This window comes from Paramormyrops kingsleyae, chromosome 19 (assembly GCF_048594095.1).
Source record: "Paramormyrops kingsleyae isolate MSU_618 chromosome 19, PKINGS_0.4, whole genome shotgun sequence".
NCBI classification, from domain to species: Eukaryota; Metazoa; Chordata; class Actinopteri; order Osteoglossiformes; family Mormyridae; genus Paramormyrops; species Paramormyrops kingsleyae.
Window position 1 is genome coordinate 28,330,268 of NC_132815.1, and position 288,358 is coordinate 28,618,625.

Genomic DNA, 288,358 nt, shown 5'->3' on the forward strand with positions numbered 1-288,358 from the left:
GGTTATTGGATTCTCAGACACCCGGTAAAGCACGCCTAACTTGATTGTGAATTTACCCCATTGCCTGAGCGTTCGTACAGTTTCCTTCGACTCATGACCCTTTTCTCGTCTAGAAGGCCGTCTACCTCGTTCCACAAAAAACCTCACCCTACTTATGACTGGATCCTTACACTGCTTGTCGAGCAACTCAGCATGAGTAAGCTTATTGAAAGGATACTGCGTGTCATCCTCCAAACCTCCCAAATGCTGGACATATGCGACTGCTCTAGCTGCAGCAGCTTCCTCCCAGTGACGATGAGAACGGAGCACAGCTGACATCTCCTCACAAGACACTTTTCCACCAGCAAAACTCTGGACCAAATTAGTCACTTCATGACACTCCTGCGACCCAGACATTATCTCAACATCCTCCCCTTTTGTACGGTCACAGGATAAATGAAACATACCTTGCACCTGCCCAATCTCGAGTGTCTCCGCTTCATGCCTCAAGATGTCATATGGTGTTCTGGTAAGTCTGTGCAAAATCCTGGAGGCTGCAAAAGGCTCCCGGCTTAAGGCATCAGCTACCACGTTTTTCTGTCCAGGTATGTATTGTATGTCAACATAAGAACATAAGAAATTTACAAACGAGAGGAGGCCATTCGGCCCATAAATCTCGTTTGGGGAGAACTTAACTAATAGCTCAGAGTTGTTAAAATCTTATCTAGCTCTGATTTAAAGGAACCCATGGTTTTAGCTTCCACTACACTAGCAGGAAGACTATTCCATACTCTAACTACACGCTGTGTAAAAAAGTGCTTCCTCAAATTTGTTTTAAAATGTTCTCCCGCTAATTTCCACTTATGGCCACGAGTTCTAGTATTTAGACTAATATTGAAATAGTCATTTGGCTGAACAGCATCCAGACCCGTTAGAATCTTATAGACTTGAATCATATCCCCTCTTAGTCTCCTTTGCTGAAGGCTAAACAGATTCAGTTCCGCTAACCTCTCCTCATAAGACATTCCTCTAAGACCAGGAATCATTCTCGTAGCTCTTCGTTGCACCTTTTCTAAGGCAGCAATGTCCTTCTTGAGGTATGGTGACCAAACCTGCACACAGTATTCTAGGTGGGGTCTTACCAAGGAATTATATAAGTGTAACATCACCTCCCTTGACTTAAACTCCACACTTCTAGAGATATAACCCAACATTCTGTTCGCCTTTTTTATTGCTTCCCCACACTGGCGAGAGTGGGACATGGAAGCATCAACATACATACCGAGATCTTTCTCGTAATCAGCTACCTTTATTTCAGTGGAACCCATAAAATATCTGTACTTTATATTTCTGCTCCCTGCATGGATTACCTTGCATTTATCTGTGTTAAATTTCATCTGCCAAGTATCAGCCCATTCGCTAATTAAATCCAGATCCCGTTGAAGCCTCTCTGCTGCTAGATTAGTATCTGCTACCCCGCCCACCTTGGTGTCATCTGCAAATTTAACCAGTTTACTGTATGTATTTGTGTCAATATCATTAATGTAAATTAGGAACAATAGTGGTCCTAAAATTGAACCCTGCGGTACCCCACTATGAACGGAGGCCCACTGTGACATTGTGCCTCTAATAACTACTCGCTGCTTCCTGTCAGTTAGTCAGTTTTTGATCCAAGCTGCCACAGTTCCTAAAATCCCTGCAGCTTTAAGCTTTAGTAAGAGCCGTTTGTGGGGGACAACATCAAAGGCCTTCTGGAAATCTAAGTAAATCACATCATAGGCCTTTTTGTGATCAATTTCACTTGTAGCTTCCTCAAAGAACTCAAGTAGATTCGTTAAGCAGGATCTACCTCTCCTAAATCCATGTTGGCTATCCTTTATGATGTTATTTGCATCTAGGTAATCTACCATTTTCACTTGAATTATAGCTTCCATTATTTTTCCAGTAATGCTAGTTAAACTGATTGGCCTATAGTTTGCTGGATTACTTCTATCCCCTTTTTTGAATATGGGTGTTATATTAGCATGCTTCCTATCTGATGGTACCACACCCGCAGATAACGATTTCTGGAATATTAAAGTTAAAGGTTGGCTAATAATATCCCTCATCTCTTTTAAAACTATAGGTAAGATGCCATCAGGCCCCTGTGATTTATTTATTTTGAGTTTAGCTAGGCTTAGTATCACATCAACCTCAGTTATACATATATTGGTCATAGACGATGCTGTATTCGTATTAATTGGTGGTAAGTTACTTGTGTTCTCTATTGTGAACACCCTTGAAAAATAATCATTAAACTCATTTACCATATCAATTTCATTATCAATTATAAGTCCCTTACTATCCTGCAAATTAGTGATTTCAGCTTTTAGTGCTCTCTTGGAGTTAAAATATTGGAAGAAACCTTTACTGTCATGTTTAGCCTCCAATGCAATTTTTCTTTCTACATCCCTCTTGGATAGCCTAATGTCATTTTTTAACTCTGCCTGTAGACTTAGACACTCCTGCTTAATTTTGAAATCATTAGTTATTTTCCAATTGTGGAACAGAGCCCTTTTCCTCCTGACTTTATTCTTAATTTCCTTAGTAAACCACCTTGGTTGTCGTTTCCTAGATTTAGTTTTGCTGGAAACAGGTATGAAGTCCTCTTGCACTTGCAACAATGTGCTTTTGAAAAATTCCCATGCCTCTTCTACTGTTTTGCTATTTAACTCTGTCCAGTTTACAGTTTCTAATTTCCGTCTCATACCATTAAAGTTAGCCTTCCTAACATTGTATACTTTTAATTTCGACTTTGCTCTTCGGACACTAAAATTAACCTCGAATTTAACCATGTTATGATCACTACCGTACAATGGGTCTAAACCTCTAATTTTCCAATCCTATCCTGGTTATTACAGAAAACGAGATCAAGAAGGGCTTCTCCCCTGGTAGGAGTATTAACAAACTGAGTAAAAAAACAATCCTGTACTAATTCCACCATCTCAAGTTCATTTACAGAAGAGCCAGAGACTGTGTCCCACTGTATCCCAGGTAAATTAAAATCACCCATAACCACCACATCATTTTTATTACTCATAATCCTGATATCATCATATAATATTCTGCTTTCCTCTACAGCTACATTAGGTGCTCTATAACAAACCCCGACAATTAGGCCATTTGAATCTTTAGCATCAAGTTCTATCCATACAGCTTCTGAATTTTAATTTTTATCAGTGAGATCCCTTGCCTGCAAGTTTTCTTTTACGTATACTGCAACACCACCTCCCTTCTTGCCTATCCGGTCTCTACGGAACAACGTATAACCATCCATATTATATTCATCACCATCATTGTCACTCATCCATGTTTCAGTTATTCCTATAATGTCGTAATTGTCTGAAGAAATCAAAGCCTCTAAGTCATTAATTTAATTTTGTTTCTAATACTCCTAGCATTCAAATACAGACCACTAATGGTAGGCCTTTTACAGTGTCTACTTTTAATATTTATTTGGGCTTTCCGTCTCTCCCCACATAAATTCTTAACTGACCTCCCTGCCCCCCCAGTCCCTAGTTTAAACATTCCTCAACTATTCTGCACATACGCCTCCCCAATACACTGGTTCCCCTATGGTTCAGGTGCAACCCGTCCAGCTTGAACAGGTCCCACCTGTTCCAGAAGGTCTTCCAGTGCCCCATAAACCTGAACCCCTCTTTCCTACACCACCATTTTAGCCACGCATTTAATTCCCTTATCTCAGCTAACTTTGCCTGACTTGCACGTGGCATGGGAAGTATTCCAGAGAATACCACTGTGGATTGTTCTGCTTCTAAGCTTATCTGTGACTTCTATAAATTTATCTTGCAGAACAGCCCTTCTGCCCTTTCCTATATCATTGGTGCCAACATGCACCACGACCACTGGATCCACCCCGACTGGGGCCAAAAGCCTGTCCACTCGATCTGGAAGGTCCCCTACCTGGGCACCAGGCAGGCAAGACACCATACGGGACCCTCTATCACGGGTGCACACATAACTATCTACACCTCTTATAATTGAATCCCCTACTACCACAACCTCCCTCCTACTGGGGTTAGGTGGCTCCTTGGTGCCCAAGGGCTCACCTGCCTCCCCAGTCTCTTCCGGCTCTAAAGCTGGAAGCACCTGAAAGCGGTTAGACACCGTTACTTCAGGTGATGCCGCCTCTGTGAATTGTGTACGCCCTTTTCTATGTCTACGACCTACGTTCACCCAGCTCTCTCGACCTACCTGTTCATCATTCTCCCCCCTCCCCGCTTGTGACATACACACAGTCTCCCTAGAAGGCGTATTAACTCTCTCGTTTAACTCATTGTTATGTTGGATGAGAGCCAGTCACTCCTCTAGGTCACGAACCTGGACCATGAGTGAGTCAACTAACCTACATCGCTCGCAGACGAAGTCCGACTGGACGCAAGCATCCAGAAGGGCAAACATCTTGCAAACACAACACTGAGCTGGCCCCATAATTACCTAACTCACTATGTCCCCGTCCTTTACTCCCAGCCCAGTATATTAATAGAGAATATTTAAACTCTTAGTTGATCTAATTAACGTATAGTTAAAACAAAGTGCCGAGTACACTAAAACACTAAATTAACACTTGCGTAAAATCGGTACTTTATTTTAAATTATCCGGCAGCGTCAGCGATAACAACCTTTAAATTAAACTTTTAAAATAACCAAATTTACAATTACTTACCCGAGATGAACTTCCTGCTGAACCACGTTTAGCTAAACTAAAGCGAAGTTGCTCTAGGGAGGCCAAAAAACCACAAAAAACCCTCTCAAAGCAGGCTACTGCCGGAGCGGGAAAAAAAGTGGAAAATGTCCTCCCGGCCCCGACCGGCGACCGAGCAAAGCCCCGGAGCAACTGTCCTTTTAAGGTTAATGTTACCGATGTTCGATAATATTACCCGCGGGTGTTTGATGCGAAGGACGCAGTCAGAAACGCCGCTCGCGTCCGCAGCTGTCGGTAACACTCACGCTGTCAATTAGCAAGGACAGACAATTACACACGTAAAAATAAAAGTTAAAAATGAAACAACAACCACCCACGTAACTGTGCTGGCACACAAACACTCAAATATACTTTACAGATAATTCAAATCAACCGCTTCAACAGGCGCACAACACAACACAAGTGCACACAGCGACTACACCACTCTCGAACAGTACAGCAATCCCAGCAGCCCAGCACGTAGCAATGTTATGCGACATACAACATGCCACAAAGAATGCCGCAATCGGATTTAGGGCTGCATTGCAAACTCAAAAGGGGCTAACTTCGCAACCCATCTCTGTTCACAGGCATCAAGCTTCGGTTTGGCTAAAATATACTTGAGCGGGTTGTTATCCGTCCAAACCGTAAACCTGTGCCCGCGAAGCCAATGACTGAATTTATCGCAAATGGCCCATTTCATTGGCAGAAATTCAAGCCTATGAGCGGGATACTTGGACTGAGCATGGTTAAGGGATTTTGAAGCAAAAACGATTGGTCTCGCGACAGCATGCCCCTCCTGAACTTGGGAGAGCACTGCGCCAAGACCCTTCATCGAAGCATCAACAGACAGAATAAACGGTCTCGAGAAGTCAGGATGAGCAAGTAAAACTTGCTTTACCAGCGCCGCCTTCAAATCCTCAAATGCCCCCCTACATTCATCTGTCCAGTCATCAGAGGTGATTTTCCGGACAGCTCCGGTCCTTTTTCTCATACCCTTTGCCTTCCTAGGTTTCTTTTGGCCAGTCGTCAACTGAAAAAGAGGCCTAGCAATCATCGAGCAATTCTCAATGAAGTGCTGATAGTATATAACCATCCCCAAAAAGGACCTTATTTTGCCCACCGAAGGGGTGACACCATCAGCCTCCATTAAGTCCTCTTCTAATACATTCGTAATAGCCTCTACTTTCATTGGATCACTAGCCACCCCCTGCTGCGAAACGATGTGACCTAAAAATTTTACTGATTTCTGTAAAAATCTACACTTGGAGGGCGACAGCTTCAAATTATGATCCTTGAGACGCCGAAACACCATTTCAAGTCTCTGCAAACTTTCTTCCTCATCCTTACCAAAGACCAACAGGTCATCCAGGTAGCAGAGTAAGCTCATGAAATTTTGATCACCGAAAATAGTCAGCATCATTCTCATGAACGTCCGCGGGACTGTTGCAAAGCCCCTGTGGTAAGCGGTTGTACTCATGCAGACCAAGGGGAGAGCTGAAGGCGGTAAATTTTTTATCCTCCTCATGTAAAGGGATGTTATAGTACCCAGACGTTAAATCCATGGTACTAAACAAAGCATTCCCCTCCAGTGCTGCCAGTACATCTGCCTGTTGAGGGAGGGGGTGCGCGTCCCTCACTGTCCAGGCATCCAACCAGCCGCAAGTCCCCATTCTTTTTCCAAACTAATACCAACGGTGATGCGAACTTGCTGGATGATTTTCTGATGATCTCTTTCTGCTCCATTTCATCTAAAGTCAGCTTCAGCTTTAGATAATGTGCCGGTGAGAGTCTGCGGTAAGGTAAATGAAAGGGCTTGTCATCCGTCAAACGAATGCGATGACAGAACCCCTTAGCCTCACCACAATCCAATGAGTGCCGAGAGAAAATACACTCGTATTTCTTTATCAGGTCAATGAGCCTGCTCCTCCAAAAAGGCGACACCTCAGTCATTCACATTTAAGTCTGTGAGACCAAGCTTATCCAATCGAAAATCACTAGAGTGCCCAACATCAGACACTGAGCTCTTCGCTGATAAACTACCACAAGAACTTGTACTAGTCCTGGCCACATTCTGGAAAAATTCCTGCTCTGGCACCTGATCAAAATCTTCCAAAGCGACGCATGGATAGACATCAGCCAGCTTCGCGTTCCTGCGCAGCACAATTTCAGAGTTTGTGGGGTTTATCATTTTCACCGGGAGCCAGCCATTGCCCCATAAAGGCGAAATCACTCTTCCAACAAGGACATTACGATGGACACAGCAAGAAGTACTAGGCTAAATCACAACCGTGCTGCCAACTGAGAGTTTCAGTCCTGGTGGCAGCCAACCCCAGACAAGGTGCTCACTCATCGGCTGCAAAACGACAGCAGATCTTGACTTTAAAGTACCAACCTTGTCAGGGATAGCACTACCCCTCCACCTTTCAACGCTGGCAAGCATACGTAGAAACTGACAATCTTCACTCTGATTTGATTGGTCTGGTTTATCTAGAACTCTCCAGAATCCCTCATTCGATTTCATCTCTCTGATTAGGGGTTTCAGCACATTGGTACCAACGATAAGCTGGTCCACCTGTCCACTAACAATAAGAACCAGGACACTAAAACAGGACCCATACACCTCAAGTTTCAGATCACACATACCTACAGGACTAGTCTGCTTCCCACCACACCCAACCAGGACAATGTCTGACGGAGGAATTAACTCCTGATCCAGGACTCCAACTTCTCTCAGTTGAGGTACAACGTCGGCACTCAAAGTAGTTGCCATGGAGCCACTGTCCAGCATTCCCCTCAGACAGACCTTGTCCTGTACCAAAACACTTGTATAAAACAGACTGTCATTCGGCATTAACTGAATAGTATTTTGAAAAATCACAGTTTTGTCTTTGCTTACACTTCCACAATAAAATGAATAAACAGACTCAACATCAGTATCCAAGGAGGACCTTTCATTTTGCGCCACATTGCTCTCCCCCCAATGGAGGCTCTCTAGTTTCCCTGAGGTGCGTCATCTCCTCGTCTGCCAGTGCTCTCCCTGGGCACAGTTTTCTCACAATTGAAGCTCATATGCCCAGAAGAAAAACACTTAAAGCAGAGATTGTACATCCTGCAATGGGCTGTAGTACTGTGATCTTTGCTGGTACAAACTCTACATTCACGGCTCCGCCAGTTAGCATTCTTGAGCCAGCCACCACGCACTGACTGTGTATTGCAAACAAGAGCCTTTTCCAACATGGTCAAGACTTTGTCTAGAGCACCATTATCTGCTGCTGGTGTGGCTGTCTCAGACCTATGAGAAGACAGGGATGTTGAATCATCAATAGGCTCAAGAACCTTGGCCATTTGTTGACACACAATTCGCTTGGCCACTTTCTGTTCCCTTAGCATCTCGTTCAATCTCTCTTGGACCTCAGAAGCTGTCCATGACTGTGCAGGTTTACTTTTGAACTTATCAGGGCAATGCCGAATAAACATTACAGCCAGTTCTCTACTTCGATTTTCTAAGGTTCTGCCCTCCACCCTAAGGCCCTGCTCCGCCACCTCAGCTGCTTTGTTCAACCTTATCCAATAATCTAAGGGACTTTCATTGGAGTAAGGTTTCACAGAGTAGAAATCGGCCAAAGGCATTCCTGAGCTACTGGAATCACTGAAATGGTGCCTCAATACCGTGAAAACAGCATCAACAGTCGGAGTAACCATTCTGTTGCTCAACCAGACCTTGATGATGTCCCTAGCCCTCCCCATTAGTCTGTTCAACACTTCTTCAACCCTTTCAGAGTCTACCACTTCTTTTCTGTTAAGGTACACTCGCATCAGCTCTTCCCACTCCATCATGGAGCATTTGTCTGCACCGTCCCCACGATAATAAGGCGGTGCAGCTATCTCAGACTTCAGCACCAAATTTAACTTGGAAGCATCAATAACGGTCGCATTCGACATCTTAATGTCAGAAATATTGGGGCTTCCTCCAAAACAACCACCAGGTGACAGACCTGAATTTCTAGTCTGTAACAGACTGTCCCTGATAGCTTCGCCAATTTCAGATCCAATTTGTCTCACAAGGTCACTCATGTCACTTGGAAGACCTGAGTCATGTTTGGCATACCCTGGGTTTGTTATTGGACTACAGCACATGTCAGGTCTAGTACCAACTGATGATCTGAGCATACCACCCCTCCCAGTGCTTGCATACTCAGGACCCACAAACTGAAAACCTCTGTCAGGTGTGGTTAGCAGTGCACCCCGTCCTCTACCAGCCAACATTCGGCTGTGTTCGAAAGCCAACCTTCCCTCCTTGTCATCTGTCATAACAAATCCCCAAAATTTGCTTAATACCCACACAAAAAAATTGTGTCTTCAAAATTAAGTGGTCAACCTTACTGCCAAATGTCTATAATGCTGAAGGAATTGACCCTTCGAGAGATAAAGAAGTCCAAACCAGTCACTGACGAACCGCCCCCATAACGTAGGTCAACGATGACATCAGCACAGCCCCAGCAAAGACGGTCACTCTTGCAGCATCCCCAGCGGTCAGCAACCAGCAAACCAAACGAAGGGTCACGGCACCATTTTGTAGTGGATCTTCTTGTGCGTTGTGTGCGTTGATAATAAAAGAGACTTCACACAAGGATGTAGTTGTCATGTGCTTTAGTTTTTGGTTTCTTCGAGTCTGTATTGAAACATAACAGCAACCATGAGACAGTGAAAGGAGGAATCTCTGCTCTAGTTGTGCCTCCTATCGCTATGACATCCCGCGTAAGAGAGCTAACAAGCATTGACAATTCTTGTAAGTGTAACAACATTACACTTGCCACACATGTACATTCTCAGTTATTAACGCACATAAATAAATTTCAAGCACATGTTAATATATTGCTGCCATATTGGTTTTCGGTTATCTCGATCATCGGTTATCTCAACGCTTTTTGGCAACCCCCTAGGCCGGCGACATAACCGGGTTTGACTGTATATGAATAATCAGCCTGTTCTAGTTTAAATGGAAATATATTATTGTTAATAAGCTGAGTTTGAGAGTTGCCTACTCTCACCACCTGGGGTCTTCCTGTAAGAAAATCCAGAATCCATCTGTTCAGCTGGTCACTCAGTCCCAGATCCCTCAGCTTGGTTATATATATATATATATATTATATATTATATATCTCAGCTCTCAGCGGAGGCGGACGCACTTCTCTCCCTCTCCCTCCCCTTATCTTCCCTGCTTTGCTTCTCTCGTCTCGTCTAGTCGTCTAGTCTACTGTCTTACTGTCTATACTCGAGAGACCCTCTCGGCCCTGCTCTTCAAAACTAAGGAAATTATGGATTTGATCAACTGGTCTCTCAATGCAATTGACACCATCTTCTCGCAGAGGAGCGCAGGTTCGGGGGAACCTGACTGTCATAAGAACATAAGAACATAAGAACATAAGAACTATACAAACGAGAGGAGGCCATTCGGCCCATCGAGCTCGCTTGGGGAGAACTTAACTAATAGCTCAGAGTTGTTAAAATCTTATCTAGCTCTGATTTAAAGGAACCCAAGGATTCAGCTTGCACTACGTTATCAGGAAGACTATTCCATACTCTGACTACACGCTGTGTAAAGAAGTGCTTCCTTAAATCCAGTTTGAAATGTTCTCCCGCTAATTTCCACCTATGGCCACGAGTTCTTGTATTTGAACTAATGCTGAAGTAACTATTCGGTTGAACAGCATCCAAACCTGTTAGAATCTTATAGACCTGGATCATGTCCCCCCTCAGTCTCCTTTGCTTGAGGCTGAACAGATTTAGCTCAAATAACCTTTCCTCGTATGACATTCCTCTAAGACCAGGAATCATTCTTGTGGCCCTACGCTGCACCTTTTCTAAGGCCGCTATGTCCTTTTTAAGATATGGTGACCAAACCTGTACACAATATTCTAGGTGAGGTCTCACCAAGGAATTGTATAATCTTAGCATTACCTCCCTTGACTTAAACTCCACACACCTGGAGATGTACCCCAACATCCTATTGGCCTTTTTTATTGCTTCCCCACACTGGCGAGAATGAGACATGGAAGCATCAACATACACACCAAGGTCTTTCTCATAATCAGCTACCTTTATTTCAGTAGGTCCCATAAAATACCTGTACTTTATATTTCTGCTCCCTACATGGAGTACCTTACATTTGTCTATGTTAAATTTCATCTGCCAGGTGTCAGCCCAGTCACTAATTAAATTAAGATCCCGCTGTAGCTGCTGAGCCGCTAGTTCAGTATCTGCTACACCACCCACCTTGGTGTCATCTGCAAATTTCACCAGTTTACTGTATATATTGGTGTCTATATCATTTATGTAAATTAGGAACAAAAGTGGTCCTAAAATTGAACCCTGCGGTACCCCACTATGAACGCAGGCCCACTGTGACATCGAGCCTCTTATAACTACTCGCTGCTTCCTATCCGTTAACCAGTTATCAATCCAAGTCGCTACAGTTCCTAAAATACCTGTCGCTTTGAGTTTAAGTGAGAGCCTCTTGTGGGGAACAACATCAAAAGCCTTTTGGAAATCTAAATAGATGACATCATAGGCCTTCTTATCATCAACTTCCTGAGTAGCTTCCTCAAAAAACTCCAACAGATTTGTTAAACAGGATCTACCTCTCCTAAATCCATGCTGGCTATCCCTCAAAATGTTATTTGAGTCCAGGTAATCTACCATTTTCTCTTTGATTATAGCCTCCATAACTTTACCAGTTATACAAGTTAGACTGATTGGCCTATAGTTTGACAAATTACTTCTATCCCCTTTTTTGAAAATGGGCGTTATGTTGGCATGCTTCCAATCAGAAGGTACCACACCTTCAGATAAGGATTTTTGAAACAGTAATGTTAAGGGTCGGCAAATAATATCCCTCATCTCTTTTAACACTATAGGTAAGATGCCATCAGGGCCCTGTGATTTATTTATTTTGAGCTTAGCTAGGCTTTGCAAAACATCAGCTTCAGTTATATATATATTAGTTATAGACGATGTTGAATTAGTAATAAGAACTGGTAAGTTACTAGTGTCCTCGACAGTGAATACCCGTGCAAAACTATCATTGAACTCATTTACTATGTCAATGTCGTTTTCAATTATAAGACCCTTACTATCCTGCAGATTAGTAATTTCAGCTTTTAGAGCTCTTTTAGAGTTAAAATACTGGAAGAAACTTTTAACGTCATCCTTAGCCTCCAATGCGATCTTCCTTTCGACATTCCTTTTAGCTCGTCTAATGTCATTTTTTAATTCAGCCTGTAGATTTAGATACTCTTGCTTTATTATGTCATCATCAGTTATTTTCCATCTCTGGAACAAAGCCCTTTTCCTCCTTACTTTATACTTTATGTCCCTATTAAACCACCTAGGTTGCAATTTCCTAGATTTATTCTTGCTAGAAACAGGTATGAAGTCCTCTTGTACTTGCAATAATGTGCTTTTAAAAAATTCCCATGCCTCTTCAACAGTTTTGTTATTTAACTCCATCCAGTTCACGGTTTCTAGTTTTAATCTCATACAATTGAAGTTAGCCTTCCTAACATTATATATTTTTGATTTGGACTTTGCTCTTCGGGCACTAAACTTAACCTCAAATTTAACCATGTTATGATCGCTACTTAATAATCCTGCAGGAACGTACTGTACGCAGCTGGCTACACGATGGACGGATGGGAGAAGTGGAGGGCAGCTCTTTCCGTGGAGGACATCGAAGATATCTACCTATTCGGAACCTTGATAACGGGTCTTATGCTGATTGGATTAGGCATCGCCCTGGTTTATCGGAAATTGAAGAAAACGGTGACAGCCGCTCAAAGCCCCACTAGGCTGGCCAAATTGATTGATGGTCTTGGCAGAGCTGTTGGCGCTCAGACTATGGCTATAGATCGCAAACTGGATAACATCACAGTGTCAAATGACCGTAGATTTGATTACATCACCGTGACTATGGACCGCAGAATGGATAACATCACGGAGGAGCTCAAGGCTTTGCACAGGATTTTAGACGGCGGGGACCAGCGTGGACATTAGAGGAGCTGTGAAATTACAGCTTCTCGCACAAAAACCCAAACAACCCTATTCTATCTTCTTTTGGCTCCCCCCTAATCAGCACGGGCCTTGGCCAAGGCCTCTGCTGAGCTCAACAACTCCCCCCTGAAGAACAAGGCAGCGAGACTCTCTTGCATTCCTCTCCCCCAACCACAAGGACACCCTACCCCCATCCCACGCCTTCGCCGCTTCATACCCCCAGCGTGAACGAGCGGGTCCTTGTACAGCGCCGTTGGCTGCAGGAACGGATGGCTGTTTGTCTATGCTGGACTACCTCCACCTCCCCATTCCCCACCCCTGTTGCAAGTCTCGACTTTGGTGTTGTGAGATGTGGTGACTATGTGCTTATTGCTGAGGTGTTTTTTTTTTTTCCTACTGTATATTGTACTCCCTACTGGAGTACAGGCTGGGGGCTGTCTTTTTTTTTTATTCACCTCCACTATCCTCGCGTAATCTTGTTTCTCTGAGTTTTCCTATAGTCCCCTGTCTTCCTGACCTGTCTACCCCCTATTTGTGTATGTGATGGTTGTATGTATGGTCAGGTTGATGGCCAGTATTTCGCTGGTACTTGTGACTAGTGACATGGTGTATTGCAACAGCAATAAAGGGTTTATCAATCAATTGGTGAACAGTCTGAGAGGGACTATGGTGTTGAATGCTGAGCTGTGGTCTATAAACAGCATTCTCACATAATTCCCCCTCTTTCCATCCACATGAGTGAGGGTAGTGTGTAGGACATGAGAGATGGCGTCCTCAGTGGATCTGTTGGTACAGTAGGCGAACTGGTGTAACTGTCTATAGGAAATTACCTGTTTGTGTGTTGTACTGTTTTTACACACTCTTACACTGTTCTATAAAGAAGCACTGCATTATTTACATAATTAATATTTTATTGCTGCCCTGTATTATTTGTAGAAGTAGATATACAGTATGTAAAAAGTATAACTTTTATCTGAAATAGCTGAAACAGCTGTTTTGGTTAGCTGAAAACAAAGTGTGTGAGATCACCCAAGGTCAGCTTGTTCCTAAAGCCCTTCTCAATCAAAGCAGAAGGAAATTCATGTTGATTAGCAGGCTGCAAAACCTCGGAAAAGGAGGCAGAAACAGTAAAAATGGTGTCAAATAACATTTATAGTTTGACACTCATGGATTATTGCGTGCATCTAAGCTCCATGGAGGTAACTATGGTGACAGCAGCAATAGTCTAAAATGAAAAGAGGGTTAGTCTTGACAGAGAGGTGATGTCTCTGATGGAAACTGGATGTCTGGATTTTAGTCAGGTTGCCTGATCCTCTAGGCTCTTGGACTTGCTACTGGTGTTACATGTTGACTACATGAAACAGAAACTGAAAAGATTATGCCAAGAATGGTAATCGTCATTACCATGTTAAAACCTTTTTAGCAATACTTCATACACAATACTGTGTTCTCTGGTTGTTGAATATCAAGCAGATTCCTTTTAAATGTTAACTTACATGGCCAATTAACCACAAACTTCGAAATCTAAATGAATTTGGTCCCATCTGGTACGCAGTATGCACTCTACAGAGAATGCATGTACCAGTATATTCATCTGCAAAGTCTGATTTATGGAATTTGTGAGTATGACTTGTCATTCTAATTAAAAGTTTTTATTGCTGTAATAAGTGGAATAATGACAAGGAATGCATCAAAGAATAATAAGAGGAAGTGGTACAGTATATAAAACAGGTTATATAAAGCAGCTGTGCAGTTTCTGGCAAATGATCACAGCAAAGATCAAGATGCTCAGTTGTTCATATCGTGATATAAGTGAGTTAGTTGTACGAAGACTTGTACATTTTGGTTTTCTTACCTTCAGCACGGGTAGAGATTAAAGGCCCTGGCTGTTTCCCTGTGTGCAGGTTTGATCCTCAGAAGGATGAGGAAAAAAGCACAAAAGTGGTACCTGAGGTTGGTAATGGGGTGTCATGCAGCTTTACAGTGTTAATCCTTCATTCTCAATGACTCTTTATGTACTCTTCTCCTGTTTGATACTAATAGACACAAAACCGGCAACAACCCCCTCATTAAGACGCACAACATTTAAAGCATTTTGTTTTGTGTCATTAACTGCAGAATTGCAAGTTTTGCTTGATTAAATGATTTCAGGATTTTTTAAATCCACTGCATGGTGCAATTTTATTATTTGAAGTACCCAAAACACACAGAATTTGTCTAAAAATGTCCCTAGGCTAAAAAGACTTACGATTTGTAAGACTCAGCTCCAGAGTTATAAAACGTGTTACACTCTGTAGCATGTATATATACTTTGCATTGCTCTGAATGTTTAGAATCATGGTTCATTCCTCTAAGATTGGATGATCCATCCCACTTCTGATCATGATAGGAAGCTGCAGGAGGGATGAATTCATATTTTCATTAAGCATCACATGGAATGCTGTGATATTTCAGTTACTGTTCATGTTCAATTCACTAACTCTCTGAAGTCCATCCTTTAAGGCTTTATTAGCATAAGCATAACGTTGGACCACACACACAGATTTGTAATTATATGTTTATTGGGATTCTTCATTCATTTCTATGTGGAAAACTCTAATCCCGACATGACGACATTAACACCTACCCAGCCCTATGACTGACCATAAGAAACCAAACAGAATATGAGACTTTTCATAGTTTTAGTTTTTGGATTCACATATCTTTTTGGGGACCTGAAAAACTCGACCAACTTGGACATTGAATGGGTCTGTTGCTTTTTTTCCAGCTTGTACCTTTTCCAATATCTTGGAACTTGACCGTTCCTGCTAAAACTTGTATGGGTCGAGATGCGTTCACCTCTACCAATTCAGACCTTGAATGGGTTGGTCGAGAAAAATCTAGCCTCAACTCTACTGAAAAGTTGGAACACAACCAAAAAACAGACCTGCTGAAACTTGTACGGATTTCTGTTTTTTTGTGCTTTTTCATGCGTGTATTAGTTTTATATTTATCGTCAATGCTTTTTACCATTAGTTAGGTAGGCATATAGGTTTAAACAGGCAATTATTTGGGGGTTTGGAAAGTATTAAACTCATTTGCATAATTGCCTATACCATTATTTACTAATTTCTGGGTCTTTATCGGAATTTTCAATCATTGTCACTTTTTCCCAGGTCCTTTGCTTCCTGTTGGTAATTCAATACACATAAATTGTCAGTAAGTGGTCTGTTATGCATGAGGAACCATAAAGTAACAAGAAAACACATTTTCCCAATATCATGAATTCATTTATTTACCCCATTAAGTAACAGCAAAAAAAAAATATTTTTATCAGGCAATCAATGACGTAAACATCAAAAATGACAGCACTTCATTTATTTTAAAGAAACCTATTACTATTACTATTGTAAATATTTTCTATATTGAAACTTAATGATTTACAAAAGATTAGTAAAATATGTAAACATATTTTGTATATATATTCTTGTAAATACACACAATCTAACATTTTAAGAACATTTTGTACATCGGGAGAAAGCAGAATACTACTGAGAGAAAAAACATGCACAATGAAAGCAGATTTAATACAAATACAGTAGATGCAAATCATACACGAAAATGATATTAAATTAATATTTCAATGGGATGTTTATAATAATATGGAACAAAGCGCAAAGAAACAAAAGAGGTAAACATTCACATGTAGGGCTCCAATTTTAAGTAGTGGTCATATGTTGGGGGGGGGGCAACTATTTAAGCTGACTGTAAACAACAGACAGAGAAAAACAAAACACAAATAGATAAAGGTACGCAGGCAATCACCCAACCTGAAATTTACTGACGCATTCAATTATTTTCAATGTTTTCCATAGCCACTACAACTGAATTAGGGAACACTCACTTCTCAGTGAGAACACCATTGAGAAAAAGAGATAATCACAGACTGCAGATTGCTTTTAGCCCATTGCACTACACAGGCTTGTCATCACCAAAGAAGCTGTCAATACAACTGAGCATGAATAATGGCTTATAGATTCTGACAAATATGGTCAAAATACAATCTATCAAATGTGATAATAGATCACAAATTTGCCTATAATGCTTGCAGTTGCAGAGGTCACATGTTGTACTGTACAGTAGCAACACAATATAAGGCTAGCAGTCCATTTCACAGCATCACAAACATTACAGAAATAAACAGCATCTTGTAATCATTTAAATATATGTAATAGAACTTTAAGTCAAAATGGGAGCTCCTAACTATTCAATTAACTAATATTTGACACCAATTTTACTGTACACACAATTATTTGTAAAAGAAATGTGTTCAACTTATTGACCATTTTATCATTATTTAACATAAATAGTCCTTGAGATGGTTTGGTAAAGCAAGACGATTGTCGTCACAGTATGTCTTTACACACACTAAAGACATTAAGTTATAAGCTATGTAAACCACTGGGATGAAAAACCTTTCTGCTAAGCCAACACTTTTATAAAGTGTGTGTAAATGTGACATTCCCAGGCTTTTTGGGCATAAGTCTATTCTGCAATTATAGATCACTGATAACAAAGGAAAAACTTCTTATCTTCCGTTTTAATAAAAACTGTACAGTATAATGTACAACAATTAGTTGATTAAAAATGTCTGTCCGTGACATAAAAACGAATTCAAAGGCAGATTTTTTTTTGCAGACCATTTCATGTTGCAACAAGGTTTAGTTGCAAATGTAATATATATTTTTTAGTCTCACACAAGCATCACCCATGCCACTAAAATAGTTTCAGAATATGATAATGTACATGGTGCCATTGGTAAAGCTGTGCTTGTAAAATGATTCCCTTGATTTGTACGGCTTCTTGATAAATCACACATGCACTCACAGGCTCTTCACAGGTCAGGGAAGCAGCTTTATACATGGACCTGAGCAGATAACCCTGAGTCCACAACTTGTCTATGGCAGCTTATATCCATTGAAGTCAATAATCAGGACTTGTCAATGGTTCTCTTATGTTCACATATAATAATCTTATTAAAATTTTAATCTGTGAATGATTTATGCTTTATGTTTACAAAATTTATTGATAAAACAGACATAATCACTTAAAAATCATCAAAAGAGGGTTAGTCTTGACAGAGAGGTGATGTCTCTGATGGAAACTGGATGTCTGGATTTTAGTCAGGTTGCCTGATCCTCTAGGCTCTTGGACTTGCTACTGGTGTTACATGTTGACTACATGAAACAGAAACTGAAAAGATTATGCCAAGAATGGTAATCGTCATTACCATGTTAAAACCTTTTTAGCAATACTTCATACACAATACTGTGTTCTCTGGTTGTTGAATATCAAGCAGATTCCTTTTAAATGTTAACTTACATGGCCAATTAACCACAAACTTCGAAATCTAAATGAATTTGGTCCCATCTGGTACGCAGTATGCACTCTACAGAGAATGCATGTACCAGTATATTCATCTGCAAAGTCTGATTTATGGAATTTGTGAGTATGACTTGTCATTCTAATTAAAAGTTTTTATTGCTGTAATAAGTGGAATAATGACAAGGAATGCATCAAAGAATAATAAGAGGAAGTGGTACAGTATATAAAACAGGTTATATAAAGCAGCTGTGCAGTTTCTGGCAAATGATCACAGCAAAGATCAAGATGCTCAGTTGTTCATATCGTGATATAAGTGAGTTAGTTGTACGAAGACTTGTACATTTTGGTTTTCTTACCTTCAGCACGGGTAGAGATTAAAGGCCCTGGCTGTTTCCCTGTGTGCAGGTTTGATCCTCAGAAGGATGAGGAAAAAAGCACAAAAGTGGTACCTGAGGTTGGTAATGGGGTGTCATGCAGCTTTACAGTGTTAATCCTTCATTCTCAATGACTCTTTATGTACTCTTCTCCTGTTTGATACTAATAGACACAAAACCGGCAACAACCCCCTCATTAAGACGCACAACATTTAAAGCATTTTGTTTTGTGTCATTAACTGCAGAATTGCAAGTTTTGCTTGATTAAATGATTTCAGGATTTTTTAAATCCACTGCATGGTGCAATTTTATTATTTGAAGTACCCAAAACACACAGAATTTGTCTAAAAATGTCCCTAGGCTAAAAAGACTTACGATTTGTAAGACTCAGCTCCAGAGTTATAAAACGTGTTACACTCTGTAGCATGTATATATACTTTGCATTGCTCTGAATGTTTAGAATCATGGTTCATTCCTCTAAGATTGGATGATCCATCCCACTTCTGATCATGATAGGAAGCTGCAGGAGGGATGAATTCATATTTTCATTAAGCATCACATGGAATGCTGTGATATTTCAGTTACTGTTCATGTTCAATTCACTAACTCTCTGAAGTCCATCCTTTAAGGCTTTATTAGCATAAGCATAACGTTGGACCACACACACAGATTTGTAATTATATGTTTATTGGGATTCTTCATTCATTTCTATGTGGAAAACTCTAATCCCGACATGACGACATTAACACCTACCCAGCCCTATGACTGACCATAAGAAACCAAACAGAATATGAGACTTTGGGCATAAGTCTATTCTGCAATTATAGATCACTGATAACAAAGGAAAAACTTCTTATCTTCCGTTTTAATAAAAACTGTACAGTATAATGTACAACAATTAGTTGATTAAAAATGTCTGTCCGTGACATAAAAACGAATTCAAAGGCAGATTTTTTTTTGCAGACCATTTCATGTTGCAACAAGGTTTAGTTGCAAATGTAATATATATTTTTTAGTCTCACACAAGCATCACCCATGCCACTAAAATAGTTTCAGAATATGATAATGTACATGGTGCCATTGGTAAAGCTGTGCTTGTAAAATGATTCCCTTGATTTGTACGGCTTCTTGATAAATCACACATGCACTCACAGGCTCTTCACAGGTCAGGGAAGCAGCTTTATACATGGACCTGAGCAGATAACCCTGAGTCCACAACTTGTCTATGGCAGCTTATATCCATTGAAGTCAATAATCAGGACTTGTCAATGGTTCTCTTATGTTCACATATAATAATCTTATTAAAATTTTAATCTGTGAATGATTTATGCTTTATGTTTACAAAATTTATTGATAAAACAGACATAATCACTTAAAAATCATCAAATTCAGAGAATGCCTCATTATTTTGTATTCAAATAATGTCTTATTATTGCATCAGTGTTGCTTTAAGAAACTAAACATATACCAATAGCTACCTCCCATGCACAGAGCCAATGAGGCAAATCCGCTACTGCAGTGTAATGGCCAGGTGTGTGGTTATCTAGACAGCAGCTATTCCACTAAAATGCCACCACAAAATGACATGCAAACCTATTTGCTGATGCCAAAAAATTCTGGTAACTAAGAAGCATGTTCATTGCACAGTGCCACTAAACTATGTGTAAATCAAAACTAAAGAATAACAAGCTTTTTTAGGCAATGTAGTGGAGAAATATTTCATGTATAAAACAAATTAACTGCACAGTATGACACTGCAACTAAAATATACTCAAACATTATTTGTAGCTATTATTGACATAATTAATTTGTGCAAAATGTCAATATATTAGCATAATTTCTACAGTTTTCGCTAATGATACCCATCACTGACAGGTTTCCCAACCTAACCATCCATAGAATATTGACATCCGTTACTTGTTCTATTTTATAATTTTTTTGAAGAAATGATCATACTGATTTCATTATGCAAGGCTGCATGCCCAACATAACTCAAATAACTTTATTTTACAGCAGGATGAAGAGTCTGTAAACAAAAGTACTTAAATCTGTGGTTGTTCTTTTGTTGCATTTGACAGAATGGTGCTATTTTTTTTTATTTGTATACCAGTTTTCACGAACTAAACATGTAAAAGCAACAGGTTAACTGGTCATGTTTTGATGTCAGATAAGATATGAGCTACCAGAAATAGATCATTAAATATTAAATGTATATATTTACATCTTCTTGTAATAAATATGAATGGTCATCCGTTCCCCTGCGATCCTCATGAATTTCACACAGTGGTGGAAAAGTACCTAGAAAAACCAGAGAGCTCTGCCGGGACAGGCTTATGGGACTCACAGCTAGAGGAGGGGTACTGCTCACCAGCAAGTGCCTGGGACCAGGCCACCAAGGAACCCAGTTGGGCTCAGCCTGAACTCACTATGTGCAGCCATACTAAGGTCTCACCATCCACATAATGAAAGATAGGAGTCACTGTGGTGCTTTTTGGTTGGTAAGAACGAGTGAGGAGGATGCAGACCAGGCCTTGGCAATAGACACTGGCTTTGGGAAAGTGGAATATTACCTCTGGAGGGTGAAGGGTATCAGCTAGTCCACCTTCCATTTGGTCTCCTCAACCTAAACTCAAGTGACTTCTCACTAAGCAATGTTTTGTCTATAACAAACATCAAGTTCAAAGAATAGGATGCTCATAAGTATGCTTGGTAACAAAGCATGTGAGGCCAAGATCAACTGAGGTTGGCTGTCTTGCACATTTTGCTGAGAAGAGGGGCAGATCTGTCCAATGTTCGCAGTTAGTTTGCTGGGAATATCTGGTTGAGGCTTCCATTAATTTTACACTGCTGGAAATGCTACCCATATAAGTATGGCCAGAGATGTCCTAATCTGAATGGATCATAGTCAAGGTCTCAGCTGCTGCATTGACTATAAAGAGTTGTAGCTAGAATGCAGACAGTGCCTATCGTGGTAGATTCTGGTGCTGAGCTAAACTGTTAACCTGAAGAAGTTCAGGGCAATAAAGGATGTAGCGAGGACAGCTGTGGAGGCAAAAGCTTGGACATTGGAGGAGTATGGAGTGGCCATTGAGACAGACCATTGGGTGGCCTCAAAGATTCTCTAGGAAGTTGATGGTTCAGGAAGAAGAGGAGGTATCTGGATCAGGATATATTCATCAGGACTGGGGAAGTTCTGACCAACACTGGGGATACTCAGTAGACACTAGGCACTGTACAGACTAGTCTACAAGTAGATTTTACTCTTCTGCGATGACGCTTCTTTCTTGGCGTCAACTAGTCACTGATCATGTAATTATGACACAATGACAAGAGTGAGAGGATAAAGCGACAGCGGGCGAGAAACTCGGTCCAACTGTAGTTCCCCCAAGGTACTGGGTACTTTTTGTTTGAGCACAACTGTCTGGGGTGGGGCTTACAGAAGTTAAAGGGCAGGGTAAAACGATATATGCAGCAGAACAAATATTGAGCAGATGGAATTATTTCTGTGCCTCAAATACATTTAATGCATGAATGAATACCTTTTTGCTTGCATTTCTGCCTCAGAAAATTCAGTGGATCACTGTAATTTTGTCTAATATTGTCAGTGCCAGCAGTGAAACTTGCCAGTGCTTTTTAATGCAATAACATTACATCATTTTTTTATTCTGTGGAAAATGAAAGATTGATTTGCTGATGAGATTTTCTAATGAATTGTAAACGTTGCAGGTTGTAAATAAAATATAAATAAAGGTTATGTCCCATTCTGATTGTGTTTGATCCCAATAAATAACAAAATGACATTGTTTTGTGGTGGAGTTTAGTACGAAGTTACTGGTGAAGTCTAACTTACAAGCTTTTTGTGTCTCATGTTAATTTAGCATAAAAGTTATAGTTTCTGTTGCATGATGGGTAAGTGATACAAAATGGCCAAGACTTTAAAAGGTTCCAGTTGAAATGGCCTAGGATTTGATTTGATTTTTATTCGAAGATGTGAGCAGTCGAACCACATACCTATACTTAACTATTCTGTCCAAAAGAAGAAAAATTTTGTGAACACAAGTGGTTGAAATGATGTATCTGTAAGGGGTTGCTGGGCTCACTCTCTTGGAATAGATGAGGAGTTCGGAGATCAGCAGGGACCTCAGAACAGACCCAGTGTGCCTTTGGACTGGTTCAGCATTGGGAGTGTCTAGTGAAGGGGTCCCCTACACAAAGCTAAAGCCCACTGTGTCCCAACGGGGGGAGCACAAACAAATTTGCCAACCCAATCGATTGTGTGGTCCAGATTCAATTAATGATATAGATGATGATAATGATGATGATGGTAATTTTTTAAGTGATGTATGACATCTGCTAACTATTAAGCAAATCTTTCTGCAATCCTCAGGAAAATGGTGGAAAGGCGAGATGAGGTTAAGCAAACCTTATGAAATGCATTATACCACTTGTTTTCAAACATATTCATCAGGGACTGTATTTGCTGACATTATTTTCATAGAACATATCTACTGAATGATGTCTGGAGTCCTTTTTTTCTCAGAGTATTGAAGATTATGCAGGTCAGGTTAAGATGGCATTTATAACTAAACAGGATAAAATACAGCTTTGCTGCATTACCTGCCAACAACATTAACAAAAGCATTATGCTTTTCAGCACCGTAAACAGTAAATTTAGGGTATCACAATAATTTACTATCATCATTGATATATGGTCTATAAATATGTATTTAAAGCATCACACTCAATAAGCCATTTCAAAAAGGAACAAAAATATATTCTGATGAATCCTTTGTTTCTAATATGCTGGCAGCGGAGTTTAGTTTGAAGAAATGAAGAGTGGTAAAAGTGAATGTTTGTGTTTCCTCCCCATTTGTGCAATACTGCCTGCGGCTTAAGTCTTTGCTAAATACAGATATTCACCATCATCTGTAATCATCTCATCCTTCTCTGTCGAGCCACTTAATGAGGCTGTGACTCCAGTCTTTGCCTTCCCCTCCGTGTTAGGTGGTTGTCGCTGCACTATTTCTGTCCCTATTTCTACCCACTTGTTAGATTTACTTTTCTTAGATTTACAAATATTGGTTATCTGTCTTCACATTACTGTATTTAAATTGTATTTATTTTTGAAAATGAAATTCAAACTCCATATGGATACGGAATTTCTGTTACATAATTACAGAATGCTAACTTTCAGCTTTTTAGCCCACTAAATAAATATCCAATAATTACTGAAGTAACCCAACTATAATACTCAAGGCAAAACATCTAAAAGTTTCTGTCACTAAAATGATTTCTTCATCTGTATTATACTTAGAAATTTGTTAAAATGTCAAACTGCATACCCCAATAGATATTGACCATATTGTGACTCAAAGTATATGACACTCTCCCAGAAAAGGTTATGCTGGTCCTGCCCCCTTCTCCTGTCCCCCTGATTTCCCTGACAGAGAACGGAGAAGGCTGCTGATATCCTTTATCTTCCATACACCATAAATTCTCTTTATAAAATGTGTCCAGAAGAGACAATATACTGTACGTATTTTCAGTTGGCACTGAACACAAGTTAAAATCTAAAACTGAAGGCAGAATTTCTCTGAATCCATGAGTGTCTGGATTACTTATAAATAAAACACTAAACCAATAAATATACAAGAAGATCTAACAAAAAAAACATTAAAAGTGGCTCGATTCTCAAAAATGACACTGTACATTTAACCCTGTGATGAAGTTTGAAATAAGCTCTACAATGCCCATATTCAACTGGAATACTGGAACGAGTCTACCTTGGTTCTATTACAGTGGTGCCAAAAGACTTTTCCTTCTTCCCACTCTGGATTAGCTCATATCAATAGTGTTGAAGACCCACTCTGTGAACTTTTTGAGCTTAGCTGAGGCCGTCTGGGATTCCTGCAGCAGACGCTGGTTTTCTTGACGTAGACTTTGGATCTGGGTCTGCAACATCATCTTTTCTTCCCTCTCCTGAAGACATTAAGAGATGAGTAAGTGACACAAATATGATCCACTTCTGGACAGGGTTGGATATTGAGATTCCAAATTAAAACTGATTCAAAAATTTTCAAGAACTGGGAAATCAATAAGACATTTGAATCACAGTTCTACTTATAAGGTTAATGCATGACAACTCTATTTACATGTTTGCATTTGAAGACATTATTTTCATGTTTGTGAACCTGAAAACACATTTATTGGCAGAACGACTAGTTAGGCTTTGTGGTATAATGACAGCACAGCATACCGCAGTATTTCCTTTCATCAAAACTGTATCTTGGGGGATGTAATAATGTTGCTTTTTAAATACAATCAAAATACCATGTACCATACCGTAATGTCCCGATGGTAGGAATTAGATATTGTCAGAGCCATCTACTATTAATTATGTTGTCTATGTACAACCCAAGTGACCATCTTTTATTTGAAAATAGTCAGTTTCTAAAACCATAAGCCAGTCCTTAGTTTGAAATTGCCTGCTGTTAAACCCAAAGGTTAGTCTATACTATTCAGGCCACATGAATAGTAACTGTGGTACAAGCAGGTAAATACATTCCAAGCTGCGCATTATATGCATTCGGCTGCGGAGGCAAAATATATATTCATTCAGCCATTGTTTTATTTAGCTTCATGTATGTTCTGGTATACAACTGTGTTATGGTTAATACCTGAATTTATTAACCATTGACAAATATTACAACCTAACATATGTACCATTTTGTTTAGGGAGGTTAAACAGGACTGATCACTATGATTGGACTACAAGTGCATTACCTCACTAAATCATTTTGGTGTTTATTACCTGAACACAGGCCCTGGTCTGTCTAAGTGAGCAGTAGCAATTTATTAGCTTTTATAGTTTGTAGGTAAGTTACCTTAGTTAGAATTAAGGATTTACACACAAACATAACCAGTGGAGGCTGGAGAAATTTGTGACATGTTGCAGGAATTTTGCATCTGCAAAAAATAAGTAAATGCTGTCACTGCATTTAATGCTGCTATTACAGATGTGGCAATAAAAAGGCTACAGTTCATAAAACTAAACTGCTTTGCAGTGACATCAGTAGTGAAGTGACACCCAAGATTCAGTGATTACCACCATTACAGTAAATCCCTATGGTATGAGCCAGTTCTGCTCTGAGAGCAGGTTCACAAGTCCAAAAGTTCACAAGTCCAACCTAGGCATCCAGCTGATGACACTCCCACCCCCAGCCCTCAACTGCTATTGAAAATATGCACAACATGCACATGTACAGCTATTTGTATTTTTTTTTTTGTTGTTGTTGTTGTTATAGGTTTGTGGTGTTTTTTTAACAAGAAACAACTGAGAATATTTTTCTTATTTCCATTGTTTTCCATCAACTGTTTATCATTATCAAGTTAGCCTACACTACACTGTACACCTAGCCTCTCTCTCCTCAACTCCTATCAAAAATATTTACATAAGAGTTAATATGTGCATTTTTGTTATTGATTTCAGGTGCATTTTAACAAGCAATAACTGAGCGTTCTTTTCTTCCATTGTTTTCAGTCAGTCAATCTTGCTTACCGCTAGCAAGCGAGCCTACATTACTGAATGAACAATACGTATTCTGTGGGGTGGAAGTTCCCTCCCTTGTGCTCAAAAAGAAGCTGTAGGCACACACTACAATCCTGTGCTGTGTAAAGGCTGATTTATACTTCTGCACAGAATCTATGCCGTAGCCTGACACCTCCGCAGAAATGTAGTTACAGCTGTTCACGATATTGGAAAAGTGTAAAGAAGCGCTTCCTCAAATTCATTTCAAAATGTTCTCTCGCTAATTTCTACTGAGTTCTAGTATTTAAACTAATACTGAAATAGCCATTTAGCTGAACAGCATCCAGACCTGTTAGAATCTTATATACCTGGATCATGTCCCCCCTTAATCTCCTTTGCTCGAAGGCTAAACAGATTCAGCTCAGCTAACTTCTCCTCATAAGACATTCCTCTAAGACCAGGAATCATTCTTTTAGCCCTCCATTGAACCCTTTCCAAGGCAGCAATGTCCTTCTTAAGGTATGGTGACCAAACCTGCACACAATATTCTAGGTGGGGATTACCAAGGAATTATATACAGTAATTGTAGCATCACATCCATTGACTTAAACTCCACACACCTAGAGATGTAAAATCCTATTGGCCTTTTTATTGCTTCCCCACACTGGCGAGAGTGTGACATGGAAGCATCAACATACACACCGAGGTCTTTCTCATAATCAGCTACCTTTATTTCAGTGGAACTCTTAAAATGTCTGTACTTTATATTTATGCTACCTACATGGATTACCTTACATTTATCTATGTTAAATTTCATCTGCCAGGTACCAGCCCAGTTGCTAATTGAATCAAGATCCTCTTGTAGCCTCAGTGCTGCTAGATCAGTATCTGCTACACCACCCACCTTGGTGTCGTCTGCAAATTTAACCAGTTTACTATATGTATTGGTGTCAATATCATTAATGTAAATTAGGAACAATAGCAGTCCTAAAATTGAACCCTGCGGTACCCCACTATGAACGCAGGCCCACTGTGACATTGTGCCTCTAATAACTACTCGCTGCTTCCTGTCTCTTAACCAGTTTTCAATCCAATATGCTATAGTTCCTAAAATTCCTGCAGCTTTGAGCTTAAGCAAGAGCCATTTCTGGGGGACATCCTTTTGGAAATCTAAGTAGATCACATCATAGGCCATTTTGTGACCAATTTCTCTTGTAGCTTCCTAAAAGAACTCAAGTAAATTAGTTAAACAGGATCTACCTCTCCTAAATCCAGTGACAGTAAACTTTTTTGCTGTTTATTTTAATGTTTACTAGACAATCTTCAAAAGGAACAATCAATAAAATTGCAAAGCTTGCTAAGTTTTGTTTTCTACGACAGAGGAAAAATGTTTTAGTGAAACTAAACTGAACTTAGTCAGCTAGTGTTTTGGCAGTGCATTTGCAGAGCAATTGCACACCAGCGCACACAGTGCTCAGACAGAGCTCACAGTGGTGTAGGCCAAGGCGTGTCCTCTATGTGGGCTCGGTCTATAAGTATAAATCAACCTTAAGCCATTGTGGAAGATGTGTTTTTTGTGTAGCCAGGGAGTAGCTAACAGTTAGTCTGATCCATTCACTTCAGCCACTATCAGTCACAGAACCAAAGTTTTCAATGTCACAGTCTGGCCAAGAAGTCCAGACCAACAACATCCTTCAATAAAAGAGTAAGTAAGTAAGTAAAATTTACTTATAGAGATATAAATGTGTTAAAATGTACAAAGACCAAACAAAACCAACATCAGAAGATTAAAATAAGAGAAAAACTCTACTAGTCACATGCAAAACATGAACGCATAGCATCCATGTCTCAACACATACTAAAAACAGGGAGCACCAGGATTCTAAAGACACTTCTTGCTCTGTCTCTCAAGAGCCAGACAAAGTCTCAGGATATCCCAGAGTGCAGTTTGAACAATCAAGTCTGACGCTTTATGAAAATCAACAAAGGCTGCAAAGAAACCCTGCCAATATTCGCATTTGCGCCCAATGAGAACCTTCAGTGCCAGGATGTAGTCAATAGGGGACTTCTTGGTATTAAAACCAGACTGCTCTGGTCACTAATATGTGGGCAAGTGATCACGGATCCTGTTCAGGATAACGCTGCTCTCAGTGCTTGCTAGGGTCAACTCCTTGTAGTTGCCACAACCCAGGCGATCACTATTCCCTATCCAGACAGGGGCAACAAGTCCTGTTTTCCAGTCAGTAAGGATGACGACTGTCATCACCAGTTGAAATGAGAGGATCAGCCTCGAGAACCATGAACCCAGAGATGTCCAGCTAAGATATTGTGTATTTAAATGATCTTTTTTTTGACACACAGGCATTAGGTAATAGTAGTCAGTGCTTCTGTTACGGCATCACAGTAAAGTTGAATATGGCGGTATATTGGGAAAGACTACAGGTAATAGTGGAACACAATAAAATATAGTGAATTAGCAAGATGCTAATAGACTTAATAAAAATGCCTTTTACCTTTTTTAGATGTTCCTGTAGCCGTTTTACCAAAGACTCCAGCTGAGTTACTTTACCAGCCAGGCCAGCAGTGGTGTCACAGCTAAAAGCAAACAAAACAAGACCCTGGTAAATATATGGCCCTTGCTGTCTTCTACCCTACATGACTGTGTAAAAAAAATTAATAATTTTTTTTGCCACATCATACCTAACAAAATTTTAAATATAAAAAGTCTAAAAATTACTATAATTTTGTGACTTTATAAGGTACACCTGTTTATGATGATGAATAGTCTCCTAACAGCAAATAATGCGGTGAGCAGACAAGGTCCAGAGAATGGTGTGATAGATGGAAAATATGCAGCCAATGGCAGTTTTGTGGGCAAAAATTGCCTTGTTAGTGAGAGGTCAGAGGAGAACAGGCAGAGTCATTAAAGCTAACAGGAAGACCATGACTGCAAAAATAGGAGTAAGGCTTCCCAGAATGCCGAACTCATCTACTCTTAAGGTGGATCTGGAGACAAAAGGGTACCTAGTAATATGTAGGCAGAGGTGGATAGTTCGGGTCCAGAAAGTAAAAATGGAGACTAAGATTTTGTTTCAATCAAGCAGTTGAGTACTCTGTCTGGATTTTTACTTTCTGGACCTGAACTATCCACCTCGGTATGGAGGTGAAGCCAAAAAACAGTGGCCAATGAGTATATTTCATATACACATTACAGTAACCCCTTCACATTCACGCATTTGACATTCGTGGTTTGGTTATTCATGAACTGGCTCTGAACAATTAAATGGCAATATTTTTGGACCTTGCTGAAAGATCTCAGAAACTTGCAGATGATGTGTAAGCCAAAAATAATGATTTGGATCACATAAAATCACGTAATATGTAAGTATTAGTAATACATAATATTTTTAGTGTAAGTGCATACTATATTGTTAATATTAAAAGCCTTGGTTTGGAGATGCCACGTATCTTTATCTCGGCAACGAGCTTCACTCATGTGTTAGCTGTCTTTTTGAACGTGGAATATTGGGTTTCTTGCAGTAATTTTTAAAGTAAACTTTTAATAATGGGTCCAAAATGTTGTGCTTGCAGTGCATACAGTAGTAACTTTATATATACAGTGGCATAATTTAGATGGTCTGTATATTATATAAAAAGGTCTTAGTAGGAAATGACAAAGTAATTTGACATGCAAAGTGCACAGTACACTACTGTTTGTTTTGTAAATTGGTAATAAATGGATTATATTTAACCAGGCTTGTAGATTGTTATGGGTTGAGGTTAGGGGTATTATTCACGAATTTGCAGGGATCTTCCATCACTAACCTCACAAAGTAAAGGGGTTATTGTATAAGGTATATGTCATGACCTGAAACAGTCACAAATATGTAGAGAAACCTTTGGAATGAGAGAAAAGCAGCACATTTTCTACTCCTTGGTAAAGCAAACCTGGCAGAGGAGCTTGACTGCAGGTCCAGGTGCCGTTCACCGTGCTTGGGGCTGGAGGATGGTGTCTCTACTCTGATGTTTGACTCTTGACTCGGAAAGAATGCAGAACTCCGGACTGAAAGTGAAGAGGCAGAGAACATCACTTGAATCAGGATTATCAAAGACGGGTGATTGTTAGATGTTTAATGTTCTTTTCTCCTCACTGTCAAAGACATCTGCACAGTCCACCAGGCTGGTCCACCCTAGCCCACCGCTGGAATGGGTAGTTGGGAGCGGCAACAAAGTCGACCCCAGGTGCTGTGGGCTCCGACGATCGTGCAGGTCTGCCAGGGAGGTGTCAGAGGCTGAGAAATCACCTGCAAATAAGCAGCATCAGAAGAACAACGGGGAATACATGAGAGAAAGTCACAAAGGTTTGCAAACAGCATCAGTGTCTTGACAAGCTTGTTTTTGATGAGATCAAATAGCTACAGTATCTAAACCAGCAGCTCATCATCCAGGTAGGAGTAACTATATAACAATAATGTTAAAATCTTCTAAAGGACTTGCAGGGCGCACCGTGCAGTTTCACGCCCATCTTGTATGAGGGCCGGCGGAGGGGTGGCCCGCGGGTCGTCGGGGAGCGCGGCATAGTGGAGCAGCTGAAGAGGACGTCGCTAGGCGATTCGGGCTCCAGCAGGGGGCTGCCGAGTGCCGACCTGCACGTGCCTCGGTAGATGCTCTCATCTGACAGTGTGCGGTGCAGGGAGTGCCGAGCTGGCGAGACATGCGGGCTGGATGAAGTCTACAGAGATGTGAGCAGAAAGCAGATGCTATCAGGGCAGAAGTGCAGTTTAATTGCATTGTCCCAATGATTATTGATTAATGATGAATGATAGCCATGATTAATTCTTATTCTTCCAGGCTCATTCCTCTAGGTTCACAGCTAGGACACTATGTATACATTACTTTTATTGCTTTCTTTATCATAAAAAATAGATACAAATCCATACATCCATTTTCTGTACCCACTTGTCTTATTCAGGGTTGTGGGACTCCAGAGCCTATCCCAGAAGCTATGGGAGCAAGGCAAGGGACAACCCAGGATGGGGCGCCAACCCATCACAGGGCACACTCACACACTATTCACAACCACGGGTAATTTGGAAATGTTTTTGGACTTCAGGGGGGAAGCCAGAGTGCCTGGAGGAAACTCCATGACGACACAGGGAGATCTTGTAAACCCCACACACATGGAGCCATGGCAGAAACTCAAACCCTGGTCCCAGATGTGTGAGGCAACAGTATTAATCACTGCACCATCATGCCACCCCTAGATACAAATCACAGCTAACAATTATGTTTTTAATTAATAATTGTGACTATGACAGGCAAAAGTATAACCGGTTCAGTGTTTCAGCTTATTGGAGTACTTTGGAGTGCTTGTGTCTAGGAGGTGAGGTGTCCAATGGGATGGCTTTCTCTTCTGTGGTGGCTATGACCATTTCCCTAGGGGAGCATCTCGACTGAGGCAGCCCACCATCCTGCCCATCGCTCTGGGGTCGCCTACACAAAAAAATAAATAAAACAACAGCCAAAAATAAGAAACGTCAGGAAAAAGGCAAAAACAAATAGATCTAATGCAAGGTACTTAAAGGGCAATGGTTTGCATCCATCCATCCATCCAGCCATCCATCTTCTATAACCACTTATCCTATTTCAGGTTTCCGGGGGTCCATATTGAGGCTAGGGGCGTAAGGCAGGGAACTACCCAAGATGGGGCTCCAACCCATCGCATGGTACATGATACATGGTACATGGTACATGATAGACTCAGACACCATTCACTCATACAGGCACACCTACGGGCAACTTGGTAATGATTTCCAAATATTCTGATAAAAAATAAAATAAATACACAGTGCAACCTCCATTCAGTTTATCATGCTAAGAAATTCAGTATAAAAGAGCATTTCCTCGGCCCTAATGTACGTTTCCAGTTCAGAAACATGCAGTGCAGTTTTCTTGGCAAAAAGGCCTCTGTTGACCTTGAGCCCGTCTGCCCTTACTTGCGTGTGTCCCCAAAATCCACAGAGTTTATGGTGCCACCTGGTTTCTTCCAGCCAATCAAGTACTTGCTGGTAGCACCCTGTCTTGGATAAAAGGATTTTGGCCCCTGCATGGCAGAGTTTTGTGAAGAGGAGGCAGCCAGAGATGAATCTTCACGAGTACTGCGGCTAGATTTCAGGACCAGGGGACTACCACAGCGTCTGGAACTGTGCAGAGAGGCAAGATGGTATGAGTCACCAACATGTATAGCTCACACAATCGAATCAAATACAAGATGCAGAAACGAAATTCAGGCAAGAACATTAGTGGCATAGTTCAATTGGGGATCACTATGATTATATAATATATAGAGTATATGTAACGGTGTGGAAATGCATTTTGGTTAACACTAACATGTATTAATATCAAGTGGATTTAATATTTCTAATTTCATTTTTACTCAATGTACATAAAGGTGCTTGTTCCAGTCATAAATTTATTTTTGTGTTGTTGTGTCAGTGATGTAGGATGTTATTGACTTTGAATATTTAGTACTAGTTATTGAACTTTTTTACCGCTAGAGGAAGATTTCCATGTCATAGGAACACATTTTCAGCTGTTACAGTCCCAAATATTTTCAGCTTTTGTTTGACATTAGGAAAAGGAATACAGGAGTTTATAAATTGCGGCAGATAGCAATGCAGCCGTCTAAATAACAGGAAAAAAATAACTAGAAATAATCAGAAAAAACAATTTTAAATCTGTGCATTTTAGCAACTGTAATATCATGTATTTTATCACTGTGAAGTCAGCTTATGGAAGATGATTTTGACATCATCTTTGCTCATGTCGAATAGTTAACTGAAGACTAGGAATGCGGTAAATATGATGACCATACCTTGACTGGGAGGCCATGCTGATGAGGCTGGATGGGGCTCGGGATGCAGGCTCGATTGCCCCTGGAGGAATCGAGGACTCTGCAACCTGCAGGGACCGCTCCAGCTGGCGACGGCTTCCCTCTGAGGAGCTGGGCTGCCAGGCTGAGGAAGGTCTCTCCTTTGGGGGTACAGACCCAGTGACCAGGATGGAACTAGAAGCGCCATGGATGGCCCCACAAGATGTACCATCAGTGCTACCGTCCTGCAGGCCATCGCCCCCATAGCCGCTATGGTCGGGGTCAGACTGCTCCCCCATGCTGCCTGTTTCATACCATTTGTCCTCACTGTGTGTGCTACTGGATGTGTTGCTGGACATTGTAGTGCTGCTGGAGTGCCCGGAGTATGACGCGTCACTCTGAAAATGGGAAAGGGGGCAGCACAATGAGACCAAAAGTGTCGACTAAAATACTTCCATAATCAAAGTGCATTCTACAACCAGAGTCCTTTTATTCTTTAAAGAGAACAGGCAAACAAAAATATTTTGGCTCCAACCAATATTTAAATTTTATTTTTAACTCTGGTAAATGATAAAAGGAAACATTAATAAAACATTAATGAAGTGCAGTAAAATGAATGAATGCTTGGGAACGGGCCTGTCACTTGGTCCGCCCAACTAATCCATTCCCCTCCCACACTCACCAACCTGTACAATTTCTAGAGGTACTGGATGGATCACCTGGAAATGTAAAAGTTAATAAATGTTTTTATTTGAATGCTCTTGTTCCTTCTTGGGATGTTCACCTGAGACTACACCTATTCCTTTATTGCACATTCCACATACATGCCAATTTGCAGAATCTTTCCCAACCAATTAGGTGGCTGCTTGTATTCCTTAGTGTATGTTTTAATGTCCATGTCTGAAAATGTCATTTATATTTTTTATATGTTTATATATTATATTTATTTCTCTTTTGCACTGTGACCAACATTTTCCATGACAAAACAATACGAACTGTAACAGATACATTAATGGTATATACAGATCTCTGGAGGGGCCATGGACAGGTTTTGTATTTTTTGTCTGGGTGCATGATGTACATCTAACTCACTTAGACATGGATGCAGAACTTGCCTCAGGCAAATGCCATGACAGAAATGATTATGAAACTAGCTGAAGTAGATATAGGCAAGTCACTGATAAAGGAAGAGGTGACTCAAAAGATCATTCAAAAATAACATCACATTAGTGGCTGAAGAGGTTAATGATCACTAAGGGTACAGTATGACTAAATAACCATTAGGGTTGATATACAGCTGTAAATCGACTGCCAGGATTGATCAAAGATGTCATTCTAAAAATGTATCTTGTGCAACAGTGAAGAACATTGTGGTGGAGGCAAATGAAAGTACTAAAAATTTTCAAAGCAGAAAGAGGAACAGGACAATAGCTTCTAAAGGATTCACAGGAAAAAACTGAAAATATAATTAAATCAGCATCAAGGCCTCAGAGAAAGCTGCCTGAATGTTAAAGTCAAACAATTGCTATGTAAGCAGCAGGAAGATTCCAAAGGCACGCAAAGACAAGGCTGACTGGCTAGTGGTACCATCAGATGGTATAACACAGCAGGAATAGTAAAAATCCACATACATACAGACAGGCAGCACTGCTGGTCAGCATAATACAATAAAAGTAACAAAAAGGTGAAAATAGTTTTATATGTCAAGTAGTGATTTTGGGAGACTATAGGAAGATCTACTTACCTATGAGGCAGAAAGAGCAAGTTATCAAAAAAGCTGCAGTCACTGTACTAGTATCAGTATTGTCAGATTCATGGAAGCTTGAAAAGACAAACTAAACATTGCCAAAGAAGATAAAATGTCTGGCAGATTCGGACATGGCAGCTTCATTGAAAGCACGGGTGACATCGATTTCACTTTAGCAGCTGACAAGGAAGCATATGAGGCCCAGGTCAGTCACACAAGGCAAAGCGTTCCATGAAAAGAGCGCCAGCTGTCTTAGCCATCCTACACAGTACTGTAGCTATTTCTGCTTGGATGCAAATGAGAATTGTTCCTGAAGCAGATGATTAGCCATGCTGGTATAAGCTTGTATCTAAAACAGTGGCAGCATCACACTACTGAGAGATTCCTTAGGAGCCTTAATTACCTTACCTTCATTACCTTCTTGGTGAGGGATACATGACAAAGAACATGTAAAGAGTGGCTGAATGGAAAGGACTGAACTCGTCTAGTCGAGGAAATAAAGCCAGCAATCAATACCTGCATTAATGATTCCCAGCCCATGTAGGACATAGTCCTCTTGTTCACAATGCTGATGGTGATGTGGGAAAAATATTCTGCAAGGACTAGCCGCATAATAGCAAAGTATAAAAATTAATATACCAAAATCAATATAATGATTTGGCGAAAGAGAACTGCCATCTGGGAGAATTAAATTGTGTCCCATGGGCGTATTTACCATGGCATTTTAACAGTGTTCAGCAATTCACATCTAAAACAATTCTAAAGAAAAAACAGACATTGACTTGCAGAAAACTGATTTTCTTTTTATTTTTTTATCACACACACTGTATTGGCCGAACAGTGTTTGACAGAACTACCACTTAGCTCCAGATGAATATTAAACCTTAAGTACTACTCATATCTCTAAAAGTAACACTAAGTAAGTCATGTTACCACGAATAAGGTTAGTTACCTGCAAGCCTCACAATTACTGAGCAACACTTCATAATCAGGTAAAATTAGATTCATGTCAGAAAGAGCACTGGGACATCTAATGTTAAAGTAAAATGCTAATCTGCACATTGGATAAGTGATTACTGTCTGTTTATGGGTCTGAAATTTGATGGTAAAGTTTTTTTCTATTTCATCTATGTATAAATTTGAGTAACCAAAATGTATTATTTTTGGTGTCAGTGCTGTTAAGACATACTTCATGCGAGTGTGGTAAGCACATCTCTGGAAATGACTGTAGACAAATTTGATTGTATCTGTTGATATGTTACACACACAGCAGGGATTTGGGTGCTGTAACAAAAGCAATTGTTTTCCAAAGGGAGAGACTGTAGTCAGGAACTAACTGATCATGGGTTTTAAGTATAACCTTGATTGTATCAGTGGACATCCTGAATAAAAGAGCTGTTTTACTTTGTCAGACATCAATGTAGTCGTTTTTTGTGTGTTTTTTTGCAATGTAAACCAACATCCCAACCTGTGAATCTTCACTTTTTCCACTTGTCCCAAAAAACTGAAACTGTTGGTGATTTTCTAGTGTCATATGGTGTTTCCCTGAAAGATGCGGGAAGTTTTCACAAGTCGTGCTAAAGTCCTGGAGCAGCAATGTACTGCCAGACATCAGGACCAATTTTGAGCCAGATCCAGGAATGACATCAACTGAGAGGGACAAAAAGACTCATTCATCATTTGGCAAGAGCAGCAACGGGAAACAATGTGCTTTCCCACAAATCGTGCCGCTTTGCAGGAGCTGCTGGCCAGCCCTGACAGTTCCCTACGCCCCTGCCTGCATAAAATACAGCTTTGTGCATAGGTGTAAATCACGGGGGGGGGGGGGGGGGGTGCCCTCCACACATATAGGATTGTAAATGTAACAATTTCATTTTAAATAATTAAATAATATGCACTGAAAGCACTTGTGCAAATCCATCCATCCATCCATCCATTTTCTGTACCTGCTTGTCCTATTCACAGTTATGGTGGTCTGGAGCCTATGGGTGCAAGACAGCAAATAACCCAGGATGGGGTGCCAACCCATCACGGGGACACCTATGCGGTTTGGTAACTACAATTCATCTTAGTTTTTGGGCTACGGGGGGAAACCAGAGAACTTGGAGGAAACCCACAACGACATGAGGAGAACAAGCAAACTCCACATACAGAGCTGGGGCTCAAATCCATATCCCAGAGGGGTGAAGAAACAGTGCTAACCACTGCACCACCATATTGCCCCCCTTGTTCAAATTATAAATGCAAAACAATGCATTTTTAAGTTTCGAAAGACCCCCCTTCTCCCTCACAGTGGTTTGGTCCACTGCCTACTATCCTCGATCCCATTACCACACACATTAACCCGGTATGAGTGTCCATGGCTTTAGTGGTGGCTCACCACCAACAAGCAGTTACTGTGTCAGCGTTCACTTAACACACCGAATGTGTCCAACCATGTCTCTTTACTTCTATCACTCAGTAGAATAAAAGACTTAGAATAGTAGATCAGTTAATGGGTGTTGCTTCTTTCCTACTGTAAATAACCTGCATGCTGTGTGTGTTTTGTCAGCCAGTCAGAATTGCAAAAAAAGAAAACGGATACACAATTGTTTTCCAGTGCAGCAAAACATCAGGTAAGTAAAAACAAAAGTCCCCAGTAATGTCAAAGGCAATTTGATAAGATCTTGAATGTAATGACTTCATAGTGTCTTTAAAACATTAGAAAATGCTAACCTTAAGGTATTTACAAATCACATACAATAGTAGTAAGGGTTTCCTTTGTATATATTTAATACCAGTACAACAGTATTTTTGCCAGCATCTTTTGTGTCCCCCTTGTGTCCGCTGTGCACCAGTGGAGCTGTCAGGCTATGGCATTCTACCCAGAGAAATCCAAGTGGTGGGCAGCAGTGTGCCGTCTCTGACCCAGACCAGACATCAATGAGCCCCACCCACCCCCCGAGAACAGCAAACAAAATTCAAGCAGGATTTCACAGACTGACCTGGCTAATTTTCTTGGGGGAGATATGTATGACCTGCTCCTGTCTCTGAATCCGGGGGGCACCGGAGTAGGGCTGGCCAGACTTACTGACTGGCAGGTCTGAAACACACAGCACAGCATTCGGCACATATTTCTGTAACACACATCTTCAAATATTGCTCCAAGTTGTACCATAAGTGGTCACTGATAGACATCATGAGAGAATTAAACAGCATCATTTTGCTTCTGATAAAAAAATATGCAAAAACATTAAAAAGTAAAACAGGACCATAAATAAAAAGAATATTTGAAATATGATTTCAAACAGACACACAAGCAACCCTTTACAAATTTCAGTCTACGTGTCCATGACCAATGAAAAGAGATATAATTCAGTCATATTCTGATCACATTAGGGTTACTTAAGTCAAATTTAATGTAATATACTAATGGAGTCTTCCAATCTAGTACAGGTTCAAGAAATATCTATACATATTTATATGTTTAATATTTTCACATCTAAAATACACACATGCAAAATTTTCTAATATATAGATAGCTACCAATAAAAAATAAAGTTATAATTCCTAGGTTAATTTAGCAAACACCCATTCAAGCAAATGGTAATGTTCGAAAATGCTGCACAGGTACAGCTGTCCTCCATTTTAGCCACCATATCTATGTATGAAAGGTGACCTCAGAGACGTTGAAAGCACGGTTATTGCTCAGGAGTGAAGATGGCAAATTTTACGGTGGCCGAGAGAGCTCAACGCGCTGCAACTTCAAGAAAACACATGCAAACATAAAAAAAACACAACAAATTAAGAAAACGTCTCCATCAGTTTCACAACACAGGCGCTGCAAACACACGAACGCGCAGCAAACACAAAAAACGCGCTGCAAACACAAAAAACGTGCTGCAAACACAAAAAACGCGGTGCAAATACAAAAAACGTGCTGCAAACACAAAAAACGCGGTGCAAATACAAAAAACGTGTTGCAAACACAAAAAACGCGGTGCAAATACAAAAAACGTGCTGCAAACACAAAAAACGCGGTGCAAATACAAAAAACGTGCTGCAAACACAAAAAAAGCGCTGCAAATAGCAGGCACCACAACGGAAATGTTTCAGGGGGACCTCAAAAAGTGACGAACCCATCTGGGAGCTGATTATTTGTTCAGTGGCTTTTGGTCAGAGTAGAGGTGTTGTGCGTGAACTAAAAGGTGTTTTTTTTTTAACAACCTGATCATACGATTCATTGGTCTTTTGGATATTATTAGACTAATCTGACGAATCACACACTTAACTGTGGAACGTTATTAATTTAATTGCCAATAAATATCTAAATAAATATATATGCAAATAAATGACAAAATTCTGCAGTGCTTCATTAATGGTTAAAATCAGGTCAAAATTCATTATAGATTGATGGAAAAAAATATATTTTACAATTTATTCAGACCCCTTAATAATAATGAACAACGGAATACAAATAAAGCATGCTAAAATCGGTAACATTGTTATTTTTATTTATTTATTTATTTTGTTTTTTCAGATCAAAATGTATTGTCCGTTCTGTGGCTTTCAGCGGCCAACTTTGCACAAATTTTGTAGCTCGTGGGCGAAATGTTAGTTTTGTCGTGGAGAATGCCCCTAAACCTGCAGGTGAGGACCGGTGGCCTGTACTACGAAGTGGGGTTACTGGCTTATCGGGGTAACTTGTCGGATTTAAGGTACCACAGTTTAAATGGACTTCATATTCGTTCACTTACATTTTGCCCAGACTACCTTAAATCCGACAAGTTACCCCGATAAGCCAGTAACCTCGCTTCGTAGTACAGGCCACTGGTGTCATGCCAGACTGTGCCCAGAGGTAATATGAACAAATAATCAGCTCCCAGATGGGTTCGTCACTTTTTGAGGTCCCCCCGAAACATTTCCGTTGTGGTGCCTGCAATTTGCAGCGCTTTTTTTGTGTTTGCAGCACGTTTTTTGTATTTGCACCGCGTTTTTTGTGTTTGCAGCACGTTTTTTGTATTTGCACCGCGTTTTTTGTGTTTGCAGCACGTTTTTTGTATTTGCACCGCGTTTTTTGTGTTTGCAGCACGTTTTTTGTGTTTGCAGCGCGTTTTTTGTGTTTGCTGCGCGTTCGTGTGTTTGCAGCGCCTGTGTTGTGAAACTGATGGAGACGTTTTCTTAATTTGTTGTGTTTTTTTTATGTTTGCATGTGTTTTCTTGAAGTTGCAGCGTGTTGAGCTCTCTCGGCCACCGTAAAATTTGGATGGATGCATGTTTTCCTTAACTGTGATGTCCATAAGATGTAAAGACATTAAAACAAAGAAGACCAGTAGTTCTGAATGAGGCAACTGAAATTATATGTCCTAGGCTTGAAAAGGTTGTTTCCACTTGGATTTTTGCTGAAATCTGAGATATATCAAAAAATTATTGAAATAAACATTAAGCCATTTCTCTGATAGCTAAACCTCTACCCTGTTTGTTAACAAACTTCCTCTCGAAATTGCCAGAGGACTCCAGATTAATTAGAACAATCTTACACACAGAATAAAAAAAAACCTTTAGAAAATTTGATAAATCAAGCAGTGTGATTTTTGTGGTATTACAAGCAGCTCTGGACTAGTGACACTCATTCCTATAAACAGTTAAGCTTGTATATGTATTGCACAGTTATATCTTTTACTATAGTTTACTATTAGCATTACTGGTTATACACCTTATACTGAGAGACTAACAATTGAAGTGGCAGAAATGAAGAGGATAGTGTCAGCCATTGTATTTGATCCCAATGAACACAATTTTTTTTCATTTCCTATATAATCGTCTCTTCTCGAGAAGGCTAGGTAACGTCAATAGTTCCCTATTTATGATGTCCAGATGGGTGGGACAATGACCTGCTTCAGCAGAATCACTAAATCTTTCTTGAGGACTCCAAGCTAATCAAAACTGAGCACCATCCTGTTTACTTATTACTACTTTGTTTGAATTTTCTAACTGGATAAATGCAGCAAGTCATAATAATAATTTATGCCTCCCTCAACTTGCTCTTTGTAGAGCAAGCTGTCCATGAGTCAAGGAGTTAAGGGTCTTGCTCAAGGACTTGAACCGGTGACCTTGTGACTACAGGCACATGGCTTAGCCCACTGAGCCACACACTGCCCCCCATCATGTGTACTTGCTTACTACAGTTGTTGAAAATAATGTGAAAAAAAATCATAAAGGCTTATATCATGTCACATGGTGTTTATAAAACTTAAGAAAATCATATTTTAAAATATTTCTAAAATGAGAAACTCATATTACACTTATTAAACCATTTCTGTTAACTTTAGAGAAAGCAAAGTTGTAGAATATTTTTGAAAATTAAGTCAAACTGAACTGTGCTAATCTGTTGTGAAGTGTGTTAATCTGTTGAGGTTTTTTTTATAGTTCATCTGTGTCAATTATTAAGAGTGAAAATGAGCATAACAGGGCTCATTTAACATATGTGCTTAGTGGTAAACTCAACTGGGTCCATCAAATTGCATCGTCTGTGTATTGTTGCGTAGAGCTAATCTTTAAGCTTCAAACTTGATGATTCAATGGAGAAGATAGGTGAGATAACAGTAGAGGTGATTTAATTTTAGATTACATTTAAAATCACAAATATCACTATGTCTTGTATATCTACCAGATACCCAATCAGTGAGTCTTACCTCCTGAACCTCTCTCTGCTACAGGCGCCGGCCCGCCCTCCTCCACTCGCAGCCGATTGCCTGTGGTCCGTCCACCACCGCCTGTCTCTCCAGTGCTTTGTGGGTCCAGACAGAGTGAAGATGGTCGGTTGTTCACAAATCTAGGAGATACAGAGGCAAAAAGCAGTTAAGCACTAGAAAGGATTGTTAAAATTAGCAAATAATCAGACATGATGACATAAATAATTAAAATAATTTCCCACTCTTTTGTAATACTGTAATTAAATTACTACAACAGGATCACACAATGTGTTGTCTTTTGTACCTTAAGAACTTAATTGTACTACTATGCAGATGGCAGTGAGACCACTACATAGTTTTCTGAGTTACGTTTATTTGAAATATCAAAAAATGGTGGACTATGTCACCTTCAAGGCATTTTTGAAAAGAACTGTTTTCCCTTGAATGTGAACATTGGAATATGAATCTATGTCATGTTCAGGTAATGTTTTTGAAGGTAAACATGCTATTAAACTTCTCATTCTGACCTACCTACCTACCTGCCTTGTACTTGGAGAAATATTTTGAAGTATATAAAAAAAATGCTACTTTTGATTGTTCCAATCACATTTTCTTTGTTTCAAAGCCAAAAAAGGCATCCAGGAATATATGTGAGATACATGACCTTTTTTAGCTTTAACCCCAATAACAGAAAGAAAGGTATTCCATATTGGTATTTTCTATTTTTGTAAACACTATTATAAATTATTTCCAAATATTTGTGGCAGTTGATAAAGATGCTGGGTCTCACTGTGTTTCAGAACAGCCCTTTTTGGCAGAATTCAAGCATAAAAGAGAATTTTATTTACTCTCTATGAAGGATTTTGGTTTCTCCTGGAATCTTCAAGCATTAAATACTTAAGTATCCCTTCCAATCATATAAGATTCAACATTTTTATTTGCCATGCGTAACAGATGCTTTGGAATGCTTAGTCGTTCAGCCTCACTTGGTTACAAAAGACAAAAGACAGTGCAAAACAATATAGTGCAGATGTCTCACCCTTCAGGCATAGACTTTTGCCGCCAGTGGGCGGAGCTTCCAGAACTGGCATCACTGGAGAAGGAGAGGCTACTGGGAGACAGGCGATTATGAGAGGAGCGGCCCGCAATCATGGCTGGGGAAAGGGCGTAGGAATCCGAGCTTGGAGAAATCCTGAGTATGAGGAAAAAAAGAGTACAATAAAATGGTAAATCTAATGTGCAAGGATGGAGTGGGCAGTGTTAGGTGGATTGAGGATTGAGCACCTTTTTGGGTCAAGAGGTCGTCCATCGCTGGAAACACTGCGGGGAATGGCGGGTACCCTCTCTGGGCGCTCCGCAGACAGAGCCTTCCCCATGCTACCCCCGAGGCTAACGGTACGGCTAGGCGTGCCCCCGTGGCTCTGCGGGGAAGCCGTGAGGGACTGCTGGGGGCTGTTGGATGTTCGCTGCCACTTGTTGTTGTTGCTGCGGAAGGGGAACTTGCATTCATATGGAACGCCCTCCGTGGCCTTGTGCTCACCAGCCGTATGGGCCATCTCCGTGCAGCCTCTGCAGGTGGTATGGGACATCCAGAATTTCTTTCAACTTTGAAGAGCTTGTTGCAAAAATGAGCAAAAACTGAAAATCCTGCTTGTAGCATAATAATAGGGCCGGCTCGGGTTATAGGCAGAATAGGTAGCCATCTAGTCGCTGTGTTGTGGAGGAAGTGAAATGATCATTAATAAGGTGGGTAGTGGGACCTCCAAAGTAAAGATTTGCCTAGGATCCCTGAAAAGGTAGAGCCGGCCCTGCATAACAGAATTACATATTTCTACATATTAGACTTTAGGTACAAAGAAGGATAACGTAAAGCACTGAGCATCTCCGTACCTGCGTGGTGTAGTGTCCTCGTGTGGAGGGATGACCACGACCTTCACTGTGACTGAGGTGCGTAACAAGTCGATCATCTGCTCGTGGGACAGAGAGGCCACTCCCACCTTGCAGATCTCCACCAAGCGGCTGCCCTGCCTCAGGCCTGCCTGCCAAGCGTAGCCGTAGGGCTCCACCTCAGCCACGATGCCCTCGTAGTTGACATGGAACCCCAGCTGGCCCAGACCGTTCCGCCGCAGGGTCAGCTCCATAGTCATACAGCCTTTGGTCAGTAACTAGAAAGCAGGGGAATATAGAGGGAGAACCCAAATTGTACTGGGGCAAGGCTCAATTCACAGATAAAAGAGGGGCTCTAAACATACAACCAGCAAGGCTGAACCAGGCTGCAGTTTGCAGAAATATGTATATTATTCACACACGCACACCCATAAAGTGAAACAAATAATTGTGCTGCGGTCTCTTCATTTTTTGCATGGCTGTATATAATTATTGCTTATTTCAATAATTTTTTGATATAACTCAGGTTGTTGAAATCCCATGGTTGGCAGAGTGAACCCAATATTGGACCGTTGAACAAGGCCCTTAACCCCAATTGCTCTAGGGCAGGGGTCTCCAACTCCGGTCCTTGAGAGCTACTATCCAGTATGTTTTCTATCCTACTTGGCTTCTGATGAGCCGCACCTGGCCCTGGTATTTACCTGAGAACAGGTGCGGCTCATCAGAAGCCAGGCAGGATAGAAAACCTACTGGATAGTAGCTCTCCAGGACCGGAGTTGGAGACCCCTGCTCTAGGGACTGGCTGATCCTACCATCTCCTCTATGCCACTTTCATGAGGTGGCCTCCTGGGATGCTTTTCCAGCTGTCCTGAAAGAGGTCACACATACACTATATTGCCAAAAGTATTGGGACACCCGTCTTCACACACACACATTAATTAGTGACATCCTATTCTTAATACATAGGTTTTAATATGGAGTTGGCCCATCTCTTCTGGGAAGGCTGTCCACAAGGTTTAGGAGTGTGTTTATGGGAATTTTTGACCATTCTTTCAGGAGAGCATTTGTGAGGTCAGGCAAGAATCCCAAAGGTGTCTATCGGGTTGAGGTCAGGGCTCTGTGCAGGTCAATCAAGTTCCTCCACACCAAACTCGCTCACCCATGACCTTATGGACCTTGCTTTGTGCACTGGTGTGCGGTCATGTTGGAACAGGAAGGGACCATCCCTAAAGTGTTCCCACAATGTTGGGAGCATGAAATTGTCCAAAATGGACACTGGAACTAAGGGGCCAAGCCCAGACCCTGCAAAACAGCCCCACATCATAATCCCCCCTCCACCAAACTTTACACTTGGCACAATGCAGTCAGGTAAGTACCGTTCTCCTGGCAACCGCCAAACTCAGACTCGTCCATCGTATTGCCAGACAGAGAAGCAAGATTTGTCACTCCAGAGAACACATCTCCACTGCTCTAGAGTAAAGTGGCAGCATGCTTTACACCATTGCATCCAACGCTTTGCATTGCACTCGGTGATGTAAGATTTAGATGCAGCTGCTTGGCCATGGAGACCCATTCCATAAAATTCTTTTTGCACTATTCTTGAGCTAATCTGAAGGCCACTTGAAGTTTGGAGGTCTGTAGCTATTGACTCTGCAGACAGTTGGTGACTAATGCACACTGTGCACCTCAGCATGTGTTGTCCCCGCTTTGTGATTTTACGTGGCCTATCACTTTGCGGCTGAGTTGCTGTTGTTCCCAATTTCTTCCACTTTGTTAGAAGCAGTCTGCATGCCTAGGTGCTTGATTTTATACGTTCGTAACTTGAAATGTTCATAAGTCGTTATTCAGCATCATTTTGATTTTATACACCTGTGGCTATGGAAGTGATTGGAACACCTAAATTCAACGATTTACCAATACAGACGCTCCTCTACTTACGAATGAGATACATTCCGAACAGCCGTTCGTAACTTGAAATGTTCATAAGTCGTTATTCAGCATCATTTTAAGGGTATATGCAAGTACAAAGATTTAGGATGCCGGGAGTTTGCACGCTACACTGCTACACGACGGGAGTAGCAGCCAGAAGTGGTACTAGCCGGAATTGGTGCACAGAAAAAAAAATGTTGCGGACAGGAAACGGAAGCCCAACAAACACAATTTGGACTTACAGTCCTCTTCGTTCGTATGTCTGATAGTTCATAAGTTCAAAGTTCGTAAGTAGAGGAGCGTCTGTACTTTTGGCAATTGAATGTATTTGCTGAGCACTCATTGGCTGCTTTTCCTTCACTCTCTGGTCAGACTCCTCCAAAACCATTTCTACTGTGTTTAAGATAGGTGACCAGGTCATATGATGTGACACCCTATCACTCTTCTTTGTAGGTGACTTGGCATGTTCAAACTTTTGACTGGTACTGTATGTCGGAGTGAAAAACACGCTGCCGCCACCCGAATAAACTTCAGAGGTTTGCTGCATTTTTAATTTGTAATTGTACATTATAGAAATATTGTGAGCCATTAAGACATCATATAGTTATTAAGAACATAAGAACATAAGAACTATACAAACGAGAGGAGGCCATTCGGCCCATCGAGCTCGCTCGGGGAGAACTTAACTAATAGCTCAGAGTTGTTAAAATCTTATCTAGCTCTGATTTAAAGGAACCCAAGGATTCAGCTTGCACTACGTTATCAGGAAGACTATTCCATACTCTGACTACACGCTGTGTAAAGAAGTGCTTCCTTAAATCCAGTTTGAAATGTTCTCCCGCTAATTTCCACCTATGGCCACGAGTTCTTGTATTTGAACTAATGCTGAAGTAACTATTCGGTTGAACAGCATCCAAACCTGTTAGAATCTTATAGACCTGGATCATGTCCCCCCTCAGTCTCCTTTGCTTGAGGCTGAACAGATTTAGCTCAACTAACCTTTCCTCATAAGACATTCCTCTAAGACCAGGAATCATTCTTGTGGCCCTACGCTGCACCTTTTCTAAGGCCGCTATGTCCTTTTTAAGATATGGTGACCAAACCTGTACACAATATTCTAGGTGAGGTCTCACCAAGGAATTGTATAATCTTAGCATTACCTCCCTTGACTTAAACTCCACACACCTGGAGATATACCCCAACATCCTATTGGCCTTTTTTATTGCTTCCCCGCACTGGCGAGAATGAGACATGGAAGCATCAACATACACACCAAGGTCTTTCTCATAATCAGCTACCTTTATTTCAGTAGGTCCCATAAAATACCTGTACTTTATATTTCTGCTCCCTACATGGAGTACCTTACATTTGTCTATGTTAAATTTCATCTGCCAGGTGTCAGCCCAGTCACTAATTAAATTAAGATCCCGCTTTAGCTGCTGAGCCGCTAGTTCAGTATCTGCTACACCACCCACCTTGGTGTCATCTGCAAATTTCACCAGTTTACTGTATATATTGGTGTCTATATCATTTATGTAAATTAGGAACAAAAGTGGTCCTAAAATTGAACCCTGCGGTACCCCACTATGAACGCAGGCCCACTGTGACATTGAGCCTCTTATAACTACTCGCTGCTTCCTATCCGTTAACCAGTTATCAATCCAGGTCGCTAAAGTTCCTAAAATACCTGACGCTTTGAGTTTAAGTGAAAGCCTCTTGTGGGGAACAACATCAAAAGCCTTTTGGAAATCTAAGTAGATGACATCATAGGCCGTCTTATCATCAGCTTCCTGAGTAGCTTCCTCAAAAAACTCCAACAGATTTGTTAAACAGGATCTACCTCTCCTAAATCCATGCTGGCTATCCCTCAAAATGTTATTTGAGTCCAGGTAATCTACCATTTTCTCTTTGATTATAGCCTCCATAACTTTACCAGTTATACAAGTTAGACTGATTGACCTTCAGATAAGGATTTTTGAAACAGTAATGTTAAGGGTCGGCAAATAATATCCCTCATCTCTTTTAACACTATAGGTAAGATGCCATCAGGGCCCTGTGATTTATTTATTTTGAGCTTAGCTAGGCTTTGCAAAACATCAGCTTCAGTTATATATATATTAGTTATAGACGATGTTGGATTAGTAATAAGAACTGGTAAGTTACTAGTGTCCTCAACAGTGAATACCCGTGCAAAACTATCATTGAACTCATTTACTATGTCAATGTCGTTTTCAATTATAAGACCCTTACTATCCTGCAGATTAGTAATTTCAGCTTTTAGAGCTCTTTTAGAGTTAAAATACTGGAAGAAACTTTTAACGTCATCCTTAGCCTCCAATGCGATCTTCCTTTCGACATTCCTTTTAGCTCGTCTAATGTCATTTTTTAATTCAGCCTGTAGATTTAGATACTCTTGCTTTATTATGTCATCATCAGTTATTTTCCATCTCTGGAACAAAGCCCTTTTCCTCCTTACTTTATACTTTATTTCCCTATTAAACCACCTAGGCTGCAATTTCCTAGATTTATTCTTGCTGGAAACAGGTATGAAGTCCTCTTGCACTTGCAATAATGTGCTTTTAAAAAATTCCCATGCCTCTTCAACAGTTTTGTTATTTAACTCCATCCAGTTCACAGTTTCTAGTTTTAATCTCATACAATTGAAGTTAGCCTTCCTAACATTATATATTTTTGATTTGGACTTTGCTCTTCGGGCACTAAACTTAACCTCAAATTTAACCATGTTATGATCGCTACTGTCAAGTGGTTCTAAAACGTCTAATTTACCAATCCTGTCCTGGTTATTAGAGAAAACAAGATCAAGAATGGCATCTCCCCTAGTAGGGGTGTTAACAAACTGAGTAAAAAAACAATCCTGTACTAATTCTACCATCTCAAGTTCATTTTCAGAAGAGTCAGCAACAATGTCCCACTGCATCCCCGGTAGATTAAAATCACCCATAACTACCACATCATTTTTATTGCTCATAATCGTAATATCACTGAATAACAATCTGCTTTCCTCAGCAGCTACATTAGGTGCTCTGTAACAAACACCGACAATTAGGCTATTTGAGTTTGTAGCATCTAATTTTACCCATATAGCTTCCGTACTTTTACTTATATCAGTAAGCTCCCTTGCCTGCAAGTTTTCCTTTACATATACTGCAACACCACCTCCTTTCTATATCTATCTATACGGTCTATATCTATATCTATACGGTCTTTACGGAACAATGTGTAACCATCCATATTATATTCTTGTCCATCCTTATCACTCAACCACGTTTCAGTTATTGCTATAATATCATAAGAGTCTGATGAGATAAGAGCCTCTAAATCTTGAATTTTATTCCTAATACTCCTGGGGTTTAAATACAGACAACAAAGGGTAGGCCTATTACAGTGCCTACTTATAATATGATTTTTTGGGGCTTTCCGTTTCCCCCCAGTTACATACTTAACTAACCTCCCTGCCCCCCCAGCCCCTAGTTTAAACATTCCTCAAAAAAATTCAGAGTTGTGGAAGGGCACAGACAGATTACTCGTTTGTTCTTTTATTATTTAATTTGCATAATTTCATATTTTACTAGAATTAAACTTTAGAGCTTTTTCCACTACAATATCTGTACTTCTGTTTTCAAAAAAAGAAAAGTATCAAAATATATTGTATAGCTTAGTGTTGCATTTTTATGTTCCAAACAGAAAAAATATATTTCATTACAATTGCAAGCCTTTCTTACATAAATAGCGCAGTTTCATTTCAAAATCTCCAGGTGTCAGTAAAAGACCACATCAATTATTTTCTGCTATCCTACAACTTACTTTCATTCTTTGTGGGAATCATGCATATAATATCTGCACATTAATTTGTTACACAGTTTATTTAATTTATTTTAATGCAGGACTGTTTTTTCTTTGGGATGCATGGGATACCCCATGCAGCCCTATTCAAACTGTATTTGAAGTACAGATTGTATGGGTAACCTGGAGTCTATCCCAGGAAGCACATGTCACACGACACTGGAACACATTGGAGAGGATGCCAGTCCACTGTAGGCACACACCCACCCACATTATAGGTCTAGCTGCATGTTTTTGAACTCTGCACAGACCCCGGAGCGCAGAAAGGAAACACACTCTAACTCGTAACTGACAGAGGTTGGATTTGGGCACGTACAACTAAGAAAATTTTTAAATGATGCTTGAGGCTTTGCGATTACACTTGCTGCAAATAAAGAAGTTGGTGGTGTTGCTGCCAGTCACTTGCTTTAGCTCAATATCTTCTCTATGAAAACCATACAAAATATTTCCATACAAAGGAAGATTAATGTCTTTTGGTAACGAGTTCTTGTTCGCTTTTCTGCTCCTCACTCCATCCATCCATCCATCCATCATCTACCGCTTGTCTGGGGTTCGGGTCGCGGGGGTAGCAGCTTCAGTAGAGGCACCCAGACCTCCCTCTCCCCAGCTAACCCCACCAGCTCCTCGGGGGGGACACCGAGGCGTTCCCAGGCCAGCCGAGAGATATAATCCCTCCAGCGAGTCCTGGGCCTGCCCCGGGGCCTCCTCCCTGTAGGACAGGCACGGAAAACCTCTCCGGGTAGCCGCCCAGGAGGCATCCGCACCAGATGTCCAAACCACCTCAACTGGCTCCTTTCGACGTGAAGAAGCAGCGGTTCTACTCCGAGGCCCTCCCGGATATCCGAACTTCTCACCCTATCCCTAAGGGAGAGCCCAGACACCCTGCGGAGAAACCTCATTTCGGCCGCTTGTATTCACGATCTCGTTCTTTTGGTCATTACCCATAGCTCATGACCATAGGTGAGGGTAGGGACAAAGATGGACCAATAGATCGAGAGCTTGGCTTTTTGGCTCAGTTCTTTCTTAGCCACGACGGACCGGTTAAGCGCCTGCAGAACTGCAGACGCCGCTCCGATCCGTCTATCCAGCTCCCGATCTCGCCTACCCTCACTCGTGAACAAGACCCCGAGATACTTAAACTCCTCCACTTGAGGCAGTACGTCTTCCCCAACCCGAAGAGGGCAAACCACCCGTTTCCGGCTGAGAACCATGCTCTTGGACTTGGAGGTGCTAATCCTCATCCCTGCCGCTTCGCACTCGGCTGCGAACCGCCCCAGTGCCTGCTGGAGATCCCCAGCAGATGAAGCCAACAGGACGACATCGTCTGCAAAAAGCAGCGAGGCAATCCTGAGGTCACCAAACTGGACACCCTCGACGCCTTGGCTGCGCCTAGAAATCCTGTCCATAAATATGATAAACAGGACCGATGACAAAGGGCAGCCCTGGCGGAGCCCAACACGCACCTGGAACACGTACGACTTATTGCCGGCAATGCGGACCAAGCTTCTGCTCCGTTCGTACAGGGACCGGATCGGCCACAACAGTGGACCCCGGACCCCATACTCTCGAAGCACCCCCCACAGAGCACCTCGGGGAACCCGGTCGTAAGCCTTTTCCAAATCCACAAAACACATGTAGACTGGATAGGCAAACTCCCAGGCCCCCTCCAGTACCCCTGCAAGGGTATAAAGCTGGTCCAGTGTTCCACGACCAGGACGAAAACCGCATTGTTCCTCCTGAATCCGAGATTCGACTATCGATCTCACCCTCCTCTCCAGTACCCTGGAATAGACCTTCCCAGGGAGGCTGAGAAGTGTGATCCCCCTGTAGTTGGAACACACCCTCCGGCCCCCTTTCTTAAATAAGGGGACCACCACCCCAGTCTGCCAATCCAGCGGCACTGTCCCTGACCTCCACGCACTGTTGAGAAGGCGCGTCAGCCACGACAGCCCCACAACATCTAGAGCCCTCAGGTACTCCGGGCGGATCTCGTCCACCCCCGGGGCCCGGCCACCACGGAGTTGTTTAACCGCCGCGGCCACCTCAGCCTCAGTGATGGGCGAGCCCCCCCCAGCACCCTCGGGCGTCTCAAAGGCAGTATGCGTAGATGTATCTGAGGCAGGGTTGAGGAGGTCCTCAAAGTATTCCTTCCACCTCCGGATGATGTCCCCAGGTGAGGTCAACAGCCCCCCCCCCCCCACTATAAATAGTAGGAACCAGGAGCTGCTTCCCCCTCCTGATACTCCGTATGGTTTGCCAGAACCTTTTTGAGACCGACCGAAAGTCACTTTCCATGGCCTCACCGAACTCCTCCCACGCCCGGGTTTTTGCTTCTGCGACCGCCCGAGCCGCGTTCCGCCTGGCCCGCCGGTACCCGTCAGCTGCCTCCGGAGACCCCCGGGCTAATAATTCCCGGTAAGCCTCCTTCTTCAGCTTCACGGCCCCCCTCACCTCTGGTATCCACCATCGGGTACGGGGGTTACCGCCACGACAGGCACCGACCACCCTGCAGCCACAGCTCCGTACGGCCGCTTCCACAATGGAGGTCCGGAACAGTGTCCATTCGGACTCAATGTCCCCTACCTCCCCCACTTTTGTTAAATTTCTCACACACAAATTGAGCCCGACAGCAAGGATGGAAACGATTGGCTCTGACAGAGCATTCAGAGCTTATGCCAAAGCAGTGGCAGTAAACTTTAAACTGATATTTTTGTTAACATATACTAGATAATCTTAAAAAATGAACTATTCTTAAAATTGCAGAGCTTGCTCAGTTTTGTCTTCTGTCAAAGATTGTCTTAACCCAGCTGACTATCTCGGTTTTTACAATTTGATGATTGCATGTGCATCATATGTCTTGTCCATATTAGTCTTATGCATTGTGCAGAAATCAGGGTGGCACTGTGGCCACACACCACTGCTTTTTGTGGGTGGGATTTGCATGTAGGCCCTGTGTGTGTGTAGGTTAATGCCGGGTCCACGGGTTTCCTCCCATAGTCCAAAAGCATGCAGCTTTAGTGAATTGGAGTGCCAAAATTCACCCTATTTGTGATGTGCGAGTGTGCCCCCAGTGCCCAATCCAGGGTAGGTACCTGCCTTGCATGAATTGCTATATACATCATATAAACAATTACTCGATTAATCATCAAATTAATCAATAGATTACTTGAATTAATATAACCAGTAGTAGCAGTAACTAAAACTGGCGATACATGCAGCCTTCTCTTCTTTGTCAAAGGTACTCAAGCCTCCGCACAAGTGGTTCTCAAACTATGGTAAACATACCACTGCTGGCAAATGAGCTCCCTCTAGTGGTAAACTGATTTATTTGCTTGTGTAACATCTGTCACAGTGGTGGTATGTGAATAGTTTAATATTCTCTGAGGTGGTACACAGTGTAAAAAGTTTGAGAGCCACTGCCCTACCCTCTAACTAGTTATTCCCCCATCAGTAGCTATGTTACCAATTGTAGTTCATAATCAGCATCTCACTGTACAATGTCTTACTCAACCACAAACAATTGCTTTGGCTCAGTGACATTTGTGATTTATATGCATGAACTGTTCAATATTAATCACATTTAGGCAGAGTTGTAGGACTAAACCTGAGTCCATCAAAGCCCGCAGCCTATGCCCGCAGCCTATGCCCGCAGCCTATGCCCGCAGCCTATGCCCGCAGCCTATGCCCGCAGCCTATGCCCGCAGCTTATGCCCGCAGCTTATGCCCGCAGCCTGTATGTAGCTCTAGCCCCTTCCCCACTTATATTAGCTTTAGTTTGTCTTTTTAATATTGTGCTTGCACCCACTCATGGCCTCATCATGTCTGCCAAGTCAGCAATTATCCGCCTAGTGTGTATAAACCGTAAGGAGTTTCTGTGCAAGACGTCCAGTAAAAAGAAGCACACTGTGGAATGCATGTATTGCAAAGCATTGACGTGAAGTGGCTGGCACAACAATTTCTATCAACATTTGAAAAGAAAATAAATTGGTACGTAGGCTAATTTCTGGAGATAGCTATCCAGCTAGCAATGGTTTATTATTATTATTATTATTATTCTGGTTTTTTTAAATCTTGGTGATAAAATATGAGCAAAATAAATATTGCAGATACGTTTCCAGAAATAAATATGGCCAAAATGTCACATCTTTGATATTACATTTTTTAAGCATGAACCACGTTAACAATTGTCCTTAGTCTCCCCCTCAATCATCAATCAATAAATTTTATTTTGTACAGTGCGTTTTCACAATATTACATTGTCTCAAAACACTTTACATTATCCCTGCCCAAAGCCCCCAGTGAGCAAGCCAGAGGCGACAGTGGCAAGGAAAAACTCCCTAGAAGGAAGAAACCTTGGGAGAAACCAGACTTATAGGGGGAGCCCAAAAATAAAATGAAATGACATTCTTCTAGTTCTATTCAATGACATAAGCTCCTATTTCTGTATTTTCCTAAAATTGCATATATTGGAATAATTTCAATCTAAAACAAAAGGAATTCCCCCACCCCATACAAAGACAATATCATATCACCTTTATGGAAAACAATACCAGAGCATTTTATATATTTGCAGGTAAAATTTCTCCCCTTATCAGGACAATACTGAATTATTCCTTTAGACCTTTATAATCCCCATTGTTATTGATTTAGTGCTACCAGGAAAACGGCAAAGAAACATCCAGAATGGTTTGTGTATGTCATTAAAATCATGGTAATTATTCAGATCAGAAATAGAACTATCCATTAGTGAAAGCAATGTAACTATGGCAACCAACCTAACAAAAGCCAGCACAGGTGTTACCTGCACCAGTATTTGGCCACACATCAAAATGATTCATTGTTTAGTCAGGCTGGCAACACAAATGAAAAGAGTGTAAAATTTACTATAAGCATCAGAGATTTTCTCACAAGACCTTCAGCTTCCCTAAACAATATGAAGTCCCCACTGGCTTTTTCATCAGTGAACTATAACATTTTGAAAAGAAGTAGAAAAAACACATAAATGAGACAAAATTAATGAAAATGCCGTCAATGAATGTGCTACAGCTGGGCTTCGATGAGATGTATCACTGTATTTTCAGTAGAGCTGAAGCTCAATTCCATCAAAACAGGAAGGCCTAAATTGTGCATCTGAGGTGCATGCCCTTATTGCACTATTGTATTTGCCTTGTGCAATTTGAGGAAACATTATTTCTTATTCCTGTGGTTCAGTTAGAAGGAGCTGCAAACAGTGCAGGAGTCTTTTTTGTGACAGACATACCAACCCTCAGGCTTGCAGCTGAGATAAGGAACATTTTCTGCAAAACTGTTCTGCCTTCCTGCAGCCCAGAGAAGGCATTTCTGCGGAGGGCAGCTGTTCCTAGCCAATGCATGCCACTGTTTCACCCAGTAGCCGACAGACAAGTCAGGAAATGTCCAAATCAAATTTTGACTCACATGAGATATTGCATGGAAATACATCTTAGACAGATGTCCATACATGGGTGAACCATTTGGTGACAGAGATTATTTGAGAAATGTGACTCTTTATATAGCAAAGAAAGAGAACTGATCACTTCTGAACATGGTCAAGGAACTAAAGAAACAGCAGCACCGAATCCTTAAAAACAAGACTAAGCTGCCATGCTGTGTTACCAGCATGACTAGGGTATCAGCTATATATTTCACAAATGTAGGAACAAGAATAATGTGCCAGCGCTCAATACTGTCCAGTACTTAACTGTGGCTATTGTTGATGGAAAGCGAAAAGCATGCAGTTCCATAACTGTACAGAATTTGGAGCAAGTATCATGGTCCAGATGGCATGCAAGGATTCTGTGATGGTAACTGCGCCTGGGTGGCCAGTGCATGAATTTATATCCTGGTTCTTCCTGCACTGAAAAAAATACTTTGAATTAACTCAATTGAAGCATTCTTTTCAAGTTAATGCATTCATTCTTATTCTGAGAACAGAATATAGTTGAGCTAATCTCACTAAATTTTCTCATGTCTAATTAAACCAAGTGAATTGGTTGCTAGACTGCATAACATTAAGTATTTATCAGAGCTGAGCGAAGGTGAGAGCTCCCCTAGTGGTTATACAGGTGCATTTTCCCTGGAGTAGATATACTGGGTGGAGGCCTCATTGCTTTTACACCATGACTTGGGAAAGAAGAACAAATTAAATCATTTTGCTCATTTAATATTCAGATATTTACTAGGCTTAATTTTAGAAACACAGGTTTAATATTTAGAAGGCCACCATGATCAAGGATGGTATGTCATGGATTGTCTCTACCACACTTCATTATTAGTTTCTTTTTAGGGTTTTTTAGTTGCCAGACTTGTTTGGGTATATGCTAAGGTAGCCCTTGCCTTTTGTACTGTACTGGTTCTTATAGATAAAAAAAAATCCAGGATGATTTGTTTCATGTGTATTATGGTTCTGTTCCCTCTTGCAGCCCCACAAATTTAATTTCGAACACTTTAAAGCCCTTGCTTCAGAGGCTTATGCAACAGGTGGCACCTGGCCATGATGTAACAGGTGAGAGGAGCTCCTACCTCCATTTACATCTCTATATATATATATTGATTGGGCAGCAGGTGAAATGGCATATGAGATGGCACTCAATATGGCAAGCTTCTGCATTTTATGATTGTATGGTATGAAAATGGTTCATTTCGTAAGTGCAACGAATTACTTTTGTGTATTAAGTACAATGGAAAGGCAAACCATTTTAGGGCATTGCTCAGCATGCCTGGTTGTTTGGAGTAAAATGCTGTGAGAGGAGACAGAGAAGACGTTTATTATCCCGGAGGAAAATGTTTATGAAACAGAAACACTCGTAACACATTGTAGCTAGCCTTCATGAGCATGGAGCAAACGTAACACATTGCAGCTAGCCTTGGAAATCATCGCAAGGTTATCTTTGCGATACAAGAGTAGGTTGCATCCTTAATACTAAATGTATTGTAAGGGAAAGTACTTTATCCCTTCGAGAGCACGTTAACGCTGTCCTTTTAAGAACCGCGCAATAAAACAGTCTGCCAGTAACTGAACTTTACTGTCCACCTGATGATCTCTTCGCCACTCGAGAGCTAAAATATTTTATTTGTTGGACCTGCAGCATTGTTTTCATTTACAATACAAAGTTATTCGCGATTCATCCTGCTCTGAGTGCAGCTGGGTGGGGCTGCTGCGCGAGGACTGTCCGCCTGTGGCTTTGGGACAGGAGAGGAGCCCACGGCAGCACCCGCTGCTAGGTGAGAAGAGTAAGAACGATATGTGTTTTCACGTCAGTCTCCAATATCACCATTTGTCGCTAGTCGCTTTTTTGAAAACGAGTCGCTAGAGGGGTCTAAAAAACTCAGTTGGCATCATTGTCTGCAAGGCACGCACTGGCCAATCATGTAGCACTTCTCTCATAAATATTAATAGACATCATCTACCACCCTGCAAAAAGGAAATGTGCCGTCCGTCCCGCCCCGCTCTCCCCCGCGCAGGAGGGAACATGGCTGCGTCTACCAGCAGAACTCCGGAGCCTCTGGAGAAACATGCGGCAAAAAAGGCTCGCGCGCGGTCTTCCAAAGTTTGAGAATACTTAAGTCATGACACCTTTTCTGCACCTCTACTGTAGCTGACGTTAATGACGCTGTTTCAGCCGTTTTATATTTTCTGTTTACTTATTCTGTCATGTAAGAGTGAGACAAGTTATCGTTTACGACTACTCTTACACACTGTATCCTAAATCGTTCCTTGCTGACTGTAGTAAGCTTAACTATAAGCTACCTTTGCTAGTGTTTGTTAAAAACATGTTTCTCTAGTTGTGAAATCATTCCATGTTTTAGCATATATTTCAACATTAAAGTCAAATTGGTGTACTGAAAAAAGTAAAAATTATTGCAGTGATTATTAACTTCAGTCTAACATAGAAATCCTGTTGAATCTCTTAAGATTTTGTTAATAATGCTCTAATGTATAAGAAATGTTTTAATAAATTGAAATGTTAATGAGAATTTCAGATTTGTGTGTGGGGGGAGGGGTGAATTGTTTTAAATGAAACTTGAAAATAATTGCTTATCAATAAATTTATCATCAGATCAATCAAAATTAGTTGTTAGATTAGTCGAATATTCAAAAAAATCGCTAGATTAATTGTTTAAAGAATAATCGTTTGGGATAGCACTACTTACAGTAATACAGTATTATGATGTGATTCTTCTTGGTGCATATGCATGTGGCTTAATTTGGATTTTATTGTGTAGGCAAACAACTTATTACTACCTTGGAAAATAGTATGTTGATGCATCTTTGGATTGTTACACATAATTAGAAGCATTCAATTTGTATATTTTTTCTTTTATGAACTATTATAGGCTACATTTTGCAGTCGCAGGCCCTAATACTTTATTCAAGTTGGTTGTATTATGTTGAACAGCAACATTTAGTAGTACTTGTGTCCCAGTATGGATGCAGACTAACTGGTTAAGAAACATTTTAAAATTTCTTTATTACCTCCCATTTTTTTATTTGGATATTAATCACCAGTATTAGGGTCAGTAATATCTTTTGAGGCAAGGTGGGAATGTAAGTTTCAATCTTTATATGCTTTTCCATGTATAACAGCTGATGTGTGGACACTGGTACACTCTGTAAACTTGCAAGATGTGATACTGTATGTGGGTGCTGTGGATGAAAGTCACAAGTGTATTTGATGTGAGTCCATTGTTCCCATTGTAATACTGTAATAATTTAATAACTGTCATAATCTGTAATAATTGTATAAATCAAAACTGCTGCACCCAGTAGTAATTTTATTTGAATATGATTATTTTATGTGCAACTGTTCGTGTTCGACCACCATCTGTGCACCAATAAAGATATTGCTGATATCTTTCACCTTGGTTGTTAATTATTTCTGAAATGTTTAGTATAGTATGGTGTGCCCCCCACCCCGCTTTTAGTGGGGGGTGTTAACTGCACTGTTAATGTGGCAGTTTGATTATCTGTGGATTTTCTACTTAAATGATTATCACTGCATTTAATAGCCTTAAACTGTGACTTGTCAGATATGGATTTCCAGCGGGTTCAGTGTCTGGATTGTTTCCCTGTATATTACTGTTTGACAAGATGCAATGGTAACTTTAAAAAATCTCAATGCAAGATACTGCAAAATGATACATGTCCTTATCTTTTGTACGCAAGTGCCCACACATATCGCACACTACCACAAATTCAAAATAGACAGACTTCTATTTTTTATCCATTTATAAAATGTTGAATGAACAGGGACCTTTATCTAAAAGCTTATTAAACTTATAATCTCTCAGACTGTAGAATATATGCCTCCATGTAATGAAATATAATTAAAAATGTTTTACAGTAAAACCATCTGCCAGTAGACTACTATAACACTGCAAACAATGAAGATCGAAGCAAGTATATATTTTTTTATTTAGACAAAATTCTAATTTCATTAATAAACTGACTAAAAATCTTATGGATATTTGCCTTACTTTAGGAAATCTTACAATTTTCTTACTGCACTGGCAGATAATTTTGCCGGTTTTAGGCCATCTTGCCTCAAAACAGAAGCAATTTATCTTAAATATCACAGGCCATTTTTTGCAGTGGCTGGCTCATCTTAATTTTAAATAATGCAGTTGTGTTGCTATTGGAGTCAGTAATTAAACTAGGGGAGTTTCTAGCTATTAAAACGATCAGGGGTAAGATTATCCGGGGCTTGACTTTTTTATTTTTCGAAGGAAGATTGGCATTAAGGCTGGGGCTACGGTACAATTAAACCCGATATCTTTCTCTGATTCATGATTAGGTACTGTCTTTGCCTGGTGCAAAAGGTGAGAGAAAGTGTGCTGCAACGGCTGTAAAGTCCTATGGGCACAAGTCAGGGAACAACCCAGGATGGGGCACCAACCCATCATAGCGCACATTCACACACTATTCACACCTATTTGCAATTGGGCAACTCCAATTAACCTCCACAACGACACAGGGAGAACATACAAACTCCTCACTCAGAACCCTGGTGGAGACTCTAACTCTAATTCCAGAAGTGTGAAGCAACAGTCCTAACCACTGACTAACTGAAGCCAATCGGATACCACAGCAGTGGACTCTTGTAGGAAAAGACTGAATTTTCAGGAAGAAGGATTCTAGATTTTTATAACTGTCTTAAAAATGCATTATTCTCCTGTTTTACTTTACTGGAGCCCTATGTTTACGGTTCTTAGTCTAACTCCATAAAAAGCATTGACACCTAAAATTAAATGTTTTTCAAAAAAGAGAGAATATTTACTCACCTCCAGACGCAAAATGACCTCACGAAAGTCTTCTGTGTTATTGTTGACGGAGCGCAGAGAGATACATTCACCACGTTCATAGAAGATCTTCATGGAGGTGGCATTGACTTGTGTCCAGCCAATCACATCCTGCACTAGACAGTTGAACACAAGTAGTTTAGCGTCAGTGTCCAGGAGGACAAGAAATTCATTGGATATAGCCAACAGGCAGTCCAGCTGGCCACCCGTGCTATGGTCTTCTGCAAGCACAGACCATGTGACGGCACCCAGACTTCGAAGTTCTGCCCCATTGTAGGGCCGACTCTTCTCTTTGCGCTTGTGAGCCAGTGAGATGAAGGGGAATTTGCCAGAGGAGTCGATAGGCGTGCTTGTCACATGGTGTTCTGCGAGGTCCCGCAGATACTCCTGACGTGTTCGTGTAGCCATGGCCCGGAACTTCTCCGATTTGTGGGCAGCGTTTTCGGCATTGATCACCTTAGAGAGCAAAAAGTCCCGGAACACAGATGATTTGGGAAAAGTCACACCCTTGGGTATAAGGGGCCCAAAAGAGGGTACATCCTTCGATCGTGTGACAGCCACACTGCAAACAGAGAGCAGAAAGAACACATTTTTTAAGATTCCAAACTGCAATATTCACTCAGTCCCTAATGTAGCAGGACCAACAGAGATAATACAAAAAGTTGCAATTTCTGTTTCAGTTTTCACTTATATCTTCAGATCTTTTTCTTTGTACTTTGGACAGTGGATCACCCAAATTCTATATAACTTTTACACATGACACACGCCACTGACTGAATGCCTTAAGTAATTAAAAAAAGAAAAACAAATAAGAACATGCATAACTCAAATTCATATTGAATTAAATTACCATCAGAAATATTCTTATTTCTTAGCACATTTTATTTTAGCAGGTTGTATTCCTGAATAACAGCCTCTAGTCACACTATTTTATTAAGAATAATAATTACTTTTACAAAACATACATCATCTATGGGCTGATATTTGTGCCACTAGAAACTGAATATGAATAGTGCATATTTGAATCTGCAGTTGTTGTATTAAAAAACTGAATCTGAATTTATTAGTTTGAATCTGAATTCCAATTAACTTGAAACTGCATTTATTCTACCTGGAAAATATATTGACCGTGAGAACTGCGGTGGGGGTGTTGGGAACAACAGAAGCACCTCAACAACACTGTCGGTACTGCGCGCGCTGCCCCGCCACTCTCGCGTGGCACTCGTCTCTGAGTAGCAGAGTACTGGCAACTTGTGAGAAGTGGTGGTACGATAAAGATTAAAATATAGCAGAACAGGTGTTCCACTTTTCCCCGACCGGCAGAACTGTTGTAAACGTGGAAATGAGTTGCGTTGTGAACCTGCGGTCGATTACTTTTCCTCAAGGACCCGAATTGTGCGTCTCAATAAATTGAAATTGAATTTGCGAACTGAAATTGAATTGGGAGAAGTGAATTTGTAAGTACAGTATAGAGAAGGGTTCTTCAAATCTGGACCTCGATTCCAAATCCAGGCCTTGTTTTCAGTTCTCCCAGGTAGTTAGTTTAATAATTACTGATTCTGATTGGTCAGAGGCTTCACACCTGGCTCACAGGTAAAGGACGGCTGGAAAACCAGCAGTGCTCAGACCTCGAGGACCGTGATTTGAACAATAGGGGTGTAGAGCGTCACATGGCTGTGGGCTAAGCCTGTGTGCCTGTAATCACAAGGTCGCCAGTTCAAACCCAGCCTCAGCATGTCTGCGGTTCCTTGAGCAAGGCCCTTAACCCCCAGCTCCCTGGGCACCCCAACAGGTGGCTGCCCTTCGCAGGCAATTTACACTTTAAAAAAAAAAAAAAGAGCAAGTTGAGCGAAGCATAAAAACAATTTCCCCACGAGTATCAATTATTATTATTATTTTCCAGGTAAGATAAATGCAGTTTATATACTGTATATATATATATACATGTATATATATATATATATATATATATATATATATATATATATAAATTCTTTTCACACCTCCCTCAGATTGCTCTCTGTAGGTGAGAGCAATCTGGCTGCAATCTGGCTGCCACCTATAGCAGTACCCAAGGAGCTGGGGGTTAAGAGTCTTACTAAAGGACCTACAAATATGCTGATGCTGGACTCAAACTCAAAGGCTTAGTTCACACCCTACTGCAAATTCAAAATAAACATTTTATTCTTTTTTTCATTTAAAAAATGTTAAAAGGGGTCTGCTTATCTAAAAGATCTTATTAATCTTATAATCTTTCAGATAGTAGAATATATGCCTTGATGTCATGTAATATAATTAAAAATGTTTTACAGTAAAGCCATTTGCCAGAGGACTACTGGCTAGCTCATCTGAAATTATGTAGTTGTGGTGCTATTGGAGTCAGTAACTAAACCTTGTATCTTTCTCTCATCTATTATCAGGTGCTATCTATACCAGGGTAAACAGTGACAGAAAGTCATTGGTACAGAAAATGTAGTACATTATTGGCCAGATATTACATTATTGACTTTTACTTATTAGGTGAGCCGCCAGAATAAGTGCAGTTTATATTGACCCCTATGACAAAGAAAATCAAGGAGTATGTTGCCCCACCCGGATTGAGGAGACCAGGGCCTCGCCCAGGAGCCAGGCCTGTGGCGGGAGCTCGTATGCAAGCACCTGGTGGCTGGGTCTCCACCCACGGGGTTCGACCAGGCATAGCCCAAAGGGGTAACATGAGTTTGTCATCCTGTGGGCCCCACCACCTGCAGGGGGAACCGTGGGGATCAGGTGCAGTATAGATCAGGTGGCAGTCGAAGGTTGGAGCCTCGACGAACCAATTGTCAGTTACCAAAACTGGGTCTCGGCACATGGAATGTAACCTTTCTGGTGGGAAGGGAGACTGAGCTAGTGCGGGAGGTAGAGAGATACCAACAAGATATAGTCAGGCTCACCTCAATGCACAGCTCAGGCTCTGGAACCAAACTCCTGGAGAGTGGCTGGACTCTATTTCACTCTGGATTTGCCCATAGTGAGAGGTGCTAGGCAGGTGTAGGGGGTGTTCTTAAGGGTGTTCATAAGTGTACTTGGCACCAGAGCACCCTAGGCCACAGTTTGATGATCGATTTTGTAATTGCGTCATCAGATCTGCATTCATATATTTTGGAAAATTGAGTGAAGAGAGGAGCTGAGCTGTCAACTGATCACCACCTGATGGTGAGTTGGATTTGATTTGATTGGGAGATGCCAAACGTATAATGTGGGTATGCTGGGAGCATCTGACAGAATCCCTTGTCTAGGAGATCTTTAACTGGTACATCCAACAGAACTTCAGAGCTGTGGCCGTAAGGTTGTTGATGCCTGTCATGGTGGCAATCCTCGAACCCGGTGGTAAAGGGAGCTGTCAGGCTGAAGAAGGAGTCCTTCTGAGCTTGGTTAGCTTGTGGAACTCCTGAAGCAGCTGACATGTATCAGTAGGTCAAGAGAAAAGCGGCTTTGGCGGTTGCTCATTCAAAAAATCAGGTGTGGGTGGAGTTTGGTGAGACTATGGAGTAGAACTTTCGGACGGGATCAAAAAGTTTCTGGCAAACCACCAAGCGACTTAACAGATTTACCCATGGGGAAGGAGAACTGTTGACATCAACTGGGGATAATGTCAGGTAGTGGAAGGATTATTTGGAGGATCTCCTGAATCTGGATGCCACACTGATGCGCCTTCCTTGGAGGAAGCAGAGCTGAAAGACTCAGAGGGGGACTTGCTCATCTCTAGGGCAGAGGTCATTGAAGTAGTCAAAAAACTCTTCGGTGGTAAGGCTCCAGGGGTGGATGAGATCTTGAAGGCTCTTATTGTTGTTGGGCTGTCTTGACTGAAATGCCTCTTCAACATTTCATGGACGATTGGGTAGTATCTTCTCGACTGGAAAAGGGTGGATTGCCCGCTCCTGGTGGGGGATGAGTTGCCCCAAGTGGAGGAGTATCTCAGGGTCTTGTTTACAGGTGAGGGAAGAAGGGAGCCAGAGATCAACAGGTGGATCAGTGCAGTGTTGTGGATGCTATACTGTTCAGTCATAGTGAAGAGAGAGCTGAGAGAAAGGTGAAGCTTTCGATTTATAAGATGAATGAGATGACAGATACAAGCGGGAGAAACGAGTTTCCTCCATAGGGTGTCTGGACACAGGCTTAGAGATAGGGTGAGGAGCTCAGACATTGGAGAGGGGCTCAAAGTAGAGCCTGTGAACTCCCATACTGCTGTGTATAACGCAGGACTCACCACCAGCGATATCAGTGTTTATAAAGCGGGTTCATACGGAGTATGGCGCGCTGTCAAGCTAGCAAAGGATGTTCAGTGTTACTTTCACCAGAGTGACGCGCAACGACTGTGGCACGGACTTTGAAAGCAAATCCACTGTGGCTTCAAGTGCCAACTCTGCTTTAGCTGACACTCGACGCGTTCTACGCCCACTTTGAGGCTAATCATGCTACCGTTGGCTACTCAGCTAACACTAGCCACAGCCTGCTGGCGGAGCACAATGTCGTCATCAGCTTCGCAGAGCGCGACATGAGGAGGGCGCTGCAGCGACTCAACACCAGGAAAGTGCTGGGGCCAGACGGCACCTCTGGGTGCCTGCTACGCTGCTTCACCAACCAGCTGACCAGAGTCTTAACCTCCATCTTCAACAAATCTCTGGCTCAGTCAGTGGTTCCCACCTGCTTTAAAAGATCCACAGTTGTACTGGTACCTAAGAACAGTAAGCCCTCGTGCCTGAATGACTACCGGCCAGCTGCACTAATGTCAGTGGTCATGAATGTTTTCGAGAGACTCATTAAAGACTTCATGATATCCTTCATTCCAAGCTCTACAGACCCACTCCAGTTCGCCTACCGCCCCAATAGATCTACAGATCACAGGCAGACTGCAGATGATGAGAGTAGGTGCCTGTGTCTCCAACACCATCACACTCAACACAGGGGCTCCTCAAGGTCTCATCTCCAACAACGATGAGGAGGCGGATAATCTGACATTGTGGTGCCAGGAGAACTGCCTCCAACTTAACGTCAGCAAGACTTAGGAGCTTGTGGCGATCCTATTCCCCCCTCTACATCAACAATACTGCAGTGGAAAGAGTGAGCAGCTGCAAATATCTAGGTGTATGCATCACTGAGGACCTGACATGGACAGAACACATCCAAGCCCAGTCCAGCAAGGCTAGGCAGCGTCTTTACCACCTAAGACAGCTGAAAAAGTTTCTGGTTTCTTCAGTGATTCTTAGGACTTTTTACTCTGGCGCTGTGGAAAATGTCCTGAGCCAGAACATCTGTTGGAATACAGTTTGTATTTAGTGCAACAACTACATATGTATGTACATAATATTGAGTACTGAGTTGTCTGTAGATGGCAATGTTAATTGTAGTGAAGGTTGTTTAAGTTAAGTGTGATGAAAATATCCTCTTGGTTTAATAAAAAAAAACTGCTGTAAAAAGGCTGCAGCCATGTTAAGTAAAGAGAAGCTTTGAATAAGAAGCAAAAACTGCGTGCACTTTATTCCTGTACAGTTTTATGAAGCTTTTTCCAATAACATCACATCCTGGTACGGAAACAGCTGTATACAGGACATTAAGAGACTACAGAGAGTGACTTTAGCAGCAGAGTGCTGCACCAGATCTTCTCTACCGTCTCTGTGGGACATTTATACCAGGAGATGCCAGAGCAGAGCAACCAGGATCATCAGAGACTCGTCTCATCCCAGCAACTGTCTGTTTGAGCTGCTGAAATCAAGCAGGTGCTTTAGGAGTATTATGGCAAAAACAGAGAGACTCAGGAGGTGCTTCTATCCTCACGCCATAAGACTTCTTAATCAGGACATGCCACCACTACATCCTTAATATACACAACTCATGTAAACTCTTCCTAACTGTCACCAACTTGCTGTTTTTAAAAATCTGTAACTACATTTCCATCCACCCTTGCTGCTTATATTTAAATTTATACTGCGACAAGGCACACTGCACTTTAAATACAGTTAAATAAGTTCTAGCATCACATGCACATGTAGAGTTTTTAACCTTGATTATTTTCTATATTAGAACAATTTATGTACTTCTCCATATTATGTATATACAGTTGTACCTCAGAACTCGAACTTAATCCGTTCAGAACTCCTGATCGAATCCTAAAAATTTTGAGTTCTGATCAAATTTTCCCCATAAGAAATAATGGAAAACCAAATAATTACACCTAAATATGTTTTTTTTAGCATTTAAACACAAAATGAACTGTATAAAACAAGAACAGCATATACTGTACTAAACACATTTAAGCACATTTATCAAAACAGCAATTTGTAAAGTAAATAAATGTATCCAAACAATGTGTAAAGTTAAAAAAAACAATGTGTCCTGCCCCGATCGTCTGCTCCTTCCGGGTGCCACGCCCCCTCGTTAACCCCGTGTGGAATCTCCGTGTGATCAGCTGTTTCTGCTTGTTGTCATTAGTCCTCTTTCAGTTTGTTTCCCCAGTCCAGTCATTGTATTGTCCGTCTGCGGTTTGCCTACTGTACCTTACCTGTAAGTAAACTCTGTTACCCTGACATCCAAGCCTTTGTCTCCGTTCTGTCCCCATTCAGCACGACAATATTATTATAATTAAATGTATTAATGGTTTATTGTTATTAATATTAAAATCATTCATAAGAAATCTTTATTTTTAAATGTATTATTATTATTATTATTATTATTACTGTTACTGTCTATCATTGTCTAAATGTATTTTTACTGTCTAAATATATGTATTCAGCTAGTGTAAACATGCACGATGCGATCACAGCCAATGAGAGGCTGAAACAGAAGCTTTACCCTTTGTTTCCGCTGAGAGACGTGCTGCGTGACTCATTTCCCCGCGCGTACGTGTCAGTTATCTTAGGTCGGCGTTCACGGTTTGAATTCTGAGATTCAGATCGAGCTCTAGGTAATTTTTTTTTTCTAACTGGTTGGTTCGACTTTTAAGAAATTCTTGTTCTAATGAGTTTGAGAACTGAGGTACCACTGTATTTTAGTTTTTTTTACTTTAGTTATCGTAACTGATGCCTCACTCTAAATTCTATTTTTGATTTGCACAGTCTAAGGGTCATTCAAGGTACATTTCACTACATGTTGTACTTGTACAACCATGTATGTGATGAATAAAGTATCTTGTATCGTGTATCTTCTACATAGTTTACAATGAAAAGGGGAGAACTGATTTAGTAACTCCATATCTAAACAAAAAACGTTTGAAATATTTATTTTGGCCCCTTCTCCACTGACATAACAATGGTACGGACAATGGGAATAGACCAAGCATGGGACTAAGTCATATATACACAAGTCCTAAGCATCAAGTTTTGAGTCATGTCTCAAGACATGCTTCTTAGAATTCAGCAAGTCAGGTCAAGTCTTGGTCAATCCTTAAGTAATTTCACCATCAGTAACTATGATAAATGTAATAGTGATTCATTTAATAATAATTTAATATATTAAATTAATAGTGATTAATTTAAGCAATGGTGAATGTATAGCCATGGCCAAAAGTTGCAAGTGAGAATGACACAAATATTAATTTTAACGAAGTCTGCTGCCTCATTTTTTATCATTGCAATTTTGCATATACTCCAGAATGTTATGAAGAGGGATGAGATGAATTGCAATTAATTGCAAAGCCCCTCTTTGCCATGAAAATGATCTTTCAGCCCTGCCACAAAAGACCAGCTGACATAATTTCAGTGATTCTCTCGTTACCACAGGTGAGAGTGTTGATGAGCACAAGGCTGGAGATCACTCTGTCATGCTGATTGGGTTAGAATAGCAGACTGGATGCTTTAAAAGGAGGGTGGTGCTTGAAATCATTGTTCTTCCTCTGTTAACCATGGTTACATGTGCAGTCATCATTGCTTTGCACACAAAGGCCTTCACAGGCAGGATATTGCTGCTAGTAAGATTACACCTAAATCAACCATTTATCGGATCATCAAGAACTTCAAGGAGAGACGTTCAATTATTGTGAAGAAGGCTTCAGGGCGACCAAGAAAGTCCAGCAAGCACCAAAGGATGTCTCCTAAAGTTGATTCAGCTGTGGGATTGGGGTACCACCAGTGCAGAGCTTGCTTAGGAATGGCAGTAGGCAGGTGTGAATGCATCTGCACGCACAATGAGGTGAAGACTTTTGGAGGACTGGTGTCAAGAAGGGCAGCAAAGAATCCACTTCTTTTAAAGAAAAACATCAGGGACAGACTGATATTCTGCAAAAGGTACAGGGACTGCTGAGGACTGTGGAAAAGTCATTTTCTCTGACGATTGTTTGTGGCATCCGGAAAAAAGATTGTCCGGAGAAGAAAAGGTGAGCACTAGCATCAGTCCTGTGTCATGCCAACAGTAAAACATCCTGAGACCATTCATGTGTGGGGTTGCTTCTCAGCCAACGGAGTGGGCTCACTCATAATTTTGCCTAAGAACACAGCCATGAATAAAGAATGGTACCAAAACATCCAAGAGCAACTTCTCCCAAACATCGAAGAACAGTTTGGTGATGAACAATACCTTTTCCAGCATGACGGAACTCCGTGCAATAAGGCAAAGTGATAACTAAGTGGCTCAGGGAACAAAACATCAACATTTTGGGTCTGTGGCCAGGAAACTCCACAGACCTTAATCCTACAGAGAACTTGTGGTCAATCTTCAAGAGGTGGGTAGACAAACAAAAACCCACAAATTTTGACAAACACAAAGCATTGATTTATGCAAGAATGGGCTGCCATTTGTCAGTATTTGGCCCAGAAGTTGACTGACAGCATTTCAGAGGTCTTGAAAAAGAAGGGTCAACACTGCAAATATTGACTCTTTGCCTAAACTTAATGTAATTCTCAATAAAAGCCTTTGGCACTTATGAAATGCTTGCACTTATACTTCAGTATACCATAGAAACATCTGACAAAAAGATCTACAAACACTGAAGCAACCGATATTTGTGTCATTCTGAAAACTTTTGGCCATGACTGTATTGTTAATTATTTTCATGTGTATTAATATTAGCCTGTCCCTAAGTAAAGAGTTCCTGTGGTAAACAATTCAGATAGGTGTGTGTGTGTGTGTATATATATATATGTAATTTTAATTTAGAAATAGGCATATTTGCCATTGCATTTCACAGTGTTCAGCAATTGACATCTAAAACAATTCTAATGAAAATATACACTTTAACTTGCAGTCTACTGAAAACATGTTTTAAAGTCACATACTCTATTGGCCAAAAATGTCTCTTCCCTGTAGCTAAATACTAAGCCTTAAGTATATTTCATATATGTAAAGGTAACATTAAGTAAGTCATCTCCTGTTGCTATGGATAAGCCAAGTACTTGCAGGCATCACAATTAGTATGCAACACAGCCCAGTAAAAATTACATACACGATCGTAATGCTCATAAGCGACTCCAGGCTTTCCTCCCAGTGGGTGCAAGGTGAGAGAGCCCAGTCAGTCTTTCATTACAGGCTATGCCAAACTGAGCTACACATGTGTATACAAGGTGCATGACATTTGCAATTCATTATTATTACTCATTGATATGACTAACACATACCACATTTGCAAATATAACTTTATCATATAATTAAATTTTATTGAACCTAATATGTTCAATAGTATAATTTTCATCTGAGTAGTAGTGAGTACCATTGCAGTAAAATCACCCCATATATGTAATAGTAATTGAGCAGTAATTTTGTAACGGCACAAGGTTTTAAACCAGCCCTACAGAGTTTAGCTTCCTGATTGTAACTCAAACTAATAATACCCCCCCCCCCCAAACCCCTGTTTGGCAAATTTTACTAAGCCAAAAAAATGTTTGAAAGGGAACCCCCAAGGTTAAACTCCTCATCTGTGTATAAATTTGAGTAATCAAAGTTTATCATTTCTGGTATCGATGCCACCATGGTTACTTCATGCTAGAGCACTGAACTACGTTTACTAACAAATTACTCACATTGCCCATCTTGTGGGCGTGTTGTAGCATCTGTTGTTTATGGGTACACACGGCACATACATGTTGCTTTTTTCAGGTTTTGATAAGAGCAGTCAGGAACACAATTGTAAAGCCAGTGACAATGAAGGGAAAAACCAAGGTGGAAAGTAATATTAATTCTATTGATAGAATGTGACAAGTCATTTATAATACATCTAAGTCAAGTCTCAAGTCAGCAACATCCAAGTCTATATCAAGTAGAGTCTTTGTCATAAATTGGAAAGCAAGTCATAAAAACTGAAACTCAAGTCAAGTCACATGACTCACGTGACTCCCTCTTTTATAGCCTACCCTAGCACACTAACTGTAGCATATTTCACAGGTATACATTGCTAAATAAGCTCCACAAACAAGAAAATAATTTCAAGGCTTAACTTTGCCCCGCTCATGCATATTAAACCTCTATTACTGCAGTAAACTCAGTCATTACCCACCATTATATGTGTTACCAACTGCACCTGGCTTGCTGTTGGAAAAGAATGACAACTCAGATAAAATCCTAATTCCACTTAATAGCTTACAGAAACATAGTTTTCCGTAATTAAGGATCCAAACTAAAATAATTTACATGGTTAAGCAAGTTAATTTTGATACTGAAATAAATATAGAAGATATAAGTTAAAAGTCTAATATCAACATCACATTGCACATGGTAATATTAAGAATAACATTGTAAGAAAAATACATGAGATACAAGGAATACAAAACATCGACAAAACAACACAGGCAGGGTAAACTTAGGAACCAAGGTACAAACAAGGACCAAAACTGAAATACATGAACAGGAACACAATTATCCCAGGGGAAACAAAACAGAATCTAAGGACACCAGAAAACCAAAATGGCTAACACAGCTAAGGCTAGCCAGCCTCAAACAAATGACTGTAGGGGTGCTTGCGTGAGATTTTCAATTCGAGGCAAGTCATCACACACATGCACACACATTTATATGTATGTAACAGTTTATTACCTTGTAAATAGTCTGTAGGGTTTGTAAACTACCCCAACGCTTTTGATGTAAATAATTTTAGGTTAATAATGGAATAATATAGATTTGCCGTAAGATTTCTTGTTTGAGCATGAGAGTCAGAAAGTGTGTGTATCACGCCAGATGCGTGAGAGTTGGCAACCCTGGCTTAGCTCGCAGCCACATGCTCAGCCCATTCAGCCATGCAGTAGACTGGGGAGCAAAAAAAAAAAACAATAGAAACAGAATGGGTGCAAAACTAGGGGACTGGATGGCCAGTAAAATGACAGAGATGGCCAGGACTGATCTTAACACCTGCAGTTTATGTGGATAAAATTGCTTATAAGCAACAAGTGACAAGGGAATTAATTATTGTACAAAATGATGAACACAAATTTGCAATTACTTTAGGTCAAACATTTTGTCAGAAATATATTTCCCTTCACTAGGAATACATTTCAGGGATACCAGCTAATCTCTTAAAAGAATCCTGATTGAGAATATTATCACTAATTGATTTTAACTGTTAAAATATACTTCCATCAGCATATATCAGGATATGGCAAATGATAAAGAAGGTGCTTTTCAGGCTTGAGACAAAAAAAACATACGATTTGAGCAAAATTGTAAAACTGCTAAAGTTGTATGTATCTGGGATGGTCCACCACACAAAAACAAACTGTCAACAGCAGAACACTGATCAAAATGGATATTTGATGAAAGAGGTTGAAGGAGTGTTGCATAAATTATACACATTGATAGACAATTTACAGCTAGCCAGCACACAGTTCATCAATGAAAACAGTTTTAAAGAACTGACAACCATCAATCCACATATTTCTCAAAAAAAAGAAAAAGAAAACTACATTGCTGTTGTTTGAATAGGCCAAGGACCAAGAACATTGGACACTGGAGATTTGTAAACAATGCCTGGTTCGATAAGGTACAAACATTTGTCATTCTGTGTAATAAATGAGACATTACTTTCACCTTAATGACAGCAATATATCCATCTATGGCTTGCTGTGGTTCCAAGAGCATGTTTATAAACTCACATCAATGTGACTGTCGCCCCACACACCAGGTCTCAATTCAGATTAACATCTGTAGAACAAGTCGAAGTCAATGACCAACCAGCTAAACACAGGGAACCTTTGGAGTCAGCATGGACTAGCAACTTGCCTGAAACAAAGGAGGTTGTCCTGAGAGCAAAAGGCAGTGCAATGTAATATTAAGAGGGCAGCTATGGTGTTTTCTACACTTCACCAATAAAGGTAAATGCAAAGCACCCAGTTTAATAACTGCAAAATTAAAGCCAAACAAATCCTAACACACTTAGCCTAATGTGATTTTAATTGTGCAATTCATTTCAACAGCAACTCAATCAAAACAAAATAATTATAATAAAACCAAGGTAGCGGCGATTAGTCATGGACCATAGAACAGCGGATGTGCAATAATACAATATATTAGCTTCCTCGCACTAAGAAAACCACAAAATTCACTTTGAAATGCTTTGCTCGACCAGTGGGCGATTTTAACCGCCTGAGTCCTGGGCTTTTGTTTGGTGTGCATGTTTTATTTCCTTTAGCTATTTGAGATTAGTAGGACCTCATAATCATAAAATCCAAACATTATTTTTTTGAACAATTAATAGTTTTAAACTAAATGGAGGATAATGTAACACAGAGGTTGATCATGGTATATGCCAGTTAACATGAAATATTAAATGAAGTTAAACCGTGAGCTTTGTAGGAAAAATTAGCTCAAATAATTTCTGTCTCCACCAATATGTAGGGAAATTAATTATTATTTTCTTAAATGAATGATTGATTAATTCATTCATTCATTGGTTATGAATTAATTATTATGCTCGAATGGTTTGTATCTCCAACAAACAATATTATAGAAGTCCCAATTAGTCAGTTACTGGAGATTTAGTTCCAGGATATGAATGGAATTCATTAATTACAGTATCACGACTTAACCTGGGTTAGAACATTCATTCTCACCAAGTAATGTAGCAACTCTGTAGCAAAAGCCTGCTCAAGGCTGTAAAGTGAGTCTCCCGGAACTTAAGACAAATTTGGCACTTAAAACTCAGTAGCAATTTCACACCAGAGAAGAGACTTATTATAGACAATCACTGAGATGGAGATATAAGATAAATAAAAGGCATGCATTTATTTCTAACACTACAACTAACACACAACAGACATTACACTTAAAACACAAACACAAAATAAGAGAAAGAAAATCAAAGAGCAAGATGGAAAATATGGAAGCCTTTTTCTGCCAATGTGATGAGAAAAAGAGATCCTGTAAGTCATTATAATGAGAAACTTTCTCGAAATAAGGACTAAGGATCTCAAAATAATTTCCACTTAATATCTCGAAATTACGACTTACTATCTCAAAATATCTCGAAATAACAAGACTAATATACTGAACTTGATTGGAATGTTTGCTGTTTAATACACCTATTATAATTCAGTTGCCTGTGGATGCTTTTTAACATCAATATGGTTAACGTATATGTTCTTGTAAAATAAAAGTATTTTTTTTCTTTATAAAATTTGGTTTTTGAAGAACAGATGATGAAAGAGGACCAATATGGTACTTGGTGATTATTTCAAGACTTTATCGTTATTTTGACATACAAAGTCATTATTTCGAAATACTAAGTGATTATTTTGAGAAAGTTTCTCATTATTTCGAGATAGTAAGTTTTTATTTCAAGATACTAAGTCATTATTTCAAGAAAGCCTGGACCAGGCTGGATCTTTAAATCAAGCCTCAGATGGTTGTTATTCTTGGGTTTCCAAATTCAAGCCATAAAACTTGGAAAGCTGGTCTTCCTTTTACCTTGTTATGTGAATGTCTTGAGTGAGTGAATGTGTGTGTGTGTGTGGTTCAGATATACCTTACCTTGTGGGGACCAAATGTCCCCACAACATGATTAATACCCATTTTTTGACCTTATGGGGACTTGTTTTTCTAAAAATTCATGACTGCAATCAAAAAACTAAAAATGCAAAAACACATGTATTTTGTTTGGTTATTTATGGTTATTGTTAGGGTTGAGTTGGGCTTAAGGATGTCATAGTTTGCATTAGCATTTTTGCCATAGAAATGAATGAGCAGTCCCCACGAAGATATGATTACAGGTCTGAGAGTGAGTGTGTGTGTGTGTGTGTGTGTGAGAAACAGTGAGATCCTACCTAGACATCTGCAAAAGTTCATGATGATATTGTAAACACAGTTTAATTATATAAAATATTATATAAAATATATTTAATTATATAAAATAATTATGCTGTAATGGAATATGCACTTATCTGAAGCAATCTTAAGCAATCACCTGGGTGTGACAAGATTAGCTGAATGTATGGGCCAAGTCTGAATACTACAACAAATCCTAAGGGAAAGTTTGGGTAGAGCTGGTACATTTGTGCTTCACCATCCTTGGAGGGGTCTTCATAAGTGGAACCTCAAATAGAAGAGAGGGAGGGACAGGGCTTTGAGCAATGTTTTTGAGTTGCTATAGCAAGAAAGGGATGTGGCAAGGGGATTTGGAGCAGGGATTTGTTGAAGGACAAGACAGTCTGAAAGGAAGAAGTTGTGTGCTAATCATAGTTAAGGATGTCCTACCCTCGGGAAAGCAGTGGGCATCTCGTCCAACATACTGTATCCGAGATCTATTCTACACAGGAATGTCACTGTCACCATGACATGCCCTGGTTGTCCGATCCTCCCGTGTGCCACGCCCCTTCATCTACCTCGTGTGGAACCCTCATGTTATCAGCTGTTCCTAGTTGTATCTAATGAGTCTTGTATAATTAAGTCCGTGTTAGAGTATGTTTCCCCAGTCCAGTCATTAGCATCTTTATGTTGTTTTCTTGTTCCTGAGTGTGTTTCCCGAAATAAACCCCATGTTCACCTGATTTCATCGAGTCCCCGCCACAGTCACGACACACCAGTCATATCAGTTTCCCCATTTTCATTAAATTTGAATTAAGTTAGGTAAGGTTCTACAACAAAATATTGTTCATATCTTCTGGTAAGTATTCAGACTCAAATATGGTAATAAGAGGAGTACACTATGGTAAAGTATCTTATTCAAAGCACAGTAAAAATTTTAGAAATATAGCTAGATATAATTATTTAGGCATTTAATAATGGAGGAATTACTTTTATTATAGTTGTGAATTCAATAGCTAAACTTCACATTTTATGGAGGAATTCTAACCTCTCATACTTGTGGCCTCCCAGATTTTTTTGCAGATTCTAGCTGAAAGGATAGATCATGTTTGGACTAATAGGACAGATGGTCCATGGCGGAGGCAACATTCTGAAATACAATTCATGTTTCATTTTTCACAAACTTTGCACAATGTGTTACAGGCATGAAATTATGATGGCCCTGTCTAATTTATGCCCAGTTTAAACAAGCAGCACATTTGATTAAATCCATTTGGTCAGATTTTCATACTCACAGCAAAAATTTAGTTCCTTACTCAGACAGAGGGATGTGTGTATGTCTGCGTTCTTAACATTGGATTATTGCTAAGTGTAGCCATTGTAAGGTGTGTGTTTTACAAAATCCTGGTCTTGAGTTTTTCACCATCATTGAGTATAATATTTTGGAGTGATATGCAGTTCTGTACTGGTTTGTTGATGGTAGGTTGGTTGAGCCTAACAGGCAAAAAATTCTAGTCCAAATTAGTTTTAAAAAGGAACCACCACTGTTCTCTGGTAACACTGCTGCTAATATGGTACGCACATCATTTCAAGCTATGAGGGCAACAGAAACATCCAATGGCTTTCAAGGTATAAAAGGGTTTTGAAATATTGCTGGAATGAGTCATCCATTAGTTGTCGGACACAGTTTAATCAGGGCAGCTTTGCACATCTAATGCAAATAGAGATCTTCACTTAAAAGTGCCACACTAAATATTCTGCTTCATGTATGATACAAAGCCAACTTGAGGGTTTTGTTCACACTTTATACTCACTAGATCATACTCAATGTTATAGACACTGTATACTCACTAGATCATACTCAGTGTTACAGACACTGCATACGCACTAGATCATGCTCAATGTTGCAGACAGTGCATACTCACTAGATCATACTCTATGTTATACACAATGTATACTCACTAGGTCATGCTCAGGGTTATGGAAACTGCATACTCACTTGATCATACTCAGTGTTATAGACTCTGTATACTCAGTAGATCATACTCAATGTTATAGACACTACATACTGACTAGATCATACTCAGTGTTATAGACACTGTATATTAACTAGATCATACTCAGTGTTATAGACACTGCATAACCACTAGATCATACTCGATGTTGCAGACACTAGACACTTATTAGACCATACTCAATTTTATAGACAATGCATAGTCACTAGATCATGCTCAATGTTACAGATACTGTATACTTACTAGATCATGCTCGATGTTATAAACACTGCATATTCACTAGATCATACTCGATGTTTTAGACACTGAACGCTCACTAAATCATGCTCGATGTTATAGACATTGTATACTCACCAGATCATGCTCAATGTTGAAAACCTTGCACACTCACTCGATCATACTTGATGTTATAGACAATGTATATTCACTAATCATACACATTGTTATACACACTGTACACTCACCTGACATTAGTATTATTCATATTTTAATGCTTGAGACCAGGGGCATGAGAATGGTGGGGGACAGATGCCCACCCCCCCATCCCCCAATACTTAATATGGTTTCATTTGTCCCCCAATAAACAATCTTTGCATTTAAATTATTAATCCTCCCCAATATCAAACTCTCTCCTACGCCACTGCTTGTGATGCATAATACTTCGTAACTGGGATGTAGTTAATTTACAATTTGGTTGGCCAAAACCTCAGACTGCGAGGGGAGTGCACCCCCCTAATCTCACTCTCCTGTTCCCTTGAGCACTAACCTGTAGCAGGTACTTTCTGAGCAGGGGTTGTGCACACGGACAATGACAAATACGTGCTGAAAATGGGAGCGGATGTTTTTAGGGGTGAAGGGTTGGGCGCCGGGCTCCTGGAACACGATGGTGACAATGTCATTCCCAATATGTCGCTTCCTCAGGAGCTGCCAGACAGGAAAACAGAAAACAGCATGTCAGACTTCAATAGCGACGTCAGATCAAACTATGTGCTCTCCCAGGGCTCTGTAATTATCAAACATTGCTGTTAGCGAGCAATGCAAATTACTGTTAAATATTAAAGTAAGTGGCCTGGGAATTGTTTACAGCTTTTATGTTAGCCTCAAACAGAAAACCAATAGAACATAATGCCTTACTTGCTGTTTGTTGTTGGGCGTGTAGGGCAGCATGGTGGACACATGGAACATGATCTCATAGTCCTTGTAGGTGGTGAAGAGTGAATGTGTGCCTGTGGAGTCCGCTGTAAGGAAACATCGACAGCAGGGCTTGTCAGACTCTCACTCACCTCCCAGATAAAAATACCGCCTGGCTACTTCTACAGAGCTGGAATCCAACATTCTCACCATTCGTCTGCAACAAAAGGCTTTAACCAAGACAAACAAAGGCACCACTGAGCAGTTCTGACTTTGATCTTCAATTACAAATTACCTTTTGCTTTGTGACCAACCATCTTCTGTTCTGGGTTCTGTAATAATTTCTTGTTGACACTTATAAACAAATTTTGAAATAAGTTCAACAGGCCTCCTATCCAAAGATGATTTTTTTAAAAAAAAAAAAGCAAAGCAGTGCAAATATAACTAAAACCCATTGATATGTTCTTGCAGTTCAAGAAGTAGGGCATTGTGCTAACTGCACAAAGGTTGTGGGTTTAAATCCCAAGGTTTACACACACATTGTAACCCTTCCCTTTACTGTAAGTTGCTCTGGATAAAAAACATCAGATAAATGAGTCAAATGTTAAAATCTATTATTGCAAGCTTTTGTTCAATAATACCTTAATAAAGGGGCTAAAACATCATTTCAGAAGTAAATTCCATGAAACATGTTTTCAATCCATTAATGTTACTGATGGTGTAACAAAAACCTTGAGGGAGAAGGCCTATCAGTCAGGTGTGCTTATTACTGTAAAATGTAATTGTGTTTTATACAGATGGATTAACTCCTGTTACAAGCATTCTGGTTGTCCAACAATTTAGCTTGCTTGCCCAAATTGATACACATAGTACAGAATTAATCAGTACCTGATTATTAGACTCTGGGGCCCAGAAGTAAATTAAATAAAAGGCTACATATAGTAACTGAGTTAAAAAAAATCAATCTGAAACTTTAAATGCAGTAAGTTACTATGTTAATTATTCACTTCATGGGGTGTATCAATGGAGTATTATGTCTTATTCTGCTTCTAACTGTATGTCTTAGGACAGTGGGAGGAAACCAGAGAACCCAGATGAAGTCGCATGTGACACGGGAAGAACATGCAAACTCCACATGACAAGGGGATGACATGCAAACTCCACATGACAAAGGAAGAACAAGCAAACGCCACAAGACATAGGAAGAACATGCAAACTTCACATGACAAGGGGATGACATGCAAACTCCACATGACAAAGGAAGAACAAGCAAACGCCACAAGACATAGGAAGAACATGCAAACTTCACATGACAAGGGGATGACATGCAAACTCCACATGACAAAGGAAGAACATGCAAACGCCACATGACATAGGAAGAACGTGCAAATTTCACATGACAAGGGGATGACATGCAAACTCCACATGACAAGTGGATGACATGCAAACTCCACATGACATAGGAAGAACATGCAAACTCCACATGACAAGGAGATAACATGCAAACTCTACATGACATAGGAAGAACATGCAAACTCCACAAGACAAGGGGATGACATGCAAACTCCATGACATAGGAAGAACATGCAAACTCCACACGACATAGGAAGAACATGTAAACTCCACGTGACAAGGGGATAACATGCAAATTCCACATGACAATGGAATGACATGCAAACTCCACATAACATAGGAAGAATATGCAAACTCCACACACAGAGCAGGGGTGGGATTTGGAACCCCAACCCTGGAATTGGAAGGCAACAGCGCCACCCACTGATCCATCATGCTAAAGTCCTACATTTGTCAATGAAGCCTAAAAAATTATATACATTAAATAAGTCACAGAAATTTGTTGGCAGCTGGATGATACAGACCTATAAGCTAAGTATAAACATTGTTCTAACTTCAGCTTCTCGGTAGAGCTATGCTCATATCCACAGGTGTAGACATATCAGTAGGCTGCCACAGGGTGGGAGAGTGTCCAGGATGGAGGACAATACCAGAGGGAGCTGGGATCTCTTTTCAGGGCTCCACCCATTTATCCACATCAAAATACCAGCAAATATATTGGTATGTTTTAACCTGAATTCCCTCATCCATTTAGTTTTAAAAATAGCTTTGAGAAGCAAACTAGATCATACTCTAACTTTAAAAGTTAAAACCATGTTTCAGAAATATATGCTTAATTCACTGAGGAAAATTGTAAAGTCAAAAAGATCCACCCCTTCTTCTCCCAGAATCACTGGTTTCAGCAATTGCAATTATGAAAAAAGCTGGGAGCCTAGAGCAACATTGCCAGGAAGAATACAATGGCCATTACTTCATATCCACACTCACACCCAACAAAACATAAAAAAAACTTTCCTTTCCTTTCAGTCCTCTGTTTCTCAGAAGTTATGCTCCTTATAACTTATAAAATTATAGAATTATCATTTTTTATTTTTAACAATAAAAAAATGGAACTAAATCAGCCAAATCAATGAACACTCATATGTGGCTCACTTTGATGTTTCTCTACAGGTACGGGACACACACATTTCCCAACGCACCTATCGCTGGCAATTTCTGTGCAACTTTCGGTTTCTTTCCAAAAAGAAACTAGGCCCATAAATAACTTTGCAAGTTTTTTTAAGCTTTGTAAACATCAGGTACTGAAATATTCCCATGCTTTTAGGGAAACTGTACTCTATTATCTTTTACTGAAGACAATTCTGTTCCGTTAAAGGCACAGGCACCAAATCATTCACCAGATTACACTACTCCAAAACGAGTCCATCTGAATTAACTATCTGTGCTACCTGCACAAGTGCAAAGGGTTATTTTTTGCATATTTACAAATTTCTGCTGTACAACTTGGTAATTTTCAAATGAAAACTGAATATCCTTCTGAGATCCAGGAGGAAAATAAGTTTTGAAATACTGACTAAAATTTTGATTTGACAGGAAGAGGAAGTTGGCAGGGTCACACCTCTACACATGAGATTTTGTCTTAAAGCCCTAACTGTCCTCTTGAAAGAACAGGACTTTAATACGGTACCATGTAAAGTACTGTAGTCAGCGTCAGAAATTAATGGGGCAAAGGGCAAAAATGCCCCAAGAAATCTCAGAATGCCCCAAAAAACGATGATTAAAAAAGTGCCCCCAGTATTAAAAAAATAAATATTCTTATTCATTTCATTTAATTAGCATTTTTAACTCTAGCACACACTCATACATACAGTGCCATACACAGCCACACTACATACATAACTTTATGTAAATAAGTATCTAGTAATGGCCAATTTAATTTTTTAACAAAAGTGATCATCCAAAAATAAACAAGCCAATCTCTGCTAGGGAACTGGCTACGGATCATCTGCTTATCCATGGCTTCGCCACCCACTCATCAAGAACTTATACTCTTGCCTAGAGCTGGTATATCGATATACAGTGGAAACCGCCTATAGTGATCACGTCTGTCTGGGTGAAATTGATCACTATAAGCGGATGATCATTATAACCAATGTTTTTCTTCTTTATGTCTCAGGCAGATAACATCTAATTGTTTGTATTTTGTATATTTATTACATGAATATATGGTAATAAAATGGACAGAATTGAAGTTAGAGAATTTTTTTGACAATTTCTAAATACAGTACAGCTGTTTTTTAAACTACAGTACTGCACAAATTAAATTATTGAAGTGTGCATAATTCAAATATGATATAATACCGTATAGTACTGTACATAAATATCCAGTTCAATTCAAATTTATTTACACAGCACATTTTCACAATGTTATATTGTCTCAAAGCGATTATTGTAGTTTCTTGTTGACTCGTTTTTGGCAGTTTATCGTAAACTTTGATGAGTCTATACTTGTTATTGAGAGAAAATGAGTTTCTTTTTCCTGTCATGTTTTCTGTGTCTGCAGCATTAGCCTCGGGTAGCTATCCAGAAGCAGATGGGTTACCACAAGGCATAGTAGGGCGATCAAAGTAAAGAAGAAATAAAATAAATAAAGCAGTTTTATTTTTTCATGTTGTCATGTTTAAAAAGACCCTAAATGAACAGTATAAGCAGACTACTTGATAAGTATAAGCAAATTATTTAAGCAGTATTTGTACCGGAATGATTCTGTCCCAAGTTGTTCGATCCATAAAAGTGGTTGATCACTATAACAGTGATCACTATAAACAGTTTCCACTGTATTTTCAAAAAGAGGTATAGGATGACACCATGCCATTTATGTCGATATATCTTTTATTGTGTGTTACAATCAGTAGTATTCTTTCCAGGTTGCAAACAATGCGAGAGCTTCAGTCAAGACATTACACAGATTCACAGAATTCATAGCTAAAATCAAACCATTCAGTGACCATCTCACGGGGTAATTGATGGAAGTGAAGAATAATTGGTACTCGTTCCATTCTGTTTTAAAACATGTTGGCACGAGGTGGTGATTACTGTATGCATTGTAATCTGGGGGTATTTCACATTAAAAACAGAAACTTTATGCATTAATCACAATCCTTAAAAAGTATGCCCAAAATTGTGTAAACACCCCCATTTTTTAGACAGTGGGGGCAGAAATTGTCCCACAGATATTTTTTTAAATTTCCTACACTGACAGTAAAAAAGATGAGCAAATGTGTATTGCTGGGGGATACAGGTGGATTTTGCTGAGGATGAATGTACTGTAGTAAATGTGTGTCAATAGATAACAGGATCACATATTCTGGGCCACTGGATTGATTATTCAGGACTTGACACAACAAGTCCTCATACTTGTCAGACATATCGCTCCAAGTGGCTCGGGGTGAATGGATACTGAAATCATATCAGATAACAACCACTATTCCCCAAGGCTCTGTTCTTGGTCCTTTCCTCTTTCAGTCAGTAATGTGGCTTCTCCTACCTCCAGGGGCCTTGCTAGAGATATTGCCCCCCCTCCAGTTCAGACCAATCCAGTTATTTTCCAGTTTTTTTAGGCCACCTGTGACTGAGGGGCCTTTGGAATCATCCTAATTCCCCCCCCCTTACGGCGCCCCTGCCTACCACTACTATGCTGAAGACATCCAGATCTACTTGACCTTCTCTCCTGACGGCATCATGGTCTCCACTCTGCTCTCTGCGTTCCTGGCTGACATTGCAGCCTGGATGAGGGACCATCACCTCCAGCTTAACCTCTCCAAGACTGAGCTTCTTGTCTTCCCTGCCAGCCCTATCATCCATCATGGCATCACTGTTCAGCTTGTATCATCCACACTGTCTCCATCAAGGTCTGCCAGGAACCTAGGGGTAATGATAGATGACCAGCTGTTCTTTGCCGAGCACATTACAGCAGTCTCCCAATCTTGCAGATTTATTCTGTATAACATCAGGAAGATCAGGCCTTTTCTGTCTTAGTTTGCAGCTCAGCTTCTAGTCCAGGCACTTGTTGCCTCATGACTAGGCTGTAGCACCTCTCTTCTACTACCAGCTTCTGCAATCAAACTCACAATGTGTCACAATTATTCAAAATGCGGCAACACATTTGAATTTCTTTCAGCCCAAAAGTTCTTATGTCACACCTCTGCTTGTTTCTCTTCACTGGCTCCCTATTGGACTCACATCAAGTTCAAGTCCTCCTTGTTGGCTTACAGGTTCATCAATGAACAGACACATCTCAATCAAAAGGCTCCTCAAGACCTATATCTCATCTTGCTTCCTTTGGTCATCAAACCACTGTGCTTGGAGCTCCCTCCACCACACAAAAAGTGTCACTCCAGATGGTTCTTCTGTGCGGTTCCCCGATGGTGGACTGAACTGTTGAACCACATCTGGTTATTAGACTCCCTCTCCACCTTCAAGAACCACAAGACCCATCTGTTCCAGGAATTCCTCTACCAGCCTGATGCCTCATTATGTTCTCTGAATGTTTTAACCTTAGTCCTATGTTAGCTTTCTGTTCCTATTTCTTATGTTAAATGGGTCGGTGCCGACCCGTGTCGTAAATCAGCCATAAAATACCCTCAAAACAATTATTTATCATCCAATTTGTTTCTTACCTCTTGGTTACCTTGTTAGGCTTCCGTCTTCACGAAATGATTGGTTTTAATATTTTTGGTATGGCTTTCTGGACCTTTCTTTTGACAGCATACCTCTCGTTTTCAATAAAACAATTATGGTAAAATAAACCTCAAGAGAATTATATATATATATATATATAAACTGAATTGGTCTTATCTTGCCTTACATGGATGGGCATGCCTTGCCTAGTGGAAAAAAATTGTTTCAATTTATTTTGTTTAAATAGAGATTCCTGACAAAGTCAAAAAGCCTTGATGCAGTACACAAATCAATGTGGTGCTTTTAGGCATTTTAAACTTACAAACGGATCACGATAGCAAGGTTAAGCTGCACTTCTGGTCCTTGAATAGTTTTATTAGGCTGTTACTTTGTTAAAAGATGTGCAGTTGTTATACCTAATTGACCCCTGTACAGTATGTTTGCTTACAATGTGCTATTTGCCTTACTTGCTCATCGCTTTGGACAAATGCATCTGCTGGACGTAAATACAAAGTGAATTGTGAACAAAGAGCACGATTTTTCATCAGCTAAAAATCACAACAGAATTTAATGTTGTTGGTTAAACTATCAAAGTATAAAACAACCAAGGTAGAAAATAGGGCGGCATGATATTACATGACAATATAATTGCGCTATGTGCGTGTGTGCAATAATCACCAGGGCTTTAGATGATTGATGTAAAATTTTCGGGACTATATGGACGTTTACTTACTCACAATTTGATAAGCAGATTAGTAATGCGCATAAAATATTAATGAGAGGCATACTGTCACGCCCAAAAGTTAGTAATCTGTATAAATTCAGTGTATCCTTATGCTTATTAAATTCTCTTATTGGAACACGCCACATACTACTGTTTGGTAAATCATGCAAGCAATCAGCACTGATGTGGTGGTGAACAAAGGGACGGCTCAGCAGACACAACTGTCATGGCACGGCATGGCACAGGTGGGAAAAAGGTGACGATCCACTTGCAGGTCCGAGACATTGAATTAAACAGAACACATTAGGGAAAGGCACACATTAAAGGGACCACGAGGGGCCAAAAACTAATGGGGAAGAATAAGTACTAAAGAAACCATTAAAAAAAATAACATCAGGGAACAAAACAACACAGGGAGAAGAACTAAGAAACAAACAGACCTTCTAACGCACAGTAACATGGGCATGAACATGAACAATGACAGACTAGAGAACAGCACGGATGCAGGCACCTAAATAAGAGGCAAAAAAGAGGCAAGCAAGGCAAACAAGGGACAGGTGTAACTCATAATCAATTAACCCATCAAGGGAGTTGCAGGAACAACGGGAAAGAGGTAGAAGCAGTAACATTAAAGGAACACAGAACTAAGGGACAAAGCAAACACTAGGGTAACAACACCAAAGAGATGAGGACCATGATACACAGAAATAATAAAACATTGCAGAAGTGGGGAAAACCTAAAAATAGGAAAATACACTAAGTAATAACCAACAAAATAAAAAACCTAATAACCATTCAGCAGGTGAGACTGGCCTCAAGCCAGCCTTGAATCCACAACTGAAGGGTACAGCCTATCAGCTTGCAGCAGCCTATCAGCTTGCAGGAGCCTTTCAGCTATCAGCAACCTATCAGCTATGCAGCAGCCCAGAAACCAAGATGGCACACAAAGGTTGAGGTCTACAAGAGGGACGTTCCGGCATGTTCATTAAACATAAGGATGCGCCGCATTTATACAGATTACTAACTCTGGGGTATCACAATATGCCTCTCATTAATATATACTACTAATCTGCTTCTCAAATTGTGCGTGTAAGTAAACTCCTTATAGTACTGAAATGCCAGCATCCAGACAAATTTTTATGCCCACCATTAGGCCTGTAATCACGTCATATTTGTGGACACTGATTTGCGTCTGTTGACACAACTTGGGGCAATACCACCAACTTATTTGACACTGCATTGGTAAATAATAAGTTCTGTTTGGCTATAGTTTATTTCAGGTAAATCTCCTCTCCTTTTTTGTTTTATCGAAAGTCCATATATCTCAAATAATCATTATGTGAGATTGTGCAACCCTAGAAGAAGAAGCAGCAAGGAACAAAGATTTTAACTCTATAACCTGTCTGGCAAATGTCCTGATGGTAGTATGTGATTTCATTTTAACTCGTAACACCAGATATGGTTTCTATGAGTTGCTGTATGACAGTATAAAATGAGTTAAAGCTGGTGCCTCATGCATCCCAGGACATACTTTTTGTATCGAGCTGAGCGCGGTACTTGGTGAAGCCCTTGAGTCTTACACGCTCCCCCAGCAGCTGCAAGAACTCTTCTAAGGCTGGTCCTGCTGCTTCATTGTTGTACATCTCCTCCTCGCTGCCCTGCCCTGCCAGGCAGTACATCACCCCAACCTTTAGCTGGAAGTTAAGCTGCAGGCAAACAGAAAGAGCATCAGTAGAGGGTGCAGCAATGTCATTGTGATGCGTACAAAATGTGTCTTAACAAAGTGTGATGCAAATGTCGAACATTCTGGTAGAATTCACTGAAGTGTGTGAGATCCACTCGGAAGTAAACATACCCCCTGCTCATCCAGCTTCATAAGCTGCTCGGTGACCTTAGGTGTGTTAAGGGCCAATCGCAGGCAGTGCGTGTTCATCTCCGGTACTAGGTACTCCAGAACCTCCTTCAAAGGTAAGCCTCGTGGCATACCATGCTTGGAGGACGAGGGCACAGCATCTTCAAGGATGGACCCCCGTAGTGTTGTCAGCTGCAAAGCAATAGAGAGAAAGCCAAGCATTTGAGTAATATGGGGACTAAGATATGTGCTTAACCTGATCAGGACCGTGCAGGTTCAAAAGAAAAACATGTTTTTCTGCACTTGAAAACAGCAGCCTTTATATCTAACAACCATATAAGCTTTAGGCAGATATATATGTATACAGGTTTCCTTCAACTTGCATCTGGGTTTCATCCCCAAAGTGAGGACATAAGTCAATCTGAACGTATTTCAATCATTATAGAGGAGAGGTCAAAAACATTGTATAACAAAAGATGCAATATCACACGCATTTAACTGACCCTTATAGCTGCAGCTTGATTGGTTTGTTTTGGTTCTTGCCACATGCCTCACAAGTGGTAAAATATGTCCGCTAATGTCCACTACGTCTGCTTCGGACATCTCTCGATTGTATTAAGGCTTATATTGGATGTACGTACAATCAGACGATGGACGACTGTATTAAATCTATTGCTAATATATCACATAAGGGTGGCATTGTGGCTCAGTGGTAATCCTGCCCCCGGTTGTGTGTGTGTCAGCTTGCATGTTCTTAGGCATATTGCAAGGGTTTACCCCAGATCTTGAGTTGCCTCCTGCAGTCTAAAAGCATGTTAAGTGATTTTGTGTCTCTAAATTGCCTTATGCCCTGCTATAAGCACACAGAAATCCAGTGCTGGATAAACAGATGCAAAATGGATTATAACCCATAAATGAAAATAAATAGCTGTTAACTAATAAAACTTACAATTTATGATTTGACAAAGTGATTCAACAGAACACCAACAGTTTTCAGTTCTGCAACAAGCAGGGTTAACGAAGCCAAATATATCCAGAGAAAGCCTTCCGCTGTGAGAGCGATAAGCTGATCCACACAGCATGTTTCATAAGTGGGCCGCAGGCACTGAAACTGACTTTCAGTTCAAGTCAGAAACACCCACACTGTGAATGGCAGCGGGCGAGCTGGCTGACAGGAGACAGGAGCAGGTGCTCGAGTAGCTCAGCAGTGGCATACCTCACTGGTACGGAAGATGATGCGGTAGTTATACTGCGGACCGTGGTCTTTGTGGTCCTCCAGCTTCTCCCTGCGAAGGCTCATGGCCACTGGTCCTAGTGTCTCATCTATCCCGAAGTAGTTCCAGTGCTCTAAAATTATTATAGATGAACTTTCTTTCAAATATCATTTTTTTTTCTGTTTCAAAAATACATGCGTGATATGCGTGACTGACTCTCACATGTTTGGGAAGAGAACTCACCTCTTAAGTAGAAGTACTTCCTATAGTAACAAGAGCCCAGGTCCACGTGTTCCAAAAAGTAGCGTTTCCCCCACTCATTAAACATGCCCTGACTGTCCTTGGGGGCCTCCAGGATGGCTAACGCAGCATTGGGGCAGCGGGAACTGAGCGAGGACTCAAAGGGGCTGTCCTCTCCACTTGCGGATCCCCCACTGCCGATGCTGCCTGCCTTGGAGGGACTGATATCTCGCTCAAGCTCGCCCCCAATCTCATTGCGAAAGCAGGGACAGCTGAGCAAAAGCTCATTACTCTTGTCGTCACCGGGGTCGAGGGTGGGGCTGTCCTTTAAGCTGAGCTCCTCCTGGCTGCCACAGGGGGAGCTGGATGCCCCACTTTGGACAGAGGAGGTCGATGAGGTAGTAGAGGCGGAGGCAGCTGCGGCAGCCGAGGCGCCAGTGGTCATATTCTTGCGCTTGATGGCCGCTTGTCCACTTTGAGTGGCTGTGTTCAGGTCAAAGAAGAGGCTCTGAATGTCAAAATGTGCAAAGCCCTTCTGGCAGACCCACGGCTTGGCAGGCGGGCCGCCATCCTCAGACCGGCCATCCTCTGCATCCGATCCGGCTCGGGAATCACAGCCATCCCCTTTAGCGCTGCGTAATTTCCGGAAAATGGACTCGCCTCCTGTTTCTGACTTTGATCGCTTTTTGAGGGGCTTCTCCCTCTCCTTTAAGCGACTCGAGGGGCTACCTCTCTGGACACCTATTGGTCCTTCGGGGAGGTCTAACCCCGCCAGTTTGGGGGCTATGCTAAACAACTCCCCCAGTTTTTCAGATACTGAACTACGCTGGTCTGGTAGGTCACTATGGTAACCCTTGAGCATGTCAAAAAAGCTTTCCCCGGAGCCATGCTTGTCGATAGAGGATGTGCTGCCATACTCCCTATGCATGGGGGTCCACCCCGAAAAGGACCATCCTTCAGCCCCATCTCCATCCAGCTCACTGATGGTGATGTCGCTGTTGCTTCGTTGTCGGATGCGCCGCATGCCTTTGCGAGGGGACCCGAGATAGCCATCGGGGGACAGGAAGCGGTTGTCCTTCCCACGGCTGGCACTTTGCATCTTGCTCTTGAGCGTATTCTGGATGTTGCGCAGCATGGACGAGTCCTGAGGGCTGACTAAGTGGCCAAGTTTAGATGAAAGATTACTCGGTGTCCCTCCGACGGTGCTGGGGGAGTCAGTTTCCACGGTAATGTGCCACACACCTCCTCCATCCTTACGTGGAGGCCAGTCAGCCACTCGAGCCCGTACACCCATTTTCGGCACCCCAGGTGTGCACCCAGACAAGTGGGCACTTTCGCTGCGAGGGGGCGGCGCCCCTCCATTGGGCAGGCGCAGGCGGCGAGTATAAAACTCATCCGTGGCGGGAACAGAACCTCCGACAGATCGTTCTGTCTGCGATCGCTTTAAGCTGGTCATGGCTCTGCTTTGCTAGGACGATTAGTATTCGAACATGGCGGCCACCGAGGCTGCCTGCCGCTCGGCCTGGATGCTGCTCCACAGAACCATGGACTGGGCTTTCAAACAGGTCAGTCACGAGGCCGGGGCACCACTGAGGCTATTCAGTACTCCACTGGACCTCATGCTGGCAGACAGAAGAAATCCTTAGGAATTAACAAAAGAGAAATGTGAAAGCTTACTTCTGCAGAAAGAGTCATGATTCTGCACAGCACACTGACCAAAAATGATTAGATTTTGCTTTTTGTAGAAATGCCAGGTTTAGAACCTTGAAGATTCTTCCTCGTCTTGATTGCTACCAACACTCCACGGACAGAATATGGTAAGTTCATGCAAAACGTTCTTCAGTTACACAGTTAGGTTTACTGTTTCAAGTTATTTAACATGATAACTAATACATTTTCAGTGGCTATATATTGAAACATTGATATTCAGTTTGTTGCCGCTTGAGAAATAATCAATTGAAATGCCATGTTCAGGTGTATATTCTGCAAGATTGTATAAGGGCTTTGGCCAGAAGCAACTTCACCACCCTAAACTGTTCAAGAGAGCACCTAATCCTGTGATAGTACAGGCCACAAGTTGGCAACCAGCTACTGAAAATGATATATCTAAATGGGAAGCGAGTGATCACTGTGCTGTCTAAACAATTTAGTTTTTTTCCCCCTCCAAAACAACAAACAACTGAGAATGCTGGGTCAGCCAGTTCCTGGTGCAATTATAGCTAATGGCCTTGCTCATGGGCCCAATTGTAACATCGTTCTGCCACCCATAAGATTTGAACTGCCGACCTTCCCATCACAGGCCCAGAGCCCTAAGCCACTGAGTCACACACAGAAGAGTGGAAGACTGTCAAAACTCTAACAATAATCAGAATGTTCTAATTACTTTCATACAAGAATTTATGAGAAACAGTATAAATCAATGCATGCCTAACTGTTAATTGTCTATTGTCATGGTGTCACCAACTATAGCTGTGTCAAAACAAATTTACACCAGCCTTGGTCTTGTGGCAATAAACATTCTGATTCTGATTGTTTATAGATTAACTACGAGAATGACAATGCAACACAATTAAGTTAATCCAGCTGTTATCTCCATTATAGCTACTAAGGAACTTTTATGTTATATAATTTATATTAATTTTCATACTATATTATTTTCTATAAATTTCACACTATATGTCATTCCATATCTGAAATGAGAAATGCTCCCTCCCCAACACAAAATCCCCTTTCTCTATTAGTACAACTATTTACTGGTATCCGGGGGCATGTCCTGACTGCAAACTACACAGGCTTTTTAAAGAACAAACATTCTTTTCCTTGATAGATACTACATATGCCTGCATATACATACAGCTTTTTCCTTAAATGTTTATGCAGTATGGTGGCCATAGACAACTTGGGGCCTATCCTGGGAAGTACAGGGCACAAGGCAGTGGGACACTCTGGACTCAATACCAGTCCATCGTAGGCCCCACAGGGCAAATCAGACAGCAGTTCGCCTAATCACATGGATACCCATGTGCCACAGGGCAAATGCAAATTCCACAGAAGAAGCAGGGACAGCATTAGAATTCCAAACCCAGAGATGCAAGGGCATAGTGTTACCCACTGAGCCTCAGGGATTCACATTATACTGTACATCATTTGTGTGTATATATATACATAGCACTACCCATGTACTATTTACAAATGTGAATGATAAAACTACAAATGACAATAACTTTTTTTAACATTTTTAGTTTGAATGTAAATGTATTTGTTATTTGTGATTGTTTGGTTAAGAAATTAGGTTTGCATTTTTAATTTACACGAGAAAGTATACTGAAATAACAAACTTGATTTAAGGTCTCTGCATTCACTAATATTTCTTTCAGCTGGAATGGAACTCCATTCTATGACAAAAACAACATACAAACTGAGCCTGATACATTTTTTTCCCCTAAATTAGATGCATTGTATGTTGTGAACTTTATATCAATATTTGTTTTGCCACTAGAGTATCAGAATAAATTAGTATACCCTGGCAATGCACTTTCACTTGGCAGTAATTTCTTTGCTCAGGTTATTTTCAGACTTAACTGCTGTTCTCAAGAGCACCTTCCAACAAATTTATGAACAACCATTAACAGCTAAATGTGGATACAGAGAGCACATCATAGCCACAATACATCTATCGACACATTGCCGGCTTTGCAGTAACATTCACCCATGCTATCAACAGATTTTGCTTTGATTCTTGTTATATTTATATTGCATCATTAATGTTTTAATTTTATTTTATTCAAGCAAAGACACACACTCTTGCTCACACCCCTCTGTACTCACAAACACAGGCACATAAAAGGGGATGCATTCTTGATTGGTGCAGATATATCCTTATGATTATGCTGCAGGCAGTTTAAGCTCTTCAGAATGAGAAACTGAAGACCTTGTATCAGGGTAGCCTCACAGCAGAAGGTAGCAGCCTCAAGCTCCAGCTATACCGTGCAAATTTATGCTCTAAAAAAAACATCTTTTGACGTTCCCTACATGTATCTATATCTGCCCTGGCTAGGAAATATATGTCATAATTTCAATTTTTGATGTTCTGATGTTTTAAAAATGAGCACAGCAACCCAGATTTATGAAAAATATCTTGAAAGACACTGGGTTACTAATTTGCCAACAGGGATTTTCACAAGCACAGGCTACATTCATGCAGTGCTTGAAAGAGGAAGCTCACACACACATACTGTATGGGCTGAGCGGAGGCTCTATGATTCACCCTGCGTATAAACCATGTGCCTGCTGTAGGAGGTGCTGTCAGAGGATTCATCACAGAAGTAGAGAATCACGCTGGGCATCCAGAACTCCAATGTAATATTTTTGCAGGTAGATTTGAGTCACTACCATGGACTGGGGAACTGCATATTATGCTATTAGATGGCCAAAAATAGCCCAAATCAAGTATGCTTCCCCAGAATTATATTGTAAAATACTGGTAAGATTGTTACGGTGTGGCATGGTGTATGTGGGAAAAAGAAGGTGACGATCCACTTAGTGGCTCATGAGACAAGGAATTTATTAATTAGTAGAAACATCGAAGGGAAAACTCCACAAGGGGTCAGAACTAAATGGGCAAAATAACATCAGGGAACCATAAATCAACATGCTAGGGAAACCAGGCAACAAAGGGAGCAGGAACTAGAAAAACCAAGCAGAGAGAGACAACACACAGTAACAGAGGTAATAACCAACTAGGGAAATGAACAAAGGCAGGCACTTTAATATATTGATAACAAGTACTATCAAAAATAACCAATCGACAAGGGCACAGAACAACAAGACACAGGTGAAGCAACTAACACAAATGAACACAGAACTAAGGAACTAAAGACCTGAAACTAGGGAAACAGGGAAATTCTGCACTAGGGAAATAAACAGGAAAACAAAATATGACATAAAACCAGAACAGAACACAAGGAGGGCAAACCTAGAACAGGAAACTCAAAAGGAAACATAAAACACTGGGGAACAGAAACTCTAATACAAAGAAAGAAATAAGACCGATCATTAACCAGTTTCAAACCCATGACTTGCAGTCCTTAAGCCACTCACTCAACCCGGAGAGCCATGCAATAGGGAGAGCACACTGAGGCTGAAGGACAGGAGTCAGGGTGGAGAACAGGATGGCCAGCAACACCTGCTGCCCAAATGTGCAGAAGACACAGAGGGCAGGGTTCGACAGGCTCGGACCCTGACAGTAGATATTAAATACTACCAAAGTAACAACCAGAAGAATCTGAGAGTAAGGCTATCTGCTCTGTGTGCTTAAAGTCTCACACACACTGTTTGGCTAATTTTTTTTATTTTATTTTTTAAATATAGAGATCTGTTTTTGATCTAGTAATGATATTTCTTTTCCTGTAAAAGTTTATGTCTTTGATTTTAGATGCAGCCTGGTAGGACCACCTGGGATTGCAACTAGAAAATATGATTCATGTTCTCTTATAGTGTTAATACAAGAAATGATTGTTTTCCAAGTCTTGTACATAATACAGATGCTGAAATCTGCAGCAATAACCCTGAATCTCTTAACTTAAAACTTAAAAAAAATTCAAATTCAACTCATGGTGTTCAGCCCCACACAGATCACAGGTGAATAGCAATTGTAGCATGTTCAACTGCATGTCAGGCCTGCATTCAATAAACAAAACCCCATGGAACTACTTCTGTATGCAGACACTGGCACTACAAAGACAATTCCATGTTCAGCACACTGGTTCTAAGCTTAAAAAATCCAGCTAGCAGGAGATCACAGGCTAAGGCTTTTTCAAGAGTCACGCAACAGACACACCAAGCACACCTGCCCCCTTACAGATGAGTTGATGCCTGCCAACCACTCAGAATACCAGCAGCGAACCCTGACTAGTGCAGCATTCTCATGTGCTCCAGGTGGGTCCTCAGCTGGTCCTGAGGTGGATTTCATCCGTACTGCTGCCATTTTGAACCATGATCTGCACTAAATGTTTGTTAAGCTGAGGAGGCAGACGAGAGAGGGAGATATGCTGGGGCATGGAGATTTTATAAGCATTCTCTGCCTTCTCTAGGAGGACCTTAAAGAAAGTTTAGAACGTATTACATGTGAGATTAGCATGACAGAGGGTTTTTCACGCTTTAACAATATACATATACAGTAGTCCAGAACAGGGGTATGCAACCCTGATCCTATTGTGCCGGTATCCAGTAGGTTTTCTATCCTACCGGGTCTCTGATGAACCTTATCTGATCTCAGGCAGATAGTTATTCAGAGACCAGCACTCCAGTTCAGGGTTGCCTACCCCATTTCCAGAACATGAGATCCTGGTAGGACCTCCCTTGATATATAGTAAAGACTCTGAACTGTAAAGACTCCCAAAGAAAGGTGGCAAGAGAAGTACTCAGTCCAACAAAGCATTACTAGAACCAACCCCTTGAGCCAGGCCTGGGGGTGGTGTTCACTGGAGGCCAGTCCATCCACAGTCCAACCTGGCCAGACTCACTGTTTAGCATGAGCCAGGAGGTTGTTCTCCCCTCCCGTTCATAGCACTCCACACATCACCTTTGTTTCCAAAGTGTGCATCAAAGGCTTCAGTAGAACAACAGGTCCATAGGAGGTCCCACCATTTCACTCATTTTCTCTAAGCAGGCTGGTTACAACACTCAAGCTGAACTATACCCAACCAACCATCTTTGAGGAAATAAGCCCGTAATATATAACATTTATTCGTCCCTAGATAAACCTCTCCAAATTCTGCATGTTTGAATATAAATTATCCATCCATCCATCCATTTTCTGTAACCACTTATCCTATTCAGAGTTATGGGGGTCCAGAGCCAATCCCAGAGGCTATGGGGACAAGGCAGGAATGAACCCATAATTAATTCATAGTTGTATTGATATGAAATTAATTCATAGAAGTAACTGATCAGGAAAATTGTAACTATAGCCAATAAAAGCATTCTGTAGCTGAATTTATATATACTGATATAAGAACATAAGAAATTTACAAACAAAAGGGCCATCTAGTTCGTTTGGGGAGAACTCAACTAATAGCTCAGAGTTGTTAAAATCTTATCTAGGTCTAATTTAAAGGACCCCAGGGTTTTAGCTTCCACTACACTAACAGGGAGACTATTCCATACTCTAACTACACGCTATGTAAAGAAGTGCTTTCTCAAATCCAGTTTAAAATGTTCTCCCGCTAATTTCCACCTATGATCATGAGTTCTTGTATTTGAAATAATATTGAAGTAACTATTTGGTAGAACAGCATCCAGACCTGTTAGAATCTTATATACCTGGATCATGTCCTCCCTTATTCTTCTTTGCTCAAGGCTGAACAGATTCAGCTCAGCAAACCTCTCCTCATAAGACATTCCTCTAAGACCAGGAATCATTCTTGTAGCTCTACATTGAACCCTCTCTAAGGCAGCAATGACTCTTTTAAGGTAAGGTGACCAAACCTTTACACAATATTCTGGGTGGGGTCTTACCAAGGAATTGTATAATCTTAGCATCACCTCCCTTGACTTAAACTTCACACACCTAGAGATGTAACCCAACATCATACAGGCCTTTTTAATTTCTTCCCCACACTGGCGAGACTGGGAAATGGAACCATCGACATACATACCAAGGTCTCATAATCAGCTACCTTTATTTCAGTGGAACCCATAAAATATCTTAACTTTATATGTCTGCTCCCTGCATGGATTATCTTACATAAATTTCATCTGCCAGGTATCAGCCCAGTCACTGATTAAATTGATTGTTTTGACAGTTAATTACACTTAAGCCCTTTAGAAGAGAGTCTGTGGCCAAACAGTAATATCAAATATAAAATTTAAAATCAGAAGGCAAAAAACTAAAACATTGTCAGACGTAAAGAATAAATCACTGGACCAAATGGGGGCAAATATTTATATCTATTTTTATATGAATATATTTATATTTTAAATAATTTATATTTATATTGAGCAGAATAATAGGTATTTTTCCCACTAGTGCCCACTGTCACAAGGCATAAAATGCAGAAATCTTCTTATCTCAAATATTTTGAACATTTTTATATAAACATAGTCCCAGGAAAAAAAATGAAACACACTTACTCAGAGTAAGATTTTTTATTTTCACTATTTTATATATTAATTTTGAAGATGCTGAAACTATGAAATATTATATAAGCAATTATGTAATGGCCCAAAAAAGGTTAAATCTAAATAATCTGGATTTAGATTCTTCAAAATAGCCACGCTTTGACAGTAGCCTTGAGCAATCCTCCAGCTTCATGAGGTGTCCACCTGGCATGCTGTTCCTGTGTCTGTGATCGGACGGTTGCCGGTTTGAGCTTGACCTTGGCAGCATAACCACATGTCTGTGGGCCCTTTGATCAAGGTCCATAATATTTTTGCAGGGAAGCATGTTCTGATGCTTTGTATCTATAACATGTCCCGTAACAAAAGGCACACACGATAAAAAGGGTATTTTACAAATCTGTGCACCTTGAAACTTAGCAGGAAATGCTAGTTTTAATTAATGTGGTGCTGTTATACAATGAAGACTGTTATTGGTTAAAGTGAAATGCAAACCCCTCCCTTGTTGACTCAGGTATATGTTGAACTCAGAATGTCCCCCAACACAATGCAAACCAGACAGGTTGGAGTGTCGCTGCAGAATGCTCTTGTAGCTGTGCTGAGCGTGTGCCTTAAACTTTACATAATATCATCATCATCTTCGTGAGCAAAGCCCCGCACACTATCTCACCTCCTTCCTCATGCAACCATACATGCAGACATCAAAAATTTTACATTCTCACAAAGACAGGAAGGGTTGACCCAAAATTCTGAAATTTGGACTCATCTGCATATTTCACTGTTCTGCTTTCCACTATCTGTATTTGTTGGACCAAGCTGGTATTTTATTTGTTGCCTCCAGTATTGGTTTCTTTGCAGCAATTACATCATGGAACCATGGTCATATTTCATCATAGCACTTGTTGGTTTTGTTAACTGTACTTTCCAAAGTTCCTAATGAGGAAAGAATCCAAAAATTTACTTCTGAAATTAACACAAAGGCATCAACATAATATATGTCATAGAAAACAAATGTATATATGCCAAACATTCAAGTATGTCCAAAATTTAGACAAGTCTAAAACGTTGATCAGGTTTGTTTGTCAAACTTCCTGTAATTTTGAAGAATATATAGCCTATAATGGCAGTTAAATAATACATAATTGTGCACATTTGAATATTAACCAACTAAAGATTATCCATCCATCCATCCATTGTCCAACCCGCTTATCCTACTGGGTCGCGGGTGAAGATTATATAAATTAAATCAAAATCACATTTTTTTTGGAATTTTGTTGAATTAAAACAGAATCACCAAAGTCTAACTTATATTCTCACATAATCTTATTCAGAACAATTAGAAATGACTATACTGTACATATAGCAAAATAACAGCAGAGTGGGTAATGCTGCAGCTGTGTACCTCCAGGAAAGGGGGTTCATATTCTGCCGTCTCTAAAATGCCCCCCACCTCATACTCAGTGCCTGCTGGGCCTCGCTCCAGTCTCAGCACAAGCCATCCCTGAATAAGTGTTATGGTTATATGGATGGATTATGTGCCTCCAGACTGGGCTGCAGAGCCTCCTCAGACCACACACATGAATCGTAGGGTACGATACATCATATTTGCATTCGATGGACAACCACTGTATGGATGGATATGTTGAGCGAAACAAAAGAGTGAATAAATTAATTTTAAAGCTGCTTTCAGGGACTTCAGGGGAACTGATGATTCAAAATTGCCCTTATTATTGTCATTACTGTTATCCAGAAAGGACCGTTGTGTATGCAGGTTTTCACTGGAGTAATTGGCTGAAGAGTTCTCACATCTGGGTTTGAACAGATGACCTAAAGGCTAATCCTAAAACTTGCATACTTACTGGTCCTTTGCAGATAAGATTGCCCACCCCTATATAATTATTTAAAACACACTTCATTGCCAACTTCGCTTTTGGAGAGAGAGCTCTTATCAGCTGTGATGGGTTGCCGCCCCATCCTGGGATATTCCCTGCCCCCAAGACCCTGCATAGTTATGATGTATGGATGGATAATTGGATGTGTATGAATGCATGGATGGGTAATGAATGTAGGTATGGATAGATGGATGCCAGTATTAACATGTTAATTTCTTTTAAAGTGTGCTTACATTTCTGTACAAAGTTGCATTCTTGCACCATTTTGTTTGTTTTGATTTTCAAGACAGTGCTCTTATTTACATGATATTTAAATATCAAGGCCTGCAATTGCCAACAAACAAGTTCTACTAGTGTATTTTCCTGTACAGTATTAAAAATTTTACAAGTAAAAGTTTTAGAAGTTGTACAAAAACATGACAATATAAATATTCGTGTGCAGTATTAAAATTTAGAAAAATCATTGTGTCATCCAAAACTTTTATCCTGAACAGTACATACTGTACAGTTCTGTATTGCCACTGTAGTACTGTACAGTATTTGGTACAGTACGGGGGTGTGTTTCCCAAAACCATAGTTGCAAACTATGTTAGCAACTTGCATGATTCGAACTATGTAAGCATGACGCAGGTGTTTCCCAAAACAATAGTTTGATCTACGGAAGTAACAACGCTGCGAACTTACGTAGTACGATGCATCGTTAAACGACCATAGTTTGAACTAAATATGGCAAACACTGTCGTTAAGTTGTGTAGTTCGAACTACAGCTCTCGAGAATGGTGGAAAATGCAGTTTAAGAAGGGTAGTCACTGTGTAAGTAAAAATTTTTATAATCTTTAATACCTAATAAGGAATAATTTAGCTCTACGATCACATATTATGTGAAGTGGTCTGAAAATGTAGTTTGAAACGTAATCGTTGTGTGGGTCTCTGTCATAAGTACGGTAGGGAGAATTCTCAGACTGCAAAGTATTGTATTATCACAGGGGTGGCTAATTTTATCCAGAAAGGGCCTTTAGGCATGCAGCTTTTCGCTGCAACTCTGTACTTAGAGTAGTACGTAGTGGACTGTTCGACTGAAGAGTTCGTACACCTGGGTTTGAACAACTGATCGAACGGTTATCCCAAAAAACCTGCAAACAGGTTAATAAGGATGTCTACCCCTATAGTAGCATATGCAGTAAGTGTGTATTGCTTAGTAAAGAATGTTGTGCACCAAGTGGTCATTGTGCCATATGGTACACTTCGCCACATACAGTAAAAAAAAAAATAGAGAAATATATATAAAAAAAGACATTAATAAAATAAAAAGAAAAGAATAAAGCCCAATAATAATAATAATAATAATAATAATAATAATAATAATAATAATAAATCATGATAGAATGAAACATGGGGGAAGTAAGTTATACAACAGGGAACTTAATGGCAAAACAATGGGGAAACTAATGGGGAGGGAAAAAGAAAAGGGCCAGTGGGGGAGAAAGGTGGGGGGGGGGCATTAGGGGCCAAACATATTTTCTATTAACCGCTGTCATACTTGTAGGCCTACAGGATGCGGTTCATCATCCTCAACATGGCCTTCTTCAGCCTCCTCTGCCAACACCTCCTCATCGTCAGGCACCTGGATGTTTGCTGTGACAGCCATGTTGTGCAGCAGTGCAGTAGCCACCACCACAGCAAGCTCTGCGGCTGTAAATTGTGGCTTTCGTGCCTGTGCCATACTTACATTGGCGTATAGGACCTCTTCCCACTGCCATAAGGCTTTAAATAGTGTAGAGCATGTTCAAGCAGCACATAATTTCCCACCTGTGCCAAATTTCCTAATTTACTTATTCATCTGGAGGTCACTGACAACCACAAAGCATGTTGAAGGACAACTTTTATTATCCCTTGTATGTGTACATGTGTGTATTTGTAGCCCTATGCAGACCATTGGGTGTTGTGCACACATAACTTCAGAGGGACAACAGACGCCTTAGAAAAGAGTACAGCGCTTTGATGAAGTACTCCTTAATCACTGACAGGTGTCATTGCCATAATGGAAGAGTAGAATGACACAACAGCGGTCAGATACGAATCCATGCCTTTGTACTCGGGAAATTATGTCTGTGATGTTTGGATATAATACGCACCTGTCTATCCCAGTCAGCCACTAACATTCTGTAAGCAACAACGTAGGACCAGGAATTTGTAAGTGTTCGTAGTGTGACTGAAACACAATGAACTGAAATCAATGTAATTACAGATGGAGCGTCATTCACAAAATGCAGTGACATAGCTAAAAGTTCTTCTGTTTACCACTCCCAAGAAGCATCTCATTATTTTGCTGCTATTGCTATTTCTGAGTTTTTCATATTATTGGTGTTATGTGACTGACACAATAAATTGATGACATATATGTGATTATTATATATTTATATGATATTACACAGTTCGCGAGTTTTTGTATGTGACCGCTGTGAAAGTTGGACCATTGATATTATAAAGTTTGTTCGTTTTTGTGCATGATTAGTCATGAGTCAGACCAATCATCACTGGAACCATTGTAGTTCGAACTACTGCGGTACGACGGTTTTGGGAAACAGTCGTACTTCGGATGTTGGTTAGTTTGAACCACTATAGTACCATGCATTGTTACTGCTAACTTCTGTCGTTTTTGGGAAACACACCCCGGTACAGTACACTACAGTTCCCTTCACATTCTAGAATAATTCAGCTCCATTTACTTGGGTTAAATGTAATAGTTTGTAATGCTTTGTAATCAAAGTATGTTGTCGAAGCATGTATTTAACGAAAAAAGCACGTTTGTGGAATTTGCTAACTACTGCAATGCATGATACGGTACGATATTTGGTACGATATTTGGAGGCTACTTAAATTTCATCATCTGCAACTGGTCTACGCAGGCCCTGTATACAAAATCATTGCGAGTGTCGTCCGAGACTTTTATACCTGTACAGTACATACAGTTCTGTACTGCCACTGTAGTACTGTACAGTATTTGGTACTGTACGGTACAGTACACTACAGTTCCCTTCACATTCTAGATAACTTCAGCTCCATTTACTTGGGATGGTCAGATGTAATTGCACAACTTACCACAATAAAAAAACTTAAACAAAAATGTAATGTTCTTATGTTCATTTTATATATAATATTGGATTAGCAAGATTTTTGGACTAGGGCTAAGTGACACAATTAAATACCTCCATGGTAAATTTCACTGAGTTGCCCGTGATGAATTTCATTTACTGGGAAGTTTTCAAAAAGATCCAAGGAATACATTATGATGGTAGATGACTGTGTTCCCAAGATATAAATTGCAAACCTCCATTTTTGCCCTTGGCTGCCCTCTGTCGTTATTTTAATTTTGGGGGCTATTTTTATGATGTTTATGAAGTGTACAGGTATGTATTTAGGTGGAGATTTTCATCCATATACTGTTTTGTGAAGTGGTAATAAGATCCATCAAAGATAAAATAGAGTAAATGGAGTAATAATATCTGATTTTTCCTCTGCAAAAGGTCAAGTGTCTAATCCCTGTTACCCTTCTGCTGGCCGTCACTAAGTGCTGATTCTTTAATTTTGTGTGCAATTTGTGTCAAAATTTGAACAGTTCCAGATTGTAACCTATACAATGTGAATAATTATTAAGATGTCATGCTGACAAGATCAAGTTTCTGAGGTTGCCCTTCTCTTTGCCATCACTATGTGGTGCTGCTTCAATTTTGGTATGATTTGTCTCAATATTTGATGAGGCCTAGATCTTCACCCACACAACGTGTTTGCACAAGTTGAAAAAGACCTGTCAGATCCTTTTTGAGTTATTGTGTCAAATGTGTCTGAAACTGTCCTTTGTTTTGCCATCACTATGTAGCACTACTTCAGTTTTGGGATGATCTGTTTCACAATTTGATCACTTTCGGATTATCACCCATAAAATGTGTCTGCAAAGTTAGAAAAAAGATCTTCAAAATATGTTTAGAGTTACTGTATTCACAATACAATCTTCTACAGCTGCCTTTTCCCTACTTTACTGCCACGTAGCACTGCTGCTGCATTTTTTGGTCAATTTGTCTCAAAATGAAATAAGGTGTAGTAATTCACCCATAAAATCTTTTCCTAAAACAGTAAAAAGATCCATTATATGCTTTTTGACTTATGACGTTCACAAGGTCATCTGCTTTTATCCTTCCCATTGTTACCACTCATTTCAAGTATTAGTTCCAGTTGTCACCAATACAGTGTGTCTGCAAAAGATTCATCAAATGCTTTTTTGAGTTGTGTTCATGGGATCAAGTCTCTGAAACTGCAAGTTTTTTGCTATCACAATTTGGCGCTGCTTCATTTTGCAGGCAGTCTGTCTCAAGATTTGATCTGTTCCAGCCCACTACCCAGACAGTGTGCCTGCAAAGTTTGAAAAAGATCTGTCAAAGACATTTTTGAGTTATTCCATTAACAGAAAGCATCTGCTTTGGTACGTATTCCCCACACGGGGAAAACAATAAATGTCAAAGCCATTTATTATGTAGGTAATGCACACAAATACAGAGTGACTGATAACATCAAAACTATTCATATATAATATTCATTTTAGCCTTTAGAATCACAGCATATTCATCTAAATTTCATTGATGTCTTGCTGAAGCATCATTCAAAATAAGGATGTTACTGTTGAAGAGAAAGACATCAGAAGTCATCACTCAATAATATGACAGTGACTTCACAGAGCACATTTTTATGAAACTGTCTAATCATCAAAGGATTATGTGAATGAATACATGTGTTTGCATTGTTGAAGATGCATTTCCATAAAAGAACACTCACATGGTTATCCTATAAGTCAACTGTAAGAGAAACCTAGAAGTAATCAGATCAACCATAAACTAATCAGCTAAAACATTCTAAGACAACTACTAAGGTATATAATCTGGAGTCAAATGTAGTTTGTTTTTATTTAAGGAGCAGGGAAGGACCTAATTGCACACAGAGACTTGAGCTGCCCAGCTGGATTCTGTCATCGGGCCTCTGGATAATTACAGTCTCTGACCATCCTAATCCCGAATGTTACTTATGTTCTTATGTTCTTATGTTACAATCACTTATGAGAATAATCTTCTCAAAGCCAAATTTGTCACAAAGCCAGCAAGTCATTCATAACATAAATCAGAAAGCCATTTAACAGTAAAAGTCTGAAGAAAAAAAACTGGGAAAGCATAATTTCTACGCATTCATCCATATTCTGCAACCACTTGTCCGATTCAGGGTTGCAGGGGGTCTGGAGCCTATGGGTGCAAGGCAGGGAACAACCCAGGGATGTCACACTAACCCAATTAACCACAGCATGTTTTTTGGACTGTGGGAGGAAACTGAAGGACCTGGAAGAAACCCCACGATGCCTTAAATCCGCACATTAAATCACGGCAAAGACTGGACCAGGTCCCAGAGGTATGAGGCGACAGTACTAACCACTGTACCACCGTGCCGTCCCAAAGCTGCATTTATTATATACATTTTATTTTTATATATTTTATTATTATAACTTTTTCATAATTTCATCTTTCAACCACTTAACTTGGTTAAGGTCCTGTGGCTGGTTTTTTTCTAGTATTTATTTATACTATTATTATTATTATTTTCCATAGCATACTATGGGAGCATTTGGTAATTGACCCCATAAACCACCCTATAATAATAATTTTTTACTAAAAGAGTAAATACTAAATTACTAAAATAAAGACTTATAATGGGATATAGGCTTCACTGCTGAGTGATGGGACTAGAGAATTAACTTGCTTAATGTGCTTGTCACAGCTCTCCATGAATGATATGCCATAATTACATGATCTAAAACTGAAAAGCTGAAGAACCACAAATCCTTGCTGGCTTGCACTGGAAGCTACTCACCAATGAGCTGTAATTGCAAAACCACCCACGTACATGGGCTGTAGACGATAACCTGGCCAAATACATCTACTACCATTTTACAGCAAAATGCAATGACAAACACGGAACTGCACACTAAGATTTAACACTACAACACCTGAATGTCTTATAATACCTGAATGAATTAAAAACAAGCAAAGATCTAAAAGAGGTCAAGTGCAGTGTTCTTGTCAATGGTCAGTGTTTCCCCAGTCTAAAACTAGGTCATTAAAGAGCTAACAGGTTTCACTTCAATGCAGTTCAAGAGTGATGGGAACTAGTCTCTTCCATTCACTTAAAATGTGTTTGATCTTCATAAAACCTAGTCTCCCTCAGCAAATTAGTCCTCATTTCCAGGCCTTAGCAACACTGACACAGCAACAAGCACAGGGAGTACAGAAATAGTACTAAAAGCACAGCATGTAATTAAAAGGAGCTGAGAGGCTGTAATTCTACTTTGGAACTGAAGACGTGGTGCAGAGCCACAGATCAAAAATTTGCACAAGTTTCGAAATATCTACTAAAACGGAGGCAATTTAAACTGTCCAACAACAGATGGTTATTTTGACTTTAAATTGTCTACAGTGTGTGATTCTGGGCAGGAGTGTGTGCCCTATGTTGAACATATGTCCCTGGGCTTGTTCTCTGCTGCATGAGACAGGCTTGTTACAACCCTGTGCTGCAAAAAAGAAACATTTTTATTATAATTCAGTGCAAGCACAATTTATGGAATCCCGGATTATTAAAAAAACATACAAGGCTTATTCATCTAATCCAGGGTTGTTAACCATATTTCTCTAGGGCTTTGAGCCTGGCATCATTGGCACATAGCATCTGTAAACATATCCCAAACAACTGCTTTGCTCCTATCGTCATAACACTCACTGCTGGTACAATCTCTGATAGTCTCTGGGACATCTGTAACCCTCTCACACAATCCTACCAGTATGTGCTGCTTGCCCAGAAATGCCTGACTACTGTTCAACAAGACTAACAGTAAACACATTCATGCCTCCCTAGCCCCCCACCACCACCACCACCTCATTTTATGTATAATTTTTACGTATTCAAGCAAGGCTGCCACCCGGGGGCAGCTGGGGTGGCCACAGCCCCCCTTGGAAACCTCTAGTCGTCCCTGCAGGCACCCCCATAGAGATTTGATTTCAGAAATGAAACCTTCAAAAGCTGCGCTGCTCCGCCAGACCACTAACTGTGCAGGTTCTGCCCTCAGTTCGCAGGGTTACCTCGTTTCCACTGCAATGCTCCTGGGTGAACATGTCTATAAAACCTGGTCGATCAATTTGTGGTTTATCCTAATTAGTTTTGTTACATTTTAAAATTAATTATCTATAAATTACTTACCTATATTACTATTTTAACAATGTTCTACTTCATACACATTTGAATGGAACAAACAATTATAGTTAGATGATAATAATCATAATAACAATAATGTTATTATTCTGATTATTATTACTATAAGTATCATCATCAAAAATAATAATAATAATAATAATAATGTTAGTGTCACCTCATGAAAATCACTGGTAATCCCATTGATAATTTTCTGCTAGTGCCCCTGTACTCAAAGTGCTCTGTAAAGCGCCTCTAACTCTGCCAGGGTATCCGTGCCCCTGCTGCATCACTCTTATTGTCCCTGCATACTACAAGTAGTAGCTCAAGTTCAGAAAGCATGAAAAGGACACTGCCCCATCCTCCTTTGAGAGTCACTCATCATCAAGTCTGGCATTTCATCATGACCAGTATCATCTCGGCTGTTTTTATACTAGAGCAATAACATACACTGTAGAGTACTATCAAGGAAAAGTCACTTGTGCCGAGGAATCCTTAATTTACGATTGTGCCCAAAAGCCCTCTTAGAGTGGACTGAAGAAAGACTTCTGAGGGACTTTAAAAACATATTTCATCAAAGATGCACTAAGATCAAACAACAGCATGTGTAACAGTGGTTATCTACCTCCTTGTTTTGTCTAGGGGTGAGAGAGGATCAGCACCATTGGGTCCCTATGATAGCTGACACTAGGTGTGTCTTCTATAAACCAAAGAGCGTAAGAATCATGTATCCTGTTCTGCTTCCAGGGTACTTTGCTCAGCCACAAGGTGCCATAAGCAAAACCTCTTGGGGACCTCAAACTATTATACAGGTTACTATGCTGCCTATGCAGAGTCCTATGCAGCTGTGTTAAAACTTGTGTATCCCCAAATCTCTTGTGCAAGCCCAAATTTCTTTTGCATGCCCAAATCTCTTATGCATCCCCAAATCAATCAACATGGCTGTAAGCTTGTAATGGACCTGCATCACTTGTACATCACCTTAGATAAAGTGTCTGCTATAAATAAAATGTAAATGTAAATAAAAATAAGATCTGAAGTTTATATTGTAATTTCCAAATTAGATTGAACATAAATTTTCCACACTAAACATGCATGAACACCAGTGAAAACTCAATGCTTCAAGTGAGTGATAAAAAAATCAATTCAAAGTTAGACTGGTGTTGAAGCTGACAATGTAGTTTGACATTACATTACATGTCTAAATGTTTTGAAGCACCTATCTCTAAAAGGAGCCCGTTAATTACATTTATAAACAGACTAACACTATGAACTCTGACATTAAGACTTACTAAGTGAGTGAATGAGAAGCTGTGTGACCTTTTACTAAATTAAACAAATGATGCTGAATGTTACTCTGTCTAAAAATATAAAAAGGTAGAACATGTTTTTGCCTTGATGTACATCTGTGTAAACCACACCTCTATCTGATGGCTGAACTTATTTAAACTGCATGGATGTGATTATTTTTACATCTTTTTGGAGGAGTCAAGGGAAAAAAATGAACAATGTGTTAAGATGTTCCTAACACATCATGCTCACAAACTGTTCCAAAATGGTGACTCCTCCAGAACAGAATCTTTATTTGTGTTCCAAACAATAATATTGATTAAAAATATTTAAAACAGATAGAGAGAATAAAAGGGAAAAGTATAAATGACCCACATGGTGGCATTAGCAGGCTGCTGGGGTTGGTCCTGCTTTCTAATGCAGAGGTGCAGCTCCCATCTAATGCAGATGTACAGCTCCCACCTAATGCTGAGGTACAGCTCCCACCTAATGCAGAGGTGCAGCTCCCATCTAATGCAGATGGGCAGCTCCCATCTAATGCAGATGTGCAGCTCTCATCTAATGCAGATGGGCAGCTCTCATCTAATGTAGATGTGCAGCTCCCACCTAATGCAGAGGTACAGCTCCCATCTAATGCAGATGTGCAGCTCCCACCTAATGCAGAGGTACAGCTCTCATCTAATGCAGATGGGCAGCTCTCATCTAATGCAGATGGGCAGCTCCCACCTAATGCAGAGGTACAGCTCCCATCTAATGTAGATGTGCAGCTCCCACCTAATGCAGAGGTACAGCTCCCACCTAATGCAGAGGTACAGCTCCCATCTAATGCAGATGTGCAGCTCCCACCTAATGCAGAGGTACAGCTCTCATCTAATGCAGATGGGCAGCTCTCATCTAATGCAGATGGGCAGCTCTCATCTAATGCAGATGGGCAGCTCCCACCTAATGCAGAGGTACAGCTCCCATCTAATGTAGATGTGCAGCTCCCACCTAATGCAGAGGTACAGCTCCCACCTAATGCAGAGGTACAGCTCCCATCTAATGCAGATGTGCAGCTCCCACCTAATGCAGAGGTACAGCTCTCATCTAATGCAGATGGGCAGCTCTCATCTAATGCAGATGGGCAGCTCTCATCTAATGCAGATGTGCAGCTCCCATCTAATGCAGATGTGCAGCTCTCATCTAATGCAGACGGGCAGCTCTCATCTAATGTAAATGTGCAGCTCCCACCTAATGCAGAGGTACAGCTCCCATCTAATGCAGATGTGCAGCTCCCACCTAATGCAGAGGTACAGCTCTCATCTAATGCAGATGGGCAGCTCTCATCTAATGCAGATGGGCAGCTCCCACCTAATGCAGAGGTACAGCTCCCATCTAATGTAGATGTGCAGCTCCCACCTAATGCAGAGGTACAGCTCCCACCTAATGCAGAGGTACAGCTCCCACCTAATGCAGAGGTACAGCTCCCATCTAATGCAGATGTGCAGCTCCCACCTAATGCAGAGGTACAACTCTCATCTAATGCAGATGGGCAGCTCTCATCTAATGCAGATGGGCAGCTCTCATCTAATGCAGAGGTGCAGCTCTCATCTAATGCAGATGTGAAGCTCTCATCTAATGCAGATGTGCAGCTCTCATCTAATGCAGAGGTGCAGCTCTCATCTAATGCAGTGATGCAGCTCCCATCTAATGCAGAGGTACAGCTCTCATTCTATGGGTACAGATTCCATAATGAAGACATCAGCTGACAGATAAAAGGTGAAGCCAGATTCTTATTTACTTATTTTTTTTCTCATCATATTAATTATATTTAGTAAATGTGTGTCACATTTAATACTATTAATTAATCCATATATCTTCCAACTGCTCTTCCTGTAGGGGGCGGGGGTTTGGAGCCTATCCGAGGCAGCACAGAGCTCAATGCTGGAGTACACCATGGATGGGATAACGTTCTGGGAACATCAGGAAAACCGAACACTTTGAACCTTTCCATACCTTATCTGTAACTGTTACCATTTGGCAAACATTCCTAGAACAAAAAATAATTAGCGGGGTAGGCTAATCAAATTTTGCTTAGGGCATACACTCACACACTACAGGAATCTTGAAGACCCCAGTTAGGCTGACTGCATGCCTTTCAACTGCCGGATAAAACCATCGTACCCAGGGGACATGGAAAGAACATACAAACTTAACAGATAGGATTCAAATGCCTTTACAAAATGTAACCAAAAACTGATTTATCTGCTCAACAAGTTATAAGTGCAGACCACAGGGATGTAACAATGAAAACCAATTAAGACAAGGGTGAATACAGAATCCAAGTAGCCTGAAACAACACAGATGACCCTCTTATACCTCTGTGGTCACTTCTCATCATATTTTTCCAGCAAATTTACACACAAGTAATTTTAGCAGCACATCCAGATTTTGATTGTCATAGATATCATAAAGTAAGGTTTAACCTAAAATATATTGTATACGCATGTGATTCTCTCATAATTACCTCTTCTGTTCTGGGTTTAGTTTTTTTCCTTAAATGGGCAAAATATAAGTTTGATACCATTCATGGTTTAGTAGGACAAATCACCAAGAACAGGATGATCAGTGTTTCCAGGTAGAAGACTTCACACACTATGTTAAAGGAACTGACGAGTCAATTTCCAGGATGCACGTTTTAAGAAACAGACAAGTAAGTACATCAAACCATTACTACATTAGTCAGGCTGATTTTTTTTCTGATTTCTTTATATAATACATGGTTACACTTGAATCCAGCTCCCTTATGTAACCAACCATTCATTATTTGATCATTCAGTGATGGTAAGTAGTAGTTAAGAGACATGCTGCTGTCAATTCAACATGGCTGTGAAAAAGATGGGAGATTCCATAACCCTGTTAAGGTGCATCTGTAACATATGGTTAAAGTTACTATATATTTTTGTTAACTCATCAATAAAAAGGGATGATCGTAAGTATCAGTACTTTGAGTGACAGTATCTACTCAGAGTCTGTTCTTAGTTATTCATAAGTATCAGTACTCTAACAGAGTGACAGTATCTGCTCCGAATCTGCTCTTAGGCATCCATAACTATCAGTATTCTAAGTGATAGTATCTACACTGAGTCTGATCTTAGCCATTCATAAGTTTCAGTACTCTGAGTGACAGCATCTGCTCAGAGTCTGCTCTAAGGCATCCATAAGTCTTAGTACTTTAACAGACTGACAGTATCTGCTCAGAATCTGCTCTTATGTATCCATAAGTATCAGTACTCTAAGTGACAGTATCTGCTCTGAGTCTGCTTTTAGGCATCCATAAGCATCAGTACCCTGAAATGTTCCACCATGTCCAGCTACAATCAAACAGCATGCTTTTGTCCTGTATCCAAATCCAAATCTGCTAACTCTGTTAAGAACATAAGAACATAAGAACATAAGAACTATACAAACGAGAGGAGGCCATTCGGCCCATCGAGCTCGCTTGGGGAGAACTTAACTAATAGCTCAGAGTTGTTAAAATCTTATCTAGCTCTGATTTAAAGGAACCCAAGGATTCAGCTTGCACTACGTTATCAGGAAGACTATTCCATACTCTGACTACACGCTGTGTAAAGAAGTGCTTCCTTAAATCCAGTTTGAAATGTTCTCCCGCTAATTTCCACCTATGGCCACGAGTTCTTGTATTTGAACTAATGCTGAAGTAACTATTCGGTTGAACAGCATCCAAACCTGTTAGAATCTTATAGACCTGGATCATGTCCCCCCTCAGTCTCCTTTGCTTGAGGCTGAACAGATTTAGCTCAAATAACCTTTCCTCGTATGACATTCCTCTAAGACCAGGAATCATTCTTGTGGCCCTACGCTGCACCTTTTCTAAGGCCGCTATGTCCTTTTTAAGATATGGTGACCAAACCTGTACACAATATTCTAGGTGAGGTCTCACCAAGGAATTGTATAATCTTAGCATTACCTCCCTTGACTTAAACTCCACACACCTGGAGATGTACCCCAACATCCTATTGGCCTTTTTTATTGCTTCCCCACACTGGCGAGAATGAGACATGGAAGCATCAACATACACACCAAGGTCTTTCTCATAATCAGCTACCTTTATTTCAGTAGGTCCCATAAAATACCTGTACTTTATATTTCTGCTCCCTACATGGAGTACCTTACATTTGTCTATGTTAAATTTCATCTGCCAGGTGTCAGCCCAGTCACTAATTAAATTAAGATCCCGCTGTAGCTGCTGAGCCGCTAGTTCAGTATCTGCTACACCACCCACCTTGGTGTCATCTGCAAATTTCACCAGTTTACTGTATATATTGGTGTCTATATCATTTATGTAAATTAGGAACAAAAGTGGTCCTAAAATTGAACCCTGCGGTACCCCACTATGAACGCAGGCCCACTGTGACATCGAGCCTCTTATAACTACTCGCTGCTTCCTATCCGTTAACCAGTTATCAATCCAAGTCGCTACAGTTCCTAAAATACCTGTCGCTTTGAGTTTAAGTGAGAGCCTCTTGTGGGGAACAACATCAAAAGCCTTTTGGAAATCTAAATAGATGACATCATAGGCCTTCTTATCATCAACTTCCTGAGTAGCTTCCTCAAAAAACTCCAACAGATTTGTTAAACAGGATCTACCTCTCCTAAATCCATGCTGGCTATCCCTCAAAATGTTATTTGAGTCCAGGTAATCTACCATTTTCTCTTTGATTATAGCCTCCATAACTTTACCAGTTATACAAGTTAGACTGATTGGCCTATAGTTTGACAAATTACTTCTATCCCCTTTTTTGAAAATGGGCGTTATGTTGGCATGCTTCCAATCAGAAGGTACCACACCTTCAGATAAGGATTTTTGAAACAGTAATGTTAAGGGTCGGCAAATAATATCCCTCATCTCTTTTAACACTATAGGTAAGATGCCATCAGGGCCCTGTGATTTATTTATTTTGAGCTTAGCTAGGCTTTGCAAAACATCAGCTTCAGTTATATATATATTAGTTATAGACGATGTTGAATTAGTAATAAGAACTGGTAAGTTACTAGTGTCCTCGACAGTGAATACCCGTGCAAAACTATCATTGAACTCATTTACTATGTCAATGTCGTTTTCAATTATAAGACCCTTACTATCCTGCAGATTAGTAATTTCAGCTTTTAGAGCTCTTTTAGAGTTAAAATACTGGAAGAAACTTTTAACGTCATCCTTAGCCTCCAATGCGATCTTCCTTTCGACATTCCTTTTAGCTCGTCTAATGTCATTTTTTAATTCAGCCTGTAGATTTAGATACTCTTGCTTTATTATGTCATCATCAGTTATTTTCCATCTCTGGAACAAAGCCCTTTTCCTCCTTACTTTATACTTTATGTCCCTATTAAACCACCTAGGTTGCAATTTCCTAGATTTATTCTTGCTAGAAACAGGTATGAAGTCCTCTTGTACTTGCAATAATGTGCTTTTAAAAAATTCCCATGCCTCTTCAACAGTTTTGTTATTTAACTCCATCCAGTTCACGGTTTCTAGTTTTAATCTCATACAATTGAAGTTAGCCTTCCTAACATTATATATTTTTGATTTGGACTTTGCTCTTCGGGCACTAAACTTAACCTCAAATTTAACCATGTTATGATCGCTACTGTCAAGTGGTTCTAAAACATCTAATTTACCAATCCTGTCCTGGTTATTAGACAAAACAAGATCAAGAATGGCATCTCCCCTGGTAGGGGTGTTAACAAACTGAGTAAAAAAACAATCCTGTACTAATTCCACCATCTCAAGTTCATTTTCAGAAGAGCCAGCAACAATGTCCCACTGTATCCCCGGTAGATTAAAATCACCCATAACTACCACATCATTTTTATTGCTCATAATCCTAATATCCCACAGTGTTGTTAAGAGACTCAAATTTGTCAACTGACAACTTACTAGAAGAAAAATGAAATCTTTGCACAAATTTTGAATAAATGTGGACTTTCAGGATGTATAGTCCAAGGACTAAATTTTACTGAACCACATTCCACTGACATGCAAAAGCTACACAATAGCATTAATAAAGCTCAGAAATCAAACTATCATGTTCTGGTTTCACATTTATATTGCAAATGCTTTCAAATGAAATGGATAGGGTACTCCTGCTTGACTCCAAACTGTCTATATAATCACTGCTATGGCATATTACTGTACACCTGTACTCTTTACATTATATACTGTAAACAACCAGGACTTTTTTAACAATAACAAAACTGGCAGTTTATGTACCGTATTAATGCAAATGCCCAATTTCCTTTAAAAGAAAGCAAAATGTTAAGAAATGTCAATTTTCAGAAATGCTATATAGAGTGTCAGAATCCACCTGATAAAATTGTCTGCTGGTTCATGTTGAAGCCTCTCTCTTTTAATGGCCTGTAACAGGTCTTCCTGACTGTCCTGGTGCTTGAAGGACAGTTTTTTGTTCCTTCATCAGGCTGCATGCTGTATGGACTTATGGTCTAGTATGTCACTCTTATGTGTACTGTAGTACAGTCCTGACTGACTGAATTGCACCTGCCCTACCTTCTGCCAGCAGAACCTCGATTAAACCAGGATATAACAATGCATATTTAGCCAGAATCAGGCAGGTCAGTCTAGCACCCAGACTCTTCTACTAAGGAGCCATGCTATTGTAATATGTGCAGAATGCAGTTTGGCATTGTCTTGCTGAATTGTACAAGGCCTTCCCTGAGAAAGATGTTGTTGCTCCATAACCTCCATGTTGTTGCTCCATATATATATATACAGTCAAACCTCGGATTACGAGTAACTTGGTTTGTGAGTGTTTTGCAAGACGAGCAAATTTTTTAAATAAATTTTAACTTGATAAACGAGCAAGGTCTTGCAATACGAGTATTATGTATACGCTTTGTCTGCCAAGCGTCACATGATCATAACTGAGCGGATGGTTCTTCTCTCTCTCTCTCTCACTGCGGGATTGTGAGTAATCGTTTTCCATGCTCGGTCTCAGTCGGCGTGCCTCACTCGTATAGTCAAAATTTAGAAGAAAAGCACCACCTGAATAATGGCGTAGCAATGTGAGCAACGAATCTGTTTAGCAACAATGCAATGTCCACATTTCCGCAATATCGAAAAGGATGCAAAAGCAGCTGTCATTGGATAGGTTCCTTGTTGAAGTCGCACAAAAAGAAAAACATTCCAGTGAGCCAACAGATAGCAGTGAATCCATTAGTTATAGTGAAAATCGTCCTACCCTCCTCTTCTCCTCTTTCTCATCTCCCTCACACCATCCACAATTCTCTTCAAAGGTAAAGTGCAGGTTAATTTGTTTTCTGCATTTTTACTTTATATTTTGTATGAATCATTTTTATATGAATATTTTTGGGTTGAGGAACAAATCATCTGAGTTTCCAATATTTCTAATGGGGAATATTCGCTTTGATATACGAGTGCTTTGTATTACAAGCACATTTCCGGGAAAGAATTGTGCTCGCAATCCAAGGTTTCACTGTATATATATCATTCAGCATTGATGGTGCCTTCTCAGATGTACAAGCTATCCAAGACATGGGCACTAATGCTCCCCCATACCATCACGAATGTTGGCTTTTGAACTGTCCGCTGATAATGATCTGAATGGTCCTTCTCCTCTTTAGCCTAGAGAACATGGCATCCATGATTTCCAAAAAGAATTTGAAATTTTGACTTGTCAGACCACATGACAGTTTTCCATTTTGCCTCAGTCCATCTTAAATGAGTTCAGGCCCAAAGAAGTCGGTGGCATTTCTGGATCATGTTTAGATATGGCTTCTTCTTTGCATTTGTGGATGTAGCGATGGAACTGTGTTCAAAGACAAGGGTTTTTGGAAGTGTTTCTGAGTCCATGAAGTGATTTCCACTATAGAATTGTGTCTGTTTTTAATGCAGTGCCACCTGAGGACCCAAAGGTCATGGCAATCCAATATTGGTTTTAGGCCCTTATGTACAGAGATTTCTCCAGATTCTCTGAATCTTTTAATGATATTATGTACCTTAGATGATGAAATCCCCAGGTTCTTTGCAATATTATGTCAAGGAACATTATTCTTAAATCGTGGCACTATTTGCTCATACAGTCTTTCACAGAGTGGTAAATTTCTCCCCATCTTCACTCCACAGAGACTCTGCCTGCCTGAGAGGCTCTTTTTTATACCCAGTCATCTTGCTGACCTTTTGCCAATTAAACTAATTAGTTGTGAGATATTCAGCTAGGTGTTTTGTTTTAGTATCGGCCAACTTTTTCAGTCTTTTGTTGCCCCTGTACCAACTTTTTAAAATGTGTTGTTGGCATCATATTCAAACTGAGCATATACTGTTGTGGTCAAAAGTTTACATACACTCATCAGAGGCATGAATTTCATATTAATTTTGGACTTTTAATCATTTATTTGAACTGTTTTTTTTCCAGGGTGGAATGATTATACAACATACACCTTTAATATTTTTTTAATAACAAGAATTGGGTGCACAAGTTTGAATTTATTTAGGATTTTCTGTAATCCACACAGTGTCAAAATTATACGCACAGGCTCAAATATATACATACATTCACCTATGTATGTTCATCTTTTAATAAGTGGTGCTAAAGGTTCTAGAATATCTTAACTTGACAAGAGCAAGGCCTGTTGACTTCTCGCTAGTGATCATGATTTACTACAGCTGGTAGTTTCTCTTTGCCACCATAAAAAGGATTTCTTTGACAGCACTCATTGGATTCACCAATACTCAGAACGATGAGGAAGTCCAAGGAACTCAGTGAAGATCTAAGAAGGAAAATTGTTGGGAAAATCTTTTGGATCCGTTTCTAAACAACTGCAGATTCCAAGATCTGTTCAAACAATTGTATGTAAGTACAAGTTACTTGGACATGTCACCACTGTGCCAAGGTCTGAAAGAAAATTCAAACTGTTTCCCTCAGATGAAAGGAAATTGGTTAGGATGTTCAGGAACAATCTAGGAACCACCAAGGCTCAAGGCTGCCATGAACTGGAAACTGCTGGAACACCAGTGTCACTGTCCACAGTGAAGTGAGAATTAACATCGCCATAGACTGAGAGGGTACTGACCAAGAAAGAAGCCCTGCTACAAAATCGACACCTTCAAGCTCAACTGAAATCTGCAGCCGCCCACATGGACAAGCCAGATGCCTTCTGGAGAAAAATGTTATGGTCAGACAAGACAAAGATTGAGCTATCTGGCCATAATAATGAGGGGTATGTTTGGAGGAGTGAAGGTAAGGCTTTCAAACCTAAGTACATCATCCTTGAAGATGTATGTTGTATAATCATTCCATCCTGGATTCAAATAAATCATTAAAAGCCCAAAATTAATACGACATTCATGCCCCTGATGAGTGTATGTAAACCTCTGAGCACAACTGTATTTGTCATAAAACAAATTTTCTCAGTTTCAACATTTGATATATTATCTTATTTCTCATTAAATGAGTTTATGTGATTTGCAGATCATTGCAATCTGTTTTATTTACATTTTACACAGCCTTCAAATGTCTTTGGAAACAGGGTTGTATCTAGTGAAAATGTGCATGCCAAAGTCTGGGATATTAGACGGTAAGATAACATTCAGTACTAGTAGGTGATGTTGACTGCAGAATAAATAAGCAGGGATAAAGATCTGAGTGACTTTGACAAGGGCCACATTATTATGGTTGGATGAGTGGATCAGAGCATCTCCAAAACGGTAAGGCTTTTGGGGTGCTCACGGACAGTCGTGGTGAGTACCTACTGAGAGTGGTCTGAGGAGGGAAAAACCACTAACAGGGTTTTGGGTGGCCAGGACTCATTAATGTGAGATGTGAATGAAGACTATCCTTTGTGGTACAAACCAACAGAAGAGCTACTGTGGCACAAATGACGGATCATTTTAATGATGATTGCAGGAGTAATGTGTCACGACACACGGCACGGAGCCCTGCTGAGTAAGGAGCTAGGCAGCCGCAGACCACATTTGTTGTCAGAGGTGTGAATAAAGTCGATGTTTTCCCTAGTTTGAATTTTTCCCAGACATGTATGTTTAAGAGACTGCAGCACAATTTTTTTTTTTTGTTTCAGTCATATCTCAATTTATGGGGGTGTGTCTGAATTGTGAATTGTGTGTGTCTGATTTTCATTGATGAGAAACTGGGAATAACCAGATTGCAGTTTTCTTTCTTTCTTTCTATCTATCTATCATAACCTGGTTATTCCCAGTTTCTCATCAATGAAGGGTTTCTTCCTTAGTGAAATTGATCACAAAAAGGCCTATGATGTGATTTACTTAGATTTCCAGAAAGCCTTTGATGTTGTCCCCCACAAACGGCTCTTGTTAAAGCTTAAAGCTGCAGGAATTTTAGGAACTGTGGCAGCTTGGATCAAAAACTGGCTAACTGATAGGAAGCAGCGAGTAGTTATTAGAGGCACTATGTCACAGTGGGCCTTCGTTTATAGTGGGGTACCACAGGGTTCAATTTTAGGACCACTATTGTTCCTAATTTACATTAATGATATTGACACGAATACATACAGTAAACTGGTTAAATTTGCAGACAACACTAAGGTGGGCGGGGTAGCAGATACTAATCTAGCAGCAGAGAGGCTTCAACGGGATCTGGATTTAATTAGCGAATGGGCTGATACTTGGCAGATGAAATTTAACACAGATAAATGTAAGGTAATCCATGCAGGGAGCAGAAATATAAAGTACAGATATTTTATGGGTTCCACTGAAATAAAGGTAGCTGATTACGAGAAAGATCTCGGTATGTATGTTGATGCTTCCATGTCCCACTCTCGCCAATGTGGGGAAGCAATAAAAAAGGCGAACAGAATGTTGGGTTATATCTCTAGATGTGTGGAGTTTAAGTCAAGGGAGGTGATGTTACACTTATATAATTCCTTGGTAAGACCCCACCTAGAATACTGTGTGCAGGTTTGGTCACCATACCTCAAGAAGGACATTGCTGCCTTAGAAAAGGTGCAACGAAGAGCTACGAGAATGATTCCTGGTCTTAGAGGAATGTCTTACGAGGAGAGGTTAGCGGAACTGAATCTGTTCAGCCTTGAGCAAAGGAGACTAAGGGGGGATATGATTCAGGTCTATAAGATTCTAACGGGTCTGGATGCTGTTCAGCCAAATGACTATTTCAATATTAGTCTAAATACTAGAACTCGTGGCCATAAGTGGAAATTAGCGAGAGAACATTTTAAAACAAATTTGAGGAAGCACTTCTTTACACAGCGTGTAGTCAGAGTATGGAATAGTCTTCCTGCTATTGTAGTGGAAGCTAAAACCATGGGTTCCTTTAAATCAGAGCTAGATAAGATTTTAACAACTCTGAGCTATTAGCTAAGTTCTCCCCAAACGAGCTTGATGGGCCGAATGGCCTCCTCTCGTTTGTAAATTTCTTATGTTCTTATGTTCCTTGCTTTATGGGTTTTCAGTCCTGCTTATGAGCAAGAGCCTGATACAAACTATCCTAGCAGTGCACTTCACACCTGCACTTAATGCTTCCCATTCCTTTTGAAGGTCACTTGATGTCATCCTCTGCTTCATGAGAAATTGTCGGATAAGTTAATGCTCATCTCTGGCATTAGAAAATCACTTGTGCCCTCTACCTGGCTGGTTTCTGGTCATTTCCAGTGTCTTCTGCTTCACCTTATTCTTATGTACAGACGCTCCTCTACTTACGAACTTTCAGATATACAAACGAAGAGGACTGTAAGTCCAAATTGTGTTCTTTGGGCTTCCGTTTCCTGTCCGCAACATTTTTTTTTTCTGCATGCAAATTCTTGGTAGTATGACTTCTGGCTGCTACTCCCGCCGCGCAGCAGCGTAGCGTGTGTACTCCCAGCATCCTAGTTCTTTGTACTTGTGTATACCATTAAAATTATGTTGAATAACGACTTACATGTCTCATTTGTAAGTAGAGGAGTGTGTGTACTGCTATCTTAGAAATTTTGAATCTGGAAGCAACAGGCTGCTCAGTGTAGCATTCAGTCGACAGAACAAGGATTAAATCAGGATTTTAAAATGCAGATCTATATTAAAATATATAAAATGGTCTCTTAATTGTTTCTGGAGCTGTACATATATCATCCATTATCCAAGCCTCTTAATCCCCACTGGAGTTGTGGGGGGGCTGGAGCCTATCCTGGGAACAATAGGTGCAGGCAGGAACCAACCCACACTACAGGGTGCTTGCTCACACAACTACAGGGCCAATTTAGACATGCCAATCAGCTTACTCTGCATGCCTTTGGTCTGAAACTGGAGCCCACGGTGAAAACCCACATGAACACAGGGAGAGTGTGCAAACTCCACATAGAAAGGACCTGGGTAGCCATGAGGCAGCAGTGCTAACCGCTGCACCACCATGCTGTCCCCCATTTTTTGACTTATCTTCCTGAATTGCACAGTGGCCCCACAGAAATGTCATTTCATGATAACCATGTGTGGTACATAAATTATTGCACATGTGTATTCTCATATAATGAGATGACCATGATGAATCTTGAATTGAATTTTGAGTCTTGAAAATAAAGAGGAAAACTAAACATGTGCAAAACCATGTTGGAGAACCCAGGACCTCAACAGTCACTAAGCGTGGAGAGGAGGGAATGGCATGAAAAATGTGAGAGTTTCACAAGTCGAGTAAGCACAAATCTGTACCGCATTCTCTGGTGCCTTGCCCACCCCCAAATACTTGAAACACCAATTTGCATTAGTAGTTTCTTTAGAGAAAATAAACATCAATATAAAGTCCTTCTAAACGAGAGGTAATTCATAATGAAATTCATAATGTAATTTTAATTGTGATTGTGAAAATCTATATGTGCAAGCTATAGGATAATCATATTAAGAAGAGCATTTTATAGTAAACTGATTTTAATGTACCAAATCTGCAGTACCTACAGTATGCAATATATTGGTATTAGCAATGGTATTATATGAAATATTTTCCTATGTGTATTAGAAGCATATTAATATTAGGTATATATTAGTTAACGGAAGATTACAGGCAAAAATTTTGCAACAGAGACTAGATAATATTCACATTACTATAATTTTTACTTCATAATTTTAATTCCCAACCCCAATACTGCATTTAAAAAATGTTTCTCATAAGGTCTCCAATTGCATGTGCCGAAAGGAGACTTTGGACTGATCCCAGCCAGGCATTTGCCATTTAGTTGATTTTTTTGGTAAAAGCTTTTTAACACCGATTTCAACTTTAAAGTCTGAATGCATGCAGCCCACACATCCTCGCCCACGCACAGTAACACAATGGCACATGCCAGATGAGCCCATCTCCAGATTACTTTTCCTCCTAATGTGACACAAAGATTACATGTTCTCCCGAATCAGCTCATCGCAGGCCACTCAAACTATTCATCAACCCAGGGCAGCCCCACGCAATTACACATCTCAGGGTTCAGAAGCCTACAGACAAAACCAGGAGGACACAAGAATCATCCTTCAGACCAAAGGTCTTCAGCCGAGACTCTATGACCCTATTGCTGGGGGGGGGGGGGTTCAAAAAACATTGTGTTCAGCACAAAATGCAGTTTTCATACAGCAGTCCCCCAGAATCTGTGATTTCAGTAACTGCGGTTTCAGTTATTCAGTTTACCTTGGTCAGAAAACAAATAGCAAAATGTGTAGCAGTATGATTTTTCATTGTTCCTTCGTCCTTTGATGGGTATAAAAAGCATAATTTTCATTGCTTCGTCATCCTTTGATATATAATATTTTTTCATTGCTCTATCTCCTTAGATTTAAGATGTCAGCATCCTTTTAATTTGAGAGTACAGTACTGTACAGTGCTATATAATAATGTAACATGTACTTTATTATTATTGTATTTAATATTACTAATGTCTTATTGTGTCTAATTTATCAATTACCATATGTATGTACATGAAAATCATGGTATATAGGGGGTCCATGAATGGTTCGTTATTTGTGATTTCGGCTATCCGTGGTAAGTCTTGGAGCATATCACCTGCGGATACGAGGGGAATAATATAGTCTTCTGTGTTTTACAAAACGTGTTATTAGCCACCATACAATCATGATACTAACCCCATTTCTTGTATTTGTTGTTCTCTACAAAACACTATTTAAAATCCCTTAATGTAGCATAATTATCCATCGTTTCATACCTGCACCACCATGTTCATTGCAAGCTAAACAAATACTCTTTATGCACTGGTTGGTTGAAATAAAATCTTGGTCTGTACCATAATTATCCACCAAATACTGTATATACATCAGACAGTCATAACAATGAAACCACCTGCCTAATGCTGTGTAGGTCCCCCTTGTGCCACCAAAGCAGTCAAGTCAAAACCTTGAACTTTTTCATGCTACTCAAACCATTCCTGAACAATGTTTACAGTGTGGCACGGTACTTATCCCACTAAAAGAGGCCACTGCCATTGGGGAATTTTTTTTTTTTTTGCAGTAGAAGTTGGGCATTCAAATTTCGTTGTATCTACAATGGCAATAAAGATATGTCCTATTCTATTCTGTTTCCATGAAGGAGTGTACTTGATCGGCAACAATGTTTAGGTAGTGGTACGTCTCAAAGTAACATCCACATGAATAGCAGGGCCTAAGTTTTCCCAGTAGAACATTGGCCAGAGCATTATAGTGCCTCCACTAGCTTGTCGCCTTCTCACAGTACATCCAGGTGCCATCTTTTCCCCAGGTAAATGACCCACACACACCCAGCTATCCACATGATGTAACAGATAATGTGACTCCTCAGACCAGATTACCTTCTTCCATTGTTCCATGGTTCAGTTCTGACACTCACATTCCCACTGTAGGGGCTTTCAGCGGTGGACTGGGGTCAGTATGGGCACTCTGACTGGTCTGCAGCCATGCAGCAAGCTGCGGTGTATTGTGTGTTCTGAAACTTTTCTGTCATAAATAGAATGAACTTTTTCAGCTTGCCCATTTTTCCTGCTTCCAACACATCAACTTCAAGAACTCACTTGCCCAGTATATAATGGCAACCATTACATGTACCATGACACAAGAAGTGTTATTTCCTTCACCTGTCAGTTGTTGTAATGTTTCAGCTGATCGGTGTATGCTCTTAGTTATTTACAAAATCATGCCTTTGTTTTTTTCTGTTATTTTTTCCTGCAACAAGCAAGTTAATCCTCATACACAGTGGGGATAATAAAGCTAATGTTGCACCTGCACTAATCTTTTGCTAGCTAGCTAATGGAAGGGAGCCCAAAATGGACCAATTTTTTTTAAAAAGAAGGTTAAGCAAAAAACAATACTCACAGTAACAGCTGCATGAAGCAAAAATGATTTTACATGTAGCTTTAGGAGTAAAAAAAATACAAACATATTCAGAGGAGTATCTGAAATATGGGTTTATTTATAGAGAGTCAACTGGAGAAACGTGCATAACCCAGCGTGTATTATCTGTTCTATAACCCTGTCGAACAAATCAATAACGCCATTAAAATTAAGAGGACATCTTGGTACCCATCACAACCATTTAAAAGGAAAACTCCTCCACATTCAAAGGCCAGAAGACATTTTTTGGAAATATTGCATCACATTAAATAGGATTTCACATTGCCTGAAAAAGGTCATATAGATTAAGAGAGGAACTGATGTTACCAGCTGCAAAACATATCTACAACACCATGTTAGTAAATGGGCATGAAGACTTGGAATCATTCCATTGTCTGATTCTACAATACACTGAAACCCCAGTACAGAATGGAGGGATTCCAAGTGTGCCAGGATGGTTCAAGCACCAATGGGTGGACACGCATAAGAGACCAGGCTGTCAAGTGGCTCAACTTAGCCAATGGCCATGGTTCTACTAAACAATAGCTGGTGGAAATATTAGTGGACTAGCATGGTGTTCCGAACAATACCAGGGATCTCAGTCAAGCCACTCCACATCTATTTCCTGATACAATCTGTCCAAAACATCCTCCTCAGTCAAGGTGGACCTCTTTTGTCAAGATAAGTCCAAGATGGGATGTCTATTGTGCTGTTGCCTGAAGACACTGGGAAAAGAGTGCTATAACTTAATCATAACTGGGTACTGAAGGCAACAACAGATGGCATTAGGAAGGGGATCAATGAGAGCAAGCAGGGGAGAAGCTGTAGTTGCAATCAACAAATGACAGGTGGGTTTGTCATAACTGTACAGCAAAGACAGGTTTCTGCAAATTCAATTCAATTCAATTTTATTTATATAGCGCATTATCACAACATTACATTGTCTCAATGCGCTTTACATTTCTGCCTCGTAAGGACCCCCCATTGAGTAAGCCAAAGGCAACGGTGGCAAGGAAAAACTCCCTAAGAGGAAGAAACCTTGGGAGGAACCAGACCCAAAGGGGGAGCCCATCCTCCAGGGGCCGGCAGATGAGTCAAACAAACAAGATGATATGACTAAGCTAATACAGGGGTTGAAATATATGTCTCAATGCAGCGGCCGACCGGTGCAGGCACGTGGTGCTTGATGCACGATGGCAGGATTAATAACCCAGCCCAAATGAATCCAATACATAAACACTTCAGCCAGATGTGGTCCTGCTGTCAGAAATTCAAGACAGGTCATTGTGTTGGCACTAGAGTGAACACCTGGAAGACTGTTAAAAAGGTGGACACCTGTGACCAAAGAAGGACAGCAGGAGGGGGGTTACATCAGACATATACTAAGGAAGTCAAGAATTATCTTGTTATCTTGATAATGGCATACAAAAAACTGCAAGCATGACCCTTCTCAGCTGCTGTAGTCTGTTTGTGCGGGGGTTTCACATTTTTTTGCAGTGGTGGGGGAGAGTGGTGCTAGTTGCTGCTGGGGGGCGGGTATGGGGAGGGACAAAGGAAGACAAGAGGGCTAAAAGGAGGTTGCTTAACAGTAGTCTGGACAGAGGGCTGTAAAACCGGACCGTCCAAGTGAAATGCGGACGAGTGGCCATCCTCATCACGGCTGACGCTTCACTGGCAAGGTGGAATGGAGAAGGTGTGTGAAAGGAACAGGAAGAGGAAGTGGGCAGGTGAGTAGCGGGGGCAGTGACGGGTGCATTGTGTGCCTGTCAAGGTGGGCTGCATGATTTCACAGGTCTGCACAGGAAGGTGGTCATAAAGACCATCACAGAGACCGCAGAAAGGGCTTCAAGATAGCTGACGGACAAGGGTGCTCAATTACAATCGCTGATGATGGGTCCAAGTGGATCATAAGGCATATGAGTCAGCCGATGATTGAAAGTATGAAAGCTGTATATGGATTAGTAATGCAGCTGGGTGAATCAACTGACATATTTAAAAAGGCGCAGCTTCTTGTATTTGTGCATTATATTGAGGACAACAGCTATATTAAGTAGATCTTGTTTTGCAAAGTATTAAGCAGGCACACAAGAGGCTCAGAGATTTTCAGTGCACTTAAAAACATCATATTCATTGGGCAAAATATGTGGAATCCTGTGGTGATGCAGGTGCATAACCCAGGATTGGCAGTCAAAGGAGGCTCATTGCACCTCATATCCTTTGTACTCACTGCTAACTACACAGAATCTCCAAATAGCTGTCCAAATTGGAATACTGTGCTTGACACTGGTAAAAAAAAAATGCATGAAAGAGCACTGGAGACACATTTCTTTACTTCTTTGTACAAAGTCATGTGGGAGGAATCATCTCACAAGTTCTCCATTTTGAAGTCAGGTGGCTTTCACATGAGCAAACAAGTTTTCGAGTTGCAGTCAGCCGTTCATAATTTTTTGATTTCAGAAAACTCGGAAAACACTGAAGCTTGTTTTGGTGACTAAGAATTTATAACTGGAATGTCTTATGGATGTATTCAGAGAGTTAAAGAAGCCGAACAGCTCAATGCAGGGACAAAGTACAAATATCAGCTTAGATGGCATCATTAGCAACATGAGGCAGTGGGGTGACTGCATACCTTATGGAAACATTTCAGTGCTTGAATGATGAGTGATAGTGGATGAAGTCAATGAAAATGTTTAGAGTAGACCTTATCCATCAGCACCTGGACACTGCTGAATTACTGTTTGAAAAGTACTTTACTGAATCAGGATACTAGTGATGTGACAGAACATAGATTCAGGTCCAATTTGTACAGTACAGTTCTGAGGGACAAACCTGACAGCTATGAAGAAAGTCCAGTTGATAGAGCCATCTACAGACATTTGACATTGACATGGTTATAAGTCCAGCTCTCTACAGTTTTGGATTAGCTGCCACAACTGGCCTGAACAGCTGCGGGTTTGCCTTTTGCACCCACTTTCTAGTGCAAGAGTAGATTTTCTGCATTGACGTACCTCAGAAATAAACATTGCTCGCTACTTCAGCCAGAGAATGACTGGAGGCGGCCTGTCTACCATCGTGTGTGAAAGTATTGATCTGTGTGCCACAGACCAGCTGCTGTGTACTCACTGAATAACCTGCCTGAACTATTTACCTTACCATAGCTCAGAATCTGATATGTATGCAAAACAGACTTTACAAAGTACATGTTCAAATACTGAAGTGAGAGAGGCTTTGACTGATTCACATACTCAGGTACGCTTACTGTACACATGCACGTTTTACAAACACCTAATCACAAACACACCCACCTGCTTATACAATTTTTAAGTATTCGAAGATCGGTGCTGATTTGTTCCATCAGTACTAAATACAGAAAAATATACATTGAAAATTTTAATCACATTTTTTCTGTTGCTTTTGGCATAGTGTGGGGTCTTCGGCTGTATTCTGTTTATCATGGTCTATTTTCCATGGCGGTCCATGGTTCAGTAAATGTTGAAGGACCCTATCCTATATGCAACCATTGCTAAGCATAACAAAAATAATGCACACAGACATAAGAAGTGCAGCTGACCACTTCCTTTTCAAGGTAAAACACCACTTTTAATTTTAAATTCCTCAAGAGCTCCAGTGTTAGATTAGCACAAGACAGAGGGATTATCATGCATGATAGGAGACAAAATGTTTATTTGCAGTATAAAGGCTAAGGGGTAAATCATCCCAAATGGAGATGTGCAATAGGGGAAAAAGCTGCTGGAGAATGGAAGCAAAAAATATTGAAGCATTTAAGTATAAATACAGAGAAAATGGTTTTAATAATGAAATATTTTGTAATAAAACATTGTGCAACCTTACGTAAATTACTGGGAAATTACCCTATTGGGAGCTGGGAGGAAGCAAAAATGTGGACTGTTTGGTAGGGAGCTGAGAAGGAGCAAAAACACGGACTATCTGGGAGTCCCTGCAGACCTGGATGAAAAAGGCTGATGTAATTAACACAGCAAATCTGCACTGGATAAGCATGATGGATGGCTGAATGGATGGAGCCTAACACATTTCACAAAACTAGAATGTTTTATAAATTATATTGTAAATCATCTGAATTGTTCAAGGGAGGCTTGTGTTTTTAACCAAATATTTGGCAGATTGTGTTATTTACACAGATGTGTTTACAGCTTCAGCAGTTTTTCACATTCTCCATTTGTGGACATGTGGGAAAAAAATCTGTTAAATTCAACATTTATAATACAGTACATGGTAAGGTGGCAGAAATGCATGAGTATTCATTTGAGAACAGTACTATAGTGTAACTTCAGAAATTAATATTGGATATATCCAAAGTAATATAGACACTAAAACCACTAGTTTTTGTGCTTGTTTTTTAAGGATGTGTTCATATCTGGCCCAGGCTAAAATTTATATACAGCAGATCTTTGCTGTACAGTTCCCTAAAAACATCAGTTATAAAAAATTTTAAAAAAATTTGTTATAGTCCTGTACAAATTAAAAGTCATTTCATGTGATTGGGAATGATCATTGTCAATTTCATTGTCAACCTGGCAGTTTTCCTGCCTCCTTAGTAAACCTCCCAGGACCTCAGTGCCCATTCTGGCTCCTGTCCAATAATACCAAGGTTCCTCCTCTTCCCCCCTAAATCGCAAAGTGGCTTCACTATTTTGTGTGTCGCCTTCACTGTTCCAGTCTTACCACGGCCACAACCAAACCAGATCTGCAGTTATTGTACGCAATTGAATTCAATGAATGGTGTGTATGTCCTGCGATGGGTTAGCGTCCCATCCTGGGATGTTCCCTACCTTGCACCCGTAGCCTCCGGGTTAGGCTCCGGACCCCGCAACCCTGAACATGATAGATGGTTTCAGAAAATGGATGAATGGATTTAAGCTCATTTTATTTTGACAAGAACAAAATTTGTCACTGCAGCGCTTCAAATAACGGACACCGGCTTTTCGTCACTATACCTACCTCATTTACACCCACAATACGATACGCACATTAGTAGTAGGCCTATGCCTGAAATATTGAGTGTATGAGTGGCGTATCGTGATACTAAAAAGTAATCTGTATAAATTCAGTTAGCTGAGCACACCACATGGGACTGTTTCGCTAAATCACATCAAGCAATAAACACTGAAGCCAAGAAAGGAAAAGCAACCACAACACCTTTTAAAAGAGGAGATCGATATTGTGGTTAAACAAGGTAAAAATACTTTGGTGGGTGGCGGTAATTTTTGCAGTTTAAAATCAATTTTTTTGGTAAATAAAGCTTTCATTTTTATTTTGTTTCACAAATATTTTTTTTTTCAATTTAGTGTTCATTTTTGTTTCAACTTTAGTTTACGATAATACTGGTCCCACCAAGCCCAACATGCACGAACACATACACACTGGCACTGTCAATAAACACAGAATATGCCCAGATTGTAGCCTAAACATTTTCTCAAACACTTATTCAATGGAAATTCTAATGTAGCAGGCAGACAACTTTAATAACGCTAGCCGACATCAAATTTGGTGAATAATATCAAATTACATTTTTTAAACACCCTTCATAACAAACATTTTTAGTATATTTACTTTTGCTCCAGTATGTCTGGTTTTTCTGTGATTTCGACTTCTTTTCATATACAATGCATTGTGTTTCCAGAAATCAGTGATGCTAAATTAAAGGCTGGAATATTTGTTGGACCTCAGATAAGAAGGTTGCTGATGGACAGTGTATTTGCAGCCAAAATGGTGACAGTGGAGAGGCAAGCCTGGGAAGGATTCCGTAAAGTGATTGATGGATTTCTCGGAAACAAGAAGTCATCTGACTATGAGGTTCACGTCAAGGATATGATATGTCGTTTTCAAGATCTTGGATGTAGAATGAGTGTCAAGATGCATTTCCTAGACTCGCACCTGGATTACTTTCCTGAAAATTTGGGTGAGTATAGTGAGGAGCAAGGTGAGAGATTTCACCAAGATATTAGTGAAATGGAGCGAAGATACCAAGGACACTGGAATGTAAATATGATGGCTGATTATTGTTGGAGTATGTACAGACAAAATCCTGATGCTTCATACAAAAGAAAATCATACCAGAAACAGTCTCACAGTGCTAAGTGACCAGCAAAGACACGATGACATGTTTCTTTAATCATGTAACATTTGCTATAATTTATGTTGAACTTTAATTGTAAATTGTGACAAAACCAGACGTGTGGCAGCAAATTGGAAGCCATATTCTGAAACTACATGAAAAACTGTAGAACTTGCATTTGTTTTTGTTAAATCACCTAACAAATTTTTCTAAATGTCGGCTGGTGTAATGAGTGTATTTAGTAGCTACAATGACAAAAAATACTAAAAAGCTCTCCTTAATAAATCCAATAAACCTCAATAGACAACACTTTATTTGGTTTTGCTTATTCTGGCGGTCCATCATCCAGAATAGCACCTGTGCCTTTCCTCTTCAGCTGCTCCTGCATAGCTCTAATACCGCCGTGGTATGCCATCGAAACCGCGCAGTATAAAACCACCTTTTCATTTCGTGATAATTTGAAGTACTCCCATAATTATGCAGTGATATTAAAGGAAAACTTTTGTTATAATGAATTGAAGCTTTTTAGAAATCAAAAACGTAATTTTATTATAATAATTTCAAAAAACGATGCGTTGATTTAAAATATTGGTGTCGACACATTTTCAGTGTCGACGTCATTGACTATGTCGACTAATCACTGCAGTCACTAGTACATACCATATACATCAGCTAGGAATCACAAGGCAATACAATACAAACAACCATAGCCCCTGTCTGTAATACATGGATGTCTGTTTTAGACCCTCTTAAACTTTTCATATGGGGATATTACGTTAAAAGCAGGTGGTTCTCAAAAATGCTTAAATGTTTATAGTACATTCAATGCTTACCATGAAAAAAAAAATACATAACAAATAAATAGGATCAGAGGTGGGTACTTCAGGACCAGAGATTAAAAATCCAGACCAGATTTTGTTTCAATCAACCAGTTGAGAACAATGTGTGACAGTCACAGAGTACTCAACTGGTTGGTTAGCATCAAAACAGATACTTGATTTTTGAAGAATGACAATATGATCCTTTTCAAAAATCAAATAAACTAAATAGACAGCTGCAATAGAATCAGTGGCAACGAAGCAGTTTGATACTGGAATACGAGGCAATGGTCCATCTGTTCTAGTGCCACTGTCAATCCTAAATCATTTCATAGAAACTATTTCTGTATTTCTGTACTATTTCAACAATATACTGAATTTTCAAAACTGTATGTCACATTACTGACTATTTACTTACAGCATGAAAGTGTTAATCTGACAATAAACTGGCAGATACCAACTATTTTATTGTTTCAACCTAACAATGAAAATCAGTTTTATTTAGGATAATGATTTATTTGCACGGTGAGAAATTTATCTATACAGAGCAAGAAGTGGAGTGAAATTCAGTGCATATATTAATAAGCACTTCTGCATCTTCCCAAGCACTGAACAGAACTGTTTGGCTACCTTATGAATAGAGTTTGGCCATTAGGTACCTCAGCCTTTCACACTCGTGGATGATGGAAAACATTACATATCTATTCATGCGACCTACATCTGACAGAAGCACACGCTTCCTAACCTGGACACATACAGCATACGTCATGGCTCATGATCATGCTCTAAAACATCCTAAGAACATTTAGTGTGGGTTATTGTGCTTAACGATACAAAAGCAGTGTGAAGGCCACAAAGATGTAATGAAACAACCACAAATAAAGCAACTGCATTTTTTATTATCTCTTTTTATTTGAAAAAGTCAATAACACATATGCCTAGAATTCATCAGAATGTCTGTTTAGGAGTTTCCATGAAGACACATGCGGACACACACAGAACGCCTTTCACATATAAACTCACACACATCCTCACACTCCCAGAGACCTGTCCAGGTTGCTGTACACTATTGTAAGACTGGTTCTCATACTTAACTGTAGGATTTAATGTGCAAAATCAAAAATAAATCTATTTATTCCCTCCAAATCTTTACATAGATTATGGTTTCTAAGCTTTTTACCATACAAACTAAATATTACTATTAGCTTGTTGTCTTATGGGCTGTAACAAACAGATATCTTAAATACTGTAACAGTATGGCAATCAAAAATGCTGTCAACATAAATATTACAAATTACAAATTTAGATATTCTAATGACTGAATCACATCTCATCAGTTTCAAATACATGTGGCCCCAAAACGCATTCCCTTGAAAAAACTTTGAAATAATTTATTATAAAAAGCATCATAATAGGGTCTATTTTATATAAAACTTACAATACTTACATCATCTATACTCACAATGTGCTGCTATTATAGAGGTTCTCTGTGTGTGTGGGGGGGGGGTCCTGAGTTTCTGAAAGAGAATAACAAAGCATTGCTGGTACTATCGGTAGAGATAAACATGTGCATGTGCATTGAGCCTCTGAACTTAATCTAAACTAACCTGGTAAATGTGAAGATTCATACTGGAAAAGTTGCAATGTATGCACATATTACACTTTAGATATAAGAATCCTGGGAACAGGGGGCACAAATAATGTAGTAGTTTACTCTTAATTAACCAGAAACTAACTGCTAGCTACGTATTGATCCCATGTTCATTCGTCATTAATCAATCATAATGGTTCATGTATTTCATGCCGTTTCTATATTTGCTCATGATTTTAACTTGAGTAGTGACTGAGTTACTTAGCTAATTGAGCCGTTACCAAAATCTTTATCGAAACAGGACATACTGTGTTTACTAATGGAAGTAGTTCTTTTACACAGAACAGAAGTCTGATGTATACTTTTATCAGGAACAATGCAAATCCAGATTCTACATAATGAATATTATTCATATTCATATCAATGTGAAAGTGGTATACACAACTTCACAAATATACTGTGAGATAACATTTCGATACTCATTTTGACAGTGACTGATCATGACTTGCCCATATGTTTGCTTCACCTTAAGACTCTACTTTTAAAGTATAACTGCAACAAATTCAACATACCGGTCTTATCAAAAAACAATTTACGATTTATAAAACATTAACACAGCATAATCAGCTGGCAAGGTGAGTTTTAGAAGAGATGATCGCAGACACTGATGAGGCAAAGCAGTAAAGCCTTGGACATGTGCAGATGGTGTAACGAATATGCACGCCAGTTGGAATGACAAGCATTCACACCAAGATTAAGAATAACAAGCACAAACACACGACATCTTTTAACAAGATTCCAGTAGCGATTTAGTAACCAGCTAAACACATTTCGTAACACAGTTTTTATACAGTCAGAACAGTTTTCTTGGAAGCTAATATAATGGAATACAATGCGAGTCAATGTCATCTGTTTATCAGTGCAAATGTATACAAATGACATGGTAATATAAATGTGGTTATAATCCATAAGCACATTATGATAATAGAGCATGAACTGTAATCTATTCCCATAATCATGAAAAACATTCTATGTGTCTTTACTGGCAGGTGGGTCCCGTTTACAGATTTTCAGAATTTTTCAGTTTCCGTTACTATATATTGGATCTATATATCAGATTGAGAAAAAAATCTGGGTAACACTTTCTATGAACACCATAGTAACACATTATAATGCATTCATAAAGCATTATAAACATGACTATAAATATTTATATAAAGGCCAACATGCTTCCTTAATTCTTATACTGACCGTAATAATGCATTATGAAGGTATCAAAAGTGCATTATAGATGAGAGCTTAAAGTAAAGTTTTACCAAATTCTGTTTAGTCACAATCATTGTGATGGGAAAAACCACTGTGCCAGCCAGAGTGTGATCAGGGTCAGACAGTAAAGGTCAGCCGATATATCGGCCGGCCGATATATCGGGCCGATATTTGAAATTTTTTTATGTATCGGCATCGGCCGATATCCGAGTGTAGTACACCGATTTACAGACAGGCACGTCTGTGGGCAGCCCATTGTTATTGTTGCTGTGGAACATGTGACCCATGCTGCCTTGTGGACCCCAGCCAGAAGTTTTGTAAGAGACCTGGGAGAAAACGGTAAGGTTTAAATTCTGATCTTTCAAAGATCTATTTATTTAACTGGTTTGCTATGAAATGTTGCTTTAAAAGAAATGCGAGCGCTATTGAAAGAGACCGCGAATTACACTGTCAGGAACTGGCGTATGATAATGAGCCTTCAACCAACTGTAGCTTACAGGTAAGGATAAGGATCATTTTTTCTGACAGAGTTAGTTTTGTGCGCTTGTTGGTGGGCCCACAGACATTATTTTAATCGTTAACATTTTAATTATTACCGTATCAGCCCGATGCTATCAGTTCTATTTTTTTCTTGTATCGGAAAGTTTCATTCTGTGTGTGGGGGGCGGAGCAGGCAGCTTTCTCAAACACTGCAGCATGTGTGAGAGTTGCGCTATAATTATGGGAAGTTCGACTCAATTAACTGATTCGATTCTTTCGAACTGTCCGTTGTAATGAATCGATTCTAAAATCTAAACTCATTTTTTCGTCTTTTTTTTGCGCCTGACTCTTTAACTCAACGAATCATGGGATCGGATAATAAATCGAACGGTGTCTCAAGGTTACGTTATTTGACTGAAAGATGGCGCTTACTGTTGTGATAAATGATGAACAGTTGCGTTTATTTTATTCCTTTTAACAGCATAACTGCATTTCCGCAGTGAACGCCGAGAGGGCTCTTGGGATCGATTCACCAAGTCACCGAGTGTCCGAAAACTGTAAATTCGATTCGTTCATCGAACAGGTTCTCTGGTTTTTTGGAGTCACCGAGTTAGAGACCGTATCTCCCTTCACTTATACAGCAACCGTGTCTCACTATGACCAGGTACTTGGCCGTTCAGGTGTTCTCGGCACCAGAAGGAAGTCTACGAACGCAAAAGTGATGAACAAAAGAATGAATGTAAAAGTGATAAGACAAGTACAGACGGAATATGAAAAATAAATCCGAAATCGTGGGGGGATTCTTTTGGATGTTGAATAGCCAAAGATGAAGTTTTAAAAATTAAAAAAAAATCGATTTGTTCAGACTTACCAAAGGGTTCGACCCGTTCACTAAAAAAACGAGTTAAAATGAACGATTCGTTCGCGAATCGGCCATCACTATTGCGTTACTCTGCCCAGACAGTGTTGCCAACTTAGCGACTTTGTTGCTATATTTAGCAAGTTTTTAGACCTCTCTGGCGACTCGTTTTCAAAAAAGCGACTAGTGACAAATCTAGTGACTTTTTCTAGTGTTATTGGAGACTTTTGGAGACTCTGATGTGGAAGCACCGAGCAGCGGGTGCTGCCGTGGGCTCCCCTCCCGTCCCAAAGCATTCACAGGCGGACAGTCCTCGCGCAGCAGCCCCGCCCAGCTGCAGTCAGAGCAGGAGTTGTTCACCCTTTCACATCCAGACTGCAAATGAATCGCGCATGCGCAAAGCCACCACTGGCTGATCCTGCCCTGGCTTATTGCCAAAAACTCCACCAAGTAAACAATTAAATGACAGTTTTCAAGAATAAGTAACTCCGCCAGAGTGTCTCTTTGGGGTCACTTTTGCCGGTCCCAAGCCCGGATATAGGAAGGTTGGAATTGTGATATAAAAAGCTACTAAGAACAATGCATGGCAGAGAAAAATGTTTGTTCGAAAGTGTGGTTACCATTCACTTGAGCTGATGCTGACAATGGTCCTTCTGTGCAACTTGTTTGCATTTGAGAGTGGAGATTCGAACAATTTCTCAGATGTCTAGATAAAAAGTGCATGACTTTGCGTAGTTAGTTTCCTCATTAAACATGTCTATCCTTTATATGGGCTTATCCGTCGACAACGTCACAATCACTAAAGGCTTACGTTGTCCTTGCATACAAGGCTATGCAATACAACAAAGATATTTTATTTTATTTTCTGCGATCACTAGATTCTGATTGTGAATTTGGCTTGTAAGCTAACAACATAAACAGCATGTTAGTGAAAGGTTTTAGGGCCTTGTACAGTACTCATCATAACATGATGCACTTAGTGTCAGGGATCCGGGCAGCTCGGGTGCGGGAACGAGGCATGGTGCAGGAACAAAAAGGATGGACGACCCACTTGTGGCTCAAAGAACAAAAATGGGGTTTATTAAACTGAACTAAGAAAAACACAAGAAAGGACTAACAAAACAAAGGACCACAAGGGATCCAAAACTAAAAGGGGATAAATAAAGACTAAATGTACAAAGGGGAATCAGGAAAATAGGCAACAAACAAAGTATCCAAAACTAAACTACAACAAAACCTTCAAGATCTAGCAGCCGCAGCAGCAGCAATCAAACAATCAACGAACCACTAGGGAACAGAACAGATACAGGGACTTAAATACAGAAACCAAAACTGGGTAATAAGACTGACACAGGAGAGGTGAAACTAATTAACAGAGACCAGGAAAACAGGGCACAGGTGAAACTAATAAACTCAGGAGGAAAACAAGGAAACTAAGAACTTATCAAGGAAACATAAACCAACACTAGGGAATTACAAACAGGTAAAGACACAAGCAGGGGCACAAGGAACAAAACCAAATACAAAATCACCAGATACAATAACTAGAAACACTAAGGAGCAACATACAAAAACACGAGGCAGGATTCAAACACAGGACAATGTTCACAGACAACCACATGCTCAACGCATTGAGACTTGTGGCTAGACAGGTAACAGGGGAGAACAAAAAGACTAACACAAAGAACGGGACGACCAGCAACACCTGCTGGCCAAACAGGGAAGGGACACAGAGTAGGACAACAGGGGCTGACCCTGACACTTAGTTACTAGTGTTTTTTTTTCTTTCAAAATGTATTAGAGTATAATTGTTTTAAGGTGCATGGAATACTGGAATTGTAGAATGAATTGAAGATGAAGGCACTATAATAAAAATGCTAACCTTGCATTTTTTTTTCTGTTTTAGTAATTGCTGTCTGATGGCTGAACAAAAATCTAATCCTGTATGGCAGCATTTCACCAAGCCAAGTTGAAGTTATTGTTTACAAGTTGAATGGTGTTTTTGTTATTTAAATTTATATTTAAATTTACATAAGTCAGTATTCAATAAATGCTAAGTAATAAATGCTAGAAATTTTGTGTATTGTTTGTTATTATTAGTGTGATATTTTACCATGCAAATAGAGGGGAAAACAGCCAAAAAAAATCGGCAGCATATATTGGCCATCGGCTGACCCTGACTCCTAAATACAGTATTGGCATCAGCTATTGAGAAACCCATATCGGTCGACCTCAGTCAGACACATTGACATCCTCACTCACACACCAAACCAATTCAGTCTTCATGGCCATGGATACATTTAACCACACAGTTTCATTCTACTCAGATCTTTGACACCTGTTCTTCTGATTTTTTTTTTTTTTTTGCAGTGTCATAACTAAATTCAGTACTAAGGGTCTTCATGTCCATACATTCATGTCCATTGCTTGTACCCAGATGTTTCTCTCACACATTTTTCTTTTCTCAACAATTCCAACCCACCAGCAGCTAAGTATACCTTATTTCTGATACCTTATACATTTTTATTGCCTACTGTGTAAATGTAATGTATGTGACCTTGTACAATACCTTGACCTAAACCATGACTCCCAAATTTTTTTTCATGGTTTTAAATTTCTATAAATGTGCTCTCTAAGTCATCTCACGACCCCTACTTTGGGACCCCCTGGCAAAGGGATGGCATTTTGCATCTGTTGAATACTTCTATGAATGAAATGACATTCAGAATTTTTGAATGTCTGCCTGAAGACAATCATGCCACCCTACATATATTGGGTGACATGCGTACCAGGTATATGTGTGCTTGTGCTTGTATTTGTTGTATGCTTGGGGGGGGGGGGTGATTTCAGTATTATCGTTTATCTCAATATTTTTAAATTAAATTATAAGATATTTTCTTTTTAGATATTGGTCATACCTAAGTGTTATCGGAAAGCAAGCATTGGTACTCATACTCAGTCTTAAAAAAATTGTATTGATGTGACTTGCAATCTATGTGTCCTTGAAAACCATTAAGCATTCCATTCACTGAGGTGGCAAAATCTTCAACAAATATATTAAGATCCTGGTCAAAGAAAAAGAAAAATATCCATTGTTTATTCTCTGATATTCTTCTCATACAGATTTTTTTTTGCTAAATAATTCCAAACCCACAACTGAGAGACAGGAACAACCTGCAAATGCCTGCCTGTCATCTACATGTCCTTATATTGAAAAGGTTCCTTGAGAACAGGAATATTTTTAAAAAGTATTACATTCAAACCTAGAATGCAGAGAAGTAATTACAATCTAATTACAGTGGTACCTCAGTTCTCGAACTAACTAGAACTCTTGAAAGTCGAACAAACCAGTTTGACGTAGAACTCGATCTGAATATCAGAAGTCAAACCGTGAACGCTGACCTAATATAAATTGTACGTGCCAGGAAATGAGTCATACTACAATGCAATTCTTACTTGAATGCCTTCTTCACAGACTGGACGATCAACCAAATAAAGCAGCGCAACATTACAGTAACTAACAATAAATAAACCACTAACTTACGTGTACTATTTGTGCATTTACATCATTTATTTAAACTTTATTTTACCAGGTAAATTAACTGAAAACCAGTTCTCGCTGCTTTACGTGATATTCGGGAGAAATAGCAGATTACGCATCGGAACTGCCTGGGAAACAAACGTCATGCATGTAACTAAACTCTTCAGCCAATTAGGGCAAAGGTGTGTCGTCATGGAGGCGGTTCCAGTTTGTGCAGCCGGGTGAGAGGTTGCAATGCATCTAACCATAATGCATTGCGTCAGGATCAGAATGCGTTGCTTTAAGCCAGCGCTGTAAGCAAGTCGAACACACCTGATGACCGGACTGGGGAAACAAACTGAAACGCGGACTTAATACAGAGGACTAATGACAACAAGCAGAAACAGCTGATCACGTGGGGATCCTACACGAGGTTAACGAGGGGGCGTAGCACACGGAAGGAGCGGACGATCGGGGTAGGACAGGGGTAATGTTAGGATAAGATCTTTATCGTTTTGGAAGCCATTAAGAAAAAAAACGCTCTTCTTGTTTTATCCTGTTCATTTTGTGTTTAAATGCTAAAAAAAAAAAAAAAAAAAACATATTTAGGTGTAATTTTGGGGGGCCGGGAACCAATTCATTGATTTTCCATTATTTCTTATGGGAAAAATTCAATCAGAACTTTTTAGGATTCAATCCGGAGTCCGGAACGGATTAAGTTCAAGAACCGAGGTACCACTGTATATGGAAGAAAGTCACATGACAAAATGCTGTGTAGAAATGTTTATTTAAGGAAAATGATGGCTTTTTCATGGACACAAAGGACAGTTGGGATGACACAGAACAAACAGCACAGACAAAGAAAGGATTTAAAAAAAAAAAACACAGAAAACCCCACCCCCCCAACCTAACCAATGATTTTGAAATCCTTAAGGTCAGGACACACTTCTCTACCCAAGGACTGTATGTTTGCATATCCACACACAAAAAGGACACGGAACTGCATATTTCCGTGGTCAAGCCCGCATAATGCACACATCATCTATGAGAATTTACAATAGATCATAAACATTTTGGACATATAATTGAAACTAAGAAGGAAGGATTTCTAATTAATTACACTTATTTGGGGAAAATACTTTATTATTATTTATTGACATGCTTATTTATTAAAATACTGTATTTTGCATCTTTCATAAAGAACTGTGAAATCATTTTACATCTTTAAAATGTATAAAGAAACATGCTCAAAATGTTGTCCAAATGAATACTCAATGGTTTAATGGCTTAAGTTTATTTAAAGAAAAAAATAATATTAGTAACTTGCACATGCGAAGAATGCATGGGAGGAGTAAATAGACACGTGTGCAATGGGTGAGGACCAACGCAGAGAACCACATTTAAACAAGCAAAGAAGTAATAACAGGCCTGGCGAGAGTCTGTGCTGGCTGGCAGCTCCATTTAACAAGAGCTCCAAAAGGGCCCTGACCCATGGATCTGCTCTCCATTTCCCCAAGCATCCTGCTGACTCATTTCAAAAAAGCTTGTTTCTTAAGGTGACCAGATAATCCATGTCAGGGAGGACATTTTGAGCTACTTCAAGTTTTACAAACCCCTTTAAAACTCAAAGGCTCCTGTACTTGGCTAAATAGTTCAGTTCCTCTTGTACTTTGACTGGTTTGTTTCCTTGATGGAATGACTCATCCAGCTGTTTCACATTAATATTAGTGACAAAAGCATTATCCTAGAAGACTGACCTATCAGCACACAGCAAGAACTCAGTGCTTAAATGAAATCCATTTCGATTGAAATGACAGTTTTCCTAGTTCAAAATGTCCTCCCTGACATGGATTATCTGGTCACTCTAAGTCAGGGGTGGCCAATCTTATCATCAAAGGGCAGGTGTGTGTGCTGGTTTTTGGGAAAACCTTTAGGTCAGCTGTTCAATCCCAGGTGTGAGGACTCTTCAGCCAATCAGTCCTCTAATGAGCAATCTAATTAGGGAGTTGCAGCAAAAACCCACATACACAGTGGCCCTTCCTGGGTAAGATTGGCCACCCATGCTCTACGAATTCTTCATTCTTCAGGTTTCTAGTAATAAAAAAGTTCTCATTACTGATTCTGAATAATTCCAGGTTGTTACTGTATTTAGGCCCATTATAAACTTTTGTGGTAGACAAATTGATAAAATTGCTGGATTCACCACAAACCTGCCTCTTACCATAGTTAATATGTCCATCAATATGTTTTGGTCTTCTAACCACTAATCTCCTAAAATCATTCCCTGAGCAGAATTATTACGTAAAGTGCAATTCCAATCAAAATGGACCAGTAGAGGGACCTTACAGTGAGCAAAAAGGTGCATACAATCAAGTGTTTTGTAGCCAACAGCCAAAGATGACAAAAGTAGCATTGTAGAAAGGCGGCGGCACAAATTAAAGGCAGCCAAAGATATCTGTCAAGTTATAGAGGACACTTCCAGAAACGCTTTAGCATCAAGTGCCATCATTTTTCTCCAGAAGTACGAGGTGCACTGTGCCACAACATCACAAAGACTGAAACACAATCCCCACTCAACAAGGCACACAAACTGAAATGTCAATAATGGATATGGATGTGTCTAACACTGATTTTAATACACTGGACAGATGAGATGAAAGACGGCCTTGATGCTGCCTCAGCAAATATAGGATGAAATCAAATGGCTGGTTGAATGGATAAGAGGTTCATGATGGTCATCGGTTAGAAAAGTAGCAAAGTTAACTATAGAATGGCTAACAGTTTGTTATTCTTTATATAGACTGAATAGAACTTTTTTTTATTATTATTTCTGTGGATGGTGAAATAAGGAAAATGCACTTACTTTCCGGTTGCCTAATAATTCTATTGAAATTATTTAATCATCATTAAAAATCATTTTTCTTTACCGCACTCTCTGAACACCTAGATAGCGCACGCGTTCTTGGGGGCGATCTCAATTTCGCACTAAATAAAGAAATGGACAGGCTCAGTACAGCTGCTCAGCGCAATTGGGAATCCATAAATATAGTTAAGCAGTACATGAGCGACTATGGTCTTCGCGATGCATGGCGTTCTCTTCACCCCAACCGTAGGGAATATACTTTCTTCTCACACGTCCATCACTCTTACTCTCGTCTGGATTATTTCCTAATCAGTAGCTCACTGCTGAGTGACATTTCAGACACTGAGATACACCCTATAGCTGTCAGCGATCATGCTCCTGTATCTTTAACCCTAATAAATAAGAAAGCCATTCCACCAATTAGAAACTGGAGATTTAATACATCATTGCTTAAAGATGGAGATTTTATTAACTATTTCAAAAAAGAGTGGGCTTTATATTTAGACTATAATGACCTGCCTGGAACATCAGCATCTGTTCTCTGGGAAGCAGGCAAAGCTGTGATGAGAGGTAAAATAATCTCATTCTCATCACATAAAAAGAAAAGAGAAAACAAGTATATTCAGGAATTAGAAGAAAACATCAAATCCTTAGAAGAAGCTTATGTATCATCCCAGGAACAGGAAATGCTGAATAAAATACGTAAAGCAAAATTAGAATTAAATGAAATTATTCATAAAAAAACACAATTCTTAGCACAAAGACTTCGCTGGCAAAATTATGAATATGGTAATAAATCAGGTAGATTTTTAGCTAACCAGTTAAAAATAAATAAAGAAAAAACAACTATATGTGCTGTTAAAGACTCAACTGGGGATACAGTATATGACCCTGAAAGAATAAACAACACTTTTTCAGGGACTTTTACAAATCTTTATACTTACCACAGATAAACCCATCTAAAGACGAAATTGATCAGTTTCTTGATAGTATAACCCTTCCGAAATTATCAGATAATCAAACGATGGCACTGGATTCTCTGCTGACACCAGGTGAACTCCAGGAAGCTTTGAACAGTATGCCCAATAATAAGGCTCCAGGACCAGATGGATTTCCAGTAGAATTCTATAAAGAATTCTGGACAATTCTGTCACCAACATTCTACAGAATGTTGCAGGAAACCAAGGAAAATGGTAGACTACCACCAAATATGAATTCTGCCAACATTAGTCTCTTGCTAAAACCAGGCAAAGACCCTATATTGCCTACCAGCTATCGTCCAATATCACTTATTAATGTTGACCTTAAAATAATCTGCAAAGCTCTCTCAAAAAGATTAGAGAAGATAACCCCTCACATAATTCATCCTGACCAAACTGGTTTCATAAAAGGGAGGCACTCATCAACAAACACACGTAGATTACTCAATCTGATAGACTATTCGTGCAATAAAAACCTTCAAATCATAATATTGTCTCTAGATGCAGAAAAAGCATTCGATAGAGTTAGTTGGAGTTTTTTATTTGCAACATTACACAAATTTGGTTTTGGAACCTCTTTTATAAACTGGTTAAAAATATTATACAGTTCCCCAACAGCATGTGTTAGGACAAATGACCAAACATCCTCTAGCTTCTGTCTCAAGAGGGGCACCAGGCAGGGTCCCCTCACTGTTTGCAATTTTTATTGAACCACTAGCAGCAGCAATTAGACAGGCTATAGTGATTAAAGGCATCAAATGCAAGAATGTGGAACATAAGGTCAGTCTTTATGCGGATGATGTGTTACTTTTTCTCCAGCATTCACAAACCACTCTCTCTGAGGTAATTACATTAATAAACTCTTTCTCAAGAGTCTCAGATTATTCAATAAACTGGTTAAAATCTACAGTTCTTCCAATTAACTGCTTCTTTCAGAACTCTTCCTCCACTCCACTGCAATCTGGGGATATTAAATATTTAAGTATTAATGTTTCACCTAGGCTGGCAGACTTAACTAAATTAAACCACATCCCACTTTTAAAGAAGGTAGAGGATGACCTGGTTAGATGGAAGTCCCTGCCCATATCACTCATGGGAAGGGTTGCATCAATAAAAATGATGGTGTTACCAAGAATTAATTATTTATTTGCAATGATTCCAAGTAAACCATCACCTGACTGGTTTAGATCTCTGGACTCCGCCATTTCTAAATTCCTTTGGAAAGATAAACCACCGCGTATTAGCTTAAAAACGCTGCAAAGGACCAAGGACAAAGGAGGACTAGATCTGCCTAACTTTCACCACTACTTCTTAGCCAACAGGCTTCAAAACATCTCAGGATGGCTAAAACATACCCTCTTAGATGAACCTTGGCTAGACGTAGAACAGGCTCTATGCAATAACATAGACATTTCGGATCTACCATTCATTAGCTCAAACATTAAACGACATGAATGCTTCAAAAGCATCAGTATCAGCTCTTCTCTGACAGCATGGTGGGAGTTTCTTAAAATGACTGAGTCTTCATTAATCCCATGCAAACGTACTCCCATCTGGAACAACCCTGACATACTACTAAACAATAATATGATAAATTTCCCGGATTGGAGTTGTAAAGGTATTAAATACTTGGAACATATATTCGAAGAAATAGACTTTATCCCCTTTGACTTATTAGTTAAAAGACATGGGATTAACAAGAATAGATTTTTAGAATATCAACAAGTTAAATCTATAGTAAAAAGGAAATTCAAGTCTAATCAAATCAAATTACAAATACCACCAAGGGTGGCAGAATTCCTTAATCTCAAAACCCCCAAATTACTGTCTAAAATATACAGGACACTTTCCAAAATGGATGATTCAATATCCCTTCCTGTTGCAAAATGGGAGGCAGATTTATCAATCAGCTGGAACCACAATTAAGACATGCTTAAAAACCTTTGAACTGATTAGAAGTCCCAATTTACAATTAATACAATACAAAATCCTGCATAGAGTGCACTATACAGGGCATCGGATGTTCAGGATGGGTTTTACATCTTCTAACAACTGCTCACACTGTCAAGGGGATACACCTGACAATTACATCCATGCTCTTTGGTTCTGTCCACCTGTTCAGATGTTTTGGCGCAGGATTTGTGAGGACTTATCAAAGTGTCTGAAATGTACCATTCCAGCCTCTCCTTCAGTCTGCTTGTTGGGTGACTTAGATGGTGTCACTACCGAGATTAACACAACCCACATGGCTTTCACCGCTTTATGCATTGCTAAGAAGACTGTCCTCATGAACTGGAAAAATAAAAATAACCTTAATATCAACCAATATAGAGAGAGTTTGCTGGACCATATTAGTCTTGATACAGCTTCTGCCGCCACATTAGACCAATCTCTCTGGGCTCCTTTGATCAGCTCCATCACCTAGTGGCGGTGGGGGGTCGCAGGTTTGTCCCGCTTCGGTCTTTGTTGTTGGTGTGGGGGGGGCCTATGGGCTTGGGGTGTCTGGGGGTTCCCTGGGGGGGGGGGTTTCTGGGGGGGTTCGGCGCTGGGACTGCGGTCCTGGCCTGGATGGGGCTTTGGTGGCTCTTGGGTGGCGTCTTTCTGGCGGCTGCATGCAGCGCTGCTGGGGTAGCCTGTGCCGGCGGACGTAGGGTACCAGCCTGGCGGCCGTGCTGCTCCTGGGTGGGTCCGGGGCGGGCTTGGGGTTCTGGGGGCGCTCTGCCTCCGGGCTGGGGTTCCGGCTGGGCTGGGGGGGCTTGGGTCCTGGTGGGTGGGTCGCCGGGGTGTGGGCTGGCGCGTGCACTGGGGCCCGGCCCCAGCGCGGGGACCTTCGGCGCATTGGAGGGGCTGGGGGCCTCTTTAGCTGGTGGGGAGGTTGTTACCATCTGCCCGCAGGTGGTCCCTGCCTTAGGGGTATCCACTCTGCGGGGGTGGGGGGGAATCCAATAGATTAGGAGAATGGACCCAACCTGGGTGTCTGTTGTCTTATGTAGTCTGGGAGTTGACTGAATGGGAGTTTTTCCCTCTGTGGTGGGGTCTGGTTGGCTGCCCCGGGCTCTGTGGTGCCCGGTGGTGCCGCTGCTCTGGGCCCCCGGATTGGATGGGCCTCGGCTCTCCCGCCCTGGGTGGATTTCAGGGAACGGGGGTGCTTATGGGGGTCAGCGGGGGGGCTGGCTCCAGAGGGGGGGTACTTTGCCCCCCCCGATCCTTTCCTCCCCATCCCTAAATGCTTCCCTCCTCCCGCTCTGTCACCCCAACACACATATAGGGCTTTGAGGTGCAGGTGCGTCGCTGGGATGCAGGGGAGGTATTCCTCCTCTGTCCCCCCGTGACCACCTGTGTCTCAATCACACATCACAACTTAGACACTCTCATTACTTACTCTCTCATGACACATACATTTAGGGCCTTGGGGGTGGGCACAAGGAATGGCGTCCAGAGGGCGGTCTGTTTATTCAGCCTTACCTCTGGTGCCAGTGCCCACTTCTCAATTTTAAGTTGCACATAGACATTGAGGGTTCTGGGGAGGGGCTGAGCTGACACCAGCTGCTGATTGGCAGAGGGTGGTTAGCACCATGCCCTTCCCCTGTTTTAAAGCACCTTAGAACAACACGCACCAACACCACATATGAGAGGGCGGAGGGAAGCATGGGGTCTTTTCACACCCCCGTTCTCTGTTCACCATCTGGGGCCGGGGGCTGGGAGGAGCTGGCCGTCCGGTCGGGGTCTGGGCTGGTGGGCTTCTCGGCTGCTGTGGGGTCCGGGGTGGTCTTCTTGTCCCCATGCCAGAGGAAAAAAAAGGGATCCATCTCCGAGGTCTGGTGGCGGATTGCCCCTCTGGGGGCGGTGGTGCCTAGATCTCGGAGTATAGAGTATATATGGGGAGTGTGAATGTGTGTACGGCGTTCATTTCTGTGTCTTCATGTTGGGCGAATGGGTGAATATTTGTTTATGTGTGCATGAGGGTGGGAACGTATGCTTGTGTATGTGTACGCCTGTTTGTCTATACGTATGTGTCTGGTTGGGTCTTAGACTCCACCTGAAATAACATCTCAGGCTCTATTCCGCCCCGCCACACTCCCTGCTGGTGGATGAGGCCCCCGGCCACCGATGCGTTGGTGGTTCTCGATGTCCAGGGCTGGATGCTCTGGTGTGTGCTGGCTCACACTCGGCGGTTGCCTGCCGGGGCCTGGCCCTTCCGGCTCTGTCGGGGCCCTGGCTGGGGGGTGGGGGGGCCCTTGGATCTCTGGGCCCGGGGTCCGGTCTGCCCTGGTGTGGCCGGCCGCTGGCGGGGCCTGCGTGCTCGCTGCCACGGCCCCCTGGGGCTCCTGCGATGTGGCTGCCGGATGGCCCCCCTCCGGAGCGCTCCTCTGCCCTTTTCTCGGTGGGGGCTGCAATTGTCCCTGCGGTGGTTCTCCTGGGGTTCCCGTGCCCTGGGGGGCCTCTGGATATCTGGGGCCCGGGTCTCCTCTGTGTCGACTTCATGTCCTGGGTGGGCGGGGCTGTGGCTCCCCACACACACTACTAGACAATTACATGGAGAAACCTTAGGAACACCAGCGCGCTGACACACAGGTGCTCACGGACACATGCTCACGGACACACACTGTCTTGATCGGCTGTTGTTTCTGGGCATGGGTTGTAAGGCTGGTTGTGTGTGCTGTTCAACAACATTTAACGTTTGATGGTCGTTGTGATTAGTACAGATGTTGTATGTTGTCTTTCTCTTTTCAGCAGACATGGAAGCAGATTATCTGTTTTGTTTTTTTTCTTGTTTTTTGTTTTTTTTTTTTTTTTTTCTCTTTTTTTCTCTTTTGTTTTTTTTTTCTCTGTTTTCTTTCCATTCCTCTCTCTCCCTCTCTCTCTCTTCCCTCCTTCTCCTTTGTCCCCCCCCTCCCTCTCCTTCTTTTGAGGAAGTAAATAAAAATATAAAATAAAAAATAAATTAATAAATAATAATAAAAATAAAATAAATTAATAAATAAATAAATAGATACAGATAAAGTAGTCCCCCGCAGAGGGGGGGTGGAGGAGGGAATATAAAAAAAAAATAAAAAATCATTTAATTGTCTTCCTAAACGCAGCCTGGTACTTTTTCCTGAACGATTAAAATTTCTTTTGTATTCCATTAGTTTTTTCTTGTAAAGCCTCCCTACTCTCTACCTAGTCGTTTTCCAGGTAGAAAGGTCCGGTACCCACCAATTTGGCCTCAAGCAGAATATTTTGTTTTCTCAGCATCCTCAATTTTGTCTCTCACAGGACATACATTACATCAGCCTTAGGCCAGTGTCTCCCAACCCGGTCCTCAGGGTCCCAGTTCCAGAGAGAACAAACACGTGGATTGTCTGAGGTTCCCCGAGGACCAGATTGGGAAACACTGGTCCAGACAGTCAAAGAAAATGTTTAAGGCTATTTATCTCGGTAGTGAGTATATATCTGGAGAAAAAAAACATAATGTAACATTAGAATTTATGCAAATAATTAGTAACACAATAACAAAAATTTCTCCTCTTCTCCAAAGCCTAACTGATGTCTCATTGGCTAAATGAACACCGCTTCAGTTCCTAAACCTCTCCTCTTGGACACCTCAGCTATTCCATGAATTCATTACATTTCACAATAAATTCACTTAACTTAGTTAAATACTTTGATGAGATACTGATTAGCCAAACATGGAATGTTTAGTGGTCAGGTCAACAAAAACATGCATGGGTCTACGAGATGGATGCTGCAAATACTGGGGTGACTTTGGGGTGACTTTTGAAATGGCTAAGCTGACACACTTTGACAGACGTAATACCACATATTTTTACACAAACAAGAAGACCATTTAAACATCATTTTCTTTGACTAACTAAGACTTGAGCACAGGACTATATATATTGTTTGGGCATCTTCTCCAAAATTTCATCATGTATTGCTCTCCTTCAGGGAGTGCAGGCAGACCAAGCTGTCTGAGCTAACCTATGCAATACGCAGGCAGGGATGTGAACATCACTGCATACATTTTGCAACATATACAAATGATTGGGATGCATTTGAATGGCCGTAATAAAACATTAACTGGCATCCCATCTCAGGCATTTCTGAAGAAATACAACATCTCTAAAGCTTCATATTGAAATTAACCTTCTTACCTCTTCTTGATTTGATTAAACATCTATTTAAATTACATTAAATCTATATATGTTGTGTTAAATTTGCTATAATAGTAAACTAGAATAAGATTCATGCCTATTAAGTGAACAATTACAGACTACATAAATACATAAGAATTTATTCTAGTCATCTTAAGGACTAAAATTCCTATTTATACCATGAGTACAGGGAGTATGTTTACTGTAAAGGCACGGCATGGTGCAGGTGGGAAAATATGATGATCCACTTCCACCTCAAAACGAAAGGGATTTACTAACATAAAACAGAACACATTGGGAAAGGTACAAAATAAAATTATCACACAACACAAAGGCAGGCACTTAAATATACTGAACACAATGACTAACAAGCAGTGTTGTTTTCGTCAACGATGACGATGACGAAATCATTTCGTTGACGCCACTTTTTTTCATGACGATAACGAGACGGTGACGAGATATACGCTGCCCTTTGATGACTAAAACATGACGAGACTTGTGTGAGTTTTCGTTGACGAGACGAGAATGGACGAAAATGTTAGTGGGTGGTCTGTCAGACGTTTAAAATGCATGACATTTCTGCTTATTGTGCGTGTCAATTAAAACCTAAAAAGTATCTGTTGCTGCATTCTATCCTTGTTTGGTCACGCCCATCACCTGGCATGCAGCGCACAACGTGCTCAACACGTCACACTGTTGTCACTCATCACAGACAATGGACCACAATGGCGGCAGTTTCAACACAGGGGCTTGGTGGTCGCAAACGTAGAGACGACATATGGGTGAATTTTAAATATAACCCAGCAGATAATAAAACAGAGTGTATTGTGAAGGAAGACGGTGACAAATGTGGCCACAAAGTAGGCGGAAAAAATACGACCAACCTTAAGCGGCACCTGAAGGCTCACCACAAGGATATTTTTTCGAAGGTAAGTTACAAGTGCTGTTAACATATCGTATAGCCTACGTAACGTTACAATGTTACTCGACAATCGGCTCGTGATAAATTTCATAGTAAGCTTATAAATTAGTAAGTTTTCCACATACTCCTGCCGCAAATGGGCTGCTAACTTCAGCCTAAAGTTAGCTTTTGTTACGCTAACGTCAGTTCATTGTGTGTGTGTTACTTTAGCAGCATGTTTAGCCATGTTTACATTCAGTGACGGTGTGGTCATCTCTTTGTGTGTCTATGTTCTGTCAGCGTGTAACTTGATATGTTAAACAGGTCGAGTTATTGTTATACGTAGAGTCTGCTAGCTTCAGCCTAAAAGCCACAAGTGACGCTCTGCAGCCCTAACCACGACCTGTGCGCTCACAGTAAAGTTACACACACACACACACACACACACACACACACACACACACACACACACACACACACACAGACAGAGTACAGATACATTATAATGTATGTTTGTTTCATACTTTCAAGTATGTATAACTCTCTGGTTTAACTTACAACCTACTTCACTGTACCTCAGGAATCTTTAATTATTTTATTACATTGTTTGCACAAGTTAAAGGTAGAGTGGGGTTGTATGATGTCTATTTTTACAAATAATATGCATCTTAATTGCACTGGCAGACAAGGCCAAGTTGAGCATATGTGCTCCTCATCCATCACTCATATTTTGGGCATGTGTATGTTCATTGTACTTTAGCAAATTCTGAGAAATAAAGCCACAATTGCTGAAGTAGAATGTTTTTGTTTTTCGCTTTTTTGGAATAATGAACATTGATTCCACTGTTACCACTTTATCTGTGTGTAATGCACAATCATTAGATCAGAAAGTATTTGCAGTTGGGTGGAAACCTTATACTGTATGTCTAAAACCATTCCTTTATTATTGTAATTATTGGTGAAAATAGCTGATCTGCAAGCTCACAATGTGTTGAACTTATAGATCTGCTGCTATTTTCACAACTTATGTGTGACACTGCCCAGCAGCAATCTCCAATACTTATTGACCTAAATTAATTTGTTAAAAGACTATACTTCTTTTTTCTTTTTTTTGACTAAAACTAGACTAAAACCTTTTTGAGTTTTTGTCGACTAAAACTGGACTAAAACTATCACATATAGAAGTGACTAAAATTTGACTAAAACTAATAAGCATTTTAGTCCAAAAGACTAAGACTAAGACTAAATCTAAGATGGTTGTCAAAAACAACACTGCTAACAAGGGCCAGGTGTGGCTCTATAGAACTAGGGGCAACGAGGAGCAGGCAAGGACAATCCAATCAATTAATCAATTAAGGTGGTAAAAGGTGAGGTAAACCTCAGGGGAGACTTGAACCCACAAATGGAGGCATGTCAACTTCTGATTGACTCACTCAACCCATTGAGTTACAACAATCCAGGAAGTAGAGAAGCACATTAGGAACTAGGGTTACATGGCAGTGGGAACAGGATGGCCAGCAACACCTGCTGGCCAAATGGGGACCAACACAATAGACAGGGATGGACAGCACCGACCCGGACAGTTAACATGAATTTTATTTACAACATCAGAACTATTCAGTCTGACCTCCGAGTTTGGTTTAGTGATTACACAAATTGCACAATGATTACACAAATAGCAAAATATAAATTAACAGCAAAACAAAACAAAGCAGAAGGGTAACAGCTTATCTGAATCGAACAGACCAGAAATGTAAAACCTCTGGTATTGATGGTGAAGTTATCAGCTAGCTTGTTTACTGGATGTCTACAGTAGTTATTTAGCGATTTTGTGCTTAGAAATTTGCTAGCAACTGTTTTCATTAAAAGTTTATTTTATAGTTGCATATTGCATATAAACTAGTAAGTACTAATGATATGAATAACCATATGGTAATAGTCTCATTTTATCAAAACCTGTATACTTAATTAGTAAGCTTAAGTATTAAATTCCAAAAGGAATTTTGATAAGAAGGTATACGATAGCCCTGTAATCATGCTGTTGCAAAGGACCAAAGCTTCTACCCATTTCTAACAAAAAATAACATCAAAAGCAATGGAAAGGAGAGTGACACCGTGATAAAGATCAAAACTTATTCTTTCCCATCCAGAATAGCACATGTTTAGAGTGTGTTATTTTCATGACAAATGCAGTTTTAATTTCACAAAAGTAAAACATAATTAAGCCTTAAGAAAAACCTCTGAGTTCATGTTTCTATGAATGCCATATCTATATGAACCTATAAACACATTATAATGCATTCATAAAGCTTTATAAACATGGCCTTAAATTAGTGCTGGGCAGTATACCGGTTCATTCAGTATACCGATTTTAATTTCCCGTAGGGTATGCATTTTTCATATACCGCCATACCATAGCATACCCGAAACAACAGCCATAACGCTTTAACAGGCAGAAAATTATATTATATTGTTCCTGACTAGAAGTGCTATGTATTGCTGTCCAGAATGTATTGAAACGGAAACTGTGATAACTGTGCCTACCCTTACCCTAACTCTTCTAACAGTTATAATTCTATAAAACTATCCATACCTATTCAGCATTATAGTATTTATAATTACTGCTTCAGTCTGCACCTGACATTTTGGATTACGTGTAATATAATTAGTAGGGGTGTAACAATAGGCCTACATCGATTTGTATCGATGTATCGATTCAACGGCAAACGATCCGATGCATCGACGTGACCGCATAAATGTCGATACAAGCGTTTTTTTTCTCTCGTCGGTTCCAGTATGATCCACTCCGACGTATACATGGTCTACACCAGGGGTGCCCAATACATCGACCGCGATCTACTGGTCGATCGCAAAGGTAATGTGGGTAGATCGCATGGCATAAAAAAATAAAGGATGGATGGCGTGTTCAACCGCACCAGCTGCTGCAAATCTCTAGCAAGAGACCGAGTCGCCTAGTCAGCCTCCAATTTATTTCTACTAAACTTAAGAAAGGGTATAAAAATGAATAAGGGAGCTGGACCAAGTAAGAAGCCAAAAACCTACCACTTCCATACGGAATGGGAGGAGTTTTTTCTTCCACAATGTCATATTCGAAGTGCATTTGCCTCATCTGTCAGTCTACCACTGCTATTCCGAAGAAGGGAAATGTGGAGCGGCATTTTCGGACTGTTCATAAAAACTACGATATTATCTTCCCTCTGAAAAGCGAGCTGAGAAAGATAATAAAGGTGAAGGAACTAAAATCCAAGTTCAATTCATAAATATTTTATTTATCCCAAAGGGAAATTAATAATAATCAGGGGCGTCAGAAGCATTTTGAATGTGGGGGGGACACACACTGGCATAAAACTAATATTTTATGTTAAATGTGTGTGTACGTGTGTGTTATGGGGTCCAAACGAATAATTATGAAATGTGGGGGGGACCCCTCAGATTTAATGTCAGCGACGCCCATGGTAATAATATAGTAATAAAAATAAATCATAATAATAACAAAGAATACTAAATATTTTTATACATAAATATATGTTTTGCATTTTTATAATAGGTAGATCATTTTGACTGTCATTTATAAGTAGCTCAGCCTACCTCCATGGCGTGTGTTTAGTAGTGGTGGGCGGATTGATCCAAGTATCGATAATATCGATAATAATGTTGGTATTGATATTGATCAATATCAGTTTAATGAGATCGATACTTCAGTTTCAACTTCTCTCTTGGATGCACTGCGGTTGTCTGTGTAAGCGCTGCTGCTCTCAATTGTCACGTGATTCAGCGGCGCCAAGCAAGCAAACAGGCGTACTTGTGCGCGCACACACACACACACACACACACAGTATAATATTTATAATAAAGTATTATAATAGTGGGTCGCTGAGCCATGCTCGCAATAATTAAACAGCAGAGATAGTTCGGGGTTTAATCACCAGATGCCGTTTATTACACCCATAGCACTGCAATCACACACACTCGCACTGATCACCGTGCTCGTCGCCCCGTTTACTCCTCATACACACACGGTGGGCGCATGCACACATACACACATACTACGAACAAGGATAAACATTAACCACTAGGCTATACATGACATAACACACAGCACATTTATAATCATACAAGCGATTACTGAGAACTATTTAGAAGCTGTCCAACATGCCGCGCTGCCCGCCGGTACCTCCGCGCTACAGTATTTATTTACTTATAAGCTTTGCCCAAATTCTGTCCTGGGTTTTAACTAATTAATAAAAAAATCACAAAAACAGTTAAATGTAATGAAAATTAATTCAGCTTTAGCAATTTGATGATGCATCCTCCGTAATTATTAAAAAGTATCGATATCGGTATCGTATCGGCGTTACTTGCCCTGTATTTACTTGGTATCGGATCGATACCAAATCTTGTAGTATCGCACACCACTAATGCTTAGTATGGCAGGTGACATAGGACGCTACGCTCAGAGCACACAATCTCCTGAAACCATTTAATTTTTCTTAAAAAAAACCTCTCAAAGAAGATTACTGACATACTTGTTTCACTGCGGAAGTCAGTCATGTTAATCTTCCTCATTCTAAATGTCTGTCCATACAGTGCTTTTTATTTTTACCTTATTGCACTTTATTTTGCTTGTTTTATGGGACATACTTGACTACACTAGATATTGTTTACAGTTGTCAATAAATTATGATAAAATGCTAAATATATTTGTGTGATATTTCATCATTTCGACTACTAACCCCAGTATAGAACTGAATCGAATCGTATCGTATCATGGGGATTTCTGGAGATATATATATATAAAAAAATCGAACCGTTGGCATCGAATCGATATTGTATCGTATCACGAGGAAAGCTAATAATTAGGGCTAAATATACAGTTATAATCAATAAAACATGTTTCTATCTAGCAGATTATTAATCAAATAAAAAATTGTCAGTGATGCCATTATTATAGAGCTAATTAATAAAGCATGTAGCTATTGAGCTGAATATCCATTATTAACCTAATAGAACACGTTTGTTAAACTATGAAGCTAAATTAAAACAATTCTGTATAATAATTAATAAAAATCCACCTTTATAAAAACATTTCTGAACATATTTTACTGATGTACACGTACCATACGGTGAAACCGCAAGAATCTTAAAAAATACTGTGATACAAAGTTTTGGTCATAGTGCCCAGCACTACTATAACACATTATAGCTGTTTTTATTATGCATTATGAATGCTTTATGCTAGGGATGGGCCGATCCACATTTTTTCAGTTCCGATCCGATTCTGATACACAACTGCTGATACCGATACAGATTCCGATACAAGTGCTCTTTTTACTTAAATAATTTAAATACACTGCCCAGTCAAAAAAAAAGTTGCCATTTGAATTTTGCATTGGACTGCCTTTTGCTTTGATTATGGCATACATTTCTCATCGCATTGTTTAGTTTCATCCATATTTGCATCTATTTCTCACTGAGATCTTGTATTGACAGAGTTGAATTACTCCATGAAGTCTTCTTCAGCACATCTCAAAGACGTTCAATGGGGTTAAGGTCAAGACTCTGTGGTGGCCAATTCATGTGTGAAAATGATTCCTCATGCTACTGAACCACTCTTTGACAATTCGAGCCTGACGAATCTTGGCATTATCCTGGAATATGCCCATGACATCAGGAAAAATAAATCCATTCATGATGGGTAACTTGGCCAGTCAGTAGATTCAGGTACTCAGATGATTTCACTTTATTGCTGCATATCGCTGCTGAGCTGTAAAAATGATCCAGTCATTGGCTTTTTAAGTATTTGCCAATTAAAATTCAAATGTAGACTTTTTTTTTGGCCAGGCAATGTATAATAAATATATATAATACATATTTATACTTTATATAATAATATTTTTAACTAGTAAATACAGATGAAAAAAATAAGAAAATTAATTACGCTACTAGAAACATACATAACGTACTGTTGCACCTCATGTTTTAAGTATTTTAAGTTAGCCTCATGAACGATATTCAGTTTTCAGGCTTTAATAACTTTTTATGGAAGTAAGGTAGTACGTTAATGACACACTTCTGATGTCCAGTAAACAGACAATGATGCACACCGATTATTTTTGTGGTTCAAGCATTTTCATAAATCTCATTAATAGCTAAGAAAATGCCTTTTGGGTTGATGGCAACTGTTGTACACCCCTTGGTTTTCCAAATTTCTATACAGGGAGAATTTTAATTAATTTTTCAATGCTCACATGTATCCAAATAATGTGCAATGGGACAATACATAAGTGGGTTAATAACTTTAACACTAGACAAGACAAGCACATCCAGTGTGCTTGGATCAGTGGACTCTAGGGAACAATGCACACCCCTTGGATTTTCAGGTTATTTTTGTCTGTACTAGCTATTGATTATTATATTGTATCCATTTTAATACACAATGGGGCAATACACTAATGGGTTAATAGATCTAAAACTAAACAAGACAGGCAGAATTAGTAAAATGTGCATTGAACAATGGACTCCAAGGAACAATGATGGAGTTGATTATTTTCATATAACAGTAAACCTCAAAGTGTTTTATTCCGTTTATAACACAGCTAACAAACAAAAAATAATACAATGGACCAGTCATGGTTAATTTTTCAGTTTGTATTTAATGATGTTCCAACATCATCTTAAAACTTTAGTCCCTATAAGAACAGAAAGTCCGTTCAGGCTACTCAGTGGAAGCAGCAAGTTCCTTAAGTTTTCACAGAAACTGTGAACAGGCAGGCACATGCGTTTTGAAAACCAAGGACAATTATGCAGATAAGAATAACTGCTTATTTATAAGTAAAAAGTCACATACCATAAATGTATTTGAAATGCTGAAATTGTTGTACATTAGTATAAAACTGTTATTAGGTTGCCAGAACTACCTGTGCAGTTATCCAAAAATAATCAACACCCATGTGACATCTCTGGACCAATAAAAACAGTATTTACCAAAGCCATGGTATAATGCATTATAGATGACAGCTTCAAGTAAAGTGTCACCAATATTCCTTCTGAGATTTAGGTGAGTCATGGATGGATAACAACCAACAGCAAGAAAAGAAGTCCTTGAAGCCCAGAGGGAAAATACAAAACCAGAAGACAGCTTTTGTCCCTCTTTCAGTGGCTACGAAAGCACTGAAAACAGGGAATCCATCAGAGACAGGCAAAGCTAGGGGTGGGCGATATGGCCAAAATGTCATATCACAACTTTTTGGTTACAATCACAATCCTCGATATAGGAAGACTGAGCCCTGCCAGCACAGTTTCCCTGCAGGCCCTGCCATACTCAGCACTTGGACATCTTTACTGATCTATAAGTAAAAACCATTAGTCAGTGAAATAAACTATAGTTGACAATTTTCCACAACAATGGGGTGCTAATTGGGTCCACTGTGCTGCTGTTCTGGCTCCATCACACCAGCTTCAAGGAGGCCCTTCCTGACAGCCTGCAAAATCTAAAGCCCATAACATACTGACACACATCACATGGCACTATGCTAGTAAAGACAATGAGTTATGCAACCTTCTACTTACTGGGAGTTAATGGTATGACTCATCAAAAAGTAGGCTTTTCTGTTTGATAGTCGAGCCCAAATGATAGCTAACAAGCTACTTAACTATATTTTAATCACGCCCAAATAAAAGTGATCTTTACAGCACTTTTAAACAGTATTTATCTTTGAACCCAACATCCATATTTGGTTCTTAGAACAACAAAATATACATTTAAGTTAAATCTGAATTTACATTTATTTTAGAACTTAAGAAAGGCACATATAATTGCATAAAAATGACATGCGTGAGTGTAATAAAGTTAAAAAATAAGAGCACTTTTCTTAAGAGACACTGTGGGTGGGCCAACAATATTTTATTCCTAGCACAAGTGCCAATTGTTGGCAACTAAAACAGGAGCATTTTAATTGCTCTCTGTAAACACTGGACTGTCACAGCGCCACACTCCATTGAATAACCGCATAATCGAGTTGTACAGTATTTTCACCCTCTTAAATCAAACCGAAAAATAGAATGAGATTTGAGTCTGACTCCTTACAGAGCATACCTGAAGCACTACTGACTTCATAGCTTGTATGCCTGGGCCAAACGTAGGCGTCTCAACAGTAAACCTAACGCCTACCTCTAACTTCACAGATATAGGCACTGAGTCACAGACTAATGCAGGCAAGATAATTACTCTGCCAAGGAATACTCAAACACGTACTGCCTTGCAGGAGACAAAGCATGAGTGCACAGGAGTGCAGTTGCTGAACTGAGGCTTAAATGGTAGCATTTTAAAAGGATGACACCAGTTATAACATTACTAGATCCACTCAAAAATACTCAGAAAAATAATACAAGCTAGGCTGCAAACTCATTTGGACAGAAGCGATTCAGTAGAATTTCTGTCAAATTGCATTTGCCTTCAAACAAACTGAATATCCAAAGACATATGCCCCATTTGATCCATTAAATGTTGTTACTTTCCAAAAGACTATTTTAGGATCCTCAGTGTCTAGGCTATACCCCGACTCTCCTTTACACATTATTCCTAGCTAAACTTTAAAATCACAGGCTTCGTCATCGTCATTGACAAGTCAATGTCAAACATGCTGTGGGTTGAGAATTCATATGTGGATTATTTTTTAACCAAGGATCAGTTTCTTTTCTGACTACATTTCTATTCACTTTCCTTACATATGGAATTAGAATCCAAGCACTTTCCGTCATTCATGAACTTAACAGTTACTCATTTGGGTTCTGCTCTAATCAAAGAACTGAATTTTCTAACAATAGCCAGTTACTCTGTTAATGCAGACTAAGTAGTCTATTTTAGTAGATTTGAGTGCCATCTTGGAAACAGTCCAACAATTTTAATTATCCTCCTAAAAATGGGTGGGTTTTTCTAGCTCAATTTTAAACACAGCTTGAGTACGTTTAATCAGTATTTTAATTAATCCGTAATGTGTTGCCCCCCCCCCCCATCCTGGGTTATTCCTGAGTTGCATCCATTGCTTTCAGGATAGGCTCCAGATCCTCACAATCAATGAATGAATGAACGATCAAATTAATTAATTGATTGACAGATTGCATGATGGATGGATGGATGGATGGATGAGAGGTAAGGAGCATGTGCTGATACAGCGCGTTGCTGCACCCACCACCAGGATGGATGAATTTTAATTAATAGGGGTTGACCAATTATAGACTTGGGTCCAATTTGATTTTTAGAAGTTTCCTGTAAAATAAAAGGACAACGGTTTAGTGTAAGCAAGAAAGGGCCAGCGGATACATTAAAACTGAAGGAAGCATCATCAAAATGAAATCACCCTTTGCTCAGATAAATATGTATGGGTGCAAAACTGCTCCAGTATAAAATCCATAAATAATATTCACATGCAAATTCTATTACTAATACTAAAATCTGTCACATTTGATTAATAAACCTTTGACAGCCACAACTAAGAAAAAAGCTTGTTACAGTATATCCATTTCAGGAATATAGTTAAGGGTAAATCATTCTTGCCTTACAGTTACAAGTACACAGAGAAACGATCCATGCAGAAATCATTCCTCACTCATCTGAAGAACTTCATTTACAACCCTGGAGTAGTTTCTGACAATGTGTCATGTAAGGCATTCTGTCATGTCATCTGAATGAAACAGCACAACAGTAGTCTTTGATCCTCCTCATACAGCATTATGCCAGGTCTGGGCATGGGCAATTGTTTTCTGTGGGGAGCCAAAACTGACCCTCATCATGGCAACGGGGGCCATTTGTTATGATTATTTTAATGTTTCAGGAAAGCTGCTATAGCAGACCTGCTAGGTATTAATATTTAATAATAAATATATAGTAAGAAAGTTTTGCGGAGAAAAATCTGTTCTATTCATACATTTAAAAATATCTTCATACATTTAAGAATAAAAACAACCTTTTTTTAATGATTGTGCGAGCCAGTAAAACTAGCCAGATATGTTATAGTTTTTGCTCAGGTCTCAGTAAGTAGGGAGTCTCTGACGAGCAGTTTAGCCCTTTTCAAACAGGGGCTGAAGGAAACAGAAAAGCTCTCTTTTGGAATTGCGAAAATGACCCCTCCCTCACTGGACCAAACCAATTAGAAGCCGTACTTGTTATGCTCATCCAAAGAACCCAGTTCTATGACCCTGCAGATAATCTCTGTCCTGTTCTATTGTGGTCCACTGCACAGTGTGGACCGTTGCTTTCAATGGTTGTTTGGTGATTTAACAAAAGGCTTTTTGATAACCAAATAAGGCAGAATAGCCCCTGCCAGCTTGATTTGAAACAGGTACCTTGCTGTTTCCAATGAGAAGGGGGTAGATCAGCAGTTGGAAGCTTATTAATCACGTAACAAGTCTCAGATGTGGTGCGAAACTGATAGTGATAAATTTAGAACATGATCTGGATAAGAGCAGACCGCTCAGCCCACTTGTTTCCTGGGATATTTAATACCCAAGTGTTGAAATTATCCATCGATCCTTCCATCCATCCATCCAGCCACTGTTCCTGGTCATGGATACAGAGGGGCATGGAGTCCATCCCAGGCAATGCAGGGTGAAAGGCTGACTGGCTATGCCCTGGACGGGATGTGTGTCCATCACAAGGGGCGATGCCAGGAAGTGTAAGTCTATGTCTTTAGCCTGCAGGGAACCCATATGACACGGGAGAACACAACACAAGCAGATTGGCGGGAGGATTCTGACTCCCAATCCTGGAAGTGTGAGGCAATGGCACTACCAGCTGAATCACCATGCCATGTAGAAATTATGTCTGTACAAAATTACCCATCACTGATCTGAATGAAGAACTCTGCCTCTGTGACGCAAACCCCCCAGTAACCTTTAACCGTTTCCTTTGTTCAGATATAAAATGTTCCTACTTGTTTCTATTTTTAGTCACATTTTCATTCCAGTGCTCACAATAAAAGTGTTTGGAAAACAGTAAATAACGCAATAAAGGAAGTATGGCTTTTGTACCTACAGAGCTGTTTGGTTTTCAGACCAAGATCATTTGCTTACTCGATAAATAGATGCATAAACAAGACTTCTTGGAGGAGGTAGAGAGATTGCACTTTGCAAACACAGACAAAGTATTGTATTGTATTGCATACTACTGTCAAATAAACGATCCATTTAAGCATAACATACTACCAGTATATTGCAAATAGTTAATATCCTTGTAAGATTTGGGACAGTACCAAATACAAGCCAAAAAGAAAACAGGATAAAATGGACAATATCTCAAAGCTGGGGAAATATGTAGTAACGCTTTACATTACGTGTACCTTCATAATGCATTCATTATGCATTCAGTACACCTTCATCATGCATTCATAATGCATTCATAGAACATTCATAAGCAGCATGCAAGTACACCGTAACATCCTAACATCCCTTAACAGCTTTAATATACATCAATAACAAACATTATAATTATATAATCATATAACATTTGTTATTAATGTATATTAAAGCTGTTAAGGGATGTTAGGATGTTAAGGTACACATATATGATGTTTATGAATGTTTTATGAATACTTAATGAATACATTATGAAGGTACACTTAATGTTTTATGAATGCAATATAAAAGCATTATGAAGGTACAGTTAATATAAAGCGTTACCAAATATGTTTACAATGCATTTCCTAAATTTCAACTTTTAAAAATTGCTTATATATTGAAACGTTTAAAAGCAATTGTTTCTGTTTTAACATCAAAGCAATACTGCACATACAAAGTTATTTTTAAGTAATAAATCAAAAAAGGAACAAAACCAACCACCTTCCGATTTTAACCGTATTTGATATTCACAGCAGGACCCAGCAGCTTCATCCTAAAGGTCTGATGTGATCACTTATGCAGATTATAAACCAAACTTACTAAATTTCCAACAAACAGCCCACTACAGTAACATTTAACACATCTGGAAACTTTTTATTCACAAAATAAGTAGTCTATGTACTCAAAATATATACGCTAAATATCTATACAGAAAAATATCCATCTGCTTCCAAATAACAGAAATACTACAATTTTAGATCAATCACTTCAACTCATTCAAAGCTATCAGATGGAACAAATAATATCAGATTTACTTATAATTGATAATACTTACTTACAGAATTATGTAAATAAATCAAAAGTTATGGCAACCCTGCACTGGTTAAGTGTTACATTAGATGAAAGGAAAAGCTCAGAATTCACTTACCCACGCTAATGCAATCTTATCAAAACAGTTAAACATCCTTAGTTGGCATAATTATTCACTATGGTTCCACAAACTATACCTAGAATACCTAGAACAAAAAACTTTTACACTGGAAAAATGCAGGATCAATATTAACTTCTCTTAAAAATGCTGCGTTTGAAACTTAAATGATACCCTGACTTATAATGCTTAGAATGGAAAGGCATCAAAGTTTTTTAACTACTGGTTTTTAACATTTTCATGCCTTTTGCTTAAATATATCAACAAGTAGAACCATCTAAGATCTGTATCAAAATTCTTACAAAATTAAATGCAGATATCATAATGCAAATTTTTGGAATACTATAAGTACTCTTAGAAATTTATATTCAATAACCATTGATCAAGTTATTGTTCATCGTCCACCATTCTGCCCACAGTAAGTAAGCCATTGTATCACACAGAATCCTACATAGCCAGTTTTATCGGCTAAAATACTAGTGAGACTGCACAGGTGTTTTACCACAATACACACACTCATTGGTAGAAGAAAGTAATCTGTATTTCAAGTGAAATTAGATTACATTTATTCAGCTTTAGTGTCATTGTGCTGAATACAGGTACAGTACAGAGCCAATGAAATGCAGTTAGCATCTAAACAGGGGCAAATAAATACAAATACAATAAATGTAATTAATAATACACATTACATATAAATTGCTGAAACGTAAGAAAAATTAGTGATGCATGTTTCTGTAATAGTGAGGCCTATTCTGTAATATTTTTATTGGTTCAGTACCACCAATGTTCACACAAAAACATTAGCCTGCATTTTACTCCAAGTGGTACTGAAAAGCAGCAATACAAAGGCAGCTTTTCCCTGGGAATAGACAGGAAATTATCTGGTGATGAACAAACAGACATTACACTTCTGTGTGACATTTGTGTGTTAGTAGCTCAAAGATTCACGATCATGTTAACAGGAATTGTGCAGCCCATGTGTCATTCCTGCTTCATTCTGGAATACCTATAGAATACCCTCTCATTCCAATGCCAAAAAGCCCTTGTTAATCCTTCAGCTGTCAATCACCAGCTTCTGACTTTTTTTTCCCTCCATTTTCAGTTCTGCTCCTTCCTTCCATTTTTTTGTACGTGTTGCACAACATGTGCATTTCCTCCCACACTCTCACTCTCAGTGAGCTACTTAATACTGATACGGCCCTGCTGCCAAATCGCTGCAATCTTGGCACCTATGGATGGTGGGCTGGCGAGATGTTCGCTTGCAAATGACATACAGCTCTACTGAAAGACAAAACACATCCATGATGGTATCTGTCGTGTGTAGCTCAGGAGGTTAGGGGACAAGATTTGTGGATTCAAATCCTGTGGCCAGCAGAGTAGTTATGTCATCGTCGGGCCATTAAGCAAGGCCCTTAACCCCAGTCTGCTACAGGGGTTCTGAATACTGCCTGACTTCAAAACTTGCTCTTCTACTTTACATATATAGTACAGAGGTGGATGGTTTTGTTCCAGAAAACACAATTCCAGACCAAGATTTTATAAGGAATCAGAGTAACAGAGCACTGAGCTGATTGGTTGAAGCAAAATCTTGATCTGGATTTGTACTTTTTGGACCTGAACTATTCACCTCAGTGCATCGTGATTAATCAGTTATTAAGGTGCCGATCTTCCTTTAAAGACTCCTACTTCTCATTGCCCCATATCACTATAATGTGCGGCAGGTAGTCAGAAATTTACAAAACATAAGATGATAGGGGAAGTCTTATTAATATTCATAAAGGAAGCACTAACTGATTATGTTTGTGCTACAGTGATGATATTTGTATTACAATGCTTCTGGGAAACTCGTCCCTGTTTTGTAGAGCAGAACACTCTCTCTAATGGTTAAGATAATCTTTGCGCTACAATGCTTTTGGGAAACACCTCTCTTTTGTAGCACAAAAAAGTTGTTATTTTTGAAAGCTGCAGTAGCAAATGGTGAAGACTGACTCTGAAGTAGATAACTAGCTAGCTAAGTGCAAGGTAATGCTAGCCTTTGAAGTGCATGATATATTGGCCAAAAAACACTGTCTGTATCAGCCAATATTCTTTAAAAATCAAGATACTGACATTGTTCCAATGTGTTAGTCATGGAAAATACTGCCATCCAAAATTGTAACTTTATCAATATCCAAAGTTAGCAAACACAGCTACTAAAAAAAATGGAGATGACTGCATTGGCCAGTTCCCATAAGGGAGGAAGAGGGAATTTGTCAGCTTATTCACCACTTAGAAGAGGTCTAAAAGTACTGGCCCATGACTATTTATAATGAATTATTAAATCTGGCAAGCAAATCAATCTTTCACTTTTCACAGAATAAAAATGATGCAATGTCTTTCCACTAATCTGCGCTGTTTTCCAATAATCATGTGTTTGTTTTTTCCTTTACAGTAGGCAACCTTTTGATAATTTACACTTGCTTGTTTGCCCTGTTTAATAATAACAAAAAAATTATGTTAAGTTTCCATTGTAAAATGTGTAAGTTTTTTTTCAGTGAAGTTTAAAAAGGTTTGTGTTTAGTTTATCAAAATAATTGAATAATCAATTAATTGATTTGAATCATGACATTAATCAAATATTTCTGAATCATTCCCTCAATAATCATAATCGAATTGGTTTGGGGCCAACGACTTACACCCCTAACACATACAAACACATACATGCATACACACACCTGACACTGTATCTCTTATGGCTGAAGAACAAGATGGGGTAATGAAGAACTACCCAATTACCCCACAGGGATTAATAAAGTGCCTCTCTTCTCTTCCTTAATGTAGTTCCCTCTTTATGACTTCCAGATCTTACTCCATAAACTGTAAAGTAATCTCCTTTGATTCACAGTGGACGCCATAACATGAAAAAAGCACCTTACCTCTGAACAGCAATGGTACTTATATTTCATTAGTGAACAAAACATTGATCAAAGGCGAACCAGCTAGGATCTAATGGGCACTTCATATCAGTATCTTAACCACTTCATCCATTCCAGAATCTGGGGACAATCTTCTGAAATGAAATCTTCATACCAGACTAAATATCAACATCTTCCTCACTGCAGCACTTCTCAGACTAGCAGAAAGTACTGGAATGTGAATGAGTAACTGTCACTTCTCTAGTTACCATTCATTTCACGCAGCTGTGCTACAAAAAAGCCACATGTGGTCACATCATGAGTTTTAAACACTAAAGACTAAATGATGCAAGAAGACACACAATCTAAGAATAAGCAACAAATTGCTGTACAAAGCTATGAGAGCCTTCCATGAAACTTCAATATTTTTTAATGCAAAGTTAAAACACAAGGAAATTGCTTCCCCTGGGTGCATTTCCTTGATGATATGCAGCTTAGCAAATGAATTCTTCAGACCCATTCACAAGGTTAAAGCCAGGGATACCGCCACAGATTAAATCTCCATCAGACTTTACCTACTTCATTCTTTCTCTCCTTTTGCCCTAAAGACACTTAATTATTGATCATTTTAAGTAATACACTTTTCTCCCCAATGTACTCACAAGCATGCTACCTACTTACCTGTGTTATGTAAACATACCTTCTTGCATACATGCATTGCCAAGGCCAGCATGGACATGCTACCACATGCCTGTTACCACAAGCCACGTGAACATGCTACCCTAAAACCCACAATACCGCTGTCCATTTAATATGCCACCCACATGCCTGTATTACCGGGCATAATGCAAATACGCCACCCACATGCCGCCTTTGCCTCTCGCGCATCCCCTGCTCAGTGGAGGCCAATAGCAGAAGCAGACCAAACAGGCACTTAAGAAGGAACTGGCAGCAAATCATACACGCTAACCGAGGAACTGTGTTTGACAGCACTGTGTGGACAGATGACTGCATGTCAGATGACAAGAAAACGTGTAAAAAAAAAACCTTTGCAATGCGATTGTTCTCCTAAACTTATCAGTCCACAAAATGGTGCTCAAATAAAATAATATGCAATACTCATTATACTGCGATACAGCTACTTGTGAAAGAAAACAGTGGCCTGGTTACAAAAACCTTTTTGACACAGACATAAACTATAGTCAATTAAATCTGACTGTCGTATGGAATAATAATAATAATAATAATAATAATAATACCTAATACACACTGACGAACATTTCAATCTAGGCTCTTGAGAGTGTGACAGCCCACGCACGCAGTACGCGAACTCACTGACCACAAGCTTTATTTGGATTATCCAAGCTGGATAATAAAAAAGTACAAAAATCAGAGCATATCAATGCGTGTCCGTGTGTAGAATTAATAAGTACGATGCCAGATGTTTCCCCTCATCTGCATGAGAGGGATGTGAGACAGGCAGCCGTCACAGAAATCGTTAACTCGCCATCTCCCCTTGAATCACGGCATTGAGAAGCTGCGTACACATCAGCCGCTCAGTCACATTTATGTGCCTTTATCAAAGATCCGTGGTAAATACCCGCATCTTTACTCCACCTGTGCAATTCAGTGGCGCTTCTATATGAACTCCTGAATCTTATCATCTGTTAATTATTTAAAACATTAAGATAATCAATAAACATATAGCATCTATGTTGTATCTACCCCACTGCAAACAACGCATAAATGCATCGCTTTCCTGCGATATGCACCGATAACATTATCTCCTGATGCGTCTCCCATCGCAGCACCAGGATCTTTAATGATCGTTTACGAGCTTGACTAGCTTGCAACGTGAAATTGAATATAACTGTCAACCTAATCACCATATAGGTTCACAGGTATCAAAGATTTAATTATGATTTTATAATCTCACTAAGGAACTACCCGGTAAACGCAGCATCAACCATCACGCTGTCAAAAAAAGAAAGAAAAAAACAACTGTGCATCAATCACTCTACTCGCAGTTCAAACCATGTCTTCAACCCTTATTTGCACTTACCTCTTTATTCAGCCGGTTTGCATCAACATATTGGTACCTAGATTACGCGACGCGTACCAAGCCAGGCATCCAGAGCGTGGTGGGGAACATGAGCATAGTTCTGCGTGTCTGCGATTTCCTCACTCTCTCATAGAGAAATAATGGGTTTCCTCTTCTCCGGTAACGGTGCGCTTCATCCTGTACTGCATCGCCTTTGCATTTCTTGGAATTTGGAAGTTCCTACCAAAGTTGCAACTCCGCCTATCTATGCAGATGCAGGAGGCATGAAGTCACTGCGGTTCACCCCCACCCTCCACCCCCGCCAGTACGACTATCGCGAGACCGGTGGAACAAACCATATAACATTCATAAGACCGTAACTGGAAAGAAACGTCTATGGTGACCAAAATCTTGTGATACGTTTTTGTTACGATGATATTTTTGGTACGTCTTTGCGTATAGTAATTGGGAAATTATTTCATGGATGGCATGTTCTAAAAGCCTCCATTTATTTACTGTGCACAAAGAAAATGCATGTTGTGAAAGACATGAAATTTTGATAGGCTACTTGCATATTTACTTGAACCGCTACATCACTTAATGGCAGAGTGTGACGTGCATTACGTGTGCTAAACTTACCTGCAGTTCCCTGGTTCCCTGCCTCTTTTTCTGCACCTGTCTCCTTATCAACGTGCCTGAAGGAGCTGGATTCTTACCCCGCCCCCATACAGGTATCACCGCTCCCTGCTGCTCTTGACAACTGCTGTACACATAATGACTAGGGGCATTGCCTCACTACCCCAGCCTTAATTCTGTTTTGTTGCTCGTTTTCAAACAGCTACGCTCTGAAGCAACAAGTCATTCAGTGATTTGATCAGTTTCTGCCTCAGCACAGCAAGGTTTTGCCGAAGAGCGCTTCATTTTCTGTTTGTTATTAGTATCAGTATTATATTTTGATAACCAGGGTGTGCATTGACAGAAATTGATAACACTATTTTCCCAAAGTCAACCATTAGCATGATGCCTATACTCACAAAACTCTCGAAGACTTTGATCCTCTCTAAGAGTACAATGGAAATGGAGCGTCGCTGAATTACAGCAATTTCATTTTAGTTGGAAAAACAGATACGAGTCACTTCCCCCAGAGCCAGTCCAGCCTCCACCCCAGTCTATAGACATCATCCACATGACCCATCCCCCATGAATGTTGAAACCCAGTTACCGTCAGCTACAATCAAATAATGTTAATATATATTTTTTAATTATTTCTCTTACAGATGCTACTTACCACTAGCACCTATTTTTAGAAGAATATCCCCTTATGGCCATTTAGAGTATTTCTTCCCACACATGTTTAAATTCGATCAGTACAAATGATTATGCTATGCTATGATGCTATGCTATGATTTTACATGCTTGTGAAAAACTTCAATAAGTAAGTTTAATGTTACTGTTTGATTACATTGCCCTCTGTTTTGAAAACATTACCTGCCGATCTGTGCCTATACTCTCTATGAAGGTAGGAGAATGTGCGTACAGTGAGGACTGCAATACGTCGTTGTGCACGCATTCCTGGCGGCCAGCAGACTCCCGACACGCTAAGCGGGCTCACCGCGCGTCCTGCTGCATCTAACGTTGTCTGTAGCCTCAACAGGCATAACAAAAACTTCTCTCCTCAAAATTTACCCATCAACTGCCACTTCACGTAAGGCAGTCTGGGCCTCTGACAAATATGTAAAGAAAAGCCACAACATTTAAGCGGGCAGTACACAGCTGGCATAGTCTGTCCGACTTAAGTAGAGTTCCAGCCAACAGTTGCATTTGTCCACCAGTCAACACAATTTTATGTGTAGTATCCAATATTGTGTTATGTATCCATTCAAAGAACAGTAACTACTTAAATACTTTTTAAATATTGATATGAAATATTTAAACTAAAGATATTAGTTCTCCAAATTAATGATTTAGATTAGTATAAAATACCAAGAATAGAAAAATCAGGATTCTGTGTTCATATGTGCAAATCACTGGCATGACTTAGCACGCTGCATCTTCCAGTAAACCATCTTTGGGCCCCTCCCTTAAATCTGTCACAGCATGTGATATGCGACTGTATTCCACCAGCACAATGGTTACATAAAATGTATTGATTTGTGTATAAATCAAAACAATAGCACCTGAAATTCGCTGCTTAATAGTCAATTATTTAATGGATAAGTAAATGAATGAAACCAGCCACAGTATAAATTAGATGTTTAATGATGTAGAAATGTAGAAACCTGATTGAGAATTTGCAAAATGTATCAATACTTGAGACTTCTAGACCTGTTTGCTTCCCAAATGAATGAGATGACCTTAAAAGTTTTTTAAAGGTGGCTTCTAGCTAACCCCAGTCTGGAATGGGGAAGAATGGTAGTAATAGTAATGGTAAAGGTGAAATTAAGGTGAGTTATCTGTAATTTTATGTTTAATCTTTAACATGGTTGGTGTCGTGCTCAGCCCGAAGGAGACACTGTCACCTTGACACAACCAGAGAAAACGGCACATCTTACGATGAAGAAGAGGGATTTCAACCTGTAGGAAATGTGTCCAACCTGTGAGTGACTTGAAGCATATTCGAGTTGTCATTTGAGTCTTCAACAGAATGTTTGACTTTCGAATGGCAGGCTTAAAATTATTAGTCAGAGGACAGAGCAGAATTCATATCCAACACGTAAAATTACAGTGAATCCATTTTATAACACAGAAAATGATAGAAACTGCAATAAGCAAGCCGTCCTTCGTAGATTATATTTTTGAACATTGAGTTAAAATGACAAGTATAGGTGAGAATGTGACTAAAAACTGTTTTTGGTTCTATTATCAGCAGCATGTTTCCAAGAGCTCAGAAGTGCTGTGAGTCATTCCCCTGTGTGAGTGCTGCGATGACATCATCACGCTTCCTATAAAGGGCCTTGAAGCCAGACCACCCACCCGCCCACACAAACACCCCTGCTGCAGCCATCACATCCATATAGAATAACAGGGAACATCTTTTTCTGTCCAACCTTCAGGGATGTTCAGCATTTTCCTTCGAGAGGAAAACCACAATGTCTAGTGGTAGCACTGTTCTGCCTTAGAGAAGATGATTTGGGGGTGGAGGGGGAGAGAGAGAATTTGCAAATTCTTTTTTGGGATCAGTATTATTTTTCAGTTGTGCCATGACAGAAAAAGACTGTTATGAGACAACATAAAGCAATAGCAAACAAGGTAAAAGCAGCCTGATTAATTATCAGTATTATCTTTGAGTATTAATCTGAAAAGAAGAGATAAGGTGTAGCTCTTGTGTCCTCTTTCTGATTTTATGTGATTGATATTCAATGGTTTAGCTGATAGTGTCCTGGCCTGCAGGTCAGAGTGTAGTGTTTACATGCTCTCTCTAGGAACTCCACCCTCCTTTTGAGGGGCAAAGATAAATGTTGTTCAGGTGAAATGACGACTCTACAGAGCCGCCAGTGGGAGCACCATCACGTCCAAATCACTAACTGTCTTGGCACCACGCCGCGACCGCTACAATATGCACCCTCTCAAATAATAGTAATCTCTCAAATGCCCAGACTAGTTTGTAAAAAAAACATGTCAATAATTTTGTGATTAGTGAACAATTCTTCATTATTCTGTATAACACATTCTTTTTAAAAAGTTAAAATGTTTTTACCTAAAATGTTTTGCATAAGTCAGCGGTGGCCAATCTTACCCACAAAGGACCGTTGTGTATGTGGGTTTTTGCTGCATCTCCCTAATTAGATGACTGATTGGCAGAGGAGTCCTCACACCAGGGTTTGAACAGCTGACCTAAAGGTTACCCCAAAAACGTGCATAGACACCGGCCCTTTGCGGATAAGATTGGCCACTGCTGGCGTAAATAATCAGAGGCTGTTCCTGCTCTACATCCTTCAGCAATCTTTATCAGAACCCTTTTTCTGTAATCCCTAATTCACCAGCAGGTGTCACTGAAAGTTACAAATGCTTTGAAAGACACATCTATCTTTCATATCTGCAGTGTCACAGTGAGCCTATTCCAGGAAGCGCAAGGTGGGATGGGATGCCACTCCATCAAGTCCCACCCGCACCTACACGCACTCACACAATAGGGGCAATTTAAGACACGATCTGCTTAAACCTTTGGAATGTAGGAGGAAACACAGGAAGAACATCCACACACAGAGAACTGTTGCAGAAATCAGACCCACGGCCCTGGAGGTCTGAGGTTACAGTGCTAACCATTGAACATCATGCCAGAGAGATGTATACAGTATGTACTCTATATATTACTGTCATGTCTCATTCACAAATTCGTATGGCTCTGATTATATGATCTGGATTATATGGATGCCCACTTTAAAAACCGCAAAAAGCTTATTTGTAAATTTACCTATTATAAACAGATGTTTACAAATTTGTAAATTTACAGGACACAGATTCAATCAGCTATGTCTGAAACAATTGCATTGAATGTGTTACTGAAATAATCAAAACATTCAAACAAAAAACTACCATAAATGTAAGGTCTGCAAATGTTGTAAAGTTTAAAAGGAATGATAAATTTTCAAATAACAAATTTTCCCAGGCTGCTCATGAGGCAAGCCAACAAAAGTCATACGTACAGTATATAAACACTGTTTCTGTTATATCACTACTCATACACGTGGGGGCACTATAGCAACATATTCAACATATTTCCATGAACATAAAGCTTACATGAAGGCAGATTTTTTTGATAAATAAAGTTGCAAGTTCGATGTTGTATAATGGATCACTGTTGCTTATGTTTCCTAAAATAATTCAAACAAGAAAATCAAGATGAAAGGAGTGCAAGATGCAAGCCCCAGAAACAATTTTCTACTGACCATACTCCAGAATCAGAATCATTTATTAATCACGGCCAAGGCGTACAAAAGAATTTTCAGTAACACTTTCTATGAATACCACGTTTGCAAGAATCTATGATCACATTCATAACATGTTATAATGCATTCATATAGCATTGGCTATAAATATTTATAAAAGGCATAACACAATATAGCCATGATTATTATGCATTATGAATACTTTATGAAGCTCTCATCTATAATGCACTATAGGTGGCTTCCTAATGCAGTTCAATGCATCTTTAATGCTTATATTGACCATTATAATGCATTTTGAAGGTATGTATAGTACATTATAGATGAGAGCTTCACTGGAGCTTATGAAGTATTATAATCAACAGTATAATGCCTAATGACGTTATTAACTCTATATGCAATATTTTCAAAACGTACACTCGAGTAGACTGCATGCATTTGTGACATAAAATATTATAATAGCAATTATGTATTACAACTACATAAAACTACATAAAATTTAATAAATACTGACACATCTCCCAAATACTGAAACACAAACACAATCAAATATATAAACTGAAATTTTATTCAAAATACCACAATTAATGCACTTACAGGTGAAAATGAACTCTTCAAATTTCAATTAAAGCCTTAAGATATAAGCAGTGTAATGGTGATATTATTGTTACTTAGTTTTAGTGCTATTATTTAGTAGTCAACAAAATATCAAATTGTATAGAAATAGTCATAAATAACTCAAAAATCATATGCATGTAAATTAAAATAGTGCAAACAAATTAATTAATTAATTAATTAAAAACAATAAAATCCCAAAGGTGTTGATACTCTGTTCTATTTCTGAGCTGGGCCCAGTGGTTCCTAGGGGCAAACCTTAACTCTGAGGAGAGCAGCTTCACGCTGCTGCCTCTGCTGGTTGTGCTCGCAGCTGGGGTCACCCTGTGGCTCATCGTGACTGGCCAGTGGGGAGCATTCGATGACCAGTGAACAGTCGGGGTCCGCCGAGGTGCCCACCTTTCTCACTCGCTGACGTTGTCTCCGTTGAAGGTCCGGCTGGCTGGCAGGAGCGGCTTGAGGTCACGCTGCACACGTCTGGGACACTGCAGGAGGACAGGGCGGCACCTTTGTCGCTGATCCCATGGATGTATTTTGTGTATTTAAATGCTCCTGAAATTGTGTTTTTAAAATGACGTTATTAACTCTATATATAATATTTTCAAAACGTCCAAATCTTTTAAAGTCTTTCTAATGAATTGTGTTGATTTGGGGATCATTTTTATGAATCTTGATGCCACATGGATACCATGCCAGACAAAATCAACTTCATTCATGCAGGAAATCTACTGTAATGGACACATGTCTAATCATAATTTACTGCACATCTAAGCAAAACATTAGAGGCCATATTTCTCACCCTCTTCTTCATCGGTGATCAACACAGTTCTTCAGGAGGGCCGCCAGCCCCTGATTTTCTCTGCACACCACACAATGGATTGCAGCATCGTTTTAGAGTATAATGAGTCAGAGTTAAACCAACACAGATGAGCGATAAAACTGAAGAGATGTAGAACTGAAACAACAGCACTTGCATCAGCTTGATTTTCTTATTTCTTTGGATGTACATGCACTGTTGGGGCTTTTGATTACATTGGTAATGCTCTTGCCTAACTTGTTGATGGTCCTATTGGACAGTGGTACCTAGAAATCTGAAAGACTCCACTCTGCTGACTATGGTGTCATCTATTTTTAATGGAGGTGGTGGGTAGTGCTTTATTCTGAAACCGGTGACCATCTCCACATTTCTTTGTGTATTCTGTTCTAGCACAAGAAGTTTGACAAATATTTTACATTTTGAAGTACAGTCAGTGTATAATGAGCAGAGCAAGAAAGAAAGCATTTGGCATACAAGTCTATGGGAAGAAACATGAAGGGAAGAGGGCTGAAAAAGAGGGATATAACTTTTCAAAAAGGAAAATACAAGCACACCTCTTCTTAACGGGTGAAACATCTGAGAGGTGGAACAAAGTTTCTAGGTGAAGAACTGTAGGAGGAGATGAAAATCTTGAAAATCACAGGAATAATAAAAAATATGAAAAATAATAATAAAAAAAACTTAAGAAGAATAATGTATGATCACATAATTATTAATGATCCAGAGTCCCCAGATGGAGAAACAGTCATTTGAAGAGAAACACTTTTCTAATTTGTCCCTGTACCGGCAGGTGAGAGTCTTGATTGCCTTGCAGAGCGCATTCTTGCCTGCTGTAGTCCTCTTCCTTAGCTAAGCATAGTCTGCCATTGATTCATTAATTCAGCCAGGAACCAGGGTTTGTTGTTGTCTTAGCAGTAAATGATCTTTGTCAAGATGTAGATTTCATTGCAAGCGCTGATGCAAGAGATAACAGCACCAGTATTACTGTCCTCGTTTCTGGGACTAGTTTTGAATATGTTCCAGTCTGTGGAGCTTAAGTAGTCCCTAGGAGCTTCTGTGGCTTCTGTATGCCATATTATAACCAATTTTGCTTAGGCTTAGCAGCTTAGCAGATTTCCTCTGAAAATATTAATTAGCTCAAAGATTACTGAGCATGAAAACATTATCCACCCACCCACCTGTAATTACTAATTAATTTCGAGGTCAGCTATCTCTAAAAAAATCATACAGAAAGCAAAGACATTAAGAAAATTAAGATAATTTGTTTGTGATATAAAATTTTAGTAGTGTTAGACAGTAGCATTCTTTCCCACTTATTATCCAGCCTCAGAAAGTGCCCCAAGTGCATAATGCATGCCCCCATCCACACAAGTTAACCAAGCTTCTGAATCATTGTTTAACCCAAAGCTTTAATTCATTAGCAAATAAAGCACCATAATATTCAGACTACTTTACCTTTAAATTATTACACTTATTGAAAATAAACTGTTTGTTCACTTTCTTTCCTATTCAGTAATTATCCATAGTCATTGGAACAAGCTACCATTTGAAGATCCCATGCATGGAAAATACTAGTGTGATACTTTCTTTCATGTGGTGAAGGTTGGTGATGTTCCAGTTACAGTTCTGAGGGCAAGAACTCAGGAATTAAACTTGATGCACCAACGGGGAGCCATTGCTGGTGTAATATTTGCATTTTAGCTGATTGAATACCAGATGTGCCACTGCACTTTGAATGATCTACATTGTTTTCACAGTGGATACTGGTAGCCCTGCCAGTAAAGAGCTACAGTAGGGAATTACCTGGACACTGAATTGAGCTGCATATTCTGATAAATTTGATACTTCTGACATGTTATACAAAGTAAATCTACCTAATCACAAAATAGCTGTAATGTGATCAGGAAAGGAAAGAAAACTCGCCATCATTCATTATCCTTAGGTTTCTAGGAGAACTTGACAGAGATAATGTTGATGATGTATGCTGGACAGTGATGTCCTGTTGAATAGCTGGGATGGCAGGAAATTTCAAGAAGCTTTGTCTTCAAAAAGTTCAGTTGGAGGTGGAGATCCCTCATGAAGGTTGTGATGTCATTGAGGTACATGGAATTCCAAGCAGAGACTGTGGTGTCCTTAGGAGGGAAAGACAGTTAGAGTTAGATGCCATCTGCCTCGTAGTGGCTAGAGAAGCCATGCGAGTGGGTTATGGGAGATGTGGTGTACAGTGGGCCGAGAACTGAATCTAGAGGCACACCTGTTAGCTCATCTGACACCTGATGAAACCAGCACCTTTTCATTTTTAATATCTGTTCTTAAATATTTGATGATCTTTTCATTTTAATCTTTAATTTTCATATTTATTTGTATACTCTTATTTATGTCTGTTTTTATTTTATGCACATTATTTTATATCTTATTTTCTGTAAAGCACTTTGAATGACCTTTGTGTATGAGGATGTTCTATACAAATAACCTTGACTTTGCAATGTACCTTGAAGGGTATACCTCAGAAGTAAGACTCAAACCACCTCAGAGCCATGTCATGGCCCCCACGGGAAACTCATTCATCTGCCTAACAGGTGGCCCAGCACCAAGAATAGCGGACAGTCAGAAAGCCACTAAATAGAGAGGATGCTCCAGAACAGGGAGCGAAGGAACAGCATAAATACCAGCATCCTCGGAAGGACAACATGGCTCATTGGACATGTAAACATGCAAACCTCCAGATACTTTTTTGATGCCTATCTTACTCCAGATGCTGGGAAAACAATGGTCATGACACTGATGTGCCCTTGTTCCCCCTTCTAAGCACCTCTTTTCTTCCTCCATACAGATGACAGTGCAATGCATTAAGGGTCTGATCATCAGCTTCAGTTTACCTGGACTTCCCCATCAGACCAAAATCTACCCAAGGTTTTCACCATGACACAGCTACACTGGTAACTCCCCATGGACTAAAACACAGTATCACCTCCCTAGCACATGACCAGGGGGCTCCCTGCCCTCCTGTTTCATCATTAGTTGTGTCTGGGTTAATGCTCTCCAAGTCATGCATTAAATATTTTTAGACACATGACTACAGAGGGAAAGAACAACCCAAAGCGCAGCAGAGTGCTTTTTAAAACATACAAAACACGGCTTGGAGGTCATTACCTTGCTTGGTTACCATACATTTGCCTTACACATTTAGTATTCATTAGTAGAACTAATTTCTTTAAACATTTGTTCAGTTTCTGTTAGTTTTAAATGGTGTTCTATGTTGTGAAGATGTTCACGTTTACATTTTGGATCGTAACAGATACATCTTTTTTACTTTCCATTTAATCCAGTGCACAACTTAGAGTTAAATTCTATTTAGAGAATACACTGCCTTAAATACTGTGAAATACCAATTGCATATGAGGATAGTTTCAGTGAATGTCTTAAGAACAAAACAATTGATCGATGCAGACACATAAATCATTCTACTTACTACAGCTAAGACAATTACACCTCAATGAAGTAGTGATTTCATAACTTTGCGAATAAACATGTTCTGATAAGAAATGTAGGGCACAGTACTCTCTGCTCACTTGCATCAGAAATATTTATGACTGCAATAAATAATGACTGCTTAAAAAGGACTCAACTGAGAGCTGTCAACAATCTCTTCTAAAAAGGCAGAAGTCAAAAAAAGGAAATTCACTCACATGGTAAGCAGAAAAAATCTTACATTTTATTGAATGTACTGTTCTAATAATCTCAGAAAGAGAACTGGGTTTAATTGGCCAAGTTTGTTCACACACAGGGAATTTATCTTCAGTTGTTAGTGCTCACGTGTATTTCTGTAGGGAAACTGTGTACAGTATGACGAATGGCTTTCTTGGAGTGAACCATACCATACTCCAGAGAAACTGATTACAGTTCTATTTCAATAATTTAGTTTAAAAGGCACTGCTTATCAGATATCATCCTTAATAACTGAGAGTATAAATGATGCTAAAAAAAATTATACCTGGTACTGAAGAAGTGGCACATAGCATCTATGTTAACTAATACTATTTACTCATATATGCATCTAATGTTGACATAAAGTTAACAAACATGAATACAGGACTCAAGTGATATTTTTGTCATGGAAGAAAGCTTTCTTTCTGATTCGAGTCTCTGCCATGGCTCCATGTGTGTGAAGTTTTCAGCTTACCTGGATTTCTCCATCAGACCAAAACCTAGGCAAGCTTGTTCTCTCCATGCCATTGTGGGTTGTCCCCCACAGTCCGAAAGCATGCTGAGGCTAACTGGAGTTGCCAAAATGGGCATAGGTGTGCATGTGTGAGTGAATGGTGTGTGAGTGTATGGTGTGTGAGTGTATGCTGTGTGAGTGAATGGTGTCTGAGTGTATGATGTGTGAGTGTATGCTTTGTGAGTGAATGGTGTGTGAGTGTATGGTGTGTGACTGTATGGTGTGTGAGTGTATGGTGTGTGAGTGTATGCTGTGTGAGTGTATGATGTGTGACTGTATGGTGTGTGAGTGTATGATGTGTGAGTGTATGATGTGTGACTGTATGGTGTGTGAGTGTATGGTGTGTGAGTGTATGCTGTGTGAGTGTATGATGTGTGAGTGTATGCTTTGTGAGTGAATGGTGTGTGAGTGTATGCTGTGTGAGTGAATGGTGTCTGAGTGTATGCTGTGTGAGTGTATGATGTGTGACTGTATGGTGTGTGAGTGTATGGTGTGTGAGTGTATGCTTTGTGAGTGAATGGTGTGTGAGTGTATGGTGTGTGAGTGTATGCTTTGTGAGTGAATGGTGTGTGAGTGTATGGTGTCTGAGTGTATGCTGTGTGAGTGTATGATGTGTGACTGTATGGTGTGTGAGTGTATGCTGTGTGAGTGTATGATGTGTGACTGTATGGTGTGTGAGTGTGCCCTGTGATGGGTTGGCATTCCATCCTGGGATATTCCCTGCCTTGGGCCCATAGGTTCCAGACCCTCCATGACTCTGAATAGGACAATTGGTTACAGAAAACAGATGCATGGATGGAATAGGTTTCTTCCTAAAATGTTACAGGCGTCATCAATCAACACTTGTAAAACAGACAACATGTAGTGCTGAATAGCTCAGGTCCAAAAAATAAAAATCCAGACCAAGACTTTGTTTCAACCAAACAGTTGAGTCACAGTCGCAAAGTACTCAACTGGTTGGTTGAAACAAGATCTTGCTCAGGTTTTTTACTTCCTTGGACCTGAACTAACCACCTCTGATGACATGTGGCATCTCTACTTAGACATTTTATGTTTCCTTGCCTATTATTATTAAACAGTTTTGGGAGACTGGCCTGGTTATAGGAGAGCAGGCATATTAGACTTATGTTTCTGCTCATATGTAAGGTGTTTCAAGGAGAGGCATTAGAAAGTATAGTTCTGCATTGCAACTTTTGCCATCACGATTTCGATATATCACAGGGTCATCATAAGAAATTTAAATGGAAATTCTTTATAGTTTTGAGAATGCCACAGACAACATGCGAAGGCCAGCAGATGATACAAAACGTTTAGTAACTCGTAAATGCATAAAATATATGTCCAAGTGTGTTTATGGCAGCCTCTCACATGATATCTCCTAGTGATCTTTGTACCTCGAGTGCCTTGTATCGTTTTGCTTTGCTGCACTCACATGTTTGCTTCACTCGCCAAAGGTATCAAGGGGACTAAAACGTTTTGTGCAGTTTTTCCAGATTGCAGTGGACATGCACCCCTAACCCCCCTGATATAGAAGGATTGACTGTAGAAGAACTCAAAACAGTGAATGGAAAGTTTGAGAAGTTGTCATCCTAATCTTCTTTTATGTTCTTTCTTTGGAAGGACACAGACTGTTAAAACTGCAAAGTCAGACTGAAAATGAATGAAATCCTGAATGAGACCCTGGGGCTGTACAGCAGCACAGTCCCTTCAAACTTCAGTCTCCTCTCACCAGCATTTGCAAACAGCACCACTACTTTGCAGTTACCCCATTCTGTAGCACTAGACAAAGCCATAAATATTGTCACTATCATCATCCTCTTCATCACCATGGTGTCCTTGGGTTGCACCATGGAAATTCCCAAGATCAAGGCCTACATGATGAAGCCGAGGGAGGTGCTCCTTGCTGTGTTGACGCAGTATGGCATTATGCCACTCACGGCCTTCCTCATGGCCAAGGTCTTCCAGCTCAGCCCTTTGGAGGCTGTGACTGTGCTGATCTGTGGCTGCTCTCCAGGCGGAAACCTGTCCAACATCCTGGCCTGGGCTTTTCAAGGTGATATGAACCTCAGGTAAACTGGCATCCGTGTCTGTTCATTCAGGTCTCCATCACTGTAACAGGTGACAGGATCTATTATACTCTCTGTGTACCATCATCTGGGGCCTAGTGTAACAATCATAATTATAGAGAGTTTAATTATATTTTTAATTTCAACAAGTGATAAATCTTAAAATACATGGATTTAATATTTTTGAATGAAAAGAAGGTAATGCTTTACATTATCTGCACCTTCATAATGCCTTTATAATGCATTCAAAGAGACATTATATATCATATAATGTCTCTTATTGATGTGTATTAAAGCTGTTAAGGTATATTTACATGCTGTTATGAATACATTATGAATGCATTATGAAGGTGTACTGAATGGTCTATGAATGATTTATGAAGGTGCAGTGAATGCTCCATGAATGCTTTATAAAGGCATTATGAAGGTGGAGTAAAATTAAAGTGTTACCAAAAAAGTATTCATAGATTCATTATCCTTAGGTTTCTAGGAGAACTTGACAGAGATAATGTTGACGATCAAAAATAATGATCGTCACTGATAAAAAATGTCTGCCAGCACTTTAGTTATGCTGTCCAGAGGCAAAAAAAATGAACAACAAACAAGTAGGAGAGTGTACTCACAATAAAGTGAATAAAAAGTGCTGCTTTAATGCCAAGTTCACACTCCATGTGTTCCAGATGTTAGCTTGTTAAATCTTTAATCCTGTAGGTCAATGACCCTGTCAGGTCTCTATCATTATATAGCTCTGTCTAGTGTATATCTCCCAGGTCGATGACCCTCATCAAGTGTTCATTTTAGATGGTTTATGACCCATACCAATTTCCTCAATAACCTCTATTAATCCACTGGTGATTTGGCACCGTCTGCAAAAAATGTGATTGTTAACCTGTAGGAGAGTGTTGCTGTAACAGGAATTTCTATGCACTACATACAATAATCCAATCAGAGTGATTAGCTAGCAGCTTCTCTTGCATACATAGAGCCTGTGTTATGTAACAATGAAATACAAATATAATATTTACACAAATACTGTGATTACACAAAAGTATATATACACATTCCAGGTTCTAGAAGGGCAGGATTTGGGATTCTTTGCCCAGAACAACTGGCATAATGCAAACTGTGTACACAAAGTATGGGACAAAATAAGTAGTTGGAGGCAACAAAGTACTGACTGAGAATAACGTATTGAACAAAATTAAGTGCAGGACAAGGCAAGTTGAATGGCCTTGTACTCAACGAAAGGATAGTGGACAAGAAAGTACTATCAGCAAACCAGCTGTTCTACAGATACAATATTGCAAGTAACCCTTCTTAATGCAGACAGCTTGCTGTTCCAAGCAGCAAATCATGTGGCCGCAGCTGAAGCCAGTTGGCCAGTACACAGGTTCCACATCCGCAGATTCAACCAACTGCGAATCAGAAATATTTGGGGGGAAAAAATTACAGAAACTTCCAAAAAGCAAAACAGCAAAATTGGAATTTGTCACAAACTGAGAACCACACTGAATCCACACAAATGAAGTGATGTGTAGGCATATCCTTTCTATATGTACTTCATTGTTGTATTTTATTTTTCTGTTTTAATTTTCTGCATTCCTCTACTGAACACACATTTACACACATTTTTTTCTTGCCATTATTCCATAAGCAATACAGTAGAACAAATATTTACATAGCATTTATATTGTATTAGGTATTATAAGTAATCTAGAACATAAGAACATAAGAAATTTACAAACGAGAGGAGGCCATTCGGCCCATCAAGCTCGTTTGGGGAGAACTTAACTAATAGCTCAGAGTTGTTAAAATCTTATCTAGCTCTGATTTAAAGGAACCCATGGTTTTAGCTTCCGCTACACTAGCAGGAAGACTATTCCATACTCTAACTACACGCTGTGTAAAGAAGTGCTTCCTCATATTTGTTTTAAAATGTTCTCCCGCTAATTTCCACTTATGGCCACGAGTTCTAGTATTTAGAATAATATTGAAATAGTCATTTGGCTGAACAGCATCCAGACCCGTTAGAATCTTATAGACCTGAATCATATCCCCCCTTTGTCTCCTTTGCTCAAGGCTAAACAGATTCAGTTCCGCTAACCTCTCCTCATAAGACATTCCTCTAAGACCAGGAATCATTCTCGTAGCTCTTTGTTGGACCTTTTCTAAGGCAGCAATGTCCTTCTTGAGGTATGGTGACCAAACCTGCACACAGTATGATTTAAAGCAGTGATTTTCAACCACTGGCCCGTGGCACACTAGTGTGTTCATCCAAACAGGCTCAGGTTTCACACTGAGTGAGTATAAATAAATTGAGAAACTATTTCTCATTACTAGGCTACAGAGTGTCATTTTGTAACATTTTTGGTTGGTGGTGTACCGTGAGATTTTTTCAGTGTAAAAAATGTGCCGTGGCTCAGAAAAGGTTGAAATACACTGATTTAAAGGATACATGAGGATGTGCATAGGCTATACACCATTACTGCAGCATTTTATGTAAGGGACTTGAGCATCCATGGATTTTGGTATCTGCAGGGGGTCCTGGAATCAATCGCCTATGGATACAAAGAGCCAACTGTACATACAGCAGATAGACAAGTTTAAGAGGTTCAGTTACTGTATGGCTAGACATTAGAAGGGCTAAGACACATTATGTGAGTGATGCCAACCATGGTGTGACCACTGGTGCCAGACGTGGCAGTTTCAGCATACAGAAAGAGGCACCATCCTGGGATTCTCCTCTTATTATTTACACAGTTCACATTAATGACCATATTTGATATCTGAGTGAGGAAGTTCTGGCACAGCAATGGTGAACATAGCTGAAGCATTAGAGGACTATTTGAAATTACTGAGTATTAGTTCCCACTGACAAGTAGTTACAATAATGGCCCATTACATTAGGTGCATTTTGCATTTATATCTTATTTTTATTTCTTAGTTTTGTGTGACTATTACAAACAATATATGGTACTCCAAAAAAACTCAAATTCAAACTTTAAGCTCAAATTCAAACTATTACTGCATTAACTGTTTGGTATTTAGGTAACTGGAGCTAAAAGTGTTGCTGATCATGCTGAAATATTGTTAGGGATATTTAAGGGAAAATAACTGACTTTCTTTAATGGACCTGGAACAAATTATTTTTCATAACTATAATTTTCCATTTACCACAATGGAAATAGCTTCACATTATTCAACACTGATTTGAGTAGCTTCTTATAACCAGTTACATCAGGGCAAGGTAGATAGTAGCTCATGGGGTAGGATGGAAAACCTGTTGGATACCAGCACTTCAGGATCATGCTGCTAACCCTGAGTTACACTCTGATAATGGGCTATAGTGCTGGGTCTTGCCCAGAACTGCTCAAGTGACTAATCTCTATCCAAAGGAGCAGCAGCTCTATTTTGAGGTCACTCAATCTCCATATTATCTCGTGCAGAGTGAGTCAGGCAGCCCTGCACCCCTCATTTGGGCTACTTCATCTCAAGACTTTGTCCTTTCAGTCATTTCCCATAGCTCAGTGAGGATAGGGGCTGACCAGTATAGTGCAGGCTTCCTCTTTAACTCTCATTGCACCACCATGGACCTCCTTACATCTCACAAATCTGCAGTCACCGAGCCGATCTGCACCACAGTCCTTCTCACCATCTCCCACGAGTGAGACCCCAAGGTGCTAAACCTCCTTCCCAAAGGGCAGACTCTGCTTCCCGCACTAGCCCAGGCCCCTTCCCTGCCACAGGGCTCTTATTCCACACTCCAGAGCCAGTGTGCGTAACAGGTCTAATCTCACGCATGCTAACTGCCCAAATGGCCCTTTCACATTGCGGGTGGGGAGCCCACAGAATGGCAATTAGGTTACATGTAATCTATTAAAAACATTTTTCCCAATCACAATTTTTCCATTATATTTATTTTTCCATGCTAACTTGATATTTTAATGGAAAATTATGCAATATACCCCTGGCACACCAGCTTCTGTAAAACCACTTCAAATGTGTTACAGCTCAAATATCAACAAAAGTGCATGTGAATAAGTCGAGTCAAATGAGTATAACATATATTTGTTTGGACTTAAAATTTAGACAGCGTAAGGGTATTATTATATTCTCTGCCACATTGTCATTGTATTTTTCTTTTTAAAATGGGTGTCTGCCAGATTTGTTCCAGAAAATTATTTAATAAATTAGCCCTAATAATTTGTTCGTTTAATGCCATAGATCAAATCATGTTAAATCCAGGGCACAGAGAAAAATTTTAACATATGTTAAGCCATGATTTGTGTTATATTAAGTTTTTGTGGGTATGAATTGTGCTGTGAATTATTCCATTAATTCAAGCAGCCAATAAATCAAGGTTAATACATTAAGCATTCAAATGTAACAATTATGTACACATAACAGCCTAACGAATATTAATTGAAGAGCAAATTTTGAAATCTCACTCATTTCATGGGTTTTGGAAATGCAACGAAATGTATTTTGTTGGATCAAATGAGGACTGAGTGAGATTTGGTTCCCTGTACTGTACCATATGAGGAGGAAGCCTCATCTCAAAAACAGCAAAAAAAGAGTGAGTTTTGGAAATTTGCTCTTCAATTATGTCATTAACGTTGACAGTGTCCAGTGTTATTACTTTTAACAGAATTGAAAGTTAGGAAGCAGTCATCCAGTATCTCTGAGGAGTTTTTTTTCTTCGTTTGTGATTACTTGTGATGCACAAACTGAGGTTCCAGCCTTCCCAAATACTGATTCCCACTACAAACTGAGTGAGGTTCCAAAATAGAGTCCTGCAGGCTCATTGGGATAACTTGCTTCCTTTCTCTGCCAGCATTGTGATGACCACCTGCTCAACCGCACTGGCCCTGGGCATGATGCCACTACTCCTGTACCTGTACTGCAAGGGGATCCCAGATATACAGAATGCTGTGCCCTTCATGGGTATCTTCATTGCCCTGCTCATGACACTTCTGCCATGTGCCATTGGCATCGCCATCAACCACAGATTTCCTCGCTTCTCACATATCATCACAAAGGTGAGAATTTGTCCACGCAATGCATAAGCCTTACAATGAGTGTCGTTCTGATCCGATCAATGTGCCGATTTAACGTATTTACACTATTTAAATCTAACATCCGGTCACATGTAATGTGAAGGCTGAAAAACATTGACTGCCTCAGTTTTTAATAGAGAAAATATGCTTGGTAACCAAGCATTCATACTGTACAAACAATTTTGGCAGGATGTACATCATGTGCACTTTCATAAAAATAAAAGTAGTAGTAGTGACACAAAACAAAAAGCTCTATTATTGTTATTCAGGTAATCCATAGTCACAAGCTATGCTAATATCTTAATGTGAGTGAATGTTACGTAGCACTTTTCAAGACACCCACAGTGCTTTACAGAATCAATGGGGAGATACTTCAACCACCACCACTGTGTAGCACCTGGATGATACAACGACAGCCATTCTGCATCAGTACGCTCACCACACAGTAGCTAAGGTGGTGAAGGGGCAGGGGTAGGATAGATATAGGGGAAGAGTAAAAGGGTAGATTTTAGCCTGGACATCAGAGTACCACCCCTACTCTTTCAAAAGATGCCCAAGAACCATTTATGACCTCTGAGAATCAGGACCTCACTTTTACATCTCATCTAAAGGATGCATTTACAGCACATTGTCCATGTTACTGCACTGGGGCACTGGGATCCACATGATCACAGAGATGGACTTTCCCTGTTAGCCACACCAACACCTCAGGCAGCAGCGACCCAGCTTTCACAGTTGGTTTCCCATCCAAGTACTGACTAGGCCCAAAACTGCTTAGCTGCAGATGGATTAGCTAGTCGGAACTATGGGTGGTATAGCTGCTGACACAACAGGTGAGTATCGAGTCCCTGCTCTCTGGCTGATTTAGATTGATTGTAATCGGCAGATGGGAATGGGCATCCTGCTGGTCTCTGCAGTGATAATCGCCATCCTCATTGGCATGACAATCGGAAGCGAGATAATGCTAATAATGACGCCCCCACTGATAGCCACAGCGTCTTTGATGCCTCTCACTGGATATGTACTCGGCTATCTGCTGTCCACAGCCTTCAGGTTCAGTGGCCCGTAAGTACACATTCCTACCATTTCAGATATGAGTTACTATTGAGGGAAGCATTTCCTGCAATCTTCAGTATGAACTGAGATTTTAGGAAACGTGTGAAAATTCTTCCGTCAAGGTTTTGCAGGGCAGCCCAGTCCCTCATGGCTAAATTCAAATATCAGGGTGAGTGATTTGCCCTTTGGAAACAGAAATGGAAATAAGGGAGACTGCAAATGTTCTACTCCAAGAGGATTACAGGGGAATCATATTTCTGAGGGTCATGGGTCAACAATAACAAAAATTTAAGAAAATCAATAAAGAGTGAGAGTCTCTATGAGATTAATGAATGTATTAAACATCCTGACCTAATATAAATAAATGTATTAAAAATGACAGTGCCTTATTCAGAGCTTTATATATTATTTGGAAATTATTTCTGTGCATATTCCTAGTCCTGAGAGCAGATAAACCACTTATTAATATTTTAACCACATATTAATAGTTTTTGGGATTCTGAAGCTTGTATCCATCTATATTTACACATTGGTTCAGTGTGTTTTTTCTTATTTGCAAATTACCTACAAATTCTTAACTAAGAACTGGTCTATTTTTATTACTGAGCCAAAGAGATGTCATTTGCCTCTATCTTTGGCATTATTATTTTGCTAAAAGGTGAACACTCTCAGCTTTCTAGCAAACCTTAACAAGATCTTTTTTTTCTTCTTTAGCAGTCATGCTTTCTGGAAAACTCCTGGTGCACTTTAAAATCGTTCTTTTCAACTATGGAGTTCTTTCCTATCCAGAGCTTGCTGTATAGTTTAATAGTGGTCATGTATTCTGCTGAACTATGTCTTGTCTTAATTATTGCATTTATATCACTATATCTCTAACATTTTAATTGAGTTTCCTTTAGTATGTATTGACAATTTTAAGTTAATGTATTTAATAAAGCTGAACAACTTAGAACATGAAAAAGGCACAAGAACCTGAACACTTCTGCAAAGCAATGTATACAGAAGCATTATATATTTATTGTCTCCTGAGCCTCACTGCCAACCATCTGTAAAAGCCTACCCTACAAAGGCAAAACACAGTAACTAAGCTGGCACTAAAACTAAGAAATAGTGCTTCAGAAATGTTTCACTGACCACCATTTGCAATATGTGTACCCATTCCAAACCAAGCATAGCTGGACTAAGATATTTTGTCACATGACGAAACAGCCTAAGACCTGATTTCAGTAGAAACTCAGTTTTGGTACTTCATCGTGTTTTGCCTTTATACGGCACTGTAGTCTATTTGGAGAACATGGGCGAAGATATGGTTATGGACACGTGAGACACTTAACTACCAATATTGTGGGTGTACTGTGTGTGTTTAGATGGTGGGGGGACTCCAGGCTGGTTTGGTCCCTACCGATGTTGATAGCAAACCAATACCCTTATTGAAGAGCCTTTAATCCTAAATGCAGTCAGAGGCAAAACTTTCAGAAGGTTCAGTATTCTACAAAGAAACTTCTAAAGACACATCTGTAAACATATGTAGCATGTAACCAGATCCTAATCAGTGTTTTTCATTCCCTCAGATGCAGAAGAACAGTTTCTATGGAAACTGGCTGTCAGAATATCCAGCTTTGTGCCACCATCCTGAAGGTTGCTTTTCCCCCAGAGACCATTGGCCCTCTCTACCTCTTCCCGTTACTCTACAACTTCTTTCAGGCTGGAGAGCCTCTGCTGTTTGCTGTCCTCCTCAGGTGTCACCAGAAATTTTCTGTCCCAGTGGAGGCTGTGAAGCCAGAAGGTGCGACAGCATGTCCTCAGCATCATGAACAGCACATTGGCTCACATGCTTGCATCACGCTAATAGGTAGAATCTGCGTAAACCTAACATAGTCCTTCGCTTTCCCTTCATTTGTCCTACAGAGAAACACGAGTACCTGTCTGTGGACAGACAGGAGGAGACGGGACCATAGATCTAATGGGAGATGCTTGGACGTGCCAAAGTGGTTTTCAGGAAGCTCATTTAATACTGAAGTTTGCATCTGTACATTATCTTCCATAATAAGGCTGCTTGGATGGACACTGTGCTTGTAGGGCTCTACTGCCCTCTAGGAAACTCAGCAAGTCTCGACTAAGAAAACAAAACAGTTCAGCTGGCTCCAGGATGTGCGTCTTTGCTGAAACTGAAATTACTGTCATCACTTGGGGCCACTGCTCGTTGCACAAATATATATGCATTTGCATAGTAAATTCCTGAAATTTTCATACAGGGAATCTTAGGAATGTGTATGTACACACTTCTGGGCAAATAAAAACCCAAAACTGCAAAACACTGAGCTTTGAATGATTTCAACAGCAAGCAGCGAGAAAAAATTGGAAAATTTTAAACACTCAGACCCCAGACATGTGTCAGCTTGAATTTTATATCAAACATATAAAATATAAATGGTGGCCCAGGTCACAGGAGTGTGTTTTAGTTCTTGCTAATTATCTGACCAATGATTTGTTGAGACCATTAAAAGCTTAATACTGGGCAATTGCTCAGCATTAATAACAATATAATGATTTTCTTCTTCTTTATCCTGCAACAATGTAGCGACCATTCCATGTACATCATTTTCTTGCCCAAGACTTTTGCACTATACAAGTGTTAATACTGCTACATTGAGACTGTTTTAAAGGTTGTTTTGGCTCCATTTGACTCCCTGCAGCCCTTTACCCATTTTACCAAACTATTGCTTCCTATTGTGAGGCCTACATGTAGTTTCCAAACACCACAGACATCACTGTCTCCTGTGAGTTTCTGCTGCCATTATAGACAGTATTTTGGCAAAGGCAGGCTTGTTTTCCAAGGACAATCTGCAATATTTTGTTGTACTGTGTTATTAGTGCCAGTTCCATTTTAAAAGCATCTGGGACCTCAAAACAAGACAGAACAGAGTAGCTATAGTGATGAAAATACAGGCCATTCCTGATATAACTGGATCACGGTTCTAGTTGTATATATTTTGCTCAAATAAGTCCTTTTAGACACTGACCACCAGGCTAGCTGACAACAGCAGCATCAAGGGCCATGTTATAAAATAGCTTCTTCTCTCTGTGTTAGAAGTGGTAGCTCCATACATAATTTTTCTTTAATTGCATGGGTTGTGGCTTTTATGGGGGCTCAAACGTCACATGCTAGCACTATCTACCCAATTAAGCAGATTTTTAGTGGTAATATAGCATCATGCAAGTACTTCTGATGGAAATACAATGCATAATTATGAAATAGACCACGTGAGATCAAATTGAAAACCTGTGAAGAATCATGCTATACAATGGTTACTAATATGTAAGTTCAATTTAATGAAGCACAATAATTACCATTTTTAGCTAAACTCTAAAACTGAATAAAAGTAGTACTCAGCAAGGTGCCTTAAGGACTTTGACTTATAATTTGTTTTAAATTGGTCATTACATTATGTACTTGCTACAAACTAGGCTTTTTGTAAGGCTTTTTGTCATTTATAAGGCTTTACGTCACTTGTACAAATACAAAAGAAAATGAGTACAGGTCAGGTCAGGCTGGGGAGCATGTGCTGATGTTGTGCCACAGTGACACTCCTCGGGATCCTGACCAACGATCCCCCAGGCAGATCCACGGTCCAGTCCCACCCTCTGGAAGCGGCCTTCCATCTGCCGCAGCCAGGTGTTATATGGGTGTCCCCAAGCCTGATCCAGCCGCTTGGGTCCTCAGCAATGAGGATTCTCTGAGCCGGATCACCCTCAGGGAAACGCACCACATGGCTGTAGTGCTGTAACTGACAATCCCTCACAATGCAGGTAATGTGCCTCATTCAGGACTCCTCTAGCAACCGCTCATTCGACACAAAAATGAGTAGCAAAGTATTATTTTAATATATTGAAAACTGTCTATAATTAAATAGTCAGAATAGTCACCATTTGTCCTGATAAGCTGAAACAGAAGGTATTGGGTTAATGAGTTCTAGAAGCAAATCACCTGGCATGTTTCTATGGTGACCTTCCAAGCACAGGCACAGAGTCCGAACTCGCTAACACACATACCTCTGACTAGAATTGAAACTAAATGCTTTATGGAAACTGCTTTGGAGAAAAAAAAAAAAAAAAGAAAAAGAAATGAAATGCAAAATAAAGCTTGTTCAACTTTTCTTAAGAGAAAAGTAACATTCAGTTTTTTTTTTTTTTAACATTAGAACTTAACACTATTTTGGTTCCATATGTGAAAACACAACATACATGATACTGAAGTGCAAAGCAATTCTGGAACTGCAAAATCCACCATCATCCACCACAGTGAGACATGCTGTGCCATAGCACACATTTAAATATCCCAGTCTAAGGCCTTAGACTATAATTTACTACATATTTGACATTCCAGGAAGGTCCAGTACTCTCTCAGCATCATCTTAAATCCCACGTAACTGCAACCAGGGGCCTTTTCCTGAGACGTGCTGGCTGAAATTCCCCATACGACATTCTGCCTGTGACTGCGTACCATAATCTCTCTCAAGCCCCAATGCAGTTCTGACAGGAGAGCAGTCAACACATGCATATTCTACATACAAGAAATCCCTTTTGATCACGATTACTTAAGCCATATGAAGAACTACGTTATATGTCAAGCTTGAATAAATGCCAAGGATGTGAAGGGCAGGACTGCATTGGTATGTGCCCTCTTTCAGTAAGGCTCCTCCTCAGCATTCAGGAGATCATACTGTCCAGCCAGTCCTCCAGGTCCTCTTCTGTTTGATCTGGCTTCTTCACTGGCTCTGGCTCCACAAGAGTGTCCCCTACTGGAGGCCGCTCTGCGTATCACACACACACACAGTTCTAACATTAGAATGCTATGCATAGACAAAGGGTGATGATACATGGGGCAATGTTGCTCAGGCACTTTCCCATTGATACTGGGCAACAGACTTCTATTGGAAAGACTTTGATCAGCACTGGGCAACTTTTTGTGATCATCCTGATCCAGGAGAGTTGCCCTTTGTCTCACCTGGGTGGCAATTGCCTGAGAACATTGCTCAAAAAGCTGCCCTGTGTATAACCGCATAATAACTTTAGTGATTGGCTGCTTTTCACCCCTTGGCAGCAGCTCTGAGCTGTGAATGTCTTTAGGTATGATGTTGGATAGTTAATTAAGGGTGTTGACTAGAGAATACAGAGGTATATACATTCAAAAATGCTAAAATCCCTTTTGGTTGGTGTAGCAGGTAGACTGGTAAAACATCTGCCAATAACTTTTCTTCTCCAGCATTTTTTAGACTTAAGTATGCACGTGGCAAAGTTTTCACAATGATGATTGGCTCCAGTTATGTCCATTTTTAATCTTTATTGGACTTATTTCTGATTAAGATCTAATTTCATGTCCAGATTCTTTAAAAATCTATATCTAAGGTTTAGTATCGGCACATGGCATCGCTCTGTTTTTGTCAGATTTGGTGTCTCATATTTGCAATGAAGCAGTTTTGTTTTAGCTTACGCACTCAGTAGAAACCGATTACACATCTTTCCGTTTCAACATAAAAAATAAATTAATAAATAAAGCAAGAAGTGAATTTGCACAAACATTAAAATGATTTAATACCTTTTAGGTTCATTTTCATGCTTTATTCTGCATGGATTGTAAGCTAGGAGAAGGCAGCTAATGACAGTAAAAGCTCACCAGGCTTTATAGGGTTACATTTTGGCTGGGTGGAGCTTTTGCTGGGGAACCAATAGGAAGCTTCAAAGTTTGCCCCTTTCCCGCCTCCTGATTAGAATTTTGTGCAACTGGTACCACTAATGAGCATTTTGGCTTCGACTAGTACTACTAGTAAACACTTTTAGCCTCACTAGTGTAACTAGTAGGGCAAAAGACACTTACACTAGTGAAGGACAAAATGAACACTAGATAACTAGTTGAACCTCTCACTAGTGGACTATTGCCCCTTATTAGTCAAACTGGTGAGGTCAAAACACCTTTACTAGTGCAACTAGTGGACATTTTGGCCTTTAGTAGTGTCACTAGTGGAGCTTTTGGCCTATACTAGTGCTACTAGTAAGCATTTTAAGCCTTACTAGTTAACTAATGTAGCAAATTTCAGGCCCACACGTTAAGTTGATGAAAAAGCTTGACTAGTACGACCTAGTCGCGTACTAGTGCGCCAGGATGTCTTACTAGTACAGCCAAAGTCCGAACTAGTACAGCAAAACAAATAAATGCTCAAATGGCTTTCCATAAATAGCGAATTGTCTGGAAAGCAAACAGCATGTGCCTAGACTTGACATGCAGGCTAAAAATCTCAAATTTCAAACACAATTTAAAATATATCTGTTAAAAATATATATATATAAATATAATTGCCTGCAGCATATTCTATAAGTGATTCTGTTATTCAGCTACAACAGACATTAGAAGCATATGGCATAAAATAGTTAAAATCTCTCTTTAGAATAAGAAAATATTCCTCTTTTCTACAATCTGCCAGAAATGATGCTTTGTCTTAATGTCTTCACATTATGATTAAGGAGGTATCATTTAAATGGACTGTCTGGGGCTCCATGAGAACCAGACTGGGAAACATTGTTTTAGAGTATAAAAAAACTGCAAGATGCCGATTGGGTTTTTATGAAATTACTCTGGTTACGACCTCAAATGATACTGCTTCACACAAATGCTTAGAAAGTTTAACTTGTGCAAACTGTCAATCTCGTCACCTTTTCCCCACTACTGGTTTGACCTGTGTAGGGCGTTTACTACAAAAAAGTAGGTTAAGAACAATTAAATTTTTACACAAAAAGTACTACTTACTATAATAGTTGTACCATGATGAACCAATAGCAGTGATTTTAAAAATGCGTCAATTTACAATCAATGTCTAAAGTAATTTTTTTTTATGCTGTATTAAGACTCGTGCATACAGATTAATTCCATGCTACATGTGGTCTTTATGGTATAAAAACACACATCTAGATTGGCTAAATATTTCTTATGCAACTATTCACTGGTCAGTGGTGATATATTTGCAATACTACTAATAGAGAGAGCCAGTATCTGAGCACATGCACCACTGCAGGCTGTCAGGATTTGCATGACTGAGTAAGTACCTGGAACGTCCGCCGTTTGTTTGGAATCTGCTTCGCTGTTTTTCATGTTGGTGGCAGGATGCTGTAAACTCAGAAGGAAATCCAGCTCCTCATCGGCAACCTCTGGTTCTGATGCGGGTGCAGAGGTGCCGTTTGGAGGAAGCCCTTGAATTTTGTGGGAGCCTGGCACAGCCACAGTGGGAGAGGCCAGGCCCCTGGCAAAGCCTCGGTGAGCGGTGCCGGCGGCCTTAAGCTGCTCCGTCATGCATGCCTCCTGTCGGACCTTCAGCGGCATTATGGGAAGTTCTGAGGGCATTGTCACCTGAGGCCAGACAGCAGAGTGAACAGCCACGGGGTTCATTTACAATGTGACACAAGATGAAGGATGTGACTAATAGTATTGGTGCAAAAAGGCAGATGCACGAGCAGTGGGCAAATGGAGTGCACAAACACTGGACTATGATGTGTGCATCAAGCCAGTGTGAGGCTTAGATTCAAAACAAGAATAGCAGGCTTTAATGAGGACCCCGGGAATCAGACTCTTCAATAATTTCTAAGAAGAAATATTGATATTTTAAAATATGTCCTTAGTGCTAAATTCCAAACTCACTGCAAACACGTTCTTTCTCACTAGTAGAAAGTAATTTCTAAGGAAGCCATTAAGTAATCAAGGCAAAATAAATACTGAAAGTATACATGTCCTCGTGATGTGTGCAGGTCAAAACAAAGGACATTCAGAATCTGCTGATCGCAAACCTGACACCTAATAAAGCAGTTTCATCAAATATAGCTGGTGGAGAGGGATTCTGCTGTGGTGTGAAAACTTCTGTTACATATAAAACTGCACTTTCCTGGCTCCAGACCACAACCAAATGCTTGCATATACAAGCCATTTATTGATCATGTAAGAGATAAAATTTCACATGGTTGCATCTGTGCTAATGTATGATAATGATTATGATGTTTTGCTCCTGCACAGGTACTGCGTTAAATTGTGATTGAAAGTGTTTTTTTTGTCTTCAATGGTTAAGTGTGACTTTTTTTTTTTTTTTGAGTTGGTCTCTCCCTACCTGCAGGCAGGAGTATGTACATATACGCAGACTAATAATAAATGTGTGAAACAGTGCCTTTAGCTGTGGTGTTAACGTGTTCCAAAAATTAAGTGGTCTGTAGCTGATGCCTGTCTTTGTAACTGTGGAACTTTGCATTTCTTACAGTAACTTTTGAACTTTTCAGTACAGCTAATTTTGCATTTTTAATAATGATTCCATACTGTAATGCTTACAATGTGTAGAGTGATAACTTTGTACGTTCAGGGAGATCATTGAGATGGTTTATATGGAATGACAAAGTAATTTGACATGCAAAGTGCACAGTACAGTATATGTTTAGAAATTGGTAATTAATACATGTTTTATATTTCTGAAGGCTAGCAAATCTGTTATGGGTAGAGGTTAGTGGTGCCCAAGTATTATTTGCAAACTGTCGCATTCGCAGGAATCTGTGCCTCTAACCCTCACTAATGTGTTACTGTATCAAGTTTTGAGTTAATGTCAAACTTTCATCAATACAGAAACTAGAGTATGCAGACTGGGATGCAATTATTCATCAGCATATAAGGTCATTGCTAAATACCATGCTGCACCAAAACGATTGCGACCAAATCATGTGCTGGTGCGACCAACTGAGAAGGTTGGTAGCACCACTGCTACCACTGGAAATCTTAATCTGGAGTCCTGACTTTAGCGAAAAGCAGCAGCAAATGACACAGCATGGCCTAATGACCTAAAGACCTCGAATGGCGTCGGACAGCACAGCCTGTGGATAAGACCCCAGGTTAGCTGGTGCATTTTGGCAGTCAGCTACACCTTCCACATATTATATTTAGAAGAATAGTAGCTGAACACCCCTGTTTAAGCCCAGGCACAGCAAAATACACTGCACTTTATGACGTTCCATTATGAATTTTTTAAATTAAAATTTATAAAATCTTAGAGAGCAAGTTTTGCTATACAATTTGGAATTAAAGGGAAAACCATTCTGGCAATTTAACTCAAGTAATGTGACACTTCAACACCTACCTGGACAAGTTCTGGCTCCAGGTTCAGTTTGTGGCAGAGCGGGAGCAGCTGGAGGGACTGAGCCACGGCCTGGACGTCCATGAACAAGATGCTCATCTGCCAAAACATCAGCCACCATGACTGGCTGGGGTGACAGCATCGGCTGGCCATCACACTAGTACAGACTGCAGTTCTGCAGTAGAGGTAGGTCTGGCCCTACACCTCTACCTCTTACTTTATACTGCTTCTTAGGCTAGGGCAGGGTGATAAGACTGAAAGACAATATCTCTATCTCTATATTCTGTGTGTCTGTGTTCAATTCTATTCACACACACAAATATATATATACATATATACATAAATACACACACACACTCTACCCAATTTAAATTGCTTTTATTTGTTTATGAGTGTCTGTCTGGTGTTGCCCCTCTGTAACCCTCTGATCTCCTTCATCCATATACACCTTCTCGGTCTCTCAGGTCGGCTGACCAGCTCCTTCTGAGTGTGCCTAGGACTAGTCGGAAGCTCAGAGGGGATTGGGCTTTTGCGGTGGTAGCACCTAAATTGTGGAATGAGCTGCCTTTATATGTCAGACAAGCATCCTCTACATCTGTTTTTAAATCACTTCTCAAAACACATTTGTTTACTTTGGCCTTTGGTACAGCATGACATGTTGACATTTTTAATTTGTTTTTAATTTGTTTTTTATTATATTTTTTACTTTTATTCTATTTTTATTTTATTATTTTTAGTCTATTTTATTTATTTTACTTTTTATGTACTTTAGATGTGATTTTAAGTTTATTTTTGGCATTTATTCTTATTCTGATACACTTGTAGCACTTTGGTCAACTTCGTTGTGTGAAAATGCGTTATAAATAAAGTTGCCATTGCCATTCTTTAAAATAATTTGGAAAACAAAAAGTACATCTGCTGAACAATATCACATAAGACATAAAAAAACTTCTTATAAAAAAATGCAAAATATTAAATATCCAAGTGCCTGAAGTATAAACAATTATTTCAAGTATGTAAGAATTGTTCAGGTAAATGCTTATATCCATTATAGCACATTGCATAACATTATTTTTTCAGTGTTGTTTTGCTCTTCTGTTTCACATGAAAAGAAAAAAAAACCTACAAGTTGACTAAGCGCACATGGAGTCAAATTACAACCACATAGCACTGCAGGTGATGTAATCTGTAAACCAAATCAATGTATTGAGAGATTTTTTTCTCTGCCAATTTTTTTGTATATATATACACACATATATATATATTTTAATTTTTTTTATATATATACATATACAGTATACACACACATGCAAAAAAATTAAGAGACCACAGGACAATTTTTGTTTCTCAATTTCTGGGTGTGCGTCTGAATATATATTTTTTGCAAACTGCAGCCTGGTTCGTCTCTGTTTTTCATTAATGAAGGGCTTCTTCCTTGTTTCATTGGATTTCAGTCCTGCTTCTAGAAGCCTGATACGAACTGTCACCTCACACCTACACCATTCCATTTGAAGGTCACTTGATGTAATCCTACGATTCATGAGAAACTGTGAGATAAGTTAATAGTAATCTCTGGCATTAGAATGTCACTTCCGCCCTTTACCTGGCTGGCTTTTGAACTTAAAAGCAACCTGCTGCTCAGCATAGCTGTCTGCCTGCAGAACTATGATTAAACCAGGATTTAAAAATGCAGATTTGTTTAAAAATATAGAGAGGTCTCAATTTTTTTTAGCGGCTATATATATGGATAGTTCTTTTTTCAGCACGCATTTCTCTTGAAGGTACATCTGTTATGCTCTTCAATGTTTCATTTCCTTTGCTCTGCATTTCGCTTTGTGTTTCATTATCTGGCCTCTTTTGGACACAGTGTGAGTGGATGAGGCTGTGTGGAGTAGTAGGCGGGGCTTTGTGGGGGTGTCTGTCAGTACCTGATCCCTGATCCTTGATCCGTACCGCCTGCCTGATTTGTCTGCGCATGCACAGCATTTTCGAGCATGTGTACACCACATTACATTTTCTGCCACTGTCAGTGCATACATCTCATTGCATTTTCTGGCACTGCCCGATCTGTTTTTCCAGCCATTTTAATGACTAACTGTATTGTCGCCATAAACAATAAATAAATTGATATAACAATACATTATCAAACCACCTCTCCTGGAGCCGACACCTTATCGTGGTGGAGAGGTTTGCGTGTTCCAATGATCCCAGGAGCTAAGTTGCCTGGGGCTTTAAACCCCTGGTAGGGTCACCCAAGGCAAACAGGTCCTGGGTGAGGAACCAGACTAAGTGCGGCTCACAAAACCTCTTATGATGAGTAATAACAAGGGATCCACGATTTCCCTTGCCCGGACGCGGGTCACCGGGGCCCCCTCCTGGAGCCAGGCCTGGGGGTGGGGCTCGATGGCGAGCGCCTGGTGGCCAGGCCTACACCCATGGGGCCTAGTCGGGCACAGCCCGAACAAGGCACGTGGGTCCCCCCTCCAATGGGCTCACCACCTGTAGGAGGGGCCATAGGGGTCGGGTGCAGTGTGAGTTGGGCAGTGGCCGAAGGCGGGGACCTTGGCGGTCCGATCCTCGGCTGCAGAAGCTAGCTCTAGGGACATGGAATGTCACCTCTCTGGTGGGGAAGGAGCCTGAGCTGGTGCGCGAGGCTGTGAGGTTCCGACTAGATATAGTCGCCCCGCCCGGTCTGAACCCGAGTGGTGTTCTGTTGTTGGACTTCTGTGCTCGTCACGGATTGTCCATAATGAACACCATGTTCAGGCATAAGGGTGTTCATATGTGCACTTGGCACCAGGACACCCTAGGCCACAGTTCGATGATCGACTTTGTAGTCGTGTCATCAGACTTGCGGCCGCATGTCTTGGACACTCGGGTGAAGAGAGGGGCGGAGCTGTCAACTGATCACTACCTGGTGGTGGGTTGGCTCCGCTGGTGGGGGAGGAAGCCAGCCAGGCCTGGCAGGCCCAAGCGTATAGTGAGGGTCTGTTGGGAACGTCTGGCGGAATCCCCTGTCAGAGGGAGTTTCAACTCCTACCTCCGGCAGAACTTCTCCCATGTTCCGGGGGAGGCGGGGGACATAGAGTCCGAATGGGCCATGTTCCGCGCCTCCATTGAGGCGGCTGACCGGAGCTGTGGCCGTAAGGTGGTCGGTGCTTGTCGCGGTGGCAATCCCCGAACCCGCTGGTGGACACCGGTGGTGAGGGATGCCGTGAAGCTGAAGAAGGAGTCCTATCGGGCCTTTTTGGCCTGTGGGACTCCGGAAGCAGCTGATGAGTACCGGCAGGCTAAGCGGAACGTGGCTTCGGCGGTCGCTGAGGCAAAAACTCGGGTATGGGAGGAGTTTGGCGAGGCCATGGAGAACGACTTCTGAACGGCTTCCAGGAGATTCTGGTCCACCATCCGGCGTCTCAGGGCGGGAAAGCGGTGCAGCATCAACACTGTTTATGGCGGGGATGGTGCGCTGCTGACCTCAGCTCGGGACGTTGTGGGTCGGTGGAAGGAATACTTTGAAGACCTCCTCAATCCCACCGACACACCTTCCGATGAGGAAGCAGAGTCTGGGGACTTGGGGGTGGACTTCCCTATCTCTGGGGCAGAGGTTGCTGAGGTGGTTAAAAAGCTCCTTGGTGGCTGGGCCCCGGGGGTGGATGAGATCCGCCCGGAGTTCCTCAAGGCTCTGGATGTTGCGGGGCTGTCTTGGTTGACACGCATCTGCGGCATTGCGTGGACATCGGGGGCGGTGCCTCTGGATTGGCAGACCGGGGTGGTGGTTCCCATCTTTAAGAGGGGAGACCGGAGGGTGTGTTCCAACTATAGGGGGGATCACACTCCTCAGCCTCCCTGGTAAGGTCTATTCGGGGGTGCTGGAGAGGAGGGTCCGTCGGATAGTTGAACCTCGGATTCAGGAGGAGCAGTGTGGTTTTCGCCCTGGCCGTGGAACAGTGGACCAGCTCTATACTCTCGGCAGGGTCCTGGAGGGTGCGTGGGAGTTTGCCCAACCAGTCTACATGTGCTTTGTGGACTTGGAGAAGGCATTCGACCGCGTCCCTCGGGGAGTCCTGTGGGGAGTGCTCTGGGAGTACGGGGTGCCGGACTGCCTTATTAGGGCTGTTTGGTCCCTGTACGACCGGTGTCAGAGCTTGGTCCGCATTGCCGGCAGTAAGTTGGACTTGTTCCCGGTGAGGGTTTGACTCCACCAGGGCTGCCCTTTATCGCCGATTCTGTTCATAACCTTTATGGACAGAATTTCTAGGCGCAGCCAGGGCGTTGAGGGTGTCCGGTTTGGTGACCTCAGGATTAGGTCTCTGCTTTTTGCAGATGATGTGGTTCTGTTGGCCTCATCAGACCGTGACCTTTGGCTCTCACTGGAACAGTTCACAGCCCAGTGTGAAGCGGCTGGAATGAAAATCAGCACCTCCAAATCCGAGACCATGGTCCTCAGCCGGAAAAGGGTGGAGTGCTCTCTCCAGGTCGGGGAGGAGGTCCTTCCCCAAGTGGAGGAGTTTAAGTATCTCTGGGTCTTGTTCACGAGTGAGGGAAGGATGGAGCGGGAGATCGACAGGCGGATCGGTGCGGCGTCAGCAGTGATGCGGGCGCTGCATTGGTCTGTCGTGGTGAAGAAGGAGCTGAGCCAAAAGGCAAAGCTCTCTATTTACCGGTCGATCTACGTTCCTACCCTCACCTATGGTCATGAGCTGTGGGTAGTGACCGAAAGAACGAGATCGTGAGTGCAAGCGGCCGAAATGAGTTTTCTCCGCAGGGTGGCTGGGCTCTCCCTTAGAGAGAGGGTGAGGAGCTCGGTCATTCGGGAGAGATTCAGAGTAGAGCCGCTGCTCCTCCGCATTGAGAGGAGCCAGATGAGGTGGCTCGGGTATCTGCTTAGGATGCCTCCTGGACGCCTCCCTGGTGAGGTGTTCTGGGCATGTCCCACTGGGAGGAGGCCCCGGGGAATACCCAGGACACGCTGGAGGGACTATGTCTCTCGGCTGGCCTGGGAACGCCTCGGGATCCCCCCAGAGGAGCTGGAGGAAGTGGCCGGGGAGAGGGAAGTCTGGGTTTCCCTGCTGAGACTGCTGCCCCCGCGACCCGACCTCGGATAAGCGGAAGTAAATGGATGGATGGATGGATTATCAAACCATTTTGTATGTAAAAATGTATCGAATATATGACAAAATTATATATATCGCCCAGCCCTATCTTAGGCCCTATTTGCACTTGGTCTTAAAATGTATCTTGGGTTATCTAATCACAAGAAGAAAACCAAGTCACATCACCATGTCTATCATGTGTCTCCAAGGTGACCACTTGTGTTCAGATTTCGTTACTGCCCCATGCACTGCTACTGTGCCATGCTATTGTGACATCCTTGTTGGGGATGCATTCATAACACATTAGCACTTACACCACAAAAGATGCGTGGTCAAATGCATCCCAGACACCTTGGTAAGTAATTTGAGTGATCAGATCACAATACATCTGGGTGGTCGTTTGCACTTGTATGTAGTGCTGTCCACTTGTGATTTGATCTCCCGATACGCATTTTAAAATCAAGTGTAAACAGGGCTGTACAATCAGTATGCAAAAACCAGTTAAATAATATTTTCAGCAAATTCAAGAATGCAAAGCGTCTCTCAGAAATAATATTTTTATGAGAAAAAGCTATGCTAGCCAAATAAAATTAACTCGTGCCTGATTGTTAGCCAGTGAATCCAGCTCCCAGTCCTTCTCTTCAGCAAACTGGAATTGTGTGTAGGAATCACCTGGCAAATAAAAGAAACAAGAGGTTATTAACATAAACATGTAACATAAAACATCTGCAATTCCGATCATAGAAGAACGACCATTAAGCACACAATGAAAGCCTGTCCCGCTCAGAATCCTCTACTAGCAGCTTCACAGCAGAGCCGGTGCCCGTGCTGAGCCTAAATTCTGGTCCGTTTGATGCATTCGCAGCAAAAAACAACAGTGGTTGATATATCTGGGCCGGACCTTATTTTTCTGACCCCGAAAGACTACTGGGCAAGAGTTGGGAGCACGTGACGTCAGGAGGCGGGGTTAGAGTTGACAGAGTGGATAACAAAAGTTTACGAAGCAATGCAGAGTGAATTGGAGAAGGCAGGAGTTATCAGAATAATGGAGCAAGCCGTGAACAAGTTTTAAAAAGTGAAAATGAATACAAGAATTTGAAAACACAGCTAAAAACAGCGATGCTGGCTGCCTTAAAAACAAACACCATGCAAAGCAGGTGACTGGAGCATTGAACTCCATGACAGCTTTGGAGGAATTCGGTAAGTTGTTATTGTTGCGTTTAATTATAATGTGAGTACTTTAATTACATTTGGTGTATGTCGGATACCTTCCAAGGAAGTGTCAAACAAAACAGCATATCGATAAGACTTGGTTAGAACAGATGATAACCTGGGTCAAGCCTGCACGTAACAAGGCAGTATATATATAACGGTCGGTCATTTGTGAAAATATCTAGCACGATCCTGAAATGCGGTATCTGGCTGGTGGGGTGACTAAGTCTGCGTACAGCTTTGTTGCGGAGTCATCAAACGCTCCACCTTCTGTTAACATGAGAAACATGAGCCACGGCAACCATGTAAAGGCGTAAACTAAGAGATATAACTCAGAAAAAATAACAGTACAGACAATTTTTAAACGGCACAAACTATTGAGACCAGTACGGAGGCAAAAGGAGGGCTAATTTAACGGTGGAGTCACGTGACCATGTAAATGAGCAATATCTCTGCACTGAAGCAGCACAAAGGACAGTTTTAACGGCACAAACCAGCACAAACAGCATACACGATTGTGATCGGTCTGGTGTAAAACAGACACAAATGGGGAGCTAACTTCTCGCTGATGACGTCACCATGTAAACAAACATTTATAGCTCAGAAAGTAAAACAGCACAATTTTAACGGCACAAACTGCCACAAACGCGGCACATACGATTGAGACCAGTTTGGTTGAAATCTGAAACATATAAGGGGCCAACTTCACGCAGGTCACAGTGGCATCACAGCAAGTGGTCAAATCTGATCTCACTTAATATCCCTTCTCAGGAATTCCCAGGCAGTCCAAAGTCACCTGGAAGGGATGGTGTGTGGATCTATGACTGTGGTCAGAAGGTCCTCAGGTCAAATCTTATGCTCGGCATGAGAAGTCGCATCACCGTTGGACCCTTGAGAAAGTCCTTCAACCCTGAAAAATGCTTCAGGGGCACCAAAGAAATAGCTGATCCATAACTCAGACCCCAAGCTTCACATTCACTCCTACATGTCTGTGTGCAGACTGAGACGGCAAAATTGAATACTATTGTACCTCTACAATAGAGATGAAATTTAATACCACAATTATAGTGACCAAAATTATCACTGTTATCCGTATTATTGCGGTACTGTTAAAATCCAGCAGGGTGCCGGGCCCTGCGACGAGTGCCAACCAAAAAGGCACACTATTCTAGTCCCTGCAGAGTATACTCTACCCTATAGCATACCCTTTGGAACTTCCCCCCTAGGAGCCTTAATCTTACTTAATCTTGCTGCTTATAGTCATGCCCACTCCCACAGCTCATGACCACAGATTGGTCAGTAAGTCACAAGCCTCATGCAACTCCACAGTCCCCATATCTTCAGCATGGAGCTCCTCAATGCTCACAAGAAGTAGGCCAAGATTTCAGCTATTAAATCTCACCACCTCTTATTTAGGAAATCCATGAGAATCACAAGTGGCATAAGCCTTTTTCCCAAGCACGTGTCAGCATAATGCCAGGGAGAAAAGCAGGTCCATTGCTCCAGTCAGACTGGAACCTGCACTGTTTCCACTGAAACCAAGGTTTAGCAGTTGGTGGAAGTCTCATTTCCAGCCATGGAAGCCTCTGACCACTACGACGACTTCAGCTACAGTTCCAGGCTCTGCCAGAAATTCCCATCGTTACCTCTTCATGAGACAGCATATCTAGAACAGTGGCTCTCAACTTTTTTTTTTTAATCCAAGGACCCCCCAGGGTCCAGGAAAACATGTTTGGGCCCCCTGCACAGCTTATGGTATTGTTCCTCTTGCATGCATTCTGCACTGATGACAAAAATTGCCAGTATTTATTAATATCAACATATTTTAATTTGGTTACAATGTCAAACAATGCAATTTCTTTTCAAACAAGGTTCCAACAAGGTTTCACTCCACCATGTCCAATTTTTATTAAAAAATCTAGGTTAAACTTTATTTGAGGAGTTACAAATAATATAGTAATATACTCTTACTATTAATTAACCAGAAACTAAGTGTTAGTTAAGTACTGATCTCATGTTCATTAATCATAACGATAGAGATGAGGGATATTATTAGCCAACCTTTAACTTTACTATTTCAGAAATCCCTATCTGCTGATGTGGTACCTTCTGATTGGAAGCATGCTAATATAACACCCATATTCAAAAAAGGGGATAGAAGTAATCCAGCAAACTATAGGCCAATCAGTTTAACTTGCATCTGGAAAAATAATAGAAGCTATAATCAAAGTCAAAATGGTAGATTACATAGATTCAAATAACACTCTGAGGGATAGCCAACGTGGATTTAGGAGAGGTATATCCTGTTTAACTAATTTACCAATACTCCATCCATCCATCCATCCATCCATCCATCCATTTACTTCCGCTTATCCGAGGTCGGGTCGCGGGGGCAGCAGTCTCAGCAGGGAAACCCAGACTTCCCTCTCCCCGGCCACTTCCTCCAGCTCCTCTGGGGGGATCCCGAGGCGTTTCCAGGACAGCTGAGAGACATAGTCCCTCCAGCGTGTCCTGGGTCTTCCCCGGGGCCTCCTTCCAGTGGGACATGCCCGGAACACCTCACTAGGGAGGCGTCCAGGAGGCATCCTAATAAGATGCCCGAGCCACCTCATCTGGCTCCTCTCAATGCGGAGGAGCAGCGGCTCTACTCTGAGTCCCTCCTGGATGACCAAGCTCCCCGACCTGGAGAGAGCACTCCACCCTTTTCCGGCTGAGGACCATGGTCTCGGATTTGGAGGTGCTGATTTTCATTCCAGCCGCTTCACACTCGGCTGCGAACTGTTCCAGTGAGAGCCGAAGGTCACGGTCTGATGAGGCCAACAGAACCACATCATCTGCAAAAAGCAGAGACCTAATCCTGAGGTCACCAAACCGGACACCCTCAACGCCCTGGCTGCGCCTAGAAATTCTGTCCATAAAGGTTATGAACAGAATCGGCGATAAAGGGCAGCCCTGGCGGAGTCCAACCCTCACCGGGAACGAGTCCGACTTACTGCCGGCAATGCGGACCAAGCTCTGACACCGGTCGTACAGGGACCAAACAGCCCTAATAAGGCAGTCCGGCACCCCGTACTCCCGGAGCACTACCCACAGGACTCCCCGAGGGACGCGGTCGAATGCCTTCTCCAAGTCCACAAAGCACATGTAGACTGGTTGGGCAAACTCCCACGCACCCTCCAGGACCCTGCCGAGAGTATAGAGCTGGTCCACTGTTCCACGGCCAGGGCGAAAACCACACTGCTCCTCCTGAATCCGAGGTTCGACTATCCGACGGACCCTCCTCTCCAGCACCCCCGAATATACCTTACCAGGGAGGCTGAGGAGTGTGATCCCCCTATAGTTGGAACACAACCTCCGGTCTCCCCTTTTAAAGATAGGGACCACCACCCCGGTCTGCCAATCCAGAGGCACCGCCCCCGATGTCCACGCAATGCCGCAGATGCGTGTCAACCAAGACAGCCCCACAACATCCAAGCCTTGACGAACTCCGGGCGGATCTCATCCACCCCCGGGGCCCGGCCACCGAGGAGCTTTTTAACCACCTCAGCAACCTCTGCCCCAGAGATAGGTAAGTCCACCCCCAAGTCCCCAGACTCTGCTTCCACATTGGAGTATTCCTTCCACCGACCCACAACGTCCCGAGCTGAGGTCAGCAGCGCACCATCCCTACCATAAACAGTAGAGGTCGACCGATGTATCGGTTTTGCCGATTAATAGGCACCGATAGTTGATTCCCGGAACTATCGGTTATCGGCAAAAATCCACGCCGATAGTTTTTCCGGGTTGCGTCAGAGCTGAAGCGGCTGAGAACGGTCTGTTATCCTTATACAGTGCGAGAGCCAACATATATATCTATGGCAAGTGCCGCCTCTATAGGCGAAAATCGCTGTAAAGCACATGCTTTTGTTTTGACACGTGATACTGTTAGTTGCAAGGAGAGCGCGCAAGCTGCCTGGAGAGAGCGCAAGCTGCCTGGAGAGAGCGCGGTGCACGGACAACGCTGACACTTCAAATGCACGTTTAAAACACAGATAGCGAAAAGGTATGTATACAGTACACTACAGTACATGTTTTCATCTCAATATAAAGTAATTCATTTGTTGATTAGATTCTGCATTGGAGAAAGAACAGCAGTATGTTTGTCGACAAGGCTGAGAGGACGCTAACATTAGCAGTACATCAAGTGGTTAAAATAATGTGGCAAAAATACACGCAAGTCCGACCCAAATGTTTAATGTCATGATTGTTACCATCAGGAATGCATTCGATTTCAGTTCTTTTTATCTTCAGGCAGAGGGTGCGATTTGCCGGGGGGATGGGGGGATCCGACTGGAGCGCTTCGAAATAGTGAATCTTTTTGCGACGCAGTGTTTTACTGATTCGGAGTTTCAAAAAGCTCTGTTGATACTTTGCTCACCTTCTCTATATAATATATTTGTTGTTTGAAATGAAATCATTACTATTATAGGCCTAACTTACGATGTTTTTATTAAATTTGTTATCACGTAATACAGCTCCCTTCGTATTAAAACGATTTCATGACGTGAAACTCATTATCTGGTTCTTGCCTAAAAAGACGGGTATATAATGAGCGTTGTTAACAGATTACACAAACAGTTTGGTCAACCTCTGCCTATGGAGAGAGAAAAAAGTTTTCAAAATAGAAGCAAATATAGTGGGAGACTACACATATAATATACATTTATATAATTAATATTATATATAATTATAATATTATATAATTATATAATTATTATTATAATTCATTTTGTATGTAACTTTTTATTTATTTATTTGGAGTGTTACTTTTTCTTTCAGTTTGAAAGCATGTCTTTAATTTACCTCAATATTTATTAATATATTCATATTTATTTCATATAGCACATTTTCATGATTCAGTACCGTTTTTTTGTTTGGTTTTTGTAATAAAGTTTAGTACTATTTTACATGTAGTGTTGTGTTTTAATTTAGTTTTTTTTTTTTAATCCAGTATCCATTTTAAAAACTATCGGTTAATTAATCGGTTATCGGCAAGTACGGACCAGCCTAGCTATCGGTATCGGTAAAATTCAATATCGGTCGACCTCTAATAAACAGTGTTGATGCTGCACCGCTTTCCCGTCCTGAGACGCCGGATGGTGGACCAGAATCTCCTCAAAGCCGTCCGGAAGTTATTCTCCATGGCCTCGCCAAACTCCTCCCATACCCGAGTTTTTGCCTCAGCGACCGCCGAAGCCGCGTTCCGCTTAGCCTGCCGGTACTCATCAGCTGCTTCCGGAGTCCCACAGGCCAAAAAGGCGCATAAGCGCAAACAACAGTCAGGACCCGTCCCCCCACTCGATGGCGAAGGGAGGCTACCCTCTCGTCTACTGCGGTAAACCCCAATGTACAGGCGCCCAGCCAGGGAGCAATAAGTATGCCCACCCCAGCTCGGCGCCTCTCCCCGTGAGCAACTCCAGAGTGGAAGAGGGTCCAACCCCCTTCGAGGCCCAAGCCGTGTGTCGAGGTGAGCCCGACTATATCTAGTCGGAACCTCACAGCCTCGCGCACCAGCTCAGGTTCCTTCCCCACCAGAGAGGTGACATTCCATGTCCCTAGAGCTAGCTTCTGCAGCTGAGGATCGGACCGCCAAGGTCCCCGCCTTCGGCCACCGCCCAACTCACACTGCACCCGACCCCTATGGCCCCTCCTACAGGTGGTGAGCCCATTGGAGGGGGGACCCATGTGCCTTGTTTGGGTTGTGCCCGACCAGGCCCCATGGGTGTAGGCCTGGCCACCAGGCGCTCGCCATCGAGCCCCACCCCCAGGCCTGGCTCCAGGAGGGGGCCCCGGTGACCCGCGTCCAGGCAAGGGAAATCGTGGATCAATGTTTATACTCATCATTAGGGGTCTTGTGAGCCGCACTTCGTCTGGTTCCTCACCAATACATACAGTAAACTGGTTAAATTTGCAGATGACCAAGGTGGGTGGTGTAGCAGATACTGTTCTAGCAGCACAGAGGCTACAACGGGATCTTGATTTAATTAGCGACTGAGCTGATACCTGGCAGATGAAATTTAACATAGATAAATGTAAGGTAATCCATGCAGGGAGCAGAAATATAAAGTACAGATATTTTATGGGTTTCATTGAAATAAAGGTAGCCGACTGTGAGAAAGATCTCGGTGTGTATGTTGATGCTTCCATGTCCCACTCTCACCAGTGTGGGGAAGCAATAAAAATGGCTTATAGGATGTTGGGTTACATCTCTAGGTGTGTGGAGTTTAAGTCAAGGGAGGAGATGCTACAATTATATAATTCCTTGGTAAGACCCCACCTTGACTTTTGTGTGTAGGTTTAGTCACCATACCTTAAGAAGGACATTGCTGCCTTAGAAAAGGTGCAACATAGGGCTACAAGAATGATTCCTGGTCTTAGAGGAATGTCTTATGAGGAGAGGTTAGCTGAGCTGAATCTGTTCAGCCTCGAGCAAAGGAGACTAAGGGGGCACATGATCCAGGTATATAAGATTCTAACAGGTCTGGATGCTGTTCAGCCAAATGGCTACTTCAATATTAGTTTAAATACCAGAACTCATGGCCATAAGTGGAAATTAGAGGGAGAATATTTTAAAATGAATTTGAGGAAGCACTTCTTTACACGGCGAGTAGTTAGGAAATGGAATAGTCTTCCTGCTAGTGTAGCACAAGCTAAAACCCTGGGTTCCTTTAAATCACAGCGTGAATATCATTCACACTTGCCAGCACTTCCTCATACATGCTGCCTCTCTCTCCTGAGGCACCAAACTGCTTAGTAAAGTACCTGTGGGGTGACCCAATAGTCTCTCTCAATGGCCTCTCCAAACTCCTCTTTTTATCTCTCTTGCTGCAGCCATTTGGGCCTGTCAGTACCTCTTAGCAGACTCAAATAGAGCAATTGCTCTGAAGGCCTCCATCTGCAAATCTTCCAGCTTTCCTCACAACCAGTGTCCACCATGGTTACTGCTGTTGCAGAAACCAACTACCCTCTGGTCACAGCTATTTGCCAACTGGTGAAGCCTCATAAATGGTATATTCAGACGTGATGTTTATACACCCTCTGCCTTTTGCTGTATGCATACAAACAACAATTTTAAGAATCAAACAACAGAGATACTACATACACTAGTCAACACGATCTTGCACAATATCTCATTTATAAGTATGTTCTCAGGATTACTTTGTCTTGCTAATTTCAACAACACTGATAGCTAGATAAATAAGGTTAACAAGCACACTGAATCATAGATGTTAGTTTGTCACTGATGTCAGTAACGCCTTGCAGTTCTGTGTAACTTGCCTAAACCGGTAAGTCGGGTTTTGTCCATAATACTGATAAATACCAGGAGGTGCATAAAGCTAAATTAATGAAACAATGGCTGAAAGAATTATACATATATACACATACACACACATATATACACATACACACACATACACATATATATATATATATATATATACACATACATATACATACATACATATACATATACATATACATATATATATATATATATATACATATATATATATATATATATATACATACATATATATATATATATATACATATATATATATATATATATATATATACATATATACATATATACATATATACATATATATATATATATATATATATATACATATATACATATATATATACATATATACATATATATACATATATACATATATATATATACATATATACATATATATATATACATATATACATATATATATATACATATATACATATATATATATATATATATATATATATATATATATATATATATATATATGTGTGTGTGTGTACACAGCCAGTTATATGTTTTTAAAAATGTATAATTGTACATTATGACTCGCCTTCGGGTTTAGCAGCAGGCAATTTCCGAACTAACAACTGGCTTACGATCTTAGCGACGAAGTATTTTTGAAACGAAGACAGTGGCTGGTGTCATACATAACCAAAATATTTTATAGTAGTAGGCAATCATCCAGATGTTATACTCAGGTATATGGTTTTTTACCTATATTTATTTAAAAAAATGTCCTAGGTATGACATTAATCTACATCCAGCCCTATGAGGAGGTCCTCCAACTTACAGGCAAACACTTGGGGGTTGGTGGCAGGATTGGCACTCCAGCCACTGAAAAATACCTAACACTGGTCCATTTGGACTAGTGTGGTGCTGAGGTATCACATGCCACATGGCTGCACTCAGGTTCTCATCCCTGAGGTGGTTTGTCATGTGGTGGGTGTGGCAACACGCTGTATCAGTGCATGCTCCTTACCTCTCTTTTAAAAAGCAACACTATTCTGTTTGTTTCTGAGAGGAAATACAGCAGTATGCTGTGGTCTGTTTCATTAATTTAGCTTTATGTACCTCCTGGTATTCATCTGTATTATGGATAAAACCCGACTTATGATTTCCCAGTAAGGTTTAGGCATTATACCGCCCAAACATAGCTCTACTAATGAGTTTTCGATTGATAACATGAAAATAATTTCATGTACAAACATGTAAGCGGAGTAGAGGCATTAACCCTTACATGGCTGATCAAAAATGGATGTTTAGGAATCAATAAGTGGAACCATAATTCATTCATGGCGGCAGCAGCAAGGAGAGGGAGAGGTAGAACAGGAGCAGTAGTGGCTCTTCTTCTCTATGGATTTTTACATATAAAACCTGTTGACATCCACTTGTCCATAAAATCACTAAATAATCTGCAGCCATCTTGCTGTAACTATGGACTGTTTTTTACTGATAATGTCGAGTCTTACAAACAACCAACAAACTTTGAGCATGGAAAACATAAGCTGATAACGTTTATCTACCCGCAACTCTACCATCGTGCGATAAAACGCAAGTTCACAATTAAACTGCAACAAAGTGATGCGTTGATCGTCACAATTTGTTTGCTGCTCTCTGGAGATGTTCACCCCTGTCCTGGCCCAGGAGTCAACGAGGGTACGGCGTCCACAAACAACGAACGCAATTCTCCAGTTTTACAGGTAAACAATTTATGTTGTTATCAAGTGTCAGTGGTTAAACAAAATAACCTTGGTCATCGCTTCTGCCCCGCGGGTGTCTTCGGGACTTCGGGACCTTGCTTGAATAGAACTGACCTCCGCTGCAGTCAAAGTCAACTTAGCCAGTGGCATGCCTCTGGTCATGGGACCCCAGTGCCAGCGAGGTCAGGTCGGCAAGACAGCATGCGGCCAAACAATGACATCGCGGGCGCATTGACTGCATACACCGCACAAGAAAGACCATTGTTTCAAATTCCAGTACCACCATAAACAAAAGATGTAACTCAAATATTCCATCCACGCTGAAGGGAACCACGTGTGTGAAACATCTGAATCCTACAATCTCTAAAAACCAGAAATGGAAAATTTTCCACACTGTCAATCATTCTAGAATCATCTGGGACCCCCAATAAAAACCCAAGGGTATCTTAGGTGGTCATTTGAATGTAACAGGGCTGTGGAGTCGGAGTCGGAGTCGAGGAGTCGGAGTCAATTTTGGGTACCTGGAGTCGGAGTCGGAGTCGGCAAAAAGTTAACCGACTCCGACTCCTACTAAATTTAAATGGGAATTAAAAAAGTAAGTTGAAATGTCCCAATTCACAAACAGTCATAATGAACTACTTCTCTGCTGTAAGAATAAAGCCCAATGCATGCAGTGCATAATGTTACCACAAAACGAACATGTCAAGTAACCATGAAGCATGCTTTTCATTGACTGTATGCGTCACTATATGGGATGTAATGCACAGGTAAGGTGCGGCACCGCTTTCCATTGTGTCGTGTTCCACTGTTACAGGGAACTGTGAACCTAGCCTAAAGCCCCCCATACATTTACAGATGCACTGCCGATTTTTCGGCCGTTCAACGAGTCATCACGCGTCAAACGCCGGAAAAATCATCTGGTGTGTTCTCAGCTCCGTCGGCTCCCCTTCGCTATGCGCTAGTGAAAACCTTGTTTTCATTGTGTTTGTCTTTAATCTGGCATTATAGTAGAGTGTTGGCTTCCTAGCCAGTAGTTCTGTGGTGAAATGACATGTATGTTGCCTTCCTTTCCTTCAATGGATGTAGAAAATACATTAGCATAGTATATACATACAGAGGAGTCGGAGTCGGGGAGTCGGAGTCGGAACATTTAGAAACTGAGGAGTCGGAGTCGGAGTCGGAGCATTTATCTACCGACTCCACAGCCCTGGAATGTAAGAAGCCTTATATCAAAAACTGATGAAATTCACCATCTTTTATTAGACTCCAACCTAGACTTATTGAGTTTAACTGAAACATGGCTCAATAAAAACTTACCTGTGTCCATAGTAGATGTTCCGGGTTATAACTTTTTCAGGAAAGATAGAATGGGTTCTAAAGGTGGGGGAGTTTTAATATTTGTGAAGGACAGTATTCAGTGTCAGGAGATGTCATGGTCAAACAGTGAACAGTTGGAATGTATTTGCCTAAATGTTACTCTTTCCTCAAATATGTCATTCTCTTTGATTGCACTATATCGCCCCCCTACCTCTAAAAATTCTTTCTAATTTCAACAAAGAGGTGATAATCATGGGAGACTTTAATATAGATTGGGACAAGAAATCATTAAGGAAAAAGCTAAAACAGATTGCCAATGTTTTTGATCTCACTCAGTTAGTAAGTGGACCCACAAGAATAACAAATTCATCCTAAACTCAAATTGATTTAATATTTAGTAATAAACCAGATAGGATCATCAAAACCTTCAACATGCTCACTGGTTTATCAGACCACAATATGACTCTCATAGCCAGGAAGCTAAGTAAAAAACATTTTACTCTAGTTCAAGAGGAGGCATCTGTCAATATCCCTAAAAATAGATGTGAGAGTTTTAAAAGAACGGTTCAGGGCATTAACTGGGACGATGTGTTGACAGGGAAAAATTTAGAAGAAGACTGAAAACGATTTTCTTGTACATTACAGAGCACTATTGAAGAATTTACATCCATAAAAATACATAGACAGAAAAAGCATACTGTTCCATGGATTAACTCCAGCATTTTATAAATCCTATGAAAGTAAGGGACCTTGCCTTAAAAACTGCCCTTAAAACCAAGCTAAGTCATGACAGACACAACTACGCTACACTACGGAACAGAGTCATTAAAGAACTTAGAAAAGCAAAGGCAAACTTCTTTTTAACTACAATTAATAACTCAGGGGGGAATGCAAAAATAATTTGGAGCCATTTGAAAAAACGAATAGGATAAAATTATAATGAAATAAAAACATTTGAGCTTGCTGTAGAGGGCAAGACAATAAACAATCCAGTTGACGTAGCTGATGCTCTTAATAACTATTTTGTTGATTCAGTTGCCACAATTGTAGAGTCCTTCACCCCTGAGCACAAGGGTAATATCCCACAAGTTATACCAACTGGACCAGTTTTTAATATCAAAACTATAAATGAAGCAGATGTCATGAAAGTGGTGGGGGCTCTCAAGTCATCAAGAGCTAAGGACGTCATTGGCATGACCTCTGTTATGCTCAAAGAGCTATCAACACCCCTGCTCTGTCCCATCACAAAATTAGTTAACCTTTCAATTACAAAAGGAGTCTTCCCAAGTGTTTGGAAATTGGCTGCTGTCTCTCCAATCTTTAAAGGTGGAGATCACCTCTCTGCCTGTAACTACAGGCCCATTAGCATCCTTCCTGTTGTATTCAAGGTCACTGAAAAACTTATAGCAGAACAAATGATTGCATTTTTAAACACACGCCCCTCTCCACTGATTCCTATGCAATTTGGCTTTCGTGCTAACCACTCAACTGAAACAGCAACCTGTTTTTTCACAGAAAAATTAAGATCTCTATTAGACAAAGGAGGAGTTGTTGGAGCCATTTTTTTAGATTTAAAAAAGGCATTTGACACCATTAATCATAGTGTTCTTGTGTATAAATTGTCTACTTTTAACTTCTCAACACATGCAATTAACTGGGTTGGTTCCTGTCATGTCCAGGGTTAACGTGCCTCACGTCAGTATGGTTGAAACGTATTATGGGAGGAAGGAAAGGAACAATAAAGAAAAGTGAAGCGTTCTGAGTGACAGTTCGAGAGCGTTTGTGCGTGGTTATTAAACCGGATAAAAGTCTGAAGATATCTCTCAGTGCGGAGCTGAGTAGATATATAACAGTTCCTATCCAGCAAATCGATCACAGTTTGTTAGAGTTAGGAGTCATCAATCAAAACCCATTGGTATGCCTACTGGTGTTCCGCAGGGATCCATACTGGGTCCACTTTTATTCACCCTGTATGTTAATGATCTGCCAACAGTTTGTCCTGATGTTAATATTCAAATGTATGCAGATGATACTGTGATTTTCATCCATGGTAGTAGTGCAGCACAAGTCGCAGATCAGTTAAAGTCAATGCAACATATCACAACATGGTTAAAATAAAACTGTCTACAACTGAATGTGTCTAAAACAGTATGCATGTTTTTTTGAAAGTCAAATAAACACTTTACTGAGCCAGATGAATATGTAGCTGGAGAAAGACTGCAGGTAGTGTCAGAATTTAAATATCGTGGTGTTCTGATTGATAGTAATCTTTTGTTTAAAGCCCAAATTAAAAAGGTCTGTGAGCGAGTTAAATTCAATTTGGTAAACTTTAGATTCATACGAAACTGTATGTCAAAAAAGGCTGCAATCATGTACATGCATTCAATGATCTTCTCTCACATTACATATTGCTTAACAACTTGGTCTCAGGCCAGTACAACTTCTCAAACCTTATGAAATACACAAACTTATGTCTAACATATAAGATTATCAATGGACATGCTCCTTCAGTTTTAAGACAATTCATAAAAACAGGTTCATCTACAAATATATCTACAAGAAGTACAATTAGAGGTGGCTGTATAATTCAGATGAGAAAAAGCAGTTTTGGCCAATCTGCGTTTTCCATTAGAGCTGCACCTGAGTGGAACATGATACCATCCCACATCAGAGACATAAAAACATACCACACATTCAAACACAATTTAAAAAAATGGTTAATTAGCCTCCAAACATGTCAACATCACACTGCCCAGCACCTCTAGTTAGTTGTATCTGGTTGCTGCTTTATTTATATCACTACTGCCATCAGCCATGTTCTGTCTTTCTCTTTTTTATGTATTTATTATTATTCTTTTCTTCCTGTATTTACTGACCCTTCTCTTTTTGTATGTTTTATGTGTCTTTTTATTTACTTCTTTTATTATGATCTATGTATACTTTATGTATCTTTTTTTTATTATGTATTTGACCTGTTACCATCGGTCCATGGACAGATGTAAAATAGCCATTTTGGCTAATTCTGGCACATTTACATTCTATGTTTATTAATGTGCACTGTACATGTCAAATAAACCATAAATAAATAAATGTTTTATCAAATTCCTGGTTCTTAAAAATTTAGAAACATTTCTAATAGAGCTGTGGAATTAAATTTGAATCGTGATTACAATTATGGCTTCCCACAATTATGAAAATAATTATAATAGAGAAAAACGATCTTCGTTTCTATCTCGTATTGAAATAATTCCCTAATTTATCTTGCACAATAAATCCAGATCAGTGCATTCAGTGGTGCACTTTGCCCCTCCGTAAATGCTGTTAGTGAATTCCTTACAGCACAGCAGTCAAAATGTGTTCAAAGGACAGGTACCTTTGGTCAACAAGAGATAAACACACATCAGATATTTGGCATCCTTTTGGTCTCAATGAATCGGAGCAAGAACAACAGCAAATAATTTGCAGAATATGTTTCAAAGCTGTGTCTGCATCACAAGGCAACATGACCAATTTATTTAACCACTTAAAGCTTAATCAAAAAGTGGTCTATGATAAAACAATACGTGAACAATAAAATGAATTGTGAGGCAAGCTATTTAACTCGTACTGCAATGCAGTTATCTGTTAAGGACACCGTCTAAAATGCAACCGTGTATCTGTGAAGTTTTCAAAAACACAGAGATATAATGGGTGCCATCACATATTTAGCAAAAGAGAAGGTCTTCAACACAGCTGGAAATATTGTCTCCTGCCATCGTGCATCACTGAAGCTAGATCATGTAAATAGACTAGTTTTTCTTGTTAATAATCTTTAAGTTTCACTTTTTATATCAGTGGACTGAGCAGTTGACTCTAATACTGTATGTATAGTTAGGGTAAACAAATTAAGTTTAGTGTTTTTGAACCTCAGAGAACAGTTAATCTCAGTATAATTTGTCTATTCATTTAAAAAATATATTTGTACAAATTCAGCATATGTTATCTTATTAAAATTTTATTTTGGGTTCAATTCAATTTCAATGTAAGTGTATAAGTTTCATTATCATGATTCAATAAATACGATGTTTCTGCAGTCAAGAGTAATTGTGGTAAATAATCGTGGTAAATAATCATGATCTCAATATCGGTCAAAAATAATCGTGATTATGATTTAGCTATAATCGAGCAGCTCTCATTTTTCTTTTTTTTTTTTTTTTTTTTTTTTTTATTGCCCACCACCACCCCCCCTCTTCGGAGGACAACTTTATTTTACATTACATTCAAGAGTAAAGATTGTGGCCGCTCCGAACTCACCAGTACCGTGGAAAAGGAGAAAAACAGGGGGGGTACAAAAACAACAGCGTAACAATAACAGACATCAATCACCATGGGGAGAGGGGGAGAGAGAAAAAAAAAAAAAAAAAAAGGGTATACAGAAATAATAACACTAATAATGTAGGCGGGATGGAAAAAAGATGAAGTATAGGGGAATACAGAATACAAACAACCATAAGAAACATAACACTCATCAAACAACAAGAATTATAACAACATCAGTGATACTAATAATAATTAATACAAATCGGTATTATATATATGTAGCATACACACACGTAATCGTACCGTTATATATGTATATTTCAATTTCTAAATCTATAACATACCCTAAAAAGTAATAATAATAATGATATTGATCGCTCAACCAGTCTTGTATGCATGTGCAAGTGTAGGTGTGACCTGATTTGTCATTGGATGTGCTGGCATTTAATGCCGTCAGGGGAGGCGGCAGCACCCCCCCCCCCCCCCAGGCCCAAGGCGAAGGCAGGAGAACCAGGCAACCGAAGCCACCCTACTGCCCCCCCGTCACAAGGGCCCACAGCCACGCATCCCAGAGACAACCACCCGCCCAACCCGAGAGGGAGCCCGCGAGGGACTAAGGGGGCGCCAACCCCCGCACAGGGAGGCCCGCAGAGGGAGGACGGGCGGCGAGCCCCCCAGCCCCACCCGCAACCAACCCACCGGGGCAGGCGGGTCCAGGGCCGAAGGGCCCCACCCACCGGGACCACCCCCCCCACCCCCCGGCGGACGGCCCCCCACACACCGGGGGAGCCCCAGCCCCCCCAGCCCGTCCCCCGGGAGGACGGGCCGCCGCCCACCGCAGCGACCCGGCACGCCTCCCCCCCAACACTGCAGGATGATCCAAGGGGGGCCCATACAAAGAGCCCCCCCCCCACCCGGGAGCGGACCCGCGGCGACCGGGAAGCGGCAGACACCCCGCCCAGCCCAGACCGAACCCCCCAATCCGCCTAGCAGGGCCCAGAGCGTCCCAAGATTCCCCGGACCGCCCGCCAGGGCCCCACCCCGGCGCAGCAGAGCCAAGCACCACCCGGCCCGCGGCCCAAGAGAGGAGGCCGCCCATACCCGCCAGGGCCACCCGAACCCCCCCATGATGGGTCTTCCCCCCGGCGGGCCACCCCACCAGCACAGGGCCAGAGACAGAGAGTTAGGGGGGGCCCCTCAGCCCCCATCCCCTCCCTGACCCATGTTGGTGTGAAGTGTGCATGTACATGTGTGAGAGAGTTGTGTGTTTATGTCTACTATGCATTAAAATTAGTGGGTGCAGTTCGGGTATGAGGGCCCCACCACTGGCAGATGGCAGAGTCCCCCATCCCCCTCCCCGCACCCCCAAGGCCCTAATGTAATATGGACTGCGTATATGACTAAGGTGCAAAAAGTGGGCGAGCAGTTGAGGCATGGGCACCCCACCGCTGGCAGATGGCAGAGCCCCACCTGCCTCAACCCACCTCCTCAGCCCTAGTGTCATGTGGTGTCTAACATGTAAGTAAAAATTGAGGGGCAGTGTCTCGGCGCACCTCCCCACCGCCCCTCAAGGCCCTAGTGTTGTGTGAAATGTGGTGTTGGACCCAGGGGAGCAATAAGGGCGTGCCAGGAGTGGGCCCCCCCCGGCACCGGGGCCAGATCCCCGACTGGCCCCGATTAGTCCCCATCCCTGACCCCGCACAGCCGGCAGGGACGGCCAACCGAGGTGTTCAGGGGCGGCACAGGCAGCCCAGCAGCAGGGAACGCCCCCCCCCCCCCCAGGCGCAGACCGGGAGAGACCCACCCCACCACGCCCGATGAGACCCCAGCTAGCGGCCAAGGACGGGACAACCCCAGACCCCCCCGGCAAACGGGGAGCCGGACCAGCCAGGCGGGGTGACCCCCGCCCCCCGGCCACCCCAGGCCCCCCCCCAGGCGAGGCAGAGGCTCCCCCCACCGCCCCCCCCAAACCACCCCACAGCGCCCGAGGGCCCCGCGCCGGAATCGCCAACGGCAGACAACGACCCGTCCCCACCAGGCAACGGGCCCGGGCAGACCAGGCCCCCCAGCATGCGGGCGACCACCCGCCCGGGAGCCGGAGCAGCGGCCCCAGCAGATAGAGCCCACGCCCCCAAACCCACGCACCCCAGCGCAGCGGCCCAGGCGGAACCCAGAGGCCCCACCCCCCGATCCCCCCCCAGCGCGCCACCCACCCCGCGGGGGCAGAACCCCCCCCACCCCCCGCACCGCCCCCACCAGGCCAGGCCAGCGGCCACCCAGAGACACTGACCACGCGCCCTCAGCCAAGAGAAACACCAGAGGACCCCAACAACCCAGCCCCCCCACCCCCAGCCCCCAACCCGGGACGGTGACGGCAAGGCCCCACCACCCCTGACGACATTACGTTAAAAAATTCATTATTGGAGTCCAACTGTCTTCAAAATCGATCAATTGATTTTTCTTACAGGCAGACATCCTCTCCATGGAAACATAATCCCAGAGTAGATTTTTGAACAGATTTATGTTTAAATTCTCTTTTGACTTCCAGTTCAGAAGGATTGTTTTCTTAGCAATGGTTAGTACTGTGAGAAGCATGCAAGATTTATTCATGTCCATATTAGTGTCAGTGAGGTCCCCAAGCAGGCAGAGTGAGGGGGAGGGTGGGATGGGATGCCCTAGGTGTGTCGATAAGTCTTCACAAATCCTTTGCCAGAATTCGTTGACCGGTGTGCAATACCAGAAAGCATGCAGGTAATTATCTGGTGCATCCGTCTTACAAGTTAGGCATATGTCAGTATCTCTGATACCCATCTGGAACATCCTCTGCCCTGTGTAGTGTGTTCTGTGTAAAATTTTGTATTGTAAAAGCTGCAGGTTGGAGTTCCGATTCATTCGAAAGGTATTCAAGCAAATTTGCCTCCAGAAGTTAGTGTCTTGATTGATAAGTAAATCCCTTTCCCATTTGTGGGTAGGGAGTGAGAGCGTTGTATCAGATTCTGCTAGATGCACGTAAATCCTAGACAGTAGTTTTTTAGTTGGAGTTATTAAGAAGTTTGCTATTTTAGGTGAAAGCTCCAGATCTAATTGCTTACGGCACCATCTATTGTGTATTATTGATTTAAGTTGAAGATATTCTAAGTATTTGTTTTTCTCAATGTTATAAGTTTCTGTAATTTTGTCAAATGATATCATGCAATTGTCTTGGATTATATGTTCGAGGCGCTTGATTCCTTTATTATGCCAAGCCAGGAAGTTTATCACTTTTTTATTTAACAGGATGTCAGGGTTGTTCCAGATGGGTGTCAGTTTGCATGGGACCACTGAAGTTTGGTTTATTCTAAGAAATTCCCACCAGGCTGTCAGCGATGTGCTGATGTTGATGCTCTTAAAACAGCAATGTCGTTTAAGTATATGACTGATAAATGGCAGGTCCTCGACTCGAATATCATTACAGAAAGTTTGCTCAATATCCAACCAGTTAAGGTCTAAGTTATTTTGCGTAGTCCATTTTAGGACATATATCAATCTATTGGCAAGAAAGTAGTTGTAGAAATTGGGAAGCTCCAAACCCCCACAGTTTTTGGATTTCTGTAAAGTTTTTAAACTTATTCGTGGTGGTTTGGATTTCCATAGATATTTTGAAACTAAGGAGTCCAATGATTTAAACCAAGTCCGCGGAGGTTGACTCGGAACCATTGAGAACATGTAGTTAATTTTTGGTAGGATCATCATTTTGATTGTAGCTACTCTTCCCAGAAGTGATGTGGGTAGATTGTTCCACCGTGCAAGGTCATCTTCTATCTTTTTAAGCAGCGGACTATAATTTAATCGCGTCAGATCTGACAGCTTGGCAGAAATGTTAATACCCAGATATCTAATGTTCCCAGATTGAAGTGGGATAGTTGGATTGGACTGGAAGTCACAAGATATTGGAAGAGTAGTCGACTTGTTCCAATTAATAGAGTAATCTGATATGGAGGAGAATTTATCTATAAGTCTTATCGTCTCCGTGAGGGAACCCTGTGTATTTTGAAGAAAAAGTAATACATCATCTGCATAAAGACTAATTTTATGGGTTATACTTGCTGTTTGAATACCTTTGATATTATTATTATTCCGAATTGCTGCTGCCAATGGTTCAATAAATATAGAAAATAGTGATGGAGAAAGTGGACAACCTTGCCTAGTGCCCCTTCTGAGAGTGAAGCTTGGGGAGATTTGATCATTCGTTTTTACACAGGCTTTAGGTGAACTGTATAAAATTTTAATCCAGGTTACGAAGTTCTCACGAAATCCAAATTTTAGTAAGGTTGCCATTAGAAATTTCCAGTTGACCCTGTCAAAAGCCTTTTCTGCGTCCAATGACATGATTATGGCTTCCTTATTTTGAATGTTGCAGTAGTCTATTACGCCAATTAGTCTCCTCATGTTGTTAGTGGACTGTCTGCCTTTAATGAAACCCGTTTGATCTGGATGTATTATATAAGGTGTCACTTTTTCAATTCTACTAGCCAGTGCCTTGCTGATGATTTTAAGGTCCGCATTTATAAGTGATATTGGTCGGTAGCTAGAGGGGAGAGCAGGATCTTTGTCAGGTTTGAGGAGCAGGTTAATGTCTGCACAATTCATATTTGGAGGGATGCTGCCAGTTTCTTTAATTTCTATAACCATTCTATGGAAGAGTGGTGCTAGCAGAGGCCAAAATGTTTTGTAGAATTCTGCTGGAAATCCATCTGGACCTGGGGCTTTCCCGTTAGGCATACATTGTAGTGCATCATGAAGTTCCACTATTGAGAGAGGTAACTCTAATGCCGTTATTTGTTCATTATTTAATATTGGTAGGTCGATGTTATTTAAGAACTCTTCTATTTCAGAATTGGTTGGATTAATATCAGGTGAGTATAATTTTTTATAGAAGTCCCTAAATATCCTATTTATCTCTCCTAGGCTATGAGTTGCCTTCCCATTGGGGTCTGTAACTGAAGAGATTGCTGCCTTCTCCTTATTCTGTTTTAGTTGGTTTGCTAAAAATTTACTTGATTTATTACTATGTTCAAAATTGTCCAAGCGTAATCTCTGTATGTAAAACTGAGTTTTTTTGTCTCTTAATTCTTGCAATTTAATTCTATTTTTTCTCAGGTCATTGAGAAGGTGTTTTTCTTGGGAGGCAACATGTGCTGATTCCAAAGTTTTAATTTTCTGTTCTAGTTCAGTTTCGAGTGCTTTTTCTTTCTTTTTTTTATGTACTGAATATGAAATTATTCTGCCTCGTATTACAGCCTTTGCTGTCTCCCAGAGAATGCACGCAGAGATACCTGGCAGGTCATTTGTTTCAATAAATGTTGTCCATTCTTTTTTAATAACTTCTAGAAACTCTGAGTCCGTTAGTAATGATGTATTCAGTCTCCACCGTTTAAAAGGTGGTGCACTAACTTTTACAGTGACCGTCATAGTGACAGGTGCGTGGTCACTGATTGTTATAGGGTGAATTTGTGTGTCAGATATATCTTTCATAACTGTATTGCTCGTAAGAAAAAAGTCTATCCGGGAGTAAGAATGATGGACTGGTGAGAAAAACGTGTATTCTCTGAGCGTGGTGTGAAAAGTACGCCAGACATCGCATAGGCCGAAATCATTCATATATTGTTTTACTGTTTCAGATGATTGGCAAGTACGGTAACTAGCTGCTGTACTACGTCTGTCAGATTCTGGGTTAAGTACTAAGTTGAAGTCCCCTCCCAGTATAAGTTCTGTGTCTGAGTGCGATGATATTTCAGCAAAAAGGTGGTGGAAGAAGGAGGAGTCATCACTATTTGGACCGTATATATTGGCAATACATATCTCTTTGTTATATGCTGAAATTTTAATAATTATGAATCTACCTTCTGGGTCTGCGATAGTGTCTTTACAGTTGAAACATATTCTTTTGTTGATTAAAATTGCTACACCTCTCTGTTTTGAATTATAACTAGCTAAGTATACGTGTGGAAATTCTGGTGAATTTAATGTACACTGTCCTGTTTTGGCTAAGTGAGTTTCCTGCAGTAGGACAATGTCTGCCTGTAATGTTGTTAGATATTCTAAGATTTTATGTCTCTTAGCAATTGAGCCAATACCACGCACGTTCCAAGTGACAAAGCGTAGTGAATTCATGCTGTCCTAACTTAGACCCCCTGAGTGCAATCTAATGTTAAAATGGATGGATGTGTGTGTATGTGAAAGACTCTGTGTGAATGAGTCTGAATATGTCAGGATTAGTGTGTGTGCAAATATCAATGTGTGAATGCCTCCATGTGTGTTATTAAGGTGAGGAGATCTGTCTGAGCTTGAGTGGGCATGTGTATATGTGAGTGTATGAATGCATACATGTGTGATGTTAAGATGAGGGGGTGCGTGTATGTTTGAGTGGGCATCTATGCATGCGAGTGTGTGACTACCTACGTGTCGGTGTGGGTGTATAGTATCTGGTAGACTGCTTCCAGATAAAACATTTTTGAGCGTCAATATCGATATGCAACAATTAACATAACAACCAAATTGACAATGATGGCCATAACAATAACAACAACAACAACAACTGCGACTGTAGTGAGACATTAAACAAGGGGGTTGAGGAACAGTAAGGGATATAAAGTGAACCAGCCTTAATAGTCTTTAGACAAAGCCGTCTAGTGTGCGGCGTGCGCTAAAAACCTGTATTAACTGCCAAACTTTAAAGTCAGTTTGTTAAATGCGTGTTACCTTAGTCGGAAGTGGTTTCAGTAGAGCCAAGCAGTGGTGTTCTGGTCGCGAAATAGTTGTCCATTAACATACAGTCTGTCTACCGCGATGACAGCTCGGGCTCCCTCCGCAATGAATTTTTTCCTGAGCTGGAACAGGATTCTGCGACGATCCAGGATTTCTTTGGGAAATTGGTCGTTGACGCTGAAGTCCGTTCCTCTGAGCTCCCTGCCTCGGCTTTTCACCAGTTCCTTTTGCTTGAAATGTTCAAACTTGGCCACGATAGGTCTTGGACGCTGAGCTTCTTTCCTCACCCCTCCTATGCGGTGGACCCGATGAAACGTGATGTTGCTGACGGTGTCCCGAGGAAGTTTAAGTTCTTGTTGCATGAAGTTTCTGATGGTAGCTTCTGCGTCTTCCTCTGCGCGCTCCGGAATTCCGGCGAACACTAAATTGTCCCGCATACTTCTTGCTTGAATATCAAGCAGGGACTCTTTCATGCGCTTATGTTCTGTGGAGAGTTTCGCCATACCTTCCGTGAGGGATGTTACGGAGTCTCTGAGAATCTTGTTTTCGGATGCTAGCGATTCCACCTGTTGTTGACTGTACTCCAGAGATTCCCGTAATGCTTGAAATTCCTTGTGTAGGATTTCTACAAGTGCCAGTCGGGCGTCAAAACTGGAAAGTTTGTTGTTAATGGACTCTAGGATATCTCCGTATTCCTTATCAGGCGATGAAGGGCTACTTGAGGGGCTGTTTGAGGTACAGTCCGAGCGTGTTCTCTTCGTGGACGGAGTCGCTTGGTTCTTCTTCATGATGAGTCGTTCGTAACACTCGTCCACGTAATCCTGTAAATCTTCCAAGCTTTCTTCGTCCAGGATGTAAATGAGTGAACTTATTTATCCGATAAAGTACTATAAATACTATTATTAATATTTTGGCTTGGTTAAGTTGGCTATCGAAGTAAGTTTTGTTTTGTTTTTTTTTTTTTTAGTAGGACGCTGCCATGTTGGATTACGCACAGCTCTCGCGAGATCTCACAGCATTACTGCCCCCTACCTCTCATTTTTCTAATTTGGAACCGCTTTGGAACCAAACCCTACACCCCAATTCTCCCCCCCCTCCTGGTGTTTCATGTGATATACAATTATGGTTTAAAAAAACAAAAACAAAAGGTAAGTCACGCTGGTGCACCTATTTGTGAAATTTAGTTTCACTGTCTCTAAAAATAGTTGCAAAATGTGACTAAATGCTCGTAGCCTGGAGGCCTGCTATATGAATGAATTAAAAGCAAAAATATAGTCACTGCTGTCACGCTGACAAGACTGTGTTGAGTAAAAAACAATGGAAGGCTAGCCAGCATCTCTTTCAACGTTATACGTTTCCTACAAATAAGTCAGCCAGCGAGGACACATAGCCTATGTTCCTTCATTGGAACTTAAAGTGAACTGCCACCACCCTGAGTAATACGAAGTAATGTGAATTTTCATACTTGGGGTTTTATTACTTAGTCATAGTAATTCAGTTACCACCAGCTGTGAGACTATATTTTGGTTCCAAGATTGAAGAAATTTTATTTGTCATATGCATAGTTATACACATACAGCATGCAGTGAAATGTAACCCTGCATCACTCCTGAGTGCATTGGTTTATTAAATAAAAATAGATAATTAAAAACTAAAATGTTGAAAGTACGTACATATATCCATCACCATTACCTTCATGCTGAGGTAGTAAGTACGGTGTATTTCAAAGTGCAGGAAGAGATTTCAATGACTCACAGGAGAGCTGATTATATGGTTTCATGACGTGGATAGAGCTCATATTATAGGCAAGCAAAGGGAACACAAACCTGCTGAAGCAAGCAGAGCGTGGTAGTCTGCTCCCCGCTGCGTGGGCTGCTCCTCGCTCCGCTCACTCTCCTCTGCAGCCTCATAACGGCTCCAGTTGGACTCCAGCTTTCTCTTGGAGAAAACTGCAGCAGCTTCATCTTCAACATCTTCCAGGTTGTTAGCATCATCTTGGATCTTCTGAATGATCAACAAAAGAAAACTGATGAGTTCCTTGCTGTCACCTGTGCATATATCCGAGTAGACCAGTAGACAAGCATCCTTCTTTTAATTAAAAACAAAATTAATGTCGTGATTTTAAATAAAATCTAGTAAATGAAAGTAAAAAAACATGTAAAGCATTTAAGCATATACCTCTGTCCAGATCACAAATGTATATGGGAAAGTTATTCCCAAAAGACTGCGTACGAATAAAAATTAATGACGATGTTTAAAACGATGCTTATTCCTCTTGCCTTACTGTTTTGACTGACCGTGGGACAGTGGTAGGTTAACCTTAGTAGTCAGATAACTGGTTGGGGACAATCTATAATGAACACATGACACGTTTAGGATATCCCAGGGTTGCCAACTCTCACGCTCACCTAAGAAATCTTACGGCAAATCTATATTATTCCATTATAAACCTGAAAGCAGCTACATTAGAAGCGGTGGGTAGATTCCTAGTCCTACAGAAAATTTACAAGGTAATAAAACGATTACATACATGTGTGTGCAGTACTGTCTCGAACTGAAAATCTCACTCCAGCCAGAGTAGGAAACCCTGTTATCGTTTTCCAGTTTTTAATCAGGGATTTTTACTCATGTTGACATGGGAAAGACGTTCCCAGTATCTCAAAACTAACCGAATCACAAGGTTTAGATAAAAAAAAAAATCTTTAGGCGGCCACCCCTGTTTAATCTTAAGGCATAAATATTGTTAGCTAGTCAAGCAATATCTGTCTCTCCGTTTTACCGGCTCCGCCTCCGGTACACGCCGCCCCCTGCCCCGATGCTGGTCTCTTCTCTCCCTTCCTCGGTGGCTTCCCCTTCCTCGTCCTCTGTACTCCCCCGGCATCACCTTTTCAACCCCTCCATCACCACCTCTCCTTCTATTACTATCTCCTCGCCCTCGCCTTGGTCGCGCCTCCATTCATCCACAGTATAATGTGGCTGTTTACTTCAGCGTGGCAGATACAGCAGCACGACTTCCGTCATTCTTACTTACTGAATAAGTTTTGCAGCTTCATTACACAGCGCCACCTAATGAGGCGGACCACAAAGAAGTGACTACCGAAATTTAGAGCAGTGGGCGAGTTTTATCCGGATTAAAGTCCGGCTTCTGCCAGTTCAATTCCCGTGATATCGTCAATATGTTACCAATGATGTGTTCAAGACCCCAGTAATAGTAAATTACAACTCTAACAATAAACACTACCAGCAATGTCCAAAACTGTCCAGTGTAACAGGGGCAGTTGATGATGGATGAGTGAAAGAAATACCTTGTGAACAGCTCTCAGAAATGAACGTACCAGTTCCTGATGTGGCGTTAGGTGACTGGGGGCAGGGCTGTAGCCAGGGTTTGAAAAACAGTGAGGTCTGGGACCTTGTGTCAATCACACAAGAGGCTTGTTTTCTGGGGGATAGGCAGTGTTAAATGAGAATTCATATAATTTAATTGACAGTTTAGGATACAGCAAGTTATGTGGATCTTTTATATGAATGTGCCTTACTGAATGAATTTAGGTCTACATCATAAGAACATTACAGAGCAGTAAAATATTATGGATATGAAGCATGTATTTTAATGTTGTTTGTAACCATATATAAAGAGGTAAGGAGCATGTGCTGATTACAGTGTGTTGCTGCACCCACCACCTCTGGGAAGAGAACCTGAGTGCAGCCATGTGGTGGATGATACCTGAGCCCCACACTAATCCAAATAGAAGTGTCAGTTTTTTCCCAGTGGCTGGAGAGACAACACTCCACCCATAAAGGTAGAAATTAAAGAGAAATGCTTGACTTTAACACACCATTACAAGCTAACATTGTTAAAAGTTTCTTCCAGTATTTTAACTCTAAAAGAGCTCTAAAAGCTGAAATTACTAATCTGCAGGATAGTAAGGGTCTTATAATTGAAAACGACATTGACATAGTAAATGAGTTCAATGATAGTTTTGCACGGGTATTCACTGTTGAGGACACTAGTAACTTACCAGTTCTTATTACTAATCCAACATCGTCTATAACTAATATATATATAACTGAAGCTGATGTTTTGCAAAGCCTAGCTAAGCTCAAAATAAATAAATCACAGGGCCCTGATGGCATCTTACCTATAGTGTTAAAAGAGATGAGGGATATTATTTGCCGACCCTTAACATTACTGTTTCAAAAATCCTTATCTGAAGGTGTGGTACCTTCTGATTGGAAGCATGCCAACATAACGCCCATTTTCAAAAAAGGGGATAGAAGTAATTTGTCAAACTATAGGCCAATCAGTCTAACTTGTATAACTGGTAAAGTTATGGAGGCTATAATCAAAGAGAAAATGCTAGATTACCTGGACTCAAATAACATTTTGAGGGATAGCCAGCATGGATTTAGGAGAGGTAGATCCTGTTTAATAAATCTGTTGGAGTTTTTTGAGGAAGCTACTCAGGAAGTTGATGATAAGAAGGTCTATGATGTCATCTACTTAGATTTCCAAAAGGCTTTTGATGTTGTTCCCCACAAGAGGCTCTCACTTAAACTCAAAGCGACAGGTATTTTAGGAACTGTAGCGACCTGGATTGATAACTGGTTAACGGATAGGAAGCAGCGAGTAGTTATAAGAGGCTCAATGTCACAGTGGGCCTGCGTTCATAGTGGGGTACCGCAGGGTTCAATTTTAGGACCACTTTTGTTCCTAATTTACATAAATGATATAGACACCAATATATACAGTAAACTGGTGAAATTTGCAGATGACACCAAGGTGGGTGGTGTAGCAGATACTGAACTAGCGGCTCAGCAGCTACAGCGGGATCTTAATTTAATTAGTGACTGGGTTGACACCTGGCAGATGAAATTTAACATAGACAAATGTAAGGTACTCCATGTAGGAAGCAGAAATATAAAGTACAGGTATTTTATGGGACCTACTGAAATAAAGGTAGCTGATTATGAGAAAGACCTTGGTGTGTATGTTGATGCTTCCATGTCTCATTCTCGCCAGTGCGGGGAAGCAATAAAAAAGGTCAATAGGATGTTGGGGTATATCTCCAGGTGTGTGGAGTTTAAGTCAAGGGAGGTAATGCTAAGATTATACAATTCCTTGGTGAGACCTCACCTAGAATATTGTGTACAGGTTTGGTCACCATATCTTAAAAAGGACATAGCGGCCTTAGAAAAGGTGCAGCGTAGGGCCACAAGAATGATTCCTGGTCTTAGAGGAATGTCATACGAGGAAAGGTTATTTGAGCTAAATCTGTTCAGCCTCAAGCAAAGGAGACTGAGGGGGGACATGATCCAGGTCTATAAGATTCTAACAGGTTTGGATGCTGTTCAACCGAATAGTTACTTCAGCATTAGTTCAAATACAAGAACTCGTGGCCATAGGTGGAAATTAGCGGGAGAACATTTCAAACTGGATTTAAGGAAGCACTTCTTTACACAGCGTGTAGTCAGAGTATGGAATAGTCTTCTTGATAACGTAGTGCAAGCTGAATCCTTGGGTTCCTTTAAATCAGAGCTAGATAAGATTTTAACAACTCTGAGCAATTAGTTAAGTTCTCCCCAAGCGAGCTCGATGGGCCGAATGGCCTCCTCTCGTTTGTATAGTTCTTATGTTCTTATGTAACATCCAATACACTTGTTCTGATATCAAAATTTGGATTTGAAATGTTTTTATGGACACTATTACTTACCATACCCTTCATAGGCTGTTTATTTTTTTTTATTAATGACGTCATGTGAAACGTTAGTTTGCCCAATCTAGCCCATTAGGTATAATACCAAAGAAATCTAATCTTTGACGTGGCCAGTGTAGCCTAGCCTACGCTTATATTTAACATGACTCATACACTCCAAACGCTACAGCAGGTCACAGTTTTGTAATGTTCTCTACAGATAATGATCACTGTTTTGTCTTACCGAAGGATAAGCTGCCTGCACACCCTCCTTCACAATGGTGCAGCATCACACGCACACAACGTGAATTCGAGCTGCTGTCAGTGAAGTGCGCTTCCTGAGTGTCTCCTCCTCTATTATGTTCATTCTGAATGTTCTAGCTCCCTCTCCCACACAAACAGCATCATACACCAGCAGGGTAAAATTCATACAAAAAAAAACGTGATGCTGTTTTGGCTACGTAGGACTATATTTATTATAATATGTAACTTTGATATAACTGATCAAGCAGACGCATCACAGTAAAGTATTGCTTAATACTTTTTCTTTTTCATGCAGGATTGGCATCACAATTTGACCATTGTACTGCAATAACATGGCATCATAATGAATGCTTTTCAAAAGCGATCAGGATAAAAGAATGCAACAACTATGTTGTGATGTGCAAACAATAAGAAAAACAGTGTTGGTGCCACATCCACATCTTACAACATAGCTTTATGGGAACCAACAACAAGATGCTCTTGGAAAAACACCTGAACTCTTCTCCAAAGTTCCAAGTGTGCATATGCATGGCCCCTCGCATCACCCCCATATGCCACAACTTTGCCTACAACAGGATGAATACCAAGAGGATAATGTGGCATGTAGGGAACTTCCAGGAAGTGGCCTGCCCTTGGATACTTTATAACCTCGAAGTTGTCTTTCCCATGAACCTTCAGTCGTGTGGCAGCCTGCTCTGCAAAAAGGCAGCTGTTCCAATTTCTGTCGTCCTCAGATGCCACAAAGAGGAACCTGCAGCTGGCCCTTTCAACAGGGATAATGGTAGATCGACTTCCCTCTGCCATGGGGTCAGTCACAGACTCCCGCACATCCAGAATTCCAGGTTGTGCAAAAGTTATTTTGCTGAAATCAGGGATGAGTGGAGGGATGACCATGTCTTTGTAGTGCAAAGGTAACATGACATTGGCATTGCAGCCATTGATCCACACAGTGGCAGAGACACCAGGGAGTAATGAGGCTATTGACAAGGCCAGATCTGCACCTTTAGAGATTGAAATAATCCCAACTCCAGGACCTCTGACCTATTGTTTAAAGAACAAAACCACATCACATGACATTTTAGAAAGCAACATCTGTTTTTCTGAAGTGTAAGGTGCTGGTTTAGTCATCAGTGTACTTATATGTAATACATTCGATGGGGCAGAGACTTCAGTATTTTAAAATTATATCTGAAAATATGCATTTAAGTTGATTTGTCAGAAAAAAAACAACGGCTAACACAAAAATAGTTTGAAATGCAAAATTCAATACTTCCTATCAATTTCTTTAAAAGCACATTAAAAGTAACGTCTCATATACGGTATTGCAGAATTTAGAAGTAAGGTATACCAAAGCAAAATTATGCATATAGCCTATTAAAATGTCATGACATACAGATTTCTTAAACTTCCATTTAAATGTAGGATGATTACCCCCATTTTATGTATTTTTATGTATATACATACATACATACATACATACATACACACACACACACACACACACACACACACACACACACACACACACACAAACCTCAGGCTGACTCCGGAGGAACGTCAGGGCTTCTTCAAAGTATTCCAGATCAAAATGGCTGACAGACTTGGGCAAATCGGCATAATTGTAGTACGCCAGACACAAAACCACAAAGCCTTTGTTTGCCAGCAGGCTTCCCCGCACCTCTGTCAAGCCACCACCGAATGTGTACAAATCAAGAACCCCTGGGAATGGACCAGGTCCTGTTACACAGAAAAAGCAGTAATCAGATTACACGTCTCTCTCGATCGGGATCACAAGCCCTGTTTCCACTAAGTTTTAAAACGTGTCTTGGGTGAGCCGATCACTAGTAGACAGCCGAGACAACTGCGCTTAGTTATAGTGACCTGCATTTTCAGCTAATTCAAGAAGGCAAAGTGTCTTTTTCAGAAGTAATATTATGACAAAAAGCTATGTTAGATGTTATGTTAAATGAATTGTTAGCCGTTTAATTTCAGACAAACAGAAAGGCATTCTGGAAAACTAACCAGGTGGTACAAACAAGGTTCCCCGTATTCTTCCAACTTTTACGGGTGACCTGCGAGTTCCTTCCACCATGAATCCTCTTTCCACAGTCTCACTTGCAAGTGCGTGTCCCAAATCCGTGGCATTAATTACTTCGATATTAACCAGAAGAGACCTCGATGCGTCCTTAATCATAAGTCTGGAGCAGGGTTTTTCTGGCGTCATAGACCAGAACAGTCCCATAGGTTCAATGCCTGTATAGCTGCCACCCAGAGAACCAGAGGTTCCTAAATCAACAGTACCGCTGAAGTCTGCGCTATATTCGGCAGATGACTTAAAAAGTACGCCTCTGTCATCAATTAGCTTAGCTTTCAGCTCCACACGCTGCTCTGGAATAAGACCGTCCACTTTTATTTGCAGCGGCTCATCAAACAGACTCTTCCGGCTGGGAAGAATCTGCAAACGAGGCCGAAAATCCATTACAGTTGATGTACTATAAAACGATCGACTACAAAGGCGTTGTATTCTATACATCCGCATCTTCAGAGCTACCCTTCTTAATTCTTCTTTACGTGGAAAATCATAGAAGTAAAACTGTGCGGTAAACATTGTCCGTAATTTTGCTGCCCCTTTGCGACTTGGAAGTTTAATGCTTGCATTTTAGCTTCGGATGCAGCTTTTGTATGTCACCTTAGTATAATTTTAAAAGGAGTTTTTACAAAAAGTATTCTTAAACTATGATATTAATAAATGGACGTTGCATAATAAAACAAATTATATTCGCCCAATTAAAAAGTACCAGTATTTTTCAAAGCTTTTCTCTTAAAGTATTTTTCTTAAAAAAAAAAAGGCAACACAAGCAAACGGAGGGAGAGAGAAAGAAATTTATTATAGCAAGGAAAGGAAGCATATTTTATTTATATATCTCTATTATTATTATTAGTAGTAGTAGTAGTAGTAGTAGTAGCTAGTACTAGGGATGCTCCGATCAGGTTTTTTGCTGCCGATTCCGATCACTAATATGGTGCCGATCACCGATACCGATCACATTGATTGACTGTAAATTTTTCAATTTAGTTATGATGAGTGCTACTGGCTACATGATCTGGAAAAAAGGAACCATAAAATCACCTTAATTTAGACAAAAACATGTTTTTACTTACTTTTTCAAGAGAAAAAATACAAAAACACTTGTAGGCACAATGCAGCAACTATTCAGTCCAAAGGACAACTGAAAATCACTTAAATTTACCTGCTATCAATAACACAATCTTTAACATTAAGGCTCTCAACAGGCTAAATAGTGCAGAAAGTCAAATAAATCTCACAACATTGCCTAAATCAAATAATCTCAAGTAAAAAGTGAACTGCAGGTCGCATTCAAATAAAGTATAATAAGTTACTAAATCAAAAATACCTGCAGAGAGCATGGCTTACTGTTTTGTGCATGAGCAAACTGTTGTGCATTGTGAAAGAGAAAAAAAACTTCTTATAATTTATAAAAAAAAATAATATAATGGGTCTGTTAATTGTTTCGTATGCAAAATAAAAAAACCCATTTGCTACTTAAATAACAACATTAATATGGTCTTAAAGACCTTGAAACAGAAAAACAGCGAAATTAAAGTGAAAAAGTGAAATTAAAGTGCATTAGCTTTGAACTGGGAAAAAATGTTGAACAGCATTTACACATGCTAAATGCCTATGTTGATGAGCATTGTGGGAAGATTCTTTTTAATACAGAGGAGCATCTCAGCTTTTTCAGTCATGAGTCTATTCCTGTGTTCGTCCACAATGTTGGATGCAGCGCTGAATAAGCGCTCACTCTCCACAAATATTTACGTCCCGGTAAAACATAGCGGGACTCCAAGTTATCGTATTTTTGGAGGGAGCAACTCACACTGAGACTAACTGGTGAAGCAATGTACTCCACTCTTTATTATATTTTTTACTTCCCCTCCGTTGTCCACACTGTATCTCCCTGCCTCTTCCGCCTATTTCCCATTGGCCTATATTCATGCCAATCACCAACTGTTTCACATACAAATATGAATACACCACATCTTCCCTTTCTAGAGAACAAAGGGTAAGTAAAATGAAACTGCATTGTAAAAGGAGGCCATGTTTATTTCCATGGTAGTACCAGTGTTAAAGGGTAATAGAGGATTTTTTTAGTATTTCAGCTGTATTGATTTATTCACGGACATTGTAGTTCATACCACTGGAAAAGATAAGTTACAACAACTTAAGCTAAATTTAATCTGCTGAAATCTTTCAGAGGGTTCAATAAAACATTCAAGTTCAGGCAGCTTGAAAAAAAAAGTTTTATGCTTAAATCATTTGAGTCAGCAAATTTCCTCAGTTGTTTTGAATAAGCTCAACTTAGCAGAGTTTACAGCAGGGGTGCCCAACTCCAGTCCTGGGGGGCCAGAGCCCTGTGTAGCTTAGTTCTTTCCCTGTTCCACCATAAATGATTCAGCTCAAGAGCTGTGTGGTAATTAGCACAAGGAGTTGAATCAGGTGTGTTAAATGAGGGTAAACCCGAACATGTGCAGGGCTCTGGCCCTCCAGGGCTGGAGTTGGGCATCCCTGGTTTACAGTGTAGGTAGACTTTAGCTTAATTTATTTTTAGTATTTTATTTCCTAAAATTGGGTATACTTTACTCAAAAAATCAGTTTAAATATACCCAAAAAAGTAAGTGCAAATTCTTGCCTCATTTTATTTGAGTAAATTCTATGGGCTAATTTTTATAGTGCAGATTTAATTTGATGAATTCGATTTTATTTAATACATACAACAATGTAAATGTTACACAAGACCAGAAGATAATTATTAAATTTCCTTATATTTAACACGTGATTGTTAAGTAACTTACAGTTAAACTTACAAGGATTTATTTTTTAAAGTAAATACTACACAGCATTTTTTTCAGTTACCCTTACAATAACAGTGAAATACCATGTCTTCCACCTGAACAGGAAACAGCATGAGGCTCATGCTACCAAAGACACTTGCATCATGCCTGGTACCACCTTGCACAAGATATTAAATATGGCCCTTTATCTTAATTGGCATTGGGAACATTGAGCTTTACTTTACTCATAAAAAATTATACATTTACCAAAAAGAAGTGAGTGCAAAAATGGTGCCTTATTTAATTTGAGTAATTGAGTAATTTGTTTTAATTTGAGTTTAAATTTACCCAAAAGAGTGAGTGCAAGTTGTTACCACATTTTTGTAACAACCCATCCTACCCATCCCCCAGTATGACCAGCAGGGATCACTGCTGGTCCTCTGCAATACTCCTGTGTTCTTCTCAGCTGTGTCCTGTTGAAAGATGGACAAAGTCAACACTTGAATTGAATCAGTCCCTTGTTAGTCCCAAATATACCTACTTCTCAGATCTATGTTCTCCAGTCCCATATTTAGCATCAGTCCTCCTCTTACCTGTACCCATCGCCAAGTCAGTCTTCTTGTTTTGATCCCTCACAGTCCTGTTTGTTTCCCTGCTCCTGTTTTGTTACTAAAGCCCATTTGTCTGCTGACACCTGCCCTGGAGTCCTTCATCTCTCACAACATGACAGAATGACGGGGCTCTCCAAGACCACCTTCCTCAGCCCAAGCCTCTTGCCTGCTCACCTCGGTTGTTCAAGGACAATCCACTAATTGATCCAACAAGTGATGTTGATCTGGAGGAGCCAGATGATTCCGATAAGCTAGCAGTATCAACCCCCCATTTGGATTGTTCTGCCAGCGCCAACCCTATATAGGTTACAGCACTGGAAGAGGAAGCCAGACCCGAACTGATGCTGCTCAGGACTCCTGGTTCTCTAGAGTCCATTTTTTCTTCAGAGTCCATGCTAATCCTTCTGGAGCCACTCCGCCTGTGAGCTGCGGAATCCTTCTCCCTTTTGTAAGCCCTCCTGGAGTGGAGGCTCAATCCCACTGTATGGGAGGTGCCCGAGGTCAGAGCGCTCTTCATGTGGGCAGGGGATATCAAAGCGGACCTTACTCCAGGCTTGGATCCCCAGGTGACAGAGAAGGTCCAACGCTAAATGGGGGAGATGCAGTGGCTACTCGAGCATGTAGCCACTCAGCCTGGTGCTTTTTCGCAGTGTGAGGCTGCTCAGCTCACCGCTGCTTTGACGGCATGAAGTCATTTAGCTCTCTGTTGCTCACTGCTGTTCAGCCTGCCACCTCACAGTAGCTCGTTGCTGCTCAGCCTGCCTGTTCTACACAGCTCAGCCCACAAGTTTTCCGCAGCTCACCACAACTCCCAGCCCTGGCCGAAGGGGGAAGAAGCAGAGGATGTGAGCTGTGCCCATGGCTGCCATCCCACCTAACCTGGTGCAGCCAGAGCCCTGGCTAGGGGAAGCCACTGCTGTACCTCCAGAGCCTGACCCAGGAGAGGCTTAGACTGCACCTCCAGAATCCAACCGCAGTGAGACTGCTGCTGTGCCTGTCTTTGCCTCTTCTGCATCTCCAGAGTACATCTTCATCTTCGCTGAACCTCCAGAGTTCGTCTTTGCCTCGGCTGCACCTCCAGCACCTGGCCACACATGGGCCTGCTCCACCCAACATTCCAGAATCTGGAAGGGCCTCACCTGCTTTTCCCAAGCCTCTGTAGTCGGGCCTCGCAGTCTGATTCCCCGGTTGCTGACCGGGAAGGGGCCTTTATGCCCATGCTCCAGGCTCCCAGCCCCAAGAGTGTCAACTTACCCAAGTCCCAGGTTCCCGGCCCAAGAGGGGTTACATCATCTGCACCTGGTCCCGCTTCAGCCATGTTGCCCGAACCTGACCCAGTAGATGCCATTCTGTCTCTGTTTGACCCCGGTAGTAGTAGCTTATTTGGGCTTGCTCCCAATCTCCTGTCTTTCTCCACTATACCAGTCCCATAACGTGAAATTGCCAAGTTTTCCCTGTTTCAGGATCTCTTCGCCCCTCTCCTTCCCCATACTAATAAAAACAAATCAATATTGCGTGAGTGATGGAGTTTCTTTAGATAACAATGTCAGGGACTAAGTAGGTGAAATACACAGAAAAAAATACAACAAAGTCTATAACTTTCATTTTCATTCATTCATTGTTCAACTTCTTTCAAAAAAGAAAAACGTAAATGTAGTTACAGTACTGAGTAACACTTTACTTGTGGGTGGACAAATACTTAGTAGTATCTCAGTTACTACTGAACTATAAATCGTGAACAAATATAATAACTCCTTGGGATAAAAGATGCACCATGATTCATTAACAATGAGTAAACATGAGGTCTCCACCATTGCTCTATGTGTGTGGAGTTTGCAGGTTCTCCCCGTGTCATCATGGGATTTCCTCCAGGCACTCCAGGTCCCCCCTCAGTCCAAAAACATGCTGAGATTAATTGGAGTAACCAAATTGCTTGTAGGTGCGCTGTGTCCTATGATGGACTGGCACCCTGTCCTTGTTTCTTGCCTTGTGCCCATAGCCCCACAACCCTGAATTGGACAATCGGTTTCAGAACATAGATGGATCCATTTATACATATACATACAGTACTGTGTAAAAGTTTTAGGAATTCAAAAAAAATGTTTAGAGATATTCATCTTGGTAGCACAGATGCTCCTCTACTTACGAATGAGTTACATTCTGAATGGCCATTCATAACTGGAAATGTTCGTTAGTCGTTATTCAACATAATTTTAAGGGTATATGCAAGTACAAAGAACTAGGATGCTGGGAGTATGCACGGTGGGAGTAGCGGCCAGAAGTCATACTAGGCAGAATTGCTGCACAGAAAAAAAAAATGATGTTGCGGACAGGAAACGGGAGCCCAAGGAACACAATTTGGACTTACAGTCCTCTTCGTTCGTATGTCTGAAAGTTCGTAAGTTGAAAGTTAGGAAGTAGAGGAGCGTCTGTAATTCTATATTTTCTCAGAAAAAAACACAATTTAAAATATGCAAATGAATAGTAACACAAAAATAAATAAGAATTTCATCTGTTTTCTAAAAAGTTACTGATATCTTGGATGGCTAGATAAACTGTGCTTTGGTTCCCAAAACTCTCCTTAGGACGTCACCCTAGTCATTCTATGTATTCATTAAATTTCTCCATCGGCACTTTTAATTAACATGATTTGTTAAATAACTCAGTGGGGTATTAATTAGCCAAATAAGGTTGGGTAGTGGTTGATTAATAAAATACATGGTGTATTTGACGGTTGCTGCAAATACTGTGGTGATTTTAGGTGAGGTTTTGAAATGGCTAACATATATAGAATTAGGCACTGACAAAAAGTATAAAAACAAAATTATAATTTGTTGGGGGGAGGGGGACAGCGTTGTGAGTTGGAACTCAGAATGTTGCTGGTTCAGATCCCAGGTTTGGCAGAGTAATGCCACCATTGGGCCCTTGAGCAAGGCCCTTAACCCCAATCAGTACAGGGACTGGCTGACCCTACTGTCTCCTCTACGCCAGTTCCATGAGGTGGCCTCCTGGGATGCTTCTCCAGCTGTCCTGAAGGAAGTCCCACATATACTGAGCACTCAGTGGCTGCTTTTCCTTCACTCTCTGGTCAGACTCCTTCAAAACTATACACTCAGCCTCAGAAGCACTCTGCTTGCACAGGTGATGAAAGATGGAAAAAGTTCAAAGCATCCTTTTTCTTCAGAATATATATTTATATAATTATTCCTCCCCACAAAAAAAAAACAGACAAGTACGTATTTAATCACCACCATGGCCCCTCTGTCGTATGTAGACAAGTTTCAGAATATTGTAGAAGTAATACCTGAATTTTAGATGGTTGAATTGAACTTTTAAGTTATACCCTGTCACGCTTCAGGATAACCTGCCATTTTCTGGCTCATCATTATGCAGAACAAGAAGGCAGTACCTTTCAAACAAAAATGTTTGTAAAATTCATTTTGGATCCACATTGTCCACGCCATCAAGCGTGACACACACCACTTTTTTAAAATCATTTATTCTAATTAATATTTAGAGTTATTTTGTTCATTTTACTTGTTCATTTTGCTATTTTCTATTAACAATGAACAATAACTGTAAATTCTAAGTAGGATTAAGAACAGTCAGGATTTAACAGAGAGAACACCATGATTACTTCAAGAAACAAACAATTGCAACTGTAACAGAATTCAACAGTGCTGAAAATTTACTCCTAATGAAACTAATAAAAAACAATAATTAAATGAAACTCGTTTGAAGAAAAAAAAAGATGTCAATTTGTGTTCACAGACCCACTACCGTTCTTTGTACTATAATCAGAGACGAGCTGTGATTTGGCAGAGCAGCAGTACCAGGCAGTACTGAAGCTGAGCTCGAGCTGTGACCCCTCCTCCCCCCGCCCAGTCACTAAGGGACCTGGAACGGCAGCTGTGTATGTCACTGTACTATATTTCATAGGGACAATAAGGCCACTAAGTCTAAAGGTTCCTCCAGCATTTCCTTTTTTGTTGCTTTCTGCAACATGAACCTTCAAACATTGAAGAATTCAACATTCTATAGGGCTTTAATCATCAATATAAGAGTAGAAATAAAATCTCACAAAAACAAGTGTGTTTTACTTCTAGCTACTACTGGACCAATGCATAGTATCTGCGTTTACCTAGAAAGTGGGCTTTTAAAAAATATTTGCACCACAGAGCCAAAGAAAGAATGTAAGGCTAATTTTGGCAACAATGTAACCTAACCAAAATTGTTTTTTTTAACACATTATGGAATACTTTGGAAAAATTACTTTTCCTTGCTGGATTACAGGACATACTGGAATATGATGGATGAAGCAAGAAAGACGTCTCACATTTGTTTATTGACAAAACAACAAAAAATGTATAACAGAAAGATTCATCATGGCCAATCAACATTAACAGAATGTCTGTCAGATAGTTCGCTTTGAGACCCACACTGACTCATGAAGGTTTTAGAGCAATCTGTGGTCTTGACAGAAACTGGACAAGCAAAGATCACGCAGACAGTCCAAATCAGCATCTTCTGTCTAGATGAGGGTCTAGTGAAGGTCAAGGCATTTACGATGGCCCTAAAACTGGCCCCCTCTAAACCGCTCACTTTTTCAAGGTTACTGACATCTTGCGAAGTCCCTTCATTCGATACAGGAGTCCATTGATGAACTCCTAGCAGGAACAAAAGATACTGTAGAGTTCAAACAATATAGAACAGGGTAGAGAACTAACCTCCATTATCACAGCTCCCATGAAAAACATAAAGTCAAATGACTGCTGTCGCATTGCTGTGTACACTTACCTCTTTCGGCTTTGCACATTCTTGAAGAAGGTCCTGGGAAGATATTACAAACAAATTTATACAGAAGTGAATAAAAACTTAAGTGCGTGTGTGAAATGGGATGGGTTCTGATTGACTGGTGAACTCTTTGAAAAAGGAATGGGATGGATCGTGATTGGGTGGTAATCTCTGTGAAAATGGAATTGGAGGGATTCTGATTAGCTGGTGATCTCTGTGAATATGGAATGGGAAGGATACTGATTGATACAGGGCCTGATGACTCTTACTTGCAGTCTTGATCGTTGCTCAGTATCTGGCAGCTCAAGCAGCTCATCTATGTCAATCTCTAACTGTGGTATGTCATCCTCCTAGAGACACAAGCAGAAAACACCCTTTAATGAGGCAAATCTCAGGGAAATGGATATACAGGGAAACATTTGTATTATTGGACAGACACGTCAGAGAGAACAGCAATTATACTATAGCTTCATTCAAATACATGTCAATCAAGTAAATTCTTTATGGATGTGAAGTTAAAGGGCTGTGTGGCCATTTTTTAATCTGTAAAATGAAGAATTTTGTAAATTAAAAGGGTACTGAAACAATTTAGCATAACATTAGAAAGACAAAGCTCTGTTTTGTCCTAATTAGTAGAACAGTAGGTACTCATAATTACTAATTTTAATTAGTCAATTTACTTAGTAATTTTTATGAGTTTTCTGATTTAGTGTGATATTGCAAAATATAACTTAGAACACTCATACTTTACACATGGAAATGGAACAGTATCATTTCAAGGACAAACCATTGGCAGTCCTGCTGATATCTGAACTTAGAACACTTATGGTGTAATATTATAGAAGGACATGCTGTGAACTATTAGGCTCTTTTGAAAAGTAGTTGCAGAAGAAAATGTATGGGCTTTGTTTCAACACAGCATAACAGTTAAGCCAGAGATTTTTGGAAGGAGAACAGAGAAAGAGAGAGAGAGAAATAAATAGATAGATAGAACTTATGTTATTAAAGTAAGTGGCTCAGTGGGCTAAGCCTGTGTGCCTGTAATCACAAGGTTGCTGGTTCAAACCCCGACTCAGCATGTCTTCGAGTCCCTGAGCAAGGGCCTTAACCCTCAGCTCCCTGGGCGCTGCTATGGGTGGCTGTCAGGGGCGGATTAAGGTGTACAGAGGCCCCTAGGCTACAGTAGTCTGTGGGCCCCCCAACCAAGCCCCGCTCCGCGCCAATGGGGGCCCCCTTGCAGGCTGGCACACGTGGGGCCCCTAGGCTTAAGCCATATCTAGCCTGTGCGTTAATCCGCCCCTGGTGGCTGCCCTTCGCAGACAACTTACTCCACAAAGAGCAGGTTGAGGGACGTGTAAATACAGTTTCACCATGGGGATTAAGTTTTGATTATTATTATTGCCAACTAATATTCAATTAGTATTAGTAATATTTCTAAAGAATCCTCACAGTCTTAACTCTTTATATATACTGTCTGTTTTAGTCCAAACTTTTTCATGAATTGTACCCAAGACAGAAATATTCAGTTGCATCTGCTCAATTCAAGTAACCATGGCAACGCATGTCCCAATATTTCTCAATATTTCTCTCTGTATTTGCCCAAAAATCACCTAATGTAATACTGCTGAATTTCATCTGAATTTACAGCATGAATACTTACACTAGGTTCATTTTTGTAATGATGTTATGAGGGTTTTCTGGTATATATACACTCACCTAAAGGATTATTAGGAACACCATACTAATACGGTGTTTGACCCCCTTTCGCCTTCAGAACTGCCTTAATTCTACGTGGCATTGATTCAACAAGGTGCTGAAAGCATTCTTTAGAAATGTTGGCCCATATTGATAGGATAGCATCTTGCAGTTGATGGAGATTTGTGGGATGCACATCCAGGGCATGAAGCTCCCGTTCCACCACATCCCAAAGATGCTCTATTGGGTTGAGATCTGGTGACTGTGGGGGCCATTTTAGTACAGTGAACTCATTGTCATGTTCAAGAAACCAATTTGAAATGATTCGAGCTTTGTGACTTGGTGCATTATCCTGCTGGAAGTAGCCATCAGAGGATGGGTACATGGTGGTCATAAAGGGATGGACATGGTCAGAAACAATGCTCAGGTAGGCCGTGGCATTTAAATGATGCCCAATTGGCACTAAGGGGCCTAAAGTGTGCCAAGAAAACATCCCCCACACCGTTACACCACCACCACCAGCCTGCACAGTGGTAACAAGGCATGATGGATCCATGTTCTCATTCTGTTTACGGCAAATTCTGACTCTACCATTTGAATGTCTCAACAGAAATCGAGACTCATCAGACCAGGCAACATTTTTCCAGTCTTCAACTGTCCAATTTTGGTGAGCTCGTGCAAATTGTAGCCTCTTTTTCCTATTTGTAGTGGAGATGAGTGGTAACGGGTGGGGTCTTCTGCTGTTGTAGCCCATCCGCCTCAAGGTTGTGCGTATTGTGGCTTCACAAATGCTTTGCTGCATACCTCGGTTGTAACGAGTGGTTATTTCAGTCAAAGTTGCTCTTCTATCAGCTTAAATCAGTCGGCCCATTCTCCTCTGACCTCTAGCATCAACAAGGCATTTTTGCCCACAGGACTGCCGCATACTGGATGTTTTTCCCTTTGCACACCACTCTTTGTAAACCCTAGAAATGGTTGTGCGTGAAAATCCCAGTAACTGAGCAGATACTCAGACCGGCCCGTCTGGCACCAACAACCATGCCACGCTCAAAATTGCTTAAATCACCTTTCTTTCCCATTCTGACATTCAGTTTGGAGTTCAGGAGATTGTCTTGACCAGGACCACACCCCTAAATGAATTGAAGCAACTGCCATGTGATAAGTTGATTAGATAATTGCATTAATGAGAAATTGAACAGGTGTTCCTAATAATCCTTTAGGTGAGTGTATATACCAGTTCTGTATCATTAAACTAAATATTTTCAAAATAAAACCATTGTGAAATGTATTAAGTTGCGTAATGAAAGGTCCCTGTCAGTAGGGGCAGTGTTGGGCTCTGTGGGTCAGGAATCTCTACCGGTGTTTGGAGGGTCACTGGTTTGAATCCCATAGTCGGCAGCGTGATCATATCACTGTTGGGCCCATAAGCCCAAATCATGCTTTAGGGGTGGTCACTTTGCCCTCACCTGCATGCGTGTCTCACAGGAGAGCATGATGGGAGATGTGAAATTCTTGTGTACTTGTACACATGGGAGCTTGATTGGACTTTATGGACTGACAAGACATATTTGAATTCAAAGCCCTATTCTGTTTCATAACAATTTTATATTTCATAATTCATAAAAAGGTAGTGTTTCTTTTACATTAAATTTACTTTTTAAACAAATTGTATCTATATTTATGCAATTGCTCCTACACTGAATTAAGTCAGGAGGAAAAGGGCTCTGTACCACAATTGGAAAATAACTAATGATTTCAAAATTAAGCAGGAGTATCTAAGTTTTAACTATACGTTAATTAGATCAACTAAAAGTTTAAATACTCTATATTAATATACTGGGCTGGGAGTAAAGGACGGGGACATAGTGAGTTAGGTAATTATGGGGCCAGCTCAGTGTTGTGTTTGCAAGATGTTTGCCCTTCTGGATGCTTGTGTCCAGTCGGACTTCGTCTGCGAGCGATGTAGGTTAGTTGACTCACTCATGGTCCAGGTTCGTGACCTAGAGGAGCGACTGGCTCTCATCCAGCATAACAATGAGTTAAAGGAGAGAGTTAATATGCCTTCTAGGGAGACTATGTGTACGTCACAAGCGGGGAGGGGGGAGAATGATGAACAGGTAGGTCTAGAGAGCTGGGTGAACGTAGGTCGTAGACGTAGAAAAGGGCGTACACAATTCACAGAGGCGGCATCACCTGAAGTAACGGTGTCTAACCGCTTTCAGGTGCTTCCAGCTTTAGAGCCGGAAGAGACTGGGGAGGCAGGTGGGCCCTTGGTCCTGACAGTATGAGAGGGACAAAATAAGAGAATGTACCAATAAATTAAGTATAATTAGTCATTCCTATAAGTGTTTTTGCAGAAATTCATATTAATTTTACTGGACTGGCTACATGACAACTTCACTGTCACACCCTTTGTTTGTGACCCACGGTCACCCTGATTCTGGGTAATGGATATACTGTCATATGAATGCCACCGACGTGGTTCAACAACATGCTAAGACCTGGAGGGAGTTTAGCCATACCTGTCAAGTTTTGGATTTGAAAATAAAGGAAATTTTCCAGCACCCACCATGACCCATCCCACCACCCCAACCAAGCTCCAGTATCCCTTACATTTTAAGACAGGTGTACAAGAAATCTAAAATAACCACTTGTCATTTACATTTTATTTTCATTACAAATTTTCTTTTAATTTCTCATGTTCACTCGTGGCTCTCTGGCATTCACTAATGACTTATTATACCTATTTGTTGCAGACTTTGTATCCTTGTTGAAGTCGTCACAGAAGGTGAAAGTAACGTTGTTTTTGGCACACAGTATTGCCATTTTAACCTCCGCATTTATGACCTGGTCAATGTTGTAAATGACCTGCAGACTACAGCAGGTGGCAGTTCTCGCGAGGCTACTGACAGTTCAGTTTGGAGAGGCAGAGGAATTTTTAAAAAAATTATAATACGGGAGATTTACAGGAAAATACTAATACGGGAGGACGGCGGGAAAGAGGGGTAAAATACGGTAGTTTCCCGGCCAAAACGGGAGACTTGACAGCTATGAGTTTAGCCGTATTAGATCATCCATGCATCCATCCATCTTCCATACCCACTTGTCCTGTGCAGGGTTGTGGGGGGTCCAGAGCCTATCCCAGAAGATACAGACACAAGGCAGGGAACAGCCCAGACCAGGCCAGCTCATGGCGAGGTGCTCACACCAGTCACACCTATGGGCAATTTGGTAGCTCCAATTAACCTCAGCAGCTATTTAGACTTTGGGGGGAATCCAGAGGAGACGCAACGATGACACAGAGAGAACGTGCTCCACTCAGGGTTGTTGCATGAGGCAACAAAACCAATGTAGCAGCATGCCCCCCCTTCGATTAGACCACTGTAAGCAACATATGCTGATATTGCTTTAAATGTACGGAGCCCCTCAGATGTCACGGTAGAATTTTTTTTTTTTTGTAATCCGTGTACTCGAGTTAATAATTCATTCTCTCTACAGCTGTGGCCCAAAGTTAAGAATGGCGCAAATATTAATCTTCACAAAGTCTGCTGCACCAGTTTTTATGATGGCAATTTTGCATATCCAGAATGTTATGAAGAGTGATAAGATGAATTTCTATTAATTGCAAAGTCCCTCTTTGCCATGAAACTGAACTTAATCCCAAAAAACTCATTTCCACTGCATTTCAGCCCTGCCACAAAAGGACCTCCTAACATCATTTCAGTGATTCTCTTGTTAACACAGGTGAGAGTGTTGACGAGGAAAAGGCTGGAGATCATTCTGTCATGCTGATTGGGTTAGAACAGCAGACTGGATGCTTTAAAAGGAGGGTGGCACTTGAAATCATTGTTCTTCCTCTGTTAACCATGGTTACATGTGCAGTCATCATTGCTTTGCACAAAAAGGGCTTCACAGGCAAGGGTATTGCTGCTAGGAAGACTGCACCTAAATCAACCATTTAACGGATCATCAAGAACTTCAAAAAGAGAGGTTCAGTTGTTGTGAAAAAGGCTTCAGGGCGCCCAAGAAAGTCCAGTAAGCGCCAAGACCGTCTGCTAAAGTTGATTCAGCTGCAGGATCGGGGCACCACCAGTGCAGAGCTGACTCAGGAATGGCAGCAGGCAGGTGTGAGAGCATCTGCATGCAGCATGAGGCAGACTTTTGGAGGATGGGCTGGTGTCAAGAAGGGCAGCAAAGAAGCCAGTTCTCTCCAAGTCAGGGACAGACTGATACTCTGGACTGCAGAGGACTGGGGTAAAGTCATTTTCTCTGATGAATTCCCTTTCCAATTTTTTGGGGCATCCGGAAAAAACTTTGTCTGGAGAAGAAAAACTGAGCGCTACCATCAGTCCTGTGTCATGCAACAGTAAAGAATCCTGAGACCATTCATGTGTGGGTTTGCTTCTCAGACAAGGGAGTGGGCTCACTCATAATTTTGCCTAAGAACACAGCCATGAATAAAAAATGGTACCAAAACATCCAAGAGCAACTTCTCCCAACCATCGAAGAACAGTTTGATGATGAACAATACCTTTTCCAGCATGATGGAACTCCGTGCAATAAGGCAAAGTGATAACTAAGTGGCTCAGGGAACAAAACATCAACATTTTGGGTCCGTGGCCAGGAAACTCCACAGACCTTAATCCTATTGAGAACTTGTCAATCCTGAAAAGGTGGGTAGACAAACAAAAACCCAGAAATTCTGACAAACTCCAAGTTTTGATTATGCACAAATGGGATGCCATCACTCACGAATTGGCTCAGAACTTGATTGACAGTATGCCAGGGTGAATTGCAGAGGTCTTGAAAAAGAAGGGTCAACACTACAAATATTGACTCATTGCATAAACTTAATGTAATTGTCAATAACAGCCATTGACATGTTTGTAATTATACTTCAGTATACCATAGAAACATCTGACAGAAAGATCTACAAACACTGAAGCAGCAAACGGTGAAAACCAATACTTCATTCTCAAAACGTTTGGCCATGGCTGTAGTTAGTAATGCGTACGCTCGTGTTAGTAGGGCACGGATTACTAACTCGAGAGCATGTACTTACGGAGCCCTATGGAGCCCCTAAGGTGTCATGGTAGAAAAAAATATTGTGCTGTCGAGCCAATCATATGGGTGGTGTGGTAGCGCAGTGGTTAGTGCTGCTGCCTCAAAGCAAGAAGGTCTTGGGTTTGGTCGCGGGTCCTTTCTGTGTGGAGTTCTCTCGCTCTCCCCGTGTTCGTGTGGTTTTCACCGGTTTCCTCCCACAGTCCAAAAGCATACAGGATAGGTTGATTGGTGAGTCTAAATTGGCCCTGTGAGTGTGTGTACCCTGTGATGTGTTGGCGACTGCCCAGGATTGGTTTCTGCCTACGTCCTTTGTTCTTGGGACAGGCTCAGGTCCCCCCATGACCCCAGTTGGGATTAAGTGGTTTCAGAAAAAGGATGGATGGATTTCAGAAAATGGATGGAGTTACTCATACATGCTCTCCAGTTAGTAATTAGTACTCTCGAGTTAATCACCACTCATAGAGCATGAATTACTAACTCAAGCACACAGACTAGTAACGTGACGGCATGAATTACTAAATCGAGAGCATGGGATTAGTAACTCAAGTACAAGAGAATTTTTTTTCTACCGTGACACCTACCGTGGAAATGAGCAAATAAACAGTGAAAATATCTTTGTGGGTAATATTTATAATTCAGCCCTTGTATTCCATTATAAAACGATAAGATTGATCCCAGGGGAAATTCATTTGCATACAGCAGCAAACTGCATAAATTGCTGATACAAACATACTGTCCAAAAATAAACTGCCAAGAGTTTACACCGAGAATTAACAATATTGTGCATGAAATAAATAAATAACTTAACTGGTGGTCCATGTACAATTTATATTGTAATAGTTGTTCCGTGGTGTATTTGAAGAACTTCAATTATCAGCACTAGTCTTCAGATAAAACAACATATTTTAAAGATCTACAAATCCTTTAAATATCGAAATGCATCTGCAAGTAAAATTACTACAATATTAACGTTATGGAAATGTTTCTAAAATAATTGGATGTGTTTCTATTGTTTCATAGTATCTTTAAGCAGTATCCTTCACAAGACTTCCTTAAATATTTTGAATTGTATAACTGTAAAATACATTGCAATGATTCCTGTGTTTGTGCTGAGCACAGGCCTGGCTGTGTGCTTACCTCACAGTCATAGAGCAGGTGTAGCTGGCCCTCTATCCACTCCTCGATGTCCAGCCTTCTCTGCAGGTCCTTGCGGTTGTACTTGACTGTCAGCTTGACAAGCGTGCACCGGGGGCATTCCTCATCCTCCTTCTCCTTTTCCGAGGTGTGGAACATCACTCTGGGCTGAGAGCTCGCCTCTGATGCCATGCTTTTTGAGTCCCTTGGCAAACAGCGGAGGAAACTGAGAATCCTCCCTCGCTCTACTCTGAGTTCCTCTCACACTGTTGTTTTTCTCCTTTCCCTCCTCTCTCCATCCCTCGCTCACTTGCTCCTTGTTCTTTATGAAGGATGCTAATAAAAGGAGCTTGTGTGTGTGTTACGAATAGAGAACAGAGAGCTATCAGATAGTAGGGGTAGAAGAGAAAGGATCAGGATGATGACGCTTTAACCTATGAAAAAATAATATAAATGGAATAATAATGAATTATTAAGATTATTAAATGTCACTAAATGTCAGAGAGTAATTAAGAAATGTGTTGTCACTGAAAGCAGTGAATTTAACTGATGCTTTATCTGCACAAACTGTTTGAAATAGCTGCATGACCAACATGAGCTAGATATGGAGTCAAAAGATAGTAAAAGTAGAAAAGGATCCCTCTCTATCTGCTGTGTGAAGTTTGCACATCTAGAAACATTTACATTTTCTACATTGCATTCACATCTATTTACTGTGCCGATCAAAATTAAGGAACAAGGGACATTTTTGTAATATGCAAAGTCATAGCTTATCTGAATTCAAAGTTATTCTAACATAAATAGAAGACATGTATTTTAATCATATTTCATCAGCTATGAATGGTTGAATTTTTTTTAGAAAAAGCATACAAATTAATTCTGTCAACTTTTTTTTAATGGTTACAACTTTCAGAAATGTATAGAAAGCATAGAGGCCCTTGCTTTCAATAACTGGCACATCAGCGCCCACAGAACATAAATTCCATCTGAACCAACTAAATTAAACTTCATTTCATAACTGAAACTAACTTTGCATCAGTTCTCCTCTGTCAAAACAGCATGCTCCTCAGCAAAGGGCCAGGCTTTCAGGCCTTTTCATTCTGATGAACTGCTTGGTCACTGTGAAGTGGGCTTTTAGTCCATATTGTTCCAGACAGCAAGACCCTGTCAAGACAAATTCTTGCCCTGTCCAGAACTGATTTGGTGAGCAATTCCAGTTACAGTGTTGAACTGGTCCCCCACTGAAAGTCTCCCTATCATCCTGTTCCCTTGCACACTCGTCTTATGTGGGTGACCAGGCAGTTTATTAGATTTGAATGGCTGCTTCTTTGTACAGTTTCAATATTCAAGAAATGAAGCTCATGGAATGACTAACTTCTCTCTCAATAGCTAAGAGAGTCATCTTTTCAGCCTTCATCTGAACATCCTGTCGTCACAAAATTTCAGTCACCTTGGAGAGATCCACCGTCTTGCAAAACCCCTACCAATGTTGCCAATTAGATTGGGTTGCCAGATATTTTAAGATATTTAAGATTTGATCCAAAAACTGTCAAGTATAGCAAATCGTTCTCTAATTTTCAACGCATGTCTTCTTCTGTTTAAACTGTTTATTTTGTCATGCGGCATAGTTTTCACCAATGAAATATCATTAAAATGCACTTATTCAGGTTAGAATAACATTGAATTCAGATAAGCTGTGACTTTGTATATTACGAAAACGTCTCGTTCTCTAATTTTGATCGTCACTATATTTATTTGTTTGTTTATTAGTTTGGCAGATACTTTTGTTCAGGGGATCTGGTGTCTCTAAATTGCGCACTGTACTGTATATACCGTGCAATTAACTGGCATCCTGTTCAGGGTTTTCCCAGCCTTGTTCCATATGCTTCCCGGCTCAAGCTCCCGTACTGCATAAGCGGTTGGATAAATAAAAGATATATGCACACATTTGATGTAAGTTCGTGACTGCCCCCTTGTGGACTTATCTAAATGTTACGTTTAAGCGGTATAACCCTCAACGGCGAACGTACGTTTGTCCATCCATCCTTCAATTTTCTATACCCGCCGGTCCTGTGCCGGGTCACTGGGGGTCCGGAGCCTATTCCGGACGCCACGAGCGCAAGGCAGTGAAACATCCCAGGACGGGGTCCAACGCATCGCTGGGCACATACTTGGAAACGTCTTTAATGCTGTATCTTTGAACATGTTTTCACTATAATATTTGGAAATACGTGCAAAGTTGCCTATGAAATTAAATTATCTTCCAAAATCTGCAATGAGTATCACATTCAAAACGAACAGAAGATGAGATAAAATGACACACGCAGTTCCGTAGGTGACTAGTTCTGAATCCTGTTGGACGTTGCTAAAAAAACAATCTGGGAGCATGACAAATGACACAATTTACTAATGCGTGAGCTCCCCATATGTAGGCCTATAACTAAAATTATCTTGCTTACTATATTATACACACGTAGAGTTTTATTATTGATAGGTATATGCAATATACATAGACCACGTTTTATGATTCAAAACAATAAAAATTGGATTAATAAACAAACTGAACAAATTGAACTCGATCATATTTGTCATAAAGACAAATCCAACTACGCCGAATGCCGCGACTCAAACATTCTAGCGCACATATTGGAAAACTTTCTATTATACGCGGGAAAAAATGCAGGAAAAAACATAAAAAAATTAATAAATTTACAACGCATATGGATGCATTTGACGGATCCGTGGCCTGTACTACGAAGCAGGGTTACTGGCTTATCGGGGTAACTTGTCGGATTTAGGTACCACAGTTTAAATGGACTTCATATTCGTTCACGTACATTTTGCCCAGACTACCTTAAATCCGACAAGTTACCCCGATAAACCAGTAATCACGCTTCGTAGTACAGGCCCTCAGTCTCCATATTTCCTGGCTTGCTGTGTGGACCTAAAATGCGAGTGTGTTTACGCTGCGGCTTTTGGCAGCTTTCGGCGCACTTGCCGCCCGCTGACATCAGGGCGCTAGCAGGTGAGCCCCAGGTTGGCTGCGTCACAACTGCGGCAAGGAGCGGCGCTCCAGCGTACTTCCTCAATTCAACAGGTCCAAACTGGGAGGAAGCCGTGTTGCTATCGCAATCGTGACAAAAAGTGGCTTTCTTCGTTCTTTTTATTTACTTTCGTTACAGAACAGACTGCGAGCTATGTAAGTATACAAACTATACTGCAAGTTATTAGCTATAAATAAGCTGTATATTATTCTGGCTATACGTTCACGTGTTATCTAAAATGTTTGTTTAAGACAAATGACCAGACCAGCATCTGGGAGTCGTTCGCTTTTGATATAAATTTTTTATCTCTGTGTTTTTGCGTTTATTTTAGAAAGAAAAAAGGCCGTTCACCTAAAGAATGACTCAGTTTTTCGGTGGATTGTTATTATGCTTCGCGCTGATCTTAATTCAAAGATTGTCCGAGTGCGTCGACGAGCACTGCCTGGCAAATTTCAAGAAAGGGAAGAAGGACTTTTTCGTAGATGTAACAGATTCGGTTAACAACGGGGCCACCTTCATCGACTCCCCACCCGTGGAGCACGCCGAAGACTGTGTGCAAGCTTGCTGCAAACATGGCACCTGTAACCTGGCCATGCTGGAGCAGAATGTGGAGGGAGACGCCGTGAAAAGCTGCTATCTTTTCGACTGTTTGTACGCAAACAGACATGTTTGCACGTTTGTAAAACGTACGGGATTCAACAGTTACATCTTAAAGAGTGTCTTCGATAACTTCCTGGACGGCCACCAAAAAACTCCAAGTGAGTATTTTACGTGCCTTCATCACAAGCCTTCACAAAACCATTGATTAAATCTATCCCGGTGTTCTGTCGATATATGCTGCCTTGTCGAAAAATGCTACCGTAGTGCTAATCGATAGCCTTAACCCTAAACCCCTAAAACCCTTACCTTAACCCTAACCCCTAAAACCTAACCCTAATCCCAAAACGGTGGAACTGCACATGCGCAGAAAGGCTCGATAGCACGTCTCGATAGGTAGTATTTTTCGACAGAACACCGGCGCTGTTTGTTTCTGGGTGGGGAAAGGATTTCAAAACATCCAGAGAACTATTTAAATGTCTGTAAGTTTGTTTTTTGGTAACTGCGAATTAAGAACCAGATGGATAGGGTCACTGGTCTAAAGAAATATGTCTATTCTAAAAGGAATTTTATTCTCTATTCCGAATTTTACCTTTTGAATAACAGTTGGCAATGCGCATTTCAATGTGGACTTGTCTGCCCTCTTGAAGGAAAAGATGACCGGCCTCCTGTGGCCAACGCTGGGGAGGACATGACTGTTCAACCGACGACCGACGTGCTTCTGAATGGCTTCCAGAGCCGAGATGATCATAAGATCATTAGTTACCAGTGGACCTTGCTAAGTGGGAACGAATCGGTCACTGTGGAGGTAGGATTTTTGCATCTAACTGGACAGAATAATCAGCTGTTACAAAAATCCGTTCAGTATGCCACTTCACATATAATGTATATGGGTCTGTTCTGTCTAATCCAGAGTAAGTACAGGTTTTGTTTTTCTTTAATAACACATCTAGTCTATGCTGTAATACTGTACACTTATGTAACATTGATTAAATTATAATAGGTTAGTATAGTATATATAATTTGTATTATGGAGATGTCCATGGCTTTATTTGTAAAGGATATTACCTCGGTTTTAACAATTTGGGAAGTGATGCTTAAGATCCAGATGATGAACAAGGTAGGTTGAACTGTTGTGTCAAGGCGCTATAATCTAAGGCAAGGGTGGGCAGTCTTATCTGCAAAGGGCTGGTGTGTATGCAGGAGTTTGGGGTGATCTTTAGGCCAGCTGTTCAAATCCAGGTGTGAGAACTGTTCAGCCAATCAGTCCTCTAATTAGTAATCTGACGAGAGAGTTGCAGTGAAAACCCGCATAAACAATGGCCCTTTCTGGATAAGATTGGCCACCCCTGGACTAAAGGACTCTTTTGGTGATATGGCTATTTTATTCAGTACCAAAAGCACTGCAGTGTTGAAACTTGGTGTTCCAGAAAACGGAGCTGGAGGACCAGGTGAAGCTCTCCAACCTGCATCCGGGCGAGTACGTGTTCCAGCTGACCGTCACAGATTCCAAGGGGCAGTCAGACTCTGCTCAGGTCACTGTACGGGTCCTGTCTCCCAAGGAAACAGCACGTGAGTACCTGCAGACCCACTAATTTGTTAGAGGTTTGTTAGTGGCATGATGTCATAAACCAGGGGTGGGCATCCCTGATCCTGTAATGCCGGTGCCCAGCAGGTTTTCTGCCCTGCCTGAGGAGTTACTGTCTGCCTGAGATCAGGTGTGGTTCATCACATACTAGGTGGAATGGCAAACCTGCTGGATACCGGCACTGCAGGATCAGGGCTGCCTCCTCTTGTAGTAAAGCAATGCATAACCACAGCACAGAGTGCTTCTGTTATCTGTGATATTACTTTAATAAGAAAACAGAAACCTGCAGACACCTACTTCCCTGGTGCTGTGACCCCTGGTGGTACAGGGGCCTTTTCACTCATTGGCTGTAGTTCATTACATACTGAAAATGGTCATTGGTTCCCAGAGGTAAAACTCCAGACCAAGATTTTGCTTCATCCAACTCATTGAATACTTTGTGACTGTGACTCTGTACTGGTCATTTGAAACATAATTTTGGTCTGAATTTTTACTTTATGGATCAGAATTATCCACCTCTGTTGGTTCCAGTCAAGTGAAGTGAAAGTGATTAGTTGTCATTGTTGACACAACACGGCACACAGTGCACAACAAGGAAATGTGTCCTCTGCATTTAACCACATGTGACATAGCAGGGGGCAGCTAATTCAGCACCCATGTAGCAGTGTTTGGGGGCAGTACCTTGCTCAGGGTACGTCAGTCACTTTGTTTACCTGCACAGCTTAGTTGAGCTACGGTTATAGCTCAATTACGCCATTTAATCGGACTACTGTCCTTGTCCCAGTATACATGCACGGGAGAGGAATCGATTTATTGACCGAAGTATGTTTGACTCCACTACGATAGGTGCGAATATGGCTCCTTTCAGCTTGTTCGTATTGGACTTTTTCCAGTTGACCTATTATATCACAGGAGTAAAAAAAATAATAAAATTAATAATAATGAATGCGTGGACAAATGAAGTGACACAAGATATAATTGCAATCTGGTTGGAAGAACAGATACCAGAAGATAAGGATAGCATAACAAGAAATAAAATATTTTTTGAAATTTTTCAAATATTGCAATGTGATTTTGTTTATAATAAATATTGGGGTATTTATGAAACAAAGGAGATCAACCTGAATATCTCGCAAACCCATCTAGGAGTGATTTAAACAGCAAGGATGAAAATGATTGTTTTGGAGACCACATGCATTGCTCAGGCAAAAACAGCGGAGGTAAACTTTAAACTGATTTTTAAACATATGCTAGATAATCTTGAAAATGAATAATTATTACAGTTGCAAAACTTGCTAGGTTTTCCTATGACTGAGTAAAAATATTTTAGCAAGACTGAGCTGTAATATTTGTGCCAAATTGAAGGTAAGAAAAAGCCTTATCTTAATCAAGCTCTCTAGCAATGTAAGAATTGCATTTGCTTCCCTATCCATTAGCCCCCCATTGCCCAATCAATCACATCACTTAATTGTCTGCCACATAGGTGTTAGTCAACTGCAATTAGCAATATTGATGTAAAGTGTCTGATCTGCAAGGTGGTGATCATATTGTCCGATACCTAGTGTAATAGTCTGATGTGTAATACTGTAACATCGGTACGAGGCTGTGAGGTCAGCCTGTAAATATGGTAAAGCCAGGTGAGAACCTAGCAAAGCAAACCACTGCACTGTGGAGATGCAGTGCTGATTACGGGTTAGCTGTTGAGCCCCAGTCTGAAGCACATTGGAACTGTATTGTAATATGCTGAGTGGCAGGTGGCTGTATCTATAGGCTGGATGACCCATATCGTATGGAGTTGTCCTTTCCTATTTGTTTTATGAAGAAGTATTTTTGACACTTTTTAGATGTCATGTCTTATCAGTTGTCTTGTACATAAATTACCTATACACCCTCTCCTCATTTAGCGACTATTTCATTTAGTGACCACTGGCAAATACGAGGGTAATAACATTCAGGTCCAACCAATGCTCGCATTTATAAACAAATTTTGTTCGTCTGACAACAATGCATGCCAGTGAACTAGTTTTTCTAACTTGTGTGTAATTTGATGTGTTGCTGTCGTGTGCTAACATGCTTGATAATACTGGACCCCTGTTAACCCTTGTGTACTTTCACTGGACTTCCTGTGTATTTCCGATGAATTTGTTGTTGGGCAGAAACAGTGTAGCGATCAGTTGATACTGGAGGAGCGGCAAACTTCTATGATGCAGTTGATATTTACTTCTGTGCCACATTCCTTTTATGTGATTCATTTGTCACCTCACCATTGACAAGAAACATTTCAACATGGAATAATGCTTTAAGTTGTAGTCGTACCCTCCAAAAGCGTGAGACCCAAGGCAGGAAATGACAACTGGTTCAGCATATTGTATATTCCAGACAAATAGGATGGTTCTCTGTTCTTCCCAAGAAGTTTCTTCTGAAACAGGAAGTGTTCCCGTCAGCAGCCTAGAGAAGCCGCTCCTTTTGTTTGGAACTCGTCTGGCTGGTTTTAAGCCTGAATTGCGATTTCACAAATGGAGGAACACCCCAAACGAGGCGGCCTTTACACTGATGGCCAAAGCTATGTTGAAGTTCCTGCCACAGCAGTACTGCTCTGCTTTTAGTCTACCTGAATTTTTTTTGCTTGTTGTTACCGTTGCCTGTTTAAAGGCTTTGGGTTGCATCGACCCCCTACAAGACTGGGTATAATTATCCTCTTAGAAATGGATCTATGGCAGAACCTCATTGCAAGTTGCAAGGCTGCAATTGCTGTTGGGGAAATTGCAGTGCCTTCATGCTCTCTTGCCCCAAGAAGGATCTATAGACTCAGTTAGATGTGTCATGGCTGCCTTCTAAACTGACTCCGGTGGCATGACAATGGGCACGATGCATCTCAGTTTAATTATCTCTCTGACAGTCATGTTTGGAAGGAAATGGGGGGCATTGCTCAGAAGTGATTCCTATGAGAACATAGTTTTCTGTGAGAGAAGGTGAAGCGGGGTTACTGCTGTACATGCCATGTGGTTTGGCTGCGCAGATGCAGTGGATGTGCAGCTGTGGCCTGCAGCTGGGAGGTGTGCAGCTGTGGCTAGGTGACAGCAGCATCCTGACCTGTCATTCATCTTAGCATTGCATGGCCGTTCTTACCCACATATGGTGAGAGGCCAGCTGACTGGCACCTGGTAACTTGTTAACAGGCCAGGTCACTGCTGACTTTTAGACTTCCTGTGTAATATGTTCGTATAGCAGTCAATGTGGGATTTCATAGGGAATCTGCAGCTCACTGGCGGCCATTGCACAGCAAGTCCATGTATTTCATCTGAAATATATACAACCTCATGTGGTGTGAGTTACGTTTGCACATCCACTCTGAAACTTTTGTCTGTCAGTAAAGTTCTTGGAACAGGTTAAATTTTCTGCATTATTTCACATCCATTAAAAAATATTGAATATAATCTTTTATGAATATTTCCAGTGCCTATTAAACTTATGGCTAGTGTGTGTGTGTTTGCGTACGCGCACGTGCGCCCTATCTTAGACACACTGCTAGCTACTGTTCAGGACCAACTGGATTGCAATTTTAATATGTGGTTCCAGTATTCTTAGTAGCTTATCAAACTGGACTACTTACAATCTGAAATACTTCTGGAAATGATGGTGAAAATTCCACAGTTCCTATATCAACAGGTGAAATTCTCCCTTCTCTTCATGGCTTGAAGTATTTTACCTCTTTTTTTTTTTTCCCCCTGCTCAGAAGTGATAGGACCACAAAATAATCCTCACTGTTTGACAACTCCATGTTTCTTATTGCTAATTTCTACAATTATAGAATATTAAAATGCATGACTTTGTGTGCAGGGTTTCTGTATGTAAGTTAATTTTGCTGATGGGGAGGTTTCCATAGTGCGGGTCAGGTTACATTGCTTCTGTCTGGATGCAGACTGGAGTCCCACCATTTAAGTTCCCTTGTTTCTTTTTGCAGTCATCATATAGCATGAAAAGTAATAGCTGGAACTGAACAAAATAAGGTGACCAATTAACCAATTAATGCTGGAAGAAGAAACTCATTTCAATGTGAGAGGAAGAGGACTGAAAACTTTTCATCCTCAGTTTGGGGCAATTTTTAACAAAACTGTGCAGCTATAGAAGAATTTCATACTAATTTTTCAATTTTGGATAAGTGAAAGTGAGGACACTGAATATTCTGAAATGTAGGGACGGCTGTGTTATTAGTTTTGCCTAAAGAGGATGCCACCAGGATATGTAAAACGCCTTCAAGTTTCCACCTAGAAAGCTGGAGATTCTTAATGTGCCTGATGGGCTGAGCTCCTGGTCACAGGCCCAGTGTGACTCAACATGAACCACAGTGCTGTGGAATCTGCGGGACTCAAGCCAAACGTCTGTGTCTCTTACAGGGTACTGTCTCGTCCCCAGCAAAGTCGGACCCTGCCGGGCCCACTTCCCCCGCTGGTATTACAACGCCTCCTCGCAAATGTGCGAGAGCTTCGCGTACGGAGGGTGCAAGAGCAACCTGAACAATTACCTCACCCAGTCGGAGTGTAACAACACCTGCATGGGCGCGTCCGGTAACAGTTTGCACGAGTGTGTGTGCGTGTGTCAGCATGTGTCATGTGCCTACAAAGGAATATAAAGTGTCCTTAATATGCTGAGAATAATCCCTGGTACCTCCCTGTTTCCCGTTTGTCCTGTCTTGCAGAAGTGTCTACTCATGCCAGTAGGGGGTTCCATCCACCTGAAACCAAAGGTAACTCGCTAGGCCGATACTGGAACAAGAGGAAATGTCAAAAGTGCAGCCCCATTGTTGCACTAAACACACCTCATCTTGTCTTTTGGGACACTTTAACACCATTGTTGTGAAAGGTGATAAAGATGAATGGCGTGTACTTGGTCACTGTGCTGCCGTGTCTTGACCAGCCCCTGTATGCGGCCAGCCCTGCGGAGCACAGCGTTTCTCCTGCGCCGACGGCTGCTGTGTGGATGCCGAGCTGGAGTGTGACGGCCTGAATCAGTGCCACGATGGCAGCGATGAAGCGTCCTGTCAGTACTGTAAGTGGTCCTGGCTGATCCTCTCTGTTCCCACTTCCCCGTTTTCAAAACCGCCAACCAGCAACAGGATCAAGGCACCCAGAATCTCTCAATAGAAGAGTTTAGTTATATTTCTGAAAAGCTTAAAAACCTCTTATAGCACTAAGTTTTATGCTCCTAATCTGCATCAGTTTAACTCTGCAGTGATAGATATTCTGAGTACAGTAATAAAGTTTGTGTGTTAGAATAAAAAATTGCAGTGTAATGTTTCTTTTCTAATCTGCGGTTTAAATATTGGTGAAAAACAGTAAAGAAAAATATACCAGTGGTCTTTGAACTGCTAATAAAGTGGGGATGCTTATGCTTGCGTATTTGCTGCTTGTTGTGAAATCAAAGTGAGTAGCCTGACTTTTTTTTTTTCTTGTCTCCAGTAAACACGACATTAAATCACCTGCTGAATATCCCTGTGGATAAACTGGAAGGTAAGTCTCATCATTTCAGTTTGAGGTTTCGCCTGTTCCCTGAAGCCGCGCAGAACTCACAGCACTGTCCTCTTCATCACAGTGCGCTGCACGGTGCCTCCAGAGACTGGGCCCTGCCGGGCTTACATGACCCGTTTCTACTATAACCCAATCTACCGGAAGTGTTTCGAGTTCATCTACGGTGGCTGCGGAAATTTCCCAAACAATTTCGACATAGAGAGCACTTGCCTGGACACCTGCAAATCCATCACAGGTAGCAGGAGTGCCGCATACATTCGGGGCTGCTGAAACCGGGCTGGCCATCCTCTAAACTAACTTGTGCTTATTTCAGAGGACGACGTCTTCTTGCGGGGAATTTTTGAGCGCTCCAAGGAGGAGAAAAGCCATTCTGGTAGGTGGCTCTTCCAGGTATAGCCGCTAACGTAAGCCAGCATGGCCACTAAAAGTAAAATGTTAGTCGAATTGCAGATGACAGACCTAAAATGAAAGCTTCATTTCTCTTAACAGGTAAATCTACAAGCGTGCGTGTGTGCATGTATGAGGTCATGAAGAAGTAGTTTTCCAAATTCTGCAGTGATCAGTTAAAGCCCAGCGTTGGGGTTCGGTCACAGGCCTTCTAAGCTTGAGATCTCACCTGTGCCCCAACAGGGTAAATAGTGTTGCTTTGACTGCACCAGAGGAATGCAAGTCCAGATCACACTTAGCAAAGATCTGATGGTGGTAAAACCATCATTGACATACTTTGTGTGCATCGGGGCTGATATTTGTCCTCAATTCCCATTTCACCATCATGGAAGCCATCAGGGTTTGATGGGAACCTGAGGATTTAAAAACCAGAAAACTGAGAATGCAGTAATTTAATGCTGGTTGTCAGTGCTGTCATTAACACTGGCCATTGTCCTGAGCTGGTGTCTGTCTGCTGTTCTGCCTCAGTTGGTGTCGTTATCGGCCTTCTGCTGGGTGGAGTCATGGCGGTGCTGTTGGCGGTGCTGGTGTACCGCGCCCTCAAGACCAAGAAGGAGGAGGTGCATCACCAACGTGTGCCTGTTAACCCCACCCCCGTGCCTGTCCAGGACGATGCAGAGCACCTGGTTTACAACACGACCACCAAGCCCCTCTGAGTGTGCAGCCCCGCCCCCCTAGAAACACCCTCCTACACTTATCATTCTCTGTGAGCTATATTGGTGAACAGACATTTTACTTGGCAGTTCATTTCCGAGGAGTGTGTGTGACTCAGTTTAATAGTCCAATTCATGTATTATGCACTGCTAGGATTCATTGTTACATGTTTTGTTTTTTGTTTTTTTTTTTGGGGGGGGGGGTAGGAGTTGAATTGGTGTTTTGTGAGATTGCAGGTCTCAGGGTAAGGGGATTTTCAGCCAAAATCCTGAGGATTTTATTGTTGCTTTTTGTTTGTCAGTCACAGAAAGACTTTCTTCTACCTTCACTGATATGAGATGTATTTATTTTGAAATTTACGATGGGAGGACACTTGCCTCCCCCCCTTACTCAGTACTGCCTCTGACACGGCTCTGACAGTTTTTACTAGACTAATGGTACACAGAGAGTGACTGTTTACAGTGGCTGTTTGGTTGTAAGAAGATATGCATGTTTGAGTCCATGTACATATTTGCAGGGATGGGGAAGATGGTGTTTAGAATATAATTGAGGATAGAATTTTAACACTAACAAAATATTCATAAAAATAGATATATTTGTGTTTGAAGAGAAACTGCTTTACAAATTTTAACATATTCTGTGATGCTTACGATATCCCCTATGCTTATAAAAATCTGTATAAATGATTTGTGAAACATCCCCGTAAATCAATTTCTGTCTAAATATACGCAAATGAAAAGTGGACATCTTCAATCAGAATTTCACTTCCCAGTCTTGTGAATGTTTTCACTACTTTATGTATATACCTATCCATGTATATACGTATTCATATACCTTATGGTTGAATGTCTTTTCTTGCCTCACATTTGTAGGAATATTAGCAGGATTATCTTCTATGTGTTTTTTTTTTTTTAATAAATACTAGTTGTCAGAAATGTTTATTCTGCTCTGAATTTTTTCTGTGCCATTTTTATTCTACTTTCTGTAGAATTTAGTGGAGTAGACTTTGATACTGATGTGCTGTTTTACAGTTAATTTCTTGTTGCATGAACAGTAGTGCGTATTTGCAATGAAAATAGAAGAAGTCAAATTATTCTGAAAGTGTAATGATTTGTGAACTGCTTGGAATTGAGGTTTATATATTTTATGAAGTAACTTTGTTGTATTAGACTTTTGAGCAGCTGGGATTTTAATTATTCTGGCATGTTTTCATAAGTGCTGCCTGATGGGGATGCCCACTGCTCTGAACCAACTCTGAACCCACTCATGTCCAGAAAAGAGAGCTGGAAGTGCTGCCATCATGAACGATGTATTCATTGTGTATGTAGAACCAAACAACAATACTTAATTGATCCCTGTGGGGAAATTCTCTTTTGCCCCATCTTACTTGGCTGATGGTGGCGCAGGTGGTAGTGCAACCAGAGGGTTGCAAGTTCAAGCCCTGTTTCCTCCTGACCCCATCAAAGTGTCCTTGAGCAAGACACTGAACCCTTGCATGGCAGCCTTCACCTAGCATTACTAGCATTACTGGAAAAATAATGGAAGCTATAATTCAAGTGAAAATGGTAGATTACCTAGATGCAAATAACATTATAAAGGATAGCCAACATGGATTTAGGAGAGGTAGATCCTGCTTAACGAATCTACTTGAGTTCTTTGAGGATGTTCTTTGAAGTGAAATTGATCACAAAAAGGCCTATGATGTGATTTACTTAGATTTCCAGAAGGCCTTTGATGTTGTCCCCCACAAACGGCTCTTGCTAAAGCTTAAAGCTGCAGGGATTTTAGGAACTGTGGCAGCTTGGATCAAAAACTGGCTAACTGACAGGGAGCAGCGAGTATATATTAGAGGCACAATGTCACAGTGGGCCTCCGTTCATAGTGGGGTACCGCAGGGTTCAATTTTAGGACCACTATTGTTCCTAATTTACATTAATGATATTGACACACATACGTACAGTAAACTGGTTAAATTTGCAGACGACACCAAGGTGGGCGGGGTAGCAGATACTGATCTAGCAGCAGAGAGGCTTCAACGGGATCTGGATTTAATTAGCGAATGGGCTGATACTTGGCAGATGAAATTTAACACAGATAAATGTAAGGTAATCCATGCAGGGAGCAGAAATATAAAGTACAGATATTTTATGGGTTCCACTGAAATAAAGGTAGCTGATTACGAGAAAGATCTCGGTATGTATGTTGATGCTTCCATGTCCCACCCTCGCCAGTGTGGGGAAGCAATAAAAAAGGCGAACAGAATGTTGGGTTATATCTCTAGATGTGTGGAGTTTAAGTCAAGGGAGGTGATGTTACACTTATATAATTCCTTGGTAAGACCCCACCTAGAATACTGTGTGCAGGTTTGGTCACCATACCTCAAGAAGGACATTGCTGCCTTAGAAAAGGTGCAACGAAGAGCTACGAGAATGATTCCTGGTCTTAGAGGACTGTCTTATGAGGAGAGGTTAGCGGAACTGAATCTGTTTAGCCTTGAGCAAAGGAGACTAAGGGGGGATATGATTCAGGTCTATAAGATTCTAATGGGTCTGGATGCTGTTCAGCCAAATGACTATTTCAATATTAGTCTGAATACTAGAACTCGTGGCCATAAGTGGAAATTAGCGGGAGAACATTTTAAAACAAATTTGAGGAAGCACTTCTTTACACAGCGTGTAGTTAGAGTATGGAATAGTCTTCCTGCTAGTGTAGTGGAAGCTAAAACCATGGGTTCCTTTAAATCAGAGCTAGATAGGATTTTAACAACTCTGAGCTATTAGTTAAGTTCTCCCCAAACGAGCTTGATGGGCCGAATAGCCTCCTCTCGTTTGTAAATTTCTTATGTTCCAGTGTATGAATGGGTGAAAGTGAGGCATGAATTGTAAAGTGCTTTGAGTATTTGTAGGAGTAGAAAAGCACTATATAAATGCAGTTCATTTACCATTTAATGCTCTCTAACATTTCTGGTTACCATGCTGCCTCTTTTCAATGGTTTTATTTACTGAAGATATGACACATGGAGAATGAACTCCACTCTCCTGTATGATACTGCATGTTTACAGACAGTGTAAGCTCAGCATGTTACAAGTAGATGTGAAGCTGGCAGTTTTGCATTCAGCAGAAGCTCAATTCCGGTGGTGTGTCCATTAAAGGAGGGCTTTGGCTTTTTGCAAAGATTTTTTTTGCATTGGCATGAAATATTGGTTCATTGAACATACCAAGAGTATTATTTGCATTTATTTAGCTGATGCTTTTTTCCAAAGCAAGGTAGCAAAGAGGGAAACGTATGTCTCAGAGCTGTCAAGGAACTAGCTAGGCATTAGTGCAGCTAGGCTGAGCTTCCATCAGAGGAGGAGCTGTACATTACATTATAACATTAAAAGAACCCAGCAAGAGACCTGTTCACATCATCCAGATTCAGGATAGCAGATGGCAGGTAGAAGACAGACCTGGACAGTCAGTGGTTGGATGAGCTAGTTGTAGTGCTCCAGTCAGAGATGGGTATTGAACATATGAAAAACATCTGGACTTAGACTTATTTTCAAAAGGTGGGGGAAATCCAGATGGCTGCTGTTTGCTGACCAAAAAGGGTGAGATGGGTTGTAGGTCATGAGGAGCAACTTAATGGCAACAGGTGTTATTCTGTTAATGGCTCTGAAAGCCAGCGCTAAGGACTCTAATGCAAGGTTTCTCAACCCAGTCCTCGGGGACCACCAGACGGTCCACGTTTTTGCTCTCTCCCAATTGGCAGGGAATTGGGAGAGAGCAAAAACATGGACCGTCTGGTGGTCCCCGAGAACCGGGTTGAGAAACCCTGCTCTAATGCAAACCTGCAAACTGTGTTGCATTCTAGTCCACTAGAGCCAGAATTGAGGAACCCTACATTAGAGCCTTTTGACTGGTTGAATTCCAGACATTCTGCTGCAGTTTGAATAAACTGTAGCAGTTTTATAGCATAAGCTGGTAGCCTTTACAGTAAGGAGTATTCTGTTTGTGAGATGACAGGTGCCTGGACGAGAAGCTGAGCTGCTTACATGGACAAATAAGGCCTATTCTTCCTGATGTTATACACAGTGAATCTACTAGGTGGTCAACATAGGATAGCTGGTCATCTATCATTACCCTTAGGTTCCTGGCAGATCTTGATGAAGGCAGTGCTGATGATCCAAGCTGAACATGATGTTATGGTGAGTGAAGCTCAGTCTTTCACAGGTTCACCTGGATTCTCAGCTATGGTTCTGGCAAGGCACGTCTTGGCTCTCATTCTGTGATTACAGGTAGTCCCCGGGTTAAGAATGTCCGACTTATAGACGACCTATGCTTTGGACCAGACTGCCATAAAGTATATTATATAAAATAATTTGGGTTATATATGATGGTTCGTAATACTTCGTGATGTACATGAAAACATTGCGTGGCATCAGTGATTCATTGGTTCAAGGTACAGTACAGTATCGTATGTAGTTACTTTTATTATTGCTGTATAATTATTATGTGGCCGCCCCATCCTGGGTTGTTCCATGTCTTGTGCCCATAGACTCCAGGATCGGTTCCTGACCCCCGGCGACCCTTAACAGGATAAGCAGTTTCAAAAAATGGATGGATGGAATTATTATGTACTGTATGTGTATGTGAATTACCAACAAATTTGACTTAAAGTCCGAATTAAGGAACAGATCTGGTTTGTAATCTGGGGACTGCCTGCACACCATTGGTTGAGAAAAAAAAAACCCACAAACCCTAGTGCAAAATATTTATTATCATTCATTGTCCTTAACTGCTTATTTTCCTTAACTGCAAGGGGCCCAGAATCTGTTCTTGGGTACCCCCTGCAGATGGCACCAAGCAATCACATATGCAAACAACCATGCACACATTTAGGGTCACCATCTAGTAGTTTTGCATTTCTTTTTATGTTTATGAATGTTATTGGTTCCTGCTCAAAATGCTACAGTCTTGAACGTCCAAATCCCCTGAACTTCGTTAAGAAGAAAAGCCTCCAGTTCTGGGGGACGAATGAGATGGCAATATATCTTGCATTCTGCACTCAGGAACTTCTCATAAGGCTTTTTATCCCTGGTGAATGGAGAGGGCATGATTTTATTCTGATGTTCATGAAACGTCTTCTGAATTTGATTAGCATTGTTTATGGGGCCATTATCATTATCATATTATGACTCTTTGACTTTGTGACTTCTGAATGGCACCAATGAAGTACAATTTTTATTGAGATTGGATCAATGAAGTGCTGATTCACCATTATTGTAATTTTTGAATGTCCATCTATCCCTGTCAGCTTTGTCTTTTGATCACTGTTCTTCAGAATGTGCTTGGTATATGCTGTCATGATTTTTTGAGACTCTTCCCTTTGACAAATTTAATAATTTTGCAGTCTGTGATTGATGGGTCTGCACTGACCCTTTTAAACTACCTTTTGTTGTTTTGAAATCTCACTTCGCAAGGCTTCATTGCAGACTATTTACTGCTGATGCACACTGCCAACAGGGTGACGTTTTGTCTTAGCAGGAGAATGGCTGCCTTAGGTCTCCAGCATTAGGGTACGAATCCAACCTCAACCTTCTGTGTCTGGAGTCAGCACCTTCTCCCAGTGTTCAGTGTTGTCCCTCAGGATCTCTGCTTTTCTCTCACAGTCCCACATGTTTTTACAGTAATCAGTGTCTCTAAATTGCCCATAGTGTATGATTGTTCATCTGTGTATGAGTGCCCTGTGATGCACCAACATCTTGTTCAGGCTGTGTTGCTGCCTCGTGTCTGTTCACCTTGCATATAGGCATTCCCATAATAGTGACCTGGATAAGCAGAGAAGATGGTTGGATGGATTTTGCCTGATCACCGAATTAAAACATTATTACGGGGCTGGGGGTGACGTCCCTAGAATATTTTCGCTTTCAATCCTTTTTCAAAACCACGTGGTGGAGTACACCAGTTTTCATTATAAATATTTTCTTTTACCCGGTTCTTCAGTCTAAATCAAATTTTCCGTATTGCTTACCAGACGAGTCCCCTTCTCTTATATCCTTTCTGATGGACGTTGAAACGCTCCTTTAAAAACAGAAATCAATCAGATTTATAGCTTAAAATAAGATATTGAAACATATAGCATCGAAGTGTATTTAAGCATTCTCTTCCGCTTCATATTGCGAAAAAATAATTCTTGGTGAATAGTCTAAATATTCGCTTGTCTAGTTTGTTTCGCGATGCTCGTGATGAGTACGATCTTACAGCTGCTTAACGGTTAAGAAAGTGAGCGACGGAAGTTTACTATTTTAGGCGCAGGCGCGATTGCTGTAGACGAGATGCTGCTTATCCGATCTGAAGCAGTTAGTGTATTTTGTTTTCTTTGTGGTTACTGGTTAACAGGTTAGCTGCAGAGGATCTTTCTATGGATACGACCAATTAACAGAGGAGAGATCGAGGTATGTCATTTCAAGCTATAGCTTTCGTCGGAAACGTTCAATAAGAAAAGTAAACACGCTCCCAAATGCGGTAGGCTATGTAATTTTTCATTTCTTATGTATGTAAAGTTTCATTTGTTATATTGACTTAATGACTTGATTTCAATATATTGTTGTCTTAAAATTTTGGACGGGGGTATTACGTTTAACATTCGTCATGCTGCAGTTTTAATGGTTTTGAATGTATTCTGTGTGTGGAATAGATACTGTACCCATAACAAAACTTGAAACTACATGTCATTCATTGTCGGTGTAGTATGTGAGAGACTTTATAATATTAAACTGGGGAATTACAGAATACATTTGCGTAGTTTTCTTTAGTTTTTATATCTTTTTGAATCTCGCAGATAAATACATAATTTTCAGTTGTTGGTTTTAAGTTAACCAAATCGTCGAAAAATCTTACTATTATCCATTATCTTTAATGCTCATTTAGAGATATGTAGGATTACCAACATTAACGGATATAGGCCTACGTCACATTTTTGTCTGCAGTTAAATGTGTTGTGATTGACTTTAACTGTGACTTATTAACATAACTGATAAAAAATTATGCTGTACACATATAACTAATAATGAGCGGTTTTATTATTATTATTATTATTATTATTATTATTATTATTATACTGTATTCAATGGTGTTGAAGAAGACAGTTTGATATTTAGGGGGCGAGGGACACAACCTAAAAGTAACAAAATCTATTTGTTGGGAGAGATCTCCCACCTCTGGCACCCGCCCCCCTGCCCCAGGTTCCAATGCCCATGAGTATATAGCTATATATAGTTATAGCAAATTCAAATACCAAACCAACCAGTACGTGGGCACCCCACTTAATTTTGAGAGCCGCCTACGCAGTTACAGACATTATTGAAGTAACACACTCTATGTTGTTGCATATCTGGTGAAAATCACTTTTAAAATCACTTTACTGAAGTGCACAATAAATCTATTTCTCTATTGAGAAAAATATTGAGAAAAATAAAAAAATGGCATTTGAATCTTAAAATTAATGGGTCCTTCCAACTAGACCTCAGTGTGGCTAAGAAAGCAAATGTTACAGCTCTGAAAACGAGAGATTTCACAGTATCAGAAAATGGTCACATGCAGAGTGAATAAATCAGAGCAGAAGCTTCTCTACAAAACATGTCACTCAGTCCACGGATGCTGCATTTGTGATGCATAGATTCATGTCCATAAAACAATGAACAAGTTATTCTTCTCTAACGGAATAACTCATCATAAAAGTTTTATTGTTTTCAAGTTGCACTGTGAAAATGGAGGAGGATGCAATAAATGTTCAGTTTCCATAGTGTAGTGCTTATCACATTGGCCTAACAAGCAAAAGGTCCTCAATTTCAATCTGGGTGAAAATACTGTTTTGAGGGTTATGTGCAGTAGTTGAGTTGTAAAAACAAATCAGGGGGAATGGTGAATTTTATCGTTTATCAGACATATTTTGTGCTGATGACAGTGCACATGGTGGGAGACCAACTGTGTACCCTTTTTATTGTTGTTTAAGCAAAAACATAATTAATATATTCTACTATTCTAAAACAACATGCATGGTGTGGATGTTACGTGTCAGATACTCCCAGGGGCGTTGCTAGAGATTTTGGGCCCCATGAAAGCATATCATATTAGGCCCCCCAGTCCAAACCAATCCAGTTATTTTCCTAATTTTTTAGGGCCCCTGTCACTCAGGGGCCCTTGGAATCGTCCTAGCTTTCCTCCCCCTTACGGCGCCCCTGGATACTCCTGTCATTGATTCTGACCAAGGCACCTCAGAATTGGAGTCAGTCCCCTGGCTGGCATAGCTATCACATGCTCCATAGTTAGGGTCAAATGCAGAGGACACATTTTCCCACTTGGTTCAAGTGCAGCTTCGTACTCATGGTACTTTGAAATCTTTTGGTAATTCATCTATTAAAATTCAAAACAAAACCTCAGAAAACATTGTAAATAAACATCTGAATCCTCTCAAGTCAGGTCAAGTCCTTTTTAATTCAAATGCAAAAACAAAAGAATGAAACCATTGAAACAATTTACAAAATCTAAGAATGAATCTTACAAATTACACAAATATATAGCACAAACAGATTTTTTTTGGATAAAAGTGACTTACATAAAACCTCATAGAAGTTTCCAAAGATTTTCATAATTATGTTTTTTGTTGTCAATTTTCCGGGCTCTTGCGTTTTTGTTTTTTTGGGAGTCACCGAGTTAGAGACCGTATCTCCCTTTACTTATACAGCAACCGTGTCTCACGACGGCCAGGTACTCGGCCGTTCGGGTGTTTTCGGCACCAGAAGGAAGCCTACGAACGCAAAAGTGATAAATGTAAGTGACAAACAAAAAATGAACGTAAAAGTGATAAGACAAGTGCAGACGGAACATGAAAAATAAATCCGAAATCGTGGGGGATGCTTTTGGAGTTTGAATAGCCAAAGATCAGTTTAAAAAACGTTTTAAAATAATTTAAAAAATCGATTCGTTCAGACTTACGAATCGGTTCAACCCGCTCACTAAAAAAACCGAGTTAAAAAGAACGTTCGTTTTAAAAGGGGGATGATTTTGACTGTTTTTATTTCAGGGGGGATGACATTCCTCCTCATCCCCTCTCAACTCGAGTACTGGTTATGTGTGGGTTAGGATGCTGGAGTAAGATCTAAGACGTGCCTACAGTGGAGGTCTGAGGTGGGTGGTAAAGCCCCAGCAGACTGTGCAGCTCCATAATACAGGGTGTCACAAAGCTACATAACATTAGAACGCAAACTGTTAGCTTTTTTAACACTAACACACCACTGCCATTTCAAGAACCTGTGCTTAATAACCTTAATAACCTGTGCTTTCCTGAAGGAGACCCTTAACCCCCAATTGCTCTAAGGACTGACTGACCCTGCTTTCTCAAATACAAAAACAACAACAACAAAAAAAGGATATCGATTTGGTCTTCTAAATAAGTAAAATGCAAAAAAATCAAAATGGGGTGACATGCATTAGATCTTATACAATGGGAAAAATAGAATATTCATAAATTGAAAAGAATTAATGGCTTTACAAATATGGAAATGAGTACAATGAGTAAAGAATTCTTTCTACAAGGGACAACTTTCAAATCTTTAGAAGTGTAGTAAACATTTGTGAAACAGAAAGGAGGAACATTTATTGAATTATAGAACTTGGATGCATCTTGGGGTCACAGAGTCCCTGTTTATAGTTATACAGCACCTCCATGCCAGTAAGCTGACTGGAAGGGTTGTCAAAAAGGTATTTATTTTGATGAGCTAAGATGTCTAAGTGTTTATAGTTTTTATTGAAACCAAGGAGATAAAAACAGAACCCATGGACCATAGACATCACTGGTGGGTTTGGATGCATATGCCCACCTAGATTGCATCTACCGTAAAATATGATCAGGCTTTTAGGGTTACACAACTATTTAACTTTTATTTGACCCAGACCCTTGTTAAGTTTAATATCTTCATCAGCTCTGCTTAGTATCAGGACATTTCAACTGAAAACCTGGTTGCCTTTGAACAGAGGCTGAATTTTAGCCACAAATGGATCTCCCAGCATGACACCTGAAAGTCGTGAATCCCACTGAAAACCATATTTGTATTTAAGATTTACAGTCTGCTTAAATTTTTCAGAAAATAACTTTGTATTGGTGCTGCAGTGAATCAGTGGGTAGCCCTGTTGCCTCACCATCAGGGTCATATGAGCGATCTGCATGTACTTACCATGACCATGCACAGCTTCCTCCCATAATCCACATGCAGTCAGGTGAACTGCGACCTCGCCCATGGATTAGGATTGTGTGTATGCATGCGTGATCCCTGTAATCCCCTGGACTCCTTTCCGCATTGTTTCCTTGTTTTGTATCCTATGTTGCCTGTGGCAAACTCCTGGTACATTGCGACCTTTCATTGAAGAAGTGCTTATGGAAGATAGATGAATGTAAAAATGTATATATTCATTGTGTTCCATGGTTAAATTGAAATGCATTTTATTATGCTGGAAAGTTATAATGTATCTTAATTTTTGTTGTTATTTTTTTTTTTTTGGTCGTCAATTCTGTAACCACAGAGTAAATTATGCAATTTTCCTTCTGTTTACATTGTATGAGTAAATTACAGCTATGAGAGGCTAAGAGCTGTGCTCGTTAAGCACAGGTTCTTGAAATGGCCGTGGTGTGTTAGTGTTCAAAAAGCTAACAGTTTGCGTTCTAATGTTATGTAGCTTTGTGACACCCCGCATTATGGAGTTGAACAGTCTGCTGGGGCTTTACCACCCACCTCAGACTTCCACTGTAGGCCCGTCTTAGATCTTACTCCAGCAATCAGGTGAGTAATATAACTATAACTGAAGCAGCCATTTTGAGTACATTGTCATTCCTTGTTTTTCAGTATGTGTACTTTAACATACTTGGGCTTTTGCGTATCTGTTTTATCAGTTTCACCTTCCATTGCCGGTTCAAATGCTAAGAACAGTCGATGGGAAAAATCCCTGGATGTCGTTCTTGCCCTGCTTCAAATTTCAAGAATGCATCAGTCTTCACCAAACGAGAACAATCCCATGATTCATTACATCCCAAGTTTGTTACTAGGATGCATGTTAGCAAAACTGCTCTTGCCAAGACCACAAGAACGGTCTTTGCTTTCTTTATATTGAGAAGCACTCATCGTTTAGGATGTTAGTTGAATTGTCATTGTTTAGGATTTGAGTTTTTCTAAATCAAGTACCCAGGAACAGGGTTTAATTAGCATTATTTTGACTATGAATTCTACTTCCTCTTGAAAATGAGATGGTACTGCATACTGCTATTGAGATGCAATGACTAATCGATAACATCAATATTAGTGGGTAATAAAAATTACTGACAACAAATTTTGTCATCAACTGGTTGCATTTTTGCTGTTTGCAAGATAAATATCGTGGCTTCGTCTGAGGAGGGTCAACGTAAGACCAAACCAACAAATTTAACCAAAATTAAATTTTCTGTCATCTTAAGTCAGTATCCTGCGAAATAGTCCTGAATATAATTTTGAGATAGAGATTGTCAAAATTGTTTTTTTTTTTTTTTTTTGCAGCCCTACATTGTTGGAAATACACGTCATCTCTGCCAGATACAACACAGAGTGCAGCTTCTTATCAAGTTACATTTCAACCATGGGCTATAACATCTATCCAGTCAATTCTCTAGGTCATCTGGGCAGTTTTGTGTACAGAATGGGTTTCACAATTTTTAGTTTTAAATTGGAAACATCTTCTGTGCTTCAAACTTTGGACTCCAATGTGCTGATTACACAGCTAAATGCCTGCATTTTTGAGAAAGGTTTTTACCCAACTAGTTATGCATTTTGGAGGCCTGCTGACTAAAAGGAAACATTCGTATTGAGGGAATGTTTTCTAAAATAAAATATAGGTGGCTTTTAAATTCTTTCTGTTCTTAATGCATTGCATTTCCATCACACATACAAACTCTCCTTCCACTGTAAGCAGCTTTTTCACCATGTGCAAAAAATTCTATTCATCACTGGGATTTCTCACCATTTGCTTTTTGTCCGTCCTTTTACAGTCAATTCAAATGGCTTGATTGGGTCAATGTGAATCAATGCACATTTAAAAAGTATTTTAACTTTGCACTTCATTGTGTGTGTATACTTTTGCAATCAGGAGCTTTCAAATTCATGGAGGGACTATCCCAATTATCACCGGGTGCATAGTGAGTTCCATCTGAGAATGTTGTCAGAACTGCCCTTTTTACTAGCATGTCAAACAAGAAGAATGCCAAAGAGAGCTGAATTTCCTTGTGCTCCATCACAATGGAGATTTTGATCTGTAACAAAGCAGTCAGAGACAGCAGGGAATTCCAGTGAGATAAAAACAAAAACAAACAAATGGCTCTGTTGTATGAGTTTTCTTTTGGTTTTCTTTTTGTTTGCATAGCTAATCAGTGCTTTGCTGTGCTTAAACATAGACAGATCTATGCATTCACTTCACAAAGTATGTGGTTGTGTCACTAGAGCACAAACCACTATTGCATTAATTTTAATCGTCGTATATTTTCTCACATACCAATGGCACATTCTAACCATGCATTTGGCTGTAGATGGTAAGAAGTGCACAGGATGGAAGGGCAGCTGGAAAAATCCGAAGGAAGCATGAACTCCATCTACAGTTAAAGTGGCCATGTCAGATATACAATTCCTAGCTGCAGTTTGCCAGATGGAATGTGCTATGTTTAGCTATAGTTGCATTCACTTTGTCCCGCAAACTGAGAAAAACTTTGTTGAAGTTGTTTGAAAATGTGGCAGACATGGCGGCTTCCACGGACCAAGGTTAAGGATCAATATCTCAATCATAGTGATGTTCACCTCTCTCACTCTAGCTTGCAGAGTTCTGCTTACTGCAGGAGTCCTGTGGCATTTGGAGTAACTGCAATGCACCTTTAGGCACTTTGACCTGTGAACCCCATGCAGAGATGCCATTACCATGATGTAATCCCAGGAGGTGAGTATAATGGCAAAACAGGGCCGAGCACTGCAATAATACTAAGGAAGGCTGCAGATCTTGTGAGAAACCAATCATTCTCTTTGTTTAATTACTCTATTTTAAAATACCCTGTCAAAAAGGGCCGATATTGAGCTTTACCTGCCACATGTCGTGATGATGAGTGTCTGTTACCCATCATGCATGTCACCCATGTATTTACAGATCATCAGCCTCACTGCCATGCCTGAGTGGAGTGTACCTTCTGCCGTCCCAATGGGTGAAGGTAAAGCGGCTGCAGTCGTCCTCTTCAGTCTTCACCTCATTCCTGATACTGACTCTCCTATCAGCTGGTTAGAATTTATTGGGAATCCCAATATTATTATCATATGTGGACCTGAAAACACGAGTGAGAAAGCATAGGGGAAATGTGAAATTTGAAAAGACATTAAATTCTAAATTCTTTTTCTTCATTGCAGGAAAAAATTTGACGAATAAAAGAAATTATTTGTTAAAACAATCAGACATTTTATTGCATTGATTCAAACCTTTAATGGTATTTAGTCTAGGTTGTGGAAGCTGGAATGATAATTTCAGATGTGCAGCAAAATTACAATAGCAACAAAAACTGCCGTGCAATAAACATGAGTTTGTTGCAGAGAAAAATGCAGCTTCATGTGGTGGGAAGACCTGAAAGTTGTTATGACATCAAGGATTATAGATTATAGGTCTTCCAAAGTAGAAAGATGACAGTAGTCTCACTGATTTTTGTTTACTCTAGATTGATAATACATGTTTTCAGGCTGTGTAAGGAGGTCTCCAATGAGTGTGAGATGTGCAACCACTGAGATGTAATCAAGTGCCTACTGATATGAATCTAATATGCTAATATAACACCCATATTCAAAAAAGGGGATAGAAGTAATCCAGGAAACTATAGGCCAATCAGTTTAACTAGCATTACTGGAAAAATAATGGAAGCTATAATCCAAGTGAAAATGGTAGATTGCCTGGATGCAAATAACGTTCTGAGGGATAGCCAACATGGATTTAGGAGAGGTAGATCCTGTTTAATGAATCTACTTGAGTTCTTTGATGAAGCTACAAGTGAAATTGATCACAAAAAGGCCTACAATGTGATCTACTTAGATTTCCAGAAGGCCTTTGATGTTGTCCCCCACAAACGGCTCTTGCTAAAGCTCAAAGCTGCAGGGATTTTAGGAACTGTGGCAGCTTGGATCGAAAACTGGTTAACTGACAGGAAGCAGCGAGTATATATTAGAGGCACAATGTCACAGTGGACCTGCGTTCATAGTGGGGTACCGCAGGGTTCAGTTTTAGGACCACTATTGTTCCTAATTTACATTAACGATATTGACACCAATACATACAGTAAACTGGTTAAATTTGCAGACAACACCAAGGTGGGTGGTGTAGCAGATACTATTCTAGCAGCAGAGAGGCTACAACGGGATCTGGATTTAATTAGCGAATGGGCTGATACTTGGCAGATGAAATTTAACACAGATAAATGTAAGGTAATCCATGCAGGGAGCAGAAATATAAAGTACAGGTATTTTATGGGTTCCACTGAAATAAAGGTAGCTGATTACGAGAAAGATCTCGGTATGTATGTTGATGCTTCCATGTCCCACTCTCGCCAGTGTGGGTAAGCAATAAAAAAGGCCAATAGAATTTTGGGTTATATCTCTAGGTGTGTGGAGTTTAAGTGAAGGGAGGTGATGTTACATTTATATAATTCCTTGGTAAGACCACACCTAGAATATTGTGTGCAGGTTTGGTCACCATACCTTAAGAAGGACATTGCTACCTTAGAAAAGGTGCAACGGAGGGCTAAAAGAATGATTCCTGGTCTTAGAGGAATGTCTTATGAGGAGAGGTTAGCTGAGCTGAATCTGTTTAGCCTTGAGCAAAGGAGACTAAGGGGGGACATGATCCAGGTCTATAAGATTCTAACAGGTCTGGATGCTGTTCAGCCAAATGGCTATTTCAATATTAGTTTAAATACCAGAACTCGTGGCCATAAGTGGAAAAGAGCGGGAGAACATTTTAAAACAAATTTGAGGTAGCACTTCTTTACACAGCGTGTAGTTAGAGTATGGAATAGTCTTCCTGCTAGTGTAGCGGAAGCTAAAACCCTGGGTTCCTTTAAATCAGAGCTAGATAAGATTTTAACAACTCTGAGCTATTAGTTAAGTTCTCCTCAAACGAGCTTGATGGGCCGAATGGCCTCCTCTCGTTTGTAAATTTCTTATGTTCTCATATTCATCTTTCTTAGAGCTTTGTACCTATAACAGTCTGGATCTGCCGCAAAAAGGAGACACGTCAGAATGTTCTAATTACTTTGCCAAGTATTTTCCATGGCAACAGCTCCATGTGAGAGGACATATATGTCTATGGAGGTAGTGTAGATACATGGGCTTTTAATCCACAGTAAATGGATCAGGTAGATTATAGCTAGATTAAGGAGAGGGTAGGACATTGCTTGGAGTTAACACATGTCTCTGCAGGGTATGGGTTCAGAAGAGGGTTTATAAAATATTAATAAAATGGATGCTGGATTAGCAATTGTTGTTATTTGGTTTTGTGCCCTGTGCAAAATTTACTGCCAAATTTAGCCATGTACATACATAATTTATATAAATAAAGGTCATTAATCTGTTAAATATTAAAATGTGCGGTAAATGGAAAGTAGCTGTCATATATGAATTCACAGGATGACTGATATCAATGGTTATGTAATGAAAAAGTTTCAAGATCCAGGTGCAAACCCAGAAAGATTAGTGATTAAGCACCAGTGACACTAATCGAAACATAATCCAAGAATCAGCGTCAGCCACAAGCCTAGTTCAGAAAAGAGTCCAGGGTAACAGCGATATGCCCTGACTGTACTGAGGGTATGTGCATCTAATATGCTAATAAAGTCTAATATGGTAATACTCAGGGGAGGCTGGCAGTAATACTTGCTGACTTGGGGTGGGTGGACACATTGGCAGGCCAGATTTAATAGATTTAAGTATTTTAGGATGTGATTATAATGCATGAATGCCAGGGGTCATAGAAAAAAAATACATGGGCTAGTGGAATACTTCCCTTGACCTGGGGGTTGGGAGACCCCAGGAGTAGAATGCTTGGTACCTGCAAGAGCACAAGGGCTCTTAAAGAATCTTGCTGTGCTTCACATGCTGGCAGTGGGTGGGACTGCCCAGAAGTGGCTGGAGCCCGCCTCACACTAATTAGATCAGTGTTTTTCAAGCTCTCTGCAATGTCACCAGAGCAGACACGTGTGCTTAGTTGTAAGAACACTGCTTTATCACAATCCTGAAGGGTTTGAAGGGGGCAAACTTATTTACCTTATTTATTGTAAAGCACAGATTTCTGGCTTTTGATGTTTTTCCTTTTGGGATAGAGATTTAAAAAATGACAGAAAATACAATTCCAGTCAAAAGTTTGGATAGGCCAAGCCACCTACAAAAGAGAGTGATAGTGTTGTATCACATGACCTGGCCACCTGACCCAAACAGAAAAGTAATGGTTTAGGAGGAGTTTGACCAGAGAGTGAAGGAAAAGCGGCCACTGAGTGCTCAGCATATGTGGAAAAGCATCCCTGAAGGCCACCTCATGAAACTGGTGTAGAGGAGACAGAAGGGTCAGCCAGTCCTCTGGAGTAAATGGGGTTTAGTGCCTTGCTTTAGGGTCCAATGATGGCATCACTCTGCTGACCACAGGATTTGAACCAACAACCTTCTGAATCCCAGTCCACAGAGCTGCCCCCCAGCAAATTATTATGTTTTTATATATTTTTTGATCAGTGTGCAGTTCCACATATGTTATTTTATAGTTTTTAGATCTTTACAATTATTCTAACATATAAAGAATAGTACAAATACACCTTTCTATGGGTAGTTCTGTACAAACTTTTGACTCGAACTGTGTGGTATAATCATTTACATACTTATCCTGGTTCCTTCCAAAAAATAAGATCTTTCAGTAGCTGCTTGTGGGCCATGCTAAACTGCGAAACCAAGAAATCGTCAGGAAAGTAAACCTAGAGAAGCAGCTAGTTATTTCAGATGAATCAAAATCACTTTTGTTGATGTCAGGTGAAGGTGTTTTGTTAAAATTGAAATTCACATAATAAAATGTGTGTAGGCCTAATCTTAAACAACTGATGCATTTAAAGACTTAACTTTAGTTATTTTAGGTCTTTATTTTATATAATGAAAAACTAGCAGACACATGTGCAAGCTGCCATATTAGCAGAATTGAGTGACCCTGAAATGAAACCCACTTTCAAACTTCTCAAATATATCAGTCAATGCTGAATCCTGAAAACCCCTTTTCTCACTTATCGAAATACACAAATGCACAGGAATACAGGAAAACTAAGAACAGCATTTGATCGCTCAGTCGTTTTGATTGTTGAGGATACAGGCTGGGCTATAATGCACTGACACAGTGACAGGAAGTGGGGCGTGGGGCGTGGCCCTTGGCGGGGGTTTCTGCAGTCATGCCCTGGGGTGTGTGAGAAAGAGGGGCTGCCTATAGTCTGCTTTTTTGGGCGGAGCTGCAGCATATTAGGAAAGGCCATAATCACATGTTTATTTTAGGCCTCACTCATTTTCTCTTGTGATGAGAATTTTAGCAGCCAAACTTTATGAAACAGTCCCAGGTGCATTTTCTTTCATTTCAGCAAACAATGTGACATTCTATAAGAACTGCTCAGACTTCTCTGTCAGTTGGAGATGCAAAAACATAAGGCTCATTTTTTTTAAACAAGTGGGGGTCAGTAACCTAGTTTTAATATACACTGTCATAGTATGTTAGTATTGGTGTCAGACCACGCATGTCTGGGGCCCTGTGAGAAGGATTTGAGGGATTTATTTAATCTCCTTAATGTCCCAGTGCAGCATATTTAAACTAGACTCATTCTTCAGAAACAGTGGAGACAGTGAAGTTTGGACACATGAAGGGGTGAGTCGTGCAGAGACAAGACAAGAATTAAGGTTGCCATTTGAATGGCTAGTGCCCCCCCTATTAATCAGCTCATGGTTTGACAAATGGGAATCCTTTGTTCCTGGTGTGGCTTAGAAGAAGAAAGAGAACCTTTGTGATTTAGCAACAGAGTCCTATTATTCTTCTGAAAGAGAGCCAGAGATGGGGCGATCAGAATAAACATCTGTCCTTGTAAATCTGCAGTTCTAGACATTTCGCTCTGTGATGTCATCAGATCGATAGTGCAATGTAGTGGACACAGTGTGAAATATCTGTCTCTTTTTATTCTGAATTCACAATTCTAATTAGATCACATACTCTAGTCTGTTTTCAGAGGTATGCATTGAAGTTGATCTCTAAAATAATATGGAAGTATATGGGGTGGGGGTGGCAGTAGGGGGCAAAAGGCTTTGTGCCCCATGTTTACCACATTCTTGTGCACTATCTGGTGCATGAAAGCCAACTGCACATATAACCTCACAGGCTTCCAAGTCTTCACTCTGTAGCCACTGGGGGCGCACTAGGCTTATTACAGTATGTTTACCTGGAATTGCAGATGCAAATCTTCACTTATCAGCATATGTACGTCAACTATGCACTTCAAAACACATTCCTTCATCAGCTGAGTATGAATCACTTTAATACTACTTGTGGCTGTTTCCATGTTGATGTCTATATGAAGGTAATAGGTTTTTAGTTAATGTTTTGTTATTTTTATCTGATAGCCTAATTTCTAAAGGAGGCCTGTATTCCTTTTAGATCACCTGTCAGATGGACCCAGCACTTCTTTATATACTAAACTATGGCAGGATAGGTCCTTCCTATCGTTACTAGGGTAACTAGACACAAAAGTTGAGTAGGCTTGGGCTCCATTCTGTTGATTTTTGTAGTTTTTATGCTTTGTAGCACACATTTAAGCTAGCTGACTTCTGGTATGAAAACTTTGCTGAAGTGTTCGTCTTCAGTAAGCCATTAGATCATTAGCTTATTTTTTGAATGAATGTTCTAGAGGTTTCACCAAAAAGATTTTTCTAGTTCAGATAAATAGACAAATCTTAATTAGTTCTAAATCAAAAATGAAATATTATTATTTAATTAAATCACATGAGGCATTTTCTTGTTATAAAGCCATATATTGTTATACAACATGAAGTAACAGTCTGTTAAAGCCAATGGTTGTGTTGTCAAAAATCTACATGGAAGAAGTGACTTCACCAAGACAATAATCTGTCAAATATTCCATTTGAAAGTGTATCACTTGGTTTTGTGGTTTTAACCAAATATGTGAGAAATAAAAGACTCATTCCAGTGCCATCACAATATTTTACGTGGTGTCTGACAGCATGAATCCACAAACAAAAGATGCGTATCTTGTGTGCTTGTTTTTTTATTCCAGAACAATCAATCAGTCCTGCTGGTAATTTGACTTAAGCTAGGAATTACTCTTTATGTATGTTAATGTAAATGAATTCTCAACGGCAGCCATCATTATGGTTTATTTAAATGCATTATAGGATGTTAAAATGACTTTGCTACAGTTGCCATTACCTGTGGGGATAGGTGGAGGACTTTCTAAAGAACTATTGGGTTACTAATGAAAGTGAGTGATTGGACAATGGGTGTTTTGAAACTATGACGCAGTGCTAAAAATAATATTTTGCTAATAGTATAGTTCTGCTTTTGCCCCTTGTAAAATAGTGTTGTGCTAAAGACTTTGCCAGCTTACTTGGGATAATGTACAGTTACAGCAATGGTTTTTGTCCCAATCGTTATCATGAAATGTAAATTGACTTTCAAAGCAGAATCATATTCCTCAGCTTGAATATGTTACAAATAAATCTGTTTTCATTGAGTTTGGTGCGTTGAATGGGTGAAATGTGATTTCAACTGATGAACTCAATGAACTCTGATCAATGCAAATACGTTGATTGTCAGGGAGATGCATGACTATTATTAGGATATCAAACACTAGCGGTGCTTGATTCCTGTTGTTTTTTTTATTGTAATGTTTGGTTTGAACTTGCTGCGCAGCACCATGTTATCTCTATGTTTAGCAGTGTAACTGCCTAATTCTGGCACTGTGCTTTGGATTCCTACCCCCACTCGGCAGATATGGTGTTAACATGTTCTCCACCCTGTGTGTCTAAATTTCTACCCCTTAGTCCAGGGGTGGCCAATCTTATCCGCAAAGCGCTGCTGTGTATGCGGGTTTTCACTGCAACTCCCTAATTATATTACTAATTAGAGGACTGATTGGCTGAAGAGTCCACACAACTGGGTTTGAACAGCTGACCTACAGGTTATCCCAAAAACCTGCATACACACCGGCCCTTTGTGGATACGATTGGCCACCCCTGCCTTAGTCACTCAGTCAATCACTGAAACAAATCTAAATGATAATGGGTTAAATTAAAGTAGACACACCCAAGCTTCATTGTTGCCAGTAGGGGTGTAAATCACAGCTTTCCTAGTGATATGATACAATATCGATTCCTTAAGCCAACGGTTCGATTTTTTTTGATACCTCAGAAATTCCTACGGTACGATACGATTCGATTCAGTTTCTATACTGGGGTTAGTAGTCGAAATGATGAAATTTCACACAATCCATTACATTTCAATGAATTAAAAAAGGAAAATATAATTAGCATTTTATCATATTTTATTGGGAACTGTAAACAAAATCTAGTGTAGTCAAGTATGCCCCATAAAACAAGCAAAATAAAGTGCAATAAGGTAAAAATAAAAAACACTGTATGGACAGACATGTAGAATGAGGAAGATTAACATGACTGACTTCTGCGGTGAAACAAGTATGTCAGTAATCTTCTTTGAGAGGTTTTTTTAAGAAAAATGTAATGGTCAACATGTTCAGGAGATTGTGTGCTCTGAGCGTAGCGACCTGCAGTACTAAACACACGCTCTGAAGGTACGCTAGCTTGTGAGTTACTTATAAATGACCAAGTCAAAATGATCTACCTACTATAAAAATGCAAAACATATATTTATATGTAAAAAATATTGAGTATTCTTTAATATTATTATTATTTATTAATATTAATTTCCCTTTGGGATAAATAAAGTATTTATGAATTGAACTTGGAATTTAGTTCCTTCACCTTTATTCTCTTTATTCTATTTCTCAGCTCGCTTTTCAGAGGGAAGTTAATGTAGTTTTTATGAACAGTCCGAAAATGCCGCTCCACATTTCCCTTCTTCGGAATAGCAGTGGTAGACTGACAGATGAGGCAAATGCACTTCGAATATGACATTGTGGAAGAAAAAATTTCTCCTCCCATTCCGTATAGAAGTGGTAGGTTTTTGGCTTCTTACTTGGTCCAGCTCTCCCATTCATTTTTATACCCTTTCTTAAGTTTAGTAGAAATAAATTGGAGGCTGACTAGGCGACTCGGTCTCTTGCTAGAGATTTGCAGCAGCTGGTGCGGTTGAACGCGTCATCCATCCTTTATTTTTTTATGCCATATGTGATCTACCCACACTACCTTTGCGATCGACTAGTAGATCGCGATCGATGTATTGGGCACCCCTGGTGTAGACCATGTATACGTCGGAGTGGATCATGAAAACAATACTGGAACCGACGAGGAAAAAAATGCTTGTATCGACATTTATTAGGTATGTTACAAAAAAATGAGACAGTAAAATTAAGACCTGCAAATGTTTTCATCAGGGAGAGTGTAAAGAAACATAAATTTTGATACCAAAACCACCCCTCTATGTTCAGTATTAAGGAAGTTATGACAGTTTTAATATTCGGGGAATGGCTAATTTCCATGTATTGTCTTTGCATTAGAATAAAACAAAAGCTGTGATCAACAAAAGTGAATGTTCAATAACTTCCTTTTGGGTTGAGATAACTGAATGAAACTTTCAACACATACAGAGAAAGTTAAAGAGAATCAGATAAAACACTAAACAATTAAGTTGGATATCTATGTCTCCTTTTAATTAGTTAATTAGTGTGACGGACAAGGCTAAAGATGCAAAAACGCAGTGACCGCCATGACACTCAGTCAATCAGACAGGCAATCTTCGGAACGGTAAATAACTGTCTCGGATTCATTTGATTTTGATGAAACTTCACCAGTTAACAGAAAAAACAATAGAAAGAGTGTCCAATTAGCTGTTGTTATTGTCCAAAGCATAGATTTTGGTTTAGAACAGGTTGAACTTGATGAAAATTTTCGGCGCAAGCAAAAATAACAAACCGTATGATCAAATTGAAAAATTCGAATTCGAGGCTGAAGAGGGGAATCCTAAGTATGTCATAACAAGGAATCTCGCAGAAATAGCCGATCACAGACAGCACACTGCCCATTTTACCTTGGGGTTACCCTGTGATGCACCTATATCGCACAGCAGTGGCGATCGTAGAAAATGGCGGCCGGGATTCCCGTGGATTGTAACATACCTACATTTATGCGGGCACGTCGATGCATCGGATCGTTTGCCATTGAATCGATACATCGATACAAATCGATGCATTGTTACACCCGTAGTTGCCAGCCCTGTTTAATCCACACATCACTTAAATAGAACCACTCCAGTAATGTGGAGTTGGATATGGGGTCTCAAGAAGGAGCACACCACGCCTCAATCAAAAGAACTTTCTGAAGACATGAGAAAGAAAGTTATTGAAATACACCAGTTAGGAAAGGGGTACAGAGCACTCTCTAAAACCCTTGGACTTCAGTGAACCACCATGAGAGCCATAATCTGCAAATGGAAAAAAATGGAACTGTAGCAAATCTGCCCAGGAGTGGCTGGCCCTGAAAATTTATAGAAAACTCTTCAGGGAAGTCATAGCAGACCCCAGACAAACATCTAAGGAACTGCATGCTTCTCTCAGGTTAGTTAATCACTGCTAAACAAGAGACACATGAAGGTGTCTAATATTTGGGAAAAAAAACACCTTGGTTACCCCAAACCTTTTGGGAGAAAGTTCCATGGACTAATGAGTCAAAAGTGGAACTATCTGGAAGACATGGGTCCTGCTACATCTGGCATATAGCTAACACTGCTTTCCACACATAACATCATGCCCACAGCCAAACATGGTGGAGGTACTGTGTTGGTGTTTGGATACTTTGCTGCTTCAGGGCCTCGGCAACTTGCCATTATTGAGGGATGCATGAATTCAACTGTCTAATAGAAAGTACTGCAGGAGAAAATCCTGCCATCAGACCATGATCTGAAGCTCAACACAAATGGGTTATTGCAGCAGGATAACGATCTGAAGCAGAAGAGCAAGTCCACCTCTGAACGGCTGGAAAAAAAAACAAAATTAAGGTTTGAAGTGGCCTAGTCAGAGTCCTGGAACCCCATTGAGGATGTTAAGTGGGCAATTCATAGTTGAAAACCCTCCAATGTGGGTGAATTAAAACAATTCTGGAGAGAAGAGTCGGTCAAAATTTGTTCTGGCATTATAATAGTTTTATGTAGTTCACTTGTAACTGGGCATTCATTGGAAGCTCAGCTTAGCCACACTTATGCCTATTTGACTCCTTGACAGCTGTCTGTTTGTTTTGTTCTAGTTGCATCACTTGTTTGTCACTTTGGAGAAAAGCATCTGCTAAATAAAAGTAAATTTAAACATAAATGTAGACTCCTTGTATAAGAAAAATGGGCCAAACCCAAAATTGTAAAATATTAAGCTTGTAGTGGGCTTAACCATAAAACATTGGTCAGATAATTAGCAAGAATTAAGCAAACATCTTCCCATGATCTGGGCCACCGTTTGCCCATCAAGGAAATTCACTTGTATAATCTGCTTGTATGCAAAGAAAAAAATCATGAAAAGATTTAAATGTTTAATATAAAATTCAAACTAACACATGTTTGGGTGTTCTACATTTTTTAAATGAAAATGCAGTTTCCAGAGCTTTCAGTGCAGAGTAGAGTAACTTCCAATTCCTGCACAGGCTTCCAGCTTAATGCTTCTCTGCAGTTACAGGAAAGAGACGGACATGCCAAAGATACCGATTAGTTCAGGTTTTCAAAATAATCAGAAGGTTTCACATTCTGACAGATGCATTCTGCCACGTTCCTGACATTTGTCTTTGTTAGATAAAGTTTCTATTTTACCACATCCTCACACCTGTGTAGTGATTACACTGGGGCCCCAAACTCAAATACCCTGAGGGCCTCTGGACAGGAGGTGTTCAGCCACCTGAGCTGCTTTTTTTAAGCTGAGAATAACATCAACAGTCAGCTGATCAGTGCCTGTACTGAGAGGTGGAGTGGGGGTTTCGGCAGTGAAGATTGTGGATGGGGGGTCGCCAGTGAATAGTGTGGATGGGGGGTTGGGGGTGTCGGCAGTGAAGATTGTGGATGGGGGTGATGGCAGTGAAGATTGTCAAGTATTGATAGATAATTTTTTTTGCTCTGTGCTAAACGAAAGACTGGGCTACTGGGCAGATTTTAATAGCAGAGTAATACTGCGTCATGGGCTGTATAAAACCACCTTTGAGTGTCGCTGCTGCGAGACCCTCTGGCTTAAGCCATCTCTGGACAGCGCGTCCCATTTCAGTCAACTCTGCAATTTCAAGTGTCTCATCAATTGTTTTGTTCCGCAGTACCTTATGTGGTCAGTCTGTTGTGAGTACAAAACAGTTGGCAGTAGAACAATGCACTGTATAGCAATTTTGGAAATATTTGACACAGTCATCCTGAAGTGCAGTAGAGTGCATGCAGTGTTTAAATACAGAATTCCCCTAAACTTATTCCCTTTCTGTCCTTTTCTCAGAGTCTCCCCGCTTGTCCACTGGCTCGTCTTTCAGTAGCGAATGCCTGTCCACCAGCACCGTGTCAGAGAGCTCTGTCCTGATTGGTGGGGACCTCCCTGATAATGGCCGTCCTGTGAGCCTTGTTTCCACCTTATCCTCAAGTTCAAGCTCTTCCAAAGAGGAGCACTGTCTCTACAGAAGCTCCACACAGAGCATAGACCTGGAGCCAGGCCCTGCTGGCAAGGAGCGGCCAGCCGGCCTTGAGGAGGGCAGTGCAGAGGGAGCTGTTCAGAAGAACAATAAGACCGTGGCCCCACTCTGGGCTGATCAGTCCATCCAGGTCCCCTGCTCATCCCCCGAAGCCCAAACCATGGCTCCCGGCCCCCAGATCACGTACCTTGACCGGGTTGTTATGGAGATTGTGGAGACGGAGCGCATGTATGTGAGGGATCTGCGCGGTATTGTGGAGGTGAGTCACTGTGCCTGAAAAGTGCATACAATTCATGGGGATCATTGTTTTCCACAGTGTCCTCTCTTACACCATAGAGAATTTAAAAACACAGATATACTGTATACATTAGTATCAGTGAAATTCCATCCATCTTCTGGTTAGGATATTCTGGTGCTCATCCCAGGTAGTATAGAGTATAAGGCTGGAGTTCACCCCAGAGAATGCCAGTCCATCTCAAAGAGTACAGGCGATAGGCAAGTCTTCTGACTGTAGGTAGAAACCTGTGCAACACTGCAAAAACATGTAAAACATGTAAAACATAGCAGGAGCAGAATCTGACTCCCCTCCCCCAGAGCTGTAAGGTAATAGTATAACCCTCTGAGCCACCATCCTGTTATGAAGAATCACAAATAAAATATAGTACAATACTGTATTTTCAGAAAAATTCTGTATTATGTTCTAAAGAATTTATATGATGTTTCCTTAATGAAATGAATACTACTATTGTTAAAATAATACATTATCATCCAAACTGAGCTACATGTTTTGGGCAAAGTTCTAGTGTCTGGTGCATTATTGCATTTCTGAAAGAAAATCCCCATTAGAGGGAAGCAGATGAAGTTTAGCCGGAGGACACCTGACCATGAAACCCAGAGCACCTGCTCTGTGGTTACAGCCACTGTCCATGTCTCACGCAAATGCCATGTTCTCTGAAAGTATCAACTGAAAGACATTTTAACTTTATTTTTGTTTTTGTGTGGATACACACCTTTGATAGGATACACTTACCCTAGGATAGTCAATTCTACTGTTCAAAACTGAAGAATGGATGACAAAGGCAGCAGTTTTCCTTTGGTTTGTTCATGTTGTGTCAGTGTAGTGGTTGGGAATGTCTGAGAACCTGGACCATAAATGACAGCCTTTTAGATTGTGGATGACTTTCTCTGTACATTAACTTATTTATTTCTGCTTTGCAATTTTGTTTTTGTGTCTTAGCCCACTATATGCTTTGTTGTGCACATTTTGCACATTGGCACTGTTGATAGACTGGTTTATAGATAATTGTTGCATTTTTAGACAGTGCCTGTGTGCTGTCAGACAGTCTGATGGTACAGAGGGCTGGGTGTGTGGGTCTTCAGCTGAATGAAGTGATTGTCAACTGACTTAAGTTTCGCCCCAGAACCTGTCTTTCCTGTCTTCAACTATGAAATGGATTTTGCTTTTTCAGGTTTTGTGGTGGTAGGATACTCGTTCCTGTTACCTGTGAAACACCGACAGACTGACAACCCCAAGTTTTTGATCGCTGCTGCTGTGAGATATCATGTACAATAATATATCAGCAGTAATCTTCAAGAAAAGGGGGAGATCGGCAGTGTTTTTCTCCACTTCAAGCACTGCAATCATATGTACTGTTACCATGGGCACTGTATCAAATGTAGTTTCATCCTTAGCATGTGGGCTCCTTTGTTGCAATCTGCAGATAATGACCTGCAATATTTGCTATTAGCTGTGAAGTGTCACACACCATATGTTCTCAAGGCTTCCTGACAGCCAAACAAAGGCTTGAATTGTCAGCAGCTAGTTTTGTATGGGCAAAGCCATGGATATGGCGATGCCATTTTCTTATGGGTTTACTCTGATTTGAGGGGTTGCCGGTCTACCAACACCTACCATGTCAGCAGCAAAATCTATTGCTATAATGTTGTGCTGATGATACAAACTGTTTTTCGCTGTATTTCTCATAGGCCAACTCGCATAGATTCATTCACAGACATGAAGGACAGTTGACCATTGAATTACATTTTCAATCCAATGTTCTCATTTGCAGATTTGCCTGTGACGACTTGGGCACTGGCTCACTGTGAGTCAACCCTTCTGCAGTTGGTACAGTGTGGTGACTTGTGTAACTCATCGTGATGGACCTCTATCGAGAAACCTTTAGCATACCACAGTGGCAGTGCGTGGGGCAGTGTTTTGTAGTTCAGCATCTTGACTGTATGTTTGCAGGTCTTTGACAAGAACTATGTGGCATGGATGATGTGACGTTCTGTATATGATTCGTAGCTAGGTTATATTGAGAAAATTTGTTTCACAACCAGCATGTATGCTGTGGATTGTTTACTGGTGGTGCATTAATCACATCATTGTGCCAATCCCCAGGACTACCTGGCTCATATCATTGACACCACTAACCTGCCCATTCTCCCAGAACAAGTGGGTGCTCTCTTCGGGAACATTGAGGATATCTACGAATTCAACAGGCAAGTCCTAAACCTTATTGTGTCACCATGAGTGTGCCCAGGGTGAGGCAGTTATTACCTGTAAATTTTATGATGTTGTGGTGTTCTTTTTTTGTTTTGTTTTTTATCTAACATTTTGTCATCTGTCTACCATTCATACTTAGTCTTTAACATTTCCAAAAAGCAAGCTGTAATGATCTTGAAATATGAGGCAGTAAGTTAAAGATTTCTGAGGCGTTACAAGCCCCATGATTTCGAGAAATCTGTTTGCTCTGAGTTCTGTTTCTGCTCTGCACCAAATAATTAGGTGAATAGCCACTATACACATAACTGATAGCCCGCTTGTGTCCTGGCTTCCATAGTTTGTACATGAGATCCAGCCTCCAAACTAGTCATCTGCTCTGTGTTCCAGTGAGCTGCTGCAGTCCCTCGATATGTGTGAGAATGATGCTGTGGCCATCGCCAGGTGCTTTGTGCACAAGGTGGGGGAGCCGCTGAGGGACGCCTATCAGATCATGTTATTGTGTGACTAGTGTTAGTGTGTGAAATGAGTATTATGATGTAAAAATATCAGCAAATGCGCTTCCCCCTCCCCTTTTTTTCTCCACAGACTGAATATTTTGAGATCTACACACAATACTGCACCAACTACCCAAAGTAAGGGCTGCCAGCATAGCAGAGGGCTATAAACGCCAACTCATGAATACTTTTTGTACATTAAGCAGTGTGACTAGTGAATGAACATTGTAGTTTTCAACCCTGTGCCATTTTTGTTGAAAAATAAACCTTAATAATGGATACATTTTGTACACTACTGGAATCGTAAATATTTTGAGTGATGCATGCCTGCCATCTAGTGGTGGTAATAATATGTGCATCATTACTGATTTGACGTCTCTACTATTGCAATGTGGAGGAGAACTGGATATATAAAGAAATGTGGAGAAGGGTGGATGTTGGTAGCAAGAGGTCGTGTACAGGCTGACTCTCTTGGAGATGCATGTGTGTTACAAACAGCCAGTTGCATTGATGTTTACTCACCTTGGTGGAGATCTGGGTCCCATAGAGGGATATGTGCTTTGAAATGTCTCTGTATTTGTTCCTCCTCACAGTTCAGTGGCTGTGTTGACAGAGTGCATGAGCAACAAGACTCTGTCAAACTTCTTTCACGATCGACAGGCCATGCTGAAGCACCCGCTGCCCCTCGGTTCTTACCTGCTCAAGCCAGTCCAGAGAATACTCAAGTACCACCTGCTGCTCCAGGTACAAGGCGCTCCACCCAGTCATTTTCTGGCTCAGATGTACTGCCTACTGCTGCTCACGCTTCCACTGTTAACCCCTGAAGGAGATTGCCAAACACTTCAACCCTGAGGAGGAGGGCTATGAAGTGGTAGAAGAGGCCATCTACACCATGACGGGTGTGGCCTGGTACATCAATGACATGAAGAGGAAACATGAACATGCTGTCAGACTGCAGGTCAGGAGATTAGCAATTCACGCACTGATTCTCGCACAAATACATGCGGTGGTCACTTATTCAGGTATAGTTACAGGTAGGAACTCTCCATAACCACTTTAAGGATTGATGAGTGCAACCACTGTTGTACTGAGCTGTGATTTTTGTGTGTGTGGCCTTTCTGTTAACTATAGCAGGTCAACCCTTCTCGTTAACAAGGTGATTAATTTGTTAGTTTTTTTCCTTAATCACACTATTCTTTCTAAACTCTGTCAATGTCTCTGTAGTACACAAAAACCCCAGGAAGGTACCTGAGATGCTGGAACCTCCATGTCCAGCAACAGAGATCACAACATTTAAAGTCGCTTAGATCACACATCCTCGTCGTTCTAATGCTTAGTCATACCGTAAGTGAACCTCTTGACCCTGCCGCATGATTCTCTGGATGAGCAGGCTTTTCGTGTTAATGAGCAGGTGTACATATACACTGGAAGAGTCAGGCAAACATGCTGGGTGCAGAATATCCCAGCTGAGGTCTCTTTATTGGGCTGAAAAGCCAGCTGACTAGAAGGAGAAGAAAGACATAGTGCAAGAAACTGACAGGAGAAAAATCCTCCAGATGACTCTAGGTGGGCACATTTTCACACGGCACAGTTCTGAATGTTCTAGCATAGAACCTCCAAGTGCCATGGCCTGCTGGGTAGGAGGGAAGCAAGCCGGGCCTAAGAAGCCCTAAAAGCAATGTGTCCAAGGCAAGCCATCTGCAGCCCAGGATCAGCTCTAGAGGTCAAAGGTGTGGAGTTGCAGAGGCAGGAACCACTAGGTCACACAAGTATTTGTGTCATCATCCACTGTGACAGGGTGTGGTCCATCGTCAGGGTGAATTATCAACAACAAACCCTTGATGGGAATGAAGGGTAATATATATCATCCTTCAGAAAATGGTAAATGCTCTCTGGACCCCGAAGGGAAACATTACATATGGCCAGTGACTTCATTTCTCTCCAAGGTCAAGTGCACTTGCTGATATCTCATGGTTAGGTCCAGGGCAGAGATGAAATGGGCACTATCTAAAGCTGTTTTCATACATGAACTCCTGATATTGTCTGGAGAATCAGGTCCAGAATTTTTCCAAAACTGCCCTTTCACACATGTGACACACAACAGGAGATTGTCTGTGTTAGATGCCTTCACACCTACTAGAGATACTGCGGTTGGTTACTCCTCTTGGGTAGAGCATGCAGGGCATGATGCAGAAAGTTCACTGCGCAAATTTTGTTTATAGCACTACTGACAGAATGCCCCGAATTTCATTGTATCTCCAGTTAGCCATCTTTGTTAGGGTCTTCTTTGAGTAAATGATCCTTATTCCTCACCCTCATATGTTTGTATTCTATTGTTTTCACGCCAGTTGCGTGATAGAAACATCATGAACGCACCCACTCAGTCACGGTGAAGTCTCCAGACAATTTCCTGCTCCATTCATACAAGGGGGTCAATCAGAAATTACCTGGACTACTAGAGAGCTAGCCGGAGAAAGTCTGTCTACCATTTGAAATGACTGATTTGGATATTTGCTTTCACACATACAGCCTCTCCAGGAAATATCTAGATAAGTTCAGGGTGGCAGTGTGTCTGAAATGGGCTTTAATGTTCTATTAGGTCATTCACACAGGGCATGTGATAGCTGTTAAACTTGGCCAGTTGGTGGAAGTGGTTTTGGCTGGACTAAGCTAGGTAATCTAATACGATTACCTAGCTTGGTAATGTTTTGCATGTCCTCTTCCATGTTGCATGGGAGTGCTTCAGGGATGCAGTCAGGTTACTGACAAACCCTTATTCAGGTGGCACCTCAATGAAGTGGTGAATTACTTTGGTCCTGGAACCGCTGGAATTCCTGAGACTACACCAGGTGGTTATATACTTGCTGTTGCTCATATATCAGTCCTCAGTTTGACTGTTAGCAGATAATCACTCGTGTCAGACCAAAAAAATCACCACAGACAGAGGACGACATATTTCTGATGAAATATGAACATGAAATACAAAAAGTTTCTTCACTACACCAGGCAAACTGCAGAAAGGGAGTGAACCACAGCACTGATGCTCCTTTCTGCTAAGGTGTGTGTGTGTGTCTATATATAAAATAAATTAATTATAAATGAATTATTACGCTTTGACATCAAATGCAAAAAGTTTCTTCATCATACCGCAGATATGACACAAACTGTACAGGAAGAACTAAAATGACTTGATGGTTTTATTTACATTATGCTGATACAATGTAAATAGTTTTCATCCATAATTCTTTGACCGAACTCAACACTGAACACGTTACTTTGAATGAACTCAGTTAAATCATGTATGGTGGTTCCACACAACTAGAATGAGCATGTAAAAAATGAAACATTCTTTTTAACTTAATGCATTCACTTTGTGTTCTGAGAACAGAATATAGTTGAGTTAATCTCACTAAATTTTCTCATGTCTAATTAAACCAAGTGAATTGGTTGCTAGACTGCATAACATTAAGTGCCCTATTTTCCATCAGTGCAAAGCACAACACAAAGTGGTTTTGCTAGTTTTGTAACAGCGCATTGGTCATTTTCACGACATGTGCACACATCGTCAAAATAGCGAATGATTTTTGCGCCAGCTTCACACTCATAGGAGTAGTGTTTTTTAAATGTGGGGTGGCCAGACGCATTGTTGCACTTTTGATCAAGAAAAACCATGTCTGAGGCTCTGTTATGGGAGAGAAGATCAAATCATATCATTTTGCTTATTTAATATTCAGATTTTTAATAGGATCCATTTTTAGAAACCCAGGCTTAATATTTAGAAGCCCACTGTGATCTAGGATGCTATGCCCTGGATTTTAGTCTCTACCACACTTTATTATGAGTTATTTTTTATGGTTCTTTGGGTTGCCAGACTAATTTGGTATGTGCCAGTTGGGCCCCTTTCATTTTGCACTATAGTAGTAGTACGTATAGGTGGGTAGAGCCAATGAGAACATCCTATAAGGTCAGTATCTTCTTCATGATGGTGGGTGAATTTAGTCACGGCTGCTGTTACATTATATACCTCATTTAAATAGAATTAAAGGTTTTCATCTGGTTTAATAAGACATTAGAAAATTTAGTGAAATTAACTCAGAACGCAAAGTCACTGCATGGTGGAACCACTGTCCATGATTTAATTGAGTTCATTTAAAGAATTTTGCATAAAAATTTATACATTTCCATTGTATCAACATAATTTAACACCAACAAGTAAGCAGAATCCTTTTTTTCTCAGTGTATACTGAGCTTATATCACCTGAGCTATAAAGTTAAATCAAAGCTTAACACAAAACAGGCTTAATACAGGCAAAAGCTTGCAGCTATCATTAAAACATGCAGTATTGTGCATCACCTTGATAACAGTTAGCATTTTCTTTTTGAATAGAATTGGTCATTTTAGCCACTCAGTGTGAGAACATACTGGGAGGGTAGAGTTCCTGGCTACACTTTCAACTATGAACATCTGGCACCAGCAGTACTGAAAGTGAAGAGGCTGGTATCGACCTGCGGGTTAGCTCTGCCGGCCAGGCTCCCACCTTCATAGTGGGCATTGGCTCCTTCGTCTGGGCCGTAAAGGCAGGGCTGGACATCAGCAGTAATTCGGTTGGCTGATTGCTGATTGGAAGCCTCATTGGAGGCTTCAATCCTGGCTGGTCCACCTCCCCTATGAGTCTCCGACTCAGGTGTTGGCAGCAATCTTGATTCCAGGAGTACTGATAAGCCTGTTCTTTTCTCCTATCTTTAGGAGGTCCAGTCTTTGTTGATCAACTGGAAGGGGCCGGACCTCACAACCTACGGGGAGCTGGTTCTAGAGGGCACTTTCCGTGTGCACCATTCCAAGAATGAACGAACGCTCTTCCTCTTTGAGAAAATGCTCCTCATCACCAAGAAGCATGGGGAGCACTATGTCTACAAGACACACATCTCAGTGAGTGACCCAGGATGAGCTAAGGCCTTCACTGCCAAGAGGACAAGCCCTTGTGCAGTCTCTTGGTGAGCAGGGCCATACATTGACAGGCAGGACAATGCATTATTGGACAGGTCCTTGGGGCGCAGGGCTAAATTTTGATTTCTTTGGTTTACAAGGCTATGTTCTGACATTTGGTTGTGTCACCTACTCCAGTGCTCAACGCTGATGTTGATTGAGAGTGCCAAAGACTCCCTGTGCTTCAGTGTCATGCACTACAGATATCCTAAGCAGCCCCACACTGTCCAGGTAGGTCCAGATGTGCGGTGAAAAAGTTACTAAGCGGTAAAATAACCGAATTATCCAGTTGTGTGGGCTTGCCAACGGAAAATGATAGTGAACAAATCAAAAATATTCTTAACTTGATCAAGCTTTAAAATTGCATGGTTTTCACTATATGAATATTATTGTATTGGACTTGCTGAATGACCAGTGACGTTGAAATGCATGTGGCTTTAGAGAAAGGAAGCTATTAGGAGCCAGTATA

The 288,358-nt window shown here is 40.6% G+C and overlaps 6 protein-coding genes and 1 long non-coding RNA gene across 11 annotated transcripts in view; 4 read left to right on the forward strand and 3 right to left on the reverse strand.

Annotated features, from left to right (window-relative positions):
* Window positions 1-23,985: 23,985 nt before the first annotated feature.
* LOC111861011 (signal-induced proliferation-associated 1-like protein 1) lies at window positions 23,986-163,708 on the reverse strand. Of its 4 annotated transcripts, XM_072702695.1 has the most exons (23): window positions 163,426-163,708; window positions 129,037-129,106; window positions 86,739-88,376; window positions 86,498-86,628; window positions 85,285-85,473; window positions 84,961-85,135; window positions 76,676-76,779; window positions 76,308-76,465; window positions 59,313-59,892; window positions 43,224-43,498; window positions 42,618-42,902; window positions 42,373-42,525; window positions 41,334-41,473; window positions 37,644-37,741; window positions 33,228-33,310; window positions 32,916-33,107; window positions 32,038-32,244; window positions 31,402-31,534; window positions 30,548-30,773; window positions 30,193-30,345; window positions 29,990-30,104; window positions 28,555-28,636; window positions 23,986-24,492 (listed from the first exon to the last, which is right to left on the reverse strand). In XM_072702695.1, exons 3-23 carry the CDS (start codon window positions 88,189-88,191, stop codon window positions 24,349-24,351), a joined length of 5,076 nt encoding a protein of 1,691 aa, XP_072558796.1. In that variant the 5' UTR covers window positions 88,192-88,376; window positions 129,037-129,106; window positions 163,426-163,708; the 3' UTR covers window positions 23,986-24,348. The 4 variants fall into 4 exon arrangements, with proteins under 4 accessions (XP_072558796.1, XP_072558795.1, XP_023701033.1 ...); XM_072702694.1 differs by having other exon boundaries at window positions 32,916-33,310; window positions 129,052-129,106; XM_023845265.2 differs by having other exon boundaries at window positions 32,916-33,310.
* A 40-nt stretch (window positions 163,709-163,748) lies between these two features.
* Window positions 163,749-167,427, forward strand: LOC111861012 (uncharacterized). Its single transcript, XR_002842149.2, has 4 exons — window positions 163,749-163,848; window positions 164,050-164,135; window positions 165,904-166,000; window positions 166,271-167,427. It is a non-coding gene; the product is annotated as an uncharacterized lncRNA (long non-coding RNA).
* A 5,878-nt stretch (window positions 167,428-173,305) lies between these two features.
* Window positions 173,306-185,089, forward strand: LOC111861014 (hepatic sodium/bile acid cotransporter-like). The gene is made up of 6 exons (XM_023845272.2): window positions 173,306-173,414; window positions 175,565-176,013; window positions 180,845-181,049; window positions 181,954-182,132; window positions 183,695-183,909; window positions 184,032-185,089. The coding sequence occupies exons 2-6, from the start codon at window positions 175,601-175,603 to the stop codon at window positions 184,079-184,081; spliced, it is 1,062 nt and encodes a 353-aa protein (XP_023701040.1). The 5' UTR covers window positions 173,306-173,414; window positions 175,565-175,600; the 3' UTR covers window positions 184,082-185,089.
* Window positions 185,090-185,985: 896 nt separating this feature from the next.
* Window positions 185,986-227,542, reverse strand: LOC111861013 (acyl-coenzyme A thioesterase 1-like). Of its 2 annotated transcripts, XM_023845269.2 has the most exons (7): window positions 226,974-227,540; window positions 226,486-226,688; window positions 220,821-220,998; window positions 196,976-197,046; window positions 191,285-191,380; window positions 189,225-189,525; window positions 185,986-186,937 (listed from the first exon to the last, which is right to left on the reverse strand). In XM_023845269.2, the coding sequence occupies exons 1-7, from the start codon at window positions 227,488-227,490 to the stop codon at window positions 186,834-186,836; spliced, it is 1,470 nt and encodes a 489-aa protein (XP_023701037.2). In that variant the 5' UTR covers window positions 227,491-227,540; the 3' UTR covers window positions 185,986-186,833. The 2 variants fall into 2 exon arrangements, with proteins under 2 accessions (XP_023701037.2, XP_023701038.1); XM_023845270.2 differs by lacking the exons at window positions 185,986-186,937; window positions 189,225-189,525; window positions 191,285-191,380; window positions 196,976-197,046; window positions 220,821-220,998 and adding an exon at window positions 225,139-225,992 and having other exon boundaries at window positions 226,974-227,542.
* Window positions 227,543-232,015: 4,473 nt separating this feature from the next.
* LOC111861005 (protein phosphatase 1 regulatory subunit 14B-like) lies at window positions 232,016-245,009 on the reverse strand. The gene is made up of 5 exons (XM_023845254.2): window positions 244,937-245,009; window positions 243,107-243,537; window positions 235,480-235,560; window positions 235,214-235,246; window positions 232,016-235,083 (listed from the first exon to the last, which is right to left on the reverse strand). The coding sequence occupies exons 2-5, from the start codon at window positions 243,293-243,295 to the stop codon at window positions 235,015-235,017; spliced, it is 372 nt and encodes a 123-aa protein (XP_023701022.1). The 5' UTR covers window positions 243,296-243,537; window positions 244,937-245,009; the 3' UTR covers window positions 232,016-235,014.
* A 1,044-nt stretch (window positions 245,010-246,053) lies between these two features.
* On the forward strand, window positions 246,054-255,656 carry LOC111861017 (kunitz-type protease inhibitor 1-like). Its single transcript, XM_023845275.2, has 11 exons — window positions 246,054-246,302; window positions 246,479-246,905; window positions 247,395-247,552; window positions 248,175-248,316; window positions 252,730-252,900; window positions 253,032-253,079; window positions 253,250-253,381; window positions 253,792-253,842; window positions 253,925-254,095; window positions 254,174-254,233; window positions 254,776-255,656. The coding sequence occupies exons 2-11, from the start codon at window positions 246,506-246,508 to the stop codon at window positions 254,961-254,963; spliced, it is 1,521 nt and encodes a 506-aa protein (XP_023701043.1). The 5' UTR covers window positions 246,054-246,302; window positions 246,479-246,505; the 3' UTR covers window positions 254,964-255,656.
* Window positions 255,657-260,935: 5,279 nt separating this feature from the next.
* Window positions 260,936-288,358, forward strand: part of LOC111861006 (pleckstrin homology domain-containing family G member 3-like) — a 43,199-nt gene continuing 15,776 nt past the window's right edge. Inside the window, exons 1-12 of the mRNA XM_072702641.1 lie at window positions 260,936-261,398; window positions 265,678-265,781; window positions 267,830-267,951; window positions 268,156-268,216; window positions 279,713-280,161; window positions 282,304-282,404; window positions 282,796-282,865; window positions 282,994-283,040; window positions 283,496-283,646; window positions 283,729-283,860; window positions 287,650-287,832; window positions 288,028-288,120. Coding sequence (XP_072558742.1) covers window positions 268,174-268,216; window positions 279,713-280,161; window positions 282,304-282,404; window positions 282,796-282,865; window positions 282,994-283,040; window positions 283,496-283,646; window positions 283,729-283,860; window positions 287,650-287,832; window positions 288,028-288,120 — 1,269 coding nt within the window. The 5' untranslated portion in view covers window positions 260,936-261,398; window positions 265,678-265,781; window positions 267,830-267,951; window positions 268,156-268,173. The remainder of the gene's footprint in view (window positions 261,399-265,677; window positions 265,782-267,829; window positions 267,952-268,155; window positions 268,217-279,712; window positions 280,162-282,303; window positions 282,405-282,795; window positions 282,866-282,993; window positions 283,041-283,495; window positions 283,647-283,728; window positions 283,861-287,649; window positions 287,833-288,027; window positions 288,121-288,358) is intronic.

Bases quoted from the DNA above. Each gene is read 5' to 3' on its own strand.
- LOC111861017 (XM_023845275.2), top strand. From the start codon at position 246,506: ATGACTCAGTTTTTCGGTGGATTGTTATTATGCTTCGCGCTGATCTTA. The intron at 253,382-253,791 runs GTAAGTGGTCCT...TCTTGTCTCCAG, and splicing joins TGAAGCGTCCTGTCAGTACT to TAAACACGACATTAAATCAC. The intron at 253,843-253,924 runs GTAAGTCTCATC...TCTTCATCACAG, and splicing joins CCCTGTGGATAAACTGGAAG to TGCGCTGCACGGTGCCTCCA.
- LOC111861014 (XM_023845272.2), top strand. From the start codon at position 175,601: ATGAATGAAATCCTGAATGAGACCCTGGGGCTGTACAGCAGCACAGTC. The intron at 176,014-180,844 runs GTAAACTGGCAT...TTTCTCTGCCAG, and splicing joins CAAGGTGATATGAACCTCAG to CATTGTGATGACCACCTGCT. The intron at 182,133-183,694 runs GTAAGTACACAT...TCATTCCCTCAG, and splicing joins GCCTTCAGGTTCAGTGGCCC to ATGCAGAAGAACAGTTTCTA.
- LOC111861013 (XM_023845269.2), bottom strand. From the start codon at position 227,490: ATGCGGATGTATAGAATACAACGCCTTTGTAGTCGATCGTTTTATAGT. The intron at 226,689-226,973 runs GTTAGTTTTCCA...TCTGTGTAACAG, and splicing joins AACCTTGTTTGTACCACCTG to GACCTGGTCCATTCCCAGGG. The intron at 186,938-189,224 runs GTACTTACTCAG...TGTGATACGCAG, and splicing joins ACAAACGGCGGACGTTCCAG to AGCGGCCTCCAGTAGGGGAC.
- LOC111861011 (XM_023845266.2), bottom strand. From the start codon at position 88,191: ATGACCAGCTTAAAGCGATCGCAGACAGAACGATCTGTCGGAGGTTCT. The intron at 76,780-84,960 runs GTATGTCCTGGG...GTTTCCTTACAG, and splicing joins CGCTCAGCTCGATACAAAAA to CGGACTCCACAGGCACACAT. The intron at 37,742-41,333 runs GTAAGACTCACT...TGTGTGTTTCAG, and splicing joins AGCAGAGAGAGGTTCAGGAG to ACCTGCCAGTCAGTAAGTCT.
- LOC111861005 (XM_023845254.2), bottom strand. From the start codon at position 243,295: ATGGCATCAGAGGCGAGCTCTCAGCCCAGAGTGATGTTCCACACCTCG. The intron at 235,247-235,479 runs GTAAGAGTCATC...ATATCTTCCCAG, and splicing joins AGCAACGATCAAGACTGCAA to GACCTTCTTCAAGAATGTGC. The intron at 235,084-235,213 runs GTAAGTGTACAC...TGTTCCTGCTAG, and splicing joins AATGTGCAAAGCCGAAAGAG to GAGTTCATCAATGGACTCCT.